This window comes from Acinonyx jubatus, chromosome A3, assembly GCF_027475565.1.
Source record: "Acinonyx jubatus isolate Ajub_Pintada_27869175 chromosome A3, VMU_Ajub_asm_v1.0, whole genome shotgun sequence".
Classification (NCBI taxonomy): Eukaryota; Metazoa; Chordata; class Mammalia; order Carnivora; family Felidae; genus Acinonyx; species Acinonyx jubatus.
The window spans coordinates 15,947,057-16,232,962 of record NC_069388.1 but is presented as its reverse complement, the minus strand read 5'-3'; the positions used below and the strand labels follow the sequence as shown (position 1 = coordinate 16,232,962).

Sequence of the window (285,906 nt, the reverse complement as noted above, 5' to 3'; positions counted from 1 at the left end):
TAGCGGGGAGCAGTAGCCCCTGTGTCTGTGTGGGGTTAGATTTGATTCATGGAATCATACTTTAGACTTATTTACCCCCTTGACAGATGAGAATACTGAGGACCTTCAAGGTTAAACAATTTGCCCAAACAGCAAAGAAGGAAAGAAAAATAGCCAATTACTGGGTTTTAAAAAAAGTTTGCTTATTTATTTTGAGAGAGTGAGAAAGTGAGAGTGTGCACGTGAGTGTGAGCAGGGGAGGAGGGGCAGAGAGAGGGGGAGAAACCCAAGCAGGCTCCACAGTGTCAGCACAGAGCCCCATGCCGGGCTTGATTTCACAAACTGTGGGATCATGACCTGAGCCGAAATCAAGAGTCGGGCGCTTAAAATAAATTTTTTTAATACAGGAAATTTAAAACCTATGCAAAGTAGAGAGAATAATATCATGTAGACATTCTCAAACTTTTTGGTCTCATTTTACACTTACACTCTTAAAATTTTTTGAGAACCTCCAAGAGCTTTTGGACCTGTGGGTTGCATCTATTGCTGTTTGCTATATTAGACATTAGAACTCAGACGTTTAAAAATATTAATTCACTTAAAAATAATACTCCCATTACATGTCAACACAAATACTTTTGTCCTTGATAATTTATTTCTACTATAGGATTTATTTTTATTTATTTATTTAAATGTTTATTTTTGAGACAGAGAGAGAGGAGAGTGTGCGCAAGCAGGGGAGAGACAGAGAGAGAGTGAGACAAAGGATCTGATGTGGGGCTTGAACTTATGAACCATGAGATCATGACCTGAGCTGAAGTTGGACGCTTAACCGACTGAGCCACCTGGGCCCCTCTCTGCTATACGCTTTTAAATGCTAGTTATACATCATCCGTTAGATTTTACTTTATTTTATTTTGTTGTTATTATGGTAAAATATATCCAAAGTTTACACTTTTAACCATTTTTAAATGTACCATTCAACGGCACTAAGTATATTCACATTGTTGTGCAACTCCCGCCACTACCCGTCTCCAGAATGTTTTCATCTTCCCATACTAAAACTCTGTACCCATTAAACCCTAACTCCCCATACCCGCTGTCCGCAGCCCCTGGGAACTACTGTCCTTCTGTCTCTATGGATTTGACTGCTCTAGGTATTCCGTATGAGTGGAGTCACACATACTTGTCTTTTTTTTGTCCAGCTTGCATCATTTAGCATAATGTCTTCAAGGTTCACCCTGTGGTCACCTGTGTCAGGGTTTCCTTCCTTTTCAAGGCTGAATAATATGCTATTGTGTGTATAGACCACATATTGTTTATCCATTCGTCCATCGACAGACATTGGTTTGTTTTCACCACTTGGCTATTGGGAGCAGTGCTGCTACACACATGGGCGCACAAATACCTCTTTGAGACCCTGCTTTCAATTTGGTTGTGCATGTACCCAGAAGTGGCATTGCCGGATCAAATGGTAATTCCATGCTTAATTTTTTAAGGATTGACACACTGTTTGCCACAGCCGCTCTACCATTTTACATTCCCCCCAGCAAAGCCCAAGGTGTCAATTTCTCCACATCCGTGCCAACACCTGTGGTTTTCTGTTACAATTTTTTTTTTAGTAATAGCCATTCTAATGGTTGTTAAATAACTTTTTATAAAAAAAAAACTAAACTATGTTTTTCCAAACCAAAACATTAGTAAGATGAGAGGCATTGTTTTACATTCTGCAAATCCTTTGAATGTCTGGCTTACTAGGCAGCTGGCTTCTCAGATCTGCTTCTGCATTTATTTCATGGTTGTCCAATCACATGCCATGTAGCCTCTGGAAAATTCCACAGTACCTTCATGAGAGGAAGAGAGGGAGAAAGGCAAATGACATTGTAGTGTTATTAGGCAAATAGTTCTGACTTGGCAGACCTGTTTTCATTATTACCTCAGGGTCTATCCTGTTGTGTCTCTTCTCCCTTTTGTGCCTCCCCTTCGTCATTTTCTTTTTAAAGCTTTTTATTTTTAAGTAATCCCTGCACCCAGCATGAGGCTCAAACCCACAAGCCGGAACCCACAACCCCAACCCACAACCCTGAGATCAAGAGTCCCATGCTCTACCAACTGAGCCAGCCAGGCGCCTCTCCCGCTTTACCACTTCGAAGCAAATTGGCAGCCGTCAATTCTTACCAGCATTGTGTTGGGTACTTTCCTGCCCCGGCTTCTTAATCCTTGTTGCAGATCTGCTTTATTAGCATGTGTGAGTGTATGGTTGTTCAGTTGTGGGAACCAGGCCCCAGGGATGCTAGGAAATGTTCCCAAGTTCATGCCTCTGGAAGCTGATGGCACACGGGCTGGTCAGATCTTTATTACACATTCTCTTATCTTTGACTTCAGACCATGGGAGTCGTTGGGGCTGCCACTGGCTTGCTTCTTTTTCCCATTGGGACTTTGGGGAAGGCATTCCCTGCCTCCCTCTCTCGGAGGTATATGGATGCTCTTTTCATAGATTTTAAAGAAGCCTTCTGGGCCAGGCCTCCTCTGGGCTGCTGGGCACAGAGCTGGGTTGGATACTGCTGTGTGAAGTAATTCTGGACATTTCTTCGGGCATAAGCTGAGAAAGCATTTGCCCTCCCCATTTGGAGGCCCGGGACTGGGAGTGGTGGAAAAACAGCAGAAGGACCCAGGCTGGTGGGGTTTGGTATGGTCTGCTCCAGTTTGAGCCAGGACACCTCCACTCACTGTAGAATCACAGAGCTGAGAGAAGATGGGGCTCCAAAGTCATGTAGTCCCGACCACCTCCCAGGGCAGGAATCATCTCTGAAATGCCCTACCCAAAGGGTGCTAGACCTCTCTGTTTCACCCTCAATGACAGGGAACTCACTCCCTACCTCAGCAGACAGCCAGTCTGTGGATGGTACTCTCACTGTGAGAAAGCTCAGCTCACGTTGGGCGACCTTCCAGGAACAACCCAGATCTGTGTCGTGATGGGAAGAACCCAGACTGGGAGTAGAGATTGCTGGGTATACGATTAGGGTAGCCGTGGGAAAGCCTGTTCCCCCTGAGAGTTTGATTTCTTTGTTGTCAAGAGAACTCATCTCTGATTCTTTTTACCACTCACATTTGTTTATTTTCTGATTTGGCTTCTTTTTCTCCAGACGTGGTCTTCAGGAACTTGGAGAGAAACTGTGGTCCCCTTCAAGTGTGGGCATCACCTTTCCTCTTGGGGCACGTTCTTAGCTGCCCATCCAGGCACTAACTATCTCAAGAAACACCCCTGTCTTCCCCTGGCTCTTTCTGTGGAGTTTGATCCCAGCACAGGCCTCTAGGGTTTCCAGGAGCAGTCCTGGATTCCACAGACCTGCTGCAGCCCCGAACACCCATAGCTCCTTCATCCACCCTCCGTGACAACTCCCTCCCCCGACACCAATGTAAGCTGTCCTCTGACTTTATAAAGACTTAGTAACTGCACCATCCATGAGACTTTCCACACCTTTGCCATATATCCCAACTGATTTTCAAATAGTGGGACCTTCTGACAGGAAGAAGAAAGAAAAATAAAGCAGAAGAACTCCACAGTCAGGTAATTGAGAGAAAGCTGGGACTCAGACTGCCTTTTGGGTTTGGAAAGGGTGTGGATGTGGCTCATCTGGTCCTGGCCTGAGAGTCCTTCCAGGCTGGCAGGCCGGACCTCCCATCTCCATGGCAACTGTTGTTATTGGTAACTGAATAACCATCTCCAACAACAGCGGCTGGAGTGGCTGCTGATGGTTTTCCCTTCTAGTTGAAAGTAAGAGGAGCCAGGCTCTTTGCTGACTGATTCCAAATGCTGAGCTCTTTGCCCCCATTTGGGGATCTTCAGTTGATACTGAGCAAACAGAGGCTACCCTTCTATTCCCCTCCAACTTCTGTGACTTAAGCAGTGGGACAAATTAACTTAGCATGTACTTTCTAGATTCTTCCTGAGAGGCTGAGAAATCTACTCAAGGACATTTAGCTAGCAAGGTCCAGAAGCTGAAGCTTGACCATCTAATTCTGAAAGCATGCTTGTGACCACATGGCTGTGGTGTCTCCATCCTTTTCCTCTGAGACCATGTGGAAACCTTCTCAGCCGTCCTTGCGAAACCATTGTTCTAATATTGTGAGGACAAGTGGCATTTCATAGTGATTCACGGGCCCCCGTGAAGCCATCCCACTTGATTGTCCTGTAGTGGAGCCAGCGGGACCTCAAGATACTATAGACCTGAAATTGTTAGGGAAGTAGAGTATTTTTTTTTCAAAATTACTTTTTTATTAATTAACAGGATTTATCCGAGTTCATTTGGAAAGGGTTTGCATTCTTTCCATTCTCCCCAAGGTCCCTAATTTTGTTTGTTGGTTTGATTTTCTAATTTAATTTAATTTAATTTAATTTAATTTAATTTAATTTATTTTTTTATTTTTAAATTTACATCCAAGTTAGTTAGCATATAGTGCAACAATGATTTCAGGAGTAGATTCCTTACCTGTTCAGCCTATCCCCCCCCCACAACCCCTCTAGCAATCCTCTGTTTGTTCTCTGTATTTAAGAGTCTCATGTTTTGTCCCCCTCCCTGTTTTTGTATTATTTTTGATTCCCTTCCCTTATGTTCATCTGTTTTGCATCTTAAATTCCTCATATGAGTGAAGTCATATATTTGTCTTTCTCTGACTAATTTTGCTTGGCATAATACCGTCTAGTTCCATCCACGTAGTTGCAGATGTCAAGATTTCATTCTTTTTGATTGCCGAGTAATATTCCCTTGTATATGTATACACCACATCTTCTTTATCCATCTGTTGATGGACATTTTGGGCTCTTTTCATACTTGGGCTATTGTCAATAGCACTGCTATAAACATTGGGGTGCATGTACCCCTTCAAAAACGGGACACCCGTATCCCTTGGATAAATACCTAGGAGTGCAATTGCTGAGTCATAAGATAGTTCTATTTTTAAATTTTTGAGAACCTCCATACTATTTTCCAGAGTGGCTGCACCAGCTTGCATTCCCACCAGCAGCGCAAAAGAGATCCTCTTTCTCCGCATCCTCGCCAACATCTGTTGTTGTCTGAGTTGTTAATGTTAGCCATTCTGACAGGTGTGAGGTGGTATCTCATTGTGGTTTTGATTTGTATTTCCCTGATGATGAGTGGTGTTGAGCATTATTTCATGTGTTTGTTAGCCATGTGGATGTCTTCTTTGGAGAAGTGTCTGTTCATGTCTTTTGCTCATTTCTTCACTGGATTATTTGTTTTTGGGTGTTGAGTTTGATAAGTTCTTTATAGATTTTGGATACTAACCTTTTATCTGATATGTCATTTGCAAATACTGTCTCCCATTCTGTTGATTGCCTTTTAGTTTTGCTGACTGTTTCCTTTTCTGTGCAGAAGATTTTTATTTTGATGAGGTCCCAATAGTTCATTTTTACGTTTGTTTCCCTTGCCTCCAGAGACGTGTTGAGTAAGAAGTTGTTGTGGCTGAGGTCAGAGAGGTTTTTGCCTGCTTTCTCCTCTGTGATTTTGATGGCTTCCTGTCTTACGTTTAGGTCTTTCATCCATTTTGAGTTTAGTTTTGTGTATGGTGTAAGAAAGTGGCCCAGGTTCATTTTTCTGCATGTCACTGTCCAGTTTTCCTAGCATCATTTGCTGAAAAGACTGTCTTTATTCCATTGGATATTCTTTCCTGCTTTATCAAAGATTAGTTGGCCATACGTTTGTGGGTCCATTTCTGGGTTCTCTGTTCTGTTACATTGATCTGAATGTCTGTTTTTGTGCTAGTACCATACTGTCTTGATGATTATAGCTTTGTAATACAGCTTGAAGTTCAGGATTGTGATGCCTCCAGCTTTGGTTTTCTTTTTCAAGATTGCTTTGGCTATTCGGGGTCTTTTCTGCTTCCATACAGATTTTAGGATTGTTTGTTTTACCTCTGTAAAGATGCTGGAGTTATTTTGATAGGTATTGCGTTGAATATGTAGATTCCTTTGGGTAGTATTGACATTTTAACAATATTTGTTCTTCCTATCCAGGAGCATGGGATATTTTTCCTTTTTTTGTGTGTCTTTTTCTATTTCTTTCATAAGCTTTCTATAGTTTTCAGTGTATAGATTTTTCATCTCTTTTGTTAGATATATTCCTAGGTATTTTATGGTTTTTGGTGCAATTGTAAATGGGATCGATTCCTTGATTTCTCTTTCTGTTGCTTCATTATTGGTGTATAGGAATGCAACCAATTTGTGTGCATTGATTTTATATCCTGTGACTTTGCTGAATTCATGGATCAGTTCTAGCAGTTTTTTGGTGGAATCTTTTGGGTTTTCCATATAGGGTATCGTGTCATCTATGAAGAGTGAAAGTTTGACCTCCTCCTGGCTGATTTGGATGCCTTTTATTCCTTTGTGTTGTCTGATTGCTGAGGCTAAGACTTGCAATACTATGTTGAATAACAGTGGTGTGAGAGGTCATCCCTATCTTGTTCCTGACCTTAGGGGGGAAGCTCTCAGCTTTTCCCCATTGAGGATGATATTAGTGGTGGGTCTTTCATATATGGCTTTTAATGATCTTGAGATATGATCCTTCTATCCCTACTTTCTTGAGGGTTTTTATCAAGAAAGGATGCTGTATTTTGTCAAATGTTTTCTCTGCATCTATTGAGAGGATCATGGGGTTCTTGTTCTTTCTTTTTTTGATGTGATGTATCACACTGATTGTTTTGCAGATGCTGAACTAGTCCTGCATCCCAGGTATAAATCCCACTTGGTTGTGGTTAATAATTTTTTTTAATGTATTGTTGGATCTGGTTGCCTAGTATCTTGTTGAGGATTTTTGCATCCATGTTCATCAGGGAAATTGGTCTGTAGTTCTCCTTTTTATTGGGGTCTCCGTCTGGTTTTGGAATCAAGGTAATGCTGGCTTCATAGAAAGAGTTTAGAAGTTTTCCTTCCATGTCTATTTTTTTGGAACAGCTTCAAGAGAATAGGTGTTAACTCTTCTTTAAATGTTTGGTAGAATATAGAAGTAGAGTATTGACAAGATGAAGGGACTTGCTCACCCAGGCCACTGTCTCAGACTGCCTGCTCTCCCTGTCCCACTCTCCCTCTGACCTTGTAGGGGCGTGCAGTGGGGCAGACCTGCCACAGGGATGAAATTCAGGCCTCTTTCATGGAGGACCCTTTGGCCTTGCATTATGTTTTATCACATCTCTGAGTACTTTAATTTTGTAAAACATTTCAGGCATACTTCCACTGATTCGTTTTCCTGGGTGGACTTTGGAGTTGCTTCTGTTAGTTCTTAGATCTGATCTTGCTGAGGTTTTGAGTGGAGTTATACACAGCTCACAACTCGTGAAGGCCCTGCCCTGTGAAAGAGAGGAATAACCCAGTGTTAGGTGTCTGACCATCTGTGTTCAAATCCTAGTGCCCCTTCTCACGAAGGACCCTCATCTTTCTGATCTTTCATTGGCTTCTTACAGAGCTGACCACTCCCTCCATCATGAACATTGCCCTGTCCTGAGCTCCTGTGACCCCACCTCTCCCTGGTTTTCCTCTTGTCTCTCCGGCTGCTGCTTCATGGATCCCTGTGATCTTCCTCCTCTACTTGATGTCTTCATGTTGGAGTGGTTCAAGACTTGGTCCTAGGTGATACCATCCACCATGCCTATGGTTTCAATTCCTTCCTGTCCCCAGATCACACCTCTCTTTTGAGCTCTAAACCTGCATTTCTCATGGAAGGCCTTGCAGCTCTTCCTGGATGTCCCTAAGACACAGCAAATTCAGATCATCTAAAACTAAATGTAACCCTTTCCTACCAAAACTTGTCTCACTTAACCCTCACCAACCCCACCCTCCATTCCAGTGTTTCCCATCATAGGAAATGGTGCCACTCTTTCCACAATAGTCAATAGACAGGAACTGGGGAATCATTTTTGACAGGTACTTCCTTCAATTAATCCATCCTTTTGTCCTGATATACTAAAAAGTCTCTAGAATCTGTCCAGTTCTTTCCATCTCTACCACCATTGCCTTCATTCACTGTTATGGCTTGCTTCCTTACAAGTCTCTTTGCTTCTATCCTCCCCCAACTATCTGTTCTGTACTCTAGTTAGAATGACCTTAAAATATAAATCAGATCATATTGCTCCCCTGCTATATTCCTATTACAGACTTCCCCTGCTCTCGTGACAAAGATCTGTGGTGGTTTTAAGACACAGCTTCAGAATACATTCTCTCCCTTGAAACTAAGTCGTGATTATTTCAACTAATAGAGCATGGTTAAAATGATGTGGGACTTCTGATGGTAAGTCCTAAAAGACCATGCACCTTCTGTCTTGTTGGTGGAACATTAGCCCTTAGAGCTCTGGGTCACCATGTAAGATAGTTTGATCACCACGAGGCCACTATGCCACCAAACCCATGTCATGGGGAGTCCATATATTGGTGTTTTGGCTGACAGTCACAGCTGAACCCAGCCTTTGAGTTATTTCACACTAGGAGCCAGTTATGTGAGTGAAGAAGCCTCTAGATGATCCTGGATTCCCCTACTTCAGTCATTGAGTCACGCTGGTCATTCATGTCTTCCCAGCTGAGGCTCTAGACATTGCAGAACAGAGACCAGCCATTCATGTTGTTTTCTGTTTGAATTTCTGACCCACAGAGAGATGACCATAATAAAATGGCAGTTGCTTAGGGTGGTTTATTCTGAAGAAGTAGATAACTGTACCAAAGTTCAGATCTTCCACAACATACAATTAGTGCACAGTGAGTGTTGGATGAATGAAAGAATGGCTACAGGTAATATTGTTGATATTGTTTGGTGGCCATATTTGGGAGGCAGCAGAACTTTTGTTGCTTCCAAGTGACACGGGCTCTCCTGATTAAACTTCTTACCATGACAGGGAGCAGATAGGAAGGAGAGGACCTGGGCTGTGTGGGGTTTCATCCAGGTGGGAGGAGAGTCTCAGGGCAGGGTGGGTGTGGGGGGTGGTCAGGCAGGGTGTACATGCCATGCATAAGTTCCCTACATCAGCCTTTGTATCTGATTAATGAAAATTGGCCATGGTGGGTGGAGGCAAAGCCCATTCCTGACCTGATGGAAAACTTGGATAGGGTTCACTTGCCCTCCCCGGGCACCATTTTTATACAGATGTTAGATAAGAGCCCAACAAAAGCCTGCTCTGGCTCTGTAGATCTATATGTCCAGACGACCAGGAAACCAGGAAGAGCTGCTCATAAATGGCTCTATAATCCAGGCAAAGTCAGCAGGGAGGGTTACAGTTTGTAATTAAAAAAAAAAAAATTAACCAATTACGTCCTCAATACATTCAATTCCTAATCCCCTTGAAAAGGATCTTTAGGCATCTAATTGACATATTTTAAGAGACATATTGGCTAGTTAGACATCAATTGACATCCTTATTAAATATCAATTAACACATTCCCTAACTTGATATTTAATTAGCTTGCCGGAGCTATTCTTTTAAAAGTCAATTAAATGCTTAGAATATTCTTACAAGTTGACTCCACTGATAGCGATTATGTATGAATTCCTGTCATAAGTGGTTTTTAGTTAATTGCAGGGCAAGCTGATTCTGAATATACACATCAGGTCTTTCAATACGAATTTTAGAATCAATCATTAGATACTTAATGAACCCTCTTCTCAGTGCTGATTATGAATAAAAGTCACGTCTGGCTCTGGGACTCTGGGCTATTGTATTTTCACATGACTGCAAAAAGTCTAGGTCAAACAGTCCATGCCCCTGCCTGTAGGTAGAGTCATGCTTCAGTTTTAAAAAATTGTGATAAAATACACATAGCGTAAGATTTACCATCTTAACATTTTTTAAGCATGTAGTTCAAAAGTGCTAACTACATTCACATTGTTGTACAGCCAATCTCTAAAAATTTTTATCTTGCAAAACTCAAGCTTAATCCCTGTGAAACAATGGCTCCCTATTCCCCCTCCCTCCCAGCCCCTGGCAACCAGCCTTCTGCTTCATTCTCTCTGGGTTTGACTGCTCTAGGTATCTCATGTAGGTGGAATCATACAATAGTTGTCTTTTTGTGACCGGCTTCTTTCACTCAGCATAGCGTCCTCAGGGTCCATCCACATCATAACCTGTGTCAGAGCTTGCTTCTCTTTTCTTGTTTCTTTTTTTTCTTACTTAAAAATTTTTAAAAAATGTTTATTTATTTTTGAGAGAGAAAGAGAAAGAGGCAGAGCGTGAGTGGGGGAGGGACAGAGAGAGAGGGAAACAACCTGAAGCAGGTTCCAGGCTCTGAGTTGTCAGCACAGAACCCGACGCGGGGCTCAATCCCACATACTGCGAGATCACGACCCGAGCTGAAGTTGGCTGCTTAACTGACTGAGCCACCCAGGCGCCCCATCTTTTTTAAGAATGAATAATATTCCGTTGTGTGTACAGACCACATTTCATTTTCCGTTCATCTGTCCATGGACACTTGGGTGGCTTCCACCTCTTGGCCATTGTGGATAACGCTGCTATCAATGGTTCTAAGCAGTCATGTGGCATGGGTGTGGTGCAGCAGAGGACAAGGACCAGGAAAGGGTGATTGGGTGGGGGAGGTGTGCTGACAAGAGGTAACAGCAGGCCCAGGTTTCCCCTGCACGCTTGTCATCACTTCCACCATGGTGGATGTTTCCTTCACCTCACAGGAACTTGCCCTTCACCTCTAGTAATCTCCCTATAATTACTGAGTTCCTATTATCTGCCTGGAACACTGCTACATTTTGTTACATCATCTGTCTGAGAAGGAGAGGTTGCTAGCATTTCCTCTGCTTTGCACGCAAAGATCTTGGGCTCAGGAAGCCTAACTCAGCTGCCAGGGGGTTCAGAGCCGAGGAGTCCATGCCTGAATAACACCAGACCTGCGCAGCTCCCCCAGCACTCACAGCTGAGGAGGTAGGGTGGTACCTCAGGCAAAGAGGGGGCTTGCCTGGGGGCGTCACTGTTGCTGGAACTGTCCAACGCTGTTTTGTGGGCCAGCTTGGAGTAACTTGAGTGGTCAGTACCTGGATCAGTTAGTGGATCTTGCAGGGTTCATGTGGGAAAGAACTCTGACCTATCAGAGTCCTCAACAATGGGGTGGGCAGGTCCTAGGGGCAGTGAATTCCCCGTCACCTAAAGTGTGTGAGCAGAGGCTAAAGGATCATTTGACCATTTGGGAGCGAGTCGCACTGGGGAGAGTTTCAGGTTCACAAGTAGTTCATGCCCACAGTCATTGCATTTATCGTTCTTTGTGTCTGAAGGTCTTTGTGTGTGCCTTCTTGTCTTTGAGATCTCAGTTTTAATGGCCCCTCCTCTAGGAAGTCTCCCTTTATTACTCACTCAAGGTAGGTTTCTTCTTCTCCCACTCTGCCATTCTCTATTTCAGAAAACTATCTGATTCCTACATAGCATTTTTCACAGTTTATAATTATTTAGTGTGTTTGCTTGTTTAACATCTCCATCCCTGGTACAGACCAAGTTGTTTTGTTTACTGTCTGTATCCCCAGTGCCCAGAACATAGTAGGTATTCAACATGCATATTTTAATGGATGAATGGATAAATAGATAGGTGGATGTATAGGTGGGTGGGTGGGTGGATGGATGGATAAATGAATAGATGGACGGATGAATAGATGAATGGGAAGGTGGATGGATGGACTACTTCCCAGGGTTTCAGGTTCAAGCTTCTCTGTGTTCAGGACATCCATATGTGTACATTCTCTGTAGAGAGCTTCACTGTGTGTGGTTTCATCTTCAGTTCCCATGGACAAGATTTATGACTTCTCCTTAGGGGTCACTGTAGTGAGCTGATTAGGAGATAATTACAAGAGAAAATTTTTATGTTTTTGACCCCAGAATTAACACATGAACTTTGATGAAGAGGAAAATCAGACATTGGGCAAATTCATTTGCATATAGTTTAACATGCCTTTTCAGCATGTAGGCTGCTAATAAAAAATGGCTATCTTTCAGGGCATCTGGGTGGCTCAGTTAGTTAAGCATCTGACCCTTGATTTCAGCTCAGGTCATGATCTCACAGTTCATGGGTTCGAGCCCCACATCGGGCTCTTCACTAACAGCATGGAGCCTGCTTAGGATTCTCTCTCTTTCCTCCTCCTTGCCCCTCCTGCTCTGTGTCTCTGTTTCTCTCTCAAAATAAATAAATAAACCAAAAAAAAAAAAAAAAAAAGGCTATCTTTCATGTCCAAATCTCCTCTAGAGGATGTCCTGGATGTCCCAGCTTTCTTAGAGTGTGGCCTAAAGACCTCTGGAGATAGGTTCACCTCAGGCCTATTGAATGAGAACCTTGGAAATAGAGCCCATTGTGGGGAGTTTCTGAAGTACCCTGAGATGATCTTGGCTGTAGTGACATCCTCTCTGATTCCAGAGAATGTCAGTGCTTAGGACCCTGGAAAGCTGTCTAGTACAGACCATAACAGATGATGAAACAGGCCCAGAGATGGGCAGTGACCTACCTGAGGTCACACAGCAAATCCGTGGCAGAGATCAGACTGGAATCTTGTCTTTCTTCTGCTAGGACCTATAGTTTCCTCCTGATAATGGGCAAGAGGGAATGGGATTAGGGTTAAAATAATCATAGTGTTCCCAGCCTTAAATTTATATTTAACAGTTAGCCCCAATTTTCTACGAATAATGTCCATTAAATAATTAATGTTCCTTAAAATAGCCTGTGCTCCCTCATGCCTTTTTATTCCTGGAATATCAAACTCTTTCAGATCATCATTAATTAAGATGCTTGATGGCCCCGAGAGGTAGCCAGACACCCACAGAAACTTGGTAATTCATTCTGAATACCCTGAGACACAGTCTCCATTCCAGAATTTTCCCAATTCAAAGACTGCCAAGGGAATGAGGAGGAAGTGGGACTGGAGAGAGACTGTGGTGGGTCCCGAGGGCCACCACGCACCAGGCAGCAGGCAGAGTTCATTCCAAGCACTCTGGCGTGTCAGCCTCACGACCTGGTACAGGGGAATTCTCATTTTACAAACTGAGGCCACGGAGGCTCAGACCATGGGGCGATCTCTTCGGCACAACGGCATTTGAGAGGGTGGTATATCTGTGTCACATGCTCACCTGTCGAGGCCAAGGTGCTGACTTGTCCAATGCTGTTTTTAAAACACGCTTTCCTTGTTTGATTAGTCCTTGACCAGCGTGGCTGAGTGGAGTGGAGGGTGTTCATCCTGGGATGAAGCAGAGATGAAGAGAGGTCTGCAGAGTTGGGGTCTGGGGTTGGACAGGCTGCAGAGAACCTTCCTCAAGGTGACTAGTTATTTGTAAGTCTGCTTTGGGTTATTTGTGAGTGACCTTCCCTCACATCCATCATGGCCTTCCCAGGTACCACGCACAGTCACCTCTGGGTGTTTGTTCTTTCATTTATTCAACCAGTATTTATTCAGAATCTCCTATGTGCCCAGCACTGTTTCAGATGCTGGGAAAATAGCAGTGAGGAGGAAGAAACTTGCGGGTGACACAAGCAATAAATCAGCAAGCTAATTAATTAATTACTGACTGTGACCCATGTGATGAAGCTCGCAAATGTTGCTGTGGTTCAGGGCGTTGAGGTGGCAGGCCACGTCAGGTAGCATGGCCAGGGAAGGCCTCTCTGAAGGATGGAGATTTTAGACTGAAGGATGGGGAGGGTCCAGCTGTTTGAGGATGGGTTGCAAGGGTGCCCCAGGCATGTGCTGAGGCTCAGAGGTGAGAAAAGGTTTGATGCGCTTGTGGAATCCAGTGGAGACTCCCCCCTGCTCTTCTGTGTGGTGGGACAGTGAGGGTATGGGGAGGGTGAGCAAGTGGGTCTGGGCTGGTTCTGCAGGATCATAGCACGAGGGCGGTTTAGTCCTGGGTAAGGAAACGGGTGTGTGTGGGTGGAGGGGACACTGGAGGGGTCGGAGCAGAAGAGTGACATGAACTGACCTATGTCCTACGAGATAACTTTGGCTCCAGAGTAGACAGAGGTGGGGGCAGGTGGCTTCAGGGAGCCCAGGTGAGAGGTCCTAGCGGCCTGGTTTAGGGGCAGAGTGGTGAAAGCATGAGCCAAGGTCACACCCAGATCTATTTGGTGGAGGAAAGGATACCTACCAAGGCTGACTTCCGGCTGTTGGAGGCTCCCTCTGAGCCAGGGTGGAGACTTTTCTTTCATTGGACAGGTGACAACCCAGAGGCCCCCAGGGGTGAAGTTCTCCCCAGTGGGTGCAGCTCTAGGCAAGGGCTCTGTCCCCCCATGTGGCTGGGCTGAACCCGGGGACCTAGTCCCACAGAAAGGTGAATCTGGCTTAAGAGAGATCCCTGCCCTGCAGGCACACAGCCTCTGTTTACAGTGAGCCCCTCCCCTGGGCTCAGAGAGGAAGTCACTGTCCAATGTGGGGAGAGGAGAGGCCCAGGTAGGATGTAGTTAAAGAACTACGCTCTGCAGGAGCTCTGATGGTGGACAGCAGGAGGCCTTTCTGGAGGAGGCAGTGAGGGAACCATAGGACCAAAGACCTAGACAGCAGGGATGTGAGAGATGCCAGTGAGAGTGGAGGGTGGTGGTGGGTGGGTAGTAGGTAGGAGAGAGCTTCAGGGAGCACTGTTTTGGGATTTAGGGTTAGCCTCATCTGTCTGGGCTGGGAGACAGGAGACCTGGCTTGTGGCCTCAGTTCTGTTCTGAGTCATCAGCTGTGTGAAGTGTAGAGTTCTCCCCACCAGCTGAGCCTCTAAGGGGTGCTCCTCAGCACTCCCTGTTTATGGTAAAAGTAACCTCCCCAACTCTCTCAGAAGATTTACAAATCTATTTCATATGTTAAAAAGTAGTTAATTATTTAGATCAGCATACTATTAAAGATTGCATTACAAAGTTTATGTTTAATGCCATTGTTATACAGAAAGAGACATTTTTTATCTTGCTCCTTTAAAAATAAATGCACACAATTAATTTGTTTTGAATTAATTATGTAACAAACTGTACAGTTTGCTGACAAATACATCTTTAAGTGACAGATCTTATTTGATTTGGGGAACAAATCCACGTGAAAATGGAGACTGACATTTAATCATGTTGATCATCAAAACAGAAAAACTGCTGTCATGGCCTGATGTTAGGGATTTTTACATTTTGTGGCTAAAATAAAAGCCGTTGGCTTATTGGTTAATTTTGAGGTTTTGTTTCAAATTGACTAAATAGGAATGAAGGTCTCAGGCTGGTGTTGGTAAGTGTTGGTAAGACCTAGTCAAGGAACACATTGTGGGTTTCTTTTTCCCTCCCACTAAATGAAAAGCTGAATTGGTTGTACTCATCCCTGAATTTTCTCTCTTTATAATTGGTTTTTGAGGTGAGGGAAGCATATGGATGTGCTTCATAAGGACTGTGATCAGATGGCCCCAGTGAATGTTAGTTACCATGAGGCACATACAGTGAATTATCATCATTTCAGTGATGTTCACTAACTTGTATTTCAGATTCACTGTCGTCAGGCTTCCTGTCCTTAACCAAATTCTGTTGTGGATATAAATGAAACAGTGTATGAGTAAGAATGTGAACTTGAGCAGTATACAGCCAAAATCCTACAAACAAATGTGAAATTACAGCAGTGACAATGCTCATAACATGCTCACTACAGTGCCTGGAATACACTAGGTGCCCAATAAAAGTTAGCTATGGTGATGCTGATGACTAATGCCATGAAGGAGAGGGACGTGGCACACAGTGTGTATAATATGGCATTTAGTCCAGAGGGAGGGCTGTGGAGCTAAACTTCTGTGTGACCACGAGCAAACTGATTAATCTTTCTGTGCTTCAGTTTTTTCATCTGTAACGTGGAGATGATTAAGATGCTTTCCATAGATTTGGTGTGAGGTTTAAATGAATTAATATATGCAAAGTGCTAAAAATGTTATTTTAAAAAACTTATCGTCATCATCGTATTGTCATGTCAAGGGAGGCTTTGCAGAGGAAATGACTTTGAGCTGAGCTATGAAAGATAAATGTGGTAGCTAGGCAACAGTGGGAGGGACAAGCATCCCAGGCTGAAGGAACAGCCTGTACAAATGCCCTATGGTGGGAAGGATGGTGGTGCATTTGGTTAGCTGAATAAAGCTAGTGGGGCTGTAGCTAAGTGATCAAGGGGGAGGGGGGTGGGACATGAGGCTGGAGAGATAAGCTGGAACCAGAGCATGTAGAGGCTGGGAGGCTTTGCTAGGGCTTTTTTTTTTTTTTTTTTTTTTTTTGGTGTTTATCCTCAGAACCGAGTGCCAACCAAGGGTTTTAAGCAGGGGAGAGTCCAAATCTGATCTGCCATTTGAAAAGCTCCCTCTAGTGGCTTTGGAGAGAATGAACGGGAAGCACCCATGAGGCCTGTGGTGGGTGGGGCTAGTCTGGATGGATGAGAGCCGAGAAGACTGTATCTAGTAGGTGGACCCCACAGGAGCTGGTGATGAGTGGGGTAGATGTGAAGGGTGAGGAAGTGGATGGAGGCAAGGCCAACTTCCTCTTTCAGTTCATGTAGCCATTGGGTGGACGATGGTGTCTGAGAATGACGTTGTTGGGGTGAGTTGCTTTACCTCTCTGAGTCTCAGTTTCATTTGTACCCTCCATCCTGTTGTGAGGACTGTTAAGAGAACACATGAAAGTCAGCACATCCCCTAAAACGTGTCTTCTTCCTCCACACTCAGTACCTGAGACCTGCCCCTCAGCTATCATGGGTGTGGGTAGGATGGAAAGTTACCTATCACCCACATTTAAGTCTCTGGGTCTTCACTTCTCATCTATAAAGTGGGGACCAGAACCCCCAACTCCAGGTTTCTATGAGCCCCTGAAGGATGATGGAGGTGAAGGAGCTTTCTGCCCATGGAGGGCCATACTCATATGGATCATGGTCAGTCAGGGGCAGGCAAGTCTGGGTCTCTGAGACGTTTCCTCTTCCCACCCCCTCCCTTCTGCAGCATGCTCCAGCATATCCATTTATGTGTGCACACTGTGCGTGGACACACATTTGAGCCCACACATTCCTCTTGACACATGCACACCCCTTCATAGTACCCACATCCACACATCCCTCAAAAGATTTTAACTTAGAAGGTCTCCAAAGCTGTGCAGTCCAGCAGAAATAGAATGCAAGTCACACGTATAATTTTAAAATTTCTTGTAGCCACATTAAAAAATAAAAAGAAACTGGTGAAACTGATTCTATTTTATTTAAAAAAATTTTTTAGGGGCGCTTGGGTGGCTCAGTCGGTTGAGCATCCAGCTTCCACTCAGGTCATGATCTCGCGGTCTGTGAGTTCGAGCCCTGCATCGGGCTCTGTGCTGACAGCTCAGAGCCTGGAGCCTGCTTTGGAGTCTGTGTCTCCCTCTCTCTCTGCCCTTCCCCCGCTCATGCTCTGCCTCTCTCTCTCTCTCTCTCTCTCTCTCTCTCTCTCTCTCTCAAAAATAAATAAACGTTAAAAAAAGTTTTTTAAAATGTTTTAAATATTTATTTATTTTTGAGGTGGGGGAGGAGCAGAGAGAGAGGGAGACACACACTCTGAAGCAGGCTCCAGGCTCTGAGCTGTCAGCACAGAGCCCGACGCGGGGCTTGGATTCACAGACTGCGAGATCGTAACGTGAGCTGAAGTCAGATGCTTAACCAACTGAGCCATCCAGACGCCCCTTAGTGAAACTAATTTTAATACTATATTTTATTTAACCCAATATAGCGAAAATATCAAATAATATTATGTAATCAAAATAAAAACTTATTAATGAGATATTTTAAGTCCTTTTTCTTTTTTTTTTTTTTTTTTTGTGCTAAGTCTTAGAAACCCGTTGTATATTTTACACTTTTAGGACGCATGTGGCTAGTGGCTACCATAATGGATAGCGCATCTCTGGATTATCTGCCCATTCAACAGATGGGGAAACTGATGCTCAGAGAGGGCCAGTGACTGGCTCTTGGCTTTATCCCCTGCCGTGGAAGGTTTCCATGATGCCCCACTGCCTGCAGAGTGGCTCCAGTACAGCTCCCACAGCCAGCCTCCCAGGAGAGGTGGTACCTGCACAACCTCTTATCGAACCCGCTGACCTTGATCTTCCTCTGAGGGAGTGTCAGCTGGAGGCACTGGGTTCATAGACAGGGAGGGAATGCTTGGGCCTGCCCCTTCACTTACACCCCCACACGGAGTGACTGGAATGGAGCCACATGGAAGGCATACAAGGCTGAGATGGGTGTAAACATGGTGGACACAGTAGGTATGGTCCTGGGGTCAGTACATGCATTCTGCTTGCCCTGGTTCCACCGTTAGCTGCTGAGGCTAGAGTTCACTGACAGTGGGTGGCTGACCCAGATCCCAGCCCCTCCCATCTATGAAGGTGGCTGTGTCTTCAGGATAGACAGGAGGTAAGGAGTCCCCTAGAACTAGAAAAGGTCAGAGCCTTTTAGCTTGTGCTCAACTGCTGTTGAAAGCCACTGCATTGACTCTCCCATGGGGCTCCAGGATGAGGCCCAGCTAGAGTTGGGTCCTTTGAGAGCAAGGTTCAAAGGCTGGGCCATGGAGGGCCTGCAGGGCATAGGGGTTGGAAAGGAGCAGGTTCCCGGGAGGTTTCCTGGCCCTTGGAAAGGAGGCAGGACATCTGCCACACTCTCAGTACCAAGTGCCATCAAGTTTAATCCTCACAGTGGCCCGTGGGGGAGATCGTACCGTGACCATTCCCATTTTACAGATGAAGAAATGAGGCTCAGCAGGATAAGGGAGCCTGCCCTAATTCCCACCATCGGTAATGGGAGGAGCTTGGGTTTATTTCCGACCCTGTGGTGGGGGTGCTTTAGTTTGTCATTTAAGCCAAACAAGCTCCTTTGCTCAGATCTCTTGCCAGCCTCCTGTCCCAGAGAGCCAACAGCCTTGTGGGTCAGGGTTACCTCAAACACAACACACCCAATCCCAGCTCCGACTGGCCTCTACTCTGTCCCTTTTCTGGAGACAGAAGGCTCTCAGAGCTTGGAGTTAGACTCCCAGAAATCACTCTGAACTCCTGCCCCTCCCTCAACCCCATGCCCAGGGATTCACTCTCTCACTCATTCAACAAATATTGAGCACCTACTATGCCTAGGCATTGTTCTAATCTCAAAGGAGAAGTCCCTATACAAAATGGACAAAATGTTCTACATTATGTCTCACAGAGACAGACTAAACAGTAAGCATAAAAAAAAACAATTGATGTGTGTCAGATGTATATCTCCATTGCTATGGAGAAAACTGAGCTGGGTAAGAGAAATTGGGAATCTTGGTGGGGGGTGGGTTTCAGTTTTTAATAGGTGGTCAAAGTATGCCTTAAAATTTTTTTAACGTTTATTTTTGAGAGAGAGAGAGAGAGAGAGAGACAGAGCATGAGTTGGGGAGGGGCAGAGAGGGAGACACACACATAATCTGAAGCAGGCTCCAGGCTCTGAGCTGTCAGCACAGAGCCCAGTGCGGGGCTTGAACTCACAAACTGCAAGACCATGACTGAACCAAAGTTGGACGCTTAACTGACTGAGCCACCCAGCCGCCCCCAGAGTATGACTTTTAAAAAAGCGGACACTGAGCAAGGACTTAAAGGGACCAAGAGAACTACTCATGGGTATATTGGAGGGAAGAACATTCCAGGAAGGGGAAGAGCAGGTGCAAAGGCCCTGAGGAAGAGATGGGCCTTGCATATTCATGGAATAGCAGCGTGTGGGCATGGAGGAGTGAGAAGGGAAGAGAGAGGTTAGTCATTAGGTCAGAGAGGAAACAGAGAGCAGGGAGAACATGCAGGGCTTCATAGGACCTTGGTTTCTACTCTCAGTGAAATGGGCAGAGGAGCGAAGTACTCCCACATGCCTTCTGAAAGTCTCAAGTGGGGAGGCAGGGAGGCCAGTGAGGAGGCTGCTGCCAAATCCAGGTGAGATAAGACAGCTAGGGCCAGGGGTGGGTGGGAACAGAGTAGGTCCAGCCAGTAAGGCTTGCTGATGGATTAGATGTGAAGTGTGAGAGGGAAGGAGTCTGGGGTGACTCCCCCTGAGTGTGGCCTGAGCAGCCGAAACATGGAGTCGCTACCCCCTGTGAGGAGTATGGCGGTGGGTGGAGTGGGTTGGGTTGGGGGAAGACCAGGAGTCCAAGCTGCATGTGTGGGGGTTCAGATGCCTCCTAGACACCCACGTGGAGATGCTGAGCTGAGTTCGTGGGCTTGCGTGCAGAGTGAGGTCTGGGCCGCGGTTGCTTGCATGGAGGCAGAGTGAAGCCACTACCTGCAACTGTCGGCAAGGGCTGCGTCCCAGGGACCTGGGTCGGAGGAGGGCACCAAAAAGGAGTGGCCAGTGGAACAGGAGGAGGACCAGGCTGCTGTGGGTCCAATGAGAGGAAGACCGAGCTTTAACCAACATGGAGGTCATCAGCGACCACAGTTCTCCAGGTCTAGGCGGGTCTACCTTCACCCCCATTGTAGGTTGAATAATGACCCTCAAAGATGTCAGCTCCTAATCCCTGAAACCTAACTTGGAAAAGTGGTCTTTGCAGATGCGATGAAGTGATGGATTCTGAGATGGGAAGTTGTGTGCGTAGGCCCTAAATAGAATCACAGCTGTCCTTATGAGAGGGGGGCCCAGGGATCGGACACAGGCCAAAGGAAGGACAGCGTGAGTGCGACGGTGAGGTTGGAGAGAGGGCACGAGTCATTTAATGCCGGTGGCCCTTGGGAGCTGGAAGAGGCAAGGAATAGATTGAGTGTGGCCCTGCTGACTCCTTGATTTCAGATTTCTGCCCTCTGGAACTGGAGAATAAACCTCTGTTGCATTAAGCCACCAAGGGTGTGGCAGTTTGTTACAGCGGCCCCAGGAAACGCATATACTCCCTCTGGCTTCAGATACCTTCCTTGCCCTCATCTGAGTCATCAGCTTTCGACAAGTGTACTGTACCAGCCTCCGCACGAGACTGCCACTCCTGCCTGCCTCCAGCCCTGCCCTCCACACACAGCCTGACTGGGTCACTTCCCACCCGAATTCCCTCAGCACAGAGCCCGCATTTATTAGCCCCAAATGCAAGGCTTTTCCTGGCACTCCCCCGCCTACTCTCCATGCACCTTCGTCACCACTGCCTTCCCCACTTCTGCTGCAGTTACATCAGCATGTTCTCTCAAGCTTCTGAGCCTTTGCACCTACTGTTCCCTCCACCTGGAACACGCTTTCACCAGATATCCCCAGGTATCTCCATGACTTGTCTCCCCATTGACTTCAGGTCTTTGCCCAAAGACCTTCCCTGATGACTGATTTCCAAGTGCAATCTCCTGTTCACCCTCACATTTCTGATTCCCCGCCCAACCTTGTTATTCTCCATGGTACTTACCTCTAGCTATGTATTTAACTTACTTGTTCATTATCCGTTGCCCTCCTCCCCCCCGCCCCAACCCTGCCCCATTAGGATTATATTCCACAGGGGTAGGGCATTTAGACTGGGTGGCTTAGATAATGAACATTTCTCACAGTTCTGGACTGAGAAGCCTAAGATCAAGGCGCTGGCAGGCAGGTCCCGTGTCTGGTGAGAGCTCGGGGCTCTCATCCCCTTATATGGTGCACATCCCATCCTGGGGCTCCAACCCATTGACCTCATCCAAGTTGAATCACCTCTAAAAGACCCCAGCTCCAAATACCTTCAGACTGGGGATTAGACTTCAACGTATGAACTGGTTGGGGTGGGGGGAAACACACATTCAGTGCATAGCAGGATGGCTTCAAGGTGATCTGTAATGCCTTCTGGGACCCTCAATCCCTTGCGGTCCTCAAGGTCAAAGATTCCTGACTTTTCTGAGCCATGGTTCTCTTCTCTGAACAAGCCTTCTAAGTGCATAAAACAAAATGGATTAGATTACAAAGGATTCTGAGTATATTAAAATGCAGTTACCAAAATATTAGGAAAACATTTTTGATATAATAAATGTGCTTCTTTATTAACACACTAAATACCAAGGGCTAAGGACGGTCTAATTAGTATCATAATTTAGAAGCCATGATGAGTGTAAACAATCTTTCAAGATAGCAGCAGTGATAGGAATGTGGCATGAAAATATCTGTGATTTCTCTTGGCGACAGTCATGGGCACTGCAAATACTGTGGTTTGCTATTAGCATTCACAAGGGAAGGAAATGATACATTTCAGTTAGAGGTGAGTGAAGAGAAAGATGTAATCTTTTTTTACTTCCAAAGTTGCCAACCCCCCCTCCATTAAGATTCCCCCATCTCTGCTGGAGCTGGAGGTGAGTCAGGAAGGGCTTGGACCCCAGGACTTTTCAACACAGAGAGGTGCCCCTGAGGAGCTTGCCCTCCATGGCTAGAATGGGGGCGGGGAGGAGGGTGGCATTTGAGGGGACAAGCCCAGCAGCGGGCAAACGCGATATCTGTGCAGGCCCTGCCCCTTCCTCCCTGCAGCCCTGGTGAGTCACAAAACGTCCTTTCTCAGGAAGACCAAATATAAACAGTTCAGCATTATCTTGAGAACAAGATGTTTGTTTACTTTTTAAAATTGCAGACATGGCAGAGCACTCAGGCCTACAACTGCAATTAATAATAATTTAGGTCAATCTCTCCTGGGGTGAAGCTGCATCCTGATTTTAGAGAGGAAGACCAATCTTTTCCTTGTTTTGTGTTCAGGTAACATCATGTTGCTTATCTCTTTTTAGTCGTAGATATTTGTATTGCTTCCCCCCTCGCCCCCCAGATGATACAAGCAATACATACTCATTGTAAAAATTTCAAAACACTACAGAAAGTGAAATTTCCCCCATTTTAACTCATTCCCCGGAGAGAACCACTGATAATGGAGTAGAATATATCATGCATGCCTTTTGTTGCCACGCGTGTACTTACGCACATTACCATACGTAGATTTTTGTTTTTCCAAGTAGCATCCTATGAAAATTGCTCTACAGCTTACACCTTTCACCTAAGATATCACAATTATTATTTGTCTATGTATCTGTCTCCTTAACTAGGAATTTGAGGTTCAGAGGGAAATCCTGTACTTTTATTAATCTATAAAGCTAATACCTTGCCCAATAATTTGTAAATAATAGGATTTAATAAATATTTGGCAAACAACCAAATTAATGAATAAATGATTTTTTTTCCAAAATGGTATCATAAACACCTTTCTGTGTTTGTCCATTGAACAATGCTTCATTGTTTCAGGGTTGCTGCGAGTTAAGCTGTGTGGATGTGATGAACTCTTTCAATAATCACTAATAGGTACTTGGACTTGGATTATTTCCAATTTTTCAAGTTTATATCTGTTCTGCACTGAGTATGTATCTATCTATCTATAGAAATATAGAAATGTATATACATGTATATGTACATATATATGTATCTTTGCATACTTCTTTATGCATTTTTTAGACTCAGAGAAAGGCTTATTTTGATAGATATTGCCAGGTTGCCCTTTTGATAGGTTGTACCAAATTGCAATACTATCTATCACCAGAGAATCTGCTTTTCTGTTCTCTAACACTGAATATTAAAAAAATATACATATTTTTGAAATTTCAAGCTTACAGAAAAGTTGCTAGAATACAAAGGACTCCCATTTACCCCTCACCCAGATTCCCAGATTGTTAACATTTGATCACATCTGTGCTATCTCACCATTATTTTTTCTCTGCATCTGTGGAGGGCAAACCACAGACATAATATCCTATCATCTCTAAACATTGCAGTGTGTGTTTCCCCAAACCATGTGTGTTCTGCTATGTAACCTCCATGCAACTCTCCAAATCAAGAAACCAACTTTGGTGCCAGTACCCCTATCCAATGCACAGACCTCATTCAAATCAGTTGTCCCAACCATGTGCCTTTTCCCTCTGGTCCAGGATCTTCTCAAAGAATATGTATTGCATTTAGTTCTTTTTTTTTTTTTGTTTTTCTTGTTTTTTTTTTGTTTTGCATTTAGTTCTTATGTGCCTCCAATCTCCTCTAGTCTGGAACAACTCCTCCATTTCCCCCTGTGTTTTGAGGCCTCCATAGTTCCAGGGGGTATCAGCCTTACATTCCCTAGGTTGACCCTCAACCCAGATCTACCTGATGTGTCCTCAGTTGCACTCAGGTCATGCTTCTTGGGCAGAAAGACCATAGAAATGATGCTGTGCAATTTCAGTGCACTGTGTCAGGAGGCACATGGCAGTGACCCATCCCATCCTGGAGATGTCAGTCTTGGTCCCTGGTCCCGTTGGTGCCTGACAGGTTTTTCTATCTTAAACTTATCATTACCTTCTTGTCTCTGATCAGTATATTGTCTGAGATTATGCCAATACTCTGTTCCTTGTCAAACCTCCTCCATGGACAGCTCCTGCCTGGATCAACCACTTCCATGGTGGTTGCCAAGTGGGAATTTTCTATTCCCATCATTCCTTCTATACTAATTAGTTGGCCTTCTGTTGTAAGGAAAAGCTTTTCCTTTTGTCCCATTTATTTGTATCACCAGGAGCTCATGGATCCCTATCTTATAATCCATTTCTATCATTACTTATTTTGATGCTCAGATTGTCCCAGATTTGCTCAGTGGGAGCTGCTTCAAGGACACAGTATCTTCTGTGTCCTTTTGACTTGACTCCATCATTCATCAATCATTTCCTTACCTTCTGGCACAATGAGATATTCTAGGCTCATCCTCTCATGTTGCATTTTCCTTGACTCATTTCTTTGGAAATGGAATCCGTCATTTCTTTGATTGGCCCTGGTATATTTCAGTGGAGGATGATATTTAAAACCAAGATATGAACACACTCAGTATGCTCATTGCTTCTGTCTACCTATCTGTGTATCTGTCTGTATAATCAATGTAATCCATGCGTATGTGTATCTGTCTACCTATCTATATATGTACACATATACACATATAGTCATTTACTCATCTTTAAATTATTTCCATACTTATTTGTGTACATATTATAGAACCATGAATTCATATAGATACCTCCATTTCCAATCCAGCACCTCGGGGTTCTTTCTATCCTTCCTTTTTACATTTGTAAATATCTTCTTAGGCAGTTAAAATCTTGGTTCTCCTTATCCTCAATATTTATATTTATTTGCTCAGTTGGTTTACTGATTTGGTTGATGTAACCCATCTCCTAACTTGCCTTCTGTCTTCTCTGCCCACTAGCTCAGCATCTGCCTCACCATCTTGCGACTTTGGCTACTCTGTCAGCCCACACTCCATGCAGTTCCTGAAGCCTCCCTCACCACCCAGCCTCTTCAGCCATCAGGCGCATTGGCCCCAGACTTCTGCGTGATCCTCCCCACTGCCAGCCCTGAATCCTTGGCCACTGACTAGCACCTCCACGCTCCTACTCCCCGTCAGTGTTTTCAGTTACTAAATATTGCAAATCTTATAGTTTAAAGGAATGTTGGTGTTGTAATTTGAGGTCTTTAATCATTAGTGAGGTTGAGCATCTCTTCATGTGATTTCTTATTGAATTGCTTATTTATTTTGCCCATTTTTCTACTAAGTTCAGCTATGTTCTTTCCAGTATGAAAGAGTTCTTTGTACAGTAGAGACCTTGGCTTTTGGTCATATGCTACAGTTTATCTTGTGATTTTGTTTACGGTGTTCATTACCATTTAAAAATTTCTACATGATAAAATCAGCCTTTTTTTTTTCAAGGTTTCATATTCCCCAATATATTTTTTTCCTAGCATTATAATCATTAAAAAAATAATTAAGCCATTGATGTCTGGAATATATTTTAGTATTAGGATAAAAATTGGGAATATTTTTCCCCCAAAGGGCCAGACAGTTGTCCCAACATCTTTAACTGTATAATTCATAATTTTCTGACTAACTTAAAATGTTGCTATTATTACAGATTAAACTTCAATGTATATATTTGAACTTAACTGGATTCTCCATTTTGTTCTACCGATTTGTCTATCTCTTTAGGTAACATGCCACATCATTGATTACTGTAGTTTTATAATACATTTTAATACCTGATAAGGAAAAAAATCCCCCTTCGTTGTTCTTTTAAAAGAATTTTTACAGCTCTATACATTCATTTTTCTTGGCAAAGTTTAGAATTATTTTGCTAAGATCCCAAAAAATCTTTTCGAGGTTTTAATTTGGATTGCATTAAATTTTAGCAGAATTTGGAAGAATTTATATCTTGATGATATTAGAATCCTCGTAGAAGAAGGTATCTGTTACTATTCATGCAAGTCTTTACTTATATTTTATGTCCCTACATAACATTTTATATTTCTCTGCACTATAGGTTCTGCATGTTTCTTGTTATGTTCATTCCTAAGTATTTTCTTATTTTTGCTGCTGTTAGGAAATGAGTCTTCTATTCCATTGTATTTTCTGATTAGCTATTACTCGTATATACAAAAGTATACTGAGAGGAAGCAGTCCCTGATGGTTAGATAGATGGGCTCTGGAATGAAGCTACCTGGATTTCCATCTTGGTTCTGTCATTCACAAGCTGTATTGACTGTGGGCTGGTGACTTTGCCTTTCTGAGCCTCAGTTCCCTCATTTTTAACATAAGGATAAAAATAGTGCCTATTTGATGGCAGTGTCCCTGGTACGTAGTAAGTTCTTAATAACCAGTAGCTATTATTATTTAAAATTTTTGTAATAAACTATTTTCCTGAGCTATTATAATGTATACATTTTCTGAATTACTGCTTTATTATTTTTATATTCTTGTTTTGAATTGTTTCTTTCTTTAAAAATTTTTTTAACATTTCTGTTTAGTTTTTGAGAGACAGAGGCAGAGCATGAGCAGGGGAGGGGCAAACGGAAAGGGAGACACAGAACCCGAAGCAGGCTCCAGGCTCTGAGCTGTCAGCACAGAACCTGACATGGGGCTCAAACCCCTGAACTGTGAGATCATAACCTGAGCTGAAGTCGGACGCTTAACTGACCGAGCCACTCAGGCGCCCCTTTCTTTCTTTTTTTAAAAAAATGTTTATTTATTTATTTTGGAGGGCGGCAGAAGGAGAGAGAGAGAGAGAGAGAGAGAGAGAGAGAGAATCCCAAACAGGCTCCACATCCAGAGCAGAGTCCTGCTAGGGGATTGATCTCACAACTGTGAGATCATGACCTGAGCTGAAATCAAGAGTCAGATGCTTAACCAACTGAGCCACCCAGGCACTAACATAGGTTTTATTTAGGAATTATGTAGTTTTCATTTTGATTTAAAATGACTTTTCACAGTTATTGAGGCTTAGTTTTATATATAAAAGGACCCAAAGCTCAATTCTTATCCTTTGTTTCTTTTTTTGTAATGTTTTTATTTATTTTTGAGACAGAGAGAGACAGAGCATGAGCAGGGGAGGGGCAGAGAGAGGGGGAGACATAGAATGCGAAGCAGGCTCCAGGCTCTGAGCTGTCAGCACAGAGCCCGATGTTGGGGCTCAAACCCATGAACCATGAGATCATGATCTGAGCTGAAATCGGATGCTTAACCCACTGATCCACCCAGGTGCCCCTCTGGGCTATCTTTAATAGTCCTTCCTGTTTCTCACCTATTTGATGGTAGCACAGTGGGATTATTCTGGTGCATAATTCCTTACCTTGGTTCCAACCAATCCTATTAATCTTATCTGTTATCACCTTATCTTTGGTTTCTTTGAAGCTGTGATACATTTGTGGTCTAATTTTTTTTTCTGTTTCCTGTCTTTTTGGCTGTATCTTTTTCCAAAACGGAGTCTCTGTTTTTAGCATGATCTATTTCTTCCTTTCTTTCCTGTTGTCTTTTGAAAATTTCCATAGTTTTGATGTTTGATGTTGTTATTTAAGCTTCTTTATTTTTGAACCAGAGTGGTTTCATCAGGCCTGTTATTTACCCGAATTTAGAACAGCTGGATTCTCCCTCACCTCCTTCAGGTGGTCCCAGCTTCAGAGAAGGCCTCCCTCTGAGGCTGAGTCTTTGCCATAAGAGCAGTCTGCTTCAGGCCACGAGTCCAGCCAGGTTCTTCTGCCTTCTCATAAGGCTGAGTTCTAGGGATTCTGCTCCTCTGCCTATTCACAGGGAGGGAGAGAGGCCAAGTGGGTCATTCTTCACATTCCACATCTTTCCTGGAGCTCCCTCAGCCCACGGGAGATGCTGTTGCCTCTCTCTGTTCTGTAAAGCTTTTGTTTGTCATCACAGTGTTTTGTCTTGGTGGTTACCCCCTTGAAAGGGTTCTGCTTCCCCTTCAGCTAGAAGACGTATCGCAGGTTTGTCTGAGTTTGGCCAACTTACTGTTTTGTGGAGTAAGGAAGAGTCTTCTAGACCACTGGTTCTCATATTGGGGCAATATGGCCTCCTACCCCCAGGGGACACTTGGCAAAGTCTAGAGACACCTTTGGTTGGCAGGATTTGCTCAAAACTGGTGGAACCTTCGTGTTCAATGCCAAGATTTTGTTACAGATTGGTTTTTCCATAAAAACCATTTTGAACCCCAATTAATTTTTGTTCATTCTATTCAGAGAGGGGACATTTAGTAAGTCTGCATTTATTGTATCATCTTTTCTCGAATGTTTCAGATAATTTTAAAGAAAACCTCACAAAATAATTTAGCCATTTGATTTCATATTCCAAAGGCAGCTTTAAGGACCATTTGGCATACATTTTCAAATCGCTCTTTCCTGTGCATTATCTCATTTAACCCTCTAGCAGCCTGTTGAAGTAAATATTATTATGCTCATTTTATAGTGGCTTTCAATCACCTGTAGCTAGTAAGTTAATGTGGATTAGATGTGTCCGACTCCAGATTTTTGTCTTTTTTCCACCATGTGGCACTCCTTTTCAACAAATGAAGTAATGACCTCCTTGTCTTCTGGTGAGTGTGTTTTCTCAAGACATTGCTCACCACCTCTGCTCTACCTAAGGGCATATTTAATTGAACTTAATTGGAATATGTATCCCGGGTTTTAAAAATTACAACATTACCTTTTCTTTAAAAAAAAAATTTTTTTTAATGTTTATTCATTTTTGAGACAGAGCATGAATGGGGGAAGGTCAGAGAGAGAGGGAGATACAGAATCCAAAACAGGCTCCAGGCTCTGAGCTGTCAGCACAGAGCCCAACGCGGGGCTCAAACCCACGGACCGTGAGATCATGACCTGAGCCGAAGTCGGATGCCCATCCGACTGAGCCACCCAGGCGCCCCACAACATTACCTTTTCTATCTCATTGCTAAGCAACTGCAAAAATGTTAAATGCTGACTCGAAGGGGCACATGCACCTGAATATTTATATCAACACCAGCCAAATTATGGAAAGAGCTCATATGGGCTCTTATGGATGGAGCCCATCCATCGACTGATGAATGGATAAAGAAGATGTGGTGTGTATGTATGTGTGTGTGTGTGTGTGTGTGTGTGTATGATGGAATATATGTGTGTGTGTATACATACACACACACACACACACACATATATATATATGTGATGGAATATTACTCAGTGATCAAAAAGAATGAAATCTTGCCATTTGCAACAATGTGGATGGAACTAGAGTTTATTATGCTAAGCAAAATAAGACAGTCAGAGAAAGATAAATATCATATGATTTCACTCATATGTGGAATTTAAGAAACAAAACAGATGAACATAGGGGAAGGGAAAGAAAAATAAGATAAAAAGAGAGAGGGAGGCAAATCATAAGAGACTCTTAAATACAGAGAACAGGGTTCTGGGGGTGCTGGGGAGTGTTGGGGTGGGGGGAATGGGCTAAATGGATGATGGGCATTAAGGAGGGCACTTGTTGGGATGAGTACTGGGTATTACATGTAAGTGATGAATCACTAAATTCTACTCCTGAAATCATTATTATACTCTGTGTTAACTAACTTGGATTTAAATAAAATTTAAAAATTAAAAAAAGCAGGTGTTATTATATGTACAGTTATATGTGAATGTGTTTTTCCCCCTCTGCCTATTGGAAATGGAAGAAATCTAACAGATGTAGTAGCTCACCTTGGATTGGAATTTTCCACCTAGACCCCTTTCCCAATCTACTATGGGACACATCACCTCATTCGGCCTACCCAGAGGAAAGAACACTGTATTCCTTGTCTCAGCTGTGTGACCAAGAACCCGTTATATAATAGTTCTGGGCTTCATCTCTCTCCTGGTAAAAGTGAAAAGTATATGGTTGTATGTTCTTTTTGCCTTTAAGTTTTCAGATTTCATGAAATCCATGCCTGGAAATTGGCCCCAGATCACAGCCTGGGCTTTGCTGTATTTTTGGGTGGCCCTGGAGAAGTTTCTTTGGTCCTCATTTTACCCATCAGTAAAATAACCTTGTTAAATGGGCCCTGTGTTTTTCAAACTGTGTTCCGAGGAGCCCCAGGAACTGTGGCTGGTGCTCTATATGGTTTTTATTTTATTTTAGAGAGAAAGGGAGAACGTGAGCTGGGGTGGAAGGAAATGGAGAGGGAGAGGGAGAGGGGGAGAGAGGGAGAGGGGGAGAGAGGGAGAGGGAGAGGGGGAGAGAGGGAGAGGTAGAGGGAAAGGGAGAGAGAGAGAGAGAGAGAGAGAGAGAGAGAGAGAGAGAGAGAGAATCTCAAGCAGAGTCCAGGTTCAGTGCAGAGCCTGATGTGGGGCTCGATCCTATGACCCTGGGATCATAACCTGAGCCAAAACCAAGAGTTGGCACTCACCCGACTGAGTCCCCCAGGTGCCCTGGGTTCTCTGTATGGTTGAGCACTGGGTAAGGCTACATTTGTAACAAGTATTCTATCATTTACAAATTTAAAAGTTAATCTCAGATACCAGCTATTCCTTCCAGGACAGTGTCTTCCCTGAAAGGTGTAAACATTTTTAGAAACTAAAACTTGCTCCTTTAAGCATCATTTTGATTTGATATTGAATGGGAATGAATATCAAGTGGATTTAGATGTCTTGCCTTATTGAATGTAAGAGGCTGAATATGAATATTTTCTTGATGTTAAGGATTATCATTACAAATATCAGCGTGACACAGTGACACCTTGAGGACCTGGTTACGGTGTGAGCAGCTGTCACCCCTTCATGGACTGTGCCCTTGTGAGTGTGCTTCTTTAGTTTGTATGTCTGTTTTTCTAATGATTTCCTCTCCTGCCCATGACCATTGGGCTTCTGATGTCCTTGCTTATTGCACTGAGGGATCATTCTAGACCCTGACAAGAAAGTCTGACCACAGTGAGGCTCATTTTTAGGGGTATCCACATCCCCCTAGCATACCTCTGTCTTCACAAATCCGTTGTCTCCGGATTCATTTATTGGTTGTTGCCAGGGATACGTCAAATCCAACACTCTGTCTCTGCTTCCCACTAACAGCACCTTTTCTTGCAAAGGCTCCTCATCTCTGTGCCTGACCCCAAGATAGAAACCCGTGGCTCACCCTGGATTCTTCCATCATCCTCAGCTTCACCATCCGCTTAGTTACCCTGTCCTGGATCTGCCCCTAAAACAGCCCAGTAACTTTTCACATCTCCCGTGATTTCTCTGGAAGGAAGAAAAAGACTGGACAACAAGATAAAATGAAGGAAACAGCTACCGAGCCCCTTCTTTTTAACTGTAGGCACAGTATAAAGAATTTGACATCAACCAGATGGGGTCAGATCCAACTCTGCTGCTTCTCAGCTCTGTGTCCTTAGCAAAATAACACATCCTTGTTTCCTCATCTCTCAAGTGGGGGCGATAAAGTGCATTTTGAGGATGAAATGACACAGTGGGCCTGGCACATGTAAGCAGTTGACGTGTTCTAGCCAGCCCTGCATGTCGTTTCTCCCTCCTTCCTTCCTTGCCTCGTGGAGAATCTGTCTATTGAGCTGTACTTTTCCATCCAGGCAAATGCTCTCCGCCATAAGTGTGTGCATTGTTTGGAGTGTGGGCTGTGAGATGAGGCCGTGAGTTGCAAACACATCACCTCCTCCAGTTTCCGTTGCTGGCCTACAAATGTCACGTTCGTCCAAATAGCAATTTCAGGACATAACTTCTTTTCTGATATGTTGGTGCTTCTGAAAAAATTAAATGGAGAGAACATTGAGGTGCCAAGAACATGATGAGCTCACTGTAGAAGCAGAGTCAGCCCTTCCCCCAACCGCCAAAGCTCTAAAATTAGACTCAGCCAACCCTGTGAGGAGGGCTCAGTTCTCTCTTGCCCCCAAAGCAGAGGGTGTCCCATTTGCTCTGAGGACCTGAAGTTTGGGGGCCAGATCCTCAAGGCTGACCCAGAGTTCATAGCATCTCTCACCTCCCTCCCCTTCTATGTTGAACCAGGTCCCATGGGAGAGGCTGAACACCTGCCAATCAATGTCTCATTTAATTGTTCTCTCTTTTAAAAATCAGCTGTATTGAAATATAATTTACATGTGAGAAAATGCACCCGTTCTAGGTGTCCAGTTCAAGGAGCCTTGTCAGAAGCCCCCATTCATTAACTACCGACACAGGCGAGACATGGAACATTTTCATCACCCTGATAATTTTTCTTTTGAATTCAGAAATGTTACAACCACCCAGAAAAGAACAGAGATTAATATTACAAAGTAACATTTACAGACTTGCCACCAAGATTTAGCAAATGTTACTGCTTTGCCATATTTGCTTTGCTCCAGCCTCATTTCTCCTTCTCCCTCTCTCCTCACTCCTTTTATCCACCTTCCCTTTTAAAGAAATGCAATAAAATTCTTTTGAAGAAACAAAACATTATAGATATACTTGGTGCATTCTTCATCTCAATCCCCAAAGGTAACCAGTCACTGCCTGTGTCTTAAAGGTAACATGTCCTACCTACGTTTTGAAACTGTTACTGCATTGTGTATGATCATAGACACAGCATTGTTGGGGGGGGGGGGGGCTTCTGATATTTACATAAAACAGTGCCAGAGTGTATGACACCTTTTGCAACTTATTTTTGCTCAACATGTGCTTTTATTTTTTACTTATTTTTTTTATTTTGTTAATGCTTTATTTATTTTTGACAGAGAGAGAGAGAGAGAGAGAGAGAGAGAGAGAGAGAGAGAGAGAGACAGAGCATGGCGGGGGAGGGGCAGAGAGAGAGGGAGACAGAATCCGAAGCAGGCTCCAGGCTCGGAGCTGTCAGCACAGAGCCTGACGCAGGGCTCAAACTCACCGCAAGATCATGACCTGAGCCAAAGTCGGACACTCAACTGACTGAGCCACCCAGGCGCCCCAACATGTGCTTTTAAGATGTATTCGCCTTTTTACAAGTAAGTGTGGTCCATTTGCCTTTATGTAGTGTTGTGGTATATGAACGTTTTAAAATTCCCTTATCCAGTCCTCTGTTGGTAGGCAGTTAGATTGTTCTTTCTTTCTTCTTAACAAATCAGTGCTGCAGGGAATATTCTCGAGCCTGTGTATTGGAGTTACTCTAGGGTATTTACCCGAAAGTGGAATTGCTGGGTCATAGGGTTGTAGGGCATGCACATCTCCAACTTTACTAAATATTGCCAAATTGCTCTCCAAGGAGAGTACCCATACTCAGACTGTACAAGAGCTCCTATTTTTCCCACCTTCTCTATATTGTTAGATACCCCCTGACCCCCCACACCCACTAGTCTACTAGTATTTATGAAAGGTTTGTCAGTTGTTTTAATTTGCATTTCTCTGGTCACCAGTGAAGCTGAACCTGTTTTCATTTATTTATTGGCCTTTTAAAAAGTTTTTTTCTGTGAATGTCTTGATATTTTTGTCTTCTCATTGCTTCTACTTCTACAAAATAACAAGCAAGGTCAACAGCTGTGAGTGAAAGGTGGTGGGAGTTGGAGATTTGAGGGGAGGGGGAATGGGGAGGGTAGGTTATCTCACTTGGGGTTGCTCAAAAGCAGACCCTGAGACAAGGGTGTATTATATATAGTTAATTTAGAAGGGGATCCCAGGACACACAGGTGGGAGATGGGGAAGTGGGGCAGGGAAGGGAAGGAAGCCAGTAAAGGGTTCATGGTCAAGTCTGTTACCATGGTGGGCAACTGAAGGTCAGTCCCACTGGGGGATTCTGGGAGCCACCCCTGAGGGGAGGGCTACTCCTGATTGAGGATTCCATAGGTCCCTAGCATTTACATAGGCTATAGTGGTGGGAAGAGACCTCTGGCCACCAAAGAAAGCCCTTAGGCAAAGACATGCACATGATGGCAATTAGGAGTTGAGTCAGCACTGAAATGGTCAGGGTCCAGGGCTCATGGGTAGGAGAGTGAATTCACCAGCAACGGATAGTGGGCTGGCTGGGCAATGCCATAAAGGTTGCCTCAGGGCTAATGGTAGTTTGTTTTATTTATTTGTTTGTTGAGAGAGAGATAGAGAAAGAAAGAGAATCTTAAGCAGGCTCCATGCTTATCACAGAGCCCAACAAGGGGCTCTATCCCACGATCCTGGGATCATGACCTGAACCGAAATCAAGAGTCAGACTCTCAACCAACTGAGCCATAATGGTGGTAGTTTAAAGGTAGCCAGAGAGCATAAGTGCCCAAAGGATCTCAGCCTTCACCAACCCTTTGGCTTACAGATGAGGAACTTAGGGCCCCCCAAGGAAAAGGATTCTTCCAAAATAACAAAGGACCCAGTGCAGTAAAGATGGCAGGCAGGCTGTGTCCCTTGCACAGAAGATAAAACAATTTTTAAAATAGTTTTTATTTTACAAAAGTAAAAGATGATTATCGGAGAAAATTCAGAAAATATAGACAGAAAAGTAAAAATCACACCTGTAGCTGTCAACAACTTGGTTTGTATCTTTCTAGGCTTTTTTTTCTAGTCATATATCTCTATCTCTATCTCTATCGCTATCTCTAATCTATATCTATATCTAATCTATATCTATATCTATATCTAATCTATCTCCATATCATTTTTTCCACATAGTTTTTCTTCAACAAAATTTCAATCACATTATACATGCAGAACATACCTGCCTATAAAATGATTTTGTCTTCACATTACTGTATATCATGTATATCTTTCCAAATCACTGAATATTCTACATAAATCTTAAATGCTCCACAATATTCCATTGTTAAACATTTAAATTGTTTGCACTTTTTTTATTATTATTATGAACACCATGGTAATAAATTTCCTGGAAACTAACTCTGAGCATGACCTTGATTATTTCCTAAGAAAAAATTCCTAGGAATGGAATTGCTAGCTAAGAGTGTAAGCACTTTTTAAGGCTGTTAGTACATATTGCCAGTGTGATAAACTTTGTTAGCTCTGGGAACTTGCACAACTGTTTGTTTGCCCAGTAGCTGAGGCCGACGTTCTTGAATATTGCATGTTGTAATTTTTTGCATTGTACAAGATTTATGTAGGGTCCCCGGAAATGGGTTTGCTGAATAAAAATTTATGCTTGTTTCCTGTGTTTTGATAAACACTGCCAAATCTTCTTTTAAATGTATTTATACCAATTGAATATTCTTATCCAAAAACATGCCTGTTTTTCTCTCTTTTCAGTTAGTTAGTTGGGTAGAATTAGGTAGCTGTTCTTTTTTCTGTATAGATCATGCACATTTTAAAAAGTTTAATTTTAGGTATATCTTTTGTTTTTTATTGCTGGAATGAATATGATTTTTTAAAAAATCTGCTATATTTTCTAATTGGTCATTGCTGGAAATGTAAGAAAACTATTGATTTTAGTATGTTTATTTTAAACCATCTACTTTACTGAATCTATTATTATTTCTAATAAGTTTTTAATCGATTTTCTTGGGTTTTTTTCCCTAGGGAGAAAATTATATAATGTGCAAATATTGATCACTTTGCTTTTCCCCCCAAATATCTATACCTCTTGTTTATTCTCTTCACTTCAGAAGAGAGGGCAAAATGAGTGGTAATAGTTGTCGCTTTGTCTTTCTTCATGATTTCAGGGGAATGCTTCTGAGTGTCTTCCCATTGAACATGATGCCAACAGTCATTCTACGTGCATGTGTAATTTTTTTTTTGTTGTTATGCTACGGAAATATCTTTCTATTCTTATTTCTTATTTTACAAAACATTGCTATCAGGGATAGATGTTGTTTTTAAAAATCAGGTTTTTTGTCATTTATTGTGATGATTATTTACCTTTTTACATTAATAGTCTATAAAATTTTGAACAATTGTTGCTTGATCTCACGTTTCTTCTTTTAACATACTATTTAGTTTATTTGCTAATATTTTAGTTAGTGTTTTGCAGGTGTATTCATAATTGGGTTTGTAGTGTTTCATTTTGTGCTTTGTCTGCTCTTTCTATATTGAATCCTGCATAATTTGTAAAAATAATTGGAAATTTTCTTTCATTATGCATCAGAATAATTTAAATGGCAATTGACTTCTGTGATATTTGAATGTTTGAGAGATTTCTGCTTTGTCTGATGTCCACATTGCAGCTATGCTTTCTTCCTGTTTGCATTCCCGGGAACCTCTTTGTTTTTTGTCTTACTCATAATCTTTCTGAATCATTTTGTTTTACTCAAGTGTTTTGCAGGCATGTGCAAGCTGTATTTTGTGTTTTCACCTAAGCAAGCTTAAAAAAAAAATCTGTTTATCCCTTTTTCATTTATTGTCATAATAATTTCTGTTAAGAATGTTCTTTGATTATTTTGGTTTTTGTTGTGATTCGCTGCAGTATTACTTGCCCTGTATCTTCTGCTATAACATTTACAATTTTTAAAGTAATATAGTGACTGTAGTTTCTGTTTTCTAGATCTGTTAATAATCGAATGATTAATCCTAGATTCTCTAGTTCATCAATATTGGAAGAAAGATCTTGTCTTTTGTCTCTCTCTGTGAAAGGGAGGAACATTTTTACTCCTTTTTGTCCCCTCCTCTGTCAATCTCAACTCCAAATCTACCAGACCAGATTAGTGTATCCTGAATTTTTGCCCCGGGGCGTTATAATGAAGTTATTATTCATAATTATATTATGTGTCATTCTCCATCCAGGAATTGAATATTTCCACTCTATTTTATAAGTATAATTCTTACAGTTATTAAGTCCTAATTCCATGCTTAGAATTGGGTGGATTTGACTCTCCCCCATGACACAACTTCCATGTTCAAAAGTATTTATTCAGCTAGTTCTCGAGGAAAAGTGTTTGTGGTTTCCTCCTCAGATTCTCCAGTGTTTCATAACATCTTGTCCATTTCCTTACCAGGTGATTGGTGCCTTGACAATGATCTGGGGCCATGTTCTTATTATTTCTTCAAACCAGTGAATTGTATGGCAGAAAAGTCAGGTTCCTGCTTCTTCTACATGGATATTTACATAAATTTTTATTTTTACATAAAATGAAATAATTTTATCAGAATTGGCCTTGTTACTGTTTGTTTGACCAATTTGTTCTGGCCTCTCCTTTGGGAATACCAGTCATTCTACGTTGAATCTCCGTTGTCTTTCCTGTATGGATTTTCTTATTCTTTTGTCCTTTGCCCCTATATCCTATATTATTTTTCTCAAGTCTACTCTCCACATCACTGGTTTGGGTTTCTTCAATGATGAGTCTGTTTTTCATTGCTTTGTATACCTTTTTTTTTTTTTTTTTTAATGTTGCAATAGCATGGTTTATTTCCTTACTGATTTTTCTTAACATCCATCACCCATTCTTTTGTTAACCTGATCTGTTGTTATAGGATCTTATTTTTCATCCTTTTTTCTTTGGAGTCCTTGATGATTTTTTTCCATTCCATTGAAAGTGGAAAGTAGATTTGCCCCAAATTTTCATCCGTTTTATGGGTTCAATTTTCAGAAACATATTCTTCATTTCTCTGGGCTGCTATGTTCATTTCATTATCTTTTGTTGCCAAGTTTTTGCTTGTGTCCCCTTTTGTCATCTTTGAATAAGATTCTTTTTAGGATTTTTATTTGCCTCAGACTTGCATGGACAGATTTTCCGTGGTGATTCCCCATACCTCACACTCTACCCCTCGGTATTTGAATAGCTTTGGCATCATCTTACTAGAACCATATAAGTGTATATTTTGGATGCATTTGGAGAAAGAGTTGAAAGGATACAAAACCAACAGAAAATATTAGTTACTTAAAGGTAATTTTGGAGGGAGAGACTATTTCTTTAAAAATCTCTTTTTAAAAAATGGACAAATATTATGAATATCAGATAAAATTTATAAATGACTGAATTACCCTGTAAAAAAATGCTTGACATTGCTGATATCCAATGAAATACAAATTAAAGCAACACTGAAACATCATCTCTTGCATACCAGATTGGAAAGAAGCATTACAATTTTATAATATTTAATATGGTAAAGATATGGGGAAGATGCACTATTTCAAAAATAATTTTATTTTAGAGAGAGAGAGAGCATGAGCTGAGGAGAGAGACAGAGGGTGAGAGAGGTAGAGAATCTTAAGCAGGCTCCACACTCAGCATGGGCCTTGACATGGGGCTTGATCCTATGGCCCTGGGGTCATGACCTGAGCCCAGATCAAGAGTTGGAAACTCAACCAGCTGAGCCACCCAGGCACCACCCCCCCAATTTTTTTTTTTAAAAAAGGAAACTTGGAGACTGTATCATGTAACTTAAAATACTATTTCAGGCATTTAAAACCCAGACTGAAATGGGGCTATGGACAGAGTGGGTTAATTTAGTCTTTGTGTATTTTGACTAAAGAAATATTTCATATCCGTTTAAGAACACTATGAACAAATTCAAGATCAGACTTTATTTTGTATTAGGATTGCCTTCAGTTTTTCTAAACTATTATGTTTTGCCTAAAATGGTGATTTCTCCACTGCTTTATCAAATGCCAAATACATCAACATTATAAAATAGATATATACAGAGTCTGAGGACTTCAAATTCCTGTTAAGGTGACCTTGTAGCTGGGGTTGATGGCTCTTGCCCTCAAACTGTACCCCAGAGAAATGATAGAAATGGGAGAAAACATGGAGTCAAGGAATTAACAAAGAACTGATGGAAATTCCTGGGGAGCCTGAAGGCTGCCTTGAGCTGGAGTGTGTGTGTGTGTGTGTGTGTGTGTGTGTGTGTGTGTGTGTATGCACATGTGCTGTGTGATGGTGTGTGTATGCATGTAATCTATGTGTGTATGTGTGATGTGTGTTCTGGTGTGTGTGGGGGGCGGTCTGTGTGAATGTGTGCAGGCTCATGTATATTGAGGGGTAGGAGACAGGGCAAACAGAGGCAATGGTGGGAAGATAGAGCAGTGATTCTCAATCCTGGCTGCACATTAAATGTCATCTGAGAAAGCTCTTAAAAGTATTCACAGATAACAGTGATATGTAGGAGAATGTCCTCGTTCCTACGACCTTTGTATTGAAGTATTAGGGATGAAAAGTTATGACATCTGCAACCTACTTTCACTGGTTCAGCAAAACAAAACCAACACCCTCACCCCCACCAGAGAGAGAGGAAGCAAATGTGGCAACATTTGGCGAAGCAAGGTAAAGACCATACCCGTGTTCATTGTATTATTTTTTTCAACTGTTTTATAGGTTTGAAAATTTTTTTTCAGGATACAATGTCAAGAAAATGTATGCTCACCTCCTGACCCAATCCCAGACATTCTGATTTTATTAATGTGTGGTGAGGTGGCCTTTTTTTTTCAACTTCACATCCAATTGTAATGTTGAACCAGGGTTAAAACCTGTTGGGTTGGAGGAAAGCTTTTAAAAGTTCTGTTCTTGCTACTCCTCCTGAAATGCCCTGCTGTCTTTGACAGCCATTTCACCATAGAAGTTGGAAGCAGCAGCCCAGACCTCCAGTGTCAGTGGAATAACAGGGACAGCTAGGTGCTCTGCTGGCCAGGTGGAACCTTGAACTCACAGGCCAAAGCATCGAGACACTGGAGAAGTACATCTGTTATGAAAGAAAGGTGAGAAATTGAATGTATCCCAGCTGAAGCAGAATTATTGAGACAGATGGATCTAGAATTTAAAATAAACATTATAAAAAGACTTAAGGAAATAAAAGGGAAAGGTTAGGAATATGTAGAAAAATTAAGAAATTGTTTAAAAATCAAGTGGAAATGTTAAGCGTGGAAAATATAGTAGTCGAGGTAAAAGGATACAGGAATTGGAATTGATGGCAGGATGGAAACAGCTGAAGAACAAGTTAATGAAATGGAAGATCAGGTTGAAGAACTTGCCCAAGAAGCAGTAGCAAATGATAAAGGGGGAAAATATATACTATTAAAAATGCTTTGGGGGGCGCCTGGGTGGCTCAGTCAATTGAGCATCCCCAGGTCATGATCCCAGGGTCATGGGATCAAGCCCCTTGTTGGGCTCTGTGCTGAGCGTGGAGCCTGCTTGAGATTCTCTCTCTCTTTCTCCCTCTGCCCTTTGCCCCTTCTCTCTTTATCTCTCTCTCTCTCAAAAAATTCTTTAAAGTAGGGAAGATTGGGGCGCCTGGGTGGCGCAGTCGGTTAAGCGTCCGACTTCAGCCAGGTCACGATCTCGCGGTCTGTGAGTTCGAGCCCCGCGTCGGGCTCTGGGATGATGGCTCAGAGCCTGGAGCCTGTTTCCGATTCTGTGTCTCCCTCTCTCTCTGCCCCTCCCCCGTTCGTGCTCTGTCTCCCTCTGTCCCAAAAATAAATAAACGTTGAAAAAAAAATTAAAAAAAATAAATAAAACAGGGAAGATAGAAGTAGAATTGCCAACATTCAGAAAAATAAGAACTCTAGGAGAAGAGGAAAATGGAGAGGATAAAATATTTGGAGAAATAGTAAAAGTTCAACTTTCTGAATCAAAGACAAGAGGTCCTGGCTTGAAAAGGCTTCTAGAACACCATACAAAAAGAGATAGAGAAAAACCTTCACCTGCTTTAGGGTAAAACATAAGAACAGCACAGACACATCCTAAATATTTCTGGAAATGAAGCAGATTGTCAACAAACAAGAATCAGACTGACATCAAGAAGACACTACAAGTAATATGGAAAACAAGGAGGAGTAGGTATAAATATTGTCAAGTTCAAGAAATAAATAAGGGAAATTAAACTTGAGTAGGAGGTTTTTTTTGTTTTGTTTTGTTTTGTTTTGTTTTTTGCAGGGGAGGGGAGAGGAAGGGGCAGAAGGAGAGAGAATCTTAAGCAAGCTCCATGCCTAGCGTGGACCTGACTCAGGGCTCAATCTCACGACTATACATCAAGAATCAGGTGCTTAACCATCTGAGTCACCCACGTGCCCCATGAGTATGAGTTTTAAAGACTACTGTAGTGGTTACTACTGACCACAATAAGACCAAAAGCAAAATATGTAGCTTTTTAAATCAGCAAAAGGAAATTCTCCCTATCCAATAGAAACCAAGAAAGAAAGAAAAAGAAAAAAATCCTTATAAGTTGTGAAATTCATATGTTCTAATCTAACAATAATTGCAATAAATGCAAATGAATTAAACTTACTTATTAAAAGATACCTAAGATTAGATGTTTTAAAGAAACAGTCAATATTATTATTTTTTAAAATAAGAAATACACTTAACATGAAAAGGCAAAGAAAGCAAGGACTGGATTCTAGGCAAATATTAAGAGATCTAGGGTAGCAATTTTAATATGAGACAAAACAACATTTAGGATAAAAATACAATAAACATAGCAAGAGGTTGTATACTAGTAAAAGGAATAGTAAAAAAATCATTACCAACAGGAAACTATATGCCCTTAAAAGTGTACAAATACATCAACAATTCACAGAATCCCAGGGAGATGCTGGTAATCATTATTTGTCATTGGATGTATTATCATATTCCTCTCAGAGTGGACAGATTAGTTAGTGGTCTAAAAATAATCAGAGCTATCTTGAAAAAATCTCTGCTACTGGTGTTTTGAAATTTTATGATGATATGCTATAGCATGAGTCCATTTTTGTCCATCGTGCTGGGTCCTCACAGGCTTTTTTCAATGTGGCAATTGATGGCCTTCTCTGTGGGGAAAATTGTTATTGTTTTGTTAATGACATTTTGTGATATTGTGAATTATAATAAGAAATATGTATTTGGTCTTCAACCAATTCCTAGCACTGAGCTCTCAAAATCTTTGACATTACCCATGATCAAAGTGTCTTATTATGTTAATGAGGTGACTTTTAGAAAGCCCTTTAGGTAACTTAAGGATGGGGCTCGTTGCGGGGGGGGGGGGCGGTGGAGGGTACTAATCATGTAACCAGAGATTTGGAACTTTTAGCACCCCACCCCACCCCACCCCAGAGGATGAGATGAGGGCTGGAAGTTGAATCTATTGCCAATGGCCAGTGATTTAACCATCTTGACCATGGCCTCCATAAAGACCCAGAAGGAAGGGGTTTGGAGAGCTTCTGGGTTGATGAACACCTGGAGATGTGGGGAAAGTGGTGCTCCTAGAGTGAGCATGGAAGCTCTGTGCCCCTTCCCTAGAGCTTGCCCTATGCAACTCTTCCATCTGGCTGTTCCGGAGTTATATCCTTTTATAATCAGCTAGTGATCTGGTAAGTAAATTGTTTCTCTGAGTTCTGTGAGCCACTGTAGCAAATTAATCCAGCCAAAGGAGGAGTCATCAGAACCTTTGATTTACAGCCAGTGGGTGAGAAGTATAGGTAATAACTTGGGCCTGTGATTGGTGTCTGAAGTGGGGCAGGGAGCAGTCTTGTAGGACTGAAATTTTATCTTGTGGAATCTGATGCTGTCTCTAGGTAGGTGGTGTTGGAACAGAGTTGAATTGTAGGACAGCCACCTGGTGCCCAAGAGTTGTTTGTTGGTGTTCAAACTGGTACTTTAACCTATTTACATATTGCCCTCTGTTTCTCTGGAACTCCTCTTATTTAAATGGGGCATCTTCTAGAGAGTTTCTTATCTTTTCTTGCATATTTTCTCTATCTTTATCTTTTTAATGTACTTTCTGGGTAATTTCCTCACCTGTTTCTTCCAACTCTGCTGCTGACTTTTTGAAATTTCTCCTATCTTTTAACTTCAAGAGCACTTTTTTGTTGTCTGAATGTTGCTTTTCTTAAAAGAGAATCCTGTTCCTAGATCATGCTTGCAATACTTCATTTCTTTGAGGCAATGAATGCTTTTTAAAAAGAAATTCTCCTCTTCTGAAACATCTGTTTCTTGAAATCCCCCTGTATTTGGTTTTTATTGATGCTACAATGAATTAGCACAACTGTAATGTATTGTTTTACTATTCCATAGGTAGAAGTTCAATACGGATTTCACTGGGCTAACATCATGGCATCTGAAGGGCTATGTTTCCGTCTAGAGGCTCTAGGGAAGAATCTGTTTTCTTGCCTTTTCCAGCATTTTAGAGACCACCTACCTTCCTCGACTCATCTTCAAAACTAGTAACCCACATCTCTCTGGCTCTTTGTTGGTTGTCATATCTCTCTCTGACCATGGCCAGGACGAGTTCTTAGTTTTTAAGGAGGCATGTGATTAGACTGGGCTCATCCAGATACTCCAGGATAATTTCATCTTAGAATCCACTGATGAACAACCTTAATTGCATTTGTAGGCTTCAAACTGCAAAAGTGCTGTGTCATGTAATATATTCATGGGTTCTAGGATTAGGACATGGACATTTTATGGGTGCCATTATCCTGCCTGTCTTTTTTTTTTTTTTTAGAGTCATCTCTATGCTCAGTGTGAGGCTTGAACTCATGACCCTGAGATCATAAGTCACACACTCCTTTGACTGAGCCAGCCAGGCACCCCATCCTACCTGTCTAATCTCCTTCTCTCTCTCTCTCTCTCTCTCTCTCTCTCTCTCTCTTTTTTTCTCTGATTTTCACATTAGAGGATTTCCTCAGATGTCTGGTAGTCCTTAGTTATCTGAAGATGGTCTTCATCATTCACCCCATTACCATGGCCTCAGAGTGCTGTCTGTGTAGGAAAACGGGTCTCTGATTTTCTCATGGCCCATCTGTGTCTTTGTCCTCATGCCTCCAAGTTGGAGATAGTGCCATAACTTTTCACTTAGTTTTATAGCCATAGGAATATCCAACACCACATATGCTTAAATTGAGGACAACCAGAATGTAAAGCACCTCCATCCATTTTCCTATTTAGAATAGTCTCCAAATTCTTGGCCAACTTACATATAAAAAACCATTGCAACATAATTGAAATAGATATTTACTTCTAAATTTTATTGGGATAATTTCATTATATACACATTTACAATGATATATTAGAAAACAACTTAATGTACTGCTTTTTTCCTCTTGTATATATTTTTAACTTTTTAAAAAATGTTTATTTATTTTTGAGAAAGAGGGATAGAGACAGAGCATGAGCAGGGGAGGGGCAGAGAGAGAGGGAGACATAGAATCCAAAGCAGGCTCCAGGCTCTGAGCTGTCAACATTCATGAGCTATGAGATCATGACCTGAGCTGAAGTCAGACACTTAACCGAATGGGCCACCCGGGCGCCCCTCCACTTATATTTTAAGAAACAATTGTATTCAGACTCTTCACCAGCATCTTGGACATCCGTATCTTCATCATCAGTAAAGCCATGTTTTGAAACTCCACAGTACATCGTCTTTATTTCCATTTGGGGCATTTGACATACATTAATCTTTGAATCTATATTTTTGCTATCACTGAAATTTGTATCCCAAGCCACAATAATCCATGTCAGGACAGGGTTTTGGTTGTTTAATTTGTCCTAGTGGTATATGTGCGTGACTTCCACAGACAACCATTCCCTGTATTGATTTTAAAGTGAGCGTTAAAGGCTTGTTTACAAAGACATGTGACACTTGTAATTGTGAGGTGCTACCTCCAGCAATAATTACTAAATCTGTGTCAAATTTCTTTTGCCTTCTTTATTTACTGATTCTGTCAGGTGCCATCCCTAATCATCCCAAACCAGTATTGATTGAGGTCATTTCAGGTTGATGTTTCCTCTCCAAACAGGATTTTTGTTCAAAATAAGGAAATTGAGAATATATTCCCAATAATGTGAGGGATTTTGTAAGAACTCAGATTTGGGGCAATTCTTTTCTGAGAGATAATTTTTAGAAATATATGATATTTGGAGTGAATTTCATCCTAAATCAGTTTTATTGCTTATTCTCAGTTCCCTCTTATGATCTTCTCATTTCTGGTTGCACATTTTGATCCATCAATCAGCAGCTTTTAAGGATAGGGGTTCTAAATATCATTTACACACTCTATTTTCTACCTCAAGTCCTGCCATTCCCTTCATCTTCAGGTACATATTCACCTGGCAACTCAATACCTCTGATTGATATGATTGATGTCTATTAGGCATCTCCAACTGATAATGTCCAAAACAGAACACAGAAGTAGCAATGGACCTTCTTGGCCCTTCCAGAACTGTTCCCCCCCTGCCTTCCCATTTCTGTTAACAATGCCATCATTCATCCTGTTACTCACGTTCAGACACCTAAAAGGTATTCTTGAGTCTTCTCTTTCCCTTATCAACTCCCACACTGGATTCCTCCCCAGTTCTATTAACCTGAAGACCACTAGTCTGACCACTTCTGACTTCCTCCACCGCCCCCACCCTGGTTCCAGCGCTCATCTCTCTTCTCTGACTTTTGTAAAAAGCGTCAACACTGGCTTCCCTGTTTTCACTTTCAACTCCAAACAGCCTACACACCACACAACAGCCAGAGGGATCCTTTTTAAAACATAAGTCCTTTGCTCACATCCCTCCTGTGGATTCTTTTCACATGTAGAATAAAATCCAAAGCCTTCAAGTGGCTGACAACAGTGCCTCTCCGTCTTTAACAGGCATCCAAATCATCAGGGGATTTGTTAAAATACAAATCCTGATGCCATAATTCTGGAGCAGAGTCTGAGATTTTGCATTAAGCTTTCAGGTGACGCCCATGCTCTTGGTCTACAGATGGCACTTAGAATGACAGTGGTCTTTAAAACCATTCACAACCTGGCTGCTGTCTTTGTGAGCTCATTCCTACCACGCTGGCTCTTCCTCAGTTTGTACCAGCCATCCTGGGCTTCTTCCTTTTGCATGAAAATGCCTCTTCCTGTGCTATCTCCTCTTTCGTAAATACTTTCCCTCCAGATACACACAGGACTCTTGCTTCATTCAGGTCTGTGCTTAGAGCTCATCTTCCCAACTATAGCTTGGTCACACTCTTTCACTTTCAACTTTTCTGTGTCCTATTTTAGATCTATCTCTTGTTAAAGAGCATATAGCATGAGTGTTACACTTTTTATATAGTCTATCTTTGTCTCTTATTTTGGTCATTTAGCCCATGTGTATTTAATGTAGTTATGGGTGTGCTTGAGTTTATATCTACCATTTTACTATGTGATTTATCTTTTTTTCTGTCATATATTTTTTTCTGTTGGATTTGGTGTGTGTGTGTGTGTGTGTGTGTGTGTGTGTGTGTGTGTGTGTGTTCTCCCCCTCTGTTATCTTAGTAATGATACATTCTTTTACTATTGTTTTAAAGGCTACCATAGAGATTATAGCATGTATCTTTCATTTATCAAACTCTAATGTTAGTGGGTACTTTTATCTTCTTCCCAGTTAATGCAACTGGGAACCCCACAGCACTGCTTACCTTCTCCCAGCCTATATGCTATTATTGTCACTTATTTCAATATATATCTTGAGCCCCATAAGCCATTATCATTATTATTTTTTTATAAAGTCAATAATTTATTGCAATCTATCCGTATGTTTATCCTTTCCATTGCTCTTCATCTTTCTTGCATCTCTGAGCTTTTCTCTCGGATCATTTTCCTTCTGCAAGACCCCTGGTAATTTTCTTTGTGTGAGTCTACTAATGACAGATTTTCTACATCTTGTGTTTGTTAAGACTTCTGAGACAGAATTCCAGGTTGGAGGGTTGTTTGTTTGTTTGTTTGTTTGTTTGTTTTTTGGCCCCTACAGCATATTGAAGATGCCATTCGATTTTCTTCAGCTCATGTTTCCGGTTTTAAGAAGGCAGTTGTAAGTCTGTGTTGCTCTTTCAAAGGTAGTCTGTCTTCTTCCCTTGATGTTTACAAAAGATGTTCTTTGTTATTGGTTTTCAGCAGTTTCAGTTTATTGTGCCCAAGTGTGGATTCTTTTTATTTATTCTGCTTTGTCTTTGCCATGCTTCTTGAAACTATAGGTTGATATCTTTCAACGGTTTTGGAAAATTCTGAGCCCTTGTCTCCTCCAGGATTATTTAAGGGCCATTCTTTCTTTTCCTCCTGACACTCCAATTACACATATGCTGGATATTCTCACTTTATTCTCTATGCTCACTGTTCTCTTTCCTGCGTCTTCCCTCCATTCTTCTCTTACAGAGTGAATATACCTCTGTGTATTTTCTTTTGTTCTGACTTCCAGTCTACTAATTCTGTGTTCTGGTGGGTCTCGTATGTTCTTTAACCCCATCCATAGGGTTCCTCATTTTGGTTACTGTCTTTTTAAGGTTCTAGTATTAATATTGAGTTCTTTTACAACTATGCTATTTTTATTTTTAAAATATGTCCAGTTCTGGGGTGCCTGGGTGGCTCAGTCGGTTGAGCGTCAGACTTGGCCTCAGGTCATGATCTCACTGTTTCTGGGTTCAAGCCCCGTATTGGTTCTGTGCTGACAGCTCAGAGCCTGGAACCTGCTTTGGATTCTGTGTCTCCCTCTCTCTCTGCCCTTCCCCTGCTCACATTGTCTCTCTCCCTCTGTCTCAAAAATAAACATTAAAAACATTAAAAAATAAATAAATAAATAAATAAATAAATAAATAAAATGTCCAGTCCTATAATGAAATTCTTCATGTTTCCTTTTATTTTACATTTGTATCTGAGTACTCCAAAATCCGGAGTTGCTGTGGGACCATCTCTTTATCTGTTGTTTCTGCTGGTTTTGTGTATGCTGTATCATTGCCTATTTCTTTTGAGAGGTCTGGGTTCGCACCAAAAATCTGATATTAAAGCACTGTTCAAAAATCTTGATTGGCTTTCCATTGCATTCTAAACAAGAGCCTGAGTTTTGGTCTAACACCCATATCTCTCCAGAACATGGTCCCCACTTACCTGTTCAGCCTCCTGTGCAGTTCTGCCCCGGCGTCTACCGTCCCTCTTTGGTTCACCCTTCAAACGGTGCATCGAACCTGCCATTCCACACAATGCAGCAGAGACCATGGAGCTGAGATGCAGGAGACCTGCCACTGACCAGCTGTGTGACCTTGAGAAAGTCGCTTCAACTTTTCAAGTTTTAGTTTGGTCAGCTGTCACAATCGTGACTCAGTCTGCCTATCTCACTCTGTGGTTGTGAGGCTGAGATGCAATAGGGTATGTGAAGAGCCACAGAGGACAGATTTTGCTTAGTCCCGCATTCCTCTCTTTTGGGGGAGAGGCTTCTTGTCCTGCTTCTGCCCTTCGCTTGTGTGGGATATCAGTCATTGCAGCTTACTTCCCTGGGCCAATCAGAAGCCTTCCTGGGAGATTTTAAATTCGAATTAAAGGAAGAGATATGGCATCTCTCAGGTGGGAGAGCTGGCAATGCGAGGCAGGGTGTTGGTGTTGGTGGGTTTCTAGTGGGCCCAGAAAGCCCACCTCAGAGTGAAGCCTCTCTGGGTTCTGGAGGCATTTAACTTTGGGATCTGGGTATTTCTGAGGCCAGCTGCAGCTCTTTCCACAGTAAGCAAATTCACCCATCGATGATTCTTTTTGCCCAAGCTAGATTGCTATTCGGTTTTGACTCTTGCGTGAAGTCACCTGACTAACTCAGGGGTCAGAGATCAAGGGACTCCCAGATGAGGTCACTTTCCTCGTCCGTTCTCTCCCCTCCTCAGCGCCCTCATCAGGCCAGTTTTGTCTTGTTGTCCCCTCTGATTCTTATTTTCCCACCAGACCCGAGGCTGTGTGTGAGCAGAAAAATAGTCATCTGACTTGGTGTTCCTGGTGAGCCAGGATGGGGATGTCAGTGGTTGAGGATGAGTTTACTAACTCACAGGCTCAGACAGCGTCAGCAGGCCCTCAGAGTCCTTGCCAGGGAGCAGATACTAGAAAGCTCCAGTGTGGTTTCCAGGACCTCTGGCAGCTTCCAAGGAGGGCTGAATTTGGATTTCTATGAATGTCAATGGCTAAACTACCTTCATTTCCACTCAGATCCACCAAATGCACGTTTCTGGAAGTGGAGCTGAGAGTCTGCATGTCTGTCAAGCATCGGGGACATTTTAATATAACCAGAACTAGAGAATCTCTGAGCTGGGTTTTTTCTGATGCTTTGAGTTAATAGTTTTACTCCTTCAGACCCCTGAGCAGAGAGCAGTTTAGGGAAAGTTATGACCAAAGCAAGCCAGTGAACTTCGCTTCTTGTGTTAATGGTCATAGAGGCCTCATAATGACAGGATAACACAAGTGTCCTGTAATTAGCGTCTGCTGTTCTGTTCCCTGAGGTCAATTGTTCTGCAACAATGGCCATGCTCAGCACTGGACAGCCAGCAGCTCAGCTCGCTCCCCTCCACATTCCATTCTCCTGAGAGAAGAGCCCCTGGGTTCTCGGGACTTTAACCCTCTCCTGCCAGGATCCCAAGGACCAGCCCTGAGGTGGGGGAGGTTTATGATCTGGGACTGGGCACCCAGGGAGGTGGGAGAAAGATTTTACAGAATGACTATTTGGGTCAGCGAGCACTTTGCATCTAACTCTGTGTTTCCCAGACCCAACACGCCAACTTTCGGGACCGAGGCACAGGGATGCTCCTGGGGATTTTGACTGCACCAGGATCTGAGACACACTGACCGATTCCCTACCTCTTCCATGCCGAAGAGTTGGCTGAGACATGTCTCTGTCACTCAGACCGCAAGAACAGCTTTCCCTATCTCAGCGGGATTATGAGTGACCAGCAGCAAAGTGGAGTGGTGACAAGAACACGCATTTGACCCTAAAGCCTGTGTCAGTTCCTGGCTGCCAGTCATCAGCTATGCGATTTCAGGGAAGTTGTTTAATCTCCGAGCTGCAGATTCCTCATCTGTAAAATGAGGCCAAGGATGCTCACCTCTTATTTGCGTATTTAGATTGTTTCCAGTTGTTTTCTTCTTTTTTTCTCGGCATTAGCAGTTCAGCATTCAAGGTTCTGGCCACATTGAGGTGTCCACGAAAATCACCTGGGGAACTTTTATGAAACAAAGACCTAGATCCATTGAGTGGAAATCCATGAGGACCCAACTACTTGGAGAATGAGTACTGGGAGAAAGCGCTGCAGGCCCTCCTGAGGGACACCGTTTGTTGAAACCCATCTCTGAGAGACTTGCAAGGACTGTGACATGTAAAAAGAAAATGTGTGATTTTGCAGAGGCATCAGTTTCAAGTGTGTACACTGCTGTTGGAGCAAACTAGCGAAGAGTGAGCCTAGCCAAGTGCCCAGCATAGACTTGTCTGTCTCTCTCAGGCTCACAATGGTTTCAACACTTTACTTGACTCCCTTATTTAACCTCAAATTTCTATTGCTGGTCTGGGCCGCTGCCCTGAGCTCCAGACCCATGTATCCAGCTACCTGCCGGCTCTCTCCGCTTCGAAGTGGACACTCCTCTCCGGCGGGATTTGTCCCAGCAAAGTTCCCGATCTCCCCAATGCCGTTCCACCGTCAGTCTCAGGGGCAACTCACTTCATGGCAATTCTTGCAGTCTCTCAGGCTGAACATTTTGGTCCTCTCCATACTCATGATAAGATAAGAACCTCATGGTTCCTGCTGCACCCTAAGCCACTGTCACCTGTCTCCTGAATAAGTGCTGTAGCATCTGAACGATCTCCCTGTTCATTGCCACCTTAATGGGAGTCCTTCCACAAATGTCCCCCTCAGGTACAGCCCCCTTCCTCCATTTCATGTTCCTGCTTTGTTTTTCTTTTTTGCACTTACTATTAGCTCTCATTATTTTGTTTATTTTGTGGTTGTCTGAACTCTGATGATATAAGTTCCACAAAGGCATAGATTTTTGTCTCTTTTATCATTACTGGGTCCCCAGTACTTAAAACCATGCCAAGTGATAGACACTCAATATATATTTGTCGAGTGAATAAATGAATTGCCTGCAACATCTAGGCATTATTGTCTTCACTTTATTGGCCAGGAAATGGAGGTTCAGAAGATGAGTTATTTTTTGCAAGGCCACACCATGAGTTGAGAGAAAAGCTGAGTTTTGAAATTAGGACTGACATACTCCAGAGATCATTTTTCCACATGTGGACGAGGGGCCATTTTTGCAGTCTACCACAATTTCCTTCTAAATGTCGCTTCTGCGTTTGCATTTCAAATCGAGATTGCTGTACTTGTAGAGCAACCCGAAAGCTTAACTTGAAGACAAAGGGGCTTTCTTACCCCAGTCTCCCAAAACTCTGTGCTCTGGACCCAGGTAACCCTGAAGGAAACCACACAGCTGCTGTTGGTACTGACATGATGAGGAGTTGTACCCTCCATGGCTCTTATGTCCACTGTTCGCACTGGTGAGGAATCATAAGGAGGAAAATACACAAACCATGGCAAGACCCATTTACACAATATTTACCACGGAATTGCTCACTCGGTAGAATCCTTGAGAGTTTTAAGTCTGGGCTCCAGGGTCCAATGTTAAGAGGTTCTGGGAGAAGAGAAGGAACCAGAACAGATACCAAAAAGGAGTGACCTGAGAGGTACAAGGAAGAACAGAGAAGTGTGGTGTCCTGAAAGTCAAGTAAAAAGTGCAGCAGGAGGATTCTTAGAAACAAGATCAGGAAATGGTCTTATACGGAGAAAATGATGAACTTGCACTGAAGGATATAAAATAGGACCTTAATAAATATAATGGTACGTAAACAATAGGACTTCCTATCTGGATAAGCAGATTTAGTATTATAAGGATGTTTGTTCTTCTTATATTAGCCTTTAATTCAATGTAATCCCAATAAACACACATACACATACCCTCACATTGATGGCATTTAATGAGATTATTGTAAATCTGGAACAACGGGTATGAAGAAATAGAATGAAATTTTCTGAAAAGGAAGCATAATCAGTGGGACTTACCTTATCCTTTTCCCAAACCATGTTGTAAAGTAATGAAAACCACAAAAGAGACATGGATGCTGAGAACAGGGCCTAGAGTGTAGGTATAGACCCAAGGACCCATGGCTGTTGGGCGTAGAAGGAAGTTGGTGTTTCACCTTTGGGAAGGAAATGATGAATTATTCAGTAACTCGTATCTAAATTGGCTAGTCATTTGGATTAAAAAGTTAAGCTAGAAACTATTCTCAGGTCTTTACTCCAAAATAAACTTCAGAACTAGATCAAAGATGAAAAGAGAAAAAAAAATGGATCTGTAAATCCATGCAGTATTAAAAAAAAAAAAAGAATATTTTAGAAAACTTTAGAAAAACTAAAGGAAAAGATGTACCATTTAATTGCCTGAAGATAGATTTCTACAGAACAAAAGAAGTTATAAAGTTAAAAGATAAGTACCAATGTGGAAGAAAAACTTTTAAAATATGTACGAAGAGGGGCGCCTGGGTGGCTCAGTTGGTTAAGCGTCTGACTTCGGCTCAGGTCATTATCTCATAGTTCGTGAGTTTGAGCCTCACGTTGGGTTCCGTGCTGGCAGCTTGGAGCCTGGAGCCTGCTTCAAATTCTATGTCTCCCTCTCTCTTTGCTCCTCCCCCGCTCATACTCTGTCTCTCTCTCTCTCCTTCAAAAATAAATAGAAACATTAAAAAAAATAAAATACATATAAAGGAAAGGGTTAATATCATTACTATCAATTAGGAGTAGGGATAAAGTTGGGGGCAAATAAATACTTAGGTGGGGAAGGAAGAGCCTTAGGCTCTGTCCACCCCCACTTCTTACAGGTGTTCACCTCTTTGAACCCCTACTAGTAGCTTGCAAGTGGGCAGGCTGGGCCATCAGGATGTTTCTAAATACCGGAAGCTGAACCCTCCTGTCCCCAAACCAATCCTCCATCCAGGGGGCCCACCCCGGACCCTACGGTTCCTTCCTCTTCCCCAAGTGGTCATCATGAGGACCAGGAGGAGTCCTGTGAGTCCTCTTCCCCTCAGAGAATGAACCTAGGGGACTTGAGGCCTTGCTGGGCATCGGAGTGAGGTGGGGGTGGGGGGTAGGGGGGCTAGGGCTACTGGGTAGGGGAAGAGGTGGGGTGCAGAGTCCAAGGTTTAAGGTTACAGGTGTGGGGAGGAGATCTGAAGGTCATGAGCAGCATCTGGGAGGGGAGTTGAGGAGAGGAAGATTTGGCGGTAGGGGCCCAGCAGGTAAGATTCAGGAGCAGAGCAGATGCAGGGTGGGTATTGTAGGCCATGATTTGCAATGAGTCCCCTTTGCTAAGGGGAAGTTACCTTCGTGTCCTGTTTTTAGGAAATAATGTGATGTGTGAAAACCCATCTTGAGACATTACTTCTTTGGTTCATTCATTCAACACATCATTTATTATTTACTCTGAGCCATGGGAGCAAGGCTCTGGGATAGTCTATTCCTGTGTGTTCATAAATTTTAAGGCAACGTGAGAATATTTGGATTTAACATCAGATACCACAAATAACCAACCCCCGGCTCTAATTTGCTGCCTTTCACTGGGGTCAGAGAAACACAGGGTGTGTGTAGGTTTCTGTCTTAAGTTTATTAAACCTGCTGTGTGCCAAGCACTGGGTGAGGCACTGGGAGTAGAGGGCTGATGATCCTTGATTCTGGTTTATTTAATTAATTAATTGATTTATTTATTTAAAAAAATTTTTTTAACATTTATTTATTTTTGAGAGACAGAGACAGAGCATGAGCGGGGGAGGGGCAGAGAGAGAGAAGGAGACACAGAATCTGAAGCAGGCTGCAGGCTCTGAGCAAGTTGTCAGCACAGAGCCTGATGCAAGGCTCAAACCCACAAACTGTGAGATCATGACCTGAGCCAAAGTCGGATGCTCAACCGACTAAGCCACCCAGGCACCCCTGGCTTATTTAGTTTAATATGAGGTCCCAAAACAGGGTCACAGAGTATCCAAAGTGAAACAGCCTTTGTGACACAGTCTGTTTCAAAGCAGTTGAGATCAGTTGCCTTTTTGGCATTTGACTTTTGGTGCTGGGCCAGAAAAAGGTATGTGTGTGGTGGGGGGAGGAGGGGGTGGGGACAGACAGAAAGACTTTTACCAAATGCAGCTATTTAATCCACTGTCACTTTGTATGAGTCCCATTGAATTTTTAATGGAGGAGATGTTTTTGTGTGGGTCCAACTTCAGGACAAAGGGAAATGTAATGAACACAGGGCAGAGTTGATAGTGTTTAAAAACATGTTCAAAGATCTTATACTTTGTAACTGAGTTGCTGAGCAATAATGGAAGAATTCCTGACACAGCAGGGTGAGCCTGGCTAAGCCTTGCCCACTGACAACTGGGAGGAAGGGCTTTTATTCCCTAGCAGAATGCAGGCTGGATTTCAACTCCACTCACCTCCTTTGTACAGTACACAACCTATACAACTGTGCATGGTCACCTTGGCTTTGAGCTCCTAAGCCCCAGTTGTGGGCTCCTCCCTCTGGCTTTGCCTCTCCAGCTATATCCAGACCCTGTCTTCCAGGTTCTATCTTCTCTACCAATAGCTGGCTTCATGGGGTGCTCTGCATGTAACAAGTTACTTCATACCACTCTGCCCTTGCTTTTACTGTTTCTTCTGACCGAAGCTCAGCCAGCCCCCGGTCATTCCCAAGACTTTGTTTGGGAAGGTCTTTATCCTGCAAGTCCATCTGTATTCCTTCCATCCTCCCTTCTTACCTCCTGCAGCCTCCATCCCCAATACCTGCAGCCCCTGGGTTACCCCCTTTGGCACTCACTGCCTCCCACTATTGTGTCTGCCCACACATCTGTCTAAACGCAGCTGCTCTAGGGCAAGGATCACCTCTGCCATCTTGGTAGCCTGCCTCAGCCCTGGACCTGGCCACAGAGGAGAGCAGGAAATGAAATCAGATGAGGAAATGGCTTCAGCCTGAAAAAGTGGTTGATAGGATGCAATGAGTCCACACTGTAGATAAAGTCAGTCATGATTTGTTGGTTCAACAAATGCTGTCTGAGTACATGCCGTGTGCCAGGCCCTGTGCTGGCCCCTGGTGCACACTGAGTAACAAGATACTGTTTCCGGCTCTGCTGGGGTCTCAGCTTCCACACACATCACTGGGACAGAGAGAAGTGTGAAGTGATTCTGCTCAGAGGAGCGACAGGGGGAAGAAAAGGGGCTCTGAGAGCCTCAAATGGGCCTAACCTGGCAGGTACAGGGCGTGGAGCCCACGGCTCTGGGAGCAGGAGGAGGGCAGCAGCCCGGGCTGGATGCTGTTTCCTACCCTCCCGTGACCTTTAAGAGCTAGGCCTTCCTCTCAGGTGACCAGCTCAGCCAGCCTGGGCCGGGCACTACCTACCACCGCCCGCCCCCCAATTCCCCACTGCACCTTTGAGGAGGGAGGAGTGTCCCAGGCTGAATGCACTTGAGCCCCAGGTCTGATCGGATGGAGTACCTGGTCGGAGCGGGGGGCTGCCCTTAACGCAAGCCCCTTGCTCTCAAGTACAGAGGCTACCCCAGAGCCGAGGGCAGTCAGGCTCCCTTTCTGGGCCGGGGCCAGGCTGCTTGCTAAAATTTGAAGAGCCCATCTGCTCACCTACTGCTGCTAGAGTTGCCATTTTAATAACCAAGTTTAGGAGATTCAATTAAGATTGGGAGCCTCATCCCTCTTCCAGGGAGGCCATACAATTGGTGTTTTTCTTTTCAGGAGCATGAGTGGGGCCCTTTGCAGGGGTTTTTGTACAGCAAACGGCACAGAGAGAGAAAAGAGAAAAACAACTTTGGTTCAAAGATGCCAATAATAGGGGATTGCTTTTCTCACTCTCCCCATGGAGGGTTGTCAACGGCACAGGCATAATCAGGCCGGCGGCTGCCCTGCTCCGAGAGGGGGACGTGTGCTCCTTTGTCATGACGGGCTGAATAGGATGTCCCTGCACCCAGACCTGGCCTCCCGGCTGACAAAGGGCCCCTTTGTCACCCCGGGCAAAGAGTGCTGCAGAGGTTGCCACAGCAACTCAGGGACACAGACTTAGCGTGCAAGTGACATTTCAGATGGGAAGCGGGTATCAAAAATTCAAATTTCTTTATGTATAGTGGTTTCCCTCTCTGGATATTTTAAAGAAACAATGTGGCAAATGAAATGAAAACAAGCCAGTGATAAACACATAACCAAGCAAGCAAACATCACTGCCAGTCAGCATGCTGCTTCATCCTCCCTCAATGGGTAAAAAGCCATCGTTGGAGCAAGCTGTGGGTTCTTCTTATCCAAAAGGCAACTGGACACCATTACAGAAAGTTTGAAAAAAAAAATCGTCTGCAATTGCACTTGCTGAACCCAGGACACTTTTTCCTTGTCTCTGTCTCTGCACTCCTTCAGCAGTCGTGGATGATCCACTCCATGCCAGCCCAAGAGCTGGGGCGGGGGATGCAAAGATAAATGAGGTTCTTGTCTGCAAGGGTGTTGGCATAGTGGGGGTGCCCGTGTGCATGTGATCTCCATGCAACTCTACTCAGCCTTTCCTTGGGGTCTAGACAGTGCCCATCAGAGGCACTAACCCATGCTGTATGGGGAAAGGGGGTGAGCAGAGCTTTATGGGGGAGGAGAAATCCGAGAAGTGATTTGCTGCCAACTGGGCACTTTGTTGGCACTTTGTTGCTATTTGCTGGATGAAATGAGGGAGGAAGGGCTATCTTTGTGTTGTTTTAAAGGAGAAAGCATAGTAAACAGCAGCAGGCAGGTGAAAGTGTCCAATGCAAATGTCTTCTCACAGTAGCTGGTGCAACACTGGAGACACCCCCCCCCCCCCCACAACGTTTTATTTTGGACAGTTTAACAAACACTGTTGAAAGAATGTTACAAGTGAACACCTGACTATGCACTGCTTAGATTTGTTAGCCTTAGCATTTTACTCTCTGGCTTTATCCTAATACATTTATCCATCTAGCCATTTCTCTGTCCATCCATCGTCCATCTTATTTTTTTTTTTTTCCTGGACGCAATTCAAGCACATCCTTTGACCCTGAAACACATCAGTATGAAATCATTAACGAGAGTCCAGAATTTGTTTACATTTTTTCTTTTGATTTGAAATTTACATGCAATGAAATGGACAAATCTTAAATGTCCATTAACTGAGATTTGACAACCGCATCTGCCTATGTAATCCAAACCTTTATGAAGATATAGGACACTGTGATCACTCCAGAAGGTTCCCCCGTGCTCCTCCCAAGTCAAGCCCTGCCACACACAAGCTCTCTCACACACACATACCATTTTGTCATTTGCTTCGCACTTACTATTACAGTATAATTACTTCCCATGTCGCTTCCTGGTCTTCATAGTAATTCATTCTTCTGTAACTCACTTCACCCTTTAGTCACCCAGGGTCTGCTCTCCTCCCATGTGCTGGGGACATGAACCCATATGAGCTGGTGGATCAGAGTTCCAGAGCCAGGTTGTCTGGGTTGAGTCTCAGGGCCAGAGTTGTGTAGGGCTAACCTCACCTAACCTCTCTGAGCTTTGCTTTCCTGACTTAGCCTAGAGACGGATGGTAAGAGCAACCTCCCATAGGTGGCTGGGAGGATTAGGGGAGTAATACATGTCAAACGCTTAATATGTAGTAAGTGCTCAATAAATGGTTTCTTTGAGAGAGTCCACAGCTAAGTGGTTGCTGTCAGCAGCACTGCGGGACTGTGAAACCCTTCTTTTCATGTCCATTAACCAAACTGCTGTCTCTGTCCTATTTAAGACATAAGTCTTACTCCTCTGGGCTAGGAGATTAGGGCTTCTGCAGGATGATTTCCTGACGCCTCCCGGAGGAGACTTGGAAGGGAGTGGTCAGAAAGTTGTACATCTTTTATTTTAATGTACTGATGTTTCCCATAAGGTTGTGCCTCTACAAAGCCACCAGCAGTTGGGGAGTAACTGTTACTATAAGGAATTTTGCCAAATTCTTCCTTAAGGTGAGAAGTAGCAACCATTTCTATCTTTATTCTCCTTTGTCCAGGCCAGTACATGACTGAGGCCACTGTACGTGATAGAAAATACCAGGTGGGTCAGCTGACAATGGGCCCAAGGGTAGAGCTAAGAGACACCCATCTTTTTCATCTGCCTAACTCCTACTCATCCTGCTGGGCCCCACTCAACATCACTTCCTTCAAGAAGCCCTCCTTTCTGTTCCCATTCCACTTTGTACTCACCTTTCTTATGTTGATCACATTGTATTTAAGTGACTATTTGCTTGTCTGTCTCCCCAGTTCAGCTGTAAGCTCCTTGAGAGGATAAACTATGTCTCAATTATAATTGACTAGTCTCTGCCATGTGCTCAAAAATATTTTTCCTATATAAACTTAATGAGTATTTGCCAAAAGCTAAGTTCCAGTTACTTTACAACTATTTTCTTTGTTTTAAAAAATATTAATATTAGGGGCACCTGGGTGGCTCAGTCAGTTAAGCGCCCAACTTCGGCTCAGGTCATGATCTTGTGGTCTGAGTTCAAGCCCCACACGGGGCTCTGTGCTGACAGCTCAGAGCCTGGAGCCTGCTACAGATTATGTGTCTCCGTCTCTCTCTGCCCTCCCCTGCTCACACTCTGTCTCTCTCTCTCTCTCCAAAATAAATAAATGTTAAAAAATTTTGTAATGTTAATATAAAAAAACCCAAGTAACTGTAGAAAATTTAGAGTAAAGGAAAATATAGAAAATATAGAATATAGAAAAAATATAGTCTAGTGACATATAGAATATAGAAAAAATATAGTCTAGTGACATAGACAAACCTTGAGCATGATTGATTAAGAAAAAAGGAGGGGCGCCTGGGTGGCTCAGTCTGTTAAGCGTCTGACTTCGGCTCAGGTCATGATCTCATGGTTCACGGGTTCGAGCCCCGCGTTGGGCTCTGTGCTGACAGCTCAGAGGCTGGAGCCTGTTCCGGATTCTGTGTCTCCCTCTCTCTCTGCCCCTCCCCCACTTGCACTCTGTCTCTATCTGTCTCAAAAATAAATTAAAAAAACATTAAAAAAATTTTTTTAAAAGAAAAAAGGAAAAAAAACCATTGATAATAGATACAGTAGAATTTTTTTATTGAAGTATAGTTGACACACAGTGTTACATTAGTTTCAGGTGTACAACTTAGTGATTTGACAAGTCTCTACAGGTTGTGTTCACGGCAAGTGTAGCCACCACCTGTCAGCATACAACACTGTTACAGTTACCATTGGCTATATTCCCTATGCTGTACCTTTCATCCCTGTGATTTATTCACTCCAGAATTGGAAGTGATACAGAAGAATTTATAAAACTGTAAAATAGTACTAAAGACATCTTTGCACCAATCCATTTGAAAAGTTAGAGGAAATGAACAACTTTCTAAAAAAGTATAATTTACCAACACTTACTGGAGAAAAATATAAGATATAATGATCCAATTATAATTTAAGAAGTTGAACCAGTTACTAAAATTCTTCTTCCCCAAGTCACTAGGCAAAAATAATGATAACCTCGACACACAAAATTTGGCAACAACAGCATAAAAAAAGTACAACCAATTTTAATTATTAACATAGTTATAAACTGAAATAATTTTCTAAATGAAAATTCTAAATGAAATAATATCAAATGGAATTTAGCAGAATTAAAAAAACAAATTACAACCATATATAAGTTCCAGCAGTTTTTGCCAGGAATTCAAGGATGGTTCAATATTAGCTTAGAACATAAAATCCAAATGATTATTTCAATAGATGCTCAAAAAGCATTGTAAACCCTAACTAATGCCAGAAAAAAATTTCTTAGCAGACTAAAAACAAAAAGAAACTATTAATTGATAAGAAGAATTACCAAAAGTTCACAGAAGTATCTTACTTAATGGCTTAATGGTAAATGTAAACAGTGTGTTTATTGAAGTAAATAATAAGACAAAAATTCCTGACATCAACACTTCTATTTAACATTGGTTCTAGTGGTGATGGATAATTTTCCTTCTAGCAGTAAGGAAAAACAAGTGGTAAGATGCTTGGAAAGGAAGAATCTCTCTCTCTGCAGATTACATGATCATTTACACAGAAAATCCAAGCTAATCTACAGAAAGAAAAAAAAACTGTTGGCACAAGTAAGAGAATTTGTAAGTTTCTTGGGTACAAGAGAAGCATTCAAAGTTTTCCTAGTATCCTTATACGTTGATATATGTGTACATATATACCTACACACACACATATGTACATGTGCATATATAAATCTATATAAAAATATATATTGTATTGACTATTGTCAATATATATGACACTGTCAAATATATATCGACTATGGGATATTTTAAATACATTACATTAAATTTACATTACATAAATTAAATATACATTATATTAAACATATTAAAATACAATTTATAAATATATATGCAACCTCAAAAGATTGAAAGGCTTTATTAAGAAATTTTGGTTCTCCCCAGTTTATCAATTAAATGTAATTCCAATAAAAACATGAACAGGGTTTTCTTTTTTGCTTAAGCTGAAATTTGTATGTAAGATCAGAGGTGTAGTGAGGTCCAGCAGTCAGGAGTGTGGGCTTTGAGCCAATCCTGGCCACAAGATGTATGTACTAACTGTACGTAAGATACTTGGCCTCTCTGTGCCGAATTTTCCTTCCTTCGAAAACAGGGATAATAGTAGTACCTACCTCATGGGGTTTTATCAAGATGACTAGAGGTAAAGCACTTAGCACAGAGTCTGGCACACGTCTGGCACTCAGTAGTTCTTAGCTGTTAGGCATGCTTCTTTTGATTTCCCTGCAGATAGCTGCACCCAGTGATTTCTTTTTTCTTTTTTGAATGGGGTTCAGTCACATTTAACTTTCTTGGCTTCTCTCCGTATTTAACCAGCACACTCTAATACACAGGTGTGCACTTGGCAGACAAAGTTCAGACCTTGACAATTCTCAGGGAGTGTGTTCCAGATAACTCACCCGTTAGAAGCTCCTTGTATTGTAAGACAATATGCACCATGTAATTTAAACTCAAGTGTAGTGTGTTGTAGAAGGAGCATGGATTTCAACTATGAATCCTAGCTCCAAGAAGTCCTGGCTATTACAACAGCAATATATTGGGACAGACCATAGCTGTACTTGTGGTGAGCACACCGTAATGTGTCAACTTGTGGAATCACTATGTTGCACACCTGAAACTAATGTAACATTGTGCATCAACTACACTCAAAAGAAAGAAGAAGTCTTGGCTCTGGCTGTATGGCCGAGGCTCCAGGCCTTCTCTCTAAGCCTCAGTTTCCTAATTTGTAAAAAATGCCTTATAAATATCGTTCACTTTGAAGGCTGGTGAGAGTGTCCCAAAAGCTCAGGTGCTGGTTCTCAGCAGGTGCTCCATGAACTTCCCATGGACTCTCCACCCTCACTCCTTACATCCAGCCTTCACTTCCTCTCTGTGGGAAACCCTGAGGAGCGTGGAGTCTCCCAGATGGACCTTGGCATTGCCTTTCTGGAAAGATGGAGAGGAATTCAAGGGTGGGACTTCAGAATCCTTGACTAGGAACCATCACTTAATGACTCACAAGTTAATAGTGCTTCAGAGATTTAAAGTGCTTTGCTATTTCATCATTGCTTCTTACAACAAACCCATGGAGTCAGCATTACCACCCCATTTTGCAGAAGTGGAAACTGAGACTCAAAGAGGTGTAGTGACTTGGCCAAGGTCAAACGGAGTTGAAAAGAACTCAGGACTTGAATTCGGAGCCCTTGGCATCTCACGCTTTTTTTCTGTGTAGGGGCCTGAGTGAATCGTCTTGTGCCAAAGCCTCTGCCGCGTGGGCATTGGTCCATTTGCTCTTTGGTCCAGCAGACGTTTGGAATGGAAGCTGTGTGCCATGCTGGCTGCTTCTCAGAGATAAAGGACAGACTGGAATGCGAGGGACACGATGGCCAGGGCCCTAGGAATGCCTGGTTACTGCCCCGGATGGTAGTCACCCACCTCAACCAGGTTCCCAAAGAACATGCACACACATAGAGTGAGCATGCCTAAGGGAGCGGGAGTTCTGCCCTGTGACTGGATGGCCCGGAGCCCTGTGGCAGACACTTTCGGTGCTCTGTCCACATCCCCACAAACCTCACCACTCCAGCACACGACCAGCTGCTGAGTGCTGGTACCTGTGTCTCTTCGTCTAATGGCTTTCTCTGGTTGCCAGAGCCCCATTCTGCCTGCCAGGCTGAACTGCCTGGGAATTAAGGTCCTTTGGGAAAAGCCTGCAACCAAAACTTTTAGGAGTTGGTGGGTAAAGACCCAACTCCTTGCCCCTCAAGTGAGATAACTCTGGGCATGTGTTCCACGTTGTTTTCCAGAATTGTGCAGTGGAGTTAATTTTCCACAGTGGCCATTTACCTTTTATTGACTGTCTTCCTTTTCTCCTCTTACTTTCCCACCCCCCTGCCTGTGTGTCCTGGGATCACTCTCCAATCAGCTACTTGCACTAGGATCCTTGTGTCAGGATCTGCTAAACTCAGAGAGGTGAGCTTTCCCTTGGGTTCCTCCGTCTTCCACACCCCAGTCCAGCTTAACACATCTCACCACATCTTAACCTGAGTCAGATCTTACTGGCCACCAGGAATGCAGAGACAAAGGAGCAGCTATAGCTGGGCTTCTAAATTGTGACCCCCTCTCCCCACCTGCTCACCAGTAAGTGTATCCTGGAATCTGAACAATTTAGAGGCTACTTCTTCCTCTGTGTGTGTGTGTGTGTGTGTGTGTGTGTGTGTGCGTGTGTGTGTGTAGATGGGAAGGTCGTTCAAAGCTCTGTCTCCCCTGGAAGAGGGCATGAAGCATCCATGCTGTCTTAGCTCCTGTGCTAATCACTGGAGGCACCAAGATGAGTGAGCCCTTGTCCCTGCCCTGAAGATACTCATGGAGCAAATGCATTATTATGGTTTGGTAACACTTCTGAGTGCAGGCCATTATTGGGGCAGCAGACTGAAACACTGAGTTGGAGTCTTGCAGCCAAGTCTTCATTAAGAGGTGTCACTTGAGTTGGGTCCTAGAGGCAGAGCTGGAATTTGTTAGTGTTTCCATGGTGGACAGAAAAGAGAATAGGGTCAAATATGCCCAGATCCTTAAAGCTCCTGCCCAGAAGGGACAAATAGCATTTCCACTTATGTTCCTGTGGCTAATGCGAGTCATACTGTCATACCTAAGTTCAAGAGTGGGGGGGAAGTATAACTCCTCCAAATGCCCATAAGAAGGATGAGACAGAGTATTAATGATGAGACCTAAAGACTCCCACAGCTGGCTACATAGCTTCTCTGCCACAGTTGTTTCTGAAATGTTGGCTGTTTTGATTTAAAGCCAAGACATTCCTCAGGTAAAGGGGCCATAGTTGGAGTAGGACTCCTTTCTCTCTGGGATCCCATGGCTAAGTGGACGTGCCTTGTATGAACCATGTCTTTTCTGTATTTGATGCTTTGACATCTGGGGCCTTGCAGACCCTGGACGGACTGCCCCTTCTAGGGTTAGCCAGTTCCTAGAGATAGTCAACAGCTCTGCTGTGCATGTATTTTTCAAATGTACACCAGCCAATCCAGAGCCGATACCAGCAACCTCCTCCTTTACTGAGCTCTCACACCCCATGCCGCTGGCTATCCACCTGCCCTCATCACCCAGGGCCAGGTACCACACAACGAGGGATAGTCCCTAGGCCCAGAGCCCACTGAAATTATTCGAATTAGCCAATCCTAAATCTTCCTGCCTCGCCTGTTCTTTTCCACAGTTCTTTTCCAGACAGTAAGGGCTTTTGCCCACACTTCTCTCTCCCTCTGCCTCCTGAACAATGCATATGCTTTCCTGTGTGCCCTGCCCCACCCCACCTCCATGGCATGGTGTGCCTCCTTCTCTTGGGAGCTGTAAAAAACTGTCTTTTCAATGACCATCGTCTCCTGATCTGTTTGCCTTGCCATATCTACATAATAAAACATATTAAGACATATATGTATTCTGCTATCTCAACTATTTATGATACTAGAAGCTGAGAACTGGAAGATGTACAAGCAGATATTCTGGGTCCCCTAACTGGCTTGCTGCAGGCAGGGCATGACCAAGCTGTCCTGAGCCAGCTGGTCAGGACTCAGGATCTCAGGTGACACCTGAGATTCCCCTCTCTCAGATTCTGTATGGGGTCAAGAGGAAGAGAGGAAGGCTCAAGCCCGACTCCCATCCTGAGGACAACAAATGAGGCTGGCTATTTCTTTGGGGGAACTGAGTCATCAACTTCCTATCTGATCAACTGCCAACGTGAAAGGGCAAGTCCAAGCTTTGGGTCTGCGTGATTTCCTTGCTGGGCTCCCTCCTGGCCTTCCCGGAGACCTCCTTGGTGCTGACCCTCTCCTTAGGGAAAGGAGTGGACAAAAGTGACTGTGTTGGTGGTGTTGCTCCTGGCAGACCCTTAAAGAAGCCAACGGCTGTCTGTAGCTGATTCATTGCACATGGCCTCCAGCCTCTCATGGATGTAGTTCTATAGCTCTGGTCAGAGTTAGTGAGACCAAGACTGTGGAAATATGGGCATCAGGAAGTGCTCCAGGTGAGAGATCTAGGTTTACATACTGCTAATTAGTCCTGCTATTAAGACTGTGATGTTGAGCATTCCTCCCTGGACCTTATTCTTATCATCTGCAAAATGGCCAAAGTAGTCTTATTTGCTGACCCAGAGGATTGCTGTGAAGATTGACCTCCCCAGCCCACAGCAGAGGTGTCTACAAAAAACCGAAAACAAAACAAAAAAAACATAATGAAATTAAACAAAAAATGATAGCAAGCTTTATAATCAATTGTGAAATATTGATAGCTTTCCTTCTGAGATCAGGAATGAGATAAGGATGTCTGTTATTATTACTTCTTTCCAACACTGTACTGGTAATACTAGCCAGTGCAACAAAGCAAGAGAAAGAAATAAATGTATAGGGATTGAAAAGGAAAGAACTCTCATTGTTACAAATGAGACAGAATGTGGTATATATATTTTTTAAAGCCACAGAATCTACAGATAAATTGGTAGCCTAAGTGAGTCCAGCAATGTTGCTGAATACAAGGGCAGTATACAAAAATATATATATGTTCCAGATCTATATTGCCAAGTAATAATCTCTAATAGTTTCTGTACATTTAGGATTTGGGAAGGGCTCAGCTGGATGGTCCAGTTTTTCATATGGCTGTAGCCAAACAGTGGCTAGAACTGGAACCGCAGGGGGATGATCCAACTGGAGACTGGCAAGCCATCTTACTCTCCTTTTTAGTCTCAGGGTTGCTGTGTATGGATTCTCTGTGTCAGTTACTTCAGGCTTCTTTATTTTTTTAAAAAAATTATTTATTTTAATTTTATTTTTTATTTTTTAAAACTTACATCCAAATTAATTAGCATATGGTGCAACAGTGATTTCAGGAGTAGATTCCTTAGTGCCCCTGACTCATTTAGCCCATCCCCCCTCCGACCACCCCTCCAGGAACCCTCAGTTTGTTCTCCATATTTATGAGTCTCTTCTGTTTTGTCCCCCTCCCTGTTTTTATGTTATTTTGGTTTCCCTTCCCTTATGTTCATCTGTTTTGTCTCTTAAAGTCCTCATATGAGTGAAGTCATATGATTTTTGTCTTTCTCTGACTGACTAATTTCACTTAGCATAATACCCTCCAGTTCCATCCATGCAGTTGCAAATGGCAAGATTTCATTCTTTTTGATTGTACTTCAGGCTTCTTTAAAGCACAACAGCCTGGGACTTCTTGCCTAGTGGCTGAGGGTTCCAAAAACAAATAACCCAAGAGAGGGAGCCAGGCACAAGTTGTATCAACTTTCATGACCTAGACTCAGAAGCCATGTGTCATTTCTGCCATATTCTATTTGTTAAAAACCATTCACTAAGCCCATCCCTTTCACAGGGGAAAGTTATTAGACCCCCACTCCATGGGAAGAGTGAGGGAATTTGTTGACTTGTCTTAAAATTGCCACATTGTACTTGCAACAAACAGAAAAATAAAAAGCTATATAAAGAAACCATTTATAATAGCATCAAAAGTATAAAACACTCAGAACTAAATCTAATAAAAGATGTGCAAGATCTTTACATAGAAAACTACAAAAAAAAAAAAAAACCAAACAAACTACAAAACAATGCTGAGAGAACTTAAAAAGAAAACTAAACAAATGAAGGGACATACCATGTTTATGGATAGCAAGACTTAATACTAAAAATGTTGATTTTCAAATTGATCTAAAGATTCAATGTGATAGCAACATAGTAATCAAAATCCCAGCAGGACTGTGTGTGTGTGTGTAAACAGACTGGCTGATTTTAAAATGTCTGTGGAAGTGCAAATGTCAGGAATAGCCAAGGCAGTCCTGAAGATAAGAGTGTGTAGACTTATTCTATGGGGCACTTATTATAAAGCTACAGAAATTCAGACAGTGTGATAATGGCACGGGAAGAGAAAAATAGGCTGATGGAACAGATTTGAGAATTCAGAAACAATACATACACATATGGACGACTTGATTTACAACAAAATCAACACTGTAGAGAAGTGGGAGGAAAGGTGATCTTTTCAATAAAGAGTGCTGGGTCGGTTGGATGTCCAGATGGAAAAAAAAAAAAAAAAAAGTAGAGGGGCCAATGGGAAATTCCTTCTGATGAGATATGGCAGTGCATTTCTAGAAACAATGACTGCTGAAATTTATTTGGAATTTTTTCCTTTCTGAGCAGTAATTTCCCTCTGTTGTTCCCAGACCTTTAGCGAAAGCCTGTTTCCCACACCAGTCTTGTATTAGTGGATCTTTGTGGTTACAAATAGTCACAGCTCATGGTCAGGACCAACAAAGCTGTTGGTCAAGAAGCTGTTGGGAGCTCTGTTGTAAGTTGTCTCCTGAGCAGGCAACAGGCTCACTCGCTTTTTTCCAAATAGCATCAAATGTCCAGCTGCCATCCAACAATATCATTGTGACCCGCTTCTGGCTCCCGGCATCCCAGTGTGTCAGAGCCAGGAACCAGTGCACCAGTCGGTAGAGGTGCACCAGTCGGTAGAGGTGAGGGAGTAGAGACTGCCAGTGTAGACAATTCTTGGTTGAGAAGCGGAGGAGCAACAGGCCAGCTGCCTGTGATGTGAAGAGTTAGGGAGCTTTTCTTCTGTGGGAGAGGAGCCTGCTTCCCTCAACTTTCTGTTCCATCATGGGAGCCATCCCATTTCTGTTCTCAGGAGACCTTGGGGTAGGGGTGGAGGGGTAAATTCTGGACCCGTCCTCAGGACTTCAGTTTCTAGGCCATCTCTGTGGCCCTCCCTCTACTATCATTAAACGGGTCAGGGTCCTCTGCCTTCTCCCAGTTGTCTCAGACCTGGATCATCTGGGGGCCGTGGGCCCACACACTTGGAGCTCCGTTACTGAAGTCACCGTCCTTGCCTCAGTTTCCTCATAGGTAAAGTGAGAGTTTAACAGCAGCAACTCCCAGACCTCCAATGGCAGTGACTCAGGATCAGTGGGACAAGGAGGGAAGCCATCCTAAGATCAGTTGCAGGCGCTGGGCCTGGTCCCCCGGGCAAGGCAGCACCCATCTTCGAAAGTGTTCCTGTCACCGCCTTCCTCCCCCGCCCCCACGCCCTAATTATTTAGGGTGGGCAGTGTCCCACTTCTGGGGAGGGGTGTCAACCGGGCTTCTCCCTCCCCTCGCCCTTGGTGGCGGAAGGCGGGACGGGAAAGGGCCGTCTGGACAGGCGCGCAGCCCTCCCGGACCCCCAGGGGTGCAGGGCCAGGCGGGGGACCCCGCGGCGGCCCGGCCCGAAGGAGGGGGCCCCCCTCCCCTGGGCCCGGGCCCCCGGCCCTCCGCGGCGCCCGAGGCCGGAACAATAGCCCGCGCGGGCGGGGCGGGGGCGGGGCGCTCCGCCGGGCCCCGCCCCCGGCCCGCCCCCCGCGCTCGCACACCCGCTCGCACACTGGCTCCCACCCGCCGCCCGCCCAGGCACTGCCCGCGGGAGCCGCCGCCGCCGCCGCCGCGCCCGCCATGGACGTCCGCCTGTACCCCTCGGCGCCCGCGGTGGGCGCGCGGCCTGGGGCCGAGCCGGCCGGCCTGGCGCACCTGGACTATTACCACTGCGGCAAGGTAGGCGGGGGCCGGGGGTGGGCGCCGAGGCGGGCGCGGCCTGCCCGCGCCTTCGGACCCCGCGCCGCGGCCGGAGCGTCCCGGGCTGGAGCGCGGGGCAGGAGACACCTGGCGGCTCGGGACCGGGCACTGTCGGAGACCCACGGGGGGAGGTGCCGGCGGTGCCAGCGCGCGGGGGACCCGCACGCATCCGCCCCGCCGACGGGCACATGCCGGTCACACCGATACGTTCGCCGTTACCCTCCGGCCCCGAGTTATTCCGTTCACCGGCAGGAGTCACCTCGACGGCCACTCACACGATGACACAGTGACACGCCCTCCCACGGCCCCCTGACAGCCTCACGCTCATTCCCAGGCTGACACACGGGGACCTACTGTCGCACACACAGACAGCCCTGCACCTGTCTTACCGTCCCGCGCAAGTCACCCTGACAGTCATTGATACACAATGACATGTAGTCACTCGCCCACGCACGCTGTCACATAGACACACACAAGTCGCCCATCCACACAGCACGATGCCACACACTCTGATTCATGCCCCCGGTCGCCTGTCACACCCAGCCACAACTGGGGACAGGCACACAAAGAAGTTGCTCCGACAGTCACACGCTCACACTCCCCACGACTCACACGGGCGCGCACTGTCACGCACAGCCACCCATGCACGGTGAACTCGAGAACCACACAGCCACACGCGGTCACACCCGGCCTCCGCGCCGCCCCAGCCCTCACCCCGGTCACCAACTCGCGCGTTGGGGCTTCAACTTCCCGGCGCCCAGACGCACTAATTGGCCGTTCACTAATTGGCCGTCACTCGCCCGGCGGGGCCTGGGATTCCGAGTTGACAGTGGCCAATCGAGGCCTGTCGCTTCCCGGGGACGGTGAGCGGGAGTCCTCACCACCCCCCACCCCCCGCCTCCCGCCCCCATGCTGGGGCCTGCGGTGACGGCCAGCCGCCCCCACCCCCGGCCTTTTCCGAGAGGGCCGCCCCAGCCCGCGGCCGGGTCCCCGCTGTGCTGTCCTGGCGCGTCCTCCCGATGGAAGCTCGCGTGCCCGGTTCCCCGAACCAGGGGCGTGCGACCCCCGCTGCCCAGGCGGAGGCCGGCCCGGGACGCTGAGGTGCGGCGGCGCCGTCCCCGTCTCTCGCCTCGCCGGGAAGGGAACTTTCAAACTTAGTTAGCAGGCCCGACGGTGGGTGCGTCCGGCGGTCGGCGCGTTGGTCCGGGGCCGGAGCCGGGAGCGGCTTTTCGTCACTCGGAGCCCGGATTGAACGGCGCGCGTGGGTCTCCCCGCGGCCCTGCCGCAGACGCACGGGCCCCGCGGCGCTGCGTGGTGAGTGCGCGTCGGTGGTCGGCTGGGCGGCCCTCCCGGGGTCTCGGCCTCCGCCTACACCTCCGGAGCTCCGGACCGAGCCCCTTGCTGTGTGGGTGCTGCGGGAAGGGGGCGGCCCCGCGCGGACCGCGGGGTCTGTGGGCTGGGCCTCGCAGAGCGCGTCCTCGGGCGCTGGGGAGCGGTTTCTAGGGTCGCAGGGCAAAGCCCTCCGCAGTTCGCCCAGGGTGGGGGAGTGGGGTCCTGGGCCGCCAGGACCTGGGCGGCGTGGGGACGAGGTGGGGGAGAAGTGAGGTCTCCCGGGAGGTGGGTGTGATTATCTTCTGTCCGGTGACTGGCAAAGTTAGAAGCGGGAGAGGGGGATGGTGTCTTTAAGAGAAGGCCTGTTCTGGGGCTATTTCCAGTCGGATGGAGGGAAAATTGATTACAAGTAGCAAGTGGAGTCTTGAGGGAGAAGAACACCGTTGGATGAGGGGGCAGTTGGTCTGTCTTCTGCCCGTGGCTTTGTTACTTTTTTGAATATCAAGTTGGCAAGGTTCCAGTCCGTGGTTTCAGGGTGTGCTCAGGGGATGCAGGATTTGTGCCTCAAAGTCTGGATGGGTGGATGACCATTAGCCTGGAGTGCTCCTTTCTGGGGTGGTGTTTCTGTAAATCCCTACAGAGTGGGGTGGTCCCATATGTGGGCCTTTGGGGGGACCTCTGAGGGGGGGCCTTTTGGCACTTAGTTGAGGCCCCAGCTTTATTCGGATAACTCCACAAAGCTCTGACTCAGCACCAAGAACCAGTGTGAAACCGGGCCAGGGAGAGAACCGCTCAGGGAATGAGAAGCCGGGTGATTCTGGTTTCTAAAGTCTGTGACCTAGGACCCCTGGACCAGAGCTAAGCGCATGTCCAGATGAAGGAGGGTGGCAGCTGGGCCACTAAGATAGGTGAGAGAAAGGTCTGACCTTGTACTTGGATGTGAGCCCTACTTCTCAGGCTTCAGGCTTGTGTCAGGATGAGGCCGGGGAAGTCACTTGGCTCAGCTCGGGTGGGTCAGATGCCTGTTGGTAGCAGATGTCAAGTGGGCAGTCACCTTTAGTGCCGGTGGTTTGGAGGTGGAGCACATTGTGGCCGGGACCTGATGGTGAGGGACTGCCCGGGCTCCCTTCGTACAGCTGATCACTATCAGAACTGGAGGGGAAACTAAGGCCCAAGGCACAGCCATGACCACACTTGGAGCCTGTGAATTGGGCTGCAGAGCTAGGACACAGCCTGCACACTGGGGGCTTGGCCCTGGCAGTCCACATAGGAGGCTCGCCTCCACGGGGAGCTGGGCCTGTGAAACACAAGGGCAAGCTTTTGCCCAAGTGATGCTTGATAACCATGGGACAGATGACCTGGAAGGGCCCTTGGCGACTGTTCCCTTGGTGACTGTCCCCTTAGTGATCCTCTACACAGAGATTCCAGCCACTTTAAACCAAAGTCATGAGCAGTGGCTGTTCTTTTGGTATCTTTTGTTTGAGAAAATACATAATGGCAAAAGCTGCTATGGTTTCATTTTTGCTTTGAAATAGATGTTATTTTATTAATCACAGTAATATTAGCATGCATTTGAAAAATAGCTTACCAGACATGAGGCGGGCACATTACTCATTTCATGTAATAACAGTGCCTGGTGAGCATAGGGGCCTGTGGCCCTGTGGCTCCCAGGATCTGTGGCCCCACTGATCCTCTCCTTCTCCCCTGCTTCACAGAAGGGGCAGCTGAGTCACAGAGTAGTGTACTCACAGGTTACATAGCATGTGAAGAGCAGAGTTGAGGCCTGAGCCCAAGTTTCTTGACTCCCAGCTTGACACTTCTGTGGCCCTCAAGTCGTGGTTTAGGGGTGGGGAGTGCATTGTGACTTCCTCCTAGGGTATCTGTGAGGTGCCTTCGTTCTGATTTTGGCAAGGCACTTTACCTGGCTGAGGGTACTGCTTAGGGCTTCCCACTCAGCTATGGCAGACTCGTGTAAACAGGCCATTGGAATTGGGCAAACCTGGGTTCAAATCTCTAGTTGTGGCTTTGTGACCTAGGGTACATGACTTATAGCTCATTTTTTTTTTTTTACTGAGATATGATTGACATAAAATTAAATGCAAATTTTAAGTGTACAGTTCCAAGAGTTTTGACAAATATAAACACCCATGTAACCATGATCCCAATCCCCATATAGCCCATTTTCCATGCCCCAGAAAGTTCCCTTATGTTCCTTTCCAGCCTACATTCTTCATCCCCACCTTTATAGGAAATGACTTATCTGATTTCTGTTATCAGCACTTTATTTAAGTTCAGTTTAAGTGTACTAAGTATGTTTAAGTTCTAGAATTTCATGGGCAGCATGTACAGTTTTGCATCTGGTTTCCTTTAGCTTCTTGACATAGTGTCAAGATTCATCTGTGTTGTGTATATCCAGAGTTGTGTTTTATTGCTAAGAAATATTACATTGTATGCCTATGGCTCAGTTGGTTTATTTGTTTGGCTTTGTTTCCTGGTTGGGCTCTGGTAAATAAAGCCTCTGTGAACATTTTTACATAAGCCTTTTTGTGAGAATTGCACATCTAATGAACTCCAGGGTGATGTGCCGGGCGGTCCAGCGACCACACTTCATGTAGCAGTGGTTTGGTTGTTTGTGTACAGGTTTCTGTGGGGCTCCCAGCACCTGGCACCGTGCCTGACCCATAACTACTCAGGAAGTATGTGCTGGTGGGTGAGTGATGCAACTTCCCACCCACACAGCCCCGGGCACAGCATCTTATATCTTGATGGGGATAAACACAAGCTCCGCTAGTGAATCACTGGAGTCTCCTTGGGATGAAGATCCACGAAGCGGGGTTGCTATCTCCGCCTCACCCGTACTTGAGGTTTATTAGTCCTGCTCTGTGTTTCTGGTGGATGAGGTCCCACTGCTTCTCTGTGCAGGGGCACAGGTGGCTGTGAGCCAGGTGAGCTCTGAGCTGAGATGGCTGGTCCCGGGGACTCTGGAGGCTGTTAGGAAGCTCTTCTACTTTTCACCTAAATGTGTTTTCTGTAGCCCCTCACCTAGTATGTCTCGAAGGGTCCTTACACCAAAACTCCTGTACCTTATGAATGTCAGGAGCCACAGCCCAGGCTTGGCACTGCTGCCTCCAGTCTCCTGGGTGACCTTGAGCATAACAGTGCCCTTCTCTGGGCCTCTGTTCCCCTCTTGGCAAAGGGCAAGCAAATCAGCAAACATCGGTCTAGTGAGAAGGAGAGCTGTGGTGTGGAGATATAATGAATGAAGGCTGGGTATGGCCTTTGTGACTGTAGAGTGTGGTATACCTAAGAAGGATGAGAATGATGCTTTTTGAGGAGATGGGCCCTCATAAGCTTCAGAGGGCAGGAACCACTGTGTCTATTTTCACTTTTGTATTCCTAGAGCCGGCCTGGCACATAGGTGCCCAATAAATATTTGCTGACTGACAGACTGACTGACTGAATGAATGAATAAATTCAGGGCTCACCAGTTGTCCCCTGTAGCTTGAGGCACTTAGCATCTGTTTGGCTCTTATAAGATTTAGTGAGCCATCAAATCCAGGGCAGGGCAGGGGCCAAGACTCTTTTGGCTGACTGGTCATTCCTAGAAGAGCTTACCCAAGTAGCCTGGAGTACAGAGCCCAGCACAGAGGGCAGTCAGTAAGCCTGAAGAGCAGTTGAGACTATGCATACAGGACAGGGCCCCACACTTCACCCCTGTCCCAAGAATCCCCTTTAAGGACTGCTGGCCCATTGTGATTCCACAGGGTCAGCTATTTTGCTTCTGATTTCCTAGAACTAGTCTCAACATATGAAGGCAGTGTAAGTTCTGGAACCCAGAGGAACTGGGTTTGAATGCTGCCTTCACCATCATCAGCATAGGCCAGTTATTTCCCTGTGCTTCAGTCTCCTCATCTACAAAATGGGCACAGCAACATTTCCCCTATGGGGTTGCCTTGAGGTTGGAGATCATGCATATATAGCATGTGGCCCCAGCAGGAAATGCTTTCATTTCTATTCATAAAGAGCTGCACAGTTGAAAGTTAAAAAGCTGGAGGAACCTGTTTCAGCACTAGATGCTGGAGGACTGACCAATCCCAGCTGCTGCAGGGGAAGGGTCTTCCTAACATCAGGTGTTTCCATACCTGGGTCTCTGGATCTGATTTTTCCTGCATCTGGTTTGAAGCCGTCTCTCACTGGACTGCTCAGCATAATGAATTGACAAGGCGCTGCTCATTTCCTTGGGTTCTGTTTCCTTTTTGAATCTGTGTGGGAGCAGAGCTGGATTCATCAGGCAGAGAAGGCTGGTTAATTACAGCCTCACCATTTTCTGGAGTGGGCTGGTGACCTCGTGCACATTATTTAACTGCTGCAGGTCTCAGTTTTCTCATCTGTACAAGGGGGCAGTAATGCCTTCCTCATACTGTTGCTATGAAGCTCAGATTAAAAAAACAGACATGGAAGTTCCCTTTGATCTAGAACGGTGTTTCCCAGCCTCGGCACTGTTGACACTTCCGACCTGATAATTCCTTGTTTGGGGGGCTGTCCTGCGCGTTATAGGATGTGTAGTAGCATCCCTGGCTTCCACTGCCAGCAGCCTCTCCTCCGCAGTCGTGATAGCCAAATATATCCTCACACTTTGCTAAGTGTCTCGTGAGGAGCAGAAGTGCCCCTGTTTGAGAACCATTGGCCTGGAAAATGTGACACAGGTAAACTAGAAAGTGATGGGGATGAGAGTGACAGAGCTTTAGAGCTTGTGCTTTCTGTTCAGTATTTTAGTCCTGTGTCTCCCTGTCAGTAAATTCTGTGCCCACGTGGTTGGCACTCATCCTATTTACATGGACCAAAAACCTGCATAGTGATTTTTCAGTGTGGTTTGGGAGCAGCAATAAACACATATGGTAAATAATTATTAACTTAATGAGTCGTGGTAAATTGTAATTTTATCTCTTAGTGAAAACATGCTGTATAACACAGGATAATAAATTTTGATCAATTATCCTGATGCTTAAACTTGCCACTGTATAACAACAAACTTCTGGTCCTGCTAGAATGAGCAACAAGACTGTGGTTTTTCACTATGTAATTACCCATTTACTGCTGGGCTTCTCAGATGTTTAGCAGGTTTTTATTGTGTGCCTACTGTGTGCCAGGGGATGCAGCCGTGTCTTGAAGGCTCAGCCACTCAACAGGAAACTTTTATTTGCTAGATGAAAGGCTGTGTGGGTCTGTAACATGGCTTAAAATGCAGAGTCATAATTAAATATATAATTGTCTGGGGATGTGGCAGGGCTGTGGGAAGGCCTCACACAGCAGAGTCTTACAGGATATGCCAGGCGGGCTATGTGGGGGGCATGTAGAATTCTTGGAACAGTGTCCTGGGCAGAGGGGAGAGCAATTATTGCAAGGGGGCCTGGAGGGTGATTTGGAGAGACTGTAGCCTAAGGCAGGGAGGCCTGCCTACAGGGGAGCTGAGACACCAGCAGAGATTGTCATAAAGGGTGTCACATCCCAGCTGGTTGGGTTTTAAGTAAAGGAGTGCCTTGGAGCCAGAGGTGTGGAGCAGAGTATGGAATGCTTCATGTTGCTGAATCAGACTGTTATCAGCAGCTGTCCCTTGGTCTTCTGCTGATGGAAAAGTTTAATGACTTACGTTTCATTTCACCCAGTAGTCATAGAGGCTCTGCTTCTCAAACTTTAGTGCAATAGAATCACCTGGACAGAGGGCAGTTGAAACACAGATTGCTAGGTGCTGCTCTCAGAAGTTCTGACTCAGGAGGTTTGGGGAGAGGCTGAAAATGTGCAGCGCTAATAACAAGTGATGCTGATGTTGCTGGGAACTTATTGTTGGACTGGGCCATGTGGCCTTGGCTCAGACACAGTCAGGTATCCCAGAGACCCCTGCCTTCTTTAGGCCCTCTGTAGTTACGGGGAGAGTCTCCTGCACCTTGGAGAGTCTTACATTGGGCTTCTTGGAAACAGACTCTGAGATGGAGGGTTGCCTGTGGAAAGTTTTTTTGGGGGGAAGTTCCCAGGAAGTGTACCTGTAAGGAAGTAAGGGAAGCATGATTGTATGGAGGGAGAAGCTGGTCTGGAGCATGGTCACTAATCTGGAGTGGCTTTGTAGCGTTGTCTCAAACTGGGGCAAGGAGGGCTACCTGTGTCTTTGGTTCTTGCAACATGCAGTCATTAGCTGCAGGGCATCTCCTTGGCCCAGGTGGCTCCGTATAGCAGAGGGGTTCCCAGTGGGGGCTACAGCTGGGACATCCCCATCAGCTGGGCATGAATGCATAGAAAGGGGAGCACTATAGTGCCTGTTTCAGGGAGATGCAACATAGGGAGAAAACTCATCCTTCTCTTGGTTCCCAGGAAATCAAGGGCCAGCATGTTGATGATTTATAGAGACTTTGAGTCACTTGCTGAAGATTCTTCCTTATCTCATGATGTGAGTGAGAACTGTAGGATAATTGCTTCTTAGGTCTGAGTGAAGAAAAATTATAATTAATGGGATTTTCTAGGGCCCAAAGAGATTCTATTACTGAGATGTCACGTACTTTCCTGTGTGGTGGGGAGGACTTCACACTGATTTCTGAGAAACTTCTGGGCCATGCCTCAGGGAGTCAGCTCTGGGCAGGGGACAGTGGCTTTCTCCTTGGGCTGGAGTCCTGTCACAGCTTCAATAAGAGGCTCTTCACCTGGCCCCTGCCTCAGTGTCAGCCCTTGTCCATGGCTGTCCTATGCCCATTGTCTTCACCTTCTCTGAGCTCCCAGGAAGCTCAGAGGTAAATGAGCAGATCATCTGTAGCTATAACATAGGATAGATATCACACACGTCTTTTGCTTATTAACTCCCAATTTCATTTTGCTTTTCTGTCATTTTCCCACTTGATCTTGAGTCCCACCTTTTTTTTTTTTTAATTTGTTTTTGTTCTTTGTAAGATACACAGAAATATGGTAGAATATAAAGGAAAACATGGGGGTCCTGCTCGTTCTCATCCCCTCTCCCCACTGCCTTCCCTGCCCTACTCCCTAGGGCTAACCCCTGAGGGTATTGGGTGGAGGTACTTCTAGTCATCACTACTCTTCAGTTTACTTCTAATAAGTTTATTGTCTCTATTCTGTAATCACTTTTTCATTCACAGAATTTTGTATTATTTCTTGATTGATCTTGTGTCAGAGTATCCCATTCCTTTTATAAAATGGATATGTGACTATCTTGAGTCTTTTTGAAGATTATAATACGGTTGTTTTTTTTTAAGTTATCTTCTGTTTCCTGCATTAACTCTGTTTTCTTGGTGGTTAGTTCTCTTCACCTTAGGCCTCTTTTTATGCTGATATTTTCTACACATGTCTGGTGATTCTTGATGGACATTTACTTGTAAACAGAGGTCTAGACTGATCTGCTCTGTAGTTGTAAGTTTCCTCCATGCCTGTGAAATCCACAGTTTTGTGGGTAAGCAATGTGAAGTTGATTTTAGGTGCCCTGGATGTGGTTTGTGTGTGGATACTTGAAGCTGGGGACTTCTATTAGCACATGGGACAAGTTCACTTGAGGTTGGGGGCATCTGTTTCCCATGTAGACCAGCAGTTACCCACGGGTACTGGTACACTTTGTTTCTCCTGCCTCATGCCTACCCACAGTGGGGATTCCCTGAGGCAGATCTCTCATTTAACCGGAATTCTCCTCCCTGGCTGGAGGCAGATCCTACAGTCAGCTTTTGTGAGGTCTGTTAAGCTGACACAAAGGTCCAGGTACATCCCTGGCCCAGGGCTTCCAGTCCCTGCTGCTTCTCTTCGGGGATTTTCTGGGGTTCAGTTAGGCTAATAGTTTTCCCAAAGGACTGTGTTGGTGTGCTGGTGCCTCGGAGCTGATAGGCTTTCATTGTCAGTCTGACTTCTTACTGCCTGGCACTCTTGGTGTTTCTGATCCCCAGCCCTTTCTTGTGTTCTTTTGGGAGCTCTTTGGAGTTACTCCACTTTAATCCATCTATCTGTCTGAATTATGAATATTAATGTGTGTATATAAGAATTATGAATATATGTGTTATATGTGTGTATATCTTTTTTTTTCTATTCTAGTGTTATTTAGAAAAGAGGCAGAAAGTGTGTGCTCCTTCTGCCATCTTGAACAAAAAGTCCCCTCTCACTGATTTTTATTTTTTAAATTTTGTGCTATTTTTTGAAGGAAAGTAGAGTAGAAATAAGTGCAGATTTATTTGCTGAGCATTTACCCATCTCAGGCTCATTCTCGTACCATCTCATTAAGCCTCCTAACTATGCCAGGCACGTGTGTCCCCATTTGTAGGTGACAAAACTGAGATCCAAGTAGATCACGTTACACAAGGCAGCAGAGGAGCTGGTTGGCAGAGCTGGAGTTCAGAGTGTGTTCTCTCTCCTCCTCTCTCCTGCAGCTTCCATGGTGCCGGGTGGAGCTCCTGCCCTCTGCAGGGATGGAAGAGTGGATCAGCTTGCCCCTTGGTTTTACTGTTGACACCTTGGCTCTTCTAGGGGCCAGGGGATTCCCAGCTGGGCCTTCTGCCTTGGTTTTCAACTTCAAACATCCCTTGGTAATAGAATGCCTTCATATTACAGCTAATTAAAACGTGCTTATCTTGAAGTTGGGCCTCATTTGCAGAAATGATTTAGAAACTTGTTGGAAATGAATCCAACTCAGTAGTATAACCCAGGGTCAATCTCATGCATAAATTTTATTGTTCCATTTTGCTGTGTTTTGCCTTGAACTGAACTTGATAATGTGGAATATGGACGCTGGGCCTTTCGTTGCTCATTTATTTTGCAGATATTTACTGAGTGCCTAGTGGGTGGTATCTACATTATTTAAGGAGGTCCCTTCACCCCAACCCCCATGCTTTTTTCTATTCTATTCATTCACCTGAGCTGTAAGTTAATTGTTTTGCAAAATCAGTGGATTCAAATGTGACTTTGAGTTCAGCGGAAGTGCCTGGCTTCCTATCCTTCCGCTTACAAGCTGTGTGACTTTGTACCTGTCACTTAACTTCTCTGATCTCCTGTGTTCTCACATAACCACACTTCCATCTCAGGTTTGTGGTGAGGCCTCCATGATTTACATGACCTCCCTCATTCCTGCTGCCTAGTACCATTCAGGTCATCTGGGCCCTCTGTAGGACAGCGAACATAGGCTCCATCCCAGGTTTTTTTTGTCTTTTATAAATGGCTGAGTCTTAGGAGCTTTCCCGTTCAGAATAGGTGTAGTGGTGGTTTTGGTTGGGACGGTTTCCTTTCTCTCCGTATCAGTTCCCTTATTTCTGGTTGTATATCCCACAGGGACTTGATGAGGTTCAATTAAACATTCAGACTCACAAGACACACATGGGCAACACTTGGTTCCTGTCTCCTTGAAGGAGCCACCTGCCCCAGAGCATAGGATCTGTTCCTCTTCTGCAGGAGTGGTTCTAGCCACAGTCTCTGCTTTAGTCCATGGAGGTAGCCACCAGCTCCTCTGTTACCTGCCTCCCCACCCCCCGGGTTTTAGTTTAGGTGCAAGGGAATGAGACCCATAACGGGTAGGTTTGGAAGTCACCCTGCTCACAAGCCTTATTCCTCAAATGACCCATATCTGTTGTAGCAATTCCATAGCCTTTAGTTCGAGGGTTTCTTGCAAGGGGGCATGTCAGTTATAAGAGTCACTGCACTCAGGAAAATCTAAAGTTTGGTTTCTTTATCAGATATTTATAATTTATTTATAGTTACTTCCAGTCCAGGTACAGTTTACCAGTCAGGGGTCATTTTTACCATAAGCAGAGTTGCCTAGTAACATAGTTAACATCCTACTTTAATCAGGTTTCCAGGGAGTTATGCTAGACAATTAACAAAGGTGAAATTCTCTTGCAGAAGGGAAAAGGATTTGCTTAACCCTCTACCCCACATACATCATCCTGTTTTCCCCAGAGAAGTGGTGCTTTTCGGCATCTCTTTTGGAGCCATGAATGAAGTCCTCAGTATGGTTATGATATATTCCATGCTTGTTTATGTTTTCTGATTGATCTATATAAGACACAGACATAAACTCTGGCCAAGAGATATCCTGTGGAGTCATATTGGCTTGGGATCAAATCCCGGCTTTGCAACTTATTAAGAGTGCATTCATTCATTCAGCCATGCAAAGAACATTCACTGACTGCTGTCTGCAGGGCTTTATGGTAGATGCTACGCAGGAACAGGTAATTAAGACCTGGTCCTTAACCCTTGAGGAGCCACAGTCTTATTAGAGAGATAGGCAAAGATAAGCAATTCCAAATGGGTGTGGGATTACCAGGCCAGGCTGAGGTGGTCAGGGAAGGCTTCCCAGAGGAGGGGGGACACCTGGTCTATGCTTGAAGGTGAATTGGCCAGGTAAAGAACGTTGAGAAAAGTATTCCAGATAGAAAGAACAACATTTACAAAGGCGTAGAAGGGGTTGAGAGTGTCAAGAGATAAAGCTCAAGAGGGAAACGAGGGCATTTGGAAAGCTACTTAATATCTCAGAACCTCAGTTTCCTCATCTACAAAATGGGATTACCATTTTGGGATGGGATTAAATTCCCGTTTATGAAATTAAATGAGATAATAAGGTCTGCTTAAGCACCCGGGATAGGTTAATTTTAATTCCCTTTCCAAATCTGTCTATGGATGCCTAAGAGCCAAACTTTGACTTTGAATGAGAGACACGAGACAAGGAGAAACAAACAAACAAACAACCTGGAGGGCTTGGCCACCCACCTGTGCAATGCAAGCTTCTCCTCCAGTGACTCTTCTGTTAGTTGTCTTACCTCTTTTTTGGATGAAGCACTAAATGTTTGCGCTGTCTCAGATTATGTCTTACAATATCAGTGAAGCACATAATTGTGTTTTCCTAATGGCTCGACATTAACAATAAGCCACGACCCTGTTGAGGCATTCTCTGGGACAATTTTCCATCTGCCAACAGCCTTGTGCCCGTCTGATGCTCTGTCAACACATCCTGTCATTTGCTGCTTTGTCTTGCTTTTCTGAAAGGCGGCCCCCTCCCACACGCCAGCTGGGGATGCTTAGCTTTGGGGGACATTTACTATCTAGTGACCACAAGTCACATTAGGATGAGCTGAGGAGTTATCCTGGCCATGATCAAGATCTTTCTGATGTGTAAATTGGATCCTGTCATTTCTCTGGGTGAAACCACTCAACGGCTCTCTGTTACAGCTTGGTGAACTCTTACCAACCTAAATCAGACCTCTGCTTAAAACCTCCTAGTGGCTCCCCCTTGTGTGTAGATAACATCAAATACCTTTTTTTTGGGGGGGGGCCCATAAATCCTGGTGTGATCTAGCCCCTGCCTGCTTTTCCAGCCTTACTCCCAGCTGCTCTGTCTGAGGCACCAGACTTTGTGCTGGGGATATGGTGGTGAGCAAAGACAACCTCCCCGTGGTTGACCTCATTCTAGCCGTCCTGGCCTTCTTGCTTCCAGCCCCCTCATGCCTCCAGTCTCCCCTACCATGCTCTTTTTAGCTTGAGGGGCTTTGCAAATGCTATTCCCTTTGCCTGGAATGTTCTTGCCTTCACTCTTCACATGACTGGCTCTTACTCATTTTTTTTCGCCTTTTCAAAGACTCTGACCTTCTAATCACTGCGGTTATCCCATTATTTTCCATCACAGCCTCTAGTGTATTTTTTCCCCATCGCACAATGTGTCTATGAGATTACTTGAGTGTCTGTTCCACCTTTCAGACCACTGGGGGTCATGTTTGTTTTCTTTACCACTGAGTCCTCAGCACCTCAGTATGGTGTCTGCTATAGAGTAGGTGCTCAATAAAAAGTTGTTGAAAGAATATATGAGTCAGTGTGGAGGTTATGTTTTCTAGAGATGGCCACTATAACATAACTTAGGCTGTGTTTCCAAGAATAAGTCACTCGCTGTCTCTGGGCCTTTACATGTCTTATGTGTATATTGTTGTCAGGAGGATTAAACATATAAACGTGAGAGGCAGTGTCTGGGGTCTGCAAGCGTTTTGTTTGTTTGTTTTTTGTTTTAGCTTGCTTTTATTTATTTATTTATTTATTTATTTATTTATTTATTTATTTAAAGTAATCCCTACACAACAACATGGGGCTCGAACACACGACCCCGACATCAAGAGTCGCATGCTCTTCCGACTGAGCCAGCCAGGCGCCCCAGCCTGCAACTGTTAATAAATGTGAATTCCCACTGTTACCACATGCCACCCTCCCCTCCAGCTGAGCCCAAGAAAGAAAGTTGAAGTGTAAGTCAAGAGGGATGACGTTTAAAATCGTCTGGATTTTAATCAATGCTTGGCTCTCTGGGGCAAGGGCTGGTAGACCTCAGCCCCCTGTTTTGTCCGCCTCCCATCTCCCTGCCGGTGGTGACCTTGCCGCTTTCAAGGGGAGGGTATCACTCCCTGTTGCCTGGGTTGGGGTATCTGGGGCACGGTGGGCCTGGCCTTCAGAGATAGCACAATCTCCAGCTCGTGGGAACGTGTCTGTTGAGCAAGCAGGAGTTTTGGGTGACTTCTCTCCTGAAGGGAGGACCCCCTTCTTTTTATTAAACTGTAAATTATAAAGATTATGTTACCTGCCCAAACGTTTAGGGAATGGGGGAGATCCCCTGCCACGACCCCACCGTGCAGACGAAAGAACAGTGTTGATTTGGGTCCTTTCCTTTCTGAATATTCAGTGCAGACTGTTCTGCCCCACCCGGGTCCTCCAGGAACCCCTTACCTGTCTCATCTTTTCTCTTTTCATGGACCATAACTTGCATTTCTTGTTTATGTCCCACCCCCACTGCTAGAATATCAGCTTCACAAGGACGGGGGTCTGTGGGAGCAGCTCTGATTGCTCTGCCTCTGGTTTGGGCATTTCCCACATGCCTGGCAAACTCCTGCCCATGTGTCTTCTAGGTTTCTTCTCAAGGGCCACCCCCCCCCCCCCCCGCCAGGTCTTTACTGCTGTTCTCTGTGCCGCTGTCATTGCCCCTTCAACACCTGGAACACCTTAGGCTCCCTGAGAGGTGGGATGCTCCCTGTCCCCAGGAGATAGGGCCTTGAAGGCCATGTCTAGGAGCTTGGACTTTGTATCAAAGGGCAGTGGGAGCTGAGGTGTATTGCATTTTAGAAGAATCTTGGCGGCTGTCTTCTGGGGAAAACTTTGGATGAGGGCGAGAGTGGATGCAGGTCCTATTGTTTAGGAGAGACTCGATGATGGCTTCCTGCACTGTCCAACATGATAGCCACTGGCCACATGTGGCTATTTATTTTTTATTTTTTTTAAACGTTTATTTATTTTTAAGACAGAGAGAGACAGAGCATGAACGGGGGAGGGTCAGAGAGAGAGAGGGAGACACAGAATCGGAAACAGGCTCCAGGCTCTGAGCTGTCAGCACAGAGCCCAACGTGGGGCTTGAACTCACAAACCGTGAGATCATGACCTGAGCCGAAGTCGGACGCTTAACCGACCAAGCCACCCAGGCGCCCCCACATGTGGCTATTTAAATTCAATATCAAATCAAATCAAATTGAACTCCTAGGTCACACTAGTGCTCGATAGCCACTGGGCTGTGCAGACACAGAGCATTCCCACCATTGCAGAAAGACCCAGGCTGTTGGCTGTGGGCCAAAGTAGAACCCAAAGTGAACATTTTTATGGCTCTTGATTTGGATTGTCATGTCATTTTCCAGAAGAGTCATCCACATTCCCTAGCAGCACGAGAAAGCGTCCATTTTGTCCCACCCTTCTGACGCGGCTTATCGTCTTTTGAGGAACCTTCAATTGTGTATATGCCTCTTGTCAAACCTGCCTTCACTTAGGGTGTAACATGTGGACCATGAGGTCTTTGTGATCAGGGAATTATATGTATATTAATGCAGATTTCAATAAAAAGAGTTATGTTTGCCATTGTGGTACGGTCTGATGCTGTTTAAATGCCTTTGGTAATATCTTCAATCAGATGGCAAATAGAAGACAGGAAAGTTAGTAATAAAAAATGAATTAGGACGATTAGCAAAAGGTGAAGCGCTTCCCTCCTCAGGCAACAGGCAGAGTTGACGGAGCTTTGCAGGGTGTTCCTGTCCAAACACACGTCTGGATTATTGCAGTCTCCGGGGCTGGCCCTGGGGTCTGCTCAGCACATAGGACTTGGTTATTGCCTTTAGTTTTGCAAAGGTCATGGACAACCCCTTAGAGGGTCTCTGAGGGACTCACACCAGGATGAGGGGGCTCATACCCTGGGGTGGCTGGATGGGGCCTCTGAAGAGGGGTTTCTGACTCAGGGCAGGCCAGGAATTTGCTTCTTCCAGGGCAGAGACATCCATGGCCTTGTTCCCCCTCCCTACCCACCAGGATCTTGGAGAATCCTAACCTCCCCTCTTTCTAGCATCTTCTGCAGGGGTGCCCTTGGGGAACTTTTCTTCGCTGTCTGGTGTTAGGGGTGCGGTCCCCTCAAGAAGGGGTAGAGGCAAAGGCTTTAACTGACTAATGCAGACACTCGACTCGTTCCAAAGAGAAACAGAATTCTGGTGACCAAGTAGGGTGTGGGGTTGGAGCTCAGGCCAGAAGGACATGGAGCTTGTATCTTGCTAATGTTGTAACTCACACTCACCAGAGGGTGGGCCATGGAGATAACACACTGGTGTGTGGGGTGGTTATGTCCACACTAGCTGGCTCACTTCCACAGTCAATAATCAGGGTTGGATAATGCCCACGTTAGCTGTATAATTGCTGTAACAGATGGGCGCGTGTTGTTAATACCATGTTTGCTGGATGGTCCCGCAGTTGGCTGGTGACTACCTACCTTAAGCCAGAGCTTCTCAAAACTTGAACGTGTATGTAGATCACATAGAGTCTTGTTAGAATGCAGATCCAGATTTGGGAGACCTGGAGTAGGGCCAGAGATTTTTCAGCTCTTAACAAGGTCTGGAAGATGCTGGGCTGCTGGTCAGCGGACCACAATTTGAGAATCAAGTCCTTTGTGTCAGGCTGAGCTCCCAAGAAGCAGAGCCTGAGACAAGGATGCTTGTCAAAGAGATCCAGTGGGGTGCCCTCCTGAGAAGGGTCATGGGGGCCCAGGACAAGCCTGGGGGAAGAGGGGAGCAAGGAGGTGGTCTCAGCTGGAGACCTGCTTCAGCCTGATCCTGCGGGGAACCCTGGAGCAAGAGTGGCACTACAGAGCTGATCCCGTCTTGAGGTCAGGGCTGGGGGTGGCCTTTTGCACACCCTTGTCAGTTGGTCACTGGCCATAGGCTTCCTCAGGGAGGGGTGGGGGAGGGGTGATATGCTTCCTATGCTTTTCTCCTATCAGCGAAGGGCTCTTCTGCAGAGGAAGGGACATTAGCACTCATTTACTGGGGGATGGGTACAGAGCTGAAAAGGGAGATCTGGGTAAGACCCCATCAGTATCCACACGCTGTATCCTTGTCTGATAGCCTTGAGAGTGTGGACAAGGAGGCAGGACTGTTTGCTCTTTTTTGAATTTTGCTATGCGGCCTTGGGTAAGCCACTTCTGCTCTCTGGGCACTGTGCTGCAGCCTCACAAGGTTTTGCTCATGATTGGTCCTTGGTCTTTGTCCTTAGGTTGTGATGGAGCCTGTAGGTAGGGATGGGCAGATAGGTGGGGCTCTGTACAGGATAAGACAACTCTTACTTCAGAGCTGAAGGGGTGGGGAGGAGGAAGAGAGGAAAAAGAGAGGGAAGAGGGTGGGAGAAGGGAAGATAAAGGGAGGGAGGAGGAGAGGGAGAGAGAGAGAGAGAATCCCTGAGACCTGTAGTGTTCAGGGAGGACTTCCTGGCAGAGGGAGGCATTTAGGCAGGACCTCCAAGAAGGATAGGATGAGGACCTATAGAGGAGGGGAGAGCAGAAGAGCCATTAATTTAGTATCTATCATGGGATGGGTATTTCACTTACATTATTTATTTACTCTTTGCAACCACACTTGGAGTAGAAGCTGATCCCACTGTGCAGATAAGCTGAGGCACCAGGAGTGTGGTGACTGGGCCCTGGTCACACTGGGACTGGAACCCAAGCCTGTGAGCTAGGACCCCCATTTTTGGCCTCCATGACTGCACCAAGCAGGGAGGGGGTGTGACCAAGGCCAAGGGGACCAGTGGCTTAGGGAACTATGGCAGAGCTGTCTGGATGGGTATAGGCTTGTGTGGAAGAAGAGGCAAAACCTGCAACTTGGGAAGGGCATTGAGTGCCAGGCCCTGGAGTTTGGGGCCTAGAGGGGGGATCCGCAGAGGGCTTTGGGGCAGGCGTGGTGTGTGCAAGGGGAGTGAGCCAGTGTTGTGCCCCTCTGCTCTGGGGCCCTTCCTGGTGCATCTATCTTCCCTGATTCAGCTTATTCATCAGTGTGTGCGTGCGTGCGTGCGTGTGTGTGTCTGTGTGTGTACATGTGCATGTGGGGTGGGGTGGGGTGGGGTGGAGTCCATCCTCGACCCTTTCTGTAGACCATTTTCTGGGCATTTGGGGTCCTTGGGGCAGAGGGGCTTCCGCTTTTGCTGTAGGCGCTCTGTGGGACGGAAGGCCTGGAATAACACTGCTACCCAGCAGTCTCAGTGTAGGGAAGAGCTGGTTGCCTCTGTGACAAGCCCCCCTTCCTGCCTCCCTCCTTCCTGCGTGGCCAGCCCCAGGCCGCACACCCCGTGCCTTGGAGGCAAAGGGAGGAAGGACCACAGACAATTATCCCAGATGAAGGTAGATGTGGGCTCGGGTGTGTCAAGACTTTGAGGCTGAGGATTCAGGTCTGAATCATCTTCAGCCTTCTTTACTCTCTTATCCGTGGCCCGAGTTTTTTCTCCCCCAGTAGAATCTGGCAATACCCAGCTCTTTCTCATTCTTCATGTAAACCTCTCTCTCTCTCTCTCTCTCTCTCTCTGGATGTTATGTAAGCTACAGTCACAACTTGGCACCTGGCACAAGATGTTGATATCAAACATGGAAACTGTTACTGCCAAGTTGGGTGGCAAGGGGAGTGGTGTGAGAGGTACCCGCTAAGTGGGGGTGGGGACAGAGGAGGAGCTACTATTTACTGGATCCATACTATGTGCCAGGGGTCTTATGTATACTGTTTTACTTAACCCTCACAAGAGTCCTGCAAGGTACATATTATTTTTGCCCTGTCACAGACACCTGACACCTGGTCAGGTGACACCAGAAGCTCGGATAGAGAACTTGTGTAAGGTCACACAGCCTGCAGGTAGCAGAATGGATCACGAACCAGAATCTATCTAGCTCTGAAGTCATGATGCTTATTCTGCACCATATGCAAAGTATCTTTAGCTTCCTTTGAGGGGCCCTTTTACATGTGTTCCCTGCTTAGACTCAAACCATCTCAACCTAGAAGACTTGGCGTAGGATGTGTTATTCCCACTGCACAGACAGGTGAGTGCCTGCCTTGTCCAGGCTCAAACCAAGGTCATAGGCCAGTAGGACTCAAACCCAGGGTTTGAGCTGCTTTCTACGTCCCAAGAGGCATTTGTTGTTCTCAGCTTGATGTTGTATAGACCAGACACACTTGTTCTTTGGCTGTGAGCGTATCATGGCCAATGCTCTTCTCTTAGCTCCTGTATCAGTTGTCTGTTGCTGCATACAAAGCCACCTAAGATTAGTGCTTCAAAGCAACTGTTTTGTTTAGCTCACAATCTGTGGGTTAGCTGAAGACTCTCTGGGCATGGGCTGGCTGGTCTCTGCGGGGCTCCCTCCTGCATCTGTGATCAGTCGGTCATTTATCTAGCAGCTGGATGATCTAGGATGGCCACACTCACCTGTTTGGTGGTTGGCAGGCTGCTGGCCGGGAGCTGGCTGAATGTTGGCTGGGCTTTCCCCAAAACCTCTTCCTCCAGCAGGCCAGCTCAGGCTCCTTCACTTAGCGCTTCAGGGCTCCTGGCGCAGCAAGACAAGATGCTCTAGTTCACAAGTGCTGTTCAAGGTTTTCCTTATGAAACACTTGCTGCTGTCTCAGTGACCGCATAAAGTCACATGGCTAAGCCCACCTTCAAGGTGTGAAGAAAGACTCCATCTCTTGATAAGAGGAGCAGTGACGTCACTGTGCAGAGGGCCCATGTGTAGAAACGGGAGGACTTGCATTCATCTTTATAATCTATCATGGCTGACAGCAAACATTTATGGAGCCCCTGCTGTGTGCCAGGCACTGTGGCAGGAACTCCAGGGTGAACAAGAGACCTATAATGACATAATGGAACACAAAATGGGAGCATGACAAGGTTGGTCAGGAGAGCTGCACAAGTGCTATGAGGCCAGGTAACGGAGGGTCAGAAAGGACTTCAGGAGTTACAGGAAGACGCGTTGCTAGGTGGTGGGGGCAGGGTAGACATTCTAGATAGAGAGAACAGCATGTGCAAAGGTCCTGTGGAAGGAGAGACTTGGCACATTTAAGCACCCATTGATGTGCCAGTTCCCTCTAAGTGTCAGCATGCTTGGGCTGCGAAAGGAACTTTGGTTCATAGATGTCCCTTGAGCAGCCCCCATGTGACACAGTTTCACTAGGGAGATGGTGAGAGACCTTTCCATGGGCAGCTTATACATTGTGCAGCTGGGCTTGGTGGCCTTTGGGAAGAGGGAGAGATTAATGCTCACGTAGGCACCCAGGAAATCCTGTGGAAGAGGAGGGATTTGGGCGTCGGAAACGACAAGGAGGCAGTGAGGGAGAAGTCATAGGTATAGGATTGAGGGGCAGGTCTAGGGTGCTGGGTTAAGTAAGGGTTTGGATTTAGTTCTGTTGGTCAGTGATCTTTGAACCATGAACTGAGAATGGTATCAGATCTGGGGTGGGGACCTGAGTGCCCAGCCCCCTGGGGAACCACCTACTTACTCCCGTGAGCTGCCTTCGATGTCCCTGAGCCTTCAGCAGGCTCTCTCAAGGCATATCAGACGGTGCAGTTTTAGAAAGGCCTGATCATAAATGAGCCAGCACAGAAGTGGAAAAATGGGACAGGTCAGACAGATTCAAGTTTGAATTCCTGCTCCTTGTGACATCACCATGAACCTCCAGGCAAGTGCCACCAGCCTCAAGCCTTGGTTTTCTCATCTGAAAATGGGGGCCTGGTCCCATCCACCCTGGGTTGGACTGAGCCCCTGTGGGGCGGAGTTAATCTTAGTGCCTGTTCTATGCATGCAGGCTCTTCCTGTGTGCAGCCAAGGACAGTGCAGGGGCCTAGGTGACTGCCAAGTTGGAGTATAGCAAACACTCCTCTTTACCGGGCCCCAGAATAAACAGAAACCACGGCAACTGGGATGCATCACATGGCCGGCAGCCCATCTTGCTGCTGATGGCCAGGGGATGTCACAGATGCCCACCACCTGTGGCGTGACCCTTGGGAACTCCCTTAGCCCTCCTCTCTGCCTGAGGTAGGACCGAGTAGTTCTAGCAAAATCAATCCTGACTTTGGGTTTTATCCAACCTCATATTTTATTATTTAATTTTATTTTTTCAGTCTTGTCCCAGAAAGCATGTCCTAAATGAGACAAGCTGGAGCAAACCCCCCTGCCCTCTCCTTCCCTCTGTCATCTCCAGTTGGATGCCCTGGAAGGAGTTGCCAGGATGCTGCTGGAGACCAGCACCGAAATAGCAACGCGTCTATTCTGGGAGTGTGGGCACAGGGCCAGTGGTCTCTGCCAGTGTCCACAGACATCCAGCAAGGTGGTGGCATTAATCCCCTACTTTGCAGAGAGGCTCACCCTTACCTGAGAGGTTCACAGCTACTAGCAGAGCTGGGATTTGAACCTGGGTCTTCATGCTTCGGAACTCATTTCCATACTGTCTTTGGTTGAACTGGGGGTTCAGGCACCAGTAGAGCTAGGAAGAGTGTGTTTGTCAGCTCCCCATGTGGGGGCCGCTGGCTTGTGATGCCTGCCCCACCACACAGGGGTCCAGGGCAGTGGTGGTGGTGGTGGAGGGGCGGCTAAGGTGGCCTTGGAGACTGAGAAGGTTTCCAGTCCTTGTGCTTCAGCCTGTCAGCCTCCTTGTGCACCTCTGGCAGGAGTGGACCTGGACCTTTGCTTCCAGAAGCATGGCTTTGCCTTGGCTGGATGTTGAGAGTGGGGCTTTCTGGAGCCACTGGCTTCTCTTTCTACATCTGCAGCCATCCAGACTGGAGAGTCAAAGTCCAGGCTAGGGTGATCCCTTTGTCTCTTGGAACCTTGACTCATCTGTAAAATGAGGGATCTGGTGACTCAGTTGGCAACACCACAGTGAGCGTGGACGGCAGGCCCAGAACCTTCCTTCCAGTCCTGTCTGTGACACTTACTAGCTGTGAGCATCCAGCAAGTTACTTAGCTTCTCTGTGATATGGGGATAATAATTGCATCTACCTAACAGGGTTGTCTTGAGAACCAATATGTGTAAATGCAGGAAGCAGTACCTGGGACAGAGTATGTGCTGCTGTAAGCGTTACCTTGTGTTGGGAAGTTAGTGTGGCTATCACAGGACCTGTCCTTGTGCTTGGCAGGAAGCAAATGCTCAGAAACTGCTTTTGGCTGAGAAGGGGAGGAAGAAGGTGACACCGCCGGGCCTGCTGTGGGACCTGGGGACACCCACCTAACCTCTCAGAGTCTCACTTTTGGTGGTTCCTTGTTTATTTTTGGTTATTCAGTGACAAGAACACATATGAAGCTATAAGAGTATATTTAATACATTCCAAAATTAGAGGCAAAGAAAATATAAAATAGAAAAAATTCTAGGTGGAAAAATGAAAGCAGGTATGTTGGTCCTGGGGCTCTGCAGTTATAGAAATCAGCCTGCAAATCCAGCTCTGGGCTTCCTGGCAGATGAGTGAAAAGGGAAATAGATTTACCCCAGGGTTTCTTTGATAAGGGGGAAGAGGCTTGACAGGTCCTCACAAGAAATACTGTCTTAACTGGCATTTGGAGCTGAAAGAAATTCCTCTCATCAGCCTCATGGAAGTTCTCAGGCTTCAGTTTCCCGTAAAATGGGGGGATGAGACCATTCTTCCTTGCTACTCCGGCTGATTGTGGGGATTATGTGGGTATAAAGTACCTGGTGTATGCCCAGCGAGTCGTGGGCTTGGAGGGCACACTTCTTGCCGTCTGCCCTGTCATGGCTAACTCCTGCCGATTTCTGGACGAAAGCTGAAGTCCAAACATACCTGGCAGTGCCTGGAGAGCACAGCTCTGCTGTTGGGACCCAGTCAGGGGGAGTCTCGTGTGTGGGAGGTGGTGACTGTTTAATAGCAGGACAGATGCCAAGGCCAGTGGGGCACTGTGACACAATGAGGCATAAGCCCCACAAGTGAGCATGTGCAGTGTGTCGGAGGACTACATGAAGGCCACCTGGTGCAGTCAGACATGAGTTCGAATTCCGGGAGGGCTGCGGGGTGGTGGAGAGAGTGTTAGGCATTTACAGAGGATGAAGGGAGGCAGGGTCCTGTGCACCGTCAGGTGTCCAGTGCGGCCCCACAGTGGCTGGCAGTTTTGGCGAGGAGGCACATGGGATTAAGCCCACCACGGTGCCCCAGTGGGTGTGAGGATCCAGACAGGCACCACAGAGGTGCAAAGTGGCTTTAATCACTTCCCTTGGGCGAGATTTATTCAACAGCAGCTCAGAGCCTCCAGCATTTACAGGTGCTGACGGGGGCATCACAATATTGTGAAATTAAGCAGGGAGCCGACTTCATTACAGCTTACCTGGCAAGGAGGCAGCTGCCTTAGTTAGCAGCGATGGCTGGATGTGACAGAGCTAAAATTGAACTTGGCAATTAGGCTCGTGAGAGGTTCTCGGTGCTGTAAAAGGAAGTTCCATGGAAATCAACCCTGGTAATCACAGGGTTTACAATTAGTCAGTTACTATTAAGGTTGCCCTGTCAGCATATACTGCAGGGCAATGCAGGGGAACAGGGATGGAAACTTGGGTTTTGACTGTCTCGGGTTACCATGTGCTCGCCTGCACCAGCCTTTTCTGTTTTAACGTTTGTTCCGGGGCAGAAGATTGACAGACCCTGTGTTAATGTCATGGTGCAGGTGCAGTGTGCCCATTTGCATTATGGATCATTTTAAAGTCCTTTTTTTTTTTTTTAATTTTTTTGGCATGAGCTTGCACCTCTTTCTCATTTTTGGGTTTCTCCTGACTTGTGAGGAGTGTTTTCCCAAACAGCTTCGTATCTCTCCTTGGGATATTGCACATGAAGAGCTCAGCGTTTTGTTGACTCTTGGTACTGGAGAAAGGAATGATGCGATATTATTGAAGGTTTTTGAGCACCCTCATGGAATTATTTTTATTAAGCCATAACTAGAATATTTCAACAACCTCAGAATATTGTCCTCATTTTGCAGATAAAGGCAGTGAGGATCTGGTGTGCACTCGGCTACTGGTGCTGAGAGAGGCAGACAGAAAGAAAGAACTTACACAGGTTCGCTGCTGAGTCGGCCTGGGGTGTGTGCACTGACCCTCTTGAATGGGAAGATGGAAACTCAGGCCACCTCATTGCTTTGAGCCCCAGTCAATTCATCCGTAAAATGGGAACTTGTGCCCAGCAGCATGTAAGGATTAAGTGAGATAATTCAGGCACAGTAGAAGGTCAGCACAGGTGGCTTTTGTTACTAACACTAATATTTATTGTCCACTCACTTTGTGCCATGAGTGATGGTGGCTTCGCACGAAGACCACACAAGGCAGTCTTAAGTAAACGCAGGCTCAGAGAGGGTATGACTTTGTCCAGGTCTTCTTAGTAAGGGGTGGTGCCAGGATTCAGACTCAGGCAGTCAGGCACCCAGAGTCTGGCCCTTGCCCCTGCCCCCAACTCTGGGAGCAGTTGAATGTCAAGAAAACAAGGCAGCCTGGATGAGCTGCTTCTGTGGCTGAGAAGAGAGAAGCATTAAAACAGAAATATCTTTCCAAAAGGCTTCGGCTCCTTCACGTGAAGCTGAGTCATCTCTCTGTGTTTTGAACCGTAACCATCAAGCTGCCTCAAAATGCCCCAAATAAAAATAAAAATAAAAAATGCTGAGTTCTCCCAAGAGGAGCTGAGTAGAGGGTCTGAAGAGCTCGGACCCCTGCCACCCTGCACTGGGTACCTTGGCCCAAGTGTTTAAATGGAGCAGGCGCTCTCAGGGTGAATGGGTCCAGGTTGGGAAGCTGTTCTGTGCCTGAATGCATGGGGACAGCATGGTCACAACCCCAGAATTCCTGCACGTAATGGAGTTCAGTGTTTGATGGAGAATGCAGGGATTTTCTGCACCTGCCCCGTGTCACCCCACCTCTGCCTCTTAACATGCTTCCTCCCGTCTCTGTGTACCCAACCCTGCCCCTCCTTCCACACTCAGCCAATGACACTGAGGTTCTTAGCTGTGAGCACTGTCTCCCTTATATAATATTTTCTCACCTACATACATGAGCTGGGATGTCTTTGGGGTCAAGGACAGTGTCCTAATTACACACTGCCCTTGTGTCTGGAACTGTCCCTTGCATAGAGTAGGAAATAGGCAGAGGGAGGGAACAGAAAATGCTATTGACTGAATGAATTAATAAATGATAATTGAAGGCTTTTTACCTTCACACTTTCTCAGTCACAATAAATTATACCTTTTTCTTCTCAGTCTCTGATTCCCAGTTAGAAAGTTTAACATCCAGCAAGCACTATGGGCTTCTTTCCAGATCAGTGAACGCAGGTCGTTTGGCTGGCTGCATACTATTCCATGGTACAGAGAGTTGTGGCTTATTGAGCCTATACCCTATCAATGGATTTTATTCTCATTTTCATTTTCTTATAAATAATGATGTAATAAAGAAATAAATGTCCCTGTGCAAATAAAGTTGAGCCTAGAAAGTCCTTTTCCATCTTAAGCCCATATAAGCATTCAAGGATGGACTTTTCTAGCACTCTCCCAGCTTTGTGTGTATGTTTCCAGATCTTCAGTATATCTGAAATTTCCACCTCTCTATCGTAGTGCAAAATGTACATCTCCCTCTCCTTCACACAAGTTCCATGCGCTTGGAACTAGGCCTTGGATCTACAGATTGTGTGTACTTTCTATTTGTTGAGCACCTGCTGTGTGTCAGGCCGTCTGCTAGGGGATGAGACCCAGAGATGAGCAAGGCAGAGGGGTCCTGGCCATCATGGAGTTCACAGCCTAGTGAAGAAGATGAACAATAAACAAATAAAAGCAGCCATCAAAACAAACAACCAGAAAACATTGGCTGGAGGGGTGTGCTGTGAACAGTGTAATTCAGGGTGGGTGAGTCAGAGGAGCCCTTTCTGGGAAGGAAGGAGATCTTTGAGCAGAATGCGAAGGATGCGAAGTCAGTTGTGTGAAGGCCTGGGCAAGGGAACAGCATGAGAAGGGTGTAGAGGTACGGATGCAAGACTCTTCCTCTCTGGAGCCCCTTCTAGTCCCCCTGCCCCCTCCTCATGCAGATATGCTGGTCATCGGTCTCTTTTATCACCATGTGTTCCCCAGGTCTTTCTTGTCACTTAGTTTATTATTGTTACAAGTGTTCAATATTGGGGTGATTCCCAGAACTCCTCTCACTGAGTTCTGAGTATCCTCAGCTCTGTGAGGCTTCCTCAGCAGCCTCTGGTGTTTCTAAAATGCCCAAAAATGAAAATTGGTTTAACAGGGCCTGGCACAGTACATGGCACTTAATAGGCCCTGTCATCCCCATTTTACAGATGAAGAGACTAAGGCGCGGGGACGCTAATTGTTCCAGTAGGCAGAGCCAGGGTTTGAACCCAGTTCTGTCTTATTCCTAAGTCCACATTCTTCACGGAGCCGAGTTAACTGCACTTGTGTGGAAGCTAATGAGCTTCAGACCAGCCCTGTCCCAAGCCTGATCCAGCCTCATGGTGGGTGACCTTGGGCCTTGGCCTGCTACCCCTCAGGAGTGAGAAGGAACCAGGCAGGCTCTCATGTTTTTGTTTTAAATTACAAATGTCATACATGCTTGTGGAAAAGAGAAAAGAAGAAGAAGAAGGAGAAGGAGAAGAAGAGGAGGAAAAAACAAGACAAGAAAGAAAAAGCAGCAACTGAAAATACCTCCTTATCCTACTCCCCAGGGTGACCACTATTCACAGTTTGGCATCTTTTACAGTGTATATCCAAACACACACACAGTTGTTGTTTTTATAAAAATGGGATCACGTCCTTGATTCTTTCTCCCAACCAGTCCCAAGTCAGTACCTGCAGACCTTCCTCATTCCATCATATTCCACGGAATGGATATATTTTAATCTGTGCAACGCAGCCCTGCTTTGAGACATTCAGCATGCCCCCGATTCTTGTCTGTAACAAACAACATCTGTGGGTGTGCACTGTGCATGCCAGTGCAGGTATTTCCGCAGGACGGATGCTCAGAAGTCTGACTGCCAAGTGAAACGGCATGCAACTTTCACGTGTTGACAGGTGCTGCCAGGCTGCCTTCCAGAAGCTTTTCCAGCTCAATACCTGCTCCTGAGGCAGCATGTGTGAGTGGGGAAGGCTCGTAAGCCACAAACGATGCAGAGCCAGGCTGCTTCCCCTTCCGCTCCCTGAGACCTGGCGTGGAGACCGCTGCCAGGAGCTCCGAACACTCAGGCCCAGATTGGGATAGAAGATGGATTTTGATAAAAGAGATTAAATAACAGGTTTTTCCATTTCACCTTATAGGAATGGGATGGGGGGGGGGCGGGGGTGCCGGGCCTCCAGCCAATAGAGGACCAAGACTTGTCAGGAGGGCTTATAAAGCTTGCTATTTCTGGCATTTTTTCTCTTTCTCTGCTGATTATGCAGCAGAATCGCACAGAGGCTGTCGCGGGTGCGTTCTCTCACTGCCAGGGCTTCTGTGGAATGAGACTCGGGCTCCTTCTACTTGGGAGACGCTGGTGCATTGCAGGTGTGTTTCAGCAGAAGGTAAGCAGCGGGTGCCCGCCACCTCCTGAGGTGGAGGCGGCCAGGCCGTTGCTGCGGGGTGAAGACAGACAGTGCCTGGGTGGGGGCAGGCAGCGACCTGGACTGGTGCCTGTCACGTTGTGGAATGAAGATGCTTTGGAGGGTTCCAGGAGGCCTGCACTTGGCAGCTCCTTCTTGAAAGGGAATTCTAAAAGTGGCTGGGATTGTTCCCTGGAGGGGCAGGTCTTGGTGCCCTGAGCATCATAGCTGCCCAGGGTACTCAGGAAGCATTTGTTCATTCACTCGTTCATTCATTCATCCATTCAGCACACCCCGCAGTGGGCCTGGCCAGGTGTGGGTGGGGGGCCTGGCCAACTCAGACCAGAAACAAGGGTGGGGATAACACATGGTATGGCAGGGGCCCAGAAGATACCTAGGGTGAGGAGTGGGAGGGGCTTTTCAAGGCAGGAGGGGTGAGGAGTAGCTGGGGCTGTCACTAGGAACCAAGTTTGAGCTGCTGCTTCCATTGGATTTTGGAGTTTGTAGAATCAATAAAACTTCCTCCCCAGATTTGCAAGTACCACCTTTTCCTTTTGTCTGTTAAGGATATTGAAAAATAAGCAGTTGGGATCTCCAGTTGCTGTCCTGTTGTAAAAGCAAGGACAGCAAAAGATAAGGAAGGACATTGTCACAGATTTTTTTTTAAGTTTATTTTTATTTATTTTGAGAGAGAGATGGAGTGTAAGTGGGGGAGGATCAGAGAGAGAGGGCAACATTGAATCCCAAGCAGGCTCTGCACCATCAGCATGGAGCCTGACCTGGGGCTTGAACTCATGAACCATGAGATCATGTCCTGAGTTGAAATCAAGAGTCGGAGGCTTTACCAACTGAGCCACCCAGGTGCCCTGACATTGTTACAGATTTAAAGGCAAACACATACACACATAATAGGCGACAGAGATTTTGAATGCAGAAACCTACTATTAATGACATTTTCCAGCTGTCGCTGGGGAGATTGTCTTTGTGGAGGGAATTGGCTGAGCTGGAGGTGGGGCTTGTTGCAGGTGACAGGGCTGCACCCAGCTGAGCATGAGGCCTGACCTCTTCTGGTGCTCTGATTTATCACAGTCGTTGTGGAGAAGCTGGCTTTGTGCACGTGTGTCCCAGAAACGGAAACCGCCCTCTCAAGCCTGCTTTCCCTTGCTTGGAATGTCCCAAGGGAACCAAGAGAGACCAAGAAAGAGGAGCTTCTGTGCCCCCTGGCGAGATCTCCACTTTCTGCATGCTGGTTCTAAAGGCAAGAGGACCCAGCCTCTTGGTCTGCGGGGGATGGTGTTGGAGCCAGCCAGCCACTGAGGAAATAGCCATGGAGTGCCTCCTGTGTACCAGGGTCTGGGTTAGGTACTGGTTTCAGATCTCAGCTCTGCCACACATACAGTCTGTGACATAGGGCCAACTTTTGGAGCTTTGCAAGTCTCTGCCTGCTTATCCATAAAATGGGGACACTGATACCTCCCTCCTTGTGTTGTGATGATTGTGTGTTGTGCACACACATGTGCTGCCTAACACTTTGCCTTGTATGTGGTAGGACCTCCATAAACATTGAGTGAATGAATGAGCAAATGACCCAGAACCCATAGCTCTGCTTAGGAGAACTTCGTGGCTAACACTGTGTGTGTGTGTGTGCGCGCACACACATATGACCTGGGGAGCTCTCCCCCTTGTGCTTACAGCCAGAGACTTTGTGTTCTGGTTCTCTTCTTAGGGAGCTTGGATGCAGGGCCACATTCTGTTTCACAGTCCTGTCTGGTACGAATTTCTCTATGTCTCTGGTCACATCCATAGCTCTTGACTGGGAGAGGAGGAGTTAATTACAGGGACTTACTGGTTGTTTTGAAACAGGCTGAGTCTTATTTTTAATGCTTGCTGAGAGCCCAGGGTGGGAAGAAAGACTTTGGAAGGGAGATGGGAGTAGTCTTAGAAGGGAGGGTGTGACTGGAGTATCACCATTCCTGAATACCCCCAGATCTGGAGAACAGAAGCTGAACCCAGGGTTGGTTTTTTTTTTTTTTAATGCTTTAGGTTTATTTTATTTTTTAAAGTTTATTTATTTTTGAGAGAGAGAAAGAGAGAGAGAGAGAGAGAGAGAGAGCAAGCAAGCGAGCAGGAGAGGGTCAGAGAGAGAAGAAAAGAGAGAATCCTAAGCAGTTTCCACACTGTCAGCACAGAACCTGATGCGGGCTCTAAACTCACTAACTGTGAGATCATGACCTGAGCCTAAATCAAGAGTTGGACACTTAAGCAAATGAGCCACCCAGGCACCCCTGAAGCCAGGTTGAAGACTTGGCTTTGAGTCCTGGCTCTGCTTTGTGTTTGCTCTGTGGTCTCTGGCAGGTCACTTACCTCTCTGAACCAGTTTCCTTACCTATAAAATGACAGATTATTAGAATTAAATGGGACTAGGTATATAAAACACTGTGTTGGTGCTCAGTAAATAAAAATACTCTTCCCTCTTGGGGATGGACCCTGGAGCCTTTGACTGGGGCCCAGGGTATCTGCTGGCATACAGGGTTTGGCACACAGCAGATACCTAATGAATATTTATGGAGTGGGTAAAGGTGCCCAGGGAGTGGGAAGTCAGAGTTGTATGTTTATATCCTCCTGTGCAATTGCTTTGCGATCTTGAGTAAGTTCTTTGCCTTCCTTTGGTCTCTGATTCCCTTAGAAAAAAGTAGTTCAGGCTGGTCCTGCAAACTCCTACTATTCTGTTCTGTGTTGGAAATTCAAACATAAACTCATGTTTGAAATTAATTTCCTTTCTGCGATTAGTGGAACCCGTGATGACTGTCTCCCTTCTGCTGCCTCCTGCATTCGCAAACCAGTAATTAACAAAATTGGGAGCAGAGGCAGAGATGCAAGGTTTCCTGAGGAGGCCGCGCGGGCATGGCTGGGGCTCCCTCTGTGGTACCTGCTGTGATTGCCTCCAGGAGTCACCATCTCTGTCCAGTCAGGGGGCCTGGCAAGTGTTCACGTGTATGGATAATCACAAATGGAGCACTGAAATATCATAGATGGGCAGTGGTTTCTCCAGTTTCTCCCAGACCCTGGGGTGCTGTTTTCCAGGGAGGGTGTGGGGTCCTCCTGCTCTTGGGTGTCTGTCCAGATGGGCACTGATAGAGGAATCAGGTAGGCTGGGATCTTCAGTCTTCCCTTTCTTGATTTCTGGCTGAGACTTTAGGCAATGCGCTCACCATCTCTGGGTCTGCCTTGCTGTGCAGCCATGGGGGCAGCAGCCTGTTATGAATGGGGGGATCATATAGAAAAGCCGCTTTGATTTACACCTTCTCTCCCCAGAGGATTCATCTGAAGAAGACAGTGGCTCTAAATGGTCCTTGTCTTGATTCACACGCCCCACCTTCCGACATGCCCTCCCCTGTCATGCCCATCTTGGTAAACACTGTGACTGTCTGCTCCTTGGCTTGCATCACTCCTGGCCCTTCTCTCTGCCTCACTGCCCGATGGCTGTACCTGCAGGGTAAAACCCCACCTCCCTACTTCACTATTACCTGTTGCTGGGTGATACAGGAACCTCTGCCCAGGCCTCCCTGCCTCCGCCTTCCTTGTAGAGTCCTCTCTCCTCACACAGCTAGCAGGATCTCTGTGAACCACTCCCCTGCTGAAAGCCTTTTGTTGGATGGTTGCTTGTAGCCTGTTGGGCCTGTTCTGATACCCTTAATGTGTATTAATGTGGCCACTTGGGGGGCTGGGGCACCTGTCTGATTTCAGTTTTTGCAGTCAGCAAGCTAGCTTCTGCCTCCTCCCTCCCAAGCAGAATCATTGCTGCTGTACAGTTTCCTGAAGCCCCCTCCCCCACTAACCAAGCTGTCATGCTTCTGGATTTATACATGCAGACCTTTTTGTCCAGAATGTTTCCTCTACCCCTTGAACTTCTGCTCATTATTGCAGACAGAGTTGTGGCATCACTGCTTTCCAGAAGCCTGCTCTGACTGTTCATTCCTCCCACCCCCAACAGTCTGGGCCAGGGACCCTTCCCTGCCCCCACCCCATTGTAATCCTCCTCATCAGTGCTCTGATGCTCTGGGGGACTGAAGCTGGGTATGATGCATTTTATCCTCACACCCTCTGGAAGGTGATGCAACACAGAGTATCTGCTTGGGAAACATTAATTTAGGTGTAAATGCAAAGAACTCCTTGCAATTAAAGGTCTTCAGACCTAGGCAGACTGGATTAGATCCTCAGCCTGTGGTTTGATTTGGCTTTGTTACCTTGGAGAAACCATCTAACCTCTCTGCTCTTGGAGGGTCATGACGATGGACAAGATGACACTTACAACAAATTTCCTGTTATTTCCCGCCTGCTTGACTGTAAATGTCCCCAAAGGCACTTGGAACATTTAAATGGCTCCCCTACTTTGCTCTGAACAGAGCAAACCCAAAGAGGGGCCAGGCCCAGTGGCCCCCAGTACCGTGCACAGAGGAGCCCTGCACAGAACCTCAAACAGGAGCAAAAATAGCACCCATTCAGGCAACCTGAGATGCAGAAGCCACAGGAAGAAGCCGCAGGCCAAGCGGATGTCAGCTGCTCTGAGGCCCCACCGAGGCTCCTCCGATGTACCGAGCTATTGCAGGCCTCACGCCTGCCCTTACTGGCTCCTCTGACCACAGCCATCAGATAAGGCCGAGGAAAAAAGTGCTGGCTTCCTCTCTCTGGGGAGGAGTAATCTCAGTGCCATCTGTGGGGTGCACTCCACTCTCTGTTGCCTCTCTGGCGTCTCTCCCCCTGCCTCCTTGCTCGCTTTGCTTACCTTACTGGTCTTCACCCATACAGTCCCACCTTCGGGCTTTTGCACAGGTGGTTTCTCCCCCATTTACTCGCCTGGCTTAGTCCCTTACCTCCTTTCAGTTTGCCCAACTGCCCCTTTCTTAGTGAGGCCCACCACGGCCACCCTCCTTAAACTCACATAGCCTCCATCCAGGCATTCCTGATTCATCTCACCTGCTCACCTTTTCCTTCCTTCCCTAATTCTTGAACCTTCTAACATACTGTGGAAGTGACTTAGTTACTATATTTAATGTTTGCTTTTTGTCTTCAATGCAAGAGGCAGGCTCCAGGGATCTTTGGTCTTAGAATAGTGCCTGGACCCAAGTAGATACTTAATAAATATTATTTCAGGAAATGGATGCATGAGTGAGGAGATAAGAACCAGCCCAGCCATCAGAAGGGGGTCGGGGTGGATTTGTTTGGATTCTTATTTCACATGCACACTCACATGTATGAACACACATGTATGCTTGCATAGATATCTCTAGCCACTTTTTGAGCCTCTCAATGTTTGAGACAGGGCTGGTCTGAGGTCATCAAATGGCTCATCAAATGTTTGTATGAAGGAAAGGGAGATTGACAGCTGGGCCAGTGTGAAGGAGACCTTGTGCTTTAGGGAAAGGGCCTTTCCAGGAGTGGGTCAGCCGGCAGGAGAGGAGAGGTCCAGTGGGAGATGGGAAGGGATGGGGCTAGAGAAAGTGGCAGGAATCAGGTCAAGCAGAACATTGGGACCAAAGAAAAGAGGTGGGAGCCTTTGAAGGACTTTAATCAAGGGAGTGACTTATTGATGATTTAAGATGGGGTTCTCCTGGTTTGTGATTAGGTGGGAAAATTCAGTCTTTGTTCTAAGAGTCAACTATATGCCAGACACTCTTGGCTGTGCTTTTCATGAGGTTTCTCATGAACCCATTATGTAGGTGAAAAAATTGAGACTCATGGAAGGGAGTTTCACAGAATCCATCCTCCATATGACAGCCTGAGTCATCTTCTAAAATGTAAATCAGAGCATGCTACTCCTTTGCAAGAACTCTCCAGGGTCTTCCCATTTGGGATAAAACCCAAATCCCTACTATGGCCCCAGGTTTTCATATGCTTTGGCCCCTGCCGACTGCTCTGATCTCAACCTTGTCCCTCCCCTGTGCTCTAGCCACATTATTTCTCCCCCATGTGACAGCTTTCTGCTTGCTGACCTCAAGGACTTTGCCCTTGGTAATCCCTCTGCCCACAGTACTTTTTGAGCCCCTAGGGCTCCCCCAGTTTAACTGTTACCTCTGGAGAGAGATCTTTTCAAGTTGTTCCATGCTGTCTTCTATCTCTGCAAACAAGGGGTTGCTTCACAGCATTTTATCACAGTTGTGCCCATGTTTGTGTGTTTGCTTGTTTGTTGCCTGCCTTCCCCAGTAGGTTCTAAGGTCTGTGGGGTCTGGGATCATGTCTGTGGAGGATGTGGGGAGCTCTGGGCCTGTGTGGCCTGGATGGCTGCATGCCTCTGGACCTGCCTGAGAAGGCCAATGCCTTATGGGGACCCCTGGGAGGGGGGTGGGTAGCACCATGATTCCTGCTGCACCTGGTCTTGCCTCACTCCCAATGCCACCATATTCCCCATAAGATGCTCCACCTGGCATTTCAGCTGCCTGGAGTCCATGAATATATGTGGAAAGATGTCAGGTCTGGGCTCGAATCTCAGCTCAGCCACCTAATAGCTGTGAGATCTTGAGCACTTTCCTTTACCCTTTCTGAGCCTCACTTATCTTTTCTGTAAAATGGGCACACAGAGGGATGATCTGTCAACAAGGTCCTATCATCTGTGTGCCCAGTGCTTGGTTCAGCTCTCAAGTCCCTTATCTGAAATCCAAAAAGCTCCACCACCAAATACTGGTTTGTAAATATGCTGCGAACTCATTTGACCCCAGAACCTGATCTGAACTGACACAAAACTCTTCATAATTTTTACTTAATCCTTGTGTGGATATTCACAGGATATGAATGTGTTTTATTGCAGGTGTGGCCCTGGACCCCACTCCGGCTACTATGTAATTTGTGGGATTTTCACTTCCTTTTTGGAAATCAGAACACATTCTGAATTCTGGAATCCCATGAGTCTGGCTCAGGGGCTTGGATCCGTGTGTGCGAGCTGATACTGAAGACCCTCTTGGGGCCCGGGAGGGTCGGGGGGCCTGTGACAGCTGTTGCATAGCCAGAAACCTCTTGTTTCCTCTCGGTTTCTTGGAGGCCAGTGTCTTTTTAGCTGTCTGGGGTTACGTTGGGTTTTGTTTGCTCAGGGGCAGAGGTTATGGCTTGGGCAGGGTGAGCTCAGGTGCTCGAGCATGTTTGGTTTGAATTTAAAAGGAGAATTTTTTTTCTTATGAATCATCAGAAAAAGAAATCAGAAGGAAGTGTGTGACCAAAGAGAGGAAATTAGGGTTTGCGAACTGCGTGAGTCACCCCCTTTCTGACTCCTAGGTGATCCCTTGCTCTTGGCAGTTTTCATTCATCTCTGAGACTCTCAGTTCTGTAGTTTGGAAAACATACCAGGGACTGCCGTGGTTTTATTCTGGCTCCAGCCCTGCTTCCCTTTCTAGCCATCAACATAAATGTCTCTCTTTGAATCACTGCCACACTGTTTTACTTCTTACTGCTTTATCGAATGTTTCTTCTCTGCCCAGGCTCTGGGCAGGCTCCTGCTTGGCTTCCTGGACAGGTTCCAGTCTTACCTTTTCCAACCCATTCTCCATCCTGAAGCCAGAGGCCAGCTTCTAAAATGCAGCCGCCACCACCCCCCCCCCCCGCCACTGCCAAAAGTAGAATAAAATAAAGTAAAGTAAAGTAAAGTAAAGTAAAGTAAAGTAAAGTAAAGTAAAGTAAAGTAAAGTAAAGTAAAATGCAGCTTCATTCTGGGCTTCCAACTCCTTGGTGTAGCCCTGAAAGCCCTATCATGATAAGGTCCTATTTGCCTTGCATCTCGGCTCTCACTGCCTCTCTGTTCAGTGAATGGGCCCCCTCTCCAGCCCCCAGGTCTTGGTGAGTACTGTTCCCATGCCCTCTCCCTTCCATTGGTACCTTCTCTCGTCACCTGGCCAGTTATGCTCATGCTGCAGGTGGGTCTACTTAGAAGCCATCTCCTTCGTGAAGTCTTCTCACACGGCCCATCTCTAGGCTCCTGTGAACTCTGGCTCCCGGTACACTCACCATCCATGTTACAGTACCTGGTCCCATTCCCCTCAGTACACCACAAGCTCAGGAGGACAGAGACTGGGTCCCATCCATTGCTGGTACCACCTCCAGCCCTTAGGACAGAAGACCGTTTTAAGCAAGACTGGATGTACTTGAGACAAATAGGGAGTGTACTGGCAGGGTGACTCCTAAGGCAGGAGACAGGGGTCTTGGGTTTTCATCTACCTTGCTTCTGGCTGGCTGTCTGCCTTGGGAGTGGGTGCCATATTGCTTTCCAGTAGGCTGGAAACTATTTTCCATGTCAGCAGTGGCATGAAATATCCCTTTCATTATAGTAGGTGTGTTTCGTGTATATTTTTCTCCTGTCATCATCGAATCAAGTGCACAGTTTCCCTATATATTTGTTTCTTGCATGATTTTCCTGTTTGTGTCCTGTGTCCTTTTGTTTATCAGCATCTTGCTGTCTCTTTAATTTGACTGAAATGTTTCTACGTCTTATATATTAACTGTCTCATAGTTGGTGCTGATATTTTCTTAGTCTGATGTCCTTTTCATTTTGGTTTTATTATGCTTCCTTCTACAGAAGATATTAATGCATGTATATTTGAATCTGTCAATCTCCCTTCCTCTGTGATTGCTTCAAGGGCTGAGGAAGTTATCTTGGTGCCATAGATCTGATAAACATTCTGTTCTGTTTTCTGATTATTTCCCTATAACATGGCTTTTTATACTTAACTCTTTAATCTGTTTAGAGTACATTTTGGTGGGTGGCTTGCAGTGGGTATCTAGTTAAGTGTTCCTAAATAGGAACAGGATAGCCCTGTTATCCCCATTCTGTTTTTTAAATAATTGGTCTTTGTCTCTTTGTCTCCAAAAGGAGAGACAAAATAGAATAGTTGTTATGAGGGTGAACTTTGGCAGAGTTAAGATGCTGGTCTTGCCATTTTCTAGCTGTGTGACCTTTGTTGCTTAAATTTTACCATTAATTTTCTCCTCTGTAAAGTGGGATAATATCTCCCTCATAAGCTTGAGTGAAATATCGTATGGCAAGGCATGTCACATGGCACCTGACATATTGTGAGTGCCCTCTTTCACCATACATTTTCTTTTTTATTTTAATGTTTATTTATTTATTTTTGAGAGAGAGAGCCCAAGCTGGGGAGGGACAGAGAGAGAGGGGGGGGGACACAGAATCTGAACCAGACTGTAGGCTCTGAGCTGTTAGCACAGAGCCTGATGCGGGGCTCGAACTCACAAACCATGAGATCATGACCTGAGCTGAAGTCAGATGCTTAACTGACTAAGCCACCCAAGCATCCCCATCATACATTTTCGTACAGAGTTGGGTCTGATTCTGCACTTTCTCTTCTGTTGCACTGATTTAAAGTTCTCCTTTGGCATCATTATCATTCTCCTTTGGTTGTTGCTTCACAGAAAGTTTTAGTCTCCTGCCAAACGAGGCCCCCGTCCACTACTCTTCATTTAGGAATATTGCTGCAAACTCTCCCTGTTTTTTTCAGTGAATGCTGATTCCTCCTGCCCCCTCTGCACTGCAGCCCACCTCAGTGATTTATAGACACCCTCCCGCCTCCCATCATTCATGCCTTGCCTTTGCTCCCTGTGGTCCCTCTGTCTGACAGGTGTGTGTCAGCTGCTCTCACCTGGCCTGTTTCAATCTAGTGCCTTGTCACCCCCACTCCCCCATCATCAGTGCTGGTGCCTGCACTCCCTATGGACCCCAAGCATCCCCAGGGATCATTTTTGTGACTAGTCCTCAGAGCCTGGCACATGGTCAGGTACATCATAGGTACTCAGATCAGGGATTGGGGAAGGCAGGATAATCCCCATGACCTTCAGCTTTGAGGACAACCGGGCTAACTCTGGCTTCTTTTGGAGGCACAGGCTCAGGGGACCTAGTAACGTAGTGGTTGTAACCCTCAGCATGCTGTTGCCGATAACTGTAGGCCATCTACTAGCTCTGGCCTCAGGTTTCTCCATGGGATAAGGAGGAGATCTCTGAGGCCCTTGATTTATCTTAAACTGGGTGGCTATAAAGTGATGATGAATTAGAAGAACTCACTGGCATATGCTGTGCCTTGGAGTTTGGGTTGCTCTCTCTTTCTGTTTTCTGGGGAGAAAAGGTCTGTTAGGACACAGGTTCCTCCATTGCCCTCCTGGCCTCTGTGCTTCAGAGACCTCAGGAGAGCCCAGACTTGGTGTATAAGGGTTCAGTTTTCAAGAACAGAGGGATGGGGGTGGGAATGCAGCCTTCTAGGGCACCTCGGTGTGCCCTCACGCGGCCAGGCTGCCCTCCCAATCTGCCAGCTCCAGTCCTGTTTTTTGGGGGAGAAGCCTGAGGCTCTGACAGGTGAGGTCCTTCCCTTGGCCACAGGGCCACTTGGCTGAGTGCGAGCCTGGGAGTGAGTGAACTCAGGGCTGCAGGCTTCCAGAGCTGCACCGCACCAGTGTTCTCAGCTCCCAAGTCCAAAGGCTGGTTTTAAGACGGCCCTTAAAAAATGAAGCAGCAGTGTTTACAAATATCATTTCCTGTGTTATCTGGTACTGACAGAAGGAAGTGAACTTGGTACTTTGTCTGTGTTAGGTTTTGGGGTTAGATGCATAAATGCCAAGTTCAGGTGACCTAGAAAACCTTTCTAGGTCAAATTACTATTTCAAAAGGTTTTTTTTTTTCTTTTCTTCCTTTTTTTTTTAACCGCCCCACGATTCGACACTGTCGTTGAGACATATTTCCCCTCCAACAATGCAAACCCTTTGTGGCATGATTGAGGGCTTGTTTTGTAGAGCCGGGGAGAAAATATCTCCCAAATCATCTGCCGCTCATTGTCTCAGGCACTTGCTCGCCCCACCCCCACTCCATGCCCCAGTCCCACCCAACACATGCTCATGTGGCCTCTGGTTAATTGTCTTTGGCAAGGATCAGTTTTGGGACTTGTTCCCAACCGCTCGGAGGAAAGATAATTGTCAAGCACGAATACTGGCAGTACTGGCAACCTGAGGCTCTAGACCGCTGACCGCAACCCAGCCTCTGGGGAGGAGACTGGGATTGGCCAGCTCTGCCCTTGCAGCATAGCAGGGCAATACCACAAAAGTGGAGCAGCCTAACTGTTAGAGCATCGGCCCTGGAGGTGGACTTTCTGGGTTTGAGTCCTGATTCTACCACCTATCAGCTGTATGGCCTCGGGCAAGCCACTTACCCTCACTGAACCTCAGTTATCTCATCTGTAAAATGGGAGCCTTGAGAAGATGGTGTGAGTCAAAATTTACAAATCAATTAAAGGAGTGCCTGGCTTCTGCAAGCACTGTGTAAATGTTGCACAAACTAGTTAAAATAAATAAGTGCTCTCTTTTAAAAAAATTTTTTTTAATGTTTATTTTTGACAGAGAGAGAGACAGAGCATGAGTGGGGGGGTGGGCACAGAGAGAGAGGGAGACAGAATCTGAAGCAGGCTCCAGGCTCCGAGCTGTCAGCACAGAGCCTGATGTGGGGCTTGAACTTACAGACTGTGAGATCATGACATGAGCCAAAGTGGGATACTCAACCGACTGAGCCACCCAGGTACCCCAATAAATAAATGCTCTTAGCGGTAGCAGACATTATCGTAAGTCACCCATGTCCCTCCTCAACTGAAACTCATTCTGCTGGCTGTTGAGAGTGGTGGCTGCTGTCGCCTCTCTGGGTATTGCCTTTGTGGAAGGAAGGGGCCTTTCCCAAGCTTCTCCCCCTCCCCTGGGGCAGCCTGAGTCCCGAGGGTGCCTTTATCACAGTTCAACTTGTCCCTTTGCCCAGTCCTGCCTCCCTGCCTGTGGTGCCCCCAGTGAAACTCCTACCTTCACTCTCAAGGTCTATTCCCAGGACCCTGCCCTAAAACCACAGGTAGCCACCAGATGTTGAATGGATCTTGACATCCATTTTAAAACACATTTATATCACTTGCTTGCATTTCCAGAAGGTCTTTGAGGAGCAGCCTTGGGCTTTCTGCACCATCCCTGTCCCCCCACATCTCTGTGTGCACCATTGACCTGCCTTGGCAAACTTCCCCTGCTCTGTAGGGTCCTGGTGGAACGTTTGAAGGTAGGTTGGTGATTTCAGGACCCTCTTCTGGCAGAAGAGGAAGGTCTAACTCCGGGATAAACCACCAAAGTTAAAACCAACCAAACTGCTTAAGGGACCCACAGAACCTCACCCATTCAAACCCTTTATGTACAAAAAAGGAAAGTGAGGCTCAGAGAGAGGAAGGTATTGTTAGAAGCCACACAGCGAACAGGTGCCTCTCCTTTTCCCCCCAGAGGAGATAGTGCTTTGGGAAAAAGTGGGACAGGCTGGTCTTAGGAGTCAGACATGAAATAGTCGAGTATGGTGTTATGGTCCAATAAATGCTTTCATAGTGCCCCAAGCAGAGGGCAGCCAGTCTCTTTGGGGGCTTCCTGGACAGGGCAGCATGGAGTGAGTGGGAGTTAACTGCAAAGAAAGGGAAGGGAAGAGAGGTTTGGGGCTGGGGTGGGGGGAGTGCAGAGCCTGGGTGTGTGTGTGAGAGACCTCCTGGAAAGGCAGAGCAGGGGAGGAGCCCCAATGAGGGCCGGGAGGCCACCAGCATGTTTGGGTTGGCAGGGGGCAGGTTTTCAAGTGCTTTCAAAGACTTTGCCCCAGTGGGGAGGATGGGACTTGAAGGAGAGGGTCCTGGGCAGAACCAGACAGGGGCCTTATCTTTCCTGACCTCCTCACTGCCAGCTCAGGTCGCTGCTCAGGGAATAGTTACAGAAGAAATGAGTGAGCGGATGAGGGAAGGGAAGATTGTGCTGGAGAAAGATGGCTCCACTGCAGCGTGGGCAGGGCCGAGCGGAGGCTTTGAAGACACCAGCTCTGGGTTGGGGAGGGCATGCAGCTCCGAGCTGGGAGTTCAGGTCCCTGTCTTCCCTCCTCCCACCCCAGAGAGGCCCACTGGCGCCAGCTGAGAGGAGACTGTGGGCACACGAGGGGTGCAGGTGGGACCAGCTGAGAACACGCACGCCGGCATCTCCTGCCACAGAAGCCCGGTGGGAGGCCCTCCAAGTCTGAGCCAGATCTGATGGGGTCCTTGCCCTGCCCTTGGACAGCCTTTTCTGACCACACCCTGACCCACTTCCCAGCCTGCTCTCTCCAGCCACAGGCAGCGTCTGCAGTCCCCTCGGAAACATTCCCCCTCTCAGCGGCCAAATGAAAATGTTTGTTGAAAACAACATGTGCATAATTAAAGCTTAATGAGCGCTTGTCTGTTTGGAATGTGCAATTAGATTTATAATCGGGGATGGGAGCGAGCTCCAAATGGCTTTAAATGGAGCTGAGAGAGAGGATAATTTTTGCCATAAATCTGCGGTAGCGCGGATGGTGTGTAAGCCACCACCGGCCCACCAGGCAGCCATGCTGTGCCCGCTGGGCTGCCCTGTCCATCCGGCTCTCCTGGCAGCCGCAGCTGGCCGATGGCCTGTGTGGGACTCACCAGGGGTCTTGAGGTGGTTCTGCTCCGGGCTGGAGCGGGAGCTCCCGTGTGTCTTCCTGCCTGCAGTCTCTGAGCACTGTGATCAGAGCTGACTGTGCAGAGAGGAGGGTTGGTGCCGAGTCCAGCTGCCCCGGTCTGTGAGGGCTTGGCCGAGCAAGGAATGCTGCACCCCCACCACGTCACCCCTGGGCTGGGGGGTTGCCCCATGTTTTATTCTCTGCTGTAACCCAGTACCTAGAACTCAAGCAAAATATGAGTGGTGTGCCTCTGTCCCAAACTCTTGCCTTACGTCACTCTCTGTGGGCCTCAGTTTCCCCATATCTATCACAGAGAATTCAGCTATTGGTGATGTGGACTCTTCTATCCCCAAGGTTCTGGGTCTACAGCAGAGAGTGGCTGCATCTCAAGCAGTGCTGTCCCGCAGAAATGTCATGCCAACCGCATTTGTAATTTTAATTCTCTAGTAGCCACATTGAAAAAAGGAAAAACGGGGGACGCCTGGGTGGCTCAGTCAGTTAAGTATCCAGCTTCAGCTCAGGTTACGATCTCATGGTTGGTGAGTTCAAGCCCTGCATCCGACTGTCTACTGTCAGCGTGGAGCCTACTTCAGATCCTCTGTCCCCCTCTCTCTGCCTCTCTCTCTCTCTCTCTCTCAAAAATAAATAAACATATAAAAAAAGTAAAGAGAAACAGGTAAAATCAATTTTAACAATATATTTTAGGTAGCTTCATATATCCAGAGTGTTATCATTTCAGCACGTAATCGATAGAAACATATTGATGAGGCATTTTACATTCTTTTGTTGTTGTTCTAAATCTTTGAGACTGGTGTGTATTTTATACTAACACACATCTTAATTTGGACTAGCTGTGTTCCAAGTGCTCAGGGGCCAAATGTGGCTGGTGGCCACCATACTGGACAGCACAGGTCTAGATGGAGAATGGCTGGAGCCAGTTGAGAAGGGTCTGTTTCTCCATCTGTAAAATGGGGACACTGACTTCTATCTCCCAGAGGTGGCAGGTGCTGGGTAACCCCACCACTGGAGTTGTAGTGATCACTGTCTTTTTATGCTACCTCTCAATGTATATTATGACTGAAACAGGAAGCACCATCCACGCCAACTCTTGTCAGCAGTGGGGAGGAGGGGCCTGCAGTAGCCACAGCACTGGGCTTGCTCACAAGCCTGCTCCCAGCCCCACTGGGCATTGTTTCCCCTTACTGGTAGATGAGGCCCCAGGCCCAGAGTTGTGCTCTGGTTCACACAGCTGGGAAACGGTGGGGCTGGGAAGCCAATATAGGCTTTTAGGGGATCAGCAGCCTGGACTACAGACTCAACTCTGCCATATCCTGGCCGTGTGGCCTTGGGCAGATCCCCTAACCTCTCAGCCAGTCATAGTGCTGGATTTCTCAGTGGGCGGAATAGGAATGTGCACTATGCCCAGCAATGTAGGTACACCAATAAGGAGAAAAACTTTTTTTGGAGAGAAATGATACTTGATATTTAGAAACAAAGCATGAAAGTCATCATCATGGAAAAGAATCAGCTCTCAGACTCTCTTAGAGATTTTAGTTTACAAATTTTATTTCAAATTATGTATGGCGGGTAGAGGCATTAGGGGGCTTTCCCATGTTTAAGACCTCAGAGGTTTGCATGTAGCCCCACTGTTTCCTCACCTATGGAATAGAGGTAGTTACAACGACCTCCCAGGGTTGTTCTGAGGATTAAATATAAGTAATAGCTGACAATTATTGAGTTCTTTCTGTGTACCAGGCAATGTTCTGAGTACTTCTGTATATTGACTTATTCAATCAAAATGATAGTCATACCCATTTTCCAGATGAGGAAACGGAGACACAGTAACTTAGTTAAAAAGTCACATAGCTTGAAGAGCAAGGCTGAGATTTGGACCTGGGCAGCCTGGCACCAGGGCCCATGTTTGTAACCACAACACTATCATGCTTCTCTAAGTGCATTTGCGCCTGAGGCTCTATCGCTGGCCCCCTTCCATCTGCCCTGTGCCTCTCTGCCCCTCCCTCCTGTCTCCCTGGTCCTGATGTGCATCTCTCTGTGATTCTGCCACGTAAAACCGCACTCTCGGCAGGCCCAGGGTGCAGCTGCCGCAGTCGCTGCCTCTAGCTTTTGAGCCGTGTTTTATCTGTGTAGAAGGAGTGTTCTCACGGCCCGACGTGGGGGCAGGCAGGTGCAGTGTAAGCTGCTTTGATTGTTTCCTCTTTAGATCTCTGTGAGGTGCATCTCTCCGTGTCTGCTACGGGCTGTGCTGGGGGCTGTGCATCCTTGGTCTTTGATCTGTGTCTCTGTGTGGGAGTGGGGAGCAGGGGGAAGAACTTCTATAGAACAACTGTTGCTTTGGTACCTGGAGTCAAGGCCAGGTTCAGAACTGGCTGGGTGGGTTTGGGCAAGCTCTCCAGCCACCCTGAGCCCCTGCCTTGGTCATCTCTTGACAGGGCTGGTCATGCAGCCCTGGCATTTCTGGGAGGGTTCCAGCGATGACCAGGCACAGCTCTCAAACGAGGTCTGGTAGGTGCTCAAGGGCCTGAGCTCGCAGCAGCCTCGGATGCCGTGTTCCCTGCTCTTTGCCTTGCCAGCTCCTGTGTGTCATCTGTCATGGAGCTTCCAAGTTACCTTTTAAGGACGCCTCTCTTGAGAGGCCTTCTTCCTTGCTTCCACTCCCCTGTGATAACCTTATCCTGCCATTGTCACATTCATCAAAGAAGAAGCCATTACTTGATATCTGGAGTGCTGAAAACTCATTGCTGTACTTTGCAATGTTAGTCTCTCCAAATCAAGCATGAGCTGAGCTTTGTAGGGCTCCGGGGAAGCACAGAGTCCTAGAGTAGAGGGACTTTCATAAGCAGGAGGTTCTGGGACTAGCTGAGCCCCAGAGGTGGACGTGTGGCTATTGGAGTAAGACTGGCATTGATTGCTTGACTTCCAGAGGCTGGGTGAATGAGAAGCTGTCACTGACCAATTGGGACAGGCTTCAAACAAGTTTGTATAGTTACTTATTCCCATCTTAGGACCAGAACCGCCTGTCTTTCTCACATTTGGAGAGTGGGAACATTTTATTCTTTGAAACTTCTCCATAGAACTGGGGACTCCTTGAGGGCAGGGACTGTGTCAGAAACATTCCCGGGTGCCTTGTGTGTCACTACTATGTTGGGCACATAGTATACACTCTCTAGACGTTCAATAAACAGCAGTTGCCTTCTCTGTAACCTCAGAATCCCTTTGCTTTTACATTTCTGTGCCTGGTGACAAGTTTTATTTATTGTAAATACTCAGTGGTTGGGAGTTCATTACTTGGTACATTCTGGGTGCTTAATATATGATATACAAGGGCATGGACTCATTTCATTTTGCTTCTGCGTATTTAAATTAGATCCTAGACCCAGGACAGAGAGTAAGAGTGAATGAGGGGAAGACATGGGAGGGTGGGGTCGAGGTGAATGAGTTGACCTTGAACAGGATGGAGATACTTCACCTTTTCAGACAGAAAGGAAGGAGGTCAGGATGGGTGAGCTGTCAACAGTGTCAGGGAGGGGAGAGATTTGAAGGGGTAGCTAACAGCCTCAGTGACATAGGAGACATGGTCCTGTACTAGACGGAGGGGGTTGTGGCTGACATAGGGATAGGAGTTTAGCACATAATAGCAATGATAGTTTAAATCCAAGGTCACACACAACTGGTTACTGGTGGAAGTAAAACTCCAATTCAGGAATCCATGCTGTTGCCCAGTGTACCACACTACATGTAGAAGTTGAATTAAGACCAGAGCAACTTGGGATGGAGGCTTTATGTTGGGCCCAAGAATGCAAGTCTACAGAAGCAAGCAAGACCACTAAGGGTGGAGTGCACAGCCAGAAACAAAAGACCTAGGGAGAGGTGGATTTCAGTGGGTAGAGAAGGGGAGGAGGGAGATGCTCCACACTGTCTATGGGACAATGTGTGTAAAGTCAGGGGCTCTGGAGGTTCCTGCAACCTTTAGGGAATACTGTGGGAGCTGAGGCTCAGGGGCAGTTGTCATGGAGGGTCCTGTATGGCACAGCTAATGATGTGGTGTCACTGCAGGGTTTTGATCTGAGCACTGAAGTGATCACTAGTGATAGCCAGGGTGGAGGGTGGATTGGGAGTGAGGGTAGCTGAGCACAAAGACACTGTGGGTGTTTGGATTAGGGAGACATAGGAGTGACAGGGTCCAGAGTCATCCTGGAGGTACTGCCTGTGTCCTATGCAGAGGGTGACATCTTCTCTCATGGTGGCAGACCACTTGGAGAAAGAGCAGGTTCATGCCCGTGTCATGAGTTCAGTGTGGGGTGTATGGAATTTGAGATGCTCATGGACCAGATGTCCAGAGGGAGACTGTATGTCAGAATCTGGCGGTAACTTGGCTGAAGATAAGCATTTGAGAGTCAGTGCTGTGTTATAACCCTAAGAAGCCATGACATTGTCCGGGGAAAGTGTGGCTCCAGTGAGAAGGAAATACCAGATATAGTTATCCACCCACGTATCCATCTCACTCACCCATTCAACCCATTCCATCAAACCGGGCATCCCACCCATCTCTCTGTCTCACCCACCATTCCAAGCATCTCCTCATACACCTACCTCTTCATTCTCACCCCAGCATCCCATCTCATCCCAAATTCCACGCATCCATCCATCCTTCCTACCCTCCCGCATGTCCTGTCTTCTAAATCTGCTGTCCAGTCACTGAGTCATCTGTTTATCCACCTTCTGGCCCATCGATTCCATTCATTCCTCCAAACCACTTATTTTCTCTACGCACCTGTCATCCATCCATCCATCAATCCCTCCCTCCCACCGACCCACCTATATACCTACCCACCATCCACCCACTCATTTTACCCATTACAACTATTTCCTTCTTTATTCACTATGTCAACCACCAGCCACATGTGACTTTTGAACACTTGAGGTGTGACTAAGTCTAAACTGAGAGGTGCTATAATGTAAAATACACACCAGATTTCAAAGACAGTACCAAAAAAAAAAAAAAAGACTGTACACCATCTCATTCACAATTTTTCTGTTGATCACACGTTGTAATCATAGTATGGTAAAAATATTGGGTTAAATAAACATGTCATTAAAATTGATTTCCCTTGTTTGTATTTGCTTTTTTAACTGTGACCACTAGAAAATTTAAAATGATATAATGTAACTTGCATTTGTGATTTGCACTATATTCCTATTAGACTGTGCTGATCTATACTATCTATCAGCCAGCCAGCCAGCCAGCCAGCCAGCCAGCCAGCCAGCCAGCCATCCATCCATCCATCCATCCATCCATCCATCCATCCATCTTATCCTTCACTCCCTCACTTCTCCCATCCATTTATCCATCCAGTTATCTCATTTGTCCATCCCACAGGTATTTAATTTACAGCTAATATGAATCAGTGACTCTGTGGGTCATAGGAATGAGGAAACTGAGGCACAGAGCAGCTAGGGCACTTGCTCAGGGTAGTGCTGATGGAGCTGGCATCATCTGACTCTAAGATCAGGGCTCCCACCTTTCACCTTGGCTGCCTATTTGCTAAGTGTCCTTAAAGATAAAAATGGGATCTAGGTTGGGAGAGCTGTTGAATAGGAGCCCAGGAACCCCTCTTACCCAGGGACCACATGGTGTGGGGGGAGATACAGACTCTTTAGAAGCCTCTGTGAGCAGAGTCCCTGGTGGCCGTCATGAAAGGGTTATCCCCACACATTCGATATTTGCAAAAATGTGGGTCCTTTCAGATTCCAAAACTCATTTCCATGACAAAACTCTTGGGAAGAGAAGATGAAGGTCTGGCTTTTGCAGAACAATCTTCCAGCTGTAATGAGGACTGAAGATGGCGATGGGAAAAGGAATTATAATTAGAATATGAAATGGGGAAAATTAATCTATTCCAGTCAGTGGTGAGAGGATGTTCTCCTGGCGTTTCGTGGAAATTCTTAGGCCCTTGTTTCCCCTGCATTCCCCCACTCCCCGATTTTAAAGCATACAGGAGGCTGTGTCGTGTGAAAAAAATATTTTTGGCTGAGGGACCGATAGACTGTGAAATATGCACAGAATTTAAGTTCTTGTGTATCTTTGCTTTGTGTATGTGTCTACATGCTTATGCCTTATATGTTTGTGTGCACATTTATGTGAGTTCTATTTATACAGCTGCAGGTGAATGTATATTTATACACATCTGGGCACCGTTTCTTGTCCGTGTGTGCATCCTATGGGCATTGTGGTTCAGTCATGTAAAGAGTCCCATGCTTGTGCCGTAGACGCCTCTGTGTTGGTTTGTGTTACCCATGGATGTGGTACGTGTGTGACTAAGTGCATTCTTGAATGCTGTGTTGTGTGTGACATGGTTCCCCCACTGGTTTGTGGTGTGTATGTGGTCACCATGCTTGGGCACGCTGCATCCATTGTGTTCACTTGTGTCCACATACACACTCAGCATTTGCTGTGCGGTGGCTGTCGATGTGGGCATTCATGATCTTGTGCACACAGAGGAGGAAGTAGCCCTGCTTTGCCCTTTGACTTCTCCCCTTGGCTTACAGGTTCTTTCCCCCAGAAAGCAACCTCCCCAAAAGGGCTGAGGAGGTAAGCCCCAGGCCATAGGACCTTGAGGGCCAAGCCAGAGGAAGCCTGGGACCCTCGGGATCATCCTCTCTCCTTCCTCCTCCTTGCAAGAAGTCTGGCATGGTGGAACACTGGATGGCAGGGGGGGAGCAGAGGACAGACGCCCCCACCCCACCACCACCTCGGGTTCTTGGCTGCTCAGTAGCCAGGTCCCAAGCGCCGTGTGCTCCCAGTGGACCCTGCAAGACACCTGGGAGTAACCAAAGGCTGACCCAGGCCCTGCCTTGGGAACCTCTGCCAACTTCTCAGGTCCCTTGAAAGCAAGAAGCAAGCTTTACTTTGGTGTGGGGCAGCTCTTTCTTGGGTGAATAAACAAGTGAATGAATAAACCCCTAGAGGCAGGCTCTGGTGACCTCATGTGGTCCACGGGCCAACCCCCTTGCATCCTCCAGCATACACACATCAAAATCCAGGGTTTTCTCTCCTCATGTCCCCAGAGCCATCCCCCACGGCTCACTGCAGATAATGCCTCCCTCCCTGAACCACTAACACATGCTTATTGTGTGCCACCTAGTATGTGCCAGGCCCAGGCTAATGATTGGTTCCATAGTGGGGTGCAGCAAAGCCTCGATCCCCCCTCTTGAGGAGCTTCCAGCCTAGTGGGAGAAACCAAACCAAAGAAGCAGACAAGAAGCTGTCAAGAAGCTGTCAAGAAGCTGTGAAGCCCAGCTTGTCACCAAGTGTGCAATTTTGAGGCAGCTGCTGATCCTTCCAACCTGTTTCCTTGGTTTTAAACAGGGAAAATAATACCTGCTTTCACTGGGTTGTTCTGAGGATGAAATAAGATCTTTTATGGAAAGTATTTTGCTCAGTGCCAAGCATATTCATTCATTAACCAAATATTTGTTGAGCGCCTGTTGTGTGCATTGGGGAGAGCAGACGGGTTCCTCCTTTTGTGGTGATTCCGTTGTAGTCAGCAGTTAATAACTGGGCTGTTTCTCGGGCTTTGGGGGGACAGCTTTCCCTTGCTTCTTTGATACATGTTCCTGTATTTTTAACCTCTGCCATACTGTTTGATTACTGTTGCTTTATCAATATTTCAGATATCTGATTAAACTCTAGTCCCCCTCCATTTCTAGTCATTCTTTCTTTTAGGACATACTTATAAATTACGTGTGGTTTTGAAAAACGTTCTACTTTTATAAAAGTAACAAATGGCCATGGTGACACATCAGAAAGTACCCAAGAGCTTAGTCCCTTCTGATGCCAGCCTGTTCCAGGTGCTTGGGGGTTTGGAGATGACCGGACACAGTTCTAGCCTCCATGCTGCTCCCACTCTGGGGCGGAAGACAGATGTGGAGATAATCTGTATTTTAAGAGAGACAGCCAGAGGAGGCGAGAGCATGGCAGGCCTCCTGAGGAGGTGATTTCTGAGCAGGGCCTTGAAGTGTGAGCTCAAGGTGCAATGTGGTGGATGGAGCCCTGCATTTGGGGCTCTAGGCATGCTGCAGCCTTTTCTTTTGTTAATCCTGCAGTCACTGAGGGACTCTGCCCATCCCTATGCCGGGAAGACATTTGGGAATAGCCATCAATCCTACTGCCTTGATGGGGAGACTGCACTAGGAAAAGACAATATGAATGGTGCAGTGGTTGCTTCATTCATTCATTCATTCATTCATTCATTCAACAAGCAATAATTTACTTTCTGCTTTGTGCCAGGCACTATTCTAGGTGCTTAGGAGGTAGCAAGACTAAGATCCCTGACCTTTGAAAGCCTCAGTTTTAATAGGGGGAATCTACTATAAGCCACGAGCATGGTAAATAAGTAAATGATATAGAACGCTAGAAAGTAAAAGGGTCTATGGAGCAAAGAATGAGGTAGAGCAGGGCAAGGGAATCGGGAAGGATAGTGGTGGTGGGCTCGCAGGACCCACACAGGTAGGAGGCTGGCATCAGAGCCAGTTGTTGAGGAAAGCCTCTCTGAGTGACAAGGGTCCAGACGTCTTGTGCGTGATTGTGGGAGGGTCGATTTTTACAGTCTCCATGAAGGTGCTTGGCGATACCTATCAAAATTACAAATGCACACACAGTTGGACCTGTTATTATTATTCAAACTAATCCTACAGATAAACTCACACCCATGCGAAATGATTCGTGAGCGCACTGCTGGCACAGGGAAAGACTAGAAACAGCTCAATTGCCCGTGAGCTCACCTAGTTAAATATATCTGTTATATCCATACTATGGAATACTAGGTACCAGAAGACAGAATTATGTTCTGATATAAACAAGTTCCCAAGATGTATTGCTAGGATAAAAATGAGGTGCAAAACAGTGTGTATAGTATGTTGCCATTTATGTGAAAGAAACTGCTCTAACATGCACATATGTGGACCATCTCTGAAAGGATATAAAGGAAGCTTGTAGGTACAGTGGTAGCCTCTGGAGAGGAGCATTGGATGGCTGGGAGGTGGGGTGGGAAGCAGACTTTTCACTCTCTTGCTTTTTGTGCTTTGGAAATTTTGAACCATGTGAATATAACCTAATAAAACAATTAAATTTTCAATTAAAATAAAATGGCCAGCTGCCATTGGGGCCCCACCCAGAACACAGGATCCCTTTACTAGCCTGCACAGCAATCTCCCATCTGCTAGGAACATTGGCTGCAAATGGCTCACAGCTGGCACAATTCTCTGGGGAACTGTCCTTGGCCAAATGGGGACTGCCCTGTTCAGAAGATTATGCCTTCCCCTGTCCCCTAAGGGCAGCCCACAGCCAGTGACTGACTTAACTCCGTGGTGCAATTCATGCCCCACAGCCCCCCCTGGGATCAGGCTACAGCAGGCCTCCAGCTGAGATTGTATCTTTGCTTAGGTACTTCCACTGCTCTGTCCTGCTTCCTTCCCTCCCTCATAGTTTCCTAAAGAGCACTTCTCAAAAATCACATGCATTGAATCCTGGTCTTAGGCTCCAAATTTAGGGAACCTGATCCAAGACACCTATCTCAATGGAAGAGAACTTACTGGAAATGAGCTAAGTGCTCCACGTTTCCGTGAAGCACCCCATGGAGAGGAGACTACTGTCATTATCCTCATTAAACAGATGAGGGACCTCAGAAGTTCAGACCCCTACTCAAGATCACGCATCAGGGGAAACAGCCAGTGGCCCCAAAGCCCACACTTCCCCCACTATATTTTCCTCCTACTGCAGGGAGATCTTCCTGAATCCAGAGTTGGCAGCTTCTCAGAACACAGGATTGCAGTTTCTATGTGTGGTCTCTACCACAGTCCTCTCTGCCTGTGAACACGGGTGGCCTGAAGGGCAAATGTGAGGGGGGCAAAGCTTCTTAGGATGGTAAGACCTGGAGGGCATGTCTGGGGGAAGTGTCATGACCCCCAGGGCTCTGAAGACCTCAGTGTCTCTCCATCATGTGGAATTCTAGCTCTAGCTGATAGTCTGATGTCATTTTGACCAAGAGAGATATTTGCATACTTCTAGGGAAGGGGAGCTCAGTATCTGACAAGGAACAGCTGCTGCATCTATGGACAGGGCAGAAGGGTTTTCCTCTCTTCATCCTAACTGTGATTAATGGTGCTAATCCAAGCCCACAGGGGCCACAGGACAGGGGCTGCTCGTTTCACCCCAGAGGGAATCCTGCTGAAATGGGATTTGAGCATCTTGGGCTGGAACTTTGCTTCTCTAGGCCCCACAGACAGACCTTGCCCCTCAGTGTATTCAGTCCCCTGACCTACTTGGGCTTCTCCAGGGGCCTTCTTGAAAACCTTACTCAGACCCGCTTCTCTCTCTTTCTCTGTTCCAGTTTGATGGTGACAGTGCCTACGTGGGGATGAGTGACGGGAACCCAGAGCTGCTATCGACCAGCCAGGTGGGTGCTCCACCCTCCCTGTGTGGGGGTCCAGCCTGGAGCTGGCTGGAGCTCAGCTGCTCCAGGGTGGGGCTGGGATGGTGCAGAGCAGCGGGGCATAGCCCACTACTGTCCTCTCTCACAATGATTAATATCAAGAGTCCCCTTAAAAGGGACAGTCCAACTGGGACTACAGTATTTTCTATAGATCACTGACCTGGCTACTGTTGGCTTAAAGTGAGCACCTTTGAAAACTTGGTAAAACTCAAAAGGTGTGACCCACATTCCCGGTGCACAGAGGAGAAATTTTCAGTTGTAGTGAGGCCTCTTGCCGCGATGCAGCACCCATGGGACATACACTGGCATGGAGGCACACACACCCATGAAAAGGCACACAGAGTTCTCCTGCCCACCTAGAGTTGTCTAGTGCCACTGGGGGGGATCGCGGGGTGTGGTACACAGGGAGGAGAGCAGAGGCTTCCTCCGCAGTCCTCCCTGCTCTTGAAGGAAACGGAGTCATCCTTAGGCAAGGCTGTCCTGGTCCCTAGCCCTCTGGGAGTCCCAGATGCCAGCTAGAATATGAATTTCCACTGAGTCTGGTCTCCAGAAGTTAAATTTTCTTTCATCCGGGAGCATCCTCATTGCAGCCTGGAATGAGGTTCTAACTGCAGCTGGGGAGGTTCTAACTGCAGGCTGAGATGCTGGGGAGGGTCCTCACTGCACACTGGGATACAGGGAGGGTCCTCACTACAGATTGGAATGTTGGGGGGGTGGTCCTCATTGTAGACTGGGATGCGAGGGAGGGTCCTCACTGCAGGCTGGGATGTTGGGGAGGGTCCTCACTGTAGGCTGGAGTACAGGGTAGGGTCCTCACTACAGATTAGAATGTTATGGGGGGGGTCCTCATTGTAAACTGGGATGCTAGGGTGGGTCCTCATTGCAGGCTGGGATACCAGGCAGGGTATTCACAGATTGGGATGCTGGGGAGGATCCTCACTACAGGCTGGGATGCTGGGGAGGGTCTTCATTGCAGAGTGGGATGCTGGGGTGGGTCTCCACTGCAGACTGGGATTCAGGGGAGGGTCCTCACTACAGACTAGGATAAGGGGAGGGTCTCACTGCAGACTGTAATGTTGGGGGGTTCTCATTGTAGACTGGGATGCTAGGGAGGGTCCTCACTGCAGGCTGGGACACCAGGCAGGGTATTCACTGCAAGATTGGATTCTGGGGAGGTCCTCACTGCAGGCTGGGATGCTGGGGAGGTTCCTCACTGCAGACTGGGATACAGGGGAGGGTCCTCACTGCAGACTGGGATGCTGGGGAGGGTCCTCACTGCAGACTGTGGCAACCTGGAGGATGGTTCCTTAAGGCAGTGGTGCCTGCAGTGTGGCAGCAGCTCAGGGTGCAGAGGAACTTGGCAAGCTGAAGGACAAGCCTGTCCCTGGAGCTGACCTCCATCCTCTGTGCAGCAGTGATGGTTGTGGCAGTCCAAATTGGGTGGCTGGGCCCACATTTTCTAGCTGGGGAGCCAGAATGCTATTAGTTCACAAACATTTATGTGCCCTCCTATGTGACAGGCCCAGTGGCAGACTCAGATGAGTAAGGCATGGACCTGTTGCCCTTAGGGGCGCACTGCCAGTAAGGGAAGATACTCTCAGCTCCGCTGCAGGGTGCTGCAACCCCCTCCCCTGCCATGGCAGGTGTGCATGCTGGGGCCACCATGCCATGCCCCTTCTTTGGCCTGTGACCACATGAGCATCACAGTGCTGCTGCAGAGCTTTTCTATTGCACTGACTCGTGCCAACCTAAAAGACACTCTGCTGGGCAAGACTCTAGGTCCTGGAAATGCTCATTTTGGAAGAGACCACTGAAGTCATTTAATTGTCCATAATCAGCTTGGAAACGTGGTTGTCTCAAAAGAGCAGAGCTTCCTCCTGAACATCTTATCTGAGCCCTTTCACAGTGTTTCAGGTGCATCTTGCTAACACGCTGAGCCCTGGCTCTCAGAGCCATAGCATGGTGGGATCAGTGTGGCTTAAACCCTGATGGAGAGTGTTGGCGCTATACCCCCGTGAGAACGGAAGGTGGGGCTCCGTGTCTGCTCCAGGCTTGGGAGGGGAGTGCAGTCCTTTGGAGAGGAGACACAGGGCAAATTAGTGCCCCAACAAGCTGTTAACAGCTGCGCCCTCACCTGCCTACCCAGCATCTCACGGTTGCAAAGCCTTTTCCTTGGTTATTTCACAACAGTCTTGAGAACGACTAGGTTGCCATTAATCCCATTTTATAGATGAGGAAGCTGAGCCTCAGGATATTGACTGGCTCATCCAGGGAGTGGGACAGCTGGGGCTCAAAACTCCACACATCACTTTACTGTGTCTGTGGAACACTCCGTTCCCACTCAACACCTGCCACCAACTTGCTTCAGCCTAAATGTCACTTTCTCAGAAAGCTGTTGGTGACCCTGAAATCCAGATTAGGTCCCATCCCCTTGATTCTCTCTCGTGGCACTATGTGCTGTTAATTCATAGCATTTGTCATTGTTTGTGATGGCCTGCTTATCTTATCTGTGTGACGACTTGGTAAACATCTGATTTCCACATTAGACTGTGCCCTCCGTGAGGGCAGGATCCAGTCTGTCGTTCACTGTTGTGTCCCCCAATGTGTTACAAAGCCTGGCACGTAGAAGGCACTCAGGAAAGGTTTGCGTAATGGGTAAATGTGGCCCCTTCTCTTTTCTGGACTTAAATTTCCCTGACAGTGAAATGAGGTAGTTGGATTCCCCAAGGATCCCTTTAAGTCTTGTGTGCTGTCACTCAGAGTCTCCTTAACTTAGCAGTTTATAAAGAAAACATCAGGATTCCCCGTGATTAACTAAGTACCCCTGGTGCCATGAGCCAACCTGGATGTGAACAGATTAGCAATTATAGTCTAGATCTTACACTGTGCCAGTTGGCTTTTGCTGCATAAGAAACATGTCAAAACTGGGGTGCCTCCAGTTGAGCGTCCGACTTTGGCTCAGGTCATGATCTCGCAGTTCGTGGATTCAAGCCCCACGTCAGGCTCTGTGCTGACAGCTCAGAGCCTGGAGTCTGCTTCAGATTCTGTGTTTCCCTCTCTCTCTGCCCCTCCCCTGCTCATGCTCTATCTGTCTGTCTCTCTCTTTCTCTCTCAAAAATAAATAAACATTAAAAAAATTTTAAAAAAGAAGCATGTCAAAACTCAGCATCTTAAAATAACAAACATTTGTCTAGCTCATAGTTCCAGGGGTTGGCAGTTGGTTGGGTTCAGCTGGATGGCTCTTCCGGTCATGGCTAGGACCCATGTAAGTGGCAGCTGTAAGCCACCAGGTCAGCTGTGGGCTGGTTGGTATGGAGACTCACTTCTCTTCCACACCCCCTGGCAGGCTAGCCTGAGGTTGTTCATGTGGTTGGAGAAGGGTTCCCAGAGCAGCAAGAGCAGAAGCTGCCAGACCTTTTGAGGTCTAGGCTTAGAACTGGCACATGACTACTTCTAGCACATTCTATTGGTCAAAGCAAGTCAGAAAGCCAGTCTAGACTCAAGAAATGGTGAAATAGATCCCACCTGTTTGATGGGAGGAGCTGAAAAGTATCGTGGTCTTTTAACAAACTACCACCTACAGGGAACATGGTATGTTGTTCATGCTGATTTTACTGGAGAACAGCAGGCCCCTTCAGGACATGCAGCCCGCAGTGGCTTGGTGGGGCTCCAGGACCCCTACTTCTTAATTTTTTCATCCAGTCTTTTCCCTGGAGTGCTTGCCTGAACCCACACACTCACATATGTACATGAACACCCTGTCATGGTGTGGTACTCACCAACTGCAGGAATTATATGGTCCTAGTCATGGGGGGACTGACATAAACATGTGGGCAAAATGAGGGTCTCCTCGCCAATAGCGGATTCAGAGTACAAACACTCTAAATGGCATAAAATGCATTTTATAAATACAGTTAAATGTAAGTTTCACCTATTCAGCAAATGTTTATTGGGCACTTATGTGCAAAGCTCTGGATATAGGCAGGAAGCCATTTCTGGGAGACGTTTGCTTTCTGAACGTACAATTTCGTCATGTTAAAAAACCTGCTCTTTAATGTAACCTTCTCCTGAAACACCATCTTCTTTATTTAGAAACTTGATTGGAGACACAGGTTCCTATGGGGTATATATCAGCCAGCTGTGCCCCCTTTAAAAATTTTCAAACCAGCTCTTAGGGGCTCGAAGTTTCTTTTGCAAATGCATCCTTTGTTGTTTGGTTTTTGCAAGTTTCCACAAAACTCCTGCCTGGCTGCCTTAGCTTTCATACAGTATCCCCTTTCCCCCTCCCTGGACCCTGTGTTTCTTTTGCACCAGACCTGCCTGGGTGGTCTGAGATTGAGATGCACTTCTCAGGCATGGCTCTGGCTCATCAGCAGCTTCTGGGAGGGGAAGGCCTGGTAGAGATCAGCTTTTCTCCCTGTTGAGAGCAGACCCTGGTCAGGAGTTACAAGGATAATGTTTCCTGGTTATGTGATGCTAGGAAGAGTCTCCCTCTTCCTGGGATGAGGGTGAAGAGGAAAAGAACTGGGCCGTGGGCTCAGCAGACCTAGATTCAAAGCCAGCTCTTGGACATCCCAGCCAGATGCCCACTGTAACCCTATGCAAGCTGTGTCAGCTTTCTGTCAAATGGGAGAACTTCTGCCTCTGAGGGTGTTATAAGTACCGAGTGTGAGTGTTGTGGATTCCCGTCACCAGGCTGGGGCACCCCTCACCCAGCTGTTGTGAATGCTGGCTGGTAACTATTCACAGCTGCCCCTTCTCTGGAGAATTAGCCTCTGCCATATGGAAACTGTGAACGGGGAGGGGTGTGGGGGATGGCCTAGAAGACCAGGAAGGTCCTTATCTCAAGCAGGGAGCAGTTTCTACAACTCCCCACGGACCTTCAGCTGGTATGGCCTTCTTGCCTAGCTCCTTCCCCTGCTCTGTCCTGCTTCCCTCCCGTCCCCTCTGAGTCACTTCTCAAAAGGAATGCCAGTGTCATAGGAATCCCCATCTCAGTCTCTACTTCAAGGGAATCTAACCTAAGACAGTATATAAACTACCAGTGTTTCATAAAACTAGCTGGGACTTATTTCCATGGTTTTCTTATCATAAATAATGCTTTGGTTACACAGACGAATCTCTGGTCACCTCTCATGCTCATTTATAGCTCTATGCCTTTGTATGCATGGATTCTGATAGGAATCTCCTAGCCATTTTCACCCAACAAATGCCTATTTGTTCTTCCAGGGGTGCTGAAAATGTCACCTCCTCAGTCCACCCTTCCTGGATGTAGGTAGAATTTTCCACTCTCATGGCTGTAAATATGACTTCTGCTGAACATTTCTGACTTCATGCTAAGAATTATTGAAAGGACATTGTGTGTGTGTGTGTGTGTGTGTGTGTGTGTGTGTGTGACACAGAGAGAGAGAGAGAGAAAGAGAGGGAGGGAAAGGAGAGAGGAGAGAATTGGCACATGACTACATTCATCACATTCTATTAGTCAAAGCAAGTCACTGGGCTTTGTTAGTGAGAAAGAGAGATTGATATTGAATAACATGATCAAATAGTGGTTTTAACAGCTCTCAATGGCAAGAGTGGATACAGAGAGACATGGGAGGGTAAATGAAGGATGGTGTTGTCCTCTTTGGTGGTAGAAGCAGAGGAGATGGAAATAAGTGGATGGATCTGGGATCTGTTTTGGAAATAAAGTTGGTACATCTTGACAATGGATGGATCTAGAGGGAGAGAGAAATGAAGGAGTAAAGGATGTCTCCCAGGCTTCTAGCATAGTGCACTTTCCAGATGGTGGTGTCATTTTTGTGAGTGGGAGAAGGCCTGGGGAGGTGCAGGTTTCACAAGGTCAGACTTGGACATGTTACTTTTGAGACACTCCTCCCAGGGGAGATGTCCAAGGCTGTGCAAGTCTGGAACTTCTAGGGAAGTGAACTTGGAAGTTCTTAGCCCATGGTGAGGATCAAATTTGCAAAGACAGAAAGAGAATAGTGAGAACCACAGAGAAGAGCAGAGGACCAATGAGTCTTAAATGTTGAGCTCCAATATTTGAAAGCAAAGTGGAGGAGAAGACTGTGAAATAGGTTGAGAAGTAGACCAGAGAAACAGGAGGAGAACATGGAGGCTTAGAAGCCTAGGGCACACACAGTGTTCTGAGATGGAGGTCAGGAATCTGGGGAAAAACGATGTTGGATCCACAGCTTCTTCCCTGTCAAAGGATAACTTTTAAATAAATCAAAGATTTATATGTACTCATGGAAACCATAAAGGCACCAGAAAAAAAGCCTTTAAGGTATACTTTACAGCTTTGGAGTGGGAAAGACATTTCTATGACTCAACGTCTTAGAAGAAAAGACTTAAATATTTGACCACAAATAAAAATGTGAAACAACTTTTGTATGGCTAAAAAAGTCAAAAGACAAATGAAAAATTGGGCAAAATTATTTTCAACTCACAATATAAATATATAGAGTTCCCAGGAATCAATTCAAAACCCTGGTAGAAAAACAAGTGGGAGATATGAACCAATAGTTTACAGAACAGGAAATGCAAATGGACCTTACATTTATGAAAAGATGCTAAAATTCGTAAGAGAAACAAAACTACCATTTTCCACCTCTTTGACAGAAGTCCAAAGGTTTGTTAATATACTCTGTTGTAGCCCTGTGGGGAAAGAGGCAGTTTGTACATTGCTTGAAGGCAGAGTAAATTGGTGTAACCCTATGGAGAGCAAATTGGCAACATCTATCAAGATTACAAATGCATTGACCTTTAACCTGGCAATTTCCCTTTTGCAAGTGTTTCCCACAGATATATTTGCTTATATGAGAAGTGATGGCCTCAAGATTACTCATTTTTGGTATTGGCATAATGGCAAAATATTGGCAACAACCCAAATATGCAACAATGTGAGAGTAGTTCAATAAATTACGTACATCTATCAAGTGGAATACTGTATGGCTATAAAGAAAGAAGAAAGTGAATAGATATAGAAGTTCTTTAGATACATTATTTACTGAAAAAAGCAAGGTGGCCAATAGTAAGTACAGTATGTTACCATTTGTGAGAAAGGGTACTGAGAATGTGTTTCTAGGTGCTTGTATATGATTAAAGTAACTCTGGAAGCTAATAACAGTGGCTTTGTACATTGTGTGTGTGCCTATATGTGTGTGTTCACATTTGTATGTATGTTTGTGTGTGTGTGTGTGTGTGTGTGTGTGTGTGTGTGTGTGTGAGTGATGCAAATTGGGCAGGTGGACAGGGATGGAAAGACTTTTCATTGTACCTTTTTAGATTTTAGGGGTTTTTAACTGTAGGGATGATTATTTCAAAAAGTTGAATAAAATGTAAACAAGAAGGAGAGGGTCAAATGATTCTGAGGGATTGGTTGGGATAAAAGTTGAAATGCGTCCAATAGTTTTAAGAACAAGAAGTCATCCTGGATCTCAGAAAAGGCAGCTTTGATGTGTAGTGGGCTTCATGCAGGTCCCAGGGAGGGAGCCTGCATTAAGGATGTAAACAGTGTGTGTAGACAGCTTTTATGTGAAGTCTGGCTGTGCAGGACCAGGGCAAGGGCCGTTAGGGCGATGGGATGACGACTCCAAAGGAGTGACTTTTTTTTTAAACTTGTTTTATTTTTTATTTTTTAAAATTTACATCCAAATTAGTTAGCATATAGTGCAACAGTGATTTCAGGAGTAGATTCCCCAGTGCCCCTTACCCATTTAGCCCATCCCCCCCCCACCACCCCTCCAGCAACCCTCAGTTTGTTCTCCATATTTATGAGTCTCTTCTGTTTTGTCCCCCTCCCTGTTTTTATATTATTTTTGTTTCCCTTCCCTTATGTTCCTCTGTTTTGTCTCTTAAAGTCCTCATACGAGTGAAATCATATGATTTTTGTCTTTCTCTGACTGACTAATTTCACTTAGCTTAATACCCTCCGGTTCCATCCACGTAGTTGCAAATGGCAAGATTTCATTCTTTTTGATTGCTGAGTAATATTGCATTGTATATATAGACCACATCTTCTTTATCCATTCATCCATCGATGGACATTTGGGCTCTTTCCATACTTTGGCTATTGTTGATAGTGCTGCTATAAACATGGGGTTGCATGTGTCCCTTCGAAACAGCACACCTGTATCCTGTGGATAAATGCCTAGTAGTGCAATTGCTGGGTCGTAGTGTAGTTCTATTTTTAGCTTTTTGAGGAACCTCCATACTATTTCCCAGAGTGGCTGTACCAACTTGCATTCCCAAGGAGGGACTTTCTGTTTTTTTGAAGACAAGAGAGTCTTTAGAATGTTTCATTGCCAATGGAAGGCATCCAAGAGAGAGGGTAAAGTTTGGCGTTCAGGGGAGGGAAGAGTTAATTGATGGTTTAAGCCTTGGGAGAAGGTGGGAGGGGCCGGGTCCTGCCAAGAGGTGGAAGCTGTGGCCTTAGCCAAGAGTGGGGACAAAGTGGGAAAGAATGTGTGTCTCTGTAGAGGGTTGCCCAGAAGAGAGGATGCTGCACCTGAAAGCATCTGTCTTCTCGAAGAGATTGGTGGGCAGGTCACTTGCTGAGTTAGGGTGCCAGAGGTCTGAGGGGGTAGAGAAGGTCTGGGATATTTGTGTGGCCTGTGGGAGGCTGAGCTCTTGGCACGGGTGCTATGGGTGCAGACAGATGGGTGGATCCACAGTGGGGATTTGTCAGGCAGGTGTACCAGAAGGACACTCAAGCTTTTTTTTGCAAAAGAGAGACTGAAATGAAGGACCGGGGAATCTAAGCTGGGTAAGGGAGACCTGGGCAGTGAGGACATCTTAGTCATGGAGTGGAAAGTGGGTGATGATTCTGAGAGAAGCAGCTGTGGGCATTGCTGGGGTCCTGGGTGTGTCTGGAGAGTGGGCAGCTGACACTGAGTGGAGCAAGCCCAGCATCAGCATGGTGTCTGAGCTGGAGGGACCCAGGATGAAGCCGAGGTGGGGTTGATGGGAAGCCCTCTGGCACCCGGAGCCAAAGGCTGGGAGCCTGTTGGGTAGGGGGACAAGCAGAGGTGTGTGAGCAGCACGTGGGGCCGGATGTTGATGGAGCTGAGTGGGGTGGGGTGGGATTTGCGGGGAACATGGATGGTGGTCCAGGTGGGGCAGTGGAGAGGGAGGAGGATGTCAAGCCTGCCTTCCAGCCTGACGTGTGTGAGCAGTGGGGGATGGACAGCTCATCCACAGAGGAGACAGGAAGTGAGCAGAAGGCATGTTCTAAGAAGCTCTGGGGAGGTAGGGAATTTTTTATTCTTAGAGTAGGAATCCCAGTGGGTCCAGGGACAATTTGCGAAGCGAGAGGTTCAGGGGGCTCACGTTTGAGGTGCTCCCTGGGGAACTCTAGGACCCATGGAACACGGTCAGCACCACCAACCATCAGCACTGCCAGGTGTGAGCAGTGTCCAGGGTGGGCCCTGCCTGCCGCTGCTTCTTTTGCACCCCTTCCTAACGTTCCAGCAGAGCGAGTGCGGTGGTGGAATTCTGTCTTAAAGGCCAAGATTCCCACGCTACCAAATGAGGCCTTGCGGTGCCTCGCACCACACCCGGCACACAACAGACACGCAAGGACTTTGAGTGTAGCAGATTCTTGCCGTTGGGTCTGCACACCAGTGTGTGTGTGTGCGGCCAGCTTCCTTCGTAGATCCCCAGGGATGCCTGGTCTGTTTTGCTTACCACTTATATCAAGCATAGGCCTAGAGGGGGCCGATGGTATAACCAAGAACCCAGAGAACCAAGAACTCTGAGACCAGAGCTGGTCTCAGTCACGCCTACAGCCTCCTTCCAGCAAGGGATGGTGTAGGATGCCCAGAATGGGGGGAAAGCCCAGAGCTCTGAGTTCCGGGTTCTGTCTGCTCCGTTTCCTTCACCTCTGTTATCTCTCCCAGCCTATTCCTCACGTGAATGATGAGGGTAGATGGTCTGTGGGATTTTCCCAGCCCATGCTGCTGCTGCTGCTGCTTTCGTAGTGCATTTCTGTGGGCTCAGGCACTGGAGCTAAATGTTTTCCATGAACTCTATCAGGTAGCTACTGTTGCTATCCCATGTTACAGATGAGAAAACTGCAGAGCAGAGAGACAGGGAGGTGGTTGAGTGTTTTTGAACCAACCAAACAAACAATGTGCTGGGAGTAAATGCACGGATAGTAAATGCACCTGAGGCAGGCCTCCCTCCTGTCACTGTTCAAATCTAAGATTCTGGCCTCTGAATCTGTGTACATGGTAAAGGGCAGAGAAGACACGGCTTTTATTGCTTTAATTAAAACCTGGGTGAAGAGCTCGCGATTCATATTAAAATGAAATTGTGTTTCGCTGGCCGTGGTGCCGAGAAGGGACCGGCAGTGATTACTGCTAAGATTACAAACAATCAAAGAGAAAAGGCCTTTTGCAAGCATTTCCTATTAAAGCCACAAACATCACACTTTAAAAATAATTATGGTTGTGTTATCGGAACATGATTCATGAATTCTGAATAAATATGAGGGGGCCTTGAAGGAAACTGTTTCAAGACCATAGATTTTGTTCAAATCTGATGAAATTTAATATCATTTCGCAGCTGGAGAATAAAATGCAAGGAGGGGAAAAAAAAACCCATCCTATGTGTATGGAGAGAATTGAGTATATGTCAGACTGAACTAATGAGCCTTCCCTCATCAGTCCTACACACGTGCTTAGAAAAATGGACGAGCCTCTCTTGTTTTCATTGAGAGAAAACCGCTGAGAAGGAGTTGGTACTTACACCTCACAGATCTTCATTTTGCATTCCAGTGGCTAAAAATATATTCACTTTAAAGCTCTGCATTCCTGGCTGTGAGATGTTTAAATATTTGAGGGCGCAGGCATAGAGGCGTTAGGGAACGGGCTTGGGGGTGGGGTATCTTGGTCTGCGTTTACCACACCTCCCCTGTAGTAAAGATATTTTTCATACAATGCGGTGAATGTTTACAGCATATAGTTTTGTTTCCTTCCAACTATTATGAGAGAAATTGAATCCCTGGAAACGTTCCCTCTCTCTAAATGGGATGGAAACAATGAAGATGGTGCAGGAAGTTTATGGGTTGGGGGAGGGAACAGCAGTGGGTTGGAAATGTAAGGATTTTCTTTAAAACAGCACCCCTCTCCCACTCTCAGCCACCTTGAACTCAGCATCTTCTATAGGGCCTGGGTCTTTGCTGGGGAGTGTGGGAGAGCCGTCTGGTTTAACACATTTGTTTGTTGCTAAATGAAAGCTAACCCTGGGGGCGTCTGGGTGGCTCAGTCGGTTGAGCGTCCAACTTCAGCTCAGGTCATGATCTCGCGGTTTGTGGGTTTGAGCCCCGTGTCGGGCTCTGTGCTGACAGCTCAGAGCCTGGAGCCTGCTTCCGATTCTGTGTCTCCCTCTCTCTCTGCCCTCCACCCCCCCCTGCCCTCCACTTACACTCTGTCCCTCTCTCCTTCAAAAATAAACAAACATTACAAAAAAAAACAAAAAACAAAAACAAGAAAGCTAACCCTGTCATCAAGATGTGAGAGCCAGAGAGCCAGATGCGAGACCTTTCCAAAATGGTGCAGGGTTCTTAGCTTCTGGAGGGTCAGGAGCCTGGTTCTGGCCCCCTTCAGCCTCTTTCACTGTGTGCTCTTGGGTAGGTCATTTGTCCTCCCTGAGCCCTGTTTTTTGTGTCTGTGAATGAGAGTCTGAATGGGTGTCTCTGAGAGACCTTTTAGGTTATATCTGTAGCCAACGGATTGGTTTCCTCCACCTCCTATTTGAGTCTCTAGGAAGGACACTGGTCTGTCCAACAAGCCAGAGCTCCCCTCCCCCACATAGCACCAATGCTAAGGGACCCTTGGAGATGGTGGTCAGTGGTTCTGAGCAGGGTTCCAGCCCACCACTGGTGACAGTAAACAGATGCTGGTAGTCGGATGGGTTATAAGGGTAATGACATGAGAAGACAGACAGACCTGGGCTCAGATTATGGTCTTCAAGTTTCATGACTGGATGACCTTGGACAAATCATCCAGCTTTCCTGAACCTCAATTTTGTCTTTAGAAGTTCCTCAGAGTGATGCAGGGAGAAATAAGTAAATAAAATGTATTTATACCCTGACTTTTTATTACAGTGTTTGGTCCATGGCAAATGACAGTTGCATGAGGTGCTATTAAAGTATCCATCTTACAGATAAAGAAAACTGATTTTCGGGAAGATAAAACAGCCTGCCCAAGGTCATCCACGTAGGGTGTGTGGTGAACCCAGGAGTCAATGCGGCATCAGAGATATCAGCAAGGAGCCAGTCAGCTATTTTATCTAATACAAATCAAATTATGTTAAGGGCTGAAATTGAAAAGATGATATTGGAACTATCTTGTTTTTAAAATGTGCCAAGAAATGTTCCCCCTCAAATAACAAAAACAGTAGATGCCTCCTGGCAGTTACCAGCTCACCAAAGGTGTGTGATCCCTTCCCAGCCCCCTCCATTAGACCTCCAGCCCAGCGTGCCAGGGAACAGCTGGGCCATTTAAGCCTCCTTGATTCACATCTCATTAACATTAAAAGGCCTTCATGTGGTCCAGACAGCCGATTTCTCTGTGTCTCATATACCCAAAGCCCCTGGCTCTGATGAGGAACAAAAGTCCAGGTGTGAGTGAGGTGGTTGCCCATGCTGGGCCTGGCATCCTCTTTGGACAGTGTGGAGCGCAAGGGGCTCAGGTGAGAGTGAGTGGCAGGCCTATGGTCTGTGTGTGACTCCTCCTTCTGCCTTGTTCTTGCTGTGTGGCCTTGACCAAAGTACTTAGCCTCTCTTGGGCTTGCTTTCTATCTCTGTAAAATGGGAGTATTACTCCCTTCCTTGCAGGTTAAGAAAGCCAGAAATAGGTGTAGCTTAGTTAACTAGTTTAGTTTAGTTAGACTAGTTAAGTAAGTGTAGGCTGGTTGAGCGGACTGGTTAAGTGGGTAGAAGGTAACCAGCCTGGCCAGTGCTGATTATATCGGAGCTTGGTAAAGTTTTTGTTGTTGATTTTAGAATTTACAGTTTAGAGAAGAAAAGTGAACTAGTGAAGGAGCTGGGAACATGTTGAGTAGCTCTAATTTTCTGTGAATGTGTGTGTTACGTAGGACCGGGGTGGAATGAACAAGATGAGGTTGGTGGTTCAGGTAAACACAAATCCAGCCCAGGAGCCCTCAGCTCAGATGCACCTGTGCGCCTTGTGGCACAGTCTGTACAAGCACCCAGGGGCACTGAGCCGTTGGGAGGGTGGCTCCCAGGAACCTGGGGGAGCTGGGGTGCTTGAGGGGGAGGTGTGTCAGGCGGGGCGAGGATGGGGAGGTGGGCCGTGTGAACGACTGTTGGCTTTGGAGATGGGGAAGGAGCGCCTTGAGGAAGTCTGGCTTTGCTTTGTGAGGGATGGTTTCTTGGAAGCCGCCTTGAGAAAACCTTAAATAGAGTGTTCTGTAACAGCACAGGCCTTGGAGGTTGATCTGGGCTGCTTCTGGCTGTGTCCTATGCTAGAGTGGCCCTCAGGGGCACGGGGGTCGTGGCTAGAGGCTATATCTGTGCGGTACATAAATGCGGGGCAGTGCTGGTTCTAAGCGTCCTGCTGGCCTCATTAACAATTGCCAGGGATGGCAACGTGAGCCGGATGGCAGGAGAAGGGGTGAGGAAGCATTTTGAAATGTATTAACTACTCCCCACCACCACCACCAAAGGTAGAAAACGGCAAAGACAGAAAGTACCAAGGTGGCAAGAATGTGGAGGAACGGTGCCCTCACACGTTGTTGTGTGAATTAGCACAGCCACTTTGGAAAACCATTTCTCAGTGTCTGAAGCTCTGTGACCCAGGAATGCAGCTCCCAGGTGCTCACTCAAGAGGAACACGTTCATCTGTTCATCCAAAGACACGTAGAAGAATGTCCATAGTGGCACTTTTCATAAAAGCACAAAACTGGAAATAGTTCAAATGTTCATCCACAGTAGACTACGTGAATGATCGCAGAATATTCTTACACGGTGGAGTATTATGCAGCATAGAAGACCCAGCAGTTTATAACTGCATGCAATAATATGGGTGAATCTCACAAACCCCAGGTTGAGAGAAGAAGCCAGACACAACCAGAAGCCAGAACATTCTAGATGATTCCATTGACTTAAAGCACATAAACAGGCAAAACCAATCTGTGGTGGTAAAAACTCTGAATTGTGGTTACCCCGCTTGAGGGTGGGTAGTGAGGAGTCTTAAGGGGCTTCAGAGGTCTGGTATGGTGCTGTTTACATAAGTCTGTTCACTTCGTGAGGATTCGTCCTTGAGCTATATACTTATGACTTGTATCCTTTCTGTTGGTATCTTGTGCTTAAAAAAAGAGTAAAAAAATTTCAAGGTATTTGCACCAGTGTCTCCATTTTTAGAGACATGGTAAGATGGGGAAGGCGACCTAGCCAGATATCTTGTATAGTGTGTTCCCAGTAGGGGTGTGGACGGACTGACCCTTCATAGCTTGGGGAATTTATTTAACTTGCTGGGAGGGGAAGGACTATTTTAGCCTCATAACGGATGATGAACTGTGAAAGTGCTCCTGCCATGGCTCGCTCCAGGGAAACAGGTGGTATGGGCTTATCTGGATCGACTCAGCTCTGTGGGCCCTGACCTTCACTCCTATTTCTCTACAGAATTTTAGGAAATGACTGAAAATATGAACATCTAAGAAAAGAAAGTGTGTGTGCATGTGTGTGTTTTTGGGATGCTGTGTTGTGGTACCAGGAAATCTTGTTTATGGAATATGTGAGGATGTCTGTGGAAAAGAATCCTTCACACACAAATACGAGCATATGTGCATGTCGCACTCATATGGGCACACTTGCCGATACATACCTTTTCACGCATTAAGCATCGCTTTGTGACTCTGAGCAAGTTACTTAACCTCTTGGTGCCTCGGTTTCCCCAATGAAATGGCAAGAATAATAGCACCCAGCCCTTGGGGCTGTTATACACAGATGCACACACAAATTACATTTTTATTTGCGTTTATTTGTTTATGGCTGCCTCCCTCCTAGACTGTTGGTATTGTGGCAGCAGAGACCTGACACGTAGTAGGAGCTGCGTTAAAAAAGGGGGAGGGAGGGAGGGAATGAATGGACAACTCTCACAAATCCACTGGCACACGTGCTGATGTTTAGACACATTGATGTACACATTTGTGCATGTCTGCAGACACATATGATCACATGTGTAGACTTGTATGTAAGCACCCAAGGGTTATGCATGCACACACCCAGACATGTCCAGGCCCAGAGCTCAGGAGGGTGGGGTTAGCTGCAGTTTCAAGACTCTGCCCTGGAAGTCAGAACACAGGGTTCTGTTTGGGGTTCCACATAACTGTCATTTATTATGTGACTTTGGGTAGGTCTTTTTAAAAAAATTATTTTATTTTTTTTTATTGTTTTCCTTGTTTTATTTTTATAAATATAATTTATTGGCAAATTGGTTTCTATACCACACCCAGGGCTCATCCCAACAGGTGCCCTCCTCAATGCCCATCACCCACTTTCCCCTCTCCCCCACCCCCCATCAACCCTCAGTTTGTTCTCAGTATTTGAGAGTCTCTTATGGTTTGCCTCCCTCCCTCTCTGTAACTTTTTTCCCCCTTCCCCTCCCTCATGGTCTTCTGTTAAATTTCTCAAGGTCCACATATGAGTGAAAACATATGGTATCTGTCTTTCTCTGACTGACTTATTTCACTTAGCATAATACCGTCTAATTCCATCCATGTTGCTGCAAAGGGCCATATTTCATTCTTTCTCATTGCCAAGTAGTATTCCATTGTATATATAAACCACATCTTCTTTATCCATTTGTCAGTTGACGGACATTTAGGCTCTTCCATAATTTGGCTATTGTTGAAAGTGCTGCTATAAACATTGGGGTACATATGCCCCTATGCGTCAGCACTCCTGTATCTCTTGGGTAAATTCCTAGCAGTGCTTTTGCTGGATCATAGGGTAGTTCTATTTTTAATTTTTTGAGGAATCTTCATACTGTTTTCCAGAGTGGCTGCACCAGTCTGTATTCCCACCAACAGTGCAAGAGGGTTCCTGTTTCTCCACCTCTCAGAGGTTGAGGACTCCTAGCCAGGATATGACAGCATTGGAATTTGAACCATGGTCTGTCCAGGTCAAAGCATATGCTTTTAATGCCTATGGCATTGCTGTCCACAGTGTGACCCACAGACCTGCAGCATCCCCTGGAGCTTGTTGGAAATGCAGCATGTCAAGTCACACCCCAACCTCCTAAATCACAACCTGCATTTACCAAGTTCCACAGGTGATCTGTGTGCACATTATGGGTTGAGAAGCAGGGCCTAAGGTACACTGTTTCCCTCAAGCATTAAGAGGAAGTAGGGTTCACAAGGCGGGTAGAGCACAGGTGTAGGCACACCCTGAGGACCACCAGAGAGGAGCAATCAGAGAACGAGAGAGGATGCAGCCAGGAGCTACCTGTGGAGACAGAATCAACACGGAGGCTCTGCATTGCACATGTGGGGGCCTAGTCTCTGCTTTTTATAAAGGTGCAGACTCACAGTCATTAAGGGTACCAATTCATTAGCTAAACTTTTACATTTAAAAACAACACATGTTAATCATCGTGTAGTTCCCATAGGTGAGAAACCCAGGTTTGCATTAACGGGGTGCCTCTGGCTCCAGACCTCTCACTAGGCTGCAGTTCGTGTGGTGATCAGGGCTGCAGCCTCATCGGAAGGCTTGACTGAAGGGAGGTTTGCTCCTGAGCTCATTGGTGGTTGTCAGCGGGATTCAGATCCCTGGAGTGTAACTTTTGAGTTGGGACTTGGCTCTGTCCCTTCCCAGTGGTGTCACTTCCATTGAGTTTCACTCTCAGTGCCTCTGTTTCTTTCTCTGTGAAATGGAGTAATAGCACCTGCCTCATAGAGTTATTGTGAAGACTAATAAATTGATGTATGAAAAGTCTGTAGAACAAGGATACACTTAGCACCTCACAAGCACTATCTATATAAATGCTTGCTGTTATTATTATTATTTGAACAAAAGTGCAGAGAAGCAGGACTACACAAGCTTCGTTCACAGAGGGCCACTTAATAAGCCTTAGGGGAGTGGATGAACTCTGGGTTTCCTGTGGGGACTTTGGGGCATATTAACAGGAGCATGGGGGTCCAGGCTATAGGAGGAGGCCTTGCTCCATTCTGCTCAGAGTAGGCTTAGAGTGCTGGGCATAGTCCTTGGTACTACCACTTGGGAAGGCACAAGGGTGTTGTGGTGATTCTGAGCAGGAGCAAGTGTCATCTGGGGGTAGACAGTGGCCCAAGTGGAGGGTCCAGCATCTCCAGGAGTCTGGTGATACCAGAGTATGCATTGTCTGGGGGCTGCAGTGGGCTCACTACGCTTGGTGTTAGGTGATTGATATTGCAGGATCTGGTCCAGGAGGCCTCATATACCAGAAAGATACTGGGACCCTGCTCTGAAGGCAGTGAGCCTTGGAAGGGTCTGAGCAGGGCAGTGTCCCTGGAGCAGCATGGATGGGGGGACTTGCCTACTTAGCCGTGTGTCACAGAGCCTAGAGCACTCACAAAGGCCAGTCTCTGAAAACTTCAGCGCCTTCGTATTCAGGCAGCTGGCTTAGCACATTTTTAGATGATGCCACTTCTGTAGTTTTCAAAAGGTAGAGATGGAAAAGAAAAAAAGGCTGCAAATAGACATAATTTTTTTTTCCAGAAGCTATTTTAACATGGAAATAACTGGAGAGCCTACTCATCATTTTTAAATGCTTTTAAAATTAGTGCTGCCTCATGCCTGCCTGTGGACCTGCAAACCAATGGCACATACGTGAATTCAGTTTAGGTTTAAAAATCCCTTGGTCCAACTCTCTCTTTTCATGTGTGGTGTAACTGAACACTAAAATGGGGGGCAGTGACTTTCCCAAGGCCACACAGCCCATCAGGGGCAGAGCTGGGACTCAAGCGCCTTCATAGGAAGATGATTTCTAAGATGAGAACATGGAACCAGGAAGCCCTTGTGAGCATTGTTTCATTCTGAGAAGCCTTTCTAAGGGGAAGACCACTTCAGATGTTTGCTGACTTCTTAGAGCTTACCGGGAAGGTGGTGAAGAGCCCAGCCCCGCGTAACAGCAGGCTGTCAGTACATTCATTCATGCAATCATTCATTCAAAACAATATTTACTGAGCAGCTACCTTGTGTCAGGCAGTGTTCTAGGTGCTAGAGATACGAGTGTGAACACGGCAGTCCAATCCCCGGTTCTCATTCATTCATGTATTGTTTCATTCTGCAAATGTTTATTGAGGCCATACTATGTGCAACCACTGTTCTTGGTCCCGGGTTAATCAGCGACGTTACAGCAGAATATACATTCTGGTGAAGGGAATGGGGAATATGTATTTTTTTAAAAGTCAAGACTCTTGTGTGTTAGATGGGAGAGGTTTGATGGGAAAGAGAAACCACCTTTAGGACAGGGTTCAGCAAACCATGGCCCCATAGGTCAAATCTGGTCTTCTACTTGTTGTTTGTAAATAAAGTTTTATTGGAACACAGCTGTATTTGTTAGGTTAAATATTGTCTATGGCTACTTCCATGCTCCAGCAACAGAGATGAATAGTGACAGAGATTACATGACTTACAAGCCAAAAAAGATTTATTGTCTGTACCTTTGCAGAAAAAGTTTGCTGACTTGTCCTCTAGGACATCCAAGGGAAACTGTCAAAGAGGCAGTTGGGTAGGTGATTATAAAAAATATGTTATTAAGGGGAGCCTGGGTGGCTCAGTCAGTCGAGCATCCAACTTCCCCTCAGTTCATGATCTCGTGGTTCCTGAGTTTGAGCCCCACGTCGAGCTCGTTCGCTGCTGTCAACATGGAGCCCACTTCAGATCCTCAGTCCTCCTCTCTCTCTGCCCCTCCCCCTCTGCTCACTCTCTCAAAAGTGAATAAATATTTTAAACATATGTTATTAAAATAAATGAAACTCTGCCACTTACTGGAAAAATGAACTTCCTTATCTATAAAATGGAGAGATGCCTGGTGCTCAGGCACCCCCCTGACTGGAATGCTGTGGTCCCAAGTTATCCTCAGCTTTTCTACTTGCTGGGACTGTTTCCTCCTAAAGAAGAAGGCAGCTCCACCACTCATGGATCATTTTTCCAGAAACATCCCCCCATCTTCCCCCCAGGTATATCAGTCCGGAAAGCTACCTCAAGCTCAGAGTGTCAGATGATTTCTCAAGCAAAAACACATGGAGATTATCATGTTTGTTCCCAGATAGAGTTTTAGTAAACAAAACTCATGGCTGGGGCACCTGGGTGGCTCAGTTGGTTAAGCATCCAACTTCAGCTCAGTCTGATCTCACTGTTTGAGTTTAAGCCCTGCATCGGGTTCTGTGCTGACAGCTCAGAGCCTGGAGCCCGCTTCAGATTCTGTGTCTCCCTCTCTCTTTGACCACTCCCCACTCACAATCTGTTTCTCTCTCTCTCAAAAATAAATAAAGATTAAAAAAAATTTTTTTAAACCCTCATGGCTAATGTGACTGGCGGCCATTGTCACATTGTGATGCCTCTGATCTAAGCTTTTCAGGGTCAGAACCACCAGCAGGGGAGTGTTCTACTCCCTCCTTCACTCCCTTGACACAGCTTGGGAGTTCTGCCTGTAAATAAAGGCTTAAAATGATGTTACTCCCCCCTCCCATTCCTCCAGAATCCACGTGTAATTTTAACAATATGGCTTTTTCATTTCCATTTTGTTTATATATGGTATGAGCTTTTATTTGTTTATTTATTTATTTTTAAGAAGCATTTTGAGTCCGGGAAAATGATAGCCCAACAAGAAGGCATAATTGTACTGATTTTCAGAAGTGCAGCAATACTCCAGCTCCGATGTACTGCGAGACATGAATCCGAAAGATTCTATTACACATCTCTGGGACAGGCGACACAGGGGTATTATCCAAGATGATTAATTTGGCTTGGTCATTATGGACACAGACAAGCCTGACAAAATTGCATTTCATTCCCCACTGAATTCATAAAATTGCTGTACACATAATAAGTTATAGCGCTGGGTGCCCTGCTCCTATTGATGGGATTTCAGGTTTGGGTAAGGTTTTCCTTGGATAAGGTTTCCTTGTTTTGAAAACAGAGCCAGGAAACACTGAATTGAATGACAGTCTTTTCACTGAGATGTTCTTACAGGGTGTGGATTTTACTTGTGAAAATAGTAGGGTGATAGGGTAGCCGTGTAATTTATCGTCCAAACCAGGACAATTTTATTTTTTTAGTTTTTATTTAAAATTAAAAAAAAATTTTTTTTGAGAGACAGAGACAGAGAGAAAGTAGGGGAGAGGCAGAGAGAGAGAGGGAGACACAGAATCGGAAGCAGGCTCCAGGCTCAGAGCTGTCAGCACAGAGTCCGACGCGGGGCTCGAACTCACAAACCGCGAGATCATGACCTGAGCCGAAGTCGGACGCCCAACCGACTGAGCCACCCAGGTGCCCCTTTTAAGTTTTATTTTAGATAGAGTGTGAGCAGGGGAGAGGAGCAGAGGAAGAGAAAGAGAGAATCTCCAGCAGGCTCCACATGCAGTGCAGAGCCCAGTGTCGGGCTCAATCCCACAACCCTGGGATCATGACCTGAGGCAAAATCAAGAGTCAGATGCTCAACCGACTGAGCCACCCAGGCGCCACCAAGCCAGGATGATTTGGGGGTGAAAGAAGGCGCTATGAAAGATTACCCTGAGACAAGAGGCATAAACAGGACTGACCCGGGCTAATCAGGATTAACGTGTGTGTTGGGAGGGGTGCAAATAATGGCAGAGCACGTGTTGGCTCCAGATAGGGCTTCCTGTCTTTATTTCCATAAAAGCTACCCGTGCGACTTCGGATAAGTCATTTTGCCCTTTTGAACCTCAGTTTCTTCATCTGTAAAGTGGAAAAGATATTTAGCACTTGTTGTGCTTACCACCTGATGTCTTTTCTCCCCCTCCTTGGGTATGGGGGAGGGGATCATGTTGATTTTCTGTTCATGTGTTTTCACATCTGTTTCCTTGTGTCGTTCTCTCAGCGGTTAGGTGGAGTTTCATAGATAAGGACACTCAGGAGTAGACAGTTTTGGATAAGTTGCCAGAGGTCCCTCAGCAAGTAAGTGACTGGAATTCCCCCAGGTCAGACTAACCCCAAAGCCAACATTCTGTCTGCAAATGAAAGAAAGAGAGAAAGAAAGAAAGGAAGAGAGAAAGAAAGAAAGAAAAGAAAGAGAGAGAAAGAAAAGAAAGGAAAGAGAGAGAGAGAGAGAGAGAAAGAAAGAAAAGAAAAGGAAAGGAAAGAAAGAGAAAGAAAGAAAGCCAACAACCCAGTACTCACTGATTATGTATTCCAAGAAACTTCAAGCATTTTTTGGGAAAAATATTTGAAATACATAAAAGCATTTGGAACCCCAAAGTCCTGTGTCAGTGCAAGGTATTGTTGCTGTCACTCAGGTTATTCAGCAGGCTGGACTTGTACAAGAAGGCAGAGATCCATCCCTCACTCCTTCCTCCGGGCTCATGGCCTTGGGAACCTGCTGTGAGAATGAGGGTGGTCGGTTCCCTTTCCTACCACGCCTACTTCCTCTGCTGCTGCTGGAGACCCTGGGATCGGGCAGGGCGAGGTGGGGCTCAAGAAGTAGGGTCAGAACATCTTGCCGACTAGTGTCCTACCATCCATGCCTGCTGTTCTAGCCGATTTTCACACACTGGTTCTTTCCATGAGGCACACTGAGCTGGGGTTCACACTGCAGCTCATGACCTGCTCCACGGCTAGTACACCTACTGCCGAGGCCTCCATATCGTATCAGGCCGCTGTCTTGGGTGGGACCCTTTCAGATGCCTTCAGCCCCTGCCTTCCTCAGCTTTCACTTGCTCTCCAGGACCACTCACACATCGTTGCCTTGCCTTGCCTTGCCTTGCCAAACCATGCACCTGCAGATTGTTGTCTGTCCCTGTCTCTCTCTTTTATTCTCTCAATCTCTGCCATTTCAGGCAGTGCCAGCTATCCTCCCATCTCCCCAAAACCTCCTGAGCCTCTCAACTCTGGGGACACAAGCTGGGTCCTCCTGAGAGCTCTTTCTTGCCAAGCTTCACCAGGGAGTGAGGTACCACCTCCTGTCTTGTGCTGTATCCTGAGTCCCAGCGAGCTGTGCCATTGGGGACCTTTCTTGCTCGGCTCGAAGGTGGGGCTCCCCTACTGCTATAGATGCCCCCCCAGTGAATCTTCCTCCTTTGTCTTATACAACATGGGGGTGGATGATGGAAGTGGAGTCCAAATTTCAGTCTGAGAACCTTCTGGAAGCATTACCTGGATAAAGTAGGAAACCATCACATTGTGAAAGGCATACTTCCCCAGAAAGATATCAGCAATCTGTAAATACTTAATGACATAGCTCTGAAACAGATGAAGCAGAAATGAAACAGAAATACAAGAAGAAATTGATCAAATCACAATCACAGCAGACATTTTTACCTCATAAACCAAGGATCAAGCAGAAATTTAGACAATTTAACAGAATTAAGCTGGAGATAATAAACATTTATGAAAATTAGCTTTATACTACATTACAAAGGAATTATCATTGACTTTCAAAGGATCGGTATATTTTTCATTCCCTTTTGGGTATTCTCTCTTTTCTTTTTTTGTCAGTGGTTTTCCCTTTTGTTAGCCTTTTTAAAAACACCCATCTGTTCCTTAAATTTATCAAAATTTTTGTTTTATTCCTCTTTCTTCTGACTTTTGGTTTATTTTGTTTCCATGTCTAGCTTCTTGAGTTGAGTATTGAGTTTTTTGTTTGTTTGTTTGTTTGTTTTTCTTGCCTTCTGATAAGTTTACTTAGGTAAAATGTTATACATTTTTCATTGTTCACTTCTCACAGGTTTTGTCAGATAGTGTTCTCATTGTCTGTAATTTCAGTTTTGGTTTCCTCTTTAACCCAAAAGTTATTTAGAAGATTGCTCTTGGGGCACCTGGGTGGCTTAGTTTGCTGAGCGTCCAACTTCGGCTCCAGTCATGATCTCATGGTTTGTGAGTTTGGGCCCCGCATAGGGCTCTATACTGACAGCTCAGAGCCTGGAGCCAGCTTCGGATTTTGTGTCTCCCTCTCTCTCTGCCCCTCCCCCACTTGTGCTCACTCTCTCTCTCAAAAATAAAAAAGATTGCTCTTAAAGGGTCCAAGGATTTAAGAGCATCTGCCTCCCTCCAATTTTTTCTATTCCTTCTTTCTCTACCTTATTTGTTTTTTGTTAAAAACTAGGTTAGTACATTTAGATAGTAGAGTGTGGTCTATATCATTTCTACCTTTTGAAAAATTTGAGATTATCTATGTAGCTAATACATTGTCATGTTTTTTAAGTGTTCTAGGGACATTTGAAAAGAATATGTGTTCTTTAAATAGTGGAAGAAATCAAGAGGGTGAATCGTCTTATTCAGCTCTTGTATCCTTACTGATTTATATCTGATTGATTTATCAATTTTTGAAGAGGAGTGTTAGTGTCTTGTTGTGTTTATGATTTTGTTGAATCATCTTTGTACCTCTAACAGTCCTTTACATTTTATATTCCTGTGGTTTATCAGTCTACATAAAAGTTTATGTCTGTCATTTCTTCTTAGTAGAATGTATCCTTTATCAACTTAAGTATTTCTCTTAGTTCCCTCAGTGCTTTTGACCTGAATTGTACTTGATTTGTTACTAATTTTGCCACGTCTGCTTTTTACTTACCCGACATATCTGTTTATTTTTAACCTTCTGTGTCATTTTACTTTGGGCATGTCTATTATAAATGACATATGCCGGATTCATTTATTTTAACCAAAATATTAATTTTGATCTTTTAACAAACAGATTAAAATCATTCATATTTATTGTGATTAGTAATATTTAACCTTAGTGCTGTCATTTTATGAAGGTTCTTTATTATCATGTTTCATACTTCATTCCTATTTTCTTTTTTTCTTTTCAGATTTTTGTTAGGTTGATCAGATTCCATTTTCTTTTCCTTTATTTTGATTCCTCCAACGGTGTGGAGTTTCTGCTTTCCCTTAAAATTATAAACAAAAATAGCTAATCAGTGAATTCAGCAAAGTTTCAGGGTGCAAGACTAGCACACAAAAATCAGTTATGTTTCTATATACAATGAAATTAGCAGTCCTAAAAGGAAACCAAGAAAACAACTCCATATATAATAGTGTTAAAAAGAAGAAAATATGTAGGAATAAATTTATCCAAGCAGGTGAAAGACTTAGAACACTGAAAACTACAAAACATTCATGAGAGAAATTAAAGAAGACCTAAAAAATGGGAAAGACATCCCATATTCATGGATGGGAAATCATAATTTTGGTAAGATTGCAATACCATGCAAGCAAGCTACGGATTGAGTATAATCTCTATCAAATTTCTACCAAGCTTTTGGGGCAGAAATGTAATTGATGATCCTCAAATTCATATGAAACTCCAAAGGACCCTGAGTAGCCACAAAAATCTTGCAAAAGAAGAGAAAAGTTGAATAACACACATTTCCTAATTTCTACAAAGCCACAATAGTCAGAACAGTGTGGTACTGTTCCAAGGATAGACATACAGATCAATAGAATAGAATCAAAATAGTCCAGGAATAAACCTCTACCTACATATATGGCCAATTAATTTTTTGACAAAGATCCCAACACCCTTCGGTGGGGACAGAATAGTCTTTACCAAATAGTTCTGAGACAACTGAATGGCCATGTGCAAAATAATGCAGTTGAACTTTACCTCCTGCCATATGCAAAAGTTAAGTCAAAATGGACTCATTACCTTAGTCTCAGAGCTAAAGCCATAAACATCTTGGAAGAAAACATAGGGATAACCCTTCATAACATTGGATTTAGCTGTGGATTTTTAGGTATGACATCAAAAGTATGAGCAACAAAAGATGAATTGATGAAAAATTAGATGAATTGGACTTCATGACAATTACACACTTTGTGCATCCACAGACATTATGAGAAGGGTGAACAGACAGCCTACAGATTGGGAGAAAAACCTGTGCAAATCCTATATCTTATAAGAGTGTGTATCTAGAATACATAAAGAACTCTTATAATACAACAACACAAAGACAACCAAATTTTAAAATGTGCAAAAGATTTGAACAGACATTTCTTCAAAGAAGATATGCAAGTGGCCAGGAAACACATGAAAACATGCTCAGCATCATTGGTCTTTAGGGAAATACATATCAAAACTATGAGAAGATACCATTTTATACCCCCTAGGATAGCTGTAAAAAAAAATAGTGGAACATAAGTTGTTGGTGGTGAGGATGTGGAGAGATTGAAACTCTCAGATGTTGCTGGGTGAAAAATGGTTTGATGGTTTCTCATAGTTAGATGTAGAATTGCCATAAACCCAGCAATTCCACTCCTTGCTATATACACAAAAGAACTGAAAAGAGGGACTCTAACAAATATATATACACAAAGAAGCACTAGTCACAATAGCCAAAAGATGGAACTAGCCCACATGTCCATCAGTGGATGAATGGAGAAACAAATTGTGGTATTTACATACAATGGAATATTATTGAGCCAGAAGATGGAATGAAGTGATAACACACTACAGTATGGATGAACCTCGAAAACATTGTGCTAAGTGAAAGGAACCAGATACAAAAGGTCACATATATGGTTCCATTTATATAAAACTATCCAGAATAGGTAAATCCACTGAAAGAGAAAGCAGATTGGTGGTTACCAGGGGTTGGAGGGGCCAGGAAGAATAGAAACTGCTTAATGGCTATGAGGTTTCCCTTTGGGGTGATGAAAATGTTCTGGAACTAGGTAGAAGGGATGGTTGCAGAACACTGGGAACATACTAAAAGCCATTGAAGTCTTAATTTTTAAATGGTTAACTTTATGTGACAGGAATTTCACCTCCATAAAGTTTAAAAATTGTAACAAATATATTTAAACAACTTTTCCTTACACTGTAAATAATCAGTATCTGTAATTTGCTTCTTTAAGGAAAGAAGACACAGCTTCTAGCTGAAATCCTCCAGATTTTTAGTTGGTGATCATTATTAACTTCTTAATCCCTATGCTATCTCTTCTATTTTAGCAATCCTTAGAAAATAGTCACATTAAATCCTGCAGTCACCTTAACAATAGCTATTTTGAATGAATATAAACTGTAGTGGTTTCTGAGCTCACTCCTTCTAAAATTCCTTTTTTGGGTTTACTTTTCATTCTCTAGGTTTGAGCTTTGACAGTATTTGCTTCAGAAAGGAACAATTTGAAAGAATACACACACACACACACACACACACACACACACACATATGCGCACAGTATGTATATTTTACTCCCTATGGATGAATTTTTGATTTGTTTGTCATTTTGTTGTAGTAAGTGAAAGAGTATATTCTGATGATTTCATAGAACATAAGCTTATCACCACAACAGGCTTCTGGCCCATTGGCTATTCTTGGATTCGTTCTTCTCTAGCCCCTCCTCAAGGCCCAGAGACCTCCCCTTTGCCCCTGTTTACCCCGCCCCATCTCAAGGAGTCATTGCCTTTGATGTTTACTGAAGATTCTTCCTCCTAGAAACTACAGGGGAAGACTTACCCTTTCCTGACCCAAAGGGAAAGCCACATACTGGAATCAGCCTAGCATTCTTCCCTTCCTGGAATTCCCTTCCTGGTGCATGAAGAGCCTGTGGCAGTCTGTCCTTCTGCATGCCCCTTCTACCCAAGAAATATTGCTCTGCTCTGAATTCCCATTCCTTAGTTATTTGGAAAGAGAACCACAAATGGGGAAATTGGGGAACAAGGTGATTCTCGCAGCCTCATAACCCACCTCTGTGTGGTTGGCGAGCTCTAACTTCTTGCGTGTTTGTAAACTTCACAACCTGGCCCTGCCATTTGCCTCAATGCTTCTTCTCCTCAACCACTCCCCACAAAGGACAATCAGTTATGGTTTTTCATGCACCACTTCTGGGGAAGGAGGAATGCTGGCCTGGTTCAAACCACCTGTCCTTCCCCTGGGTCACAGCCAAGATAAGCCTTCCCCCACATGGAGAATCTTCATGGTCTGCCAGTCCATTCATTTTCTTACTATTCTTGCTTCTTGGCATTTGGTGAGAAGTTCATTTGTTCACTCATTCATTTACTTTTTGAGCACTCATTACTGTTGAAGAAACTGGGGATACAGCAATGACCAAAACAGATGAAAATCTCCTCCATCATGGAGCTGGCATTCTAATGGGGTGAGACAGGTAATCAATAAAATGTGTAAGGTGTTAGAAATTGATAAACACACAAAAGTGATCAAAACAAACAGAAAATGGATCATGGCCGTGGTTTGCGATTTTAAATTGAACAGTGAGGGTCGAACTCATTGAGAAGGGGATATTTGAGTAAACATGAGTGGCAAAGGAAGGAGCCGTGTGAGTATTTGTGAGAAGAGTGTTCCAGAGAGCAGTGCAAAGGCTCTGAGGCAGAATCATGCATCGTGTGGCCAGAGTGGCATGAACCAGGAGAATGGTGGGGGATGTCAGGGAGGTGAGGGAGACCGAGGTGTGCGTGAGGGCGTTAGACCATATGGCATGTGGTAGGAGGCCATTGTAAGGACCCTGTTCTTCCTCTGAGTGACAAGGGGACCACTGGAGGGTGGTGAGCAGAGGAGTGCTGCGATCTGAAATTTTAACAGGATAATTCTGGCCCCCGAGGGAGAAAAGACCATAGCAAGGGTGGAGGCAGGGAAGCCCATCTCTTTCTTAGGAGGAGTGAGAAATGAATCTTGAAGAAGCCTCTGATCCAGTGTGGGGCAGTGCTGAATTCAGAGTCACAAGACCTGGGTTTGAATCCCATCCAGGACGTACCAGAGACACGACACCCCCACTTTCTGAGCTTCCCCTTCTTCACCTGGAGAGAATAGTCATGTGAGTTCTTTGCAGAATGGATGCGGGTTAAATGGAGAATGCGTGTGGAAAAGCTGGGCTTCAATGGCTGGCACACACTAGGTGCTTAGTAAGAAGCAGTAGCCAAGCGGGTTGGTATTCAGGTGTCACGCATTTAGGATTTGATTGCATCCGAGGGAGACATGTAGTGTTTGCATGTTTAGTTATTTTTAAGTGTGCTAATCACCTTTTTAAATGAATTGTCATAATTGTGTTATTCCAATATTTTGATACAACATATGCTTATTTTTGCAAAAGGCTTCTGGCTGGTTGGGTTGGTTCCAGTGTGTTGAGATTTTGGGTTTTAAAAAAAGGAATGGACTCGTGCAGTCGTTCAAATCTCATTGGGCACATGCTCCGTACTAGCACCTGTTCTGGGAGCTGTGGGGGCAGGGAGCAGGCAGGAAGGCGGTGGTGGAGAGAGACATGAGCCATGGATAACTGAAGGGTTTCCAGTCTGCCGGGAGGGACCTAGGTGAGCTCTCAACCTGAAGCCTGGTACCCTCCCTATCTGATGTGCTCACTCACCACATTCTAACTGAGCACCTACTGTGTACCATGTGCTATGCTAGGTGCTGGTGACGAGACAGTCTCGCCCCTGTCTTCAGGGGGTCAGGGTGGGGTTGGGGGGGTCACAAGTAAAAGGGAAGTAAAGAATAAAAGATAATTGGAGATGTGTGTGATACTGTGGGGAGCACAAGCAAGGGGCCGAAGAGGGGGAATGTGAACAGGGGAGTCTTGTTGCAGGATGGGTAGGGGAGCAGGGGGAGGCTTCCTGGGACCCTGCTTTCTGGGATGATATGAGGCCCATGGCTGAGTCCCACCTAAAACCAGTCATCCCTCAGCCCATCAGGCCAAAGACAGACGTCACCCCATGGTGTGCAAGCCTGGGGCATGCGGAGGAGGTGTGCAGACCATTCCCAGTGTGGGTACCAAGTACATGAGCTATGTGTTCTTGGAGTAGTTCCTTAACATCTCTGGAACTCTGAGCAAGGGCAACAATGGCGACAATTACAGCCGGCACTGAGAGGGCTGAGTCAGGACTTTTACACAGTTACTTTTTACACAGCCAGGCATTGTCAGTACTTTTTACACAGTTACTTTTTACACAGCCCTGTAGCACCTGCTGTTATTACCTTCCTTTCACAGATGAGGAAACTGAGGCAGAGAGAGGTTAAGTAGTGTGCTTCAAGTCACATACCTAGAGTGTGGCAGAGCCAGGATTCAAACTCAGGCCCTCCTGAGCTTCACCACACACTGTATTCCTGTGCAGTGGGGACAAATATCACCTGTGTCCAGGGCAGTCACAAAGGTTGAGTGAGGTGTATGCTCATGGTGTCTGCCCTGGGGCCTGGCTCATACCTGCGCTCAACTAATTATTCTTGAGCTCTTACTTTGTGTCAGGTTCTGGGAAACAGGACCAACAAGGGCTGTCCTAGCAGAACTCACATTGAACTTGAACCAAATAATTATGTAAGCAGTTAGTTAACTGCAGGTTTGATGAGTGCTTCCAAAGAGAATGCAGAGCCACCTGGAGGCATGTAAGGGGCTGTGAGCCACTCTAGAGAGTATCAGGGAAACCATTTAAACCAACCTGTTGTGGAGAGGTGACTAGAAATTAGATGAAGGGACAGCGTGTGGTGGCCACAGCATTCCAGCAGAGGGAACAGTCTACGTGAGGCCCTGGAGGCAGGCAAGGTCACTGTGGCTACAGGGGTGGTGGGGGGCAGCCACGTGAGGATGACAGAGCCATGTTTGGGACTGGGGGGGCTTTATCCTCAGGACAGTGGGGAGCCATCAAAAGCATTGTAAGCATGGGAGTGGCATGCTGGGGTGATCGTCTTTCTAGAGACCCCTCTGGCCACATGGAGGGGATGAACTGGCAGGGAAAGGAGTGGGCTGTGGGAGGCCAGGACAGAGGCTGCTGCATTTGTTCGGGTAAGAGACAGTGTGGCCTGGACCAGGGCAGTGGCGGTGGGAATGGAGAAAAACGGGTATGTTGAAAAGATAGTTTAGAGGAGTTTCACTAGATTTGAGGAATGACCAAGGGTAAGCCCCAAGTCTGTAGCTTTATTAACTGAATGGAGGACTGGATGAGGGAAACACAGGTGCAGGGTAGGGGAGGGCAACATGACTACAGCTTTGCACATGTTGACCCTGAGTGGCTTGTGAGACACTAGGTGAAAATATTGGGTGAGGGGGGGTGTTTAGATGCTCAGATCTGGAGCTCAGATGGGTGTCAAGATTGGAGCTGGAAACATGGCAGAGGAGGCAGGTCCCAGTGGGCTGTGGAGTGAGTGGGAGATGAGGAAGAGGGGGCTACAGGTGAGGACAGCCCTTTTAGGAAGACAGGTATGGACCAGAAGGAGGTGGTAGCAGCTGGAGAGGGATGGGGGAGTGTGCAAGACCAGAGAGAGATGGGCATGTTTCAGTGCTGATGACAGTGGTCCAGCAGAGGGGGAGGCCAAAAAGCCAGGAGCAAGAAGGGTTAATGGGATGCCCAAGGTCCTTGGACAGATGGGGAAGGATCATCACCTATAGAAGCAAGGAGCTTGGCCTTAGGAAAGAGGGGTGGCTCTTCTGGCATCACAACAGGAAGCAAGTTGGTACCAAATGGGCAAGTTTGTGGTTCTGGCATCAGGATGCTGTTAGAGTTATTTTCTGTGTTCCCTGCGAAGTAGAAGGTCATCTGGTCATCTGCACTGGGAGAAGGGGCAGAGAAGGTGCTAGAGGATGAGGAAAGAAGACAGGCTTGGGAGAACAGCCATGGAAATGAACAAGCTGGGAGGGACTGGTTCCCAGAAGTATGGAAACACCACAGAGAGCTGGTGACCATGATTTCTGGTGAAATTTGATCAAAGCCTTGCTCAGTTCTCTTGGTGAGGGTGAGAAAGGGTGGGTAGTTGGGTTCATATCATGATGGGGGTCTTATAAGCAAGGTGCTAGGCATAGAAGAGCAAAGAGGGGCACAGAGAGCTTTCTCTCCTCCACCATTTCTGATTACTTGGTGGTACTCTGGCCCCTTGTCCTTTCTGCCCCTCTATAGCCATCTCCCTTCACCAAGCCCTGTACCACTCATAGCCTTAACCATAACAGTATGCCTGTTGACCTGTGGGCACCTTGTCTTGGAGGAGATGCGCTCAAAGGCAAAATTGGCATTGACACCCACCAAAGTGCATCAAAACGCAACCTGAAAAACGATTTTCATCCCCCCAGGGAACCATGCTAAGATGTTTGGAAGATTCTCTCTCTCCATCTCTTTCTCTCTCTCTCTCTCCCCCACCCCCAGACACTCTCCAGTAGAGGTGTACTAGTTTTTAAGCATGGAATGATCAGAATGTATTTATTTGGGAGGTGGGCACTGGGTGCAGAGTGGACAGAGTCTCAGTGGGGGATGGTGCCGGGAGACTCCTTGAAGAGGATACAGATCAGACCCTGTTCCCTCCTAGTGTTGTAACCTGGGTGAAGCCTCTAGATCTTGATTATCTGATTTGTCAAATGGAGATAAATACAGGATTCTTTTAAGAATTGGAGAATTAATTGCATGTCAATTACATCTTAATAAAGCTGGAAAAACTGGGGAGCCCGGGAGAACCTGGAAGACATCCGTGTCAAGGTAGACTCACCTGGAGAATTAGGGAGATAACCCACACCAGGGTAGATATACCTGGGGAGTTTAGAGAGCTATCCAAGGTCATATTAGACACACATTTGTAATTAGGGAAACATAGGAGGTCATTATAGACATGCCTGGGGTATTATGAGCACATTCCAGGTTTTGTGTCACATGCCTAGGAGATTATGGAGCAAAGACAGAATTGGAGATGGCATGCATATAAAACACCCTGCATGATGGGTGGTCAAGGGTCAGGAGGGTTATTCTAGGTAAGAGACAGAAAGAGGGCTGGGTTGGGGTCCTGTGTAAGGAAATGTGCTTTTGATCTGCACCATTTAGAAGGAGGTGTTGCTTTGCCAAGTTCCTCAATAACAAGGCTGGATCAAAGCCTGTTTCTTGGTCCCCAAGCCCTCAATTTGGCCATGACTTGGCACTGCAACTAAGGATTATGTGCACCCAGATTCTTAGGATCTGTGTCACAGGAAAGGACACATTACCTTCCTTTGGAGACAGTATAAATTGGAGGAAGGGGAAGGTGACTGGAGTTAGGCTTGTTTCTAACTGTGTGACTTTGGGCAAGTAAACGCCCCTCTCTGTGTCTTAGTTTCTCTATCTATAAAATGAGCATATAATACCAGAAACCTCCTTCATTGGATTGTTGTAAGAATTAACTCATTAAATGTTTGTAAAGTGCTTGCACCTGGCATATACTATATGCTCAATAAATGCTAGATACTTACATTTTTTGATTAAAAAAAAAAAAAAGCTTGAGGAATTTGTTTACAAAAGATCTGAGACTTACCAGGACATGGTTTCCACCTATGTGTTGAGCTTCATCAAGAGGGACTGAGTCTTCCTTGGGTCTCCTCCCCTGGCCATTCTGTTAACCTCAGGTACCAGCTGTGTGTCCCTTATTAAATTAGATTCAATTTCACAGATATTGATCGAGTAGCTAATATTTTTAGCCACGGAGCTTGAGATGGATGAGATGAGTCCATCCTCCCCTCTCTTTATGCAAATGGAGAAACTGAGTCCAGAGAGGGGCAATGATCATGCAATAAAGAGATTGGAGTGTACATATAGAGCAGTGAGGTAGGGGTCAGTCCCCAAACCTATGCAAGCCTTTCCTGCCCCATCTCCTGAGTCCTGGTCCAGATCTTGGAAGCAGTTTCATGTGATGGGAAGGAGCCAGATCTTGGGGGCAGAAGACTAGGTCCCGTTCCTGATGGTTGTGAATGTCCTTTGCCACCAGCACGATCACTTCTTCCCGGACTGCACGTTGTCCATCTGTGAAATAAGCCCGCAGCAGCCCTGCAGAGGGAGCCAGTGAGCAAGAGATGGCTTGGGCTCTGGGTCCAAGGATGGGTGTGAGTGTGGCAAGGCGCTTATCCTCTCGGAGCATGTTTCTGTAGATATGCAGGGCTCTTCCCCGGGCAGTTGTGGTGAGGTTCAAACATGGTGCCTGAGGAGAAAAGTTTTGACACCAAAGAGGTGTTTAGATACCATGTGCTCCTTGCTCTCGCCACACCTCTACTCAAATCCTACTCACCCTTAGCGCTCAGTGGCCTCATCCAACAAGTATTTACTGGGAGCCTACTTACCAGGAAGCCGGTATCGTGTTGGGCTTCAACTACCCTAGTTATTCTAACATACATATTTAACTTATCAAAGAAAACAAGGATGTTGGAAAGATGTCATTTCCCATATTCTACTCTGGTATTGTGGGATTCCCCCCCCTTTACACATTATGTATTATGATTGTTCTAAGATTTACCATTATATTCGCCGGTACCTCTGGTGTCTTTCTTCAGTTCTGAAATATTCCCAACCATTATCTCTTCAGTTATTCCTCTTCCCTTCTGTCACTCTTCCAGAATGCTGATTGAACAGGTGTCCTTTGGACACCCTCCCTTTGTCCTCAGTGTCCCCTAACTGCTCTTTCCTAGAAGTTTTCTCATATCCATCTTCCTGTCTGCACACATCCTTTCTCTGAGCCCTGATCTCTTTCGGAATATAGAAAAGGGGAGTGATCCCCCAGGCTGACATCACCTCGGTACCAAAACCCAATAAGGGCAGAAGGCAAAGAGGGAAACTACAGGCCAGTCTCACTCATGAACTAGATGCAAAAATCCTGAACAAAATGTCAGCAATCAAGATCCAGCAATGCATAAAAACAGTAATACATCATGACCAAGTTTATTCCAGAAATGCAAGGTTGCTTGAACATTTTCTAATGTTAAACCAAGTGAAGTAATTTACCATATTAACTGCATTAAAGGAGAAAAGTGACTTGAGCCTTTCAGTAGATGCAGGGAGAAGGATTCCAATAAAAACAACAACAACAGCAGCAGCAACAACAAAAACCCATGCACAGTTGAAAGAAAAAGAAACACCTTGACAAAATAGGAACGCCCTCACTCTGTTACAGAATTCCTGTAAGAGCCTATGGCAAACATTGACCTCAGTGGTAAAACACTGAGCTATTTAAGATAAGGAAGAAAGCGAGGGTCCCCACTTTCACCATTTCTATTCAGCATCGTCCTGGAGCTTCCTTATCAGTGCAGTAAGGTGGAGAAAACAACAAACAAGGATTAGAGAGGAAGGTGTCCAGTATGGCTCCTAGCTTGTGCTCCTGGGGGATGTTTGTGCCATTTACCAAGATGAGAAAGACCAAGAGAGGACCCAATTGGACTGGGTGTTCAGGGCACACAAGGGAAAGGCATCCAACTGCTGTGGAAGACTACCAGGCAGGAAATCAGGATACTTCAGCTCCATCCCAACTCTTCAACTAACCTTGGATGGGCCACTTTCCTCTTGGTGTTTGTTTGTTGGTCTTTTTAAGATTTTAAGTAATCTCTTCACACCCAACATGGAGCTTGAACTTAACCCTGAGATCAAGAGGCACATGCTCTTCCAACGGAGCCAGTACCTCTGGTGTCTTTCCTCTGGTGTCTTTCCCCTGCCACTTTCCTCTTGGACCTGAATTCTCCCATCTGTAAAATGGGTGGGTATAGGAAGATGGGCTCAAAGTGGGCTGCAGTGGCCAGATCTGAATGGAAAATGAAGAAGAGAGGGGAAGGAACAAGAGCTGGTCCCATTCTCCAGGAGGGCAGGTTTTTGTATACAGACCCTCTAGTGAGAGGGAGCACCCATTTAGAGATGGGGCAGGAATCTGACCAAGTCATAGGGCCATCTTGACTGTCTGCCTTGCAGAGGGATCATCCCTTCTTTGCTTTGCCAAGAAGTTGTTACCATTGTTGCTGCTCTTATTGGTGCTATTAAACATGTTCTGCAGTTGTAAGACACTGACTCCTAACAATATGCCCCTTTGATGTTTTAGACCTACAACAGCCAGAGTGAGAGCAACGAAGACTATGAGATCCCCCCGATAACACCTCCCAACCTCCCTGAGCCATCCCTCCTGCACCTGGGGGACCACGAAGCTGGCTACCACTCGCTGTGCCACGGCCTCACGCCCAACGGACTCCTCCCTGCCTACTCCTACCAGGCCATGGACCTCCCAGCCATCATGGTGTCCAACATGCTGGCCCAGGACAGCCACCTGCTGTCGGGCCAGCTGCCCACGGTGAGTCCTTTTCCCCCACCATTGTTCCTGCTGGTTACAGTAGGGAAATGGGTTAAGAAAGAAAAATGCCAATGTTTTGTGTGCTTGTGTGCAAGGTGTGGGCTTGGATGTTTGCATGGGGGTCTGAAGAATATGAGGGCTGGGCATGGAGAATAATCTGTGTCTTCACACAGGTAGCTTCTGGAACTCTCTTTATAATATCTTGGTATTATTTGTTTTGTCATTATTTCTAATGGTATAATCTCATCTTTATTTTTATTTTATAATGGCCTTATTGGGATAGAATTCACACACCATACAACTCACCCCGTTAGAGTATACAACTCAGTAGGTGATACACAGGGTTGTATGAACATCAACACAGTCCATTTTGGATCATTTTCATCACCCTGAAAAGAAACCCTGTACCCCTTGTCATCATTCTCAACACCCCCAGCCCTACAACCCCCAGCCCCAGGTAACCACTGATCTACTTTCTATTTCTAGATATCTGCCTATTCTGGACATTTTATATAAATAGAATCATAATAGTTTTAAAATAATTGTATTTTGGGGGCGCCTGGGTGGCTCGGTTGAGCGTCTGACTTCGGCTCAGGTCATGATCTCACAGTTTGTGGGTTTGAGCCCCGCGTCCGCCTCTGTGCTGTCAGTTGAGAGCCTGGAGCCTGCTTCCGATTCTGTGTCTCCCTCTCTCTCTGCCCCTTTCCCACTCATGCTCTGTCTCTCAAAAAAAGAATAAATGTTAACAAAAATTAAAAAAAAAATTGTATTTTGTATCTTGTTTAAACTACCAGGGAGAAGGGTGGTTCCCGAGTTAAAGTTTTCAGGATAAGTAGAAATGCGGCAGGCAGACTAGGGCAGGAAAGTACTTTCCAGGTTGGGAGAACAGCATGTACAAAAGTAACAGGCAGGAGGGTTCGCGTCTTGCTTGGAGACAGCACGTGGTTCATTTTCTTTATAGGGCTGGAGACAAAGGACTTGGAGCAAGAGAAAAAGAGGAGGTGAAAGAGCTAGCAGGGCCTGGACCACAAGGGTCCTGAATCCCATGATAAGAAAATGTATGATTTCTTAGCATAATGGTGGATTTGAACAATCAAGATCTATAGAAAACTAGCACAGCATTGCTTGTATAATAGAAAAAGACCCTTAAGGGAATTGTAGTACTTCTCCTGAGTAACTATGATTCCTGTTTAGTTTCTGCTTTTTTCCTTCACAGTTAGTATTATATACTAGTCACAACTCTTAAGTTCATTTCTAAGTGACAGGGACCAATCTCAAACTAGCTTACGCAAAAAAGTCTGAAATATCCAGGGGTGGACATGGGGTTTCAGGCATGGCTGGATCCAGAAACCCCAGTAGTGTCATCAGGTCCCTATCTTATGCCCATTTACACACAGCAGGCATGGTGGCTGCTGGTAACCAACATCTTCCCTGACATCTCTGGCAAGTGGCAGTCTGGGTCTTCTGGAGGGAGGTGGGAGGGACCACGACAGAGCATGGCTGGACCAAGCATTGTGTCCAGGAGGAACAATCTTCGATATTGTCAGCTTGGGTCACAAACTCAGCAGTGGCAGTGGAGAAGGGACTTCATAGTTGATTTCCTATCAGAATCACTTGGTATTGGGTGGATCACTTTCGTCTCTGCAGGGGATACTCAGAGGCCACAGCCACGTGTTTGGCCCAATTCTAGCTGATGCCCGGGACCTTTGGGCATGCAGTGTGTATTCTAACAGTCTTGACTGTGTTTTATTTATTCCTTACTCTTATTATCACCAAATCTTCTTGCTTAAAAAAAAAAAAAGCTGGTATCCTCTATGTATTGTTGTAAACTACATCACATTTTTTTCTTCTTTGAATCCAGGTGAGAAGTAAAAGGAGGGAGAGGCAGAGGGGAGAGGGAGGCAGCCAACTCAAGCTCCACATCTTGTAACGTTCAGGGTCTGACTCAAGTGCTCAGTGGAAATGGATCCTCCATTTTTTGAGGAATGCTTTTCTTTGGGGCCCATCAATAATGCAGGTCCTTGGTTTCCTCTTCTCTAAGAGACCTCAGGATGCCAGAGCCATATGCTTTTAATTCCACTTTTTTAGAATGCTGTGCCTTAGCTGCCTGCGCGGCTGATTGCTCACAAGGCATCACTACTCCAGACCATCTCTTTTGGGGAATTATGGTAACACAAGCAAGGGCAGGGCCCGCAGACGCCTCTGGCATGTGCCCTAGGAAGGGCTGTGAATGCAGGGGTGAGTATGGCTGTAGTCCTGGGCCGCAGTGCTGCGGGCCTCTGGGGTGGTGGACAGGGGAGACAGCGGGTTAGTGGCTAGCGTGTGGGCTCCAGAGTCTCACAGACCTGCCTTAGATCCTGGCTCCACCTCCCGAGCTTCATTCCCTTGTCTTGGAATCATAACAGTACCCACCTCAAGACTGTAGTGAAGTGTATCTGAGATAATGTGTGCAGTCTTAGCAAATGCCTGGCAGAGAGCAAGCGATCAGGGAATATTTATTAGTAGTAGTAGTAGTAATAACAATGAATTCCCACCGGAACCAAATGGCAATGTTTTCCGTGAACCTCCCTTACCTAAAGGAACAGATTGCAGATACTCTCAGGTACTTTTGTAGGGCCACTTGATTACAGTAGCTCTAATAATTACAAAGAATGCTGTCTGTTAATCAAAAATGATCTTCTGATCCTTCCTCCTAGGATATGTTTTGGTTGGGCTCATTTCAAATAGACACTTTGAGTCATTTTCCATATTTCTTTAAAACTAGCTCATGTTAAAGATGCTTCACAAATTCAGATAGCTTGAATTCTTTCATTAGTTTTCAAGGGTTTGCTGAGTTTTATATTCCCTTGTTATGTAATGAAAGATAAGCTAAACTTTCTTATCCAGGGGAGGGCTACCGGAGCAAATGGGAAACTCGGTAAGCACAGGTCCATCTGTCGGGACTGTCTGGTGAAGAGAGACAAGGCGCCCTTAGAGACAAGTTTTTAAAATTTGTCTGAGCTGTAGGACGCAGGTGTGTGTCTGTGTGCATATGGACGTGCACACTGAGGGTGGGGCTGGAATTTGCTTCGCCACCTGCTAGGTGTCAAGCATGGTGCAGAGGGCTTTACAAACTGCTCACACACTGCTCCCAAGAACCGAGTGCTGCATTACAATAAGGAAACGGAGGCTTGGAGCAGGCAGGTGATTGTATTGGTTTCCTGTGGCTGCTCTAACAAATTGTCACAAACATGATGGCTTAAAACAACCAGAAAGTGATTCTCTCACAGCTCTGGAGGCTACAGGTTGAAATCAGTGTCACTGGGCCAACCTCAAGGTGTCTGGAGGGGTGAGTTTCCTCTGGAAGCTCTGGGGAGATTCCATCCCGTGCTGCTTCTTGCTTCTGAAGGTTGCTGGCCATCCTTGGCTTGTGGCCACAACACTCGAACCTCTGGCCTGTCTTCACATGGCCTTCTCTTATGTCAGTATAGTCTCCTCTGCCTTTCTCATAAGGACACTTGTGATAGCATTTAGGAATAATCTAGGATAATCCCTCCATCTCAAGAGCTTTACCTAATCACACCTGCAGATTTTTTCCCAAATACACCTTCCAGGGATTAGGACCTGACATTTTTAGGGAGCTGTTTTCAGCCTGTGGTATGGTGATCGACCATGCAGCAGCCTTTATTGAGAGCCTACTAAGCACCAGGCATTGTCTGAGCCCTGGGTCTACAAGACGCCCTTTATGCACACACATATATAATGTATGTAAATATATGTAAAATATATGTATGTTACATATGTATATGTATATTACATATTACATATGCATACATATGTATATATGTAATAATATATGTAAATATATATGTTTATATATGTAAATATATGCATACCATAGGTATAAACATATATGTAAATATATGTTTATTATTTATTTTGAGAGAGAGAGCATGAGTAGGGGAGGAGCAGAGAGAGAGAGAAAGAGAGAGAGAGAGAGAGAGAGAGAGAGAGAGAGAGATTCTCAAACAGGCTCCATGCTGGCAGCACAGAGCCCAACACAGGGCTTGAGCCCATGAACCGTGAGATCGTGACAGCAGAAACCAAGAGTCAGATGCTCAAGCGACAGAGCCACCCAGCCGCCCCTACAAGATGCCCTTGAGGAACTCCTGGAGCAGGTAGAGAGACAGGTGAAGACTCTGTTTCTGCTATGTGTGCCCAGAAGAGGCACCTTTAGGAAGTGATGAGCTGACACATAGCAGCTTCTACAAACACTGTATGAATGAATGAATGAATGAATGAATGAATGAATGTCACACAGTTGTTGAGAAACAAACCCAGAATTCCAGCCCAGTTGTGTCTGCTCCCATGCACCTCTCAGTTTCACCAGGTGCCTGAGAGATGGAGCAGCTGGGCTGCAGGGCCGCAGGCGGCACAGGTGTTCCGATGGGCAGGAGGTCACAGATGCTATTTGGACAGGTTGAGATGCATCAAGGATGTTGTTCCTGGAGATGTGGTTGAGGCCAGAGCATTTGACAGCCATCTCGTTTATGCCCAGCCCTTTTGGCTCTGGTCCAGAGGCCGCCGATTCCTTCTGGTCCCCCACCCTGGCCTGGTGGCCTCCTGATGTGCGTGGCTGCCCGGCTTTTCCGCTTTTAAGGTCTGGCTACTGGCAGGAATCCTGTGCAGTATTGGAATTGGGCCCCTTTTACAAAATTAAATATGCTTAAAGCTTCTCACTCGACTTCAGCGTCTTAACTGATTAAACATTCATTTCCAAGACAAAAAGAGTCAATTTAGTATGAAAGATACATTTTGCCAGTTTAATTTAAAGCACTGCACCTCCATCTGACCCCTATTTTCATAACTCAATAATTTTATCCTGTGTTGATTGTCTCATTTTGAGAGAGATATTGTATGTATAAATCAGTTTCTAAAATACCCAAAGAAACTGGAAGAGTGGAATTTATTAAGCGGCCTCTGTTAAGTCTGAAATAATTTATTTTGGAGTCGTCCTTGGGAAATGTTCAAGCTTACGGTCCTGGGACACCCAGGAGAGGAATTCTTCTGGGAAGGGCCAATGCTAGATGCTGCCAGACAAGTCCTGGGGAACCTGCACCTTCTGTGAGACCAGAGAGAGTTGTGGGAGAGTCTTGAGTGGGTGGAGATGGGTCTGATGGAAAATGAGTTCTGGCAAAGTTTTCCCCGCCCCAGCCATGGGTTCTGGTGATTTGGGAAATGTGGGGTTTCCCTAAGCCGAGCCCTGGGGGTCACTGGAGCTGAGTGGTCCAGTCTTGGTCCTCAGCACAGGCGTGGCATACAAGTGTCATTCAAGCGTTCTCTTCCAGAGTTGACTGTTGTTTACTGTTTCTGGGGCCTTTGACAATTACTGTCTCTCCCAACCTCAGTTTTCCCATCTATTGAATGGGGATTGAGATTCCAGCTCTGGTGAACTCACCAACAGGAAAATGGGAATAATTGCTCTGTCTGCTAGGACACATTGAACAAGTATATGGGTTTGAGGTTGTATGGACCCTCCACTACCACCACCACACATGTCACTGGCCCAGGAGCCTCAGATCTTACCAACTTGGATTAAAATCCTGGGTGCTAGACTGGTAGTTTTAGACACTTTGTGTTCTATGTCCCTGTCCCAAAGCATCTTGGTAGGACTGGTCCTTCTCCCACACAGAGTGGGCTAGGGGCCATGGTTCAGGGACCCCATGCCAAGTGAAAGGTCTTTCCAGACTAGTATCCTGGGGTAGGCTGCTGGGGAGGGAGCTGGGCATTCTTAGTTTCCACTTCTCCCCCTTGTTTAGAGGTGGTTCCCATGAGAGAGCCTGCAGCTCTGGGTTAGGGCCTGGGGACTGGGGCAAAGTCTGTATTGACTCTGGGAGGTCCTTGATATGCATCCTAACACCTATAGCCTTCTCTTCCTGTTCTCTGCTCTTCCCCTCCAATCTCCTCTCTCTCTCTCCTCCCTTCCCTGCCTTATTCCTCCTCCCCCAGGAGATTTGGTCTACCTCTATTTGATTCTCACAAGCTGAGATGCAGGGGATTCCCCTCCTCAGTCTGAGAAAAAAGGACCAAAGACACCGCCCCCCCACCCTTGTCTGGATTACTGAGCCACAGTGGGCAGTAAAGACCACCAATCAGACTATTCATTTTGTTGCCCTTAATGCATTTATTTTTTTGTTTGTTTTGGCTTATGATTGTATCAGTTAGTTTTTGCTATGTAACAAGCTTGAAGCAAACAATGAACTTTTACTATTTCTTGTGATTCTGTGGGTCGGTAGGTCTGTTATCTGGACTAGCTTGTCTGATTCCTGGGGCCAGGGTACAGCTTGGCTGGGACGGCCTGGTCTAGGGCGACCTTGTTCACATCCTGGCGGTTGGCCTGATACCAGCTGGGGCCAGTGGTCTCTCATCCCATAGTGGCCGGGCCTGTTTACATGGCAATGGCCACAGGGTTCCCAACAGCATCAAGGAAGGACAGGCCCCAGGTGCAACTACATTTCTTTTTTTTTTTCTTTTTTAATGTTTATTTATTTTTGAGAGAGAGACATACAGAGTGCGAGTAGGGGAGGGGCAGAGAGAGAGGGAGACACGGAATCCAAAGCAGGCTCCAGGCTCTGAGCTGTCAGCACAGAGCCCGATGCAGCGCTCGAACTCACGTAGCTCAAGATCATGACCTGAGCCAAAGTCGGACTCTTAACCAACTGAGCCACCCAGGTGCCCCGAATCACTTTTCAAACCTCCGCTTGCATCACGTTTGCTGATGTCCCACTGGCCACAGCAAGGCATATGGCCATGCCTAGATTCCAGGAGTGAAGAAATCGGCCCCTCTTCTTGAAGGGAGAAATATCAGTGTCACACTGCAGAAAGGTGTGGATGCAGGGAGGGCAGGAATTTGTGGCTGTTTTTGAAATCTGTCATGATAGTGTTTTGTTTGGCTTAGGTGCTTTTGTTTTCTTGACGTTTAGTATCACCTACTAGTTAGGAGCATGGGCTCTGGAGTTAAGTTGACCCAAGTTCAAAACCCAGCTTCACTATTTGTTACCTTTTACCCTGCAACTCAGACCAAGAGGTTAATCCTCTATGAGGCTCAGTTTCCTCATCTGTAAAATGGAGGGAATGTTACTTGCCTTGTAGGAACTTGTGAAGATTTAATGATCAGATGTAGGAAAAGTGCTCAGCTCAGTGCCTGGCACACATTGGGCATTCATAATAAATGTGAGCTACTCTATTAATTTTGCTGGTGGAGTTTGGGTGGCTTCAGCCTCGTCTCTGTCCAGCCTGAGCTGTTAGGGGGTCGGCTTTGTTGGGGCAGTAAGTAGTCAGGCTGGCTCACCTGCAAGGGGCCGGGCCCAGCGTTGGGTGTTGGGAAAGGCAGGTCAGAAGCTCAAGTGGAGTGGGTAGGGAGAGGGCCCCAGCTCAAGAGTGGGCTGGAGGAAAGCATGTTACCTCCACTGGGACCTCAGTTGGGGCTCAGAGCTTAAAAGCAACTGCAAATTGACAGTCCCACTACCTGCCAAGAAGGCAGGGCCCCTAGCCTGAATGGCTCAGTCGGCTGGGTGTCTAACTCTTGATTTTGGCTCAGGTCATGATCCCAGGGTCATGGGATCAAAGCCCTGCGTCCAGCTCCACACTGAGCATGGAGCCTGCTTGGGATTCTCTCTCTCCCTCTGCCCCTCTCCCTCACTCACACTCTGTCTCTAAAAGAAATAAAAATAAAGACAGAAAAAAGAAGGCGAGGACCCTAAACCCAACTTTTCTGGGATGCTTGACGGGGAGCAGGATCCATCTCAGTAAAAACAGGGGGCTCACGGGGATACCCCAGCTTGGGTTTTTCCTGGGTGCCATGTTTTTGTCTAATTCCCCTCGGGGGATGGGAATGGGGGTGCTGGTCTTTGAAATGGGCCTCTGAGGATCCATAAGTGGGGGTAACCAGACGCCCAGAGGTTTCTTTATATTCAGCAGAGTGTGGATGAGACTCCCGCCCCCTGTTTTTCAGAGGCAGTAAGCAAAAGAAATATGTCTTTTTACATTTTATAAAACTCAGAAAAATGGCTTTAAACAGCTTTTGCTCTCCTGCTATAATTATTTATTTTCAAACACTCCTGCAGGGGACTGCTCCGTTTTCTTATCCTGCACTCCTTTTTCTCATAAATGAACCATCACTTCAATAAATCATTATGAAAACAGAGACTAACACCAGCTCTGAAAGGTTGAAAGATTTATGTAACACATTTATGTTTCCCATTTTCTCATTCTGGTACTCGGCTGCAAAAGCTAAGCTAATAAAAGCTGCTATTAATATTTCTTGTTGCCTAGCAACCCCAGAGCGGGAGTAATAGCTTCAGCTAGAAAAATAGATGACCGATAAGGAAAAATTCAATTCTTTTATTATCTCAGGGGGAAATGGCCTTTTACTGGAACATTATGATGTACGAGTGTGAAGTTGAACACAAAAGATTTTTTTGTGTGTTTGTTTTTCTATTTTTAATGAACATTATTTTACCTCCACTAACTCTTTTAGGGCACTTTTGTTTTCCTTTTGCGCTCTCCCCCCGCCCACCCCATCCCTCATGCTTAATTTAGCAGCTATAGTAGTTAAGAACCTGTCAGCGTTTTTTAGTTTAAAAATGGTTTTTGCAAAGGTTTATAACTCGGTCATAAAAATTCACTCCCTGTGAAAACTCAGGCCAGTGATAAGCCAACACACAGGCTAGTTCTCTGCGAGCAGACTCCCGTTGGTTGAGAGATAAGACTTGTGGTTTTCACTAAAAGAAAGGTCGGAAAAGAACAGAATGTGTTCTTTTCTGTGTCCCAGTTTCCTTTGGAACCTGGGGGTGCTGTCTCTTCGGAGAGCTGTTTGCGCTAAAGTTTGAGATGTGTTCAAAGGGGAAAAGGTGGGGGCTTAAGCATTTATTGAATACCTGCTGTGTACAGATTGGTCCCATTGCTTCCTCCCAGCAACCCGTTATTACCCCTATTTTTCAGCTGCAGAAACTGAGACGTAGAGAGGCCAAGCAACTAGCCCAAGGTAGCATGATGCCACGATGTCTCACACGTCCATTCATTAGCATTGGGTTTCTCAACCTAGCACCACTGACACCTGGGGCAGGAAGGCTCTCTGTGGTGGGGGCTGCCCTGTGCCTTGTAGGATGTCCAGCAGTGTCCCTGGCCTCCACCCACTATTCCTGGCCTCTGGGAGCTCTCTGTCAGTCAAAATCACAATAAAAAATGCCTCCAGTGGGTGCCAAATGTCCCCCGGGGCATAAAATCAACCCTTGTTGAGGACCACTGCATGCTGTTTCTTCTGTTTGGAAGGCTCTTCCCCCCTGTCAACCTGCTCAACTCCTTTTCCTGTGTTAGGACCCAGCTCAGAAGTTATCTTCTCTCTGAGGCTGTCTGGACCCTCTGGGCTGGGAGTAGGGCGAGGAGAGTGGGGCATTTGCCTCCATCTAAAAATTTAAGAGAGGGCCAAAAAACTCAGTGATCAAGATAAACAGTATCTTACTGCAGTATTTTTTTTTAATCAAAATTACCACAAAAAACTATGTTGAGCAGTATATGAAAAGTTTAAATAAAGGTGAGGTCAGTCTGAGTTCATGGATACAGGCAGCTGTCTGTGCTACCAGCCTGGGACGGCCTGGAGGCTGGGTCTGTGCTTAGGCCTTCCTCTGGCACCGGCATCTGGCAAAGGGCCTACCTTAGTGGATAACCCTCAACATCTGTTAATTGACTGAATGAATGGGAGAAGAGAGATGGCTTGTCCAAGGTCATGCAGTGAGAAGAAAGGGGGAGCGAGACTTGAACCTGCGCCTCTGGCTCCAAACTCAGTGCTCTCTGCACCCTTCTGGCTGTGTACAGGTGAATGGGGGTTGCCTGCAGAGCTGTTGGTACCTAAGCCACGGAGGACTCAAAGATGCCCTGGGGGGCTCATAACGTGGAGGAGGGGCCAGGTAACAGCAGCCATGATTTTAGGTTGGTGTCCACCTGGCTCTCTCTACAGCTCTCACTTTAGGCTTATAACCCGCTTTCCAGGCAGCAGCTGGCAGCTTTCTGAGGCAGAGTGTCTCCAAGAACAGAACCCTGGTGGCCAGCCCCTCAGAGCACTGTTGTCCACATTCACTGTGGTCACAGATTCCTTGTCTTGGCCTTTGGAGAGTGAGGACCACATCTTGTTGGACCCCGTATCCTCTTGGCAAACTTTTCCTAAACGAGTGGCTGAATTACCTCTAACTGTAGTCTGCTAACATTTATTTAGCACTTATATGTGCCTGGCACCCACTTAAGCCCTTTATATTTGTCATCTCATTTGGTCCTTCACCCCAAGAAGGAGGTATTCTTATTGTTGCTCCTTTACAGATGAAAAAGCAGAGGCTTAGAGAGACAAATCACTTGGCCACACAACTATCAATGATGGCCCCAAGATTTGAACCCTGGCAGGCTGACTCCTGGGTATTCTAGTATCTAACCTGAATACCCTTCAGATGAGTGAGTGAATGAAGAATGAGCAAGGGAGTGAGCCAGTCAGGACTGAGACCCACTTCATCTATTCGACTCTGAGCCAGGCCATTCATGTTCATAAGTAAGCACAGCATGAAGTATGAAATGCTAGCTTGGAACAAGGAACACATGAATCCCGAGGAGTTCAGAGGAGAGTAGTAGCAGAGAAGGCTTCCTGGAAGAGGTGGCCTTGGAGGTGGGCCTCAGGGGCCGGAGAAAAGCAGCAGAAGCCTGGGAAAAGGAAATTTCACACCTCTTCAAACTTCCTTGTTCAGACCCAGTCACCACCGTTTCTGCTGGGATTCGCAAAACAGTTTGTGATGTCTTATGATTGCCCAGGTAGCCTCTGGTGCCCACCCTCTCCACCCACTGCCGGGCTCCTAATTGGAGCCATGACCCTCTGGCCGCAAACAGTGCAAGGGCCAGACATTTAACTTCCATTCTGGGCAAAATGCCAAGCTTGGCAGACTACCTCTCGCCCTGAGACCTGCTCCAAGTCGTGAGGGAGAGTTCAGGGAAAGTCCCAGCAGCATCCGTCAGCCACAGCTGCAGCATTACCCGGCATAATGGCCCTTTCCTCTGAGTGCATATTCAGTACCATGTTTGGGAAAATGAGCTTTTAATGTACCGTCGGCATTGCTCAGAAGCCATCTCCGGCTCCGCAGAGTGTCTGGAGCACATAAAACTTGAGATCTATTGGAGTCATTTTCCCCCTGCTCCAGCTGGATAATAAAAAGTCAGTCTCCTGCGCTCTTTCTCTCGTCTTGTGGCTTTGTCCATTTAGAACTCAGAGTCTTTAGAAAAGGCAGCAAGACAAATAAAACTCATCTAAATATTAAGGCTCCAGAGGAGAGCTTCGGTGCTCTATTGAAGCCGAGGGGCCAAGAGCACCTCGAGGAGTGTCCGTGGGAGATTTCCGCTCACCAGTGGGGATGGGCTGTGGCCGCGGCTGTGATGCTGCCTCCTGGTGTCCAAGCAATAGTGCATCATGGGAGCCTGGATTCCCAAGGTCCCTGTTCTGCCCTGCTGGGTGGTGTGGGGGCATTATTCTCCCTCTCTGAGCCTCAAGTAGGGTGGAGCTGATGCTATTTACCCAACAGGGTGGTGGTTAGGGTCAAATGTGCTAATAAAATGCTTCTGGTGCTTAGCTTTATGTGTGGGTTGCAGCAGTGTCTCATATGGGTTTGTGGACTGAATGAATGAATGAATGAACAGCAAATGCTGCCTGTGTAAACGGTGTCACAAACTGTAGAGCGCTGCCTACGTCATAGGTGGCGAGGAAGCCAGATGGGGTCCCAATAGCTTATTCCATCTCACAGTAAAATCCACCTTGTCTCATCTAACCTTGGCGGGAGATGGAATTATCCTCATTTTACAGATGTGTACCTGAGACTCTGAAGGCAAGTGGCTTGTCTGAAGACACACAGCCAGGAAGTGGAGGAGGCATGATGGGAACCTTGTTCTCTTGACCCCAAGTATCTTGTGCCCTCAACATTGTACAGAAGCATTCCTGACCCCAGCCCCCAGCCCCCACCCTGCACCTCTGAACTGGGGGCAGGACTCTCACCCCTGTCAGTCCAGCCAGTGAGGGGTGGTCAGAGCTGTCACCTGAGACAGAGCTAGTAAGAGGGACAAAAATGGCCCCCGGGGCTCTTTCTCCAAACTCTTGGTAGCAAGGTCAAAGGAAAGGAACTTTGGGGTGAGTAGTTGGAGCCTGTCATTGGGCTGAGCCTGTCACATGGAGCCATGGGCCTGGGATGCTGGAGCCTTGAAGAGTCTCTCCCAAATAAGCCATTGTGAGTTTTCCCTGTCACCCCAGAAACTGACGAGAGACCTGGGATGAGGAAACCCAGGTTCCCGTCCTACCTCTGCCACCACTAATGGATTACGTAAGGCCAGCCACTTTCCTCCCGGCCTCACATTCTTCATATGTTGAGTGGGCAAACCCCACATTGCCACAGGGAGTCGAGGAGAGAGGATGTAGGTATAGAGAGCATCTCTGAAATGTGTCCTGCATGGGCCCTGCAAGGGGTTGTTGTCACTGGAGTTGCGGGTCAGAGCCACAGGTCAAGGAGCCTAGGGGCTTGGGAGAGAGTGCTCTGGGGTCAGACATCTGCACGTGTAACCAGTTGTGTGACCTCAGCCAGGCCACTTGACCTGTCTGGACCACAGTTTCCTGATGGGGTTGTTGTGAGGAGGTGCTGTCCAGATCCGCATTAGAGGGAGGTCCGCCTGGTCCCACAGGGAACTCTCAAGCGTGAATCAGACCACAGAGTTGCCAGCATTTGTGCCCTTGGGTGAGGTGTGAGTCAGTCATTGGTCACAGGCTAGGATGGGGGTGGGACTTGTGCAGAGCTTCCTAGGCAAGACGACTCCTGCTGATCAAGGACAGTTCTGAGAGAAGAGGGCAACTGTGAACCTTTGACAGCTGGCACACCCAGGAATCCATCTGGTGGGGGCTCGGGCAGCATCTGTGTCTAAAATGAGTTCCTGGTAGGATCAACATCACCTGGGAATGTGTTACAGGTGCAGACTCTCAGGCCCCACCCTAGACCCTCAACCTGTGTTTCACCAGCCCTCCGGGGGATTCTGATCCTGCTGAGCACCACTGGATTGCCACCATCCTCAGCGGGGGCCCAGGTTCTGCATGTTTTTAGGGTACACAGAACCGTCACTCATATGTCAGTTTGCCTTGAGGATTTTATCACACTGGTGACAGTTGCAAACCTTATCCCCCAGAGAAACCAGAGAATCCACACCTCTGCCAGTGGCTCCAGACTCTTCTCATCACCTTATGCCTCCCATTGGCACAGGCCTTGAAACAGACCCTTGGGCATGAGGACCATCCCCAGCCTAGGATCTGAAGGACTCCAGGCCAGCTCTCCTTAGATTGTAAACTGTCTTATCCTTGTGAGGTTAATGGGTAATTGTGCACCAGGAGTGGCCCAGAATTAGGAACAAAAGGCAGTAGGGAAAAGAAGGGAAACTCAGGGCAGGGGAGGTCACCGGGACCTCTGTAGGACCGGGAGGGAGGGTTCTGCCAGCTGCTTATGGGGGACTGTGCCTGTGTACCAGGTGTGGGGCAATCAGTGGAGCCTGTTCTTGGAGATCATGAAAGGATGGAGTGTGGGCAGTCAGACAAACAGACTAAAGCTAGACACCTGCAGCACTGGCAGCAGCTGGACAAGAAGAATGGGGCCTTGGCCAAAGGTGACAAAGTGTAGGGCCCCCACCGGACATCCAGGGCCCAGTGGATCAGCCAAAATGGTCACTCCCCCATCCCGCAGGACTCTTCCTCTCCCTTGGGAACCCCAGACCTTGGGCCCCTTTGCCTTTGCACATAAGACCCCTCCTCCTTGTTCCCTTTCACCTGCCTTGTGAACTTGACATATTCTTACTTGCTGTGTGCCTGCTAAGGAGAAGCAGAATTCCAGCCAGCAAATTGGCTGTAGCCTTCTCTGCATGTCCTCACCATTGTGACTTTGGTCATACTAAATTGGAACTGTATCTTCCCATAACCCTAAAAGGAGTAGGGAACAGGCTCACTGTGTCCCCAGCATATGGTGGAAGCCTGCCACCCACGAAGGTGTTCACGGTGCAGGTGACCAGTGGCCAATGATACTGGAGACAAAACTATCTTCTGGGAATAGGGGCTTAGCCTCTGCTGTGGCCCCTTGGCCTAGACACTCACATCATGTCTCTGTGCCCACTGCCATGCTGGAAGGGGATCAGCACTTTGCCAGAATTGATATCACTGGCTTTAGACCTCAAGGGAAATGGATTTAAACCTGAGTTCTTCCAGCTGCTTGCTGTGTTGAGCAAGCTACCCACCCCCTCTGAACTTTAGTTTTCTAATGTGTAAAGTGGATATGTTAATAATTCTTACCGTATGGAGTTGTTTTGATAATTAAATGCTATAATGCTTATAAAATGCTCAGCATGGTAGCCATAACAATGATATTAGTCTCTAAGCACTTTGTGATGAGCTGCCTCTGTTTTTCTTCCCCGCCAACCCACACGGAGAACTCTGTATCCTTTCTGGAACCCAAGAAATCCACCTGCCCAAGTATTGGTGGACAAAGTTGGCTGCCTGGGGGTGTTACGGGGGGGGGGGCACCCACCACAGACAGCTGCACATGTCTATGCTGCCAAGTCCCCTTTTTGGCCACACTGACACTCTGATGACCTCTCTCTCTTATCCCTGCCCACATGGCAAGTTCAGTGTCAGGCTCCCCTCTGTTCTGTCTCCCGCTGTGTTCCCCTTAGCCTCTGCATCTCTCCCAAGGTCTACAGATCCTCTGAGGTCAGCTGAATGAAGGTTCCTCCATTACTAGCACCTGACTTCCTTAGAAGTTAGTTTAGGGCCCCTTTCATTTGAAATGAGCATCTCTGGGGACACCCTCTACCCTGAGCAGGTCATGGTGTGTTTCTCAATACAAGTTAAGTACAGTTTTCTCTCAAAGAGGGATTCTGGTTGCATTTGTTTGAATCCACCAAGAAGCAGCACTAGACAGGATTAGGCAGGTAAGAGATTTATTGAGAGGGAGAAAGAGATGGTGGGAGGTGGGGGGAATTTCAGACCACAATGCAGGCCTGATGCCTGCAGAAAGAGGGGAGGAAGGAGGAGCCTTGAGTATGAAGAGTCTTGGACAGTGTGCAGTTCCCAGAAAGGTTTGGCCAGGCCAGTGGGGGGGTCCCCAAACCAAAGTCGCTCACTGGAGGAGCTCCTTGTCTCACCAGAGGGTCCTGCCTTGGTATCCCCAGTGTGCTTAGTCATTGACTGGGGGTGGCCCTGGTGAGAGCACGTTCGTGGAGCCAGAGGAGCAGTGGCTGGGGCTCTCAGCATTGCGATTCCCAAAGCAGAAGGGCTGACCAGTGCGTTTCCATGGCCCACCACAATCCACCCCTTGTGCCACACAGATCTGATCCATGGTTCCCTGGGTCCCTTTTCCCGAAGGACACTTAATGGAACAAATTACACTTTCCCTCTCCCTCAGCTATCACCTTGATGGAGCTGGTGGCTTATGTGTCTTACGGCCTCTGGAAAAGTCTGAGTCTTTGGCACTTGTTCAAGTTTGTCACACCTGTCCCTTCACAGTTGCAATGGGAAAGGGGGTGGCAGGACGCATCCAGGTGGGTCCCCTGGGTTACATGTGTATTACACTCCCTGCCCCCACTGGGTCACAGCCACCCTTGTTCCTCCTGCCCATCAGGACTGATTCCCCTGCCCTGATGGTGAGCCCTCTTCTCACCTGCCAGTCCTTAGACATAAGAAGCCCAAAGGCTTCTATGACAGCAGACATAGCTGCTGTGTCCTCTGGCAAGAACACGCCCCATTGGGAGACCAGGTCCTCCAACCCAGCAGAACCCAGAACTGCTGTCAGGAAGCACAAGATGCCCCAGTGAGTCTCTTGGAGTGATAATGAGTAGGGCCACTTCTGCTTCTTCCCCTTGGTTCCTGAACCCATGTATTCTTCATGGAACCATATGGAGGTCCCAGATCTGATGCACATACCACATCAAGAAAGACAGGACCCCATCCCTTCAGTGTTTTCAGGCTAACACTTTGCACCTTTAGAAGGTCATTCCAGCATTCTGTGAGGCATTCTGTGAGCCAGCTTCGGGCTGGTGGGACATGTGATATGGCCAGTAGACCCCCCATGACAGGGGTCCATTCCCTGAAGTGGACCCCCTGGTTGCATAGTACGCCATGTGGGATTCCATGCCTCTGGGTGAGTCTTTCTGTCAGTCTTCAGAGAGCAGTGCTGGCTGGAGTTCTGCTGATAGAGGCAAACCATGCCCAGAATATCTATCCTTGAGAGGACTAACTGCTGGCTCTTGCGTGATAGAGGGGGCCCAGTGTGGTAAACTTTGCATCCAAGGGCTGGTCATTCTCCTCAAGGAGTGGTGCCATGTTGGGTCTCAGCATTGGTCTCTATTGTTGACAGGGTGGATATTCAGAGGCAGCAGCAGCTAAATTGACCCTGAAGGGGGAGTTCATGTCATTGGACCCATGAACAGCCTCCATCTTTGCCACCTTGGCTATTAGATCCATGTGCTTGGTGCCATTGGGGGGTGGTTGATGATAATGGCTGGCTAGTGGCAATGGGCTGAGCCATTTCATCCACTTGATTATTCAGTGCTTCTTCTATGATGAATGCCTTCTGGTTGGCAAAACGTGATTCAAAGATCACACTTCGTGCTCACTCTTGTATCTCCATCCATATACCTCTCCCCGAGACCAGCTTGCCTCCAAGGTCACATTTCTCTTCCTTCTAGACCCCTGACCAGACAGCCAGGCCCTTAGCTGCTGCTATGAATCTGTATATAATCCATCCCCATTATTGGCAGATTTCTCCATTTGCCACTTCATCTACTAGCTCAAAATTTTTTATAACCCCAAAATCAATATTCACGGGGTGTTCGTAGTCATCTGTGGACATGCACAAAACAGCAAAAAATTCATGTCATCCCCATGTGCACATTCCCAGCTGAGGTCGAACAAGGCAACGGATGCTCTGCCTTCTAGTCTCAGCCCTCATACTCTACACAAGAATCTGTTCTGCAGTCTGTGCGGAGCCACGTTTTTTGCATTTTGTGGCTTATTTCACTGTTTAAAGTGGTCCCCAAGCACAGTGCTGAAGTGCTGTCTGGTGCTTCTCAACTCAAGATAGGCCTCACGGAGAAAATAGGTGTGTTCAGGTATGACTTATGGTGCCTTGAATTCCTAATGAGTCAACAATATCAAATACGGTGTTTTAAAACGGGAACACGCATAAGGTTATATATGGGTCAGCAGATGAAAACAGTGTGACCAGAGGCTTGCAGGAACCTATCCCTGTCTTTCCTCTAGAAAGACAACTGTTCAACATTCGCTAATTCAGAAACTAACTACCGTGAATAATGAGAATCGACTTAGTGTCACGGTGGGGGGCTCCTCCTTCCACACAAAGTAGGTGATAGGATTCAGGGCTCACAGCCCCAGCTGTGGGGAACATCTTTCGGCTCTGTTCTTTTTCAAGGCCCACCGTGTACGTTGCTCAAATGGGGTTCCCCGCCCACTTTTTGGCTGGTACCCATGTGGGTAACTGACCCATGTGTAAGTTGTCCTTGGGCCTTTTCTTCTTGTTTCAGCTGGTTGTACAAGACCGCTCCATGTATCAAATGCCTGTTAAGTATGAATTGAGATGATCATGTGGTTTTTCTTCCTTAGTATACTGGGGTGATGCATTTTATTCATAGATTCCCCAGTATTAATATATTCTACTTGGTTGTGATATTCATGTATACATATATATTTGAACATACATACACATATATTTTTTTCATATGAGGCTAAATTTAAAGCACTATTATTTTACTTAAGGTTTTTATTTAACATTTTTTATAGTGAATAGATCTGTAGTTTTCTTTATACAAGATAGCTTTCTCATATTTCTGTATTGAAACACAGGTTATAACTATAATCTATATAACCATTATCAAGGCTATACCATCTTCATAAAATGAATAGTTCATTACACTAAGATCTACACAGCTATTACCGCTGAATTACATTTAGTAGTAGTCTTATAATTTTTATAGTCTTTGTACCTGTAATTATGTCCCATTCATATTCCTAAAGTTGTATATTGTAGTTTTGCTCTTTTTTCATGTTCTTCTTTATGGGAGGTTCATCCATGTTACTAGTTTATCCAATTTCACTCATTTTATTTAGAGAACCAACCATCAGAGTTACATTTCAATTCTGTTACTTACCTTTTTTCTTAACGCATCCATTTCTCCCTTAAAAAAATTTTTTTTAATGTTTACTTATTTTTAACAGAGAGACAGAGTGTGAGTGGGGGAGGGGCAGAGAGAGAGGGAGACACAGAATCCAAAGCAGGCTCCAAGCTGTCAGTACAGAGCCAGACGCGGGGCTTGAACCTACAAACCATGAGATCATGACCTGAGCTAAAGTCAGACACTTAACCGACTGAGCTACCTGGACACCCCTCCCCTTTTTTATCTATTAATTCCTTCTTCTTCCTTTCTTTAGATGTTTAAATTTGTCATTTTAGATTCTTTAGTTCATTTACTTTTATTATGTAATGATAAAAAAGTTTATGGCTGTGCATTTTTTCTGAGTATGGCTTTGGCTGTATCCTATACATTTTGAAGTGAGGCCTTCTTACATCCTCTACATCTTCCAAAAACAGAGCTGTGTTGATTTTTATAAAAATGACACATGTTCACTGTAAAAGAAAAATTAAACACAAATACAAAGAAGAAATAAAAGGTCATTAAACTGTACTATCCGCAAGTAACTATTATTAACCTAACTATTTGCTGGTTGGGTATCTTTTCAGTCATATCTTTGAACATCATATGAATATCATTTACATAAACAAGATATAGTATGGGGCCTTTTCCTGTACTTTTTAGCCTGTTCTGTTAGAGCTGTTGTGTGGCCTGACGATTTTCTATAGGAGTAGCTAATGGATGTGTTTCCATGTCCATAATTCTAGGTCGTGCCCGTATTTTTAGTGCCTGCATAACAGTCCGTTGTGTGGATGTTTCATTGTGAACATAAACAATGTTCTGTTGGCATCTGGGCTTTTTCTGACATTTCTGTACTGTCACACTGTCTTGGGATGGGTTCCTCCTGCATTGTGGAAGTGTTTTTCTGAAGGTGTGGTCTCAGAGAGGGAGGAGAAGAGAGCTTTACCCCAGGCAGACTGCTTCGTCCTCTGAGCCTCAGTCTTATCTGTAAAAATGGGAGTCATCATGGTGCCTGCCTCATGGGAGAGATGTGAGAATAGATGAGGAGCCATTTGTGGCGACTTCAAAACTATATACAGGCTGTGGGGGCCCTAAAACTCATGCCAGAGTGAAGGGCACATAGTCCTGTGACCGGGTCCTGGAAGGGCAGGAACTCTGATCTTTAAGGGTGGAGCCAGCCTGGATTCTAAAACAGCCTGTGTCCCTGAGCCACTTTGGCAACAGTTGGCTGTTGCCTTTAAGAGGCTGGGCACCAAAGAATGCCAGGCTTCCTCTGTTCCTAACATTGTCTCACAGCCAGATGCCCCTACCCCCCTTTCCCAATTACTTTGTAGCAGCCGTGGCAGTGGGAGTTGCACCAGAACTCTGAGCCCTGTCTGTGCCTTGGATGCACTGTTACCTGAGGGCCAGTCCTTGCCCTCGCTGGGCCTCCCCTCCTCGGACCCTTCCAGCTTGACCACCTGCAACTTTTCTGAGAAGGGGTATCAGAAGCTTTGCCTCCCGCCTCCAGCCCCTCCCAGGCATTTCAATCTTGGCTTAACCAGGGACTTTCAACAGGCAACGCATTTCTCGAGAGTTCATAAAAACATGTAAACACGGATGAGGATACAAAATATTGAGCGGCAAGGCAGTAAAACACGCCAGTGTTTGTTGTGTTAATTGAATATTCATGAGCTGACTGTTTAAATTACAGTTCACAACTGTTGCAGGGCCTGATGAATAATTTAAACGAGGGTGGCCAAAGAGATTTCAACACCGCATTAGCAAACTGCTCAGGATCAGCTACAGAGAATTTATAATTAGCTTGGAATATCCTATAATAAATTCTTTGGAAAGATGGTTTTAATTAGCACGTGTGCTAATTCAGAATGTAGAATGTTCAGTGTTCAGGAGGGGTGAGTAACCCTTCACTCTCCTTGTGCTTCCCTCTCCTGTGGGTCCCAGCCACCTGCCAGGAATCTCTGAGCCACGCAGAGCCTACCTCCTGAGTGACTCCCACCTCCACTGCCCCTGCCTTGGGCCTACTGCCCCATCCTAGCTCAGACCTCCCCTGTCATGGCCTGGGCTGGCTCAGAAGCCTCTGAGCTGGTCTCCCTGCCTCTGTCTCTCCCCATCTGGTTCATTCATGAGCCGGTTCACTCCCACAGGGGCAGCTAGTATAGCTTTCTGAAACGCAGATGTGATTCTTCTACTGCATTTAGAGTCCTCCCATTGAGGAAGCCCAGAAGGTGAAGTGGCTGGTCAAGGTCATTCAGGTCATTCAGGTTAAGGTCTTCTCAACCTGAGCACACCAGGACCATCTGACTTCAGCCAGTCTCCAGACTTGGAGAAACAGAGGAACAGCATAAGCAAAGGCAAAGAGGCAGATCTGCCACTGGGGAGCAGACAAGGCTTGAAGGAACAGGAGCCCCGGAAGGCGAAGGCGTGGAGTCTCTGGTGTTAGAGGGGGAGGGGCAGAAGCAGTTCCCACTCAGGGGCCGGGTGTCTACTGGGCTGGCCTGGAGCTTGGGAAGCACCCAGGCCTACCTGGCTCATTCCCTCCACATTTCCTTAGTACCTGCTGTGTGTCAGGCCTGGGGCTAGACATCGGGGGAACCACCCTGAGCAAAGCAACCCGGTCCCCACCTTCATGGCTGGAGCACAGAGCCAGAATCATGCACACCGGCAGCGAAAGTATTATCCCAACCATGACAAGGCCAATGAAAAAACTAACAAGGTGCCGTGAGAGGCAGTCCACGGGGGGCCCTGGTTTAGGTGAGAGAGCCAGTTGAAGCCCTCCTGGAGGTGGTGACATTTGAGCTAAATCCTGAAGAATGAGTAGGGGCTAGAGAGATAAACTGGGTTGCCAGGCACATGGCACTGGGCCAGCAGGGCGTCACAGCTGCCCCATCCCTGGAGGGTGCTGAGGATGTGGGAAGGGCAGAGTCCCTGGCAGTGGCCTGGGGTGGGGGTGGGGGTGGGGGCTGGACTGGTCATTCGAAAGGGGCATCTGTCCACAGGGAGCTATTGCTGGAAAGGAAACAAGCCCCTTTCTGGTCCCAAACCCTGGCTCCTGTCCTTAAAGTTGTGAGACTTTGAGCAAGGCCAGTGGAATTTCTCAGCTTCATTTCATTGGGTTCACTCATGCGCTTGTTCATTCATTCTAGAACCTTTTATTGAGCCCTTACTGTGTACCAGGCATTCTCTCAAGCCCTGAGCAGATGACAGTCCTGATCCATGGAGCTTCCATTCCAGTGTGGTAGGCAGACAAGATAAGGAAATAAAATACACCCTTCCCACCGCTCAGATGGAGAGGCAAAGGCTGGCTGTCAGATAACCAAGTGCATCCTTGCAGAATGTGGCTCAGCCCTAGGGCTGCTGGCACAGGCATCAGGCCCTTTTCGAAATAGGAACTGAAGATCAAATTCGGGAAGAGGGGGGGTTCCCGGTCTGGGCAGGTCATTGTGGTTATCAGCTCCCTTTGACCGTGGGCGCTGGCTCCACCTCCTCAGCTCTCTCCTGTCCATGACGTCTGCCCCAGGTGCCTCCTGACCCTATCTCTGGCCTCTTGCCCTGAGAACAGGAAACCTGCTGGGCCATCCGCTGCTCATGGCCACCCAGGCTCTCCAGAGTCTGTAGGACCAAGCCCTCACCGTGTGTGATCTACCCCCAGCTTCGTCACTGCCTGGGCCCCAGTGTACCCCCAGTCCTAGTAGCTCCCTGACACTCTGCCCCCGCCCCAGTTCTTCACAGAGGAGAGCTCAGTTGTAGTCAGAATAAGACAGACCTGCTGTGCCGACTCCCCGTGTGGTGATAACAGAGCCGTTCCCTCTCAGATGCTCTGTTGGTGAGGCCCGGCCCAGCCTGGGCTGCACCCCTCCACCCTCAGTAGTGAAAAGAGCTCAGACTGGCAGATTCGGGTGGGGATCAGGGAGCAATTGATGTTACTGCTCTGGGACTCCACGTGCTCATCTGTAAAGTGGGCACAGCAGCATCTACCTCACAGGGCTTGTTAAGAGGCTCACTTAAGACCAAAGATGAGCATGTGGCCAGAAAGAGGCATGCATAGTGGTGCTGTGGCCCCTCAGTTCTGCGGTTCAGGTCTCCAAGGGGGCATTTCTGTGCTTCCCCTTAGCATCTAAGTAGAAGGTCATCCTTGGACCCTGCCACTGTCCGGTTTCTCTCCTGATGGTCCCAGTGAAGCTCCCAGGAGGGGTCATCAACCGTGGTCATATTTCCTCCCCTGCCATTCACTCTGGCTTCTGCCTCCCCCCAACTACAAAACTGCTCTGCTTCGGGACCCTGGTGGCCTCCAAATTGCCAAATCCATCAGGTACGTGCTGCTTCTATCGTCCTTGACATTTAGGGGCCACTCCTTTCTTCCTGAAATGCCTTCCTGTTCTGCTTCCTCAATGTGACTGGAACTCCTGTTCAGACACCCCTTCTCACACCCCTCCCTCTTGGCCTGATTCTCCCCCATGGTGAGTGGGTGCCTCTCTCTGGGTACCTGTTGGTCCCCACCTCTAAATACCAGACCATGTAGTCGACCATCCCCACCTGGAAACCCCACTTGGATGCTGGGTCCAAGCTCAGCCTGCCCACAGCTGACCACTCCTTCCTACCTGGTTGGACACGTCTCTTCTCTCATGTGACCAGCCCATGAATATCATTAGTGATCTGTTGTCATCCTGGACCACCCACCATGACCAGTCCCAAATCCCAGATCTGCCCTTGGCATCTCTCACAGCCATCTCTTACGTTCCATTATCCGAATCTGAGTAGTGATTATGTGACTTCTCACCTGCCACCTGCCACATAGCAAGCAAGCTGGCCTTTCTAAAATTGAAGTCACTGATCTTCCTAAAATATTTCTGGGTTCTTTGTGACCCTCAGGATGAAGTCCAAATATCTTCACCTGGCATTCAAGGTCCTACCCAGCCTGGCCCCTTCCTGGCTTTCTAAGCTCATCTTTCCAGCCCTCCTCCCTCCTCCCCACTAACCTTCTAACTGGGGCCACTACATAGCCCCAGCCTGCATTGCACAAGCTCACAGTGGTCCGTGGCTTCCCTTTCAGTGCTCATCACCATTGTGACTGCATACTGATTTGGGTGTGGAATTGATTGATGCCTGTCTCCGCCACAAGACCGTCAGCTGCATAGGGCAGGGACCGTGCCTGTATTACTCACCATGAAATCTGTGTTCTGCAGTGCCTGGCACATAGCAGATACTTAGTAAATACAGATGTTTCTGCTATTCTATGAGAGACACAGTTAGTTCTACAAAACCTGCAAATTCCTAAAATCAACAGAGCTTGTGGGGAAAACAGGGTTAGGGCAAACCTCTCAAGGTCTATGTAACTTGGTAACCACAGCATTAACAGAAAATCATAGTGATACTAATTCAGATACCTGTACAATTAAAAAACACGTGTTAAATTCTTACTAAAGAAACTCTCAGGGGGCACCTGTGTGGCTCAGTCAGCAAAGCATCCAACTTTGGCTCAGGTCGTGATCTTGGCGATTCATGCGTTCAAGCCCCGCGTTGGACTCTATGCTGACAGCTCAGAGCCTGGAGCCTGCTTCGGATTCTGTGTCTCCCTCTCTCTCTGCCTCTCTTTATCTCTCTCTCAAAAATAAATAAATGTTTTAAAAAAAGGAAAAAAGAAACTCTCAGTAAGACCTGGGAAGGTCGCTTCATGGGAGAGGGTAGAAGGATGCCTTTTCACTGCTGGGTTATGTAGAAAAGGACAAAAAGAAACACGTAGAAGGAGCTGACCCCTCCATTGCCTGCTGGGCTCAGCTGGCTTGGCATGCTCTGCATTGAGGCTGGGCCTTGGTGGCACAAAATATTAATGTGCTGGAAGAATCTTGTAGGCCTGAAAAGGACCTCTCTGTGGTGCAGCCGTCCCCAGTTGACAGGCATGGGATAGTCTGTGTCCCAGGAACACAGGCCACAGGGAACACACCGCATTTGTTGACTGGGTGAGAGTGTCCGCAGTGCAGTAATGGTGGGTGCGTTAATAACACGTGTCACACTGCATGACATGTCTGGCTCACTTGTCTTCCTGTTCCACTGGACTTGATGGTCCTTCCTGAGTGACAGGGGCTGTGCCTGCCTTCTTTGTGTCTCAGGATCTGTGGCTCAGGGGCAGTCATCGTGTGGGCTTTGGGGTTGTGACAGATCACAGGCCTCCATTTCTGCCCTTGAGGAACCAAGAATGTGCCATGTGGCATGTGGGAGTTACCCCAAAACTCTTACTGGACAGATCCCTAAACAGCCCATTAAGAGATGTTTCATTGTTCAGGAAAAAGAAATGGGGTCTGTGTTAGGGTTCTCCAGAGGAAAATAACAGGGTATATAGACATCCAGGTAAGAGGAAATTTATTATAGGACTTGACTCCTGTGGTTATGGACACGGAGAAGTCCCATGATATGCTGTCTACAAGCCAGGAAACCTAGTGGGATGTGACTTAGTCCAAGTCCAAAGGCCCGAGAGCCTGGAGCTCCAGTGTCTGAGGGCAGGAGAAGATGGATGTCCCAGCTCAAGAAGAGAGAGAATTTGCCCTTTCTCTGTCTTTTTGTTCTCTTTTGTTCCATGTGAGGGTCTTCAGTGGATTGGCTGATGCCCACTTGTATTGGTGAGAGCAACTTTTACAATCATTGGCCAATTTAAATGCTAATCTCTTCTGGAAGCAACCTTCCGAACACCCCAGAAATAACATGTTACTGGCTCTCTGGGCACCCCTTGACCCAGCCAAGCTGACACATAAAATTAACAATCGCTGGCTCTGAACCTTGACAAGAGGGGGTGGACTTGGGAGATCATGAAGAGGTGGTATTGTCCAACCTTGAGGCCAAGAGGTTGTAGGAAGTGAAAGAGGAAGGAGTAGGGACAGATAATTCCTTCAACAAACATTCACTGAATCCCTGCTATGTGTCAGGTGCTATTCTGGAACAATGAAGATGTGAGCCTGTGTGGAACTGGCAGGGGGAGCAAGATAAGAAACAGTAAAATAATAAATGAGTCATATAGTGTGTTCACAGGTGCTCAGTGCATTGGAAGGAAGAAAACAGTGGCATGAAGGTGATTGGGATGGCTGGGGGTGGGCAGAGGGCGGTTTTGGGAGGATGGTCAGGGAAGAAGACCTCATAGGAAGGGGGAGACCCAAACAAGATAGGCAGGAGGTGAGGGAGCTGGCGTAGGTACCCCCTCACTGGGGAAGACCATCCTGTACAGAGGGAGCAGCTAATATATAGGGCTTCCCACCCTTGCCACTGTTGACATTTTGGGCTGGGTCATTCTTCATGGTGGGAGGCTGTCTGGTGCATAGTAGGATGTTGAGCAGTACCCTTGGCCTGGTAACCAGCAGATACAAGTAGCATCTCCCAGCTGTAACTGGCAGTGTCCCCAAATATTGCCAAATGTCCCCTGGGGTGTGTGTGCAAAGTCACACTGAGCTAGAGAAGGGCCCTGAGACTTGAGCATGCTTGAGTGGGAGTGTGCGTGAGTGGAGTGAATGGGGGGGCGGGGGGGCGGGCAGAGAGGTATCAGGTGCTGCTGGTGGGGTTGTTCTCAGAGCTTGCAGCTTAGCAAGGACTTGGGCTTTTCTGGGAGGAAGGGAGGGAGGGAGCTGGTGCAGGCTCTGAGCAGAGGAACAAGGGCCTGCATCCCAGAGCTGCGCAGCACCAGGACCGCAGCCCCCACCCCAACCCAGGCAGAAATGTCACTCCCCCAGCAGGGCAGTCCCAGACCCAGTGTTTCAGTGACCCTGTTTGCAAACCTTTCTTCAGAGACCAAATCAGCCCTGAAGGGGACAAATTGCTTTCCATTTACATCCTTCCCTGCTGGTGCCTTCATATTCATAACAGGATGATCAGTGTAACCAGGAATGGGGTTGTTGCTTTAAAAGGATAAATTAGTCTGACTCTTAACTCAATAATTAAAACTGTGATGGCGCTCGGCCTGCAGGGATAATGTACTATTATTATAGTCGTTTGTTTCAATTAAATGCTTACTGATTTTACAATAGCAGCCGGGCACCTGTGCACTATAGCTATTACTCTGAACAAGACATCTCAAATTTCAGGAGAAATTTGTCAGCGTGCGAGGGATCTCCCACCAAGCATGAAAGTTTATTAGAAATACTTACTCACAAAAGGCTTCAGAGTGAGAGGCAGGCACTGGGGAAGGCTTCCTATTGGCTTTCTTTTCCTCTCTTTTGTGCTGAAAAAAATTTTTTTTCTTAAAAGAAAATAATTTTCAAATTTTTGACCCTCAAAGCCCAAAGAAGCCTCAGAGAGCTGGTTTGGTTGGCTGAGGAGGGGCTCTGGCCGTGACCTCACACATCATTGATTCCAGGGTGTGGTAGATTAAGTAATGCTACCCTGCCCAGATGACCATGTTCTAATCCCTGAAGCCTGTGCATATATTACCTTATATAGCAAAAGGGATTTTGCAGATGTGACTAAGTAAAAAAATCTTGAGATGCAGACATTATCCTGGATTATTTGGGTGGGCCTGGGGATGTAATCATGAGTCCTTATGCGGGCAGGGGCAGGAGGGTCCAACACCTAGACTAGGTGGTGTGACAATGGAAGCAGAGGGAGAAAAGCTCTTGTGATGCGGACCACAAGCCAAGGAATAAGGACAGCAGCCATCCTAAAAAAAAGAAAAAAAGTGAAGACACAGAGTCTCCCCTGGAGCCTCCAGAAATAACCGGCCATCCCTGCACCTTGACGGTAGCCTGGTGACATTGATTCCAGACTTCTGGCCTCCAGAACTATAAGGGGTTGAGTTTGTGTTCTTTTTTCTTTTCTTAAGATTTTATTTTTAAGTAATCTCTACACCCAACGTGGAGCTCAAACCCACAACCCTGAGATCAAAAGTCACATGTTCCACTGACTGAGCCAGCCAGGCACCCCAAGTTTGTGTTCTTTTAAGCCACCAAGGGTTTTAAAAAATTTTTTTTTAATGTTTTATTTATTTTTGAGAGAGAGAGAGAGAGAGAGAGAGAGAGAGAGGTCAAGTGGGGGGGAGGGCAGAGAGAGAGGGAAACACAGAACCTCAAGCAGGCTCCGAGCTGTCAGCACAGAGCCCAACAGGGGCTCGAACTCACGAATGGTGAGATCGTGACCTGGGCCAAAGGCAGATGCTTAACCAACTAAGCCACCCAGGTGCCCCTAAGCCACCAAGTTTGAGGTAATTTGTTACAGCAGCGACAGGAGACAGCCACACTGGCTCTCTGCTGCTTCCCAGTGTCCTGAGACCCTTCTCAGAGTCCCGAGACCGCTTTCCCTAGGCAGGCAGTTCTGTCACAGATCCCAGGACTCCCTGGAGGCTGGTGGCACACAGACCTGGGCTCTGACCCTCCTCTGCTTAAAGCCCGTGGCCATCCACTTAGCACCTGCAGGCATGGGCCCTCCGCCTCAGTCCCCCGAGTGCTCACCTGTGATGCCCCTTCATCCTTATCTCCCGCTGTTTCGGACACTCCGGCTTGCTTGTGGGCATCTTGCCAAGCTGGTCGTGCCACTCGTGTTAGAGCTCTCCCGAGAAAGAGAATGTCCCAGCACTCAGGCTGGTGAAGTTCCTCATCACTCAGCCTTTTCGTTCCATTCAGGTTTCAGTGGACCGGATGAGGCCCACCAACCTTAGGGAGGACAATCAGCTGTACTCAGTTGACTGATTCAGATGTTAGTGTCATCCAGAAACACTCTCAGAGACATATCTAGAATAATGTTGGAGCAAATGTCTGGCCCCCCTGTGGCCCCGTCAAATTGACAGAGAAATTAACCATCACATTACTCCATGCCTCTGTGCCCTTGCCGAGGCTGTTCCTGCTCCTGGGCATGCCCTCTGCACCCTCCTCATTTCTGCAAACTTCCTCTTCAAGAGCTGGCTCAGTCTTCCCCCATGGAAATGCTTTCTGGCTCACCAGGCACTGGAGGGGCCCCTTCTGTGACCCCCTCCACCCAGGTCCCTTTGCTGCACTGGTTAAAACAGTGTGGGTGCATCTCTGCCTCCCCCATCAGACTATGCACTCCAGATGGGGTGTTCTGTTAGTCTGCTCTTAGGGTCCCAGACACAGCAGCCCTCAGGGAATGTCTGTTGAATGAATGAGTGACAGGAGCAGACTTGGGGACCCAAGAGGACTAGAGAAGTAAGACGACCACAGAGGTCGGTTCTGCTAAGGGCAGTTCAAGGCGAAGGCCCAGTCAAGGACCCGAGAAGGAGGCTGCAGGCAGCAAAGGCAGGCCAGCGTCAGAACGGGGGCTAACTACAAGGTCTCTGTGGCCAGTCCAGGCCTTCTGATTTTAAAGAGAGGCTGTAATGCAGCCAGAGCAAGGGCCCAGATGGTGCCCAGAGCAGGGTTTAGTGGAGAGACGGCAGCGAGTGCCTGTTTCCTGGGGCCAGGTCTGGACAAGACGGCGGGCTGGAGGTGTAGTCACTGAGGACAAGGACATGGCAAGCAGATAGACCTTGACTTGAATCCCAGCTCTACCACTTACCCTAAATGACCGTGGGCATGTTCCTTCCCTTTTTGAGCCTCAGCTGTCACATCTGTAGGATGCTGATGATAAACCTACCTCCTCCCATGGCTGGGTGAGAATTAAATGCGCTCAGAAGGTCAGTGCCTGGCAGATATAACTGCCACCTGAAGGGTAGTGCCTCTACCACTATTTCTGTTTACTTCACATTCAGCTAAAACAGAGATTGGCGGGATGCCTGGGTGGCTCAGTTGGTTAAGCATCCAACTCTTGACGTTGGCTCCGGCCAACATCACAGTTCGTGAGATCGAGCCCTGAGTCAGTCTCTGTGTTGACAGTGCGGAGCCTGCTTGGGATTCTGTCTCTCTGCCCCTCCCCAACGGCATACTCACGCACACTCTCTCTCTTTCTCAAAAACAAAACAAAAACAAAATAAAAAAAAAATGCAGAGATTGGCAACCTATGGCTATAGGCCAATTCTGGCTCTCCACTTGTTTTTGTAAATAAAGTTTTATTGGAATACAGCCACGATCATTCATTTACATATTGTCTAGGGCTGCTTTTGCACTACAATGGTAGAATTGAATAGTTGTAACAGAGGCCATCTGGCCCGCAAAGCCTAGCATATTTAATATCTGGCCCTTTATAGAAGAAGCCTGCCAACTCCTGATATAACAAATAAATATTTGTGAAGTACTACCCTAGTGCCAAGCCTAATGCTGTTATTTTTATTCTCACTGGAGCCTCCTTTCTGGCTTCTCTCATACTTCTCTCACTTTCCAGACACTTCCATTGTTTCTCACCTCTTAGCCGGTTGAGATCTGGTTCAAACATCAAGTTTATACCTCCAGCAAGTTTGTGAGGGGATGAAGGAAAGGAACACATACCAGTGCCAGGCTCTGTGCAAAGTTACCTTTTCACTGGATCCTCACAGCTGCCCTATGAGAGCAGGTTCATTACCCTCCACCCACATTAGAGCCATTAAGATCTGTGTGGGTGCCATGAAAAGATCTCAGTCTCAGAAGACAACCAGAATTCTGACTTTCTCACTTCCTGGCTGTGTGACCTTGGGAGAGTCACTCAACCTCTCTGAGTTTCAGGGTCTTTATTGTAAAATGGGGGTGATAACAGCGTTCATGCAGCTCATGGCATGGTGCCCAGCACATAGTGAGCACACATCCAGTAACATAATAAGTATTTTTAATCATTATCACAATTGTTACCATCCTCTGTAGAACAGAGGGATTAGTATCTGTTGGAAAGAACCACTCTGGACCCTGGGAGGGATTGTACAATGCTGGTCAGTGGTTCGTTAGTTTTCCTTTGGGGTCTGACTGTGCTTAGAAATTAAGAAGTTTCTGGCCCCTCTAGAGCTGAGGCAAAAGCTTCAGTGAAAGGACACAACTGAGCTGAGCTGCTGTCGCCTTCACAAAAAAGTCCCAATTCTCCAGGCAGAGTGCGAGGCTGTGTTTAATGATACACGTCCCTGCCTCAGAGGAAGCAGGTGGGGTGTTAGTTCTGCGAATCAGCAGAAGGCAGGAAGGAGTAGGTGTGATTTCTTATCCTCTCCCCTCTGGGTGGGGGCACCCTGGCACCTGGGGCTCCTCTCCACAGAGGCTGCAAATGGGGAATTTGTGAAAAACACCTTTGTGTTCCTGCCCCTCCGAGAATCTATTAAGCTAGGCGAATCTAATTAAGTTCACAACGACGCCTCCTTACTCTTTCCTCTGGCTCATCCTTCCTGAAGAGGCCACAGAAGCGGCTCCTAAGTGTGCCCATATGTTTCCATGAGAGGAGCAGGAGGCTTGGTGCCCCTGGCCACCAGATATCTCCTAAGTGCCAGCTGGATGCCGGGCCATGTCTGCACAGAAGCAGATGCTTGATGCCCACCATGCTGAGCCCTGGGAAAGCTCAGGAAAGGGGTGTGGCTGAAAAGGGAGGTCAGGGGACGCCTCTCTGAGGAGGTGATGTTTCAGGTAAGCCTCAAAGGATGCTGACATGGAGGGAGGGAGCAGTGAGCCACAGGGGAAAGTCTCCATTTAGAGGGAAGCCCACATGGAGCTCTGGGAAGGATCTGGAAAGGTCAGGAAGACAGAGGTGGTGCATGCAGATCTTTGTTTCACAGGCTAAGACAATGCTAGCAGACCCTGCAGGAGCTTCTGAAGATTCTGAGCAGGGAGGACACCCTTTCTACTTGAGTGGGGTCACTCCAGTGGCCAGCATAGCACCAGACAGGGGGCTGGTATCTTAATTTGGGACCCCTCCCTAAATCAGACTCTGATGCAAAGGTTTGGGTGCAAGTATTTTGTTTGGGGGTGACCCCAGGAAGCCATGCAAAGGATGAAGGGAATTGAGACTGGAAGAGAAGGAAACCAGGAAAGGGTGGGCTCGGGAGTTGTGACACTGTGGCCACTGGAACACAGTTCCGCTGCGGACACTCTGAGGAGAGCATGGAACACAACTCGGAAGCGCCCCGCCGAGGAGAGAGGGAGCCCAGGCTTTCCCACACGCTCCTGGTCCCTCATGGTTGAAGGGCACTCCTGGACCCTCAACTGTTCAGCACTTCTGTTCTGCCCTGGGCAGAGGATGCTCTCAGGAGACCATGAACAAATAAATGAGCAAAATAATTTATAGCTTGAAATAACCATTATGAAAGAAAGAGACAATATGATGATACAAAATAATGGTCGTGGGTTAGGTTTTTAGACAACGTAGTCAGGGAAGGCTTCTCTGAAGAGGTAACATTCCAGTTAAGAACTGAAAGATGAGGGGCACCTGGGTGGCTCATCTCCCACAGAGGGAGATTCTGTGTCTCCCTCTCTCTCTGACCCTCCCCCGTTCATGCTGTCTCTCTCTGTCTCAAAAATAAATAAACGTTAAAAAAATTAAAAAAAAAAAAAAAAAGAACTGAAAGATGAGCCACTTGCAGAGACCAAGGGGAGGAAAGCTCAGGTCAGAAACCTGAGGCCGGGGTAGGCCTCCTGCATTTGAAGATCTGAGAGGAGGCCAAAGCAAGCTAGAGGTGCAGTAGGTGCGGTGCGGACAGTGTATACGAAGGGCTGGAGCGTCAGACTGGGGCCCATCATGCACAGCCTTGAAAACCGTGGAAAGTGGAGCACATTTTAGCCTAAGGGAATGGGGACGCTGAGGAAGACTTTTGAGGAGGGGAATAGCATGGTCTCATTCGCTCATTTGAGAGATCCGTCCAGTGATTGTGGGGGAATAGGCTGGTGGGAGGTGGGAGAACAGGCAATGAAACAGGAAAACTGGGAGATGGCAGTGGCTTTGCGGGGGGGAAGGTGGGGAGAGGTGTGTGTGGGACTTCGGATTCGCTGCAGAGGCCGAGCCAACACAGGTGTGTCTGGGGCAGGAGGGGGGTGCAAGGAACACAGAGAAATCAAGGTTGGGGCCCAGGTGTGGGGCTTGGTGAAGCAGACTGAAGGAGAATTAAGTTCCATTTTCAACATGTAAAGTTTGATGTGCTTGTGGGGCATCCAGTGAAGACGCAGCGAGGCAATGGAATGAAGGTGTTTGGGGCCCAAGCTGGAGATCAGGGCACCAATCCTATCTTATTTCAGGATGCATCACATAACCAACTAAGTGATGTGGATGCCAGCCGCCTTCCCAGACTTCCCAGAACCTAGTACATTCAAGTTCAACACCAGGCTTTGAAGAGCCCCTGATTATTATTATTATTATTATTATTATTATTATTATTGTTAGTTTGGGGTCTATTTTTGAAAAAATAAAATATTACAGATACAAATTAAGCAGGCTTTGTATCTGTCTTTCTTTTCCTGCTTTTCCTGTTTTTAATGCTTTTACTATATTTTTATATGTCCTTAAACACTTTATTGTAATGTTTTATGTTATAAACATGTACATTAAGGTATTTTACTGCATGGATCCTCTTGAAACTCTTTTTATTCATTATTGTTCCTGAGTTCATCCACCTCACTGACAGGTGTAGCTACAGGTCATTCCCTTGAACTCTGTACAGAATTCCGTTATGTGAATATATCACAGATTTTCACCATTTCCTAATTGGTGAACATTCACATTATTTCCAGTTTTTCTGGAACTTAGAAAATGCCATAGTAATGATCATCTTTATTATAATATATAATTTTTGAAAGGTAACTTCATGACTCTCACACAAATACGAAATGAAGACATGTCAATTTATTTAACTCATTCATTAGTGAGAAAGCCAATAATACATTACAATTGGCTCAAAGGAGAATCTGATGAATAGACATATATATATCAGCAACCCAGAATGATAAAATAAATTTTGTAATAAAGGTAAAACTGGAGCAACAGAATACTGTGTTTGAAATCTTCTTTCTACAAGGTAGAATCAATTGTACCTCTACCAGACAACACTTATTTGCATTTTTATGGACAAGAATCAGTTGCATTCTACCTGATACCCACTAACATGGCTCCTATAAAAGAAAAGTTACAAGTGGTGGTCAAGAAGTGGAGAAATTGAAACCTTGTGTACTATTGGTGGGAATGTAAAACGGTGCAGCCACTATAGAAAACAACAGGGCAGTTCCTCAAAAATTAAGTAGACTTACTGTGGGGTGCCTGGGTGACTCAGTCGGTTAAGCATCCGACTTCAGCTCAGGTTGTGATCTCACAGTTCATGGCTTTGAGCCCCACATTGGGCTCTGTGCTGATGGCTTGGAGCCTGGAGTCTGCTTTAGATCCTGTGTCTCCCTCTCTCTTTGCCCTCTCCCGCTTGTGCTCTCTCTCTCAAAAATAAAAATAAACATTAAAAAAAAAAGTAGAATTACTGTATGATCCAGCAACTCTATTTCTGTGTTTATAACCCAAAGAATTGAAAGCAGAGTCTTGAAGAGATATTTAGACACCCACGTTCACAGCAACATTATTCACAACAGCCAAAATGTGGAAGCAACCCAAGTGTCCATTAATAGATGAATGGATGAATGCAGCATCCACATACGATGGAATTTTATTCAGCCTTTAAAAGGAAGGGAAGTCATAAGAGACTCTTAAAAACAGAGAACAAACTGAAGGTTGGTGGGGGAATGGGGGAGAGGGGAAAATGGTGATAGGCATTGAGGAGGGCACTTGTTGGGATGAGCACTGGGTGTTGTATGTAAGTGATGAACCACAGGAATCTTCTGCCAAAACCAAGAGCACACTGGATACACTATATGTTAGCCAATTTGATAATAAATTATATTTAAAAAAAGAAAAGAAGAAAAAAATTAAATAATAATGCAAGGAAGGGAAGTCTGGTATAGGCTACAACGTGGATGAACCTTGAGGACATTTTGCTTGGTGAAATAAGCCGGTCACAGAAGAACAAATTCTGTATGATTCCACTTACAGGAGGTACCTAATGTAGTCAGATTCATAGAATAGTAGCCAAATGTCACAGTAGTAAAATGGTGGTTGCCAGGGGCTGCAGGGAGGGAGGAATAGGAAGTTATTGTTTTATAAGTAGGGTTGCAGTTTTGCAAGATGGAAAGAGCCCTGGAGATGGACGGTGGGGATGGCCGCACAACAATGGGAAAGTGAACTGTACTCTTAAAATTGGTTAAGGTGGTAAATTGTATGTTGTGTGTATTTTACCACACTGGAAAAAATGTAACAATGAAAAAGATGCACTAATTTCATTTTTTTACAAAGTTGTAAAGTTGCCTAGTCAAAGACAAAGGCACACATTCCTTTAGAAACAGATAACCCCAGAGGCCCAGGAGCCATGCTCAGCATTCCGTCGAAAGGACAATCATTTGCCCATTCTAATGTCTTTGAGATTTATCCCGCAGTATTTATTTCTTCTTGTGCATCTGGGAAAGTTCCTTATAATAAATATCTTAGAATAGAATTGCTAAGTTACCGAATTACATGTCTTCAGTGTACCTGGGTATTATCAGATTGCTTCCTGAAATGTTTACCTTACTAGCTTACACTCTAACAGCAGTATAAATAGACACCCAAATGGCCAGTAAACGTATGCAAAGGTGTTCAACCTCTCTAGTAGTCAGGACAGTGCAAATTAGAACAAGTTTGAGAGCATTTCGCACTTTGCAGATTTGCAAAAATTCGGAAGTCTGCCATTATCAAATGTTGGCAAAATATGAAATTACAGAGTCAGGAATCTCTGGCTAAAGAATTCTAAGCACGCTGCTGGGAAGAAAAATGAAAAAACAAGTCCTAAACACAGAACCCCAAGGCCATTTTGCCCTTGAGGAAATAATGTCAGACTCTTGCTTAAGATTCAGGGAAGGAAGGGTATTTACGCATTGAAGTGGAAAGAGGGATGTTTAGAGATTTTAAATCCTTTGACTCTTATTTCTTGAGAGTTAAATTTTTTCCCCAGTTTTGTTGAGATAGTACTAACATTTAACGTATATTATTTTAAGGTATACAACATGATGATTTAATTCATGCAAATATTTTGTGAAATTATTATTACAGTAAGGTTAGTTAATACCTGCATCCCCTCACATAATTACCTTTGTGTGTGTGATGATTTAAGATCTCTGTTCTTAATGACTTTCAAGTATACAATATAGTATTGTTAATTATAATCCCTGTGCTGTACATTAGGTACCCAGAACTTATTTATGCTGTAGTTGGAAGTTTATTCCCTTTGACCACCTTCACCCATTTCCCAGCCCCTGGCCCTGGAAACCACCATTCTACTCTCTATTTCTTTGAGTTTGGCTTTTTTAGACCCCACATGAGGGAGAGCACAGTCTGTCTTTCTCTGTCTGCCTTATGTCACTTGGTATAAGGCCCATCCATATTGTTGCAAAAGGCAGATCTCCTTCTTGCTTGTTGCCAAATAACATTGTACATACATTCCACACTTTCTGTCTGTTCATCTGTTCAGAGAAACTTAGGTTGTTTCCATGCCTTGGCTATGGTAAATAATGCTGCAGTGAACAACGGGGATGCAGATCTCTCTTCAAGGCAGTGATTTCATTTCTTTTGGATCGATACCCAGAAGTGGGATTGCCAGATCACATGGTAGTTCTGTTTTTAATTTTCCAAGGAACCTCCAGACTGTTTTCCAGAGTGTCTGCTCCAATCTACACTCCCACCAACAGTGCACAAGGGTTCCCTTTTTTTTCACAGCCTCACCAACACTTTTATCTCGTATATTTTTGATGATAGCCATTGTAACAGATATGAGGTGGTGCCACATTGTGGGTTTGATTTGCATTTCCCTGATGATGAGTGATGTTATGGACCTTTTCATGTACCTGTTGGCCGTTTGTAAGTCTTCAAAGTATCTATTCAAGTTCTTTGCCCATTTTTAAATTGAATTCTTTGTAAAAGTTTCTACTCTTTGAAATAGTTCACTTGAAGTCTGTTTCCTGGGCTTCTTTATGATTAATATAATAATAAAATATAGATTTCACAATATATTATATTAAGAACTCAGAACCAAAATCTACTTATGTGCTGTTCACAAGATGCACACTTAAAATGATGAAGGACAGTAATAAACAGTGGGAAAATAGAGGTACTGATCACAGGTGAAGTTGGATCTAAAATAAAAACATTAATTGAGGCAAAGATACTGGGGTTTTTTTATTAAGAAGAAGAAGCCATCATGAAAGTATAGCATTCTGAAACATTTATGGGAATGAATAGCGTCACATCAGTATATGTGAAGAAACCTGTTTAAATTCCATAGAGAAACTGAAGGGAACACAATAGCAGTGGGAGCTGCTTTAACTCATTTTTCTTGAAATCTCACAGCTAGAGTAGTCAAAACAGTTGATGGAATAGACATATAGAGAAATGTGTATATTGGAGCATAAACACGATTTCAGATACACATGAACATTTTACAAAAACTCATCATACCCTAAGCCATAATGAAAACCCCAATACCAAAAAGATAAAATTCTAGGAGTCATGTTTTCTGACCATAATAACAAAAGAATATATTAAATGAAGACTCCTCTCCAAATAACTTAAGGTAAAAAACAAAACGAAAAACCAACAAACAACACTTCAGTTGTAGAATATATATTTTTATTTGGGGGGGATGAGTAGGGGCAGAGAGAGAGAGAGAGAGAGAGTCTCAAGCAGCCTCTATGCTCAGTGTGGAGCCCAATGTGGGACAGGATCCCAGCATCCCAGGATCATGACCTGAGCCAAAACCAAGAGTCGGATGCCCAACCGACTGAGCCACCCAGGTGCCCCATAGAATTAAAAAAAAAATTAATGTTTATTTTTGAGAGAGAATGAGAACAAGAGTGAGAGTGAGCACAGGTGGGGGAGGGGCAGAGAGAGAGGGAGACACAGAATCCAGAGCAGGCTCCAGGCTCTGAGGTGTCAGCACAGAGCCCGATGTGAGGCCCAAACCCATGAACTGTGAGATCATGACCTGAGCCAAAGCTGGACGCTTAACCAACTGAGCCACCCAGGCAACAACCCCCGCCGCCGCCCCGCCTAACACTGTAGAATATTTTTAAAAATATTTGTGTGGTATACAATGAGGGAAAAATCATAGTTATGGAGCAGGGGTTCTCAACTTCAACACTACTGACATTTTGGGGTACATAACTCTTTGGGTGTGTGTGTGTGGAGGGGGCATTCTACACATTGTAGGACATTTAGCATCATCCCTGACTTCTACCTGCTAGATGCTGGTAGCACCAACTACACACACACACACACACACACACACACACACACACACAGACCAGTTGTGACAGCCAGAAATGGCTCTACATATTTCCAGATTTCTCTGCAAATGGTCCCTGTCTGGACCTCTGCCCTAGATAGTAATATTATTAGAAAAGAAAATCTGAGGGGCATCTGGGTGGCTCAGTCGGTTAAGCATCTGACTTTGGATTTCAACTCAGATCATGATCTCATGGTTCATGAGTTTGAGCCCTGCATCAGGCTCTGTGCTGACAGCATGGGGCTTGCTCAGGATTCACTCTCCCTCTCTTTCTCTCTCTCTCTCTCTGTCTCTGCCTCTCCCCTGCTTGTGCTCGCTTTCTCTTTCAAAATAAATAACTTAAGAAAATAAAATGTGAAAGTAAATAAATTATTTAATTTGAAAAGCTACATAAAAAGCAACTTATGATACCCGAGGTCAACAGTAATAGAGAGGAAAGCAAAATTAATAATCAGAAAACTTGTCAAATTTATTTTTTTTTAATGTAAGAACTGGTTCTTTGGTAGATAGTTAAAACATAAACTTTTTGAGAAGGAAATTTTAAAACAGCAACATGCATCCACAGTATTGTAATTGGGAATGAGGATTTAACTACAAAAACTATAGAGTAGATTAAAAATATGATAACATTATCCCAGTTATATGCTGTTAATGTTAAAATGTGGACAAAGTAGACAGTTGAAGTATATATGTATGTAACTTACCAGAATTAACTAAAGAGAATATGGAAACTAAAATAACCACGGAAAATATTATGAAAATCAGTCTTTCGAAAAGCACATAACACAAACGCCAACATTGGCCAAAGATAACCCCCCAGAAAATGGAAATGAGGACAAACCTAAATAAGAAATTTCCTCAGAACTGAGGACATACCAGACAAAATCAAACAAACACACATCCAGGCCAAGACGGCGATGTTCCGATCAGATTCCACTGAATCCAAGGCAAAAGGAGGCACTTTATAATAATAATAATAACATTCATGGGGCACCTGGGTGGCTCAGTCAGTTAAGTGTCCAACTCTTGGTTTCGGCTGAGGTCACAATCTCATAGTTTGTGAGTTCAAGCCCCACATTGGGCTCTCTGCTGACAGTGCAGAGCTCGCTTGGGATTCTCTCTCCCTCTCCCTCTGCCTCTCTCTCTGCCTCTCTCTCTCTCTCAAAATAAACAAATAAACTTTTAAAAATTTCATAAAAAACATTCAATCCATAATGAAGACAGTTTTCTTTTTCCAACAAAAACCAACATTGAGCCCTGTGATGACAGCTCGGAGCCTGGAGCCTGCCTCAGATTCTGTGTGTGTCTCTCTCTGCCCCTCCCCTGCTCGTGCTCTGTCTCTCTATCTCAGGAATAAACATTAAATTTTTTTTTTATTTAATTAGAAAAAAAAGAAATTGGATTCTTTTGAGGAGAAAAAAAAACTCCCACATAATAAAATGGGAAATCCATGAACTTGCCTAATGAAGAGAACATCGGAGGAAAACAGCTCCTTGACATGAGAAATTAACAAAAGGAAAAATAACCACAGATGCAATGGAAATAAAAATAGGGGCGCCTGGCTGGCTCGGTCAGTGGAGCATGTGATTCTTGATCTCGGGGTTGTAGGTTCGAGCCCCACATTGGGTGTCGAGATTACTTAAAAATAAAATCTTTTAAAAACAAGGAAATAAAAATAATTATAAGAGTACGCAAATTGTTATGCCTCACTCAACAGTGTGTGCGTGTATATATAAAATATTTAGGTGAAAAGAATACACTGTTCTACAGATGTATTTAGTATGAGAAATGCCTGTATGTAAAAATCAGGAGCTTTCTTATATTCCAAAAATAACAAGTTAGAAATATCATAGGGAAGATTTGATGAGAAAATTACTGACTTAGAGGAAGAAAAGTACAAAGCTTTATTAAGGGATTTATTTCTTCTATGTGTTTAACAAACACTTATACACAATATATGGCTTACTAGGGGCCAGGCACATTTTGTCCTACCCAAACCTAAAAGGTAGTTTTAATTATTATCTGCATTTTTTTTGGACGAAGAAACTGAGGCACAGAGAGGTGACATAACTGGGCCAAGGTCACGCAGCTTAGAAGTGGCTGAACCGGGATCCAAAACACAGCCAGCCTCCAGCACCTGTGCTCTTTGCTGTAGCACTGCATAGCGAGTAAATGAACAGACACACCGTGTTCTAGGAGAGAGGACTCAGTATCAGTAAATGGAAAATGATCAGTAAAATGATCAATTCACTGCTGGCCTGAGCTCTCTGGCGAGGGCTGAACTGCTAACCATCTGTCCAGGGTGAATGTCAACAAAAGGCAAACCGTCAGGGGGCTGTAGGCTGCCCCCGGGTGCACCGAATCTCACCCCTGCCCACCCCCCGACCCCACCGCTGGAGCCTGGGGAAGCCCAGCTGGGAGTGGAGCCCCCCAGCCTTCTCCTCTGCATGCCACTGCTCTGAGTCCCACGGTGCAGAGGTGATGGTGGCCGGCGGGTCCTCCCTAGCTCACAATGCCCTGTCCTATTCTCTTAGATCCAGGAGATGGTCCACTCGGAGGTTGCTGCCTACGACTCGGGCCGGCCTGGGCCCCTCCTGGGCCGCCCGGCGATGCTGGCCAGCCACATGAGTGCCCTCAGCCAATCCCAGCTCATCTCTCAGATGGGCATCCGGAGTGGCATTGCCCACAGCTCCCCGTCACCCCCAGGGAGCAAGTCAGCGACGCCATCTCCCTCCAGTTCAACTCAGGAGGAGGAATCAGAAGCGCATTTCAAGGTAGGGAGGGTGGAGATGCAGAGCCCTAACTGATGCCCTCCTGTCAGCAGGTGGGTGGGCCCTGCGTGGAAATTGGCATCACCTACCTCTAGACAAGACTAGAAGGGTCTAACTGTACCCTTTGCTGGAAGACACGGAGGAGGAAAATCAGCAGGTAGAACGGGGCCCACTGGCTGGAATGCCTGGGCAGTGGGGATGGTGGTGACTGGAACTCGGGATACCTGGCTTCAGCTGCTAAATTTGCTGAGCATCTTTGACAAGATCCTCAGGGTCACATCTTAGGGCCACATTGGCCTTTTAGGAGAAAATGTGCTGATAAAAATGGGTGGTTCAGCAGAAGGCATCTCTGGACTGCGCTGACCGCAGGATGGGGCACTAAAAACGAACACCACCACCCCAGTCACTGGGGACACGCCCCCCCCCCAACATCCCTGGAGTCATGGATGGTCCTGCCTCTTAAGAACAGGTCGGAGGGGAGAGGTCACCAGCTGTCCAGGCTTGTCCTTTCTTTGCACTGACAAATCCCCCTGGCTGTTGGAAAGCATCTTATTTTACTGGGGCCAAAAACAGAGGCCCAGAAAGGCCCAGGATGGAAGCTGTCACTGGGAGCCTCCCAATGAGCCCGTGGCAGAATAAACTTGATCCCACCACTTCCGCCTCCCTTCCTTCTTCATAAGGGCCTCTCACCCCTTTCCACACGGTGGCCCTGCAGACGCCTGGGAGCAGGAGCCATGGCGCCTGTCCCCTCTAGCAGAGACCCTGACCTCCTGGGCTTGGGCGGTGGGGGGGGGGGGGGGGGGCAGGGGGAGGCGCATCTGGATCCGGTTCAGCTTCATCCTCAGGATAATTTGGTCTCTGCCGTAGGCCAGACAGGAGCCGTTTTTATTTTATTTTTTATTTAATGGACACTTGGGGCCAGACACTGTCCTAAGCACATAACAAGTATGCAGCCATGTAATCCTCACCACAGTCCTGGCGGTAGGTGCCATCATCTGTCTCCAGTTGGCCGATGGGAAAACTGAGGCCCAGAGAGATTGTGTAACTTCTCCAGCGTCACCAAAACAGGATTCAGACTGAGGTGGTCACAGTCTGGCTCCAGCTGATGTGCTCTTGGCCACCTGTAGTGCCCTGTCATCTCTTCCTCATCCAGCGGTGTATCCGCATCCCTCCTCCTGCTAGAGCCTCTCCTGGGGTGGACACAACCGGGCCCGGAGGGCGGCCAGCTGCACATAGAGGCAGGAACAGAACGGGCTCTGCTGCAGACTGCCCCTCACCGTCCCGCAGACTTGGAGGCCTGAATCTTGTCTAGTGGCCCACGGTTTCCCTATCAGTTCCCGGCGTCACTTTCATCTGCTTGGTGCAGGCTGACAGTCCTCATTGCAGGATCCAGGGCCTTTGACCAAAGTTCCTGGTCCCTCCTGTGTGGCCTGAAGGGTCCTTTTGGGGACCTGCTGAGGTCTGTGGTGAGCATCCCTATACTGTACCCATCCTGCAAGCCCTGAGTCTGACACTCACGGGATTGCAGTCCTGGAGTCTGATTGCTCCTGAAGGCCAGGTGTCCGGAGTGAGGCCACACCCAGCGAGTCACATAACCCCTTTCCCATCCAGCCATGTCACAGGGCCCCCGGGGACTATGCCCCCTGCCCCAAGTTGCACACCTGAAAATTGGCGGGAGACACTGATCTTCTGTGGTTAAGGATCACCTTTGGGGATGATTTGTGATCACAAGAAAGGAGAGCTGTTAAGAAAAATATATATAAAACTTGGAAATCGGGCCCTGAACAACAGCTGCACGCTCTTTCAGTGGCGTACCACAGCATTGTCCAGCAGGCTTGCTCCAGAATTACCGGTCCTCTGGGAGAATGTGCCGCTGTTGTGATTCATTTCTCATGATCAATTAGGGGACTTTACACCCTGTAAAGTCAGATGTTAACTTGGGAAAGAAGTGGTAGAGATGTAAACAATTTTCGTCTGATTACAAGGCAAATGAATTTTTCCCTGTAGAGATGCAAATGACTTCTGCCCCGTAGAAAAGATTAAAAGCCCCAAAGCGATAGTTTCATGACTCTGTAGGGCAGTTTTGCTTGTATTTCTTTGAATCAACTTTGCTGCCTTGCTGATTTTCATTAATGAGTTAAGCACAAACCCCGGAGTTCCTGGCTCCTACCCAGCCTGTGCATATGTCTGTTGCCTCCCTCACCTAGAGAGTGAGGAGCATGACCATGTGTTCAAGCCCAGGGTGGTGGCCAGCCCACTACTGCCCATGCATGCGTGGAGTCAGACAGGGAGGTGGTGGGGTGCTGAGGAAGGTCCCCTCTGCCTCGGGCTGGGGTGGGTAACCTTTGACAGGAGGCCCCCAGCTTCTGTTTTTCTGACTCCTCTCACCTGCACAGATGTCCGGAGAGAAGAGACCCTCGGCTGACCCAGGAAAAAAGACCAAGAACCCAAAGAAGAAGAAGAAGAAGGACCCCAACGAGCCTCAGAAGCCTGTGTCGGCCTATGCGCTCTTCTTCAGAGACACTCAGGCCGCCATCAAGGGACAGAACCCCAGTGCCACCTTTGGAGATGTGTCCAAAATCGTGGCCTCTATGTGGGACAGCTTGGGAGAGGAGCAGAAGCAGGTGAGTCTCTGTCCCTTTTGGGACCGTCCCTCGAGGCTTTGAGGCCCTGGAGCCAGTGACAGACTTGGAATGTCTGAAACCAGGAAGACGCTCTTACGGAGGTCTTTTCATGGACTCAGTTTGCCCATCTGTAAGCTGGGAAGCTATTCGAGTTCTGCTGTTTGCCAGCTGCGTTCTCTAGTGACTTAACCAGTCTGGATTTTGGCTTCCTCATCTGTAAAACACGAATAAGCATCTCCGTCCGTCTTGTTGCTCTAACTGTGTGAGTCTGGAGTCCAGACCAGAGCTTCCTCTCCCACCTACCATGTGCCCATGGCTCGTCTCGTGGGCGTCCAGGGAGGATAGGGAGCAGAACCAGCCCTAGGCAGATTCCAGTTACCAGCTGCGGGGCCTCGGGCTGATCGCCGGAGCCCTCCCCAGTGTTGCCCATGTCTTGAATCTTTCAGGCCTACAAGAGGAAGACCGAGGCAGCAAAAAAGGAGTATCTGAAGGCTCTGGCAGCCTACAGGGCCAGCCTCGTATCCAAGGTAACACCCTGGACCGTGGGCCCGGCCGTGATGAGGGTGGCACCCCCCCCCCCAAGGGATAGAGCAAGAACTGAGGCCCATGGGAACGGTCAGAGCTATAGTTTGTGGAGAGAGTGGATAAGACCAATGTGGTCACTTCTCCGGTGTGCCTACTATGTGCTGCGCTCATGCTGAGCACTTTACATGTATCTCGTTTCATTTAATTCTTCCGAGAACCCAGCGTTCAGTGAGGTTAAGCAACTTGCCTGACATGATGAGCGTAGGGGCATTGTCTGAAAGCTATCCTAGAGGACATGGCAGGTGGGTTAGGCCCTAAAGCGTCAAGTGGGGGGAGGGGGGTGTTCCAAGTTGAGGGAACAGCACGTGCAAAGGCATAGAGGCCGTAGAGGAGCATAAATAGAGGATGTCCCAGCTGGATGGTGCTGGCCTCACGGGCCAGGCTGAGGAGTATGGGCCTCATGGGCAGGGAAACCCCAGGGATTAGTGCAGGAGGTGGTTGGATGGTCAGAGCCAAGTGCACTGAGGACCCAGAATTACCTCCGGTTAGCCCATAGCTCCCTGCCAAGGAGTCAGAGAGCCAGCCAGGGGCCATGGCAGTGGTTTGCAGACCCCGCTGGTCTCATGGCCCAAGTTCTGGCTTATCCGTCTTCCCCAGAATAATTGGTGTCTGTCTCCTTGCAGAGCTCCCCAGACCAGGGCGAGACCAAGGGCACTCAGGCAAACCCGCCGGCCAAAATGCTGCCACCCAAGCAGCCCCTTTATGCCATGCCGGGCCTGGCCTCCTTCCTGACGCCATCGGACCTGCAGGCCTTCCGCAGTGGGGCCTCTCCCGCCAGCCTTGCCCGGACGCTGAGCTCCAAGTCACTGCTGCCTGGCCTCAGCGCATCCCCGCCACCGCCCCCCTCCTTCCCTCTCAGCCCTCCACTGCACCAGCAGCTGCCGCTGCCGCCCCATGCCCAGGGTGCCCTCCTCAGTCCGCCTGTTAGCATGTCTCCAGCCCCCCAGGCTCCTGTCCTGCCCACCCCCATGGCACTGCAGGTGCAGCTGGCTATGAGCCCCTCACCTCCAGGGCCACAGGTAAGGACGGCCCAGTAGGAACATGCCCTTCAGGACCCCTCGTGGGGAAGGGAGGTGGCTTGGGATTTCAGATACTGGCCCTGCCCCTCACCAACCTAGGCTCCTTACCTCTCTCTGAGCCTCAGTCACATCTATGAACTGGCTCTAGCATACCTTCCCCGAGATATACCGGCTACAGTGAACAGTTGACAAGTTCCCAGACAGATGCTTTGGATCCTTAGGATGTCCCAGGCCCTCCTCTTCTCCTCTGTCCATTTCTGCTCTCTGGCCTGAGGGGCTGAAAGCCATGCAGCTTCTGCCAGACCAGCCCCAGCCCCTGACTCTCCCCAGCGCCTTCGAAGTCTGACCCCACTGATTGTTCCACGGATACTCTTACGAGACTTGTGTGGCTCAGCATGATAACTCCATTTTATAGACTGGGAAACCAAGGCCAGAAAAGGAAAGGCCCCGAAAGCAAGAGTCCTTCCCCCCGCTGATGCCGCTAGGAGAAGGGTTGAATTTTCCAGAAGGTGCTCCGCTAGGGAAAAGGAAGAAGCATTCCAGGCAGAGAGGCAGAGTGGAGGTTTTGTAGAGGCCGGAGGAAGTGTCTCCGTGAACACCCTCAGGCACATAGAGTTCCCATCCCCCGCTCGCTGCTGGAGATGTGCACCCCATTTTCTCCCCTTTGCTCACCTGCCTCCTTTCCCCTGGGCAGGACTTCCCTCACATCTCCGAGTTCCCCAGTGGGTCCGGATCCCGCTCACCCGGCCCGTCCAATCCCCCAAGCAGCAGCGGAGACTGGGACAGCAGTTACCCCAGCGCGGAGTGTGGCGTCAGCACGTGCAGGTGGGTCCTCGCCCTGGCCTCCGCCACAGCCCCGGGGCTGCCAGGGGATGGGAGGGGCAAGGCTCTGTGGGTCACTGTCAGCCCTGCGGGAGTGCCCCAGGGGTGCCTGCAGTCTTGCGAGAAGACACAGGACGAAGCAAGACCCCAGAAGGACTCCGCTGGTCTGACGCCAGGGCCTGGGAGACGGGGCCAGCTTCAGTCTTCCTTTTCCTCCTTCTGTCCTGGTTGTCTCACGGTGACAACCATGTGCCTCTCTCACCATGTGACACTCACCGATGGCTCCTCCGTCCTCAGTCAGGTTCCCTGGAAGCAGAGCTGATGCGGGTGCCTTCGATGGTGCCTTCCGAGGGAGAGCTTGTGGGAGAAGGGAAGGGAGAGGGGCAGGACAGGGCCCCGGAGGGAGCTGAGAGAGCTCAGCCACAGAGTCACTTCAGCCTGATCCACCGTGAGCTCGGAGCTCGGCCACAGATGGCCCTGCAGACTTGGTCCCGCTCTGAGGTTAAGGCTTTTTGTACCCATGTCTGTCAGCCATTGGCTCTGGGCTGCCCCAGGGGGTGTGGCCCCCAGGCAAGACAGGTCTTGTCCACCCCCGGGCAGCTCTCTGGGGAGGGCAGGAGAGGGGGTCTGGGGGAGGCACGAGCAAGAAGGGCCAAGGGGCCAACACGGGGAGCCGCAGACCTTACTGGTACCCCTACCGCCCGCTGCAGCCCAGCACCCCCTCTGACACCCCCCCCCCCGACTTGGCTGGTCCCTGGTCCTCATGTGGACCTCATCCTCCGACCTCCTCTCCCATCCTTCATTCTCAGCCTCTTAGCCTGTCAATGCCACGCTAACTTTCCTTCCTCTAGAAGGTCTTCCTGACCCAAGAGACAGTGACCCCTCATTTCAGAAAGGGAAATGGGGTATGGATGGCACCTTATTCCTCCACCCACCAGCCCTGACTGCCATCCCCTGGCAAGAACTAACCCTGTGGCCACACCCTGGGTATGTGGTCCCAGCAGCAGCCCCACACCCTGGAAGTCTGGATGGTCATGTTTGGTGGACAGGAGGTGCTCTCTGTTGCTGGGCTCCAGCTGCCCCTAAGCCTGGCTGTCGGCCTCTCTGTTCCTCACCCGGCCAAGCCCGCCAGGGAGCGAGCAGACAGGGCTCGTGCCCCGCTGCTGAGGGCCAGTGCCCGGCCACAGACTCTGCCTGGGTGGGCAGACTGCGCTCAGTGGGAATTCCTGTCCCCCTACCTGGGCAGGTGCAGACCGTCCCTCCACGGGCTCCCTTCCCAAGAGTCAGAGTGTGGGGCTGGGGGCTCTACGATGGACATTAGGGAATGCGTCCGAGCTTCCCCCCAACACGGAGGGCAGCCCACAGCTGTGCCCTATTTTACTTATGTTTTAAGTGGAGGTAGAGCTGGCGTATTAGTTTCAGGTGTACCACAGAGTGATCGAATCAGACTTGCGCTTCCTGGGAGATGATCACCACAGAGAGTCTAGGTAACATCTGTTGCCACTCAGAGTTACAGATTCTTTTCTTGTCCGGAGAACCCTTCAGATCTACTCTTTTAGCAGCTTTCAAGCATATAAATTTACAAAAATACAGTATTAGTAACTGAGGTCCCCTGCTGTACATGGTATCCCTAAGACGTATTCATCTTCGAGCTGGAAGTTTATTTATACCTTTGGAGCCTTCACCCATTTTACCCATCCCCCCCGTCTCTGGCACCCAGCAGTCTGTTCTCTGTGTCTATCAGCTTGGTTTGGGGTTTGTTTAGACTCGACATGTAAGTGAGATCATCTGATACTGGTCTTTCTCATCTTTCTCGGACTTATGTCACTTGGCACAAGGCCCTCAAGGTCTCCCGCTCTCACAGATGGGCATCCTATTTGTAAAAAAATTTTTTTGATGTTTATTGATTTTTAAGAGACAGAGTGTGAGCAGGGGAGGGGCAGAGAGGGAGGGAGACATAGAATCCGAAGCAGGCTCCAGGCTCCGAGCTGTCAGCATGGAGCCCGATGTGGGGCTTGAACCCATGAACCGTGAGATCATGACCTGAGCCGAAGTCGGATGCCTGACTGACTGAGACACCCACGCGCCCTGAGCGTCCTATTTTAAAAACACAGAAGGCACCTTCCTGCCCTTCTCGGATTCCATGTGGAATTTACAAATGGAAATCGACTCCACACGGACCTGAGAGCTGGGGTGTGGTTGGAACACCTTCTCTGAAGGACAGGCGCTCGCAGCCACCTTCCCCCAGCGCTGAGGACCTCATGGTCCCCAGCCGGGGTTCCAGGAGGGGAGTTTGGTTCTGCCTGGTGGCCCATCAGGGAGGGACCAGTGGTCTCCAGAGGGGCAGCGCATCCAGGGTGAGGGTGAAGGCTAGCGAACAGGTGGCCTAGCACCCTCCGCTCCAGGCCGTGCGTGCGTCCAGGTCCCTGGGAGCCGGAGGGCGCCTGGCTGGGCTCCCCCCCGCTCTGACAGCCCCTCCTCTCTCCCCAGCCTGCTCCCCAGGGATAAATCGCTCTACCTCACCTAATCCCGCCTCCCCTCTCCTCCCTGAGGCTTGCTGGAGGGGCACTGCTCCGAGCCTGAAGGGCCCACAGCAGAAGGGGAGCCTTGGCAGGAAGCGGGGTGACCGGAAAGAGACGGCAGTGACACACGGACGCCCCGGGGCCTCGTCTCTTCCTCCACCTCACACCAGACTCTGCAGAGGCAGCCCGCCGCCCCGCCGCCAGCCCAAAGAACCTGCAGGAACCTTCTGCCCCCGACCTGCTTGCTCCAGGGTTACCGTGGACCCCGCTCCTCGCCCTGCACGCCGTACTCTGCGTCTGGACGTCTGGCCCCAGCCCAGGCTCGCGTGGGCTGCCCCCGGAGGGGTCGCCTTCTGACAGAAACCCACCCCCAGATGCACGGGCCCGGGGCCGCCCGGCCACAGACGTGCACATGCGGTTTTACAGTGTGAACAAAGATTATGAAACGTCTAGACTATTGGCTCCACGTAAGTAGTTGACTAAGTGTTTTAGAACCGTGAAGACAGCTGTGAGATTATTTTGTGGGGGAGGGGAGTAGTTTCCTTTTAAGGTGACAACCATTTTCTATGACCCTTAGCACATTTTTGTTTAAGTCTTCTCTTATGGGAGAGGTGCACCAAGCAGCGGCCAAACCGGCTCCCCGCCTGTACAGCACGTGCCGGACGACTTGTAGCCACACTGGGAGACCTTGCGCTTTTTTTCTTAACCCTACGTCCGTCTATTTAAAATTGCCAACACCGACCTTTGTCTATTTATGGAGAAAAGTTGAGAACAGAAATGCAGTCTATCATCAAGTGTGTGTGGTTTTCGGGTTCGGTTTGGGTTTTGGTTCTTAGTGTTGTTTGCAGCTGTTCCCTGGCCCTGGCGGGTGTCCGTCCCGGCGCCCAGTGCTTCTCTCTGTTCCTTTCTAATAAAACTTCCGAAAAGTTGAAACTCGGTCTGTTCATGCGCTTGGCAAGCCAGACCCAGGCCTTCCGAGGTGCCTTGTGGCAGCAGCTCTGCCCTCGACGTCAGCGGGATCTGGGCCCAGCGTCACCTGCCGTTTACTCACCCGGAGGGGAGGGTCTGTGTGGACGACTGCGCCTCCGTGTCGCGTCTGCAGAAGTAGGACAGCAGTGGCGCCCGCACACGCCTGCTGGTGACGATGGCGGTCAACGGGGGCGGGGGGCTGGCCGCGCAGGGCGCATCTGCCTGGGGGACGCGAGAGCTGGGTTCGGGGAGCCCTGAGGATGCTCCCAACCTGAACGTAAGGGGCAGCCCAGACAAGGGCGTCTAACCCAGATTTCCCAACAGATGTACAGTGGTGATACCAAAAAAAAAAAATAATAAAAATAATAATTATGTGACTATTTTAACTGTATCTGGAAAAATCACGGTTTCTTGGTATGGAGGAGCCCTCCCATCCCCATCCCCACCCCGTCGGCTCTCAGGGCCTCTCCCTCTGCCACCACCCATCACTGTCACCTCCCTTCTCCCAGATAACAGCCCCAGGGCTGGGGCGCAATCTCTCTGTGAGCAGTTTCCTCACTGGAGGGCATTTTGTAATCCACTTTGGAAAAAGAAAAAAGAGAACCAAACCAACAACAAAAACAACATGCTGTCATGTCAGTAGCATCATTGCGATGCGAAGCATAAATATTTCATGTGGTTACAATTTCCTTTCCTGTGTGGAGCTTGTCAGTAACACGGTGATGACTTAGTTTAATATTCGACTCTTGCTTCTACATTTGAGAAAACAGTGTCATTGGGATCCACACAGACAACCCAAAATAATGAGTGTAAAGCTCTCAGGTTCTTGCCAGCCCCCCATTGCTGCCCTGGCCTTTGGAGGTGTCCACGTGCCAAGGCTGACCTCTCCATTGCAACGGGCTCTCCAAGATGCCCAAGCGGAGTCTAAATACCCTGCCTGCAGATGTCAGGGGTTGTCCGGTGGCACCCCCAATCTGCCAACGCCAGTCTGCGTCTGGACCTTAGAGCGGTGCCCCTGACATTGTAAGGACCTTCAGCCCCTGCAGCCCATCTGCCCTGTCCATGGAGCCGACCCTTCCAGGTGTCATGCACCTGCTTCAGATTTTTCCACCTCCTCCCGCAGACAGACTGGAATCCCAGCAGAGGCACAGCTTGGGCAAAGGCCAAGCCTCCAGACCCCAGAGGAAGGTGTGGCTGGTCCCAAGAGTGTCCAGCACTAATCCCTCCCTGGGATTCCACGTTAGATTGGAAGATGGACAACACGGCATGGAGGGGCCTTCCAGTTACTCTTTAATTAAAGAGTCCACAATGTGGGCACCTGGGTGGCTCAGTCGGCTAAGCGACTGACTGTTGATTTCAACTCAGGTCATGATCTCGCAGTTTATGAGTTCGAGCCCCCCGTGACAGGCTCTGTGCCGACAGTGTGGAGCTTTGCTTGGGATTCTCTCTCTCTCCCTCTCTCTCGGCCCCTCCCATGTGCTCTTACGCTCTCTCTCTCTCTCTCAAATAAATGAACTTTGATAAAAAAAAAAAAAGAACTAATCGTGGTCAACAGTCCAGTTATATCTTAAAAAAAAAAAAAAAAAAAAAGACAAGTCGCCTGGATGGCTCAGTTGGTTAAGCATCCAACTTCAGCTCAGGTCAAGATCTCACGGTTCGTGGGTTCAAGCCCCGTGTCAGGCTCGGTGCCGACAGCTCAGAGCCTGGAGCCTGCTTCAGATTCTGTGTGTGTCTCCCTCTCTCTCTCTCTCTCTGCCCCTCCCCTGCTGGCACTCTGTCTCTCTCTCAAAAATAAACAGTTAAAAAAAAAAAAAAAGAGTCCACTGTGCTGAAATTCAATGTGTTCATTCAGCAAGACTAAAAACAGGTGAGCGGTTACTTTCTGCCCCAGCTGAGCACCGGGGATGCCTGGGGAACCACACACAGATTCCACCCCAGGAGCTCCCTAGCTGTGGTAGCAGAGAAGGAAAATGGTAATAGTCAGCTATAAAAGTGTAAGTGTATATTATAAACCATAAAAATGTAAAATTCACAACACGATGTGACGAGTACGAAAAGGGGCCGGGAGAAGGCAGAAGAGGGGCCCCCAGGCTAGCCAGGGTCCGCAGCGTCTTCCTGGGGGAGGCGATATCTGGGCTGCGCCCCATCCAGTGACCGGGACTGAGCCAGAGCACTGACATGTGGTTCTAGAGTGCCGTGCTTTCCTGATTCAGGACCCCCAGAGGCCGTGGCTCTGTGATTGTGATTCTCTGTGATTGTGAATCCCAAAGAATTCTCTCTGGAAGAAGCTGAGGCTGAGTCCACAGAGCTGCGTGGGGATCTCAGAGGCAGGAACAGGGGCGGCTGTCCTCAGGTTGAAGGTGAACCTCAGGCGCAGTGCATGTTCTCACCTGCCGGGGTCTGGGCCAACCGGGCTCCCTGTACGGTGGGGGTGGCTGAGGGTGCTGTGCGTGCAGAGGTGGTGTGAGCGTGGGTAACGTGCCCCTGTGTGTGGGTTGTGTGTAGGGTGGCGAGGTGTGCACGTGTGGTGTGTCAGTATCTGCAGGCTTGTGCTGCGCACCTGCAGGTCTGCGGGGTGCACGTCTGTGCGGTGTGCTTGTGAGTACAAGATGCGACGTGCATGCGGTGTGTGTATGTGTAGTTGGTGTGCATGTAGGAGAGGACACACGTGTGCACTGTGCCCAAAACACAAATACATGCACACACATCAAACTCACACGGGGGCACATTACACACGCCTGCACCCTACGAGCACGCATGTGCACGTGCACACACATCACACGCATTCACGGTACATAATGCATAGCACGTGGACGTGCACACCAGACACATCACATACCACACGCACACGACGCCCATGCACACGTGTATGCTACGTGTGCGTGCATATCGTGCAACAACACCACACACATGAGCATGTGCACGCGTACATCACACATATGCACACTACGTTCATACACACAAACCCACCGTGCACATGCATACAAATATCTTCCTTTCACTCACCCGGTGGACACACAAGTGCACATATATATATATATATTTTTTTTAAAGGGGGCAGAGAGCCTGAGGGGGTGAAGAGCAGAGGGGGAGAGAGAGAGAATCCCAAGCAGCCTCCATGCTTAGCATGGAGCTCGTCATGGGGCTCTACTCCACAACACTGGGATCACGACCTGAGCCAAAATCACACACACAAACCACACAACTGCACATCCTCACGCACGGCACATACGTATCCATGCATAAGTTAATGTGGGAATGAAATGTTCTTGAAAATTTGGAAGAGTTCACATGCAACGAATCTGGCACACAGTTATAGGTTCGGGGGCTTTAAAAAAACTGCCCAGCACCTCCGTTATTACACAGCTCTGCTCCCTAAACCTCCCCAAATGAATAACCCCAAAGCCACCAGAGGCAGAAGGGCAGTCACTCAGAAGTGGCACGCGGTGGTGAGGAGGGAGGTGGGGCGGAGGGCACCCCTGCAGACTGCGGCTCGGCTGCCCGCTGTGTGCCACGTCCCCCTTCCCGTGTCCTGCAGTAATAACTGTGGCTCAGCGTCCCCTGCTTCCAAGGTGCCGTCACGTAAGCTAACGCTCACTGCTGGACCAAGCCGTGGACCTGAATCTTATTTTTTCCTTGAATAATTTTCTGCTTTTGCTTCTCGTTTCTCGAGTGGTCACTTTCCCAGTCTCTGCCACACGAGCCTCTGGGACCTCACGGCCCTGTGACTCACTCTGCCTGTGCTCGGATGCTGGTGCCAGTCCGTCCTCTTTCTGGAGGTGGCCTCGCCCTGAAGCTTCCTTTCTGTGCTTGTGATTCGCAAACCCCTCTGCTCTCGCCCACCAGAGGGTCCTCTCCTTTCTGGGTTCCATCGAGCCCTCTCTCTGGCGTTGCTTCTCCGTGGTGGCGGGGCGTATCTGCCCCTGGCTTTCTCAGAAAGGGCAAATGGAGAATAAAGGTGCAGTTCCGCCATCATTTTCATTCTCCCTGCGCCCCCGGCCCCTGGGTTGACTGGGTGAAGGTGTCTAACTTTCTCTGCGACCCAAGGCACTGCTTCATGGCCTCCTGGTCTCCAGCTTTGCTGCTGGGGAGACTGCTGTCATCCGCTTCTCCGCTCTTTGTCACTTCATGTTCCCCCTTCCCTGGTAGCTTTCAGATTTTCTGTCTCTACATCTCGAGACGGCACAATGGTGCACACTTTGAGGGTCTTTGCTGTGCCGGCCCCGAGTGGGCCCTTCCAACCTGCAGCGAGCTAGATACGGCATCTCGCCTCCAACTTCGGTCTTACAGACCGTATTTTTTGTAATCAGAAGGCAGGAACTCGGCTTCCTGGCGCTCTTGTCCATGAAGAAACGGTAGTGCCCATCACTAATGGGAGGAGGACGTGGGGGACAAAGCACTTCAGGTAATTGTGCCCCGGAAGTGTCTCGTGGGGGTGGGGGCTGGGAGGACGGGGTCATGCTCCCTCATCTTCCTCTCTCAGGCTGGCCCTTGGCCAGACTCACATCCCCAGCTCAGCCAGCCCTTGTCTAAGCCCCTGGCTTAGCCCCACCTTCCATGAAGACAGAGGACCAGTTTGATAGGGGCGCCATAATGAAACACCACAGACTGGGTGGCTTACACAACAGACATTTATTTTCTCACAGTGGAGCCTGGAAGTCCAAGATCAAAGTGTCGGCAGGCTTGGTTTCTTCCGAAGCTCCTCTCTTTGGCTCGCAGATGGCTGCCTTATCTCGTGTCCTCACCTGGTCTTTTCTCTGCGCACAAGAGCCCTTAGCATCCCCCCCCGTGTGACCAGATTTCCTCTTCTTATAGGGACACCAGTCCAATTGGATGAGGGCCCACCCTAATGGCCTCATTTTGCCTTAATCACCTCTTTAAAGGCCTCCTCTCTAAAGATGGTGACCTTGCTAGGTACTGGGGCTGAGGGCCTCGACATAGGAGTTACAGGGGAGACACAGGTCAGCCAGAACAGAGTGGTTGGTACTGATTAGAAATCCCACAGTGAGGGTTAAGTCCACTCACCGGTTCAAGGGCCAGGCGAAAGGGAACTGTAAGGACACAAACTGGGAAGGATTCCGTCCGGGCGCATAAAACAGCCAGATCACTCCACTGGGAGAAGGCTGCGAAGTCCAAATGTGCCTCGTCTGCCTCCAGCTCGCCATCGCCCGTCCCAGGAGACCCACACATCTGATGGTGCCTCGCGTACTGGAATGACTCAGAGAACGTTTCCTCGCCTGTCAGGGGAGAGCGCTGAAGGACGGGACTGCCTCCCACATCCCTGGCATGACACTGGGCCACAACCTCTTGTCATCTCTCCCGGGTGCCTCCCCAAACCAGATCTGATTCCAGTCCATGAAATGTTATGAGCACCAATGGAGGTGCAAACGCAAATGACCTCAGAGTCGGGCAGGTAACATAAAGGACTGAGACAGGATAGCAGGCCAGCGCGTGGCCGAATGGAAGGTGCCCTGCCAAAAAGCATTCAAACTCAGGGTGTCTGAGGACACCTCGCTGGCCAAAGCACAACGAGCTTGCCAGCCCAGTGCTGCCTCCGGGCAGTTCGCGCCTCCTACGAGGAGACGGTGAAGAGATGGGCCTTGAAGACAGACCTGGTTTTGAACCTTAGCCTCGTAGTTGCAAAGCACAGTGGTGTTTCTAATCACAGAGCTGGTGTGAGGAAAATATGAATTAATGTATGTAAAGTGCTTAGTGCAGGGCCGGGCACATAGTAAGTGCTTAATTTATAGTAGCTGTTATTACTGTGGTTAAGTCGGAGGATAGCAATGGTGATGAATTTTGTGTAAAAGCAGCCTGCCTTCTCAAGAGCGCATCTGTGAGACCACTCATGTGTGGGGCCGTGGCGCCCCCTGGTGGTCAACATCGATAACTTCAGTGCAGTGGTACAGGCCGAAGAAAATGGTTAGGGGCCAAGTTAAGCTTTAGGGTGAGACAAAACGGGTTTGCGTCCAGTTCTGCTGTGTGCAAGTAGGTGACGGGCATTCACCTGCACTCTCACCCTCCGTGTCTCTACCTCCAGCAACTAGAATCCCATGGAGCGGCCCTAACAACTTAATACCGTCCGCCATGCAAGGGATATGAATATCCCCAGTAAGTGCTGGCCATGAACCTAGCATGATCCTGCCACGATGCCAGCACGACGGCAGCGTGAGCCTAGTGCTCAGAACACCACCGGCCCCACACTGCCAACATCCTTCCATCTTGTGGGAAGGAGAAGGTGGATGCCCCTTTGTTATTTACTTTTCTTATTGGGTGGAGCTGACGGGTGACTCTGAGTCCCTGACCAAAAAGAGACGCCCCCTGTGGATACCTGAAATCTCACTGGAGCCAAGTATTCTTTTGATAACTTTTGATAATGCATTGCTTCGTCCAGACTTTTTTACAGTGACAATTCCCCTGTAACTTGCAAATTCCCAGATGAGGATGACGGTGCACCAGCCACTTTCCTCCCAGACAAGAGGGGCCCGGGGGAGACTGGGGTGAGGGACGTGTTGTGATGTCATGATCTCTAGAAAGACCCCCACTCCACACACACACCTTTCACCCCACTTGCTTTTCTGCCCCCACAGGCGACTTCCTTCCTTCCTAGAGACCAGAAGGGGATGAAGGGCCCGCTAAGGGAGGCCTTCCTAGAATGGGAGGTCTGCCCTCTAGCTGTCGAGCCATCCCCAGGAGGTGGAGGACCCGAGGCCAGGCCTGGGCTTGGGCTGCATTTCCCTCTGGCCCAGCCACCCCCACACCAGCCCCACTCACGCCTCCTCCCTGGGCTTGTTTTCCAGCAAACTGAAGTTCCTTCTGCCCAGATACCCAGAGAGGCCCCTGCTTGCTCCCTGAGCATCCTTTCCTACCGCCCTGGAAGATTCCTGCCAAGACCCTAAGGTAGTGGTCAGTGATCATAGGCCCTGGAAACGCCCACAGGGTGGTTTCAAGTTCCCCTTTGGCACAAGACACCTTAAATGAACGCTGGACGTGGCAGACGACGGGAGGCGCTTCCTGGAGCTGCGGCTGGCCAGGACTGGGACAGTCTGTGTGCGGCACCTGAGCCACCAGGGGGCGCCCGACTCTGACCAACCTTCCCTGACTGGGAGACTCCAATGGGGGCTCAGGAAGGAGCCTTCTTTATCTTCTTTCTTTTTTACCCTTTTCCCACCCCCACCCCCGCCCCCGATGAGCCTTCTTTTCAAACCATCCAAGGCAATTCTAATGCAGTCATCCCTCTGCCCCTACCCCTCGTTCCCACGTCCTACACACACACACCCCCACACATCCCCACCCCTTTGGGACTCCTGGGGTCCTCCATCAAAATGCAAGAGGGCTTTTGAGAGGGCTTGGGCAGTACTGCGGTGTGCAGCCATGATGACCCATGTCTCCATCTCTCCACTTCTCTCTCGGCTGGGCTTTACTACATAAGCGTCGACATTTTGCGGAATCCTCACTGCAGTTGGACATAGCTATTATTATTTCCCCTGCTTTATAGATGAGGAAACTGTGGGTCACAGAAGACAAGGGGCTGAGCAGGACTGCAGGCCAGGAAGACCTAACCTCAGAGTTCGGGCTCTTTCTTCTACCATACGCTACTCAGGGAAGGTTCTGGAAGTCTGCTTTAGAAATTCAGGGTTTGTCCTAGAAGGTCTTTGATCTGCCCCACCAGAACTGAAGCCCTTTGGCTGCCCCTCAAGAGGTTTTAGAGAAACTGTGTGTGTGAGAGAGAGAGACAGGACCCCCAGCCTCTCTTGCCCCCCTTGGCCAGTCCCTCAACCAGGGCCCACAAGCAGACACCACAGCCCCACCGCAGCCCACGAGCAGATGCAGGTTTATTATTCCACAGACCGCAACATCCTGAACCGTCACCCCAAACACCAGCTCTAAAAGTAGGCCTGGGAGCTCTGGTGCCTGCAGGCTTGCTCCCAGCCCTGGGCCAGACCAAAACTCGGGCCGTGGTCTCAGAGCTGAGGCCCCGGGGCCCACTGGCCCTAGCAGCACCCCCAGCCCAGCCGTCATTTCTTTGGAGTCCAGAAAAGCCCACACACAGATGCAGAGCCTCGGGCCGGCTGAGGACGGGGGAATCTGCGGGCTCCCCTCCAGAGAAATGCAGTCCCAGATTCCAACCACCCCGTGCAACGTCAGGCGCCCTCAAAACAGCCAGTGTGGGGCTGGAGGAAGCTTCCCAAATACTGAGGGGGAGAGGCACAGCCGACCTCTCATCAGAAGCAAACTCGAGGTTCGACCACGGCACCGAAGCCCCAAGTCCACAGACACAAAGGCTGTGGAGCGGCCGAGGCACTTCCGCTTGGACGCCACTGCCACAATCCTCCCTGGGTTTGGAGGGGCCTAGAAGCCTTTCCCTCTGTCCTCCCAGGTGCAGGGGCCCCGCGAGCCCTCGGCTTGCACCCGGCCCCCCAAGCACAAGGGAGCGGAGGCCTGGGGTGGCTCAGAACATCTGTAATGAGCTACATGCAAATACCGTCTTCTGCCAAGCAAGCCAAGGGGCTTAGTATCGAACAGACCGCACCCACCGGGGCCCCCAGACTTGCTCTCCTCTCCCCGGGAAAGCCTGTCTCCGGCACCTGCCCCAGAGTCTGCCCCGGGAAATCTGCCTGGGCTTCCAAGGGCTTCCATGCCCACTCTCCCCTGAGCTGACAATGGGCCCTGGTGAAGGAAGCGGCACACCAATTCACAGGGTGCCCCGCTAGATTTATCGTGGCAGCCCCGGGGCTCCTGGAGGGTGAGCCTTAGCACTCTGAGCACACTGGAAGCCTGAACACAATGCCAGCCTCAGGCTCAGGCACGCCAGAGAACATAGGGGCCATCCTAACTGCCCCTATGCCTGCTTCCCACCCCCACCCCGGGGCCACCTGGTCAGCGGCCTCCCGGCTAAAGGCTCCAGTGCCTTGCGTCTCCCCATCCTCTACGGGTCCAGCAGGGAAGCTAGCTGGACCGGTGGGAGGAGACAGGAGCACCGTATCCCGGGGTTCTCGAACCGAGCGTGTCTGTTTCCTCTGTTGTCATCCAGAACATCTGTAAGCAAGGGACGGAGTGGGTGCTGCGTGGAGACCACGGAAGGCAGGACCTCTGCTCTGTGGGCAGCTCTCTGGCTCGCCCACCACAGGGATCTGCTGCAAGTTAAAACAAAGCAGGGGAGGGGTGGAAGGAGAGGGGCTGGGAGTTATATTACTGTCCTGGTTCAGTGCTTTCTCCCGAAACACACGAAAGCTCAGGGAAGGGGGACCCCGGCAGCAAGGCGAGGGAATGGATGAGGATGAGGGACAGGAGCGCTCAAGAGACCAGGGCTCCTCCTTCAAGGCCTCCCCTGCCACAGGCACGGAGCTCCTGGAGGATCCCCAGCACATTCTGTTCCTCTGGGCACCATTGGCACCCAGCATAGGCGCCACGGGAGGCCTCCAAAATGTACGTGGTGTGCACGTGAGCTGGATCCCGGGGCTCCAGGTCCAGAGTCCAGTCCTCCTTGGCCACCCTGCCTGGCAGCGCAGAAAGACGGGTCCTCACATCCTCAGCAGGAACTCCTCTGCAGAGAGACAGCAAGAGGGTCAGGCGAGAGAGGGAGGGAGGGAGGAAGTGCTAACTTGCCTGGTACGCTCTTCCCTGCCCTCCTCCTCCTCACTGCCTTCCACCCTTCAGGTCACAAGCTGTCAGTCCCTGCAGCCATCATTCCCAGATCCCCTGTAAAATGAGGCCCCTGCAGAGCTCAGCACTCACCCCCCCAGGGCAGCACCTACCAGGCTAATGTCGTCACCGGCTATTTGCAGGGTGACTGGACAGGGATTCTCTTCTCCTCCTCTCCTGGGACGGAGTAGGAACCTCCAGCCCACACTAAGCTAGGATCAAGGGAGGGGGTCTTTGGTTGGGAGCAGGGCAAGAGGCAGAAACTCTGTTAGCATCACCAAGCACAGGCTTTATGGTGTAAAGGCTGGTCCCAGCAGGCAAAGATTTTATTTGTGGTGTGAGTACTTCACCCTGAGACTCATGAGGGCCACTTTCCGTCAGGCCAGCCCAGCCAACCTCCTTTTCCCAGGACCTTACCAAGCCCTCCCAGCTCCATCCTGGGGAAACAACTGACAGCAGTGGGGGGGGGGGGGGGGAGTGTTTCTAGAAAGGAGGACTGGGGGATGGGGAGGCTGGGGGCGGAGGGATTACAGACTGAAGCGGGCAAGAGAGAAAGGGAGGGCAGAGAGAACGGGGCCTGCCCATGCCAGGCAAGCTCCGTGAGACTGTGAGAGTCTGGGGAGAGAGTCAAGAGCTGTTTTGCCTGACATCCGGATGTCTGACTTGTGCCTGTAAGTTAAGGGTTTACTTTCATCTTCACCTTGTTTCTTAGGGCAGGAGTGTGTCCCTCCTGGATCTCTAAATCCCAGCAGAGAAGTGGCCCAGTAAATGGTGATACATTAATGAACAAGCGAGTGAGTGAAACCCCCAGTGCTCACCTGACAGGGAGCAGGTGCTCTGCACGTGTTGAGGTAACGAGGTGTGTGTGTGTGTGTGCGTGTGTGCGTGTGTGTGTGTGTGTGTGTGTGTGTGTGTGTGTTGTATTGGGGAAGGCACCATCTATCAAATCCACACTCTAGGTCCCTGCCTCTGTTGGGGGATGGGCCTCAATGAGCCGCAGGACAGATGCCCAGTAGGCAACTTCCCTCCTCCATCACCCTGGTGCCGAGAGCTCTCCACAGGCTCCCACCCCCTGGTAGACACACCTGTTAGACAAGGGTCAGGTCAGGAGGTGAACGAAGAGGATGGCCAGGCCGATGTTAAGCAGGATCACCATGCAGATGAGGACAGTGTTGGGGACCTGGGAGCAGTGGAGAGAAGCTGCCTGAGTTCCCATGGCCTCTGAAACACCCCCTGCCCAAGTCCCTACAAAGCTGGACAGAGGAACAGGAACCTTCGGAAGAACCCTCCTCTGAGCACCCCGCATTTTGCTCACTGCTGTGTCGGGCAACTGGACAGCAGACCATCAGGGCTGGAAGGATTCTGGGAAATAATTAACCAAACCATTTAGGGTCCAGGTCGCAAAGCACAACAGTGGGCAGCACTGGAACTGGAAGCCAGGAACACGCCTTCCTTTCTGCGAATCCCCCCTGGGCCGCATCCATGGGTCCCACAGACCTAGCTTCATTCTGGTCCCTGAGTTTGCAGCTCCCAGCCCCTTCTAATAAGCCCTACTGGGCCCTTCCTCCACTGCCAGGATGCCCTCCCTGCTACACCCTGTAGCAGATGCTGCTGGTGCTCAGCTCAGATAGCCCTGGTCCCGCAGATGCACTCACTCCCTGCCCATCCCCAGCTGCCTAGGGCTCCCAGCACCCCCTTCCCCAAAGCACTGCCTCTGACCAGAGGGACCAGAGGGAAAGGCCTGTCCCCTGCCCCAAGGTGCGGGACTCTGCAGTGAAAGTTACCTTCCCCATGCCTCCAGGGATCAGGCTACACTTGACTAAGCCCACATCCCTGCTGGGGATTTCCCTGCCCTATTCTGTGAGCTCACCCTTCCCATCCCCAAATCATCCTCACTGGAATCCCTCCTGGAGCCCAGCCACCCTGGGGGACCCGACGTGGGACACCTCCTTCTGCCACAAGCTTCACTCACCTCCTCCACCTCCACCTCGGCCTCCGCTGCCTGTGCCGCCTCCTTCCGAGCCTTCTTCTTGGCCCCCGCCTTGGTCAGCCCTCGGGCCTCGGTCTTGCGGGCCTTGGCCTTGGGCTCGGCTTTGGGGACGATGGGCTTGGGCTCCAGCTTGGCGGGGGAGTTGGGCGCGGGCTCGGGGGCCCGCACTGGGGCGGCGGCCGGCGACGGCGGCGCGGAGTCGGGCCCGGAGGCCTCGGGCTCGGGCTCGTCCTCGAAGGGCGGCGGCGCGGGCGGCGCGGTGCGCACGGCGTAGCTGTGGTAGCCCCTGTACAGCGCCACCTCGGGCTCGCGCGACGGCGCGGGCGGCGGCTGCAGCGCCTCGATGGCCATGTGATCGGTGGCCGGCCGCGCGGGGCTGCGGCGGCCCGCGCCCTCGGCGCCCGGCTCCCCGTTCCAGGCGCCCGGGCTCGCCGGGCGGTCCTTGGTGGCCCCCGGGCGGGGCCGCTTGGGCTGCGGGGGCGTCCCGGCCGGCGACGGGGGGCCGCCCTCGGGCCCGGGGGGCTCGTGCTCGTGCAGCTGCGGGCTCTCGCGGGTCCGCTGCTGGGGGCCCGCGGCCCCTGGGCCCCGCTCCGGGGGCTCGAGCAGGCTCTCCGAGTTCTCCAGGATCTCCTGCAGCAGCCGACGCTTCTGATACTCCGGACCTGCCGGGAACAACCGGCGAGGCTGGCCTCGAACCCCGGTCCCAATAATGATGACCCTGGGCAAGCCATTCAACCCCAGCCTCCTTTATTTACTCAGCTAACAGCTTCCTACCACCTGGCCTGTGCCCAGCACTGTGCCAAGCAATTTCCAAACAGTAGCTTGTTGAGGTGTTTTAACAACGCTATGAGCTCCGTGCTATTAGCCTCATTTTTACAGATGAAAGAAAGGGAGGCTCGGAGAGGTGGCATCGCTTGCCCCAAGTCACCAGGCTGACAAAGGGCAGAGGCAGGCCCAGATCCAGTCCGAATGGCTCCAGAGTTTATGTTCTTAACTGTGGCACTGGTTTCTTTCCACTCCCTTATCTGAAAAATGGCCTGATCATACCTATTTCACAAATACTAACGCAAGGTTTAATTGAAAAATGCATGTAAAATGCAAAGCTCAGGACCTGGTACAGGTGAAATTGGGGCTGGGAGGTGTCGTTCTTCCTGGGACCAGCAGGGGGAGCGCTGTGACGGGAGGCAACTTAAAGTCTGGGCTCCAAGGTCCCCCAGCCAGTCCCCAGTGGTCTCCTTGCTACAGCCAGAATAACATTCAGAAAATACAAGTTTAATCGTGCCACTTGCCATAAAGCCCTTCAATGCGGAGAACGGTCGCCCACCCCCTGGGCTCCCACTGCTCTGCCCAGGCGCCAAGTCTGTATCTGAGTCAGGGGCTGCAGAATCCTTACTCCGCAGCCGCATTTCCCACCACCTCTGCTGCTTGTTTTACCACCTAGCTTCCTCGCCTGCCACTCCTTTCCGTTTCTGTGCCTTTGCACCCACAGTCCCTTCCTCTTGATGTGCCGGCCCCACATAGCACTACATGGTGCAGTGATTCTCAACGAGTGGCCCCAAACCAGCAGCACTGGCACTTCCCAATCCTTGTTAGAAAATCACATTCATGGGCTCTATTCCAGACCTACCGAATCAAAACCTCGGGGTGGGCCCGGTGTTCTGTGACACGTTTGAGACCCACTGATCCGAGGGCAGCCTTCTCTAACATCGCCCCGCCTGGAGATGTAACTCCCTGGGTTATGTGCTCCCTATGAGCTCCCAGAGCCCCCGTTCCAACCACACAGAACGTACGCTGTGTGGAATTTAATCGTGAAAGGGAGACGACAGCCAACACCGACAGTTATTGAGAGCTTGCCATGGACTAGGCCGTGTGCTCTTCACCTGATGTGCATTTAATCTGCTGCCCAAAAAGTATTATTCTTACTCCCATTTTACAGATCAGAAAACAGGTTTACAGAGGTGAAGGAACTGAACAAGGTCTCTGAGCTGGTTAGCAGTGGAGTCAGGACGTGAATACATGCCTCACGCCCTGATATGCTGTCTTCAGGATTCAATGCTCCTCTAGATTCTGGATCCTGGCTTTGTACCCCAGAGCCCAGCACAGTGCCTGATACACGGGCAGCACTCGATTAAACTGAAAGTGATGCGCAAGAGTGGGAGGGCTTAACGCCTCCTCCTCCACAGAGACCTCTCCCTTCACCACACTTCATCAGCTCAACTGCCCTGCCTGCAGCAGAGAGAGGAGGCAGCCAGGAGTGGGGCCAATGTGCAGCTGGGAGCCTCTGATTCCCCACCACGATCTCAGCATGAGTCCCCTGGTGTCACTCTACCCCATGCTTTCACAATCCCCTGTTCTTGGACTCACAGACATTTGTGAACCCACCTGGGTATCTCAGCTTTCCAGCAAACAAACAAAAAGAAAAATGGTCCAACCCTGGGGGCCTCCCCTCACCCTGTCCTGCCCGTCCCCTCCCTGGGTGGCCCTACCTGGCTGGTAGAAGTCTGGAGCCAGCTCCCTGGCCAAAGTGCGGGCAATGCTGGACTCCTGGTTGGCAGCCACGGCGGCCTGTTCCGCTGCCTCAGCTTTGGCCTTGGCGTGGCTTGTCCTACGGAGACAACATGGTAGAGACTCAGAATCCCTCCAGAAAACCAGGCCTCTGCCCACAAAAGATAGGCTGGCCAGAGCATTCATTCACTCGGGCTGTCAATGAATATGTATTGAACCCTGTGGCCCAGACTGCTGTGCACTCCCTAGACCATTCCCTCTTCTTTCTGAGCACACAGATAGGCCACATGTCTCTTGCGATCAGTGTGGTCAGGCAACTGAGTTCTGGCCAACGCACTGTGGGAAGACATGACATATGCTGTTTCCAGGCTGGGCCCATGAAAACTTCTTCTGCAATCTACATCCTCTCCTTTTGCCCTGGTGCTGGCTGGATGGAGGAAAAGCCAACACTCCAGAACAGGGAACTTAACTTCTTTTGGGTCCCAGACCCCTTTGGCATCTGGTGATACTTATGGACTCCTCCTCAGAATAATGTTTTAAAATGCATAAAATACATAGCATTACAAAGGGACGCAATTATACTGACACACTGTTACCGAAATACTTAAAGGAACAAACTTGTAATATAATGTCTGGGTCCTTCCTCATTAACACATTGAACAAAATATCTAGCAAGCGTATTAACTACACTCATTTTAAAGTATAGATTAGCATAAAGGGTATTTCAAAGATATCTGCAGTAGGGGCACTGGCTCAGTCAGTGGAGCGTGTGACTCTTGATCTCTGGGTTGTGAGTTCAAGCCCCACACTGGGAGCAGAAATTACTTAAAAAAAATAAAATCCCTTTTTAAAAGAAGATATCTGCAACAATAATAATGTAATGTGAAAGTATATGTGATTTATACCAGTGACAAAGTCACATATATTTCTTCATTTTTTATTTTTATTTTTGAGACAGAGAGAGTGCAAGAGGAGGAGGGGCAGAGAGAGAGGGAGACACAGAATCGGAAGGAGGCTCCAGGCTCTGAGCTGTCAGCACAGAGCCCAACACGGAACTCACACTCATGGACCATGAGATCATGACCTAAGCCAAAGTTGGATGCTTAACCGACTAAGCCACCCAGGTGCCCCAAGTCACAGATATTTCTAGTACTACTATGGTATTTTTCCTACCTCCATAATTTGAAGCAAATGCTAAATTTCAGTTAGAAGTTAGTAAAAATAAGATAATTTTCCCATCTGTTGTAGAAACTTCTGGCGCTCTGCCCAGATCCCTTCGCTGGGCAAAGGCACCCACCCTTAGCTCCTGTATAGGCTGCTAATGGCTCATTACTGTCCTAGAAAATTGCACCCAACAGAAGCCACATTGCTCTGGAGGTCAAATCGCCACCCACTCCAACCAAGCGGCTCACAACTAATGACTGATGACACCCACCAGGCCCCTCTTGACCCAGGAGGAACCAACTCTGTGGTAGCCACAGAACACTCCCCCACCCCCTGCCGTGGGGTCAGGCTGAGGCGGGACTGCAGGTAAGATTACATCCTTGTTGGGTTCCCTACCCTACTCTGTTTCTGTCACCCTCCCCTCTCCTGAAAGCATCCCCTCAAAAAATCATCTGCTCATGGGGCACCTGGGTGACTCAGTTGGTTAAGCATCCAACTCTTGATCTCGGTTCAGATCATATCTCACAGTTCTTGAGATGGAGCCCCATGTTGGGCTCGGTGCTGACAGCACAGAGCGTGCTTGGGATTCTCTTTTTCCCTCTCCCTGTGCCCCTCCCTGGCTCGCGTATGCACACACGCTCTCTCTCTCAAAATAAATAAACACTTAAAAAAAATAATCTGCTCAAGAATCCCCACCTCAGATTCTGCTTCTAGGGAATCTCACCTAAGACAGCATCCAGGTTCACAGACTCCCTGAATTCCATCCACAGAACCCACTGTGAACCCCATGTTAAGAGACACAGTGGAAGGAACCGAGGTCCAGAGATGATTATAGATAATGCAAAGTTCCCTTCCCACAGTCCCACACTGGAATGTGGAACATTTAGCCATTACATTTAAACATTCAGTGTGGAACATTTAAAGAAGCCTTAAATGTTTATTGTGTTAACACCTGAGATCTGGGAGATGTTCCTTTCAGCTGTTAGTCTAGCCAGAAGCACCTACTAAAATAACAACTCCATTGTGGGCCAGACACAGTTCTGAAGGAATTATCAAGATTATCTTATGTAATCATCATGATGCCTTAGGGAGCTGGTGCTGTTATTATTTTCCCTATTTTACAGAAAAGAAAACTGAGGCACAGACAGGTTAAATAATTTGCCCTGGGTCTCAGGGTCCTTAAGTGCAGGAGCTAGGAATTTGAACCCAGGCAATAAGGCCCAGCGCTCGTGCTCAAGCACTACTCTGGAACACGTGCCACCCCGGGGCACTGAGGACAGAGACCTGAGGATAAGACCAGCCCTGTCCCTGCCCTCACAGCCAAGTGAGGCAGGAAGGAGGTAAACAAAACAACAAAACGTATTTAATACAATGCAGTTAAATAAAAAGAACTTAACTGCTGTTGTGAGAAGTGCCACGAAGGAAGTGCCATGAAAATATAGAAAAGGTACAGCACATATACAAAAAAAAAAAAAAAAAAAATTCTAGAGCAGGAAGACAAATGGATCGGTGACAGATGTGGGACCAGGGAAGGTTTCTTCGAGAATGTGACATTTACTGAGATGAAGAAAAACATAAATTAGACCCTTAACAGGAGAAGTGGGCACAACAAGGCAGAAAGAAGAAAGAGCATGTGCAAAGGCCCTGAGAAAGAGAAAGAGCTCAGTGCTTTGGAGAACTAAACAAATGAGTGTCCACATCTGCTGATGAGACACACCTCAGGGAGCTGATGTGTGTCTTTGCATCTCAATCTCCAGTATATAGAATTGGGCCTGGAATAAGGGAGGACAGGCCCTTTACCTACATTATCCCCTTCAATCCTCAAAATGTCTGGGAGGCAGTTTTTACTGTTTGCACTTTACACATGGGGAAACTGAGGCTCAGAGAGGTATCTTCTCAAGGATGCAAAATAATAGTTAATACTTAACAAAGCATTTACCACATGCCACGGGCTTTATAGAAACCAACTCATTTGATCCCCCAATAACACTGGGTAGCAGATATTAATACCACCACCCCTCTTTACTGAGGAGAAATCCAGGGCACAAGGCTTTAAGGAACTAAGGCAAACTTATACAGCCAGGAAGTGACAGAGCAAGATTTCGAACCGAGACATTCTGGGATCCAGGGTCTGTGCCTTTAACTGCAGGCTGTCCGCTCACCCAGTAGGGAACAGTGGAGTTCAAACCCAGAACCCTGTGATTTCCAAGCCCTGCCCTTGCCACCTTGCCACAATAGTGTTTATACTGACAGGGGCGCCTGGGTGGCTCGGTCGGTTAAACGTCCGACTTTGGCTCAGGTCATGATCTCGCAGTTTGTGAGCTCAAGCCCCGCATCGGGCTCTGTGCTGACAGCTCAGAGCCTGGAACCTGCTTCAGATTCTGTGTCTCCCTTTCTCTCTGCCCTTCCCCTGCTCACGCTCTGTCTCTGTCTCACAATAATAAATAAACATTTTTTTAAAATAAAAAAAAAATTATTTACTGACAAAAGAATACCTAAATATGGGATGTCTGGCTGACTTGGTCAGTAGAGCCTATGACCCTTGATCTCGGGGTTGCGAGTTCGAGCCTCACATTGGGCACAGAGTTTACTTTAAAGAAAATGAACACTTAAATGAACTCACGCATGTGCACAGGTATGCGTGGAGGGGCAGCACAGGGAACGGTCAAGAGCACAGCTTTGGATTCCAGTTCGGATGCTGCCAAGGCTGGGGCTGAAACTTAGGAGGATGCCAAAAACTCAGCAAGCAAGAGAAAACAATGTTTTAAAGCAATATTTTAAAAGTAAAAAATAATGCCAAAAAATCCTTGATGAACAAGTTGTGAACAAAATTTAGATAAAGACTGGATCAGACCCTGCACTTTGCACGACCTTGATCACTTCACCCTAGTCCTGATCCCACCGTGACTCTAGGACCTTGGGTGAGTTGCTCTGCCTCTCTGTGCCTCAGTTTCTTCATTTGTACAATGGAGATAATAATTTCCCCCTCTTGGAGTTGCTGTGAAAACTCATGACTTAAGAGGCAACATATGAAAGCGTTTAGGCCACGATGTGACTGAGTGGAGGTGGCAGTAATGGTGGTGATGGTGGTGGTGGAGGTGATGGTGGAGGAGGAGGTGATGAAGGAGAAGAAGGAGGGAGATGAGGTTTATGACATCAAAACTGAGTGTGGTACATGCATATCCCAGGTTCATATTTGCCTGCGCACGAATGCATGTGACTCAAACTCCTAAACTTTCCAGAAACACTTCCCTGGCAACCTGAAACCCCAGGTCGGGGGAGGAGGGAAAGTGCTGGGCAAACCTTCAAACAGAGAAAATGTCCTTTTTTGGTAACGCAAGCTGGATGGTGCTTGCTTGTTTCCTTGGTGCCCTGGGAAGCTGTGCTGCAGGACTCCTCCTAAGGCCAGACAGGCAGCCTGCACATAGAGCCCCAGAAGATCTGGGGAGATCAACCGTGGACACCCCCCAGAGCAGCCAGACAGGGGTTGAGAAAGGGGCGGCCACACGGCCCAAGGCAGTGAGGGCTGCTGTGTTCACAGGAAGCTCACTGCTCTTTCCCATGTCCATCAGTCTGGCCGGCTGACCCCCTTGGTCTCTGGTCTCAGGAATGGCTGCCACCCTTCAAGCCAGGCACTCCCGTGTTCTCCCATGCCCTCCTCCTCGGCTCCTTGCGGCAGCCACGGCCATCACTCACCAAGTCCCCTCTCCTAGTCCTGCGAAAGCTCCAGCATCCACAGCCTCTCCCTCCTTGCGTCACTGCTCCTCAAAGCCCCCGTGTGCTCCCTACAACTGATCACAGTGGCATCGTGGGCTGGCTTAATCCAGACGTCCAGAGGCCTCAACTCTTGCTTAAAATCTTTGCAAGGCTTCCTACCACGCTCAAAATAAAGCCCAAGGCACTTAGCACAGCCTTCCAGCCTCTCCAGATCCTCCGCTGAGGCCGTCCTGATGAGCGTATCACCAGCTGCCGTCTCAGCGCAGCCCTGGCAGCTCACAGGGTGAGGGCGGGGAGCCTGCTGTTGCCCAGAGGCTCTTGTAGGTCAGGGCCACTCACAGTGTGGCCCATCACCCTCCTGGCCCCTCATCACCTGGGAGCTCATCAGAAATGCAGGTTCGCGGGCTCCACCCAGACCTACTGAGTCAGAACTTCAGGGTGAGGAACCCAGGAACCTGTGTTTTAGAAGTGCTCCAGAGGCTTCCACTGCTCACTGAAGTCTAAGAAGCATGTGCTGGTAGGCAGACGGAGAAACCAGCTCTATGCTGGGCAGCTCCCAGCCTGCTCAACTCTCCGGGAGCCTTGCTTGAGTGCTTCTCCTTAAGCACCAAGATCCCTTCTCTGGGTTCAGGTCCTGCTAAGGAAATGCTGGACCCGTTTCTTCTCCTGTGACCACTCACTGTGTCTGGGCTGAGACCGCTAGGGGAGGGTCTCCAAGGATGGCTCTGACCTACGGGAAAGGGAACCAGCAGAAACTAGGGCAGGGGGAGGGGCAAGGATCAGTCACTCTTCTTGATTTCATTGGGATTATCTTTCGTCAGCGGGGTTAAAAATAAGGCTGGTGGTTCTGGGACAGAGGCAGGGCGATAACCCAACAGAAGTGCTTCTGAGAGCATCCCCTGCACCCCAGCTCCTTCTCCTCACTCCTAGCTCCCTAACTGCTGGCTACAAGTCAGCTTTGCTGCCCGGTCGTCTCCACCAGGCATCGATGGCTTCATGGACCAAGGGGGATACCTGCTGGAATTATCCCCAACTCCGTGCCTTTGTTCAGGCTGTTCCCCCACCTGGAAGGCTCCTTCCCCTCTGTCCACCCTCCCAGTCTTAAAGGGCCAGCTCAAAATCCACTTCTATATATTGATTCATTCACTTAATATAACTTTCTGGAGTGCCTACTGAGTGCTAGGCGCCATTCTGGGTACTGTGGATCTAAGAGCAAACCAAGCATCTAAAAACCCCTTGCAGAGCTCATGTTCTAGTGCAGCGGGGTCGGCAAACTGCAGCAGCGGGCCAGCCAGTGCTGCCCGTGAACAGAGACTGGTTTGTATATTTTTGAATGGTTGAAAAAACAAAACAAGAGTGATATTTTCTGACACATGAAAATTACATGAAATTCAGAGTTCAGTGTCCATATAATGTTTTATTGGAACCCAGCCACACCCATGTGTTGACACATTGTCTAGAGTTAAGCAGTTGCCACAGAGACCGTGTGACCTGCAAGGCCAAAAATATTTACCATCTGCTCTTTTACAGAAAAGGTTTACTGACCCCTGTTTTAATGCATTCACTCAACAACTGTCTCTTTTAACACTATTAACATCTGTTATTTGTTGACTCCCTTGTGCCCAGCTCTGTGCTATGGCTGCTTTACACAAATGACCTCAGAGAGGTGGAGTCACTTTCTCAAGGTCACACAGCTAGAAAGTCAATCGGCCCGAGCTCTTACCCATTACACCAAGCTTCCCCCCCCCCCCCCCCCCCGCCGCCACTTGCCAGTAACTCTGGGCCAGGTCCTCCATGTGCTGGGCCCAGAGATGGGGATCAATAGGACCCAGCAGCCACCTGAGCCTAACGCAGCCATGCCAAGCCAACCACACAACAGCCCTGCAGACCAATGGATGAAGAGAGATGCAGAGCAAAGCCTCTAAACTGCTGGGGAGAGCCGCTAAGAAGAGAGAAACACCAGCTAGGTAGCTTGGGTGAGGGGTCCTAGCACTGCCCCCTTGCAACCAATCTTTGGCCAGTCTGAGCTCCCTGAACCCCGGTCTCCTCATCTGTAAAATGGGGATAATAACAGCAACTACCAGGCAGAAATGATGTAAGAAGTAAATGAACAGACAGTCATCTGGCCCTTAGAGCAGTGACCTGGACGCAGGAAGTCCATACAGTGCTTGTTAATAAAATAAATAAGCATACTTTTTTGGAGAAGCCTAAAAATCCTGGATGTACCACGTGCCGCTGAGTTGTTTAAAAAAAAAAAATTAAAACTTTTTTCGTTTTTAAAATGAAAAAAAAAAACTTCAGAACAAAAAACCTCTGGTATGCCTGCAGGACAGAGGCAGATAATGAGTCTCCAGCTCAAACCTCTGCCAGCCTCTCTGGAGGCCACAGAGGTGGCCAGCAGGGACAATGCTGCCAAGTGTCTTCCTGTGGCGGGGGATGCTTCAGATGCCACTGCCCTGCCCTCTCCCAAAATAGCCCCTCGCCCACAGCTCTGGCTGGCCGTGGCCACTTCCTCCAGAACAATCATGGTCAGAGTAATCACAGAGAGGAACCACAGCTGGGGTGTCCAAACACCATCCAGAGAGCTGCCTGGAAGGAAGCCCCCAAGGATGTAGGCAGGGGCACGGTCAGCGAGTCTTGACAGAAGAGGGAACTTCCTCCTCTCTCCACCCCAGCCCCAGGACTTCATTTGGCAAATGGGGCGAAGTCCCTCCGGGAAGCCCCCCTCACCAGAGGGGTTAAGGGCAGAAGCTCCAGTCTAAATAATAGCACCATTACACTAGAGGTATCTGACCTTACCTACCGGTCTCAGTTTCCTCAACTGTGAAATGGGGATAATAATACTTCACAAAATTACTGAGAGTCTGAAATGAGCATAGACGGAGCATTTAACAAACACTAGCTTTCATTATCATGGTTTTTGTAACTATTATAACAATGCTTCCCAGCATTTCTCTTCCAGAATTCTATGGACTGACAATAAATTGGGATGTAAATATGCACTCTTGTGGAAGGGTATGTCCTCTGAACACTGTTCCAAGATTCACCCATTCTGTACCTGTGTCCATACTTTAATCCTTTCTTCTTTTTAATTTTATTTTTATTTTGAGAGAGAGAGAGCATATGTGAGTGGGGCAGGGACACACACACACACACACACAGAGAGAGAGAGAGAGAGAGAGAGAGAGAGACAGAGGGAGAATCCCAAGCAGGCTCCACACTTAGCACAGAGCCCAACACAGGGCTCGATCCCACAACCCTGGAATCACATGACTTGAGCCGAAATCTAGAGTTGGACGCTCAACTGACTGAGCCACCCAGGCGCTCCCATACTTCAATCCTTTCTACCAACAACTGTTATTTTACCATGTGCAACAACTGTATTGAGTTTACCTGTTCTTTAGCTGATGGACATTCGGGTTGTTTCCGCTTCTGCCTGCTGTGAATAATGCCAGTATGGACATTGGTGTACCAGTTTTTGTGTGTCTGTAGGTTTTCATGTGTCATGGGTGCCCACCGAGGAGCAGAGTTTCTGGGTCATGTGTTAAGTCCATGTTCCGGCTGAGGAACCCTCAGGCTGGTTCCACAGTGGCTGCACCATTTTACATCCTCCCCGGAACATAAGAGGGCTCCCATTTCTCCACATCTTCGCTAACACTTGTTATTATACCCATCTTTTAAATTTTATTCATACTAGTGGTTTGTGAGGTGGTGGTGACAGTGGTGATGGTGGTGGAGGCATCATTAGCCATTGGGGAAATGTCCACCTGCATTTTCCTGATGGCTAATGACTTTGAGCATCTACTCCCAGGCTTCGTGGCCATTTGTGGATCTTCTCAGGAGAAATGTCTCTTCGGATCCTTTGTCTTTTTTAAATTGGGTTTTTGTCTATTTTATTATTGAGTAGTTAAAGTTCCTTATATAGTCTAGATATAGTCCCTTATCAGATATGGTGCCAGTCACGTATTGCAAATTTTTTCCGTCCTGTGGCTCGTCTTTCCACTTTCTTGATATCATCCTCTGCAGCATAAAGGTCTTTAAGTTTAATGCAGTCCAGTGTATCTGTTTTGTTTTTGTTTTTTCTTTTGTTGCATGTGCTTTTGGTGTCAGATCCAAGAAGGCTTTGTGTAACCTATGGTCACCAAGGCTTACTCCCGTATTTTCTTCTGAGAGTTTCCCAGTTTTCGTGCTGATGTATAGATCTATACATATGCATTGCTTCTAATAAGAAAAATGGGAAATAACCTAAAGGTTCATGCCGCCCTGTTGAGTTAGGTACTACCACCATTGTACAAATGAGAAAACGGAGTCACAGAGAGCCTAACTCACTTGCTCATTGCTATTAAAATGAGTGTTGAGCCAGAAGGAAAGGAAATTGAGTCTGGTAGGAGAGACAGACAAGACTGAAAAGTCCTGATAGCAGAGCAAACAGAAGTCAACAGAGTAGGAGAAAGCCCATCCGCCGTGTTACGTGTTCATAATTTGTCTTTTGTTACTTTTATATTATATAAAAAAAATAAAAGGTACAGGGGTGCCTGGGTGGCTCAGGCAGTTAAGCCTCCGACTTCGGCTCAGGTCATTATCTCATGGTTCGTGAGCTCGAGCCTCGCGTTGGACTCTGTGCTGACATCTCAGAGCCTGGAGCCTGTTTCAGATTCTGTGTCTCCCTCTCTCTCTGCCCCTCCTTTGCTCTCTCTCTCTCTCTCTCTCTTTCTCAAATAAAGATTTAAAAAAATTTTTAAAGGGTATAAAACGACATGACTTCATTGTAGAAAAGTCCTGAAAATCGCAGGTTTTCTTTTTTAAAAGAAAAAAATGCCATCAACGTTTTGGTATTTTGAGGTGGGTAGGAGCACAGTTGTAGGACTGTGGATGACTTACTAAATTTTCTGTGCTTTGGTTTTTCCATCCGTAAAATGGGGCCATGAATAGCCCTCACTTCATTGGGTTGTTGGGATTATAGAGTGAATTAATGTAACAAAGCATTTTGAAGCGGAGGCTCTATGCAAGAGTTTGAAACTTTTCCATAAAGTGATTTTGTTCCAGGTGAAGTGGGCAGCTACACCTGCCACCTCCTCAGGGCCCCAGAGAATACCCCCGCCTTGGAAACCCCGCCTGGAATCCCCAGGCCGTGGACGTGAGGTGTTGCAGATCACGTTATGTTTTTTTTTTTTTAATTTATTTATTTTGTGAGAAAGAAAGATAGCACAAGCCGGGGAGGGGCAGAGCGAGAGAGAATCCCAACCAGGTTCCTCCACACAACAGGGCGGAGCCCGATGGAGGCTGGAACCCACGAGCTGTGAGATCATGACCTGAGCAGAAACCGAGATGCTCGACCCACGGAGCCACCCAGGGCCCCCCAGATCACATTGTATAGTGACCCTTCTCCCCTGCTGAAAGAAGGCCTCCTCTGTCCGCATGCCAGCAGGTGTGTGTGACCCTGCCCCCAGCCTAGAAGGCAGAGGCAAAGTAGTAAGAGTTGCTGTTTACTGAGTGCTATGTGCCAGACATTTGACCTATGTGGTCAGCTGAATAATGGCCCAAGGATATCCCCGTCCTAATCCCTGGAACCTGTGAATGTGACCTTATATGGCAAAAGGAGCTTTGCAGATGTGATTAAGGATCTTGAGATGTGGGGATTATCCTGGATTATCCAGGGAGGCCCTAAAGGTGATCACGAGTGTCCTTATAAGAGGAGGCAGAGGGAGGTGGGATGGCAGGAGAGAAGGCGAGGTGATGACAGCAGCAGAGACTGGACATGAAAAAAAAAAGAGAGAGGTGCCTGGGTGGCTCAGCCAGTTAAGCGTCTGAGTCTTGATTTCGGCTCAGGTCATGATCTCCCGGTTCACGGGTTCGAGCCCCGTGTAGTGCAGAGCCTGCTTGGGATTCCTTCTCTCCCTCTCTCTGCCCCTTCTGCTCTCTCTCTCTCTCTCTCTCTCTCTCTCAAAATAAATAAATAACCTTAAAAAAAAAAAAAAAGCAGAGACTGGAGTGGTGTGATGTGAAAATGGAGGGGCCATGAGGTGAGGAATGGGGCAGCCACTGGAAGCTGAAAAGCCAAGGAATTGGATTCTCCCCTGGAGCCTCAAGAAGGAATTAGCTGTGCTGACCTTGGCTGTCGTGTGGTGAGACGGATTTCAGACTTCGACCTCCAGAAGTGTAAATGAATAAATCTGTGTTGTTTTAAGGCCCCAAATCTGTGGAAATCTGTTATGGCAGCAACAGGAAACTAAAACAACTTGTGTGATCTCCTGTCATCCTCAAAGACAACTCACTGGGGGGGGGGGGGGGGGGGGGGTCAGGTGGGGAAGAAACGCAGGCTCAGGAAGTCGAGGCTCGTAGCTCGAAGTGCCAGGGCCAGCTGGAACTGCGTCCAGGGCCGTCTGGCACCAGAGCCTTTGCCGGTCCACGTGTCCGCTGTGCTGCCTCCGTTCAAGCCCACGTTCCAGGAGGGCACAGCGGCCACCACCCAGCCTCTCCCCCAGGGGCAGTGTGAGGCCCTGAGTCCCTATGCCCCTCTGAGAGGGCCCAGGGCCAGCAGTTACTGGCGGTGAGAACCCTACTTCCCCAGAGAAAGGCTACTCCATCGGGGCCTGGGGACTGCTGGCTCATTATGTATGGCTGAGATGTGGCTGCACTTTGGTAACTAGTGAAATGACAGGGAGGGGACCTGGGTCTTGCACCCCTCCCCCAGATAAGACTGGGTCCTGCAGTCCAATCTGGAACCTGGCTGCCGGCAGGGTGGCCTCTTCTGCATGGGCTGGCAGATAGACTTTTGGAGCAGCACAGAGAAACTTCCTTTTTAAAACGTTTATACCAGGTTTGAAAGCCAATTTTATAAATTATAAAAGCAGTAATATTAAAGCTGCCGCACCATGAATCCACTGAGCTCCCTGTGCACAACCCAGCTTTTAACAGGGCCGTGAACACAGTAATGATTCAGTTTTGGGGCACAGCGCTTGAGAGGGTGGAACCTGCAATCACACTGCCTGGGATTGAACCTGACTCACACACGAGGCTGTGTGGCCTGGAAAAATTGCTTAACTTCTCTGTGCATCCGTCTCTTCTTCAGAACAATGAGTGTGGCAGGCAGATTTCTCAGAGGGCCCCTGGCACTCACACCTTGTCTAATCCCCTCCCCTCGTGCATGGGCTGGACTTAGGCTCCTAAATAAAAAAACTTGGGAAAGGTGATTCGTTTCTAGAAGACAGTGACTTCTCTCTTGCTAGCAGCTTCTCTTGCTGGCATTGACGGGGACATCCAGTGGCAAGGAACTGAGGGCGGCCTCTGGCCAACAGGAGTGAGAAACTGAGGCCTTCAGTCCAAAGGCCCACGGGAATATTCAGTTAAGTGTCCAGCTTCGGCTCAGGTCATGATCTCGTGGTTCGTGAGTTCAAGCCCCCTGCAATCGGGCTCTGTGCGGACAGCTTAGAGCCTGGAGCCTGCTTTGGATTCTGTGTCTCCCTCTCTCTGCCCCTCCCCTGCTCACACACACACACACACATTCTCTCTCTCTCTCTCTCTCTCAAAAATAAATAAAAACATTTAAAAAATTAAAAAAAAAAGACTATGTCTACCATGATATTGTGATTTACAAGAAATACCCTTGAACAAGGCAGGGGTTAGGTGCATCAACCCCCATACAGTAAAAAATCCAAGTATCAATTCTGACTCCCCACAAACTCAACTACTAATAGCCTATATTGATCAGAAGCTTTACTGACAATATAAGCAGTTGATTAGCACATATTTTGTATGTTATTTGTACTATATACTGTATTCTTTCAATCAACTAAGCTAGAGAAAAGGAAATGTTATTGAAAACCATAAAGAAGAGAAAATACATTCCCACTACTGTACTTTATCTCTTGAAAAAAACCCGTGTATCAGGGGACCCGTGCAGGTCAAACACCTGTTATTTAAGGGTCAACTTGAGGGTCGCTCAGATGACCAAAATATATTTCTCATATATATTTGATCTTCATTCATGGTTGCTGTCTCATGGTTTCCAAAACTCTTGGAATTTCCTGAGTGATAAGAGCAATGGGAGAACCTTTTGTTACAATATTCAGTCTCTTGTCTCCAGTTCCTGAAATCACTTCAGAGTCATAAAAAACGAAACAGGTGTCTTGATATTCATAACAAGCCCCTTCCCACCACACCTGCGTTTATGATAAGGAGGTGACTTTTGGAAAGCACCTAATGATGGAGGCTGGTTACCAGGGGCACCAACCAAGAATGGAGGGTTGGAACTCTCAGTCCCACCCAGTGATTTCAGGGGAAGGAAGAGGGGCTGGAGGCTGAACCAATCACCAATGGCCAATGATTTAATCAATTGTGCCTATGTAATGAAGCCTCCATAGAAACCTAAAAGGATGGTGTTCAGAGAGTTTCTGGGTTGGTGAATATGTGAAGGTACAGGAAGAGTGGCACGCTTAGGGCACGGAAGCCCTGCACAGCTCTTAGAAACTAGTAATCTAGAAATAAATTGTTTCTCTGAGTTCTGCGAGCCGTTCTAGCAAATTAATTGAACTCAAAGAAGGGGTCATTGGAACCTCCTACCTACAGCTGGTCAGTCAGGAGCCCAGTGACACCCTGGAGTTGCAAATGGCATGGGGGGATGCCATCTCGGAGGACTGAACCCCTGACCTGTAGGCTCTGATGCTTTCTCCCGGTAGATAATGTCAGAATTGAGCTGAATTCCCAGAGCCCCAGCTAGTGTCGGTGAACTGCTTGGTGCCGTGGGGGGGAACCACACCCCCCACCACATGTTGAAACTGGGTGCTAAGATCCCTTACTACCTCCTAGGGTTGCTACGAAAATTAGAATATACACAGCAGTGGCTCGCACAGAGGGTGCACTAAAGGAGTGCACTACTACAGATTTTACACTTAAATAATTTTCTGTGTTTCTGTATATTCGTATTTAGCTTTCAAACTGCTCAGCTTTCTCCTTTAGAAATTTGGCATCTACCTCTTTTCAGTGCCAGTGATTCCTCTTCTGGGAATCTGGCCAACAGACACACTGGAAATGACATATTGCAAAGGCATTTATGGCAACATGGTTTGTAACAGCAAAGGACTGGAAACAAACCCAAAGCTAGCAGTAGGGACGTGGTTAACTACGCTCTGGTACGGCCACCTGAAGGACTTTACGCAGCCAGTACTAAGAATGAGATAGATCTTTAAAACAGAGTGAATCCTGATAGGTCAAGTTATGGAGCAAGGTGTAAATTAACATATATTGTATGCAACGCTTGTGTAAACAAACAAGTGAGTTTGCTCTTCTATATGTGGAATATTTCTGGAAGGATAGATAAGAAATTGGTCATAAAGGCTGCTTATTGGGATGGGAACTAGATGGCTGGGGGTGGGGGAGGTGGAAGGGAGGAAGATACACATGCGTGAGCACACGCACACACACACACACACATACACACACACACACACACACTCATTTGAGCTGGGGACTTTCCTTTTGCCTCATCTCCTCCCCCCTCAGCTCACACATCATTCTCCACCCTGCTCTGCACCCTGGGTGACCCTCCTCCACAGTCTGCATTCACAGCGCCCTTGCTCTCTGGCTTCCAGCTGGGTTTAGCTGATGGGGGCACCAGCCAAGGGCTGGAGGAGGGAGAGGGAGCGGCTCCCTGTTCCTCTTCAGGGGGGTTCTCTCCTCCACAGCTTGCACCCATCGGCTCTAATGTAACACCATTTCCTCCCCTGGCTCTGTCAGACCCAGGGAACTAATGGCTTCCCATCATTGCTGGTCCCGGGTACCTCAATATCCTGGTTAATTTCCTGCCTACCTGTATAAACATCCAGTTATAAGATGAATAAGTTTTGGGGACCCGATAATACAGCATGGTGATTATAGTTAGCAGTAGCGTATTATATGTTTGAGAGTTGCTAAGGGAGTAGGTCTTAAATATTATGTGACACAATGGAGGTGTTAGCTAATGCTAGGGTGGTAATCACTTTGCAATATATAAGTGAGGCAAATCAACACCTTGTATACAGTGTTATATGTCAATTATAGCTCAATAAAGGTGGGGGGAAATCCAGTAGCTTCATGAAACTGTCTGCAGCTGAACTCTTTGAAAATATCCCTTTCTGCCAGGACTCTGACTGATAACAGCCCTTTTAGATCTTTTGAATGCGCATATACTATTCCTATTGCAAGATAGATAGATAGATAAAATTTAAAAAACCTAACATCTATGACTGCTGGGATTTTTAAATGATCTAATTTATTCCTGCAAACAACCCTAAGGGATAGTATTATTATGTCCACTAAATAGACAGGGAGAGCCACATAGCCAGGAAGCGCTCTAGACCCCAGGTTGGCCTGATTCCCAAGCCTGTGTCAGCCAGTGTAGGATGGCCCCGTCTCACCTGCTTACCCAGCAGGAAGAGGACAAGGACTGGGCTAAGATCCAAGTTTCCCGATCTGGTCCTGCTCTATCCGATGTTCTACAATGTTTTCTTAGAACTGGAACTCGACTAAGATGTATACAGCAGAGGGATATTAAAAATATTGAGCAAGTGCCATGGGGGGTGGGCACCAACCAATGAGAGTGGTGTGCCAGGTGGTTAACCATTTAGTTGCTGGGTCTGGGGAAGTCAATATCCTGGGCAAGAGGCCAGGTGTATAGGACGGTAATGGGAGGTGGAGAGCACTTAGGGGGCTCAGGGGAGCTGATGGCTGCAAATTGACACAAATCAGAATATTACAAAATGTTAACAACAGGTATGATGCTACAGGAGTGTTCAGCTGGATGCTAACCCTGGATGTAAGTTTTCCTTCTTATGCCCCATCTGGTTCAGGAAGCGTTCCCCAGAGTCTACCCCCAGTAAACATGATCTTGACCCTCTGCTGAAGCCCCCTCAGTGCCTTTCCCAGAGCCTGGAGGATGATGTAGAAATGCATTATTATGCTATGCATATGATTTCATGACCTAGCCCCTGCCAACCTCTCTGGTCTTCATTTAAACCAGCCCTCCAGACAGCCAGAAATTTCCAGGTCCCCACATGTGCTCTACTATTTTCACTTCTGGGGATTTTACACAGGCTGCTCCCATTCCTGGGAACACTTGTTCCCTCCTTCATCTCGTCATCTGGCAAACTCCTATTCATCCTTCGGAACACTCTCTCAGGAAAGCTTACTCTGACTGCCAGCTCTCTGTTCTTGCAGTCCCCTGCACTTAGCTGCAAGGTCACTTTCTCTTCCTCCACTTGGTCTGGGAGCCCCCAAAAGGGGCAGGAGCCTCACTGCTGTGTTTCTACCAAAGCAGTAGCAGGTACGTAACAGGTGCTCAGTAAATATTTGTTAGGTAAATGTGTTATATGCATTACATATTGAACTGTGAGACTCACACATCTCTTCGCATTTAATAACACAGTTATAAGATGGAGTAACGGAGACCCAGAGAGACCTGTGTGATCATTATTTTTTAAATGTTTATTTATTTTGAGAGAGAGAAAGAGAGTGCACCTGTAGGGGAGGGGCAGAGAGAGGGAGAGAGAAAAATCCCAAGCAGGCTCCATTGTCAGCACAGAGTCTGCCGCGGGCTCAAACCCACAAAAACGCAAGACCATGACCTGAGCCAAAATCAAGGATGCTTAGCTGACTGAGCCACCCAGGTGCCCCTGATCATTTTCAATATTTGAAAATTAATCATGCTGATGGTTAGCTCTGTTACAGACATGTTAGAAGGGTCACTTACTATGTGACAGGCTCCGGTCTAGGTGCTTAGACACATTACATCACTAAACACAAACAACTGGACGGAAAATACGATTATCACCCTCGGTGTGCAGATGAGAAAGCAGGACTCTGGGCAATTTCAGTAACTGGCTCAGGGACACACGGCCAGCCAGGGATGGGCATCCTGACAGTCTGGCTCCAGAACCTGTGTTTCTCCGACACTCCACTCTGCTGCTGTTCCACAGTGTGGCCACAGGCTCCTTGAGGGACGGCAGCAGGCCCTGCTTCTGGGCACCAGCCCAGACCTGGGTACACAGTAGGTGCTCGTGGAAACCTCGGGCAATCGAGCTGACGTAAGAGCATGACTGCACACCAGATATTAACACAGGGTAAAACCCACACCCCTTTCCAGTCTCTTGCTCTGGAAATCTGAAAGGCTTCAGACAGGCTAGGAATGGCTCTCTCTACAGGGCCATGATTGTCACTGTGCTCCAGGAGGGGACAGAGCCTGCTGGGAGATGGCCCCATCTTTTGTCCACTCTGCTGCCTGCGTCGCATCCAGTGGGAAGGATGCTGAATCCTGAGAGCCATCACCACGTTACTAACAGACAACACATGTTAAGCCCCTACTGTGTGCTGAGCATGATGCTAAATGCATTACTCCATTGAAGCCTCACGATATTCTCCAAGGTAGATATCACTATCGATTCCCATTTCACTGGTGAGAAAACTCAGGGTGACGAGGTTATGTAATGGATCCAACCCCCACAGCCAATAAAGGGTGAAAGCCAGGAATTCCAGTGTGGCTACCGCCAATATAAGAAGGTGGGAACATTAGTTAGCTAGTGTTGGGATCAGAGACCTTGGCTTCAAACCCCAGCACCCCCTGTTCCAAGTTTCATCACCTTTGCCAAATCACAAAACCTCTGTAAATCTCAGCCTTACAACCTGTAAAACAGGTTGATAATTAGCCACCACTAGAATTACTGTGAGGATCAAGTGAACTGTGGCATGTGAAGTGTATATTCACTCCATCGTGACAAGTATTTACTAAGCCCCAACTGTGTGCCAGGTCTTGGGGTAGATCTGGGAGTATAGCCATGAGTAGGAGACATTTACCCCCTGGAGCTTACAGACTGGCTTCACTCAGTGCTCTGTGCACCATAGGTACCCAGAATGGTAGCTGCTATTTTTGTAATTATTACTTAGAGAGTGATTTTTCTCCCCAAGGGTTGAACTTTCCATTGGGATTGCTGGTCCAAGAGCCCACTGATCTGGTTCCAGGAGTGTTCTGCATGCCCCACACCCCCACCCCTGCCGCCCCCAACCTGCCTGGTGAGCCAGCCAGTCACGGCATCCCACAGGCCAGAGTCAGCAGACATCTCCTGCCCAAATAAGGACAAGGCGCCCAGGAGAGCTTTCTGTGAGCCTGAGGAATGTGACAGCTGAGGCCTCCCTGCCCAGCACCCTCCCCCACCTCCGGCCCCTCCCCAGGTGGGGCTTGGGCTCTGGCATTCCAGCTTTTTCCAGAGCGGTCCTGAATGTCCCCAACACCCCCCTCATCCTACTCCAGGCTGCTGTGAAAACTGATAAGGAGCCTTGGGAAGGAATTCCAGGCAGCGACAACTGTTCCTGGGGGCTGGCATCTCTGTCACCACAAGGATGGGGAGGAAAAAACCACGGAGAGGGGCCAAACCCAGCCCCCGTCCTACAGAATCGCATCCCTTGGTTCAAAAAACATTTCCAGAGATTTTATTTGGCTCAGGCACTGTGCCAGACTCCAGAGGAGAATCTGGCTCCATTGCTGTCCTTCTGTCACAAAACTGTGTCACAGCAGAGTCCTGACTAGGATAAGTGTGTGGGGTGGAGGAGGGGGAACACATCTGGGCTTGAGCACAGGATCAACAAAGACCTTTTAGAAAATCTGAGCTCACAAGCCACACTTTGGGTGAGCATGAGCCCCACCTCTCTCTCTCTCTCTCTCTGCCCTCGAGGGATTCTCTCTCTCTCTCTCTCTCTCTCTCTCTCTCTCTCTCCCTCTCTCTCTGCTCCTTGATCACTTGCATCCTCTCTCTCTCTCCCAAAAAAGAGAAGAAAAGAAAAAAGAGAAAAGGAAAGGAAAGGAAAGTTAAAGGAAAGGAAGGGGAAAAAGAAAAGAAAGGAAAAGAGAAGAAAAAAGTTAAGTTCATGCTCAGATAGTGGTTGAGCGAGAACACTCTGGCCCCAGATGATCTGGATTCAAAACCTAGCTCTGCTTCTTCCAAGCTGTGTGACCTGAGCAAGTTACTTTTATCACTCTGTCCCTCGGTTTCCCCTTCTTTGAAAGGGGTGAATAACAGAACCAACCTCATAGGGTTGGGAGGGTCACATGCACTGGAATGTGCAATGTGCTTAGAGCAGTCAGAGGCTTTGTTTAGGGTGACTGGAGAGCTTATCCAAACCAGGGAAGCTGAGGCTGAAGGGGAGGCTGCTAATAATTACACCTAGCATGAGTCAGGACCGTCCCGGGCACCTGAAGCCGTGTGGTAATCTCAGCCTTGACCACACTAAGGTGCCAACTGAGGCTAGAGACAGGAGACTGTGCCTGTCACTCTGTAAGCCCTGCAGCACTGGGCAGACCCAGCACATGGAAGGTATACATAAGGGCTGTTGAGCTTTTGTCTAACAGATCTCATATTCAGACTGTTCGGGAAGAATAGATAACCCACACAAGGAAGACCTGAAGACATTTAAAGCTGCAACTTTGCTCAGAGTCCAAGGGAAAAGTCAAGGATTTCCGTGCATTAATAGAGATGTTTATTAGACTCTTCATGTGGGGTCCATGCCTGGGCCCTGAGGTGGTGGGGTGAAGGGGGAGGAGAAAGAGGTATCTCAAGGGAGTAAAGAAGCAAAGGATTCCATTCCTAGTGGCCAACCACGGTTGGCCAGATAACAAGGAAGGATTTGGAGACAAGGCCAGAGACACAGAAAAGACGCCATCAGGGAGGACTCAGGTTGCAGGTGGCCTGAAGGATATGTTCACAGGAAGGGATCCAATGTGGAGAGGGCATGCCAGGGAGGGCACGCGGGTCTGCCTGGGCAAAGGCAGAGAGGTGGGCAGGAAAGGGCCCTGTGGGTAGGGAAGGGCATGTGATGGCTAAGAACCAGGTCCTGGGACCAGATGCCGGGGTCTAAATCCTATCCTCGTCCTCCACGCCCTGACTGACTTCTGGCTCCTCACGTGACTCTACGTCACTTCACTTCCTGTAGCAGGAAAATGGAGCCCTGCGAGGTTTCTGGAAGCTGAATGAGACAGTGCCTGTGAAAGCCCACTCAGTTTGTGGCATGTTGCAAACATAGGACGTAAGCTCCGCGAGGAAGAGATTTTTATGTTTAGTTCATTGCAGAATCCCTGGCACCTAGAACAGAGTCGGGCCCAGAACAGGTGCTGAATAGAACTTTGTTGAATGAAGACACATTACCATCATCATTACTGTGCAGTGATAGGCCTGCCTGGCTGGAACAGAGGATGGAAACAGAGGGGGAAGGATCCGCCTGAGCTCACACGGCCAACAAGTCACAGAGCATAACGGCCCCCCTCACTGGGCTCCTCAGCCCCACCTTGTTCCATCCCTCTTCCTGCCCACCCTCGGTAAGCATCTCCTGGGTGCCTCCTACGTGTGTGCAGGCATCCAACAGTGCAACGGGGGACACAAAGGGCACCGTCCTGGCCATAAGAAGCTGACAGACACATAGAGCAGATCAACAGGAAAACAATCCAGTTTGGATAATGTTCAAGCTCCTAGAGCCGATGGAGGAATTGAGCCCTGGGCGAGCCACGTACAGGAACTGCTCGTCCAAGCTCTTGCTCAAGAGAGCCCATCTTGTCACCTGTCTTCCCAACTCTGCACTTTGGGAGCGGGCAACAGTGGCAGTATTTACACCACGGAGATCGGCGGCCTCCAGGAAACAGGCTCCCACCTCCCCTCGCCACCCGCCCCTCCAAGAGCTACTTCCTGAGCACACGACTCCTCGGAACAGACATGAACTATAAAACAGTTAACTGTCTCCGCACTTTCAGACCCTTGTGTTCCTCTTCCTCCTGGGACAGTTCCCACGACTTTGAGAAACAGGTTCCCAGCTTTCTAGCCAGAGCTCTTGAGGTTTGCCATCTCTGACTATAGATCCCCTATCTATTACAGGACAATTCGGGGAGTGGCACCGGTGCATAAAAGAAAACCTACAATCGGCTTTAGGAAGGAGGTGGGAGAGTGGCTAGGGCTGTGGTCATGCTCTCCACACCCCTGTAAGCTGGTCAGTCAGAAAAGACAGGGAAGAAGTGAGGAAAGGCTGTTCTAAATAGAGGGAACTGTGAAAGCCAAGGCACATGAGGTGTTAAAACCAAGAGACACACAGGGTGGCCTGGGTGGCTCAGTCTGTTAAGCATCTGACTCTTGATTTAGGCTCAGGCAATGGTCTCACGCTTTGTGAGATCGACCCCTGCATCGGCTCTGTGCTGACAGTGCAGAACCTGCTTGGTATTCTCTCTCCCCCCATCTCTCTGCCCTCCCCGCCCCAGTAAATAAATAAACTAAACACATACACACACACACACACAATTTAAGAAACCAAGAAAAGTTCAGCCTGATAATGTCAATGACATGAGTGAATGAAAACATAGGACAGAGGCAGATGATAAAGGACCTTGAGTGCCATGTTCGCTAGGCTGAGACCAGTTTGCAGTTCATCAAGCCAGTTTCCTCTTCTTCCTGGGCACACGCTTAGGCTGTTCCCCAGCCTCCCTTGCAGAAGGTGTGGTCCTGTGACTGGATTCTGGCCAATGGAATGTGAGAGGACATGACAAGCCCTGCTTCCTGGCCTGGCCAATAAAAACCACCCACTTGCATCCTTCCGGGTGTTCTCCCTTTTCACTGGCTTGATGCAGAAGAGCAGGTCAACCCTGGAAGCCAAGTGTAGAAGATGGCGGGGCCACAGATGGAAGGAGTCCGGGCACCTGAATCAATTGAAAGAGCGCTGCCCACCAATGAGGGCACCAGTTTTGGATTTTATATGAGCAGGAAACAAATTTGGGCTTGATCTGTTCACCTGTGTTCATGTTTGCATCCTACAAACGAATGAAGAGATGGCAGAAGATGAGGCTGGTCCTGTGCTCCTCCTATCCACTCTGTGTGGCTCCTCTTCCAGTGCTCTCCCAGCAAGACTCAGCTGTGAGGTAAACCATTTGCCACAGGAGGACAGAGCAAGAGGAAGCCATGTCCTCTCTGCACAAGATTTAAGAAGGTACCTGTTCGTCTGAACGCCCATCCTTTCATAAGAGCCCCTCAGGCTCACTGAGAAGTCAGTCACTGACAAGCATTGAGTGCCTACTGTGTGCAAGCCTGTCTAAGCTCGGGCGCCTCTCACCCAGAATTCCACAGAGTCTGGTCCCTGGACCACAGGCCCTTCAAGATCGACTTTCCCTCTCTCTTTCTCTCTGAGGATCCGGGAGGAGGGAGAGGAGAAATCTGTCTCTTCAGGCCAATGTCTATAAAGTGTGGAATGCTTACCACGGGTAGGACCAAAAATGATAGGTGGTACGAGGACATTCATCAGGTAATACTGTTCTTTAACATTCAAATTTCAGGGGCACCTGGGTGGCTCAGTCAGCTGAGCATCCAACTTCAGCTCAGGTCATGGTCTCACGGTTCATGAGTTTGAGCCCTATATTGGGCTCTGTGCTGACAGCTCAGAACCTGGAGCCTGCTTTCAATTGTGTGTCTTCAGCCCCTTCCCTGCTTGCGCTCTCTCTCTCTTTCTCAAAAATAAAAAAATAAAATTCAAATTCAAATGTCCTGATTTCATCAATGAGAAAGACTCCTTTGATGCTTATATGTCTTTAATGAGTCTCTTACCTTTCATTTTTTAGCAGAGAGAGTGCACTGTAGCAAGCAGCCTTGATCTGAGCTTTCAGTGAGCAACAGTCAGAGAGACGGTTTAATGATGCTTTGCTCCATTGTATTTCTCTCTTCTTGTGTGTGTGCACGCGCCTTTTTTTTCTTTTTCTTTTTTTGCTAACTTTTTATCTAACACTGGATTTCTATTTATGGTGATGTAAAAAGTTCTTTTATAAAAATAAATGTAGGTTTAAGAAAGTTAAAAACATTTTTAAAATAGCAAGGAAATAATAACCAGATGGCACATGGTTACGGCACGGCTTAGGAAAGTCCATCAGTGATTGGCATTTGGGAAACCCTGCCTCACTCCATGCTGCCACACCTCTGTGCCTTTGACCATGCTGGTCCCTCTGCCTGCTCTTCCATGCTGACCTCATTGGGCCGCCGTGGCCTTGGCCGGGGCTGAAATCATTTCCCAAAGAAGCTGTGGCAACAATAGCTGCATGTGGCTGGGGCATGGGAAAGGCCAAGCAAGGAGACGAATCTGGGTCGGCTATTTTTCCCAAGGACAAGTAAAGGAGAGCTCAGTGCTCCAGGAAACAGACCCACAGAGGGCAGGGACCTGCCCAAGGTCTTTCAGGACATCAGTGGCAGAGGCCTTCTCGCCCTCATTTAATGTGGATGGGAAGATAAAATGGGACAACCACTACGGAGAGCCTTTGATCCAGTCACTGCCCTTTGGGGAACTTATCCTAGAGATACACTGACCCGTGGGAGAAATGGTGAGTGTCCAGTTTTATTTAACATAGCAAAATCCCGGAAGCTACCCAGATGATCATGTTCAAGCATGAGGGGCCTGATTAAATAAATTGTGACCCAGCCATACAATGGAATACGATGCAGGTGTTAAACTGATCAAGGTCTTTATTTTGGAAGTTAGGGAAAGATCTCCAATTCACGTACAAAGAAAGCAAAGTTCAGGACAGTATGCGGGATATGCTATCTTTTGTGTAAGAAAGAGGGAAATAGGAATCCAAGTGTGCATTTCCACGTTACGTGGAACTGTATGAAACTGCCATTTTGGAGGTCAGCCATGGTCCATTTCCTGGGTCCCACCTTCATAGTGGGATGCACAAAGTAACTGGAAGGAAAGAAAAGAAACTGCAAACAGTCGCTGCCCATGGGGTGTGGAGGTGTCCTCACGAGGAGGACAGGGAGAGGAGATGGACTCAACATTTAAAAAAAAAATTTGTTTTAGTTTATGTATCTTGAAAGAAAGCGAGCAGGTACAAGTGAGTGAATGCAAGTGTGGGGGAGGGGCAGAGAGAGGGAATCCCAAGCCCGTTCCACGCTGCCAGCTCGGAGCCTGACTCAGGACTCCATCCCACGACCGTGAGATCGTGACCCAAGCCCAAACTAAGAGCTGAATGCTTAACCGAGTGAGCCGCCCAGGTGCCCCTCTACATTTGTGTAACTTTGGGGTTCTGAACCAAAGGAACATGTGACCTATTTAAGAAAAAATAAGGGAAGAAGTAATTCAGGCTCCAGGGTGGCTTTTCTGCTACACGATGGTTGTCTCTGTACCCACCCCAGTTGGGGTGATTAGGGAAGGACTGTTCGGGCCTGGAGCTCAGCGGGGCTGTCCCAGGTTAGCCTCCGACAAATCCCCTTCTATGGCATTTCTGAGCCTCTCCCAGGTGGGTCAGAGCTGAAGGGCCCCCACCCCTAGCCAGGCTTCTAGCAAGGCTGCAAGTCCTATGGGGTACAGTTTAGGCAGCGGGCTTCCACGACCTTGGGGTAACACCCCCTTCCCAGACAGGGTTGCCCGAGCCAGGGCTGATGGGAACGGCGCTCAGCAGTAACGTGACAGCCCTCACACAGAATGTGGCTTGGCCAAAGGTGGCTGTGGAGATGGATTCCACTGAAGCCCCTCCTCCTCTGTGGCCCCACCCCACATCCCTTCTGGAGATGTACAGAGAGAGGCTCTCCCTGGAGTGACTGCTGGCATTATGGGAACACCATGGCGACCCCAGCCAAGAGCTCACCTGGTCCGGGCTCCCTGGTTCCTCGTTCAACACCACCAGAAGGACTCACTGAAGTAAGAGCGGTAACAAGTACAATAATAAAGACAACAACTGCCTCTACAGCGTGACTGCTGTGTGTCAGACACTGTGGCTAGTTCCTGGGTTACCTTGTTTGGGCCTCACAACACCCTTAGCAGTAAGTACTAAACTACTTTCCTCCACATTCCACAGCCCAAGGAGCCAGTGTTGTCTGTCCGGCCCCCAAACCTATGCTCTGACACCAGATGATGTATGTCTGTGCCTCTGTTTCTCCACCTGGAAAATGGAGTCAGTGAGGAGACCTGAGAGCAGAGGCCAACGAAAGGGAACCTGGGGCAGTTAAGACAGTTTTTAAATCTCTGCAGGGATGTGGGTCAAGGGCAGACATTGCCAGCTGCTCACCAAATATCCATTTTCTCCATGGTCCCCACTAACAGAAGGCTAATCTTGTTTAGGAAACATGTCTGGCTAAAAATACTCATTTTCCCAGACTCCTTACATGCAGTGAAGGCCATGCAATCCGTTCTGGAGAATGAGATGTCAGTCCCTGGGGTGGGGTTCACTTACCCATGAAGAGGAGTTGTTGCCTTGTGACCTCTGCCCTGGAATGCAGAGGTGAAGCCAGGGGATGTGGTGGCCATCTCTGAGGATGAGGGCACAAGACACATGCTCAGGAGAGCAGGGAGGGAAGACAGCTGGAGGCAGGTCACTGTGGGCATCATGGGGCTGCCGCGACAGCCTTGTATGGCCTCTCTGATCTTATGGAAGAAGGTCAGCCCAGACGCTAAGACACTAAAGGCAGGTTCTGACACCGGCGGCTGAGTACTGTTCTAACTGATACAGGCCCCAAGGGCAGAACTGGGTCTGATGCTCAGAAGGTACAGAGAGGCAAAACATTCTTCTGGTTTTAGCAAACCCAAGTCAAAGCTCTCCAAGGTTGGCCTGGACCTTCTCAGGAGGGGTGTCTCCTCTGCCTGGAGATACAGAAGCAGTGACTAAAGGTCCACCTGGCAAGGATGCTGGGAAAGGCATTCTGACATTGTCTGTGTTTGCATGCTTTAATTATACCCACTTTGGGAAGTGAGGAAAGGACCCCCGGATGTGCATCCAGCTATGGACGGGCAAGGTCGCAGGCCCTACCAAGATACTGTCCAATAGGGCTTTCAATGGGGGAAATGGATTCTGTCTGTGCTGTCCAATGCAGTAGCTACCAGGGCTTGACACATGCCCAATGCAACCTAAGAATGGAGCTTTCGATTTATTTCATTTCAACTAACATAAACTTAAACTGCCACACGTGGCCAGAGGCTCCCATGCTGATATAGTGACCTGTCCTTGCCCCAGCCGCACACTCTCTCTGGCCTCTTCTGCTATTGATCTCCTCTCCCACTCCACATCAGCCATGCTGGTCTCCTTGCTGTTCCCAGAGGACACCAGGCGCATGCACACCTTGGAGCTTCCTCCTGGCTCTGCCCGCACGTGGCTGGGGTGCTCTTCCCCCAGACATCCCACTGGCTGATTCTTTCAACTCCTTTGTGTCACTTTCTCAACGAGGCCTGCCCTGACCACTTATGTAACAAGGCGGCTCACCCCCTATCCCATGCTCTATAATTTACTTCTTCTGTCTGCTCAACTAGAATTTCAACTCCATGAAGGCCAGGATCTTTAGCTTTTCTTCCCCAAGAGCCTAGAACACTACCTGACACATAACAGGTGCTCAATAAACATTTGTTGAATGTATCTGAAGGCTTAAATGAGCTTTAATGAGTCAAATGGAGGGTGCTTCCCATCATGAGATGTTTGGGACCTAACCTTAGTCAGCAACACCTCCTGAGCCCCACTACATGCTGGGTGCCATGACAGGTGCTGGTACGGGGCAGTGAACACGGCAGGCAGGACCCCTACCCTCAAGGAGTATACAACCTAGCAGAGAAACAGGATGGATACAGACAATGGCAGGAGGGCTGCAGTTGAAGCAGGGGCACATAACACAGGGAAGCCGAACCAGAAGAGAGCTCAGAGGAAGCAACATTTGAGCTGAGTGAGGCCTGATGAATGAGAAGGTGTTGTTAGCAAGCTAAAGAGTAAGGGCCATTTCAGGCAACATGAACAGTATATGCAAAGGACCAGAGGCAGAAAAGAGAAGAACCCTTTGGAGGAACTGTGGCTGAGGCTGGGTGACAGGGACAGCACGTGAGATGGGGCTGGTGGGGTCAGCTGGAGCCAGACAGGAAGGGGCTTATGGGCCAAAGAAAGAAATCTGCAATTTCTGCCAGAAGCAGACATCCCTGATGCCCATATCACATCTCCTCAGTGTTCTCCTAATTTCACCTGCTGCTGTGGAGGGAAGTTACACACATTCCCCTGGCACTGCTGGTGTCTCACCCAAGCACAGCTTTCTGCTTTCTGCCCAGAACCTACTCTTATGCTGCAGGAGGCCCCTTCAACCCCACCCCAAGTGCAAGCACACCAGGAAGTAGACAAGGATTTATACCCCCAGGGGAAATCTTCAGGGAATGAGGGGCTGGAGTGGGTGGGCCATGCTTTGTCCACCCACCCTCCATCCTTCAGGTGACAATCTGGGGGGTGTTCTGTACTAAGGTCCCAGCCCATCCATTCCCTGTGGCCTGTAGTAATGCCTCAGCAATACACCCTTAGACTGGCTTTTCCTTCTTCCCTGTCTCTACTCTACCCACTTACCCCTCTTACCTTCTTCCTGCATCACCTCTGAAATCAACTACCTGTACCCAAATCCCTGCCTCAGGCTCTGCTTTTGGGGGAACCCAAACTAAGGGCCCCAGGAAAGTTTTGCTTACCAGAGTGGCATGCTCAGGCTTACATTTACAAAAGCTCACTCCAACTGTTGTGCAGAGAAGAGTACAGGGCAACAAGAGGAGTGAAGAGCTGCTGAGGGGCCCTTACAGTTCTGCAGCGAGAGGGGCTGGTGGCCAGCACCGGGCTGGTGGCAGTGGAGACAGGCTAAAGGGGCTGCAGACTCGTGGATCCCCCTTGGGACCAGAGGCTTGGTGGCAAGGTGGGTGGTATAGAGGCTTGGCCCATGCCTGCCTGACTGTGAGAACCAGGTCCGCCAAGTTCTATCCCTCAAGGCCAGCCTGGCTCTGGAGACCAGTTGCAAAGGCACTATTTTTAGAGAGCTGGGTGTTTACTTGAAGGATTTGAAGACTGGGCTTTATTTTTAACTCCTCTCCCAATGGCAGGGACTCACTGGTGTGGACTTAGGAAGTCAAGTGGAAGTTGGACTGGGCTTTGGAAACCCAGGGGAGCAAAAGGGCTTGCACTTGGGGACAGATGAGCTTGGAGGAAGAGTGCTGGCCTCTCCATGTTCCGCTTGCCTGAGTTTCTGATGATAAAACTGGCCATGGCCTCTACTCACCAAGCACCTGCTGAGCACCAAGACCATACAAACCCTCTAAGCACACCCCCTCATTTAGTCCCCACCATGACCTAGGAGGCAAAGCTGACACTGTCCCCACTCTACAGGTGGGAACATACCTCTCTAGAGGCTCAGAGAGGACCAAGGACACACAGTCATGTAACAATGTGGGATTCGAACTTCAATTTCCCCATCTTCCCAGCCTATCCCCTCAACTGCTCTGCCATACAAAAGGCCAGCCAGGTGCTAAGGTCCAGGCACCGAATGTCAGATGGGCAGGATAATGATTTGACAGGTTCAAGCTGAAGGACTTCCTCTTTCACCTGTGCTTAAGCGGGCAGAGTCCGGATCTGAGAATTCAAAGACTGGTTGTGTCAGTTACTTTAGGCCTTTGGGCTAGTTTCCTGGCTTACACAATGGGTTATTTATTACATATAAACAGCACCTCACTGTGAGGACTAAATGAGATGGTGTGTATAAAGGGCATCAGCACAGAGCCTGGCACACAGTGGTGGGAACGGGGCACTGATCTGTGCCAAGCACTGACTTCTCATATGCCCACGAGGCAGGTTCTCTCAGGATCCCATCTTAGAGAAACGGAGGTACAGGGGAGTCACTAGCCCATGCGGCCAGCCAGTGTCCAGGACTAGAACCCAGGCAGCCCAGCCCTGAGCTGAGCCCTCGAGCCACTGCCTTCCCTCTGCATCCCCTGTGCTGCTGGAGCTCCACTCAAGTGCCAGAGTCAGGGGCCAAGCACTGGCTTCGTGTGGTCAGACCTTTCACAGGATGTGGGGAAACACTTGCATTGAAAGAAAGCAGCATTCTTCTCCTGAACGTGCAGGCTGTTGGGCCTGTTTTCTGACTCTGCTATTGAGGCTAAAAAATCAAGCTGGAAAGGTTCTGGAATGGGACTGCAAGCCTAGTTTATAAGGGCTAAGGGTAGGGGAGAGAAAACCATGCCTTTCCACCTTCCAGAGCCCTGTCCTCTTCCTAGTTGATTTGTTAAATGTGACCCAGAAGTCAACTGAGATTTCACCAGAGCCCTCCAGCCATGCCTCTGTATCTCTCTTTCCTCTGCCCCTGGTTGGGTGCCTATCCCTTTCCAGACCTTAGTTTCCCCGTCTGTGACATGGGCACATTGGGCTGTGTTCTCCCTAAAGTCCAGTTCTGACAGGCTTTTTCTGAGGAGAGATAGGAGCTCACTGGGTCTTTTCTCTGGTTTCCCATTCTCCAAGCTTAGAAGGTCTGGCTCCCCCAAGTACACTGCCTCATAGTTTGAACATCTTCTTGCTGCCAGGGGCCCAAGTAAGGTCTTCTGTCTCCCCAGACCACTCAGCTCAGAGGCCGGCCTTGGAGTCACAGCTGCCTCTTGTATGTCACAGGAGTCCAGCTCTGACAACTCAGGACATTCCATTCACCCCGGTCTTCAGTCTCTGGGAGCAAAGGGATTTTGTCCACTGGCAATTCTCCAAGGAGGGATGTGATGGAGGGCAGGAGTCGAGTGTCAGGGGCCTTTCCAACATCCTCAAGACCTTCTGCAGGGAGTTTAATCCCCCTCAATGGAACCCCAGGCCAAGGAGGAACCTCAAGAGGCAAGCTAAGGGCTAACTTTTGCCTCTACGAGCATGGGTAGTTGATGGTGGTCACTGGGTTTATGGAACACCTGATTGTGCTCAAATAATTTGGCAAGGATGCAAAAGACTGATGATACATGGTGTTGGTGAGAGTTTGAGGAAAACCGCCCTCCTGGGCACTACTGGTGGTGGGGGGAGGGTATAAATTTGGTGCACCCCCTTAGGAGGTTAACCGGGGCTCTGGTAATAATAAAAATGCACATTCTTTTTTAATTGGCAATTCTGCTTCTGGGACTGTAACCCATAAGTGCAGATCTGTGCAAGCAAGGACAGGCAGAGACGTGGGGGGCATGCCAGCAGGCTAACAATCCAACAATTATTCTTAAATATCTATTGAACAGATATGGTGGGGGGACATTAGACAGGAAAGGTTTGGATTTCTGCTTGTTTGTGTAAATCCTTGAGTACTGGAGGAGAGAGACCATCATATTCACATTTTGACAGTGAACGTCAAGAGTTCAGTTCCTTGCAAAGACCCGGGTTAGCTGGCATCATATTTCCCATGCATTCCAAGGACGGTCGAATGTCCCTGATGGAATAAGGGAACGGGCTAAGCCATCCCTTTCACCAGCCTACTCTTCTGTGAGCAAGAGTATGTGTCCAGGCAGGTTCACTACAGCCTTTTTTGTCAGTGTGAAAGCGTGAAATGGTTTCAATGTCCCTCAAGAGAGATCTGGTTAAATAAATCATGGTATTTCCAAACTACGGAATAGTAAGCAACTGTTAAGAACAGGGAAGATTTATGTGTAGAAGACAGCAAAAAAAAAAAAAAACTCTCAAAACACATGAAGCCAAAAAAGCAAGCTAAAGACCATTATAGAGGTAATCCTCGTTGCAAAAGAAAACAACAAACTCAGAATAGGTAAGAGGAAGAGGGCTGTAAGTGAACGCTTAACAATGGTCACGCCGGAGGTGTGGCTGAGACAGAAGTAGGAGAGGGGTTTGATTCCTTTTTTATCTTTTATTATTCTGAATATCATTTAATTTTAACAAGTATGTTGTTCTGAGCAATGTAAAAAAAAGAAAAGGAAAAAAGAAAAAGGAGAGAGAAGTTCGCTGTATGTGAAATGGTAGTATGGTGGAGGACGATGCAGACGCTGGGGCCAGAATCTCCGCCCCAGCACTTACTAGCTGTGTGACTTGAAGCATGTTAAAGAAATCTCCATGTGCCACCATTAGCATGAGATGAGTGAATTCAGCTGGGCACCTAGAGCAGTGCCCGCACACCGCACGTCTGACACTCCTCAAGCTGGCATTCACAGCCCGTCCTACCCTGGCCCTCGGCTGCCTTCCCAGCCTTATCTCCAGTCTACTCCCTGCCCGCTCCAGCTCCCCATGACTCACTGCTCCCAAAATACACCACACACGTTCCCACCTCCGTGCCTCTACCTGAAGCGACCTTTCTCTCCCTCTTCTCCATCTGGCAAACTCCCAGCCAGAGTCACCCACCACCTGCAGGGAGCTTTCCCAGACCACCCCCGGGCAGTTCTTTCCTTGGACCTCCCTCCAACCCACCATGGGCTGTGCTGAAGCCCTGTCTGTCTTTGCCACTAAGCTATGAGTCCCCAGAGGATGCTGACCACACTGGTCCACTGGGTGCCCTGTGCCCCAGCACAAACCTGGCAAAGAGTAAGTGCTAATCAGTATGTGAAAGAAAACCTGCCAAAGGTCAGATAATAGTTAAGAGCATTCTAGAACCAGGTCTTCTGGTTCTGGGGTGTCAGTTCCCAGTTCTGCCATTACTCAGCTGAATGACTATATTTAAGATACTTAACCTGTCTGTGCCTCAGTTTCCTCATCTGTAAAGTGGTAAAATATAGTACCTTCTTCATAGGGTTGTTTTGCAGATTAACTAAGTTAACACACATAAGGTACTTAGGATCCTGCCTGGCTCTCAGAAATAAGGACTACATGGATGTTTGTCAAATAAAAATGAAATAAACAAACTGCCAACATCCTCCCTTAGACCTGGTCCAAGGCCAGGCCCTCTTCCCCCTGGGTCTGCATACCCTGGTGGTTCTGGAAATGAGGGTTGGCAGGTACAAAGCCCCAGCCGGAAACAGGGCCAGACCCATGTGTCTTGTTGGTCTAGGACAAACCTTGGCCAGGCGCATATAGGTCTTTCATACCTGTCAATCTCTTGCCAATGTCTCTCTTTAACAAAAAGAGAGCAGACTTCCGGTTTAAGCACCTTTGGTAGTAACAGTTTGACCTCTGTTTCAGAACATGATATTGGTTTTCCATTTTCAACAGTGATCAGAAAGTCTTCCTTTTCAATAAACATATATAAGTACTTTTAAGTAAGTTGATTTAAAGAAAGATATTAAGAAAGTAAGTAGAAAGGGGATGGGATGTACCAAGAATTGGGATGGTGGCATGCACAAGGGGCAAGTTTGGGAAACACAGTTGTAAGGACTGTGACAGAAGATGGGGCTTTCCCTCGGGGCAATTTCATCCTCAGGGAAGACGCTTAGATTAGTACAGAATGATGCATGATTCACAGTAAAGCTTATACTACCTTGCACGCCTTCAACACATAGGCCCTTTATGTGGGCTACTTTTTTTTTTTTTATTCTCTTCAACAACACTTTGAAGACGGATTCAATTTAATTCTCACTTGACTGAAGAGGAATGTGAGTTTCAGAGAGGTGAGGTAATTTGCCTAGGGTCACACTGCTTATAGGAAGCTGAACCCAGATTCAAACCTGGGTCCATTCAACATCACAGTCCGAACTCTTAGCCACCATAACACACACGCTCCTGCTCACCAGACACATCACCTCCCAGGAACCTGCAAACCAGGTCTAACCTTACACTCAACTGGGGAACTTCCAGGGCCAGTCCAGGGAGGAGATGTGGGGGCGGGGAGCAGAGGAGCAGAAGACAGGCCCACTCAGCAGGTCCTGTCCTCAGGGCCACACTGATGCCATCCTGCACAAAACCTGAGGTGTTCCAAATCTCACACCCTGCGGCAGCTGAGAACTCCTGCAGGGCCAGCCCCTGGCTCTGCCCTAGGGACACAAGAGCAGGAACGAGAACAAGAATACTACGATGACCAAGCAGCTAACATTTACTGAGCTCTTCCTCTTCCAGTCCTGTGCTGAGTGCTTCACATGCAGTCTCTGACTTAAGGTAGTATCATTATTTTCCTTTTAGAGATGAGAGAACTGAAGTCTGGAGATAAGATAAAGCAAGCAAAACACAAGACCAAAGCAGCACTCTTAACCCCTCACTCCCTGTGCTCCTTATGGAAGGGAGCCATTTATCATCACAGAGTTGGCATGACAACCAGAAACATTCAGGCACTCCCCAAACATCCAGCTTCCCTCCACCAGGATCTATAACCTTAAAAGGCATTACAAAAAGAATTTTTAGTGGCTCCTGGGAGGCTCAGTCGGTTAAGTACCCAACTCCAGCTCAAGTCATGATCTCACTGTTCATGGGTTCAAGCCCCATGTCAGGCTCTGTGCTGACAGCTCAGAGCCTGGAGGCTGCATTGGATTCTGTCTCTGTCTCTGTCTCTGTCTCTGTCTCTGCCCCTCCCCCACTCACGCTCTGTCTCTTTCTCTCTCAAAAATAAGTAAACATTAAAAAAAAAAATTTTTTTAAGTTTTTAGCCACAAAATCAGAAGACCTGAGGCTAGTTCCCCCTCGACCACTTAGTGGCCACAGGTATTTCTTTGTCCCTTTCTTACTGCGACTCTCCCATCTGGTCAGGGAAGGGGTTGGACTATCTCCTGGAGCCCTGGATGGGTCTAGAGCAAAACTGTCCAATAAAAATACAATGTGAATCACATATGTAATTTTTAAATTTTCTAACAGCCACATTCAAAAAAGTAAAATGACACAGATGAAATTGATTTAATAATTATGTTACTAACATTATTAACTTAATAATAATATAATGATACATTCTACCCAGCCCAATATATCTAAAGAATCATTTCAACATGCAATCAATATGAAAAATCAATATAAAATTATTTTATACTTTTTTTCTTGCTAAGTCTCCAAAACCCAGTAAGTGCATTTCTCCCTTAACAGCACATCTCAGTTCAGATCGGCCCCATTTCAAGAGCTCAGCAGCCACCGAGAGACTACCCTATTGGTGACTGCAGGTCTAGAATATTTTTCAGTCCATAGCCCATTTTAGGAGGAGATGCTTTCTCCACTTTCTCTCTTCCCCCTGGAAAAGCTACCCCAATCCTAGAATCTGAGCTGACAAGATCCATGGAAGCCCAGGACCAGGAACTTGAGGCCACAACAGAGAGAAAACCCAGGTCTGCCTGGACCAAGGAGTCTGGTGGCCGCTGGGGATGCTCCCTGTTGCTCTGAAGCTCGATTACTCACCAAAACCCCTGTGAGGGAGACAACCCTGCTTTCCCTCCTAACCCCAAAGATTCCCTTAATTGGAAATTCAGTCTGAGCTTAAAACGGAGCCAGGGAGCTGCCCCCCACATGGCAACAGCCCCATAGGCATACAGAATGTGTTCCCTAGACCCATGAGGAATCGAAATCTTCCCTGTGCTCCCCTCCTGGCAGACCTTGTAGAAGAAGCCAAATACTACCTTCTCACTCCCAAGACTCAGTTCCCATTTCTAGGCTTGGCAGCTCCAACGGAGCTCGTCACATTCAAGGGCACAGGACTTGGCAGAAAGGACAAGGAGGTCAGGGAAAGCAAGGCGGGCAGAGATGGCGAGATTTTGCCCCCAGCAGGGAAGAGCTCAGGGGAAACCCCTCTTTCTTCCCCAGCTTCCATTTCCTCACCTTCCAAACCAAACATGTTAGATGATGACCATGACTGCTTTGGCTCCTGGCTTCTCTGCACCAGACATTTTCTAGGCATTAGCTCATCTACTGTTCAAAACAACTCTAGAAGGGAAGAAGATCCGGGGTTCAGAGTGGCGAAGCAATCTGGGCAAAGTCACACAGCTCTGCAGTAGAGGAGCAAGAACTCTAACTCATGATCTCCCAAATCAAGAGCCCAAGCTCTTACCTATTGTGAGCTGTGCCACGTCCCAGGGTGGCCCAGGACAGTGCTGGTTTATGCCTGCCATAACAACACACACTTGGCGAAATAATTTAAAAGGTTCCCTTTGGAGGAAGGGACAGATCTTCCTTCCAGAAGAATTCCAGCTAATGTATGTTGATACTCCTCCCTCTGGAGCTTCATTCCAGAACTTTCTCCCTCTGAGGGGTGGACTGAACCTGGTGTCTGCATTCCAAAGAACAGAGTACGGGAAGGGGGAAATAGTAATCTGGCAGACACCAGGTGATCAAGGTTGACATCATCTGTGACAAGTCATGTTGAGACCATGTGTCCTGATATGATGTGATAAGGACGCCTCACCTCTATATTCTTCTTCCCCGAAACCCATAACCTCCGTCTAACAATGAGACAAGCATCAAACTGAGGGACATTCTACAAAACACCCAGCTGGTAGTTCTCAAAACTGTCAAGGTCGTAAAAAACAAAGGAAGGCTGAAAACCTGTCCCAGACCAGAGAAGACTAAAGAAACACAACAATGGCAATGCTGGACCCCGGATGGAACCCAGGAACAGGAAACGGACAACAGTGGAAAAACCAGTACAATTCAAACGAAGTCTAGAGTTTAATAAATAGTAAAGTACCAGTGTTGGCTTTGATCAATGTATCATGATAATGTAAGAACTTAACACTAGGGGAAACTGGGCAGAGAGTATGGGTACTTTTCTTAAGATTTAAAAATACCATCTTTCTGTTTTAATGCTACTAACTGCTCACACATTCACAGCAATTTAAAGTTCACAAAGTTCAGAGATAGCAAGACGTGTTCTTTAAAGCTTTTTAGAATCAGAAACATCGGGGCTGAAGCCTTCGTTCTCTCATTTGCTTGCCAGGCGGTCTCCGGCATATTATGTTCCTTCCTGGGCCTCAGTTTCCACATCTGTATAATGAATTCACTAAATGACGACAGTGAATAGTAATGCTTACTGAGCCCTTGCTGGGTGTCCCACACTGTAGCAGATACTGTGATGCGCCACCCAGTTTCCCCTTCGGGACTGAAGGACTTATTTCTCCTCTCCTCCTCCCCTCGGCCACTCAGAGTGATACCGGCTGTCAGCCCTGTCCAGGGATTGCCCTTGGCTGAACAGAACCGTCCAGCCCCAGCTCACATCCCTTTCTTTCTTTCTTTTTTTAATATTTGTTTATTTTTGAGAGAGAGAGAGACAGAGTGTGAGTGGGGGAGAGGCAGAGAGAGACACACACACACACAGAATCCGAAGCGGGCTCCAGGCTCTGAGCTGTCAGCAAAGAGCCCGATGCAGGGCTTGAACCCACAAACTGTGAGGTCATGACCTGAGCCAAAGTTGGATGCTTAACCGCCTGAGCCACCCAGGTGCCCCTCACACCCCTTTCTGGAAGGTAGCTGCACCCAATGCAGAGGGTGTAAAGATCCAGCGACCTCACCTCAATTAGGGACAGCTCTGAAGGTCGTCTCCACAGCAGCGTACCCCTCGTGGTTGGCTGAGGCCTTTGTAGGGACTGCACTGCAGCCCAGCGTCTCCTGCCCAATCCAGCTTCCTTCCCTTCCCCACAAATGTTGATCCTGAGTCCTCCCCATAAACTTGCTGTACCCTGATCTCCACCTCAAATTTGGCTTCCAGGAGAACTCGCCCCGTGACAGGACTGTAAACCACAGGACCTGCACTGTCTTTGTTAACCCTCAGACTAACCTTATTTTTCAAGATGACACAATGGAGGTTGAAAAAGAAAACGGACTTGGCTGAGAACATACAACAAAGAAATAGCTGTACCACAGGTGGGGAAACTCAAGCTGGGACAGGCAAACTGATCCGCCCAGCTCTCAGCTGACAGAGGATAGATCCGGGATTTGGTCTTAGGTTGGCTTAACCCTGAAGACCAAAGAGCCACAGCCTCCAGCCCAGGCCATTTAGAGCCACCAGCAGGATTGTCATGGGCACCAGGACAGACGAATGCTTTTCACCACTGTCCTGTCACACCCGCTGATGTCCCTGCAGCTCACTCCACATTTGTCAGATGGCAATAATAACAGTACCTACCTTTTTGAGATGTTACAAAGATTAAGTGAGTTAATATAAGGTCTCAGTTAAGTAAAGGTCTCAGAACAGTGACCGGCCCATAAGGAGCCCTTTATAAGTGGTAGGCTAAAAACAAATCCCATGAGCAGCATATAGCTGCAAATGCAAGATGTTCTAAGAAAACGTCCATGCAGTTAAGTGACAGGGACTGGGTTTCATCAGCCCTCTAAGGGAGTCAGGCTTGACCTGAAGGAAGAGTAGGAATTAGATGGGCAACAAGATGGGGCGCCTCGGTGGCTCAGTCTGTTAAGCGTCCGACTCCTGATTTCAGTTCAGGTCATGATCTTGTGGTTCGTGGGTCCGAGCCCCACGGTCTGGCTCTGCGCTGACAGCGAGAGGAGCCTGCTTCTGATCCTCTGTCTCCCTCTCCCCCTCACCCCTCACACCCCTCCCCCGCTCACACGCTTTCTCTCTCTCTCAAAAGAAAGAAGGGAAGGGAAGGAAAGCAAAGGGAAGGGAAAGGGGCTAAATAGAAGTGTAGGAACCAGATTTATGAAGGGCCACTCACTACCTGGGTGATTTGGAACAAGTCACTTTATCTCTCTAAGCCTCATTTAGCCCATCTGTAAAATGTAAATAAAAATCGTACCCATCTTATAAAGTCCTTAAGGAAATGAAATGAGTCAATATTTATAAACTACTAAAATAGTGCCATGTGCACAGCAAGAGCTATAAATGTTTGAAGACAACATTAGAACCTTTTCCGAAGTACAATGAGAAGACATGGAGGGATCTGAACGTGAATGAAAGGGTGGTTGCTGAATGGATAGGAAGGTGCCTGGACACAGGGCCGGTAGATGGATGGGTGATAGCAGCTGAGTGAGTGGAAGTTACAGTTGGACACTGGAGGGGGTCGGATAGACGGATGATAGATGGGTGCTTGCGTGACTGGGTAGGTGGGTGGGACTGGACGTTGTTTCAGTGGATGGAAGCATGGCTGGGTGATGGGGGTGGTTGGATAAATGGAGGAGATTTGGTGAACGGAGGTGGCTAGGTGAATGAATGCATGGATGGATGTTAACATGGGTGGCTTGGTGCAGAAATGGACCCACAAACGTCTGGCAAACTAATCTTTGACAAAGCGGGAGAATATCCTGCGGAATACAGACAGTCTCTTCAGCAAATGGTGCTGGGAAAACTGGACAGTGGCATGCAAAAAAATGAACCTGGACCACTTTCTTACACTATACACAAAAAGAAACTCAAAACGGATGAAAGACCCAAACGTAAGACAGGAATCCTAGAGGATTGCTAGAGAAATCATAGAGGAGAAAGTTGGCAAACCCTCTTTGACTCTGCCAGCCGCAGAAACTTCTTACCCAATACATCTCCGGAGGCAAGGAAGACAAAAGCGAAAATGAACTATTGGGACCTCATCAAAATAAAAAGCTTCTGCACAGCAAAGGAAACAGTCAGTGAAACCAAAAGGCAACCAACAGAATGGCAGAAGATATCTGCAAATGACATATCAGGTAAAGGGTTAGTATCCAAAATCTATAAAGAACTTATCAAACTCAACACCCAAAAAACAAATAATCCAGTGAAGAAATGGGAAAAAGACATGAATAGACACTTTTCCAAAGAAGACCTCCAGATGGCTAACAGACACAGGAAAAAATGCTCAACATCACTCATCATCAGGGAAATAAATACAAATCAAACCCACAATGAGATACCATCTCACACCTGTCAGAATGGCTCACATTAACAACTCAGGCAACAACAGATGTTGGCGAGGATGCGGAGAAAGAGGAACCTGTTGGCACTGCTGGTGGGAATGCAAACTGGTGCCGCCACTCTGGAAAACAGTGTGGGGCTTCCTCAAAAAATTAAAAATAGAACTACCCTAAGACCCAGTGATTGCACTACTAGGTATTTATCCAAGGCATACAGGTGTGCTGTTTTGAAGGGGCACATGCACTCCAACATTTATAGCAGCACTATCAACAATAGCCAAAGTATGGAACAAGCCCAAATGTCCATCGATGGATGAATGGATAAAGAAGATGTGGTGTATATACATACATATATACACACACACACACACACACACACACACACACACACACACACAATGGAATATTACTCGGAGATCAAAAAAAATGAAATCTTGCCATTTGCAACTACATGGATGGAACTAGAGGGTATTATGCTAAGTGAAATTAGTCAGAGAAGGACAAATATCAGATGACTTCACTCATATGAGGAACTTAAAATACAAAACCGATGAACATAAGGAAGGGAAGCAAAAATACATTAAGAGACTCTTAAGTACAGAAAACAAACTGAGGGTTGCTGGAGGGGTTGTGGGCGGGGGGATGGGCTAAATGGGTAAGGGGCACTAAGGAAGACATCTGTTGGGATGAGCACTAGGTGTTATACACAGGGGATGAATCATTGGATTCGAATCCTGAAATCATTATTGTACTGCATGCTAACTTGGATGTAAATTAAAATAATAATAATAATAATAATAATAATAATAATAATAAATCAATCAAAAGATGGGTGGCTTGGCGGATAGGAGTAGTAGGTGAGTGAACATGGGTGGCTGGTGAATAAGGGGTGGATGGGTGGTTGAATGGGCGGGTGTCTAGGCGGTTGGGTGGACAGGTGGATGAATAGAGGGTTGGGCGGGTAAAAGGACAGAAAGTTGGATGGGTGGGTGGGGGTGGAGGGGGAAGTGGTTGGGTGGGTGGGTGGTTGTCCAGGTAGATGTTAGAGAGGCTGAGTGACTGGAGCTGGTTGTTCGGGCAGGTAGTGGAGAAGTTAGGTGAATGAAGGGGCTGAGAGAATGAATGAATGACTGGGTGGCTGGACGGGTGGCTGTGGGTTGAATGTGTAATCAGAAAGTGGAGTGGGTGGTTGGGGTGAAGAGATGGTCGTCCAGGTGGCTCTTAGAAAGGCTGGATGAACGGAAGGGTTACTGAATGGAGGGTTGGATGAATGGGTGGATGGACAGGGGACCAGAAGCACCTCCAGTTAACTCTCTAAAGGTCGGGGAGAAGCCCTGACGGTGAAAGAAGCAGAACAGCCTTGGAGACCGGGCCTCCAGGGTCGCCCTGCCCCCGCGACCCCCTTCCCCGGCGGGGGCCCACCCCGCCTGCGCCCAGCCCCCGGGGGCCTACCTGGAGGCGGCGATCTCGGCCTTCTGGCGCGCGATGGCGGCGGCGCGCTGGGCGCCCTCCACGCTGTGCTCCACCTTCTGTCGGACCTTGCTGCTCTTGAGCGGCAGCACGCGGCGCTTGGTGCCCTTGACCAGCACGTTGTGGCGGTACTTGCCCTCCTCGCGGTGGCCGTCGGGCAGCGTGGTGCAGCCGTAGCCGTGGCGCAGGTTGTCCAGCCACTCGCCCTCGTAGCGGAGGCCGCTGGAGCGCTCGCTCACGCCGAAGCCCGAGCGCTTGTCGTTCTTCCACTCGCCCATGTAGGTCTCGGTGGTGGTGGCGTCGATGTCGGCCTCGAAGGGCGCGGCCTCGTCGGCGCCCTCCGCGCCCTCGGCGCCCTCGCCCAGGCTGGCGGTGGACGCGGCGTCGCTGGCGCCGGAGCTGAGGTCGCTCTTGAGGAAGCTGACGCGGCTGCGCTGGCTGCCCAGCGACGTGCGCGACTCCGCGCGCCTCAGCCGGCCCAGCAGCGCGCCCCGCTGGAAGAGGCCGCCGCCCTTGGGCGCCCGCGCCGCCTCGGCGTTGGCCAGCAGGCTGAGCGCGAAGCCGCCGCGCGGGATGGCGGCCGGGGGCGGCGTCGGGCCGTCGGGGGCGGGCGACGCGGGCGAGTCCGGGGCCACCGTGCCGTTGCTGTGCTCGCTGCGCAGGGACGAGAGCGACGTGCGCAGCGGCGAGCGCACCACCACGGCCATCCCGTAGGGCACGCTCTGGCGCACGCCGTAGCCGTGGCGCATGCCGTTGGTGAACTGGCCCTGGTAGGTCCCTGCGGGCGAGGAGAGGGCGCGTCAGTGGGCGGCTGGGAGGGCCCTGCGGGCGCGGGGCGAGGCGGGCCGGGGCGGGCCGGGGCGATGAGCGCGCGGGTGGGAGGGCGGGCGACGCGGGGGGAGGGGGCGCGTGGTCCGTGAGGGTGCGAGGACAGAAGTGCGACCGCCCTCTGCGCAGCGCAGTGGCGGGACTATTCCCGGCGGCCACAGTGAGGTCGCGCGAGTGGGCGTCAGCGTGTGACGCTGCGTGAGCGGGCGAGGCCCCAGAGTGCGTGCGGTTAAACGAGTGAGTGGCCAAAAGGAGTCTGCGGCATGGTGTGAATATTTCTGTTGGTAGGAGCACAGCAAGGTCACGAGTATGCCAGGCGGGGTGAGTCAGTTTTAAAGTGCGAAGTTGCCCGAGCAGATGAGGTTCGGTGAGTGTGAATTTGAACGAGTGCACAGATTGTGCAAGAGCATGAGTGGGCAAGACAGTGAGTTTGTGCCGTAGTGTGAATATTTGCATTTGTGGGAGTGTGCAGGGTCCTGGGAGGCTGTCAGATCATGAGTGTGCGAGGCAGTGTGTGCGCAGAGGGTGACCGAGATCACATGAGTGTGATGTAATGAGATGTAATGTAAGGTCATGCGAGTATTTGAGGTCTTGCGTATGAAAGGAAAGGCAAAATTGAGTGAGGGTGCAAAACCAGTAGAGGTTCAAAGCGTGCGGACTTGTGGGAGCAGGTACATCTATCTATGTGTGAGGTTAAATGCATGCGCGTAGTCATCATAGCGTGCAAGGTGGGCTAAGTGCCCAAGTTCCTGTGGAGGTGACATCATGGGGATGTGAGATGTTCTAAGTATGCAAGGCTGTCTGAGTGTTAAAGCACAGAATAACATGTGGCACTTGAGGCTGAGTGTATGAGGTTGTGGGCAGCAGGGAAACTGAGACCATGTAAGACCGTGTGTGTACAGGATAATGGCATGTACAAGGAGGTATCATCAGTGCAGGCCTTGCGTGTCCATCGGTGTGAGCACGTGAGCTCCTGGGAACAAGAGCCTATGTGAGTAGCCTGCCGAAAGCCAGCTCCCTGACTTCATCTTTATGCCTTCAGCATGCAGGACAGTATCTGCCATAGTGTTCACGGAGTTGAGGGGGGAAATTCAGAGCCTTTGTTTTAACACGAGCTGATACTTTACCCTGGTTAACCAAAAAAGGCCCCAAATGGCCTTCTTTCCAGCAAATGCCCAGGATGTCTAGGGAACTGAAACGGCTGGCCAGGTAAGGGATTCCTAAGCTCAACCCAACAGGCATGCTCCCATTCGGGCCTTTGCACTGGCCGGTATCTCTGCTTGGAACTCCTTCCCTCCAGATACGCTTCATGTCTCTGCTCAGTGAGGCCTATCCTGACCACCCTATTTAAAATTGCCATCTGCTTGAGCACAAGCACCCTTATCTACCCCTTATCTACTGTTTTCTATAGTATGTATCCTCTTCTAACATATCATATGACTTAATTGTTGCATTTATTGCTTTTCTTTCCTCACTAGAATGGAAATCCATGAGGGCAGGGATCTTTCCTGTTTTGGTCTCTGATGTAGCCCCAGCATCTACAATAGGGCCTGGCACATAGGGGTGCTCTGTAAATATTTGCTGATTGATTGGCTGAACCTCCCCAGAAACTCCATCTCATTGTGTGACCTTGGGCAACTCTCTTCCCTTCTTAAGGCCTCGATTGCCCTGTCAATGACATGTTAGATATGAAACTCTCTAAAGTTTGGCCTAACTCTGAGACACTGGAATTCTAGAAGGACCTGCATTGTGACTCTGCAGGGGAAGGACAGCATGTCCCTATGACTCTATACTATCTGGTCCCTCCCAGCCCAGGCTACTCCACCTTGGGCCCCTACTCCCACCCCGCCCCCATCACTTTCTGCATGAAGAGACTGCATTAAGAGTCACGTACAGTGCCGAGGGCTCATTTAAACATCTCGAAGTTCCTATCAGGTGGGTCCCTTGACGATGCTCATTTACAGGAGAGGAAGTTGGTGGTCTGAGAGGTTAAGTGACTTGACCAAGGAGGCAGAATCCAAACCCAAGTCTATCTGATGCCCGAAGTTCACACTCTGAGCCCCCAGTTCTCTATCCTGGCTGCCCTTCAGAAGCTCTAAAAAATACCAGTTTCTGGGCCTTACCACCAGAAAGTCTGGCTTAATTTGTTTGCAGCCTCTCTACAGGCAGGCACACAGCCAGCAGTGAGAGGGACATCAGAGCTCTCCTCCTGTCAGTGACCAGCCATGGAAAGCCAATGACCATGGAATATGAGCTATAAAAGGGCCAAAGGGAAGTGGAGAGAGAGAAAGGAGATATCACTGGACATGATCTCATAGAAGAAGATGCAAATATGATCTCCATTTCACAGGTGGATGATTCAGAGAGATTGTGTGACTTGCCCAAAGTCACCTAGTAAGGAAGGAGCAGAACTGGGGTATGAACCCAAGGTCTGACTCAAGCTGAGGAAGTGGGAAAATGGGTTTGTGTGGCAGGTGCAGAGAGCAGAGCAAAGAGAACGTGGTCCAGGGGATGAGAAAGTGGAGAGTTAAAACTAATGTGTTCCCCTTTCTAAGCTCATTCACATGTGGTCACATTGTATGGGAGGCAAGGGGACAGACAGAAACTTGCAGTCAGAGACAAACTGATCTCAAATATCTAATCTGAAGAACCTTGGACAAGTTACTTCTTCAGATTTTCAATTTGCTTATCTGGAAAATGGAAAAATAATACCCACCTTCTAGGGTTTGGGGAAGATTAAAAAGGAAACAACAACAAAAAAGGAAACAACCCCGGGTTCCTGGGTGGCTCAGTTGGCTAAGCGTCCGACTTCAGCTCAGGTCATGATTTCATGGTTCGTGGGTTTGAACCCTGCATTGGGCTCTCTGCTAACAGCTCGGAGCCTGGAGCCTGCTTCGGATTCTGTGTCTCCCTGTCTCTCTCTGCCCTACCCCTGCTTGTGTTCTGTATCTCTCTCTCTCAAAAATAAATAAATTAAAATTTTAAAAAAAAAAATGGAAACAACCCAAATGTCCATCAACTGGTAAATGGATGGACGGTGGTCAGCCACACGGTGGAATACTGGTCAGCGTTAAAAAGGAATAGACTGCTGGCATATCCAACACGGATGGATCTCAAAAACATGCTAAATGAATAAAGCCAGAGATGAAAGAATACAAACTGTGCGATTCCAACTACATAAAAGCCTGGGGAAAAAAACCTAAAGTATAGTGACAGAAAGCAGATCTGTGGTTACCAGGGCTGCAGGTAGGAGGGATCTACCACAGAGGGGTACAAGGGAACTTTCCGAACTGATGGAAATGTTCTACACCTTGATTGTACTGGTGGTTACACAGGTGTATACATTTGTCAAGACTGTGCACTTAAAATGAATTCTCTGCCTGGAAACTATACCTTGATGTAATAAATAATCTAATTTGTAAATAAATTTTTAAGAAAAAAACCACTCCAGCACAGCATTCTGCAAATAGCCATTGGAAAATCCTGTCAACTCTCCTTTCCAAGTGAATCTGAAATCCGGCCACTTCTCACACCCCCCTGCTACTAGGCGGTAGCCTGAGCCACTGTTGTCTCTCGTCCTGGATTTTCATAATGGCTGCCACGCTGGTCTCTCTCTGTCCGTGCGCCTCTGTCCATTCCTAGCTCACTAATCACAGGGATTCTGTCCAAATGTAATAAAGTCAAAAATCACGACACTGCTCTGCCTCTTCTCATTTAGAGGAAAAGCTGAAGTCCTTAGTGATCCACAGACCTAACCTGATCTCATCCCCATCGCTCCTCTGTCCTCACATCCCTCCATTCCTCCTTTCCCTCACTCCACTCTGGCCACAAAGTCCTCCTTATTGTTCCTCCCGTTCCATGAGCCATGCCCCTGCTTCGGGGCCTTTCTGTTTGCTGCTCCCTCTGCCTGAAACAGTCTTCCTCCAGAAATCTGCACAGCTCACTCCCAGAGAGGTATTTAATGGTTCCTATAAGACTCACCCAAGGTGACAAAGCTAATAAATATACCAAAACTCCCATCCATGTCCAGCTGTGCTCCTTACTGTGCTCAGAAGAAAGAAGAAAAACAAATATGTGAAAGGAGAAAGTGAACAAGAATGGAGCAGAGAAGTTGGTAACCTGGGAGAAAGACAGAGGACATCTAATCTCTGGGTTGGACACGTTTGTGAAATTAAATCAACCAATCTACCTTTAGCTTAAAGTTGGCGTGAGATGGGCTGACATGGTCCCTTTAAGCCCAAGAGAAACTGAGATTGCTCTTGGCCACCAGCTGGGGAGGAAACGGCCAGGCTATATTAGGAAACTTACAAGCAAGTGGCAAGAGGCACAGACACCCAGGGGAGACTGGGAGTGACGGGGCCCTGGGAAGGGGGAAAAGCCAAGTGCTGGGGCCATCCCCAGCCTGACTCTCTCTAAGACAGGACAGCTCTCCCTGGGGACTGGAAGAACGCAGCATCTGCATCTGAAGAGAGGGAAAAGGAGGACCCTGCCCACAGCCATCTGGCTAAGATGAGCTTTCTATGGAAGGAAGTGCTTCCTGATCACCTTTGGGCTGGCCCCTCACTTGGCCTTGTAGACTCTACAGGGATTCTCACTGCCCTCAGGGTAAGAGGCAGGATTCTCAGCCTCTGACCCCCTCTCCAGTCACATTTGCCTTTCCACCTCAGGACCTTTGCACATGCTCCCGCCCCCCTCCACCTCTTCTCAGCATGCTCTTCCCTTCTCTCTTCCCCTGGCCAACTTCTTTTGATATTTCAAGTTTCAGATTAAATATGACTTCATCCAGGAGGGTTTCTTGAACCCTGCCCCCTGAGTACTGCCATATGATGTCATGTCTCCCTGTTCTTCTTGGCACTTTTCCCAATTGCAATTAAATAACTGTTAAGGTCATTTGTCCACCATAAGCCTTTCCCACTGGACTTTGGCTTCCAAGAGGGAGGGAGCCATATCCAGCTTATTCCTGCTATGATCCCAGCATCTAGCACAATTCCCAGGCCCAAGGAAGCCTACAGTAAACGTCTGATGAATCTGTATCTTCTCTGCAGTGATACCCTTCCATTCTTCCAGGGGCAGGAACCACATTTTCTTTTTTCCTTCATGACTCAGCACATGGTAAGTACTCAATAGTGGCTGGCGGTGGCTGCCAATGTGGTCAGGTCTAGATTTAGCAGCCCAAACCCTGGAAATGATTGGGGTACATGTAAAAGGCTGGTAAATACCGTTCTGTCCCTCAGACCAGGCTCCTAAAGTTAATAAAACCTGAATATCATCTTCCTGCAGTTGCCCTTCTGGTTTAGTACAGAATAAGCTGGGTTTCAACCTTGACTCTGATGCCAAATAGTTCTAAAACATGTCGAACTATTTAAGCCTGCTGAGCCTCAGCTTGTCCTTCTTAAAATGGAGATAATGATACATACTTTAGATCATTGTTCATTCACTTGTTTGAATTTAACGAGTATTTGCTATGGACCTGGAATTCTTGGTGTTATGTACTGGGGACACAGTGATAAATAGACATGATCTCCACCCTCAAGAGGCATAGAATTGAGCGCCAAGGATAGACTAGATTTAAGCAACCACCACAGAAATAAATGTTAGGCAGCCACACCAGTGATGCAGAGTGATAATGGTCCAGGCCTTAGGTGGTGAGGGAGGATTGGCGGACCAAGGAATAAATGAACCATATGTGAGGCAGCCAGTACACAGTAAGTGCTCAATAAAGGCTAGTTTTGGCAGGCTAGAATCTTTGCTCAGAAAAGCTCGCCCAGAAAGGATTAACTGGAGAGTTGAAAAGGAGCCGGGGAGGACAGAAAGAACTCAGAGGGAGAGAACGAGCCCAGCTCCAATTTTCCACCTACATCTGCCTGCTTGTAAGAAAGCAGGCTTATGTGCTGGGATGCCCAGGCTTGGCTGCTTTGGCCACATCTCTGACCCAGGAGGCCTTAAAGTTTCTGTCCTTGGGAGGAAGAAAATTTGGGGGGGGGGGTCTCTTCATCAATGAGACCTGCCTCCACACCCTCTAGACACACATGAGAGAGTAGTTTCTGGAAACCATATTTATAGTACAAGATCCACCCTTTGGGGGAGAGATTATGACTTAACCGACGTGGACACTTGAGTTTTTTAAAGCACCTCTGATGGCTCAAATATGCAACTTGAGTAAGAGCTGCAAAACTCTACACTAGCCTCTCGTTAACCAGTTGGCTCCGTTCCTTCTGTCAAACCTGTGACATGCTGTACCTGGCAGGTGTCATGCAGATCCCAGTGGTTACCCAATAGCGGATTTCTCCTTTGCTGATGGAACCTCGTTCTGTTCAAGGGCCCAGACCTCCTTCCTGGGCCTCAGAGAAAGGTTCCTTATCCAGGGGTAAATCCTGATTGCTCTCAGCCAGACTTCATGTCTACTTACCTTGCCAATGATTGGATTCGATGTGAGCATTTGATGAAATCCAGCATTGAGACCGGAGGGAGAGTTTGCTGGGGGGCAGGCCAGGGAGGCAGGAAAGAGTTCCTAGTTCTTATAAGGAGAAGCATGCAGGCATACACTCTGCTGCTGCTGGGTATTGCTGCATGTGGAGGTGACCCCTGGAGCTGTGGCAGCCAACCTAGTACCATGAAGCCACTGAGAATAGAGTTGACACTATATGGATGCAGAGCAGAACATGGCAGGACCCTGGGTCCTTGTTGACATTGTTGAGCCTCCAAGTTAACCAATCCTGAGACTCTCTTACCTCTGGATTCTTCTTTATGTGAGATTATAAATATCCTTATTGTTTAAGTCTGTGCTGTCCAACATGGCAGCCAGGAGACACAGGTGGTTATTGAGCACCAGATTGCAAAGAATTAGCACCAAAAAAATGTAAAATACATCACTAATAATTATATATTGATTACATGTAGAGATGGTATTTTGGTCAATGGGTCAAATAAAATATATATATTTTTAAGGAGGCTCCACACCCAACATGGAGCCCAACGCAGGGCTCAAGTTCAGACCCTGAAATCAAGCTGAGATCAAGAGTCAGACGCTTAACCAACTGAGCCATCCAGGTGCCCCTAAATAAAATATATTATTAAAATTAATTTCACCTTTTTACATGTGGCTACTAGAAAATTTTAAATTGCATCTGTAGCCCACATTATATTTCTATAGAAAATGCTTATTTAATTCACTTGGAGTTAGGGTTTTCTGTTTCCCACAGACAAAAAAAATACCCTAACAGGTATAGGTGTCATCATTGTGATTTTATAGTTGGAACAATCGAAACTAAGAATTTAACTTACTTGCTTCAAGTACAGCAGCTGTTGGTGGTCACAGCGAGGTGTCCTGACCAGTGCTTTCTCCTCTACGCCTCTAGGAATCTGAGAACATCCCTTACGAGCTAAAGGTTTGCAATCCTTCATCCAGACCTCAGCTCTGAAGGGAGCGGACCATTTCAGAAACCCAAGGGAAGTCTAGGAGATCCAGAACCCACTTTGACCCAGAGAAGAGACATGTGGCCCAGACCAGGGATTCTGCCTCCAAATACAGAATGGACACTGAGAACATCACCCCCTCTGGCCAGTGACACCTGCCTATTTCCAGGAAACTGTCTGAGGTCTGAACACCAGTGTCCCTGGAGGACTGAACAGAGATGGAGAGAGAAGAATCAGGGCTAACTCCTCTCCTGTGGTCCCCGCTGCCTATGGAAGTCCTGACCTGACAGTCCATTGTCTTCATGACCTGGTCCCAATTCACCCTCCTAGTTTTGTCTTCCTAAATCCACCAAAGCCCAGCTTCAAAGTCATCTCCTCCAGAAAACCTTCCTGGAGTATCTTTTTTCCTCCATACTCTCATTGCTTGAGACATTTGTCACTTCTTACCTCTTATACAGCTATCTCATCTGTATCTTGTCTATTTGGTCTAATAGCCATTCTTGGTCCTTCCTCAAATCCTTTCCCATAGTGTCAGATGTCAGCACAAGATCTTTGACAGGACTATGGAAGTGTCATCAGCAGATCTCAGACATTGTTTAAGATGGAGAATGGCAGGCAGGGGACTGAGCAACCGAGAGTCCAGAAGTCAGTGGCTCTTGTTCAGGTGCACCAAAATTGGGCCATGTAAACCAGGAATGCACAGCAGTGAACAAGCTTGCCCTTATGCCACAGATACCTATATAGATGCTCCTAAATATAGGGGACCCATCCCAGCTCAACTCTAACCCACCTTGATAAATACCATGGACCCAGTGTCCCTGAGAAAGCAAGCCAGGCCTGAGACATCTTTGGGGGCAGCAGAATAATGGAAATTATTTGGGCTTTGGAAACAGACAGACCTGACTCTGAATATTTCTTTAATTTCCCCCACTTCTCTTTATCTTCACCCCGTCCATCTAGTCCAGGCTGCACAGTGCCTCCTGGTTAACTACAACAGCATCTCCCCTGGTCTCCCGCCTCCCCTGATGCTGCAGTCCACCCTTGGCTGCTGCATTAAGAGTCGTTATCTTAATAAGATGTAGATCTGATCAGGTGACCCCGCCTAAAACCCTGCAGTGGTTTCCGAGTGCCTCAAGGATAGTCTTGGGTCCCTAGGAAGCCAAGATTGCATGTGAGTGATTTTGGGGGAATACTCTTGGGATGAGCATCTGGAAGGAAGGAAGGAAGGAATCTTCTGGATTCAACTGCAGAAGAAGTTGAACTTCTTCAAGTTGAACAAGGCAAGGCTTGTAGTGATCCCATGGGGATCTCTGGAGCTAGTATGGCCTTTCAGAGTTGTCCAAAGAGGCTGGGTCTTTGGACTCCTGTATCAAGCAGTCATTAGCTCTGGGTTGCCCACTGAGCTAGGCAGCTCCTTCTGACAGACAACAGTGCCTGGCTGTGAGCCATCAGCGACCAATGCTCCTGGCAGCAAGGGGAAGGAGGACTCTGCCCCTGGGGGGTATCTGAGGGTGTCTTGCAGCGTCTACTGCTGGAGTATTTACATGGGTTCTCTAGCAGAGCTCTCAGACTCTCATCAACAAATGTTGGCTCCCTTCACTTCATGGGAAAGGATTGCAAGGTAACCAGTCATCCCAGTTTGCCCTAGACTGAGGGATTTCCCAAGATTAGGAGTTTCAGTACTAAAACCAGGACAGTTCCCAGGCAAAGCAGGCTGCTTGGTTACCCTTCATCTGGGTGAGAAGGAAAAAAGGGCATGTCATATTAGCACAATGTTCAGTGGTGTGCTGGTAGAATAGCTCTTTGGAAAAATAAACAAACAACCCTGATTTTGTAGTGCTAGCCAATTTCCACCTTGTAAGTATACCCACCGCGGCCAGACAGGCTACCAACAGTTGAACAGCCAGCTTGCAAAATTCCTGAAAATTTAGTAATGGGCTCTCATGAGATGGTAGCAGCTGATGCCAGCACCCCGTATGTAATACAGACTGGTATGTTCCTGATACCTACAAATGTGCAGCATGTTCACTGACAACCTCAACTTCAAGGTGAGACTATCTCAATCCTGAGAATAAGTGGCCCTCCGAGACCACCTAGTTCAAGGCAACAAGTAATCTGTCATATGGTCCATCTCTTACCCACAGTGTGTCCACAACAGTAATTGCTAATCAATCATGATCCTGATATGGCTGAGCATAGGACCCCTTATCACATCTGCAGGTAGCTATAGTCAATTAGCTGGTGTTGCATATAAGAAAAAAGTGACTTACCCTTGGGAGTAAGTGTGGTTCAGCCTCCTCATTTTACAGAGGAAGCTTGCACACAGAGAGGTGGAGGGACCTGCCTAAGGCCACACAGCCCGGCCATAGCTCATCTGAGATTAAAGAATAGATCTACTGCCTTGCCAGCTCTTTCAATCCCGCCTCGCTTTGAACTGCTGAATACCCCAGAATGGAGAGGAACAAAGGGGGATCTTTTGAGATCTGAGCCTAGATTCTGGGGAACTTTGCTTAGAGCCTCCAAACCTTTTTTGTACCCTGACAGTTTCTTTCCTTTTCTTTTTTCTTTTTGTTTTTTGTTTTTTGGTTTTTTTTTTTTTTTTTTTGAGAGAGAGAGAGAGAGAGGCAGAATGAGAGGGAGAGAGAGGATCCCAAGCAGGATCTGCACCCCCAGCACAGAGCCCAATGCGGGGCTCAAACCCACAAACCATGAGATCATGCCCTGAGCTGAAACCAAGAGTCAGACGCTCAACCAACTGAGCCAACCAGGCGCCTCACCCTGAAGGCTTTTTATTTGTATATGTAAGTGTTGTATATGTGTTGGTGGGCAGGACACTCTTTAAAAATATAAAAGTTGGGGTGCCTGAGTGGCTCAGTCAATCAAGCATCCAACGTCAGCTTAGGTCATGATCTCACAGTTGGTGAGTTCAAGCCCCACATTGGGCTCTGCACTGTCAGCTTCGGATTCTCTCTCTCTCTCTCTCTCTCTCTCTCTCTCTCTCTCTCTCTCTCTCCCTCCCTCCCTCCCTCCCCAACTTTCTCTCTCTCAAAATAAATAACTTGGAACAAAATTATAAAAATCATATATGCTCACTGCACAAAATTCAAACAATACAGGAGTATTTAAAATTAAAAAACAACAACAACAACAACTTGTGTGCTATTTCCCCAGGATGAGAAGGGTAATCACTGTTAACAATCTAGGTCCTAAGAGGCCTTTTCTGCTCATTTACAAGGATATACATATAACAAATAGACTAAATGTTTAGCTGTTCCCCCACTCTACCATTAGCCCCATCACTGAAAACACTGCCTAGCACATAGTAAGCACTCAATAAATATTTGTCAAATGGTTCTTGTTTCCTTAAAATGTCTTAGTATAGGTGGGTCTGCCTTTGTCTTTTTAATGGTTTTAGTACTTCATGGCATGGTTCTCTTGAGTTAGTGTAGCAGTCCTTTTGTGTGAGCATTTAGACTGCATTTCTTTTTTCCTGTAACAACCCCACGGCCTTGTTCTCTGGCTTGCCTGCAAGGTGGCACCAAACTCCCTTCCCACGGCTCCCAAGTGCTGCCGCCCATCAGAGCTCCACTGTCCCTGGTTTCCCGGGATCACCGAAAGGCAACCCAAAGCGGAGAAGCTGGCAGCATTTGTGACCAGCTCCTGGGAGCAGAGTCAGGTTACAGCGGGTGTAGGACAAGTCCCTGTGGCCTGCAGGGCTCCACCATCCCCACATTCAGAGGCTGCTACCCCGGATGACACCCCAGAGGTCACACAAGAAGCAGGGGATTAACCAGGCGACATCACCTGGGTGCTGCCAGCCCTGCACACCAGTCACCTGGGTGAAAGTGCCTTTGCCAGGCTCTGAGTCGGCTCAGTAACCCTGAGGGCCTGGGAAACCAGAAATAATTGGGTGTAGGGGAGGCAAAAAGATATCAAAGGGAGAGAGTCTGGGTTCAAAGGAGGCCCCCCATGGTCATTCAGGCCCCCTTTTTCTAAATTTTTTTTAATGTTTGTTTATATTTGAGAGAGAGAGAGAGAGAAAGAGGAAGTGGGGAAGGGGAAGAGAGAGAGGGAGATAGAGACTCTGAAGCAGGCTCCAGGCTCAAAGCTGTCAGCACAGAGCCCAATGCAGGGCTCAAACTCACAAACTGTGAGATCACGACCTGAGCTAAAGTTGGAGGCTTAACTGACTGAGCCACCCAGGCGCCCCATTTCAGGCCCCCTTTCTATGCTCAGGCCTGCCCACAACCCTCATGCCCAGGTGGCATGTGCAACAGGCATCTCTCACCCACGACGTCCAACACTGAGCTCCTGACCTTCCCTCTTCGAACTCTTGCCCCATCTCAGGTCAGGGCAATGCCATCTTTCCGAGGCTTAGGCCAAAGCCTTGGAGCCATCCTGGACTCCTCTTTCTCTCACTCCCCCTATCCAATCTATCAGCAAAATCTATTGATGCTACCTTCATAGTAGATCCAGAATTCAGCCACCTCTCCACCTCTGCTGCCGTCAGATGGTGGCCCAAGCTTGTATTCTCACCTGTCAGTAAGCTCACTGATTTGTTTCCCTGCTTCTACCTTTCTGCACCACCTCCTCTCCCCAGTCTCTCAACAGAGTAGCCAAAGGAATCCCTTTAAACAAGATCTGACCATGTCACTCTTATAGGCCTCATTTTTCTCATAGTAAAACCAGATTCTTATGATGGCCTACAAGGCCCTGCATAAACTGCCTCCTCTCCACACCTTCCTGGCAGGAATGGTGTATATATAGGTGATGCTGTGCCCTCCTCTGTACATCCCAACAAGGGCCTATGTTGTAAGACCGTCCTGTCATCGGTGATGTGAAATTTGATCACTTTACTAAGATGGTACCCATAAAGGATTCAAATTTAATTAAAAATAAAAGTCTTAAAAACATCATGTGTGCAGGGGCACCTGGGTGGCTTAGTCAGCTGAGCGTTTGACTTCGACTCAGGTCATGATCTTACTGTCTGTGGGTTTCAGCCCTGAGTCGCGCTCTGTGCTGACAGCTCAGAGCCTGGAGTCTGCTTCGGATTCTGTGTCTCCCTCTCTCTCTGCCCCTCCCCCACTCGTGCTCTGTCTCTCTGTCTCTCTCTTTCTCTCAAAAATAAACATTAAAAAAATTTTTAAAAACCCATCGTCACTGTGCATGCCAAATAGAGCATTTCCTGCAGGCTGTGTGCAGCCCTCAGGCCTCGGTGTGTGACCCCCACTCTACATTGCCCAGATGATGGTCAACAGCATAGGCTTGGATACTTCCAGGCTCACGGTGCTCACTACTTGCCTGGGGAGAAGGGGTTCTGGCCTTCCCACAGCCCCTGGATCATTCTATAGATTTTTCCAGGTGGGTCTGGGCCAGTCAACTCTCAGTTATAGAGGAACGAGTAGGGGTCCTGGATGCTTCATTCGTGACCGGACCTAATTGTCCACCTACTCTGTGGCTCTAGCTCCAGAAGGGGTAGAAGAGAACAAGGGTAGCCCTCTGGTCTATGGCAGGAAGCAACACCATCCCCCCGTTCAGCCTGCACCCCAACCTCAACCAGGGCCCTCAGAAAATGAGGCTCAACATTCCTCACAAGGGTGTGGCAGCAAGGGCTGGTCCAGGGAACAGCTGTTGGGGACATGGAATTAGCAGGCTCTGGAAACAAGCAAGCCCCATGAATCCCAAGGGCCAGGCCTTGGACAGGAGCACGTGTGCAGAGACTTGGCCAATTGGACACACACATCACAGAAAGCAAAGCTGCAGAGAAGAAAGACTAATTGTGTCCACTTCCCTGTCTCCCTGAGGGTCCGCTCGGCTCTCCTGGGGTCCCAGATAAAGCCAAGAAGCTGCCATGACAGCAGCTCAGCCGGCTGTCACACTAGCCCCCTGGCTGTGAACTGGGACATGAGATTTTCAAGATGAGGTTAAATTATGCTGATTCTACATTCGAAATGGAATCGTGCCTGGCAGGAGTTCCATCAACACTGGCAGGACTCAAGGCAGAACTAATTGAATCAAAGTCTTAGCTTATTAACTGCTCCCAAGTCAAAAGCTAGTTTCTGTGCTGAAACAGTCTCCCCAAAACAGCTGTGGTTCAGACCATACTGAATTAGTTCACCCTCTAGACGGTGAAGGGAATGCAAGAAAGGAGAATAGTTTCAGCACTTTCTATGTGCCAGGCATTATGCTAAGTGCTTTTTATGTGTTATCTCATTCCATTGTTTCAGCCATGTTTTGAAGGAGAATGTGATATCCCTAAGGGGAAAAAAGGAAATGGAAGCTCAGAGTGCCCATGTTCAAAGATTTAGGAAGTGGCACAGCAGGGGAGCACCTGGGTGGCTCGGTTGGTTGAGGGACCAACTTCAGCTCAGGTCATGATCACGTAGTTTGTGAGTTTGAGCCCTGCATTGGGCTCTGTGCTGACAGCTAGGAGCCTGGAGCCTGCTTTGGATTCTATGTCTCCCTCTCTGTCTCAGCCTCTCCCCTGCTCTCTCTCTCTCTCAAATAAATTAAAAATAAAAAAATAGAATTAAATTAAAAAAAAATTTTTTTAAAGAAAGAAGTGGCACAGAGGGCATTTGAACCCAGATCTGGCTACTGCAAGCCCCACATGCTAAGTCCCACGTGCCCCTCTTAGGACTTCCACACTTGATTTTTAATAGCAATCGAGAAATTTTAAACTAAAAGATGTTCCTTTTAAATCTGAAAAAGAACAAAAAAAAATCCCACTGGAACTAAAAAATTAATTTAGCAGGGTAAATTAATTGATTCAAAGTCAATGACAAAAATAATTGCATTTCTATAACCTAGCAATGAACAATTGGAAAAATGAAATTTAAAATTCCATTTACAATATCGTTTAAAAAGCTTGTAATTTTATTCAATGAAAAAAAAGTGTGCAAAACACTGAAAACTCCAAAACATTGCTAAGTGAAATGAAAGACTTAAATAAATAGGGACTTCTACCACGTCCATGGATTGGAAGTGTCACTACTGTTACATTACCCATTCTCTGTAAATTGATGTATAGGTCTAAGGCACTTCTTTTAAATTTTTGTTTGTTTGTTTGTTTTTGAGAGAGAGGGAGTGAGCAGGGAAGAGGCAGAGAAAGGGAGAGAGAGAGAGAATTCCAAGCAGGCTCTGCACTGCCAGCATGCAGAGCCTGATACAGGGCTCAAACTCATGAACCATGAGATCATGACCTGAGCTGAAATCAAGAGTCGGACACTTAACCTACCAAGCCCCCCAGGCACCCTAGGTCTAAGGCAATTTTAATCACTTTAATGCGTATCAGTCTTTTTAGTAGAAATGAACAAGCTGATTTGATAATGTATATAGAACCGGAAATGACCTAGAAGAACCCAGCCATAAGCAAAAAGAGCAAAGTTGGAAGATTTACTCTGATTTTAATATTTACTATAACATTGACTATGGGGTACCTGGGTGGCTCAGTCAGTTAGGTGTCCATCCAACTCTTGAATTCGGCTCAGGTCATGATCTCATGGTTCATGAGTTCGAGCCCCTCATCAGACTCTGAGCTGACAGTGCAGAGCCTGTTTGGGATTCTCTCTCCCTCTCTCTCTCTGTCCCCCCTCCTTGTGCTCTCTATCTTTTTTTCTCTCTCAAAATAAACTTAAAAAATAAAATTTACTGTAATAAAATAAAATAAAATAAAATTTACTGTAAAGCTCCAGTAACAAAGGCAACGTGATATTGGCATAAAGGTAGACAAACAGATCAATAGAAAAGATATTCCTGTGGATAACGAATGAATGAATGAATGAATGAATGAATGAATGAATGAATAAAGTTGCTTCAAGGAACACATATCCCAGGCCCAGATAATGGGACACTAGGTATTGCTCAGACCCAGATCCTGGCAAATCCATTTTGTTCCCATGTTCAGAGTCAATTGGGCTAAAATGAGCTTAAGCCATCAGCTTTAGGCAAGAGAAAGAAAATTGGATCCAGAGAGCAGAAGCTTGGGTTTTTGACCCAGTTGTCATAGCTAAACATGTAATAATAATAATAATAATAATAATAATAATAGCACTAACCCACATGTTAAATTCTGTTCTAAGTGCTGTACTCTATCAGGGCAGAGTTTAATTCTGTCAACAGGATGGAATAAAAGAGACAATAGCAAGTACTGCATATAGGAAGGGAAATATTATTTTTCAGTGATATATTTCAGTTTTACATTTGTGTGTGTATGTCTAGAATTACAATGTGAAATACCTAACTTATAGCGGGTTGTAGTCATAAAGATGTAAACACCGCTAGGGTAGTCAATGAAAGTATTAAGAAGGCTGAATAGTATAAAACGTGTAAGATTCTTAGCACGGAGCCTGGCACAGAGTAAAGACACAGTAAGTGGCTCATGCAGATATGGCCATTGTCAAGGCCTGCTTCATGAGCATACCCCCTGTGTCATAGCTCCAGGCTCTGCACTTAGAAGGCCCTGCACTTGGTTTAATTCTTGGCTGTCACTGTGTTGAAATTCTTAATGATATTGAAGAAGGGGTCTTGCGTTTTCATTTTGCACTAGGTCTCACCCATGGTGTAGCCAGTCTTATTTTGTATAGTTGTTTATTGTTTATTGTTTATTAAAAATAGTTATACTGTGAAATATTTAATTATCACTTACTACCATCCGATTCTATGTCTGTCTCTTACTAGCTAGAGGACCATGAGTAAGAATACGGTGCTTAAATCATCTGTCTCTGTTTCCTCGTTTGTAAAATCGTGGTGATAACAGTACTTCCCCACGAGGTTGTTGTGAAAGTTTAAATAACATAGCGTGTTCCATGCCAAGAACAGCACCTGGCACATAGTAAGCACACCAAACATATTAACTATTATTATTACTATTGGCTTTATGAACAAAGTCAGCCTTGGGCCTGGTTTTTTCACTGCACATTTGGGGGAGGGGATTACTGACTAGATAAGTAAGTAGTTCTAGAACTTATTGGAGCACCAGATTACTTTAAGAATCTGAGGGCTCTCCGAGGAAAAACACAGATAACCCATATGCATATGCACACATATTGCCTGCACCCTGATGGGCCTTTGAGGCCAAGGCACGGGCCCCAGATCAAGAACCTAGGAAAGCAAAGATCGCCAATGGCCCTTCCAGTCCTGGAGTCTGTGGGTCCCTGGGGTGGAGACAGCTAGGCCGTCAAAGGAGCATTACTACTTAAGGCCTGGGTGTATGCTTGCTTTGGAGCTTTAAGTCAGCAGCTATTTTTAGTTTTGCTATATATGGCCAGGGCAGGAAGAGGGCTGTAGGCAGGGGAGGGGTGCCAGGAGGTTTACAGCAGGGTTTGGGACCCCAGGGGGCACCTTTCCTTCCATCTTCTCCTTCCTGGGGAGGGGGGCTGCTGGAGAGCTTAATTAACCCCCAGCTGAAGTGTCAGGCTTGGAGGAGAGGGAGAGTCTGTGGACGTGGGAATGGAGAGGCTTGGATGAGGGTTCCACGTCAAGTCACTTTAGAATAGTGATTTTCAAATGTTTTTGACCATGACCTGCAGTAGGAAATACATTTATACACACATCATGTAAGAAATACACGATGCATGTAAACACAGAAGTTTTTATACACACACACACACACACACACACACACACACACACACACACACATTATATATGTACATATGTCTTCAGCTGAACAAATGTTTCAGAAAACAATGCTTTCTTATCCTCTGTGAAACACTCTGATTTTTCTGTTCTGTTCTTTCATTTCTAAAAATGCAGGTCATGACCCACTAAATTGATTTTACTGCCTATTAATGGGTCAATACCTCCAGTTTGGAAAACTGCTATTTCCTTTGGTTTATTTTTATAAATTTTCTGAATGTTTATTTTATTTATTTTGAGAGAGAGAGCAAGCGAGCAGGGGAGAGGCAGAGAGAGAGAGAGAGAGAGAGAGTGAGAGAGAGAATCTCAAGCAGGCTCCATGCTCAGTGCAGGGCCCGATGTGGGGCTCAAACTCATGAACCATGATATCATGACCTGAGCTGAAATCAAGAGTCGGACACTTAGCCGACTGAGCTACCCAGGTGCCCCTCCTTTAGTTTAGAGGAGGCAGTCACCTGCGACATTTGACCGCAAGGCAAGGTGGGGACTGGAGGAAATGGAACATATTGTCCCTTTGATCAGTCCTTCCGAAAACTGGGGAGGAGATGCAACTTTCAGCTTTATTTCCTGGATGGCAGTAAGTTCTGGACCTCCTGACCTGCGTGCATTGTTCTCTCCACCTGGGGCACTCATCTCCCACCCTTGTCACCTGGCTTACTCTGTACTTCAGAGCCCAGCTTGCCACTTACTCCAGGAAGCCTTCCTGAATGCCTCAGTCTGATTAGTTGCCCACCTCTTCCTCCCTTAGTTCCCAGTACTTTCCTGCCTAGTACCTAACACACTATAGTACAATTTCTTGTTAGATTCTCTGGAAGATAGGGACCTTGCCCATCCTGTTCATGTCTATACTCCTCCCTCCCACCACCAGTATAGTATAGAGCTAGCTTCATAATAATCACTCAATGCATATTTATTGAATGAGTTAATGAAAGTGAATAGTAATTATAGCAACTACCATTTATTGAGTACCTGTTTATCTCATGAGAAATCTTATGAGAGATTAGTATAGTCCACTTTATTGGTGAGGAAACTAAGGTTCCAAGAGATTAAATAATAGGATAGAGCCACAATAATAACCCAGGGCTGCCTGACTCCCAGCTGTTTCTAATCACAGGATCTTATTTGTCCACATTCTCTGCAGCACTACCCAGGATGGGGCAAAGGGCAGGTCCTTAACAAACCCTCAGGGAACTGATGACAGGTTGATTAAGGAGATTTTCCGAAGCAGTGGCCACATCTAATTTTGGAGAGTTGCACCTCGTGTGTGGCTTGGGAGAGATCTGAGGTTTCCAGGGCCGCTGGATGTGGGACTGTCTCATTCGGAAGAAGAGTCTGGGCCTCTGACAAACCAGAGGAACAGGCCTTCCAGTTACCTAGCCTGAAGAGCTCCTGTGCACACCCAGAATCAAGCCCTGGGCCCTGCAATGCCTACGTGATCTGGCTCACACCTTCAGCTCCAACGTCAACCCCTGCCTGTCCCCCTCCACTCTACTCCTGCCACCCTGGCACTCTTGCTGTTCCTCAAGCAAGTCCAGTCTTGCCTCAGGGCCTTTGTGACCATCATTCCTTCTGCCTGGAAGTCGTTACTCTCTCCCTAGTCCTCCCATCTTGCTTCCCAGGCTACACCATCCAAAAAGTCACCCTCTTCCTTCTCTGCTATTTGTTTCATAATTTTGCTTGCCCACTGCCCTGGCTCCTGGAACTTGCTGTAGGATGGAGCCTGACACCTGGTTGGTGCCCCATAATATTGGTTGCGTGAATGAATGAATGAATAGGTTTCCCCCTTTAAGACACCTTAGGGAAGGAATATTTGGCACTCTGTGCACCACTCTGCATGAGTATCTGACACCCAGCAAGCACTCAAGGATCATCTCCCTGTTGTAGCCAGAGAAGCTGAGGCCTGCTCTCTACTTGTCCCCAGCGCTCAGTGCAGTGTCCAGCATAAACATCCAGTGAATTGAATTGCACCGAATTGCAGACATTCAGCAAACAGCTGATGGTCACCAAATTAGGAAGCGTGGAGCCAGAAATTGTTCTCAGCGCTGTCCAATTCCAGCCAGTGCTGTGTAGCTGCCATTGCACCCACAGAAACTCCAGGGACACAACCTCATTAACATGCAGATGCATTTGAGGGTGGGTCCTCACCACGGGCTCACCAATGGGCAGCCCAGTCAGGAGCCCATCCTGTACGTGAGGCCCCTCTGTGTATGCCCACCAGCCTCAGCTTGAGCACAGCTTCTGCTCTGGGATGGCTCATGCCCCTTCCTGCCCCTCCCCAAACCCACTCTGGGACTGTCCACTGCTCACCCTCTGTCATAGTGATATAATATAACTACGCATGCATCTGACAGATGCCAAAATATATAGTTCTGAGGTATCTGTGTTAGCTCCTCTTCCCAATGGGGCAAGTTATGGAGACTTCATAGAATTATCCTGATCTGGGGGGAAACTAAATGACCATTTAAAGCAAGAGCCAGCCAATTCTCCTGTAAACAGTTGAATAGTAAATAGTATTGGCTTTGTGGACCAAAAGGATATTATGTAGGGACTTTCATACAATTTCCACATGTCACAAAGTAGTGTTCTTCTTTTGATTTTTTTCAAATATTCCACCCTTAGCTCACAAGCTGTACAAACACAGGCAGCTGGCCAGTTTGGCCCGCTATCTGTCATTTGCAAGCACCTGATCTAAAGCATTGCTTCCTAAATTTTAATGTATATGAAAATTTCCAGGCGGGCTTGTTAAAGCAAATGCCTAGTCCCGCCCTCAAGATTTGGATTTGGATTCCGAAGGTCTAGTTGGGGCCCCTGATTTTGAATTTTGAATTGGTGGATAGATGATGCTGATACTGTCTACTGACCACATTTTGAGCAGCGCTGACATTCTAAAACCGATTTTGTGGATGAGGAAACTGAGGCTCAACTAAGTGATACATGCAGTTGTACCCAGTGGATGATGTGATGATATCTTCTCTGCCACTCCCCACGGCTGTTTGCCACAGAAAATTCCTCTCCATTTCCTTAACCCACCGGGCACGCTCATGCTTTTGAGCTTCTTACTCGTTCTCTCCTGCTCTCACACCCTCTCTAAAGCAATTTTCCCAACAAGATCCAGCTCAGATGTCACCTCTTCTAAAGCAGCCCCTGACCTCCTCAAATCTAACTTCTCTGCCACAGCACTCTGTACCTACTCATGTATAATGGCTTGTTTAAAGCCAATCTTTGAAGCCTTGGGCTGTATCTTATTCCTCTTTATATCTAACTCTTTTCATAATACCTGGCAAATAGGAGGTACCACAGAAATATGCACTAAATGAAAGGATGGATAGATGGATGAATGAATGTGTGGGTGGATGATTAGATGGGTGGGTGGGTGGATGGATGGATAAGTGGGTAGATGGATGGGTGAATGAATGAACACTTCATGATCTATTGCTTGAAAATAACTTTCATGGCAAAGTTGAGATTAGACCCAAATTCTTCTAGAGCACAAGCCAGAGTATATTCCATGGCTGTTTGTAAGCCTAGCATGCAAACAGTAGTAGTTAGGTTTTACTGAATGTGTGTTGAGTGTGTATTTATACAGCAGGTCTTGTCCTAAACACTGCTGCCAGCCCTCTCAATGGCCCTGTCATTGGCCCCACCTTTACTGACAAGGAAATGGATTCTGAGAGAGGTAGGGCAGCTTGCCCGGTGCCACACAGCAAATAGCGTCCTGGCTCCTCTGATTCTGTGTCATATCCCCCCTCCTTCTTCCCACCCTCCACCAGCCTCCCTCACTCATCGGCCCCCTCTGCGGGGCCCCAGGCTGGGCTCACCTCCATCTGCATAGGTCTCCGTGCCGTAGCCATCCTGCAGGCCATTGTTCCAAGTGCCCTCATACTTGGCACCGCTGCTGCTGCTCTGTCGGGTTCCGTAGCGTCCCTTGAAGCCGTGTGTCCACTCGCCCTTGTAGAGCCAGCGTCCCTTGGTCTCTATGCCCAGCCCATGCCGTTTGCCCTGGCTCCAGTATCCCTCGAAGGTGTTTCCACTGGGCCAGGTGTAGACGCCCGCCACTTCGAAACCAAAGTTCCAGGAGCCCGAGTATTCGCCCTGGCCCTTGGGGCCCGTGCACAGTCCATGTCCATGGGCCTTTCCCCCCTCCCAGCCCCCACAGTACGCCCCGCCATCATCAAAGTCAAAGCGGCCCCCACTCATCTCATCGTAGCCCCTGACAACTTCACCGTCCTCCAGCGTGGGGGAGAGAGGGTGATGGGGGGGGGGGGTGCCAGCGACACTCTCCAAGCACACTCAGGGCTGGACGCCCCTGACTCACCACTGTGCCCCAGGAGGGGGAAAGCAAGATGCCACCAGAGACTGAATGAGCCCAGGAGCCAAATCAGCACTGGGTCGGCTGGTCAGTGCCATGCCTGGGAGGCCCCCACTCAACCAGCCAGAGGAAGGCTGCCAGTTGGGAAGGAAGCAGGAGGGCAAGATTCAAAGTCTCCATAGAGCGTCCCAAGTCTGGCTTCCCTGGAGTCAAAGGAAAAACGGTGTGATCCCTTTAAGAAGCACAGTGAAAGGGGTGGGGTGGAGGGGTCCCCAGTCTGTTTCAAAATGGAGAAATTCCTCCTTGGTGACAGCCCCCAGCCCGAGGCTGAATTCCTGCAGCCGGCTGGCCCCCTTCTCCACCCAGTGGGTGTGCGGGGCTGTCCATCTCCCAGCCGCTGCCCCGCCCCTCTCCAATCCTGCCCTCCTCCTGGGACGGAAAGGTCAGTGTTGCCCTAACAAGGCCATTGGATCTCTGAGGCTGCTCCCAAAATAACCCCCTGGCCAGCCCAGCCTCCTTCGAAGCGGGAGGGGTGTTTCAAATTGGGCTAGTGCTCCAGACCCAGCTGAGAGGCTGGAGGGGCAAGGAAGGGCAGCGGAGAACTAAGTGTAGGCAGCTGGGACAGTTTGGTGGCTTTTCTTCCCCTGGTTATGAGCTCCCTTCCACCTCCAGCGTCCCCGGCTGGCCGGAGTCTGCAGAAAGAGAATAGGCAGAGGGATCGGGGAAGGGAGGGGAAAGGAGGACTAGAGGAACACCCAGTCCTGGAAGACTTAAAATCCCCCAGAGCAGAGCGATTGGCAAATCTCAGCCCCACCACTGCTCACATGCCCTAACAGGACCCGGGGCTATCCACGCTGCCAGCCCCATAAAGGAATCTTGTGACCTAAAGAGAAAGGAACGGGCATGGTTCACATATGCTTTTGAAAGCAGAGGAGGGAACTCGGGAAGAGAAGTGAGGTTCTGGAAACAGATTCTGGAATATAGAGCAAATCTGAGTCCAGGGCTCACGCACAACCTCCAGTCCCTCTCTGCACCCCTGGGAACACCTTGCAAAGAGCCCAGAAAAGGCACCGATGGCTCCCTTTCTCTCTTCTCTGAGGGGCGAGGAGCCTGTCTTTATCTCTGAGACACAGGGTTGCTGATTATTTGGAATGAGGTTGTCTTAGCAGTAGTCAAAGATCATGATTTTTTAAAAATATCCCCTTTCCAAGCTTGCTTTCTCTGATGTCCTCAGGGCCTGTGAGGCCAGACTTCGGAAAGCTCTTGGGGCAGAGTCAGGAGCAAAGGGCCTGCGTGGATTCCTAGCACTCAGGTTCCCACCAAACTCCAGTGAAAGGGACAAATAAATCTCCATGACATGAAGCTGTGGCCAGGATTAATGATTGGAAATCCCAACTGAGCCCAGGGTTAACAGGAGTATAGAGTAATTCTGGGAAAGGTAGGAGACACCAAGAACAGGAAGTGGGCGGGGCGTGGGGGGGTGGGGAGATGTAGAGATATGGAGAGGGGGAGGATAGAAATCACTTAAAAAGGAAGCCCAGAAGGCATTTGAGAACTACTGGACTCCAGCTTACAACTGGCAGTTTACAACTCCAGTCAGACTGGATAAGTCTGACTTCAGACTTATCTGACATACTCCAAATCCCACGATGACTCAGGCCACTTGAAGTCACTGTGGAAGATTTGTCCTTGTTTCAGAAATGGACAGAACATGATGTCTCCCTTCATCCCAGCTGACTCCAGTTCTTACTGGTTCCTTCGCTGTTAAAGAGCCCCATCTGGGCCCACGTTTCACCCCCAGGCAGAAACACCCAGCCTCTGAGCTCACCAACACCGGCAGCTTGCCGAGCTGACGGGCAGCAAGTAGCAGTGGATAAAGACTGCATCGTCTAGGTGTTTGACTCACCATCCAGCCAGTGAATGGATTTGACTGACAGATTTTAAGAATGCCTCGCTGCCGGCCCGAGAGAGCTCTGCTTTTGCCACTTATCACCAAGGTCACTGGAGAATCACACGTTTCTTCCCAACTCTGCTCTCAAGGGGATAGGGGAGAGCCGCTCAAAGTGGAAGTTAGAGGGGTTTGAATTGCCCAAGTTAATACTCTTTGTAGTTAAACACTAGGCAAATCACCATAATCCTGTTCTACGACTGGGGGGCTGCTGTGTCCTACTGTGCTGTTTCACCTGATAAATTTAGCCACTGTTCATCCGTGCAGCTCCCTACGGTGGTTCCCTACCAAGGGTGGCTACACTTAAGATTTAAATTCAACTCCTGTTGAACTTAAAAACATAAACATTCCAGAGCCCTCTCCCCCAACCCCAAATCAATGATAGATTGTTCCGGGAAAAACCTCAGGTAGTTTTATTCTTTTTAAAACTCCTCAGATAAACCCTTATCAGTCAGTTAAGCGTCCAACTTCGGCTCAGGTCATGATCTTGCCTTTTTTGAGTTTGAGCCCCACGTCGGTCTCTGTGCTGACAGCTCAGAGCCTGGAGCCTGCTTTAGATTCTGTCTCTCTCTCTCTCTCTCTCTCTCTGCCCCTCCCCTGCTTGGGCTCTCTCTCAAAAATAAATAAACATTAAATTAAAAAAAAAAATAAAACTTCTCAGACGGATCTGACTCATTTCTGGTTAAGAACCACTGTATGGAGGCACCTGGGTGGCTCAGTTGGTTAAGCATCTGACTTCAGCTCAGGTCATGATCTCACGGTTTGTGAGTTCAAGCTCTTCATTGGGCTCCGTTGCTGATGGTGTGGAGCCTGCTTGGGATTCTCACTCTCCTCTCTCCCTGCCCCTTCCCCACATGCATGTGTGCTCTTGCTCTCAAAATAAATAAATAAACAACAACAAAAAAGAATCACTGTATGTTTTTAAATTAAGAAACTCTTTCTTAATAGCATTTACACATTCATGAATCCAGTACCCTATAGGTACTGGATAAGTATACGGTAGGTAGTTGTGGATTTCTGTTCAAATCCCAGTTCTGCCCCTCACAAGGTGTGACCTTGGACCAATTGTTAATTTCCCTAAACCACAAACCCTTCAACTGTAAAAGTACCTGTCTCAAAGGATTATTAGTATTCAGGATAACAGTATCTTCCTTCTTTGGTTGGGTGAGGATTATGTAGGTTGGTATCTAAAAAGGCTTAGAACGCACTAACACCTAATAAACGTTAGCTAATTAAAAATTATCCTCACATGATAAGTTGCTCTTCAAATAGAATGCTTAATAAGATAGTCACCAATGAGGTAAGAGAGTCACTGCCTAAATACCAAACCCCTTGACACTGAGGCATTCCTTACTCTACACAGTCCATGTTTACTCAACCTTGTCCTGTGGTTTGTCACTTTTTAAACTGATAAACCATGTTATTGGTAAAGGGACACTTTGTTTTCTTAAAAGGTTAAGGAAATTTTTTGCCCAGTTTGGTATTGGCCTTAGGTGATTAGTGTTGAACTTCTCACGTTTTTGCCCCTCCCTTTAAGCCAAATGCATTTCAGGGAAAGGGCGACCTCTTGAGGCCATCCGTGTCTGTCAACAGATTGTCATCAGGAAAACCGAGTTCCTCAGACAGAAGGGAATTTACTAAAACTTGGAATGAATTCTAAACTGCTTTTAAAGGTAGCTGTCCCATTCTTGCTTTTCCCCAGGTCTTTCCGTGCTCCGTGGTTCTGTTCTTTGATCAGAGAGGGTAATCATTCGCTTCCTGTTTCCTTCTCACTTCGCAGGTGGGACTGCTTCCTAGAGAGCCTGGAGGGGAGGGACCCGAAAATCCAGAAGAGAGAGAGAGGGTCTACACCCAGAAATCCACTGGAGTACTTCTCAGCTGCTGAAGCCCCGCCTCCCCAGACAAGGTTGCTGCCTGGGTTAGGTGCCTTCGCACATTCGGGCTCTTCCTCCAAAGTAAGTTGTTTGAAGGATTAGCTTCATTTAAAAAAAAAAAAAAAAAGCACGAACCCCGTACTAAGTGCCCGGCACTCTGGCCCATCCGTGTCTGCCCAGCGCCTGCACATTGTAGGTGCTCACCTTTCCTTCTCTGCACCACTTGGCAGCTTACAACTCTCTTCTTAAATGCTTTTTCACCTGGCTGATCGGCCTGCTCTCTCTGTTCTGCTCCTGCCTCACTGGCTGCTCCTACTTAGTCTCTGGCTAGTTCCTTTTCATTCTGCTGACTTCTCTACCGTGGGAATGTCCCAGAGCTTGGTCCTCTGTCTGGTTCTTCATCTACGTTCACTTCCTAGGCGGTCTCCTCCAGTCTGAGCTTTAAATGTCCACAGGCTAACGACTCCTAAATTTGTGTCTCCAGCCTATGCCTGCCTCTCTGCTGATCTCTAGTCGTAGGTCCACCACCAACTCAACATGGCCACAGGGTGTCTCATAAGCACCTCGGAAGACAGGAGCAAAATCAGACAGACTCCCGACCTCTCCCGTATCTGCTCCTCGAGCCAACTCCCAGCTTCTGAAATCCTTTAGAGTCCTTAATTCCAGTCTTTCTCTCACACCCTGTATCCAATCCACTGACAAATCCCCTCAGCTCTACCTCCACCATACTTCCAGAATACACCTTTTCCTCTGCACTGCCAAGTGTCCAAGCCACCGAAAGCCATTGCCTGATTTACTGCAGTAGCATCCTGCCTCCTGGCCTCCTCTTGCCCTGCTCCCCTGGGTCCACACAGAGCAGCCAGTGCCCTCTGTAAAGGCCAGTCTGATACCTCTCCTCCAAACTCCTCTCGCCTCTCCTCACCTCTCCTCCAAACCACCCAATGGCTCCTCACCTCGTTCAGGAGTCACAGCCTTTACAATGGCCTGCGAGGCCCTCTGTGATATGCCCCTGCCCCATGCTTCTGTGACCTTGCCTGCCTCAAGCCTCCTTGTCATCTTTGCTGTTCGTCAGGAATGCCCTTCCCCCAAATATCCACGAGGCTCACTCCCTCACTTTCTTCAGGTCTCAGCTCAAATGTCACCCACCTCATCACAGGAGCTTCTCTGACCGCCCAAATAAAAGAACAACCCTGCCCCCTCCCCAAGCCCTTATGATCTCGGAATCCTCCTCTCTCCACTGAGGGCAAGGGTGTAGTTCTGCTTACTGTTCAATTCCCAGCATTTAGTATCACGTGCCTGATGCTGTAGGCACTCTAGGAATATTTGCTGAATAAATGGGATGAATGAATGTTCTATTATTAAAGGCACATGGTCAGGATGCTACTTTTCAAAACATGAGAGTAAAATTCCTCAATCCACGATCTGGGTGCATTCAAGAAAGATTGCTTCAGTAAACTGCACTTGCAGAAGGTCAAGTGTTCCAATGTGAGACACTCATGTGAAAGCTGGCCCAACTGGGTCTAAGCAGAGTAATTTTTAGCCTCAAGATTCATATTTTGAGAAGATTTTGACCGAGGTGTAAATACTTAAAATTGATTCCCATGAATCTGGAATGCTTAGCCTTCGTCCAAGTTTGGATTTCTTCAACAGGTTACTCAGCCACTGGAACTTTGTCCTGACACCACTCCTCATGACAACTGTGAAAGGAAGGTGCATCTTTCTTCATTCCCTGGTGACTGTTCTGTTAGCATACAGAATTAAGTAAACAACCAGGTCACCTGATTGGAAAGCAAACTAAAAAGGACTTGAGACTTAAAGATGAGGAACCATCTTTATTCAAGTAACACGCTAAGCCCGATTTGCTCCACTCTCGCCAGTACAGAAGGTAAAGCAAGACACAGGTTGTGGAGGTGAGGGGGTGGGTGGTAGACACCTTTACAATAGAAACTATAATGGCCTCAATTAGTGGTTCTCAAAGTATGGTCTAGGGATCTACTCTTTCAGGAGGTCTGTGAGGTCAAAACTACTTTCATATTAACATGTTAACCACCTTTTTCATGCCCATTCCCCCAAAAGTGTAGTCCAGAATTTTTTAGAGGTCACACAACATGCAATGTTCACAAGAGGCTGAATGCAGAAGCAGATAGGAGACCAGCTGTCTTCTGTTAAGCCAAACATGAAAGAAATTTGCAAAAATGTAAAACACTGCCACTCTTCTAAGATATTTTGTTAATTTTTCAACTAAAAATGTTAACGTGTAAATAAAACCACTACTTCTAAATCGAGTAATACATTATTTTTTTTTAAATTTCTTAGCTTGAATTTCTGACATGGTAAATATTTTTAAGTATAACCCACATGAACAAAATCTCTTTGGCATCCTTAATTTGTAAATGAGTCATGAGACCCAAAGGTTTCACAACTGCTGCCTTAGGGATGTGGAATAGCATTCTTTCGGCTTATCATTATTAAGAAATCTCTCCGCTTCCAGGGCTATGATGGCAAGGTATCGTGCTCCCTTGCTTGAACCACAGCCTTCAGATGTCACTAAACTCATGCTAAACTAGGAACGAGCAGAGATCTCCCACTACTTATGTTCAGGGCTTTTCCAGGCAATACCCTTCCCACCTCGCACAAGTACCAATCACATATGTGTGAAACCCAGACCTCACATTCTTGAACCAATTCCAGTCAGTGGGATGTTTTAGTAAAGAAGAAAACTTGTTTCGTAATCTACATAAAAATGAAACAAACTTTCTGTTAACGTGATGTTAAAATGGCTGGACAGAG

General features: G+C 47.4%; 2 protein-coding genes across 4 annotated transcripts; one reads left to right on the top strand and one right to left on the bottom strand.

Annotated features, from left to right (window-relative positions):
• Positions 1-67,869: 67,869 nt before the first annotated feature.
• On the top strand, positions 67,870-202,543 carry TOX2 (TOX high mobility group box family member 2). 3 transcript variants are annotated; one of them, XM_027070147.2, is made up of 9 exons: positions 67,870-68,027; positions 119,161-119,226; positions 154,198-154,443; positions 194,383-194,622; positions 197,016-197,243; positions 197,690-197,770; positions 198,452-198,847; positions 199,542-199,672; positions 202,160-202,543. In XM_027070147.2, exons 1-9 carry the CDS (start codon positions 67,929-67,931, stop codon positions 202,194-202,196), a joined length of 1,524 nt encoding a protein of 507 aa, XP_026925948.1. In that variant the 5' UTR covers positions 67,870-67,928; the 3' UTR covers positions 202,197-202,543. The 3 variants fall into 3 exon arrangements, with proteins under 3 accessions (XP_026925948.1, XP_026925947.1, XP_026925946.1); XM_027070146.2 differs by lacking the exon at positions 67,870-68,027 and adding an exon at positions 95,028-95,241 and having other exon boundaries at positions 202,222-202,543; XM_027070145.2 differs by lacking the exon at positions 67,870-68,027 and adding an exon at positions 95,031-95,241.
• A 5,230-nt stretch (positions 202,544-207,773) lies between these two features.
• Positions 207,774-280,003, bottom strand: JPH2 (junctophilin 2). The gene is made up of 6 exons (XM_027070155.2): positions 278,804-280,003; positions 257,085-257,880; positions 217,282-217,400; positions 214,778-215,457; positions 213,891-213,985; positions 207,774-212,707 (listed from the first exon to the last, which is right to left on the bottom strand). The coding sequence occupies exons 1-5, from the start codon at positions 279,180-279,182 to the stop codon at positions 213,905-213,907; spliced, it is 2,055 nt and encodes a 684-aa protein (XP_026925956.1). The 5' UTR covers positions 279,183-280,003; the 3' UTR covers positions 207,774-212,707; positions 213,891-213,904.
• Between the last annotated feature and the right edge of the window lie 5,903 nt (positions 280,004-285,906).

Bases quoted from the DNA above. Each gene is read 5' to 3' on its own strand.
- TOX2 (XM_027070145.2), top strand. From the start codon at position 95,116: ATGCAGCAGAATCGCACAGAGGCTGTCGCGGGTGCGTTCTCTCACTGC. The intron at 119,227-154,197 runs GTGGGTGCTCCA...TTGATGTTTTAG, and splicing joins AGCTGCTATCGACCAGCCAG to ACCTACAACAGCCAGAGTGA. The intron at 199,673-202,159 runs GTGGGTCCTCGC...CTCTCTCCCCAG, and splicing joins TGTGGCGTCAGCACGTGCAG to CCTGCTCCCCAGGGATAAAT.
- JPH2 (XM_027070155.2), bottom strand. From the start codon at position 279,182: ATGAGTGGGGGCCGCTTTGACTTTGATGATGGCGGGGCGTACTGTGGG. The intron at 215,458-217,281 runs GTAGGGCCACCC...TGTTCCCGGCAG, and splicing joins TCCAGACTTCTACCAGCCAG to GTCCGGAGTATCAGAAGCGT. The intron at 213,986-214,777 runs GTGAGTGAAGCT...CACTGCTCCCAG, and splicing joins CCGAGGTGGAGGTGGAGGAG to GTCCCCAACACTGTCCTCAT.